Raw genomic sequence first — 288,358 nt, forward strand, 5'->3', positions numbered from 1 at the left:
GCGTGGCATGAGTCTTGGTAGAATATACGACCTGCGCACATTCTCTCTCGGGCTTGACATCTTCACGGATGGGGCTAAGCCACAGACAGTAGAGTCACATCAGAACACAATTCGCTACTCCGTCATAAAGAAGGGTGTGGATATCAGGAACGTTTTCGATGTCAGCCGGTACATTTCTCTCAATGTCAAGGCCGGAATTGTGACCCTGGACGGGATATGGTCATAATTGAGAGAGGACAGATCTCCAGTAAACACATTGGACATTCTGGTTGCAGTACATGTGGAAACAGTATGTATATACAGGCTTACATTGTGTGCTTAAAACCCGTTAGAACTGATCTTAAAACCCAAGCTGGTCGTAAGAGGCGACTAACGGGATCGGGTGGTCAGGCTCGCTGACTTGGTTGATGCATGTCATTGTATCCCAATTGAGTAATTGATGCTCATGATGTCACTGGATTGTCTGGTCCAGACTCGATTATTTACAGACCGCCATCATATAGCTTGAATATTGCTGATTACGGCGTTAAACAACAAACAAACAAACAAACGAAGGAGTGCTTAAATATAAACTGTTGAAAGTCTTCAAATATTTAGAGGACAAAACCAAACACCCACATCTCGAAGTTCCATCATGTTGATAGTGCCTGGTGTATCTTTCAGTCTCGCTCGCATAATTCTTTGTATATCTGTTCATTAAGGAAACATCTGGAAATTATTTAAAATTCCCTCGTTTTTGAACTACCGATCGTAACTTGCCTAACTGGACAAGTGATGTTTCCAGAGATCCGCTTTACAATGTATTCTACTTCATTTCGGCTAATTTAATGTCTATTCAAGTTTTGAAGGACAAGTTAGGATGAAATTCATTTTAGTATCTAATTATACATTTAGAACTAATCCCAAAGGGAATGACTTAAGAATGACTATATGTCATGTGTGTCAACTTGGAGTATAATGTGTTGCTGTTTCAGGTACATTCATTAATACATGGGTTATTCTCTCCAATGTCAGTATCTTGCTGGCCGACTTCGTGGTCCGCGGTTCGACCCCCATCCGCGTCATACTTAAAGACGGTACTTGTTGTTACCATGCCTTGCGCTCGGCATTAATGGTGTAAAACAAGGACTGGTCAACTCGCAGTCTGTATACTGTGTCTGAGTGGGGTATTCATGTTAAAATGCGGCCTGGTATCTCAGTGTGCTGTTTCTATAGGGTTGACATTAGTCCGAATTAGTACAAGCAACCACACACGCACGCACGCACACACGCACGCACGCACGCACGCACGCGCGCGCGTACATGCACGTCGCTATATAAGTGCATTAATCTTGAGCGCCATGTTAAACCCCATTTCACCTTAGCTTATCGATATCTTGCTAAGTGTGTGTCGGTCTTGGTCGGATACTGTGATCTGATACTTAATTAGAGAATGTGTAGTTTGTGATCAGGTATGTCAAATACACCCTGGATTAACAACTGATGTACATATGATTTTAGCATCGCAATGTACAGTTGATGTTTCTGAAACTGATGTCCTGCACAGTTAATATGTATAAGTTCAACAGTTCATTATCAGTAACACACATGGACGTTCAAAGATTCCCTAATCGAGTTTATGGATATCGTGGTAGTAAAGTACGTTACACATGTTTCTTGAATGGGATACACTATACACAGAAGAAAAATGTATGTTTTTCGTGAGCAGGTATATGTAGTAGTATATAGTCTTCCATTAATGTTAGAAAAATCAAAAGTATTTTGATGATGTCGGGATTTTTTTTAAAGTCGTGTTTGCATAAATCGCTTGTCAAATGTTCGCATTAAGTCTGAACCATATTTAGACTAGGACGAGGGGGTGAACATCAAATTATGAGACATAAAACTATAGCAGCAAAGTCGGCCATCTAGTGTTAGCTCAAAGTACACCCTACTCGCTTGGCCTTTTGAGTATTAAACATAGAGGTTATCACGCTTGTGTGTTTGGGGATGGAAAATATCCTGCATTAGGAATAAACATTGTATTTAGCGAGCCTTAGCGAGCTAAATACATGGTGTTTATTCCTAATACAGGATATTTACCATCCCCAAACACACAAGCGTGATAACCTCTTTATCATATTATGTCATTCTTAAAATCTGTTCTTCAAAAGCGCTTTCACTCTCTCACAAACATTACGGAAACATTGCGAGTTTTCCTGGAATGTGCGCATTAATATTTATTACGTCACAGGGTAAGTGATGTGTCAGTCGGACAGTGACAGTAGCCAATATAGTTCCAACTGAAATCTATTTCTTATACAGTGGCGAAGCAACATAAACGCAAAACAACAATTGCTTTTAATTGCTTTTCGCGACAATACATCGGTCTGTCCGCTAGAGTAACTGCCCTTTGTGAAAGGGAAGCTACTCTAACCCTAGTCTATGAGACGTCACGACCACGGTCACACGTTGCTGACAGTCGGCCTGTCCTGTCATAACGATAAGAAGTGTAGTCAGATGTACACACAGCGACAAAACGAAACAAGGAAACAATTCAAACATATTTCGGCCAAATCCAACTATTTTAATTTGTGGAGAAGGTTTCAAGCCGCAGAGGTCTACAAGCATAGATATGGCTACTGATCCCGCTTGGCTAGGCCTCGTGCCCTAGCAAATGTTTCGAAAGTTGTATCTCCAAAGTTGCCAAAACTTATAAAATCCCTTAGCTACGTCACATTGAGACACAGATTTTCAGTATATTAGACTGTTCTTTTGATAATGATAGCAATTATCCCTGTAGTTTATCCAGATTCCCGATGGTTAATTCTGACTCGATCGCCGAAGGACGAGGGCGACGCCATGTTTGTTTATAAACACTGAAAGTAGTCCCTACTTGACCTTTGATATTTGCATCTCTATCCGCATATGACCCCAACGGATATCGTTTTTATCCGTTGGCTTTATCCTGCCGAGAAACCTACCCATTATATGATAAAATACAATATCATGCTTCTGTCACCTTTTCCCCTAGTTAACTACAATCCTGACTGAGAAGGAGACGAGGCCTGGCTGGAATGAAAACCCAATGGGAACCCATTACATTAGCAGTCTGATATATGGAGGAGACATGATGGTCAGGATCAGGATTGTGGGATCTGACTCTCGTCACTTTGAGGAAATCAAAGCAACAGTTGATGCTCGTCTCAGTGAATCCGGAATAGTTGACATGGTCACTAGAAACAATTTTAAAAGACTTGAGGAAGATTTGAAATCTAACTCAAGAATTGAAATAGCATATTATTCAAACGAAATAAATATGAAAAAGCCAACAAACGTAAGCGGCATGCTTGAGGCCTTAGACAACTTCAAGGGTGAAGTGATGACGTTGAATGGCGGAAAAGGTGTACCTGTCATGTGTGAGCTGGTCGCACTTAGTGTCCTAGATCCCCAACTGCCGCAAGTGCTGAAGGACAGGAGCCTGGACGTCCAGCTGTCTCGCCTGGAGGATCAGTATGATGACGTTCTTCAGGCTCGGACGAGACTACAGATACTGGTTGATGGGATAAATTATACTAGTTTGAATAATCAACAAGAACAAAAATTGTCCCAACTCCAAGACCGCATCGATGGTGAAATTACAGTTTTCAATAACGTCATATTAAAATTTGATGTAACAAAAAGCGAAGGTTCATCTCAGACAAAACAGTCCTTTGACATGTATGAGGAAAACAGAAGGCTAGGGAACTTCGTGCAAGAGGTTGTTGCATTAGAGCAACAACTTAGTCTCCAGGTATGTGTCTTTGTTGTGGGTCCATAATTACGTAATATATAATTTGACACATAAATAACCATCCTCTCTTGTCAAGTATCTCTATAGTTTAGATTTTAAGACTTAGTTGAGTTATCAAAATACTTGTTTTACAATTCATTGCAAAAGGGACCGTGAAGATCCGGGGTAGAATAGGTCTTCAGGAATTCATCCTTGTCGTAAAAGGCAACTATGCTTGTCGTAAAAGGCGACTAACGGGATCGGGTGGTCAGGATCGCTGACTTGGTTGATGCATGTCATCGTATCTCCAATGCGCGGATCAGTGCTCATGATGTCAATAACTGAATTGTCTGGTCCAGACTCGATTATTTACAGACCAGCATCATATCGCTGAAATAGTGCTGAGTGTGGCGTTAAACAACAAACCAACCAACCAATCATTGCAAAAGGTGATTGTAAACAGATGCAACAAAACCCTTTACATATTCATCAGAAATTTCTTCTGAAAGCAGAGTCGATTGTACGCGTCCGACTATATCATTAGTGTGTAATTATCAATCACTGAAACATAATGGTTTTGCAACCTCAAAAATGAAAAGGGAGAGGTGTTTCATATTTTATCTCTTCCTTCTTGAAAAATATACACTTACACTTTGTGTGTGAATAGCATGTGACCATCTTTGAAGCAAATGTAATGACAAACATTTATGCCAATTTAGGCAATATTTTGGGCAGATAAACCTTATGAGCCTTTAGTGAGTGAGTGAGTATGGTTTTACGCCGTTTAGTAGTAGTAGTGGTAGTGGTAGTGGTAGTAGTAGTAGTGGTAGTGAGTGAGTTTGCTTATAAGCCACTTTTAGCAATATTCCAGCAAAATCACGGCGGGGGATACCAGAAATGGGCTTCACACATTGTACCCATGTCGGGAATCGAACCCGGGGCTTCGGCGTGACGAGCGAACGATTTAACCACTAGGCTACCCGACCGCCCTTATGAGCCTTTAACTGATGGAATAACGTCACCAGTCTGTCATGTAAAACTAAGCAGGTTCACATCGGTAGACCTTGCTTTGTCCATACTGACATCGGTATTGTTCACGCAACAGTCTACCAATGTATTTTCATGGTGTTTTCATGTGTTGTCTCCTTCAGAATGGAACTAGTACTGCATTTAAGGATCTACCACAAGGAAGCAGATTAGATCTCGTCTTGATCGGGAAGAAAGGACATGGCAAAAGTGCAACTGCGAATTCGATTTTGGGACAAGACTTATTTCTTTCAAAAATGTCATCGAATCTGGTAACAACTAAATGCCAAAAAGAATGTGGAGTAGTTGGGGGGCGAGAGATATGTCTGATCGATACACCTGGCATCATGGCTACCTCCGTCAATGAGGACACACTGGAAGAAACGCTGAGGGAAATTGCATCTGCCATTTCAAAGAGCCCTGATGGAGTAGATGCATTTCTCTTAGTGTTGAGCATACAGGCGCGCATGACACCTGAAGAATATATGACTATACACATGTTGAAGAAGCTGTTTGGTGAACATGTTCTCATGAGTCACACAATAGTTGTGTTCACGCATGGTGACAGTTTTTACAGAAATCACAGGAAGAGCGGTCTGAAGATCGATGATTACATCAATGAACAAAATGGCGGTTTGGTAAAGCTTTTAAGTGAATGTAACAAGAGATATGTTCTTTTTGACAACACGGAATCCGATAAAGGCAAATTACGCAATGAAGTGGCAGAACTTACAGTCATCATCGATCAGCTAAACATAGGTCAGAAGTATACAAATGATCTTTTAGAAACGGCGGCACAAATACGGGAAGAAGAGAAAGCTAAAGACCAAATGAGAATTGAGAAGGACAGAGAAGAAGAAATAGAAAGAATCGTCGCCAACAGGCTAGCACAAAAAGCAAAGGAAGAAGCCTACAGCTGCTTTCCTGGTGATGCTACATTGATGCTTGAAGATGGTCAGACAATAAAAATGAAGAATGTTCGTGTTGGTGATAGGGTCCTGTCCTTAACTGACAATGGGAAAATTTATTATTCTGAGGTGTACTTGATTATCCATTCCGACGAGTATAGAATGAACAACTACATCAACATCTCGACTACAAAGCATCACATACAATCATCACCTGATCACCACGTCTACTTGGTGTCTGATGGAACAAAGCACACAGTGCCTGCAGCTCAGGTTAAGTTAGCAGATCGTGTGCTTATCTACAACCACGAGAAGACACTCTTTGAGGAGGGGGTTGTGACAGGGCTGTCCACGTCAACAGAGATTGGTGTGTTTGCTCCTCTTACCATGTCTGGAACCATAGTCGTCAACGGTGTGTTGGCCTCCTGCTATGTGGACTGTGTCCCTCCCCGCTTGGCTCATCCTCTGCTGTGGCCAGTCAGACAGCTTTACAGTTTGTCTCCTTCAGTGTCAGCCTGGCTCCACACCCCTGGCAAAGACGGCATCCCCATCTGGGTCAACTGGTACATGGACAATGTCATCCCTCAACACAGCAACGAGGAACAAATCAGCACTCTCGAGTTTTAGACTAAAGCAGACACATATATTTGATGAGAATATATATTTTGCTGATTAATCTCAGTTTGACATAACATACAAGTGCCATGAATATTCATTATGTATTTCACTGACCGTACTTAACATTTTAGCATGCAATATGAAGGTACAGCATTTGATTCATCATGAGAGTGACAACAATCTATTCAATCGCATTGATGTGGAAGTCTCCTTGGGGTAGAATATATCTTAAATAGTTCTTGTTCATTTGATTTAAGCTTTACAGCTTCACATTTATGAATCTTGTAAACAAAGTATTCTGATTATTTAAGAATTGAACGTCAGTTTGGATGGGTTCGATTTAAAAGCGCTGGTTAAACTGTGTGAACCTCCGAGCTTATAAATTCATACTTTGTATTTACTGGTCTCGCCGAATAATGTCGTAACAATGTTTGCTTAAACGTCCTCTTGTTTCGCGGAAGAACATTGCAACAATGTTAATTTGTCGGTATTTGTCGGCTCTCGGTCACATACGTTTCTCCACTCATGCTCAGTAACGCAAAAGAAAAATAGTTCACATAATCGAGAAATTTGTCAACATAATTTCATTCTCTGAACAAATTTACAAACAATATTTGGGATAAATCAAATCTTAAAAATAGGTTACAGAAAGGTGAACAAAAATATAAACATGACCTCGATGCACCGAGGCGAGGTCAACCTTCAAGCGCGGATTTATATATGATCTCATATAAGTTTGTAAAGAGGTGCATTTCGAGTCGAACAGGAGCATGAGGATGAAATTTATACTTACTGCTGTTAATTGACGTTTATGGAGCAGTTATGGAAAACGCCCCGACGCGTGAACCCTCTCATGGCACTAGCAAATTGGGAATATCGCCGATTTATGAAAGTGTTCCTTGTGTTCGGATAATTGCAAACCAATTCGGACGATGCGGAATGGACTGGTGGGGGTTGAACCGAGTGCTCTGAAACTTGTGTGTTTTGTGTTAATTTTCAACGTCAGGGTGTGTTATATTTGGAGTTTGGGATTTGTCGCGTGTGTTGTCATACTTTGCTTAGCTGGTGTTTCTTGTCACCTGAGATGGACCTACTGTATGACCTGATGTCAGCTTCATTTCTGTGCCCCTTCTCTCCTCATGTGCCGCTGCTTCTCGTCCTAGAATTCACGGAGCATGGTTTCTCAAAATCGTAGATTATTTGTCCCGATACGATAGTGAATCGGATTTTAGTTTGGGATTGATCAGGAGCAGTCGCGTTTGCTCTGTGTCAGCGGCCACATCTGAGCAGGGTCGACATTGTTTTCATTGTTTTCCTGTCGTTTCCGAAAACAAGGCATCAAAATCAATATCGCTCAATAAATCAATTTCGTTCACCTCGGTAATTTTACAGAATTAATTTTCTTCACTTGCGTTATTAGTATTGAAAGATAGCCATTCCATATCCACATCACCATAAGGACAATCCATTTTGTTTCATGTAGACGACATCAAACACCAGAACCAATTTATAAATCAGATGAAAATTTACAGGACCAGGCAAAAATACTCTATTAATTAAATTGCTGATAAATGCAGGAATTAAAAAGAAAATAGAAAAACGAGTTGATCGTAAACACCGATCGAGAATGCGGTGAAATCCCGGAAAGTAGTTCCGGCAAAAGTTCACACGATCAATTTCACACAAAAAATTGTTCACATCGTGTGAACTTGTTTTGTCCCTTCACAGGTGTGTGAACTCCAAATATCAGATCACGTGACTACCCCTTCAGCCAATCAGCATGAAAGAAACAGTGTAAACTTCAAAGTATGAAATTATATATGTATGTCCTTCTTGTTTAAAGGGAAAGTGCGTTTACATACAGCAGGAATGATACGTCCATAAGACATGTATAAACAGTGGAAAACATTGTCAATTATGACGGACTAAATGTATATCGAACTGTTCACCTATTGGACTGTCCAGGGCTTGTGAAATTAGATGCTGGTGTTCATTGTTCCATTATGCCACTTGATTTAAAAGTGTATCTTTGCAGTGCAGTTTCTGTAAAAAAAATTATTAAAAAACGTGTGTGCCATGAAATATGTTTTTAAGCCTTCACCTATATTACTCCCACTGAGTACGCACGCACGCACACAAACGCACACACAGAGACACACACACGCACACACATAAACGCACACACAGACAAACGCGCACACACACACACATACGAAGAATGTAAAACTGAGGCATCGGTCCCTCAGCATAGTGCCATTCTGACCGGCAAGTTATTTCTACCTGACACACTACAGGTACAATAACGTAATCTGTCATCGTGTGTAAACAATCGACAATACACCAGACAATCCTGTGATATGCACCATGAGCATCGATCTATGCAACTAGGTTACGATGACATGCATGAACCAAACAGCATGACCAGTTCTAACCCGGATCATCACGTGTTGCACATTAGAGGCATGTGATCAAATGTATATTGATAGGCATTGTCTGCTAGTCACTGTATATTACATTTCTCAATTTTACAGCGCTGCGAATTTATACGAGTGAATGAAAACTGACGTAGTACAAATACTACTGTTGTTGTTACTTTTTGTTGAGTTTGCTTTTAAGCCGCTTTTAGCAATATTCCAGCAATATCACGTCGGGAGAGTTTCGCAAGCTGCTATGACTGATCGATCACTAAGTGCATGAAATCAATTTTGAGACAATAGCCACCAGTCTTCTATTTTTAGCGCCACATTATCCTCTATATAATATATATGTGTTGACACAACTTTCGTCAGCGACTGTTGGTTGAGTAAGAGAAGAGCCTTCAGCTACCAACTGCCTCTCCACTTGATTGAAAAGAAACGGTGCTGACGTGGAACATCGGCCGCCATGGTGCATGTACTACGGAATATGTTGTTCCTGTGCATGGTAGGCATCATACATGACTGTGAGTACTCAATATGTAACATGGCTGTTAACGCATACCTCCATGTACTATGGATATGTACTCCAAAGTTAATCAGCCCTTAAGTTATCTAATTATGAAATTACATGGTTTTTTGATAATATAAGTGGTGTCAGACAGGGATGCCCATTGAGTCCCCTGTTGTTTTCTTTATTTTTTTGTTGAGCTAGAACTTATGTTGCTATCTTCAGGACAGAGAGGTATTTTTGTTGGACAGGGCTTTGTTGATATTTTGTTGTTATTATATACAGATGACTTATGTTTATTTGATGACAGCGTTATTGGTCTACAGAGAAAGATTGATATACTTAAAACATTTTGCTTGAAATGGGGATTGCATGTAAACTTGGATAAAACCGAAATTTTAGTTTTCAGGAATGGTGGCAAACTTAGAAATACAGAGAATTGGAAATTGGGAAACATTAATATTAAAGTTTCTACTTATTACAGCTACCTGGGATTAATATTTTCAAACCGTTTGTGTTGGACTACGGGCGTCAATACCCTGGTGAATAAGGCTAATAAAACTCTCTTTGCATTGAAGAAAATAAGAATTCGTTTTAAGAATATACCTATATCAGCCTAAAAAAAATTATATGCTAATAAAGCCCATATTGTTGTACTCGTCAGAAGTGTTGGGCTTTAACAAAATGCCAGCAGTTGAAAATTTCATGTGAAATTTTGTAAGTTTGTTTTGGGTGTTGGAAATCATGTCACAAGTGCAGCAATATTAGGAGATTGTAGTAGATATGGGTTGTATGTTGATTACCATAAAAAGGTGTATTAAATATTGGTTACATTTATTATATTTACCTAATACTAGATACCCAAAGCAATGTTATATACTATCGAAGTCTCTAGGTGATGCTGGTCGCATTAAATGGGTCACATATCTTTAAAAAATGTTATTTGATTATGGATTGGGATTTGTTTGGATTTCGCAAGAAGTTGGTGATTGTAAAATATTTATTGATACCTTTGTTCAAAGACTAAAAGATTGTTATCAACAAGAATGGTATAGTAAAGTTTGTGAATCTCGTAAATTAATATTCTATAAAGAATGTAAGTTACTTTTGAACGTTGAATTCTATTTAACAAATCTATCTAGCCAACGTTATAGACATATTATTTTTCTGTTACGATCTGGTGAGCTACCCATGATGAAAATAATTGGTAGATGCTGTGGTGTGGAATATTCTCAAAGAATTTGTAATTATTGTGACATGCAAGCTGTTGAAGATAAGTTCCATTGCATGTTAGTATGTCCATATTATAAGCATTTAAGAAACAGATATTTCCCAAAATATTATTGTCAAAACCCATGTTTAAGAAAATTGTACTCTCTAGTGTCATGCAATAAGCAATTGATGTTGATTAATTGTGCACAGTTTTTATACAACTCTCTATCTGTTAGACAAAACGCACATCTGTCTCAAAATTGATTTTTGTAATTTATTGTACGTGGGCCAACGGCCTTTCTTCCAAAATAAACTTTGAACTTGAATTTGTGAGTACTCAAATGTTACATGGTTGTTAACACATACCCTGTATCCACATGACTTTTCTTTGACTAACGCTGTACACTGTAACATGCCACCTCGTGGACAAGACTGAGTGAATGTTTGTGGGTGATGAAAGGAAATCAATATACGACGTTAAAAACCTTCAGCCATACAACAAATATAAGTTACTGTGGGACCATATTGAGATTCAAATCGTTACATTGTTCGCTGAAGTCGAAGATATATATCTTAGGGCCACAGAAGGCATAACATGTTCAGTGTTGTGTACAGGCCGGCTTTCAAATGTGTCCTTGGGAAGAAATGAGATTTACCTCCCTTACCTTGACGATGGTTGTAAAGCATGATTAGTATTTAATCATATCTATCAATCCAGCATGAGATGACATGGTGTTTATGGGCATGTGAAATCGGTGGCTGGTTTATACAGCCTAGTTAGTTTCATAACCACCTTTGGATAGTTTACACGAGTGAGTGAGTGAGTTGGGTTTAACTTTTAACAGTATTCCAGTTATATCGCGGCGTGTCAGCTTAATGTGGGAGGAAAGCCCGAAGTGATGCAGGTCTCAGACGTTTACCACTTCGGTGAAACCCACGAGCACGGGTATGGTGCTGACAAACCTAGAAACATAATCGGGGCGAACCGGGATTCGAACCCACAATCATAGGTTTCTGGCGTGCCCAAGGGACGCAAATCTGCACAGCGAATCGCGGCGCCTTAGACGACTGGGCCACCCGTACCTCCTGGATAGTTTACAGTGTGCAGCACTTAAAACATCCCCAAAGTGCCCTCTCACTAGTATACAGTGAATATCCTTCATACAACTCAACACCTTTCGCTGGTTGACAGTGATTATCTCTTATAGAACCCAACATCTTTCTCAGGTATACAGTGAATTTCCCTTATAGAACCCCAAACCTTTCGCTGGTTGACAGGGAATATCCCTTACAGAACCCCACACCTTTCGCTGGTTGACAGTGAATATCCCTTATAGAACCCCACACCTTTCGCTGGTTGACAGTGAATATCCCTTATAGAACCCCACACCTTTCGCTGGTTGACAGGGAATATGCCTTATAGAACCCCACACCTTTCGCTGGTTGACAGGGAATATCCCTTATAGAACCCCATATCTTTCGCTGGTTGACAGTGAATATCCCTTATAGAACCCCATATCTTTCGCTAGTTGACAGTGAATATCTCTTATAGAACCCCAGACCTTTCTCAGGTATACAGTGAATATCCCTTATAAAACCCCACACCTTTCTCGGGTATACTCGTCACGATATGGCTGTAATATTGCCGATGTGACGTTAAATTGTAACTCACTCACTCACTTAGGTAAACAGTGAATATCCCTTATAGAACCCCACACCTTTCGCTGGTTGACAGGGAATATCCCTTATAGAACTGTAACCGTGGTTGTGTTGGCCGATAGTAGAGTAGGCGATCTACTGGCCAAATAATCACAAACAGCTGTAGGGGGTGAGGCTTTATTGTTAGGTACGAATGTACGTACGTACTTAATTCAGCCTGAGGTGAGGTGAGATTGGGTTTAAAGTCGCGTCCAAGATTATTACATTTATATAGCGACGTGCATGCACGTGTATGTATGTGTGTGGCTGCTTGTACTTGTCCGGACTGATGCCGATTTATAGTGCTAGCTCACTGAGATACCATGCCGCAGTTTAACATGAATACCCCACTCAGACACAGTATACTGACTCCGAGCCGACCAGTCCTTGTTTTAGCCCTTTAATGCCGAGCCCCAGACAGGGTAGCAACAAGTACCATCTTTTAACGTCTTTTGGTATGACGCGGTAGGGGATCGAACCCCAGACTTTCCGCTCTCCGGGCTGACGCTCTACCATTAGACCACGTAGGCGATCTAATTCAGCCTGAAACAATGAAAGTACAACATAAGCAAATAAAACATAGAAATAAATATATACAATCCGTTATAGTTACTCTTTAAATTTCTGAAATATAGATATCACTTCCATTAAATGAATAGCAATTACTTTACATTACACAATACATCAGACGTATTCGCACAATACATCAATACACAGATACAAAATATATTAATATGATAATAAAGTGATAACGAACATTACATACCGGATAGGTGAAACCTGAACTGGTAATACCGGAAACAATGATTGCACGGTGAACGTTGCCACTGGGAAATCTGCATAATAAAGAAATATAAATGCAGAATACTATATACAAGTGATATCCTATGGTAAAATAGTGTATAAAAATATATAGTACAACAGCCACTCATATTAGACATACAACGCTCATACACCTGCACTTACCAACATACATCAAGCATACAGGTATACATTTACTTTCCATTACTGTACAGAGGGGTTTATAATACTTAGTTATGGAATGAATGTTTAAGGTATAAAACATAACTAATATTATAACTTATAATATATTCTAATAATGTAAATATCGTAATAAACTAATTAGTTAAAATGGTAACAAGGCCATATAACCTTACTACTAACTAATAAATCTTTACTAAAAGTTATGCACATAAGGACTTGAGCCTGCCACAGAACCCCACACCTTTCTCAGGTTTACATTGAATATCCTTTATAGAACCCCACACCTTTCGCTGGTTGACAGTGAATATCCCTCACATAAACCCCACACGTTTCTCTAGTGTACAGGGAGTATCACTTACAGGGCCCCGTGACTTTGGGCTGTTATTCGGTAAACATCACTTACAGATCCCTATACTCTAATCACATATGTCAGCTAAATAACATCGTCCAGAACAGACATCTGAAAGAGTTTCAAGGATGTTTACTGTTGGTGATCATGTTGCTGTGAAAATATTAGGAGAACATAAGATTCAGAAACATCATTTCAAATCTGGATTTGTGATATCCAAGTGTTATGGTGAGTTCCTGGCAAGTCAAGTCATCAGGCGGTTCATCGAGAGAAACAGTCGTCGTAAGACCTTTCTTGAGAGGATATATCCCTTACGTGTCTCTAGTATAAAGTGAATATCCCTTACAGAACCTCAAACCTTTGTCACTATACAGTGAAGATCTCTCACAGAACCTCAAACTTGTGTCTAATATACAGTGAATATCCCTCACAGAACCCCAAACTTTTGTCTAATATACAGTGAATATCCCTTAAAGAACCCCTAACGTTAACCCCACGCGTTTGTTTACTATGCATTATTTTTTCACAATCCTGAATATGTATTTAGTGTACGTTGATATCTTCTTTATTCGTTGTGAATTAGATAGAGGATGTACAGAAGCAACCTTGATCTATAATAATTCATTTTCCTTAAACACTCCAGCTTCAAGCCTCCACGTACCTTGTCAGCTTGCCATGACTCTTGGCAGGACATTCGACCTTCGCACTATGTCTCCTGGGCTTGACATCTTCACAGACTAAACTCTGAAAAGACAAAGACAATGGAACGACACCAGAACACAATTCGCTACTCTGTCACAAAGACAGGAATATCAGGAATGTTGTTAATGTTAGCAGTGATGTATCTCTAAGGGTGAAAGCTGGACTCATGAAGCTGGAAGGAATAGGGCCATATTTAACCGAAGACCGATCTCAGGAAAACACACTGGAGATTGTGGTTACAGCCCATGTAGAAATGGTAAATATACGGTCAGACATAAAGGATAGAGTAAGAGAGAGAGAGAGAGAGAGAGAGAGAGGAGGGGGGGGGGATGCGAGCGAGAGACAGAGAGATAGAATGCCAAAGAGCATATGTACATATAATTTTCATAATGAATATTGTTAGTTGAAACTTTTAGACTCCGAGATAATAAATATATGAAATTCTGTTGTTGTATTAAGACCTTAATTATCATGTACAATGTAATAAACATAAATATTTGTTTTAATTGTGTGCAACAATTGTAATGACACCGTCGCCAAAGAGCTATTCACGTTAACATGTAAACTTCAGTACACAAAAAAACAGCTTGTCTCCTGCTCACTTATACTTTTATTAATGAGTGAGTGAGTGAGTGAGTTGGGTTTAACGCCGCTTTTAACAGTATTCCAGTTATATCGCGGCGTACTTTTATTAATGATGAATATATCTATAGTTATCCATGTTTCAATATTTTATCCCAATTAGGTAACTGAAACCTTGACTGATGTAGGAACAAGACCCGGTTGGAATAAGAACATTGGTACCCATTATGTACGTAGCATTACATATGGTGGAGATTTGATTTGTAGGATTAGGATTGTTGAGTCTAATTCCCGTCGCTTTGATCAAATCAAGACTAAAGTTGAGGCTCGACTCAATTCATTCGGCCTTGTTGATGCAGCTGCTAGAAAAGGTTTTGAACGACTTGAGAATGATTTGAAAGGTAGTTCAAGAATTGAAATAACTTATTTTGCAAATGCAATCAAAGGGAAATTGCCAACAAATATTAGCGGCATGCTTGAGGCCTTAGACAACTTCAATGGTGAAGTGATGAAGTTGAATGGCGGAAAAGGTGTACCTGTTATGTGTGAGCTGGTCGCACTTAGTGTCCTAGATCCCCAACTGCCGCAAGTGCTGAAGGACAGGAGCCTGGACGTCCAGCTGTCTCGCCTGGAGGATCAGTATGATGACGTCCTTCAGGCTAGGACGAGACTACAGAGACTGGTTGATGGGATAAATTATACTAGTTTGAATAATCAACAAGAACAAAAATTGCTCCAACTACAAGACCGCATCGATGACGTAATTACAGTTTTCAATGACGCCATATCAAAACTTGATGTGACAAACAGTGATGGTATATCTCTGACGAAGACAGCATTCGACATGTATAAGAAGAAAAAGCACACAGTCGTGAACTTCAGGCGAGAGGTTGAAACACTCGAACAACAGTTTCGCCAACATATGGTATGGTGTTTCTGTTACTTTTAAGCGTATTCCCAGTTATGCAGACATTTTTCAGAGCCTAACTTAATTTAAACTGAACATATATATTTATATATACCACGTTATAATGTTTTACAGGCCCTTTCACGTATAATGTCTGTGTTGAAATGTAAAGTACTGGATTTGTCCAGTACTACTATAACCGTTTCCTTCTGTCCTTAATTCAATGGAAATCCAAACTGACAAATATTGCCTTCTTACAACTGGCTGTGAGGGCAGAAAAAATGTAATAATATACATTTATTACCTACGAGGGGAAACATATGAGGGTTCATAAAAATCATTTATTACCCACGTGGTGAAGATACAGGTGGTAAGATACTAAATCCGTACGTCACACGTGTGGCGTACAAGGTTGACCCTGTTTTATTCGTTTTGATTGAATAACCGTGACCTCTGTCACGACGGGACTACTTTTTTCATTCATAAAAAATCGCGAGACGTCATTTATTTTGCAACTACAAGGTAGAACTGAAGCAATCTCATGTGAGCGAAGGATATTAACAAACACTCTATAAAACCAAATAAGATTGTCACGCGTCAAATTCGGTTTGCATCTTATATAAGTTATGCATTTAGCTTCCACAGACATTATATAATCGAGCTATATCCATTTACAATGTACGACTACTGTTCAATAGATCAAGGGTCCCAATAAGCGTGACGCACCCGACTACTTTCGCAACTTCCAGTTTGATTTAACGTAAAAGGATAAGCGTGGTGAAATGAAGTCAGTTTAAACTATCTGGACAGATATCTAGACTTATTTGGGATGATCCGGTTGTGCAATCAGTGTCCTCTTCGAAGCGTATTTTGTGGCACTGTTTCGGGAGTTGTTTGTTCACGACTGCACAACCAGATCACTCAAAGTGAACATTTCCGATACAAATCATTCAAAATCTCGTATGCAGTATGCCTGTTTTCTGATTATGTGGCCCAAAATATCCCAAAGATGAACAATAATATTCCCTAGCTCTAGCGTAAAACGCTGAGTAGATCACGGTTGTCTTTCCTTATTCCGGTGGTGACCTTGCCATTCGTTCGAAGCTGACATGCAAGCAGACTTGAGCGTGTTGATTTTTTACGTCTTCAGTAAAGGGTGGTACAGTAAACATGAATGTCTTTGGCGAACGCTCTGATTTCCCTCTTCCAAAATTGTACGGACATGATATAAATTCAGCTGATAGATCAAGGAAACCGAACCATTGTGAATGCACAGACGGGACCCCGGCAGCGCGAGTGACCGACTGTTGGTCCGATATTCAAAGCGCAGCGCACATGTGACTTTTCAAATTTTCTTATAGGTGCCCTGCATACTAACAACATGGCGCTTGAATTGTCATAAGTTGAAGACATTCTTCCAAAAGGATCTTGAGCTGTTTTGTTTTCAAACACAAATGCAGGCGCATGTTGTTAATGCTTATGCATAGGAATGTCAACAATGCCCATATTTGGGCATATATCAATATTCATGCCCAACCAGATTTTGCAACCGGTTTCAGTTTGGTCTGTCAACGAACAAAAGTTGTTATGTATTTACACTTACATACATATTTTACGTGAACTTTCTACGGTATCTGACCTTGCTTTCGCTCGCTCAGATGTCATTGTAAATTCCACTCGTTTCGTAGAAATGGTATCTAACGAGATAGAGTGTAGTATTCTCTATATGTGCCCTAGGGTCATATCACGTCAAGAGACAACAGTGTATTGTTTCCGTCACCCGGGCGGCATTGTTAATGTGACGTGTTATTGTGACGGGAGGTTGGGATGACGTCACATTAGACACGACGTCATAGATGAGGAATGTTGACGTCAATTGTTGCAAAAAGAATGTCTAAATTCGTCTCTGTATGTAGACATCTTCTTTGGTAATAAATAAAACATTATATTCGTTTTCATGTCATGCGATGTTTACGACATAAACACTGATATAATATCCTCTAAATCATAATGAAAATAACTAGGTGTGGCAATTTTTCTAAAGCCTTGAGTCTTGACAACCCAAATGCAACTTGGAAATGCAACACAAACATTTCAAATTAAGTTCAAATACATCTGTGGTTTGATAGTACATTTACAGATACGTCCTGCTACAGACTTCACCACCTCTATAAATCTGTATTTAGCATCTTTGACAGACGTACAAATGCAAACATGGATAGCCAGTATTTCATATTCTTATTAGCATATTGCTTTTGGGTGGCATTAAGAAGTTGCATATGTTACCAATGACAAAATAGCTTCTTAAGCTTCTTTATTATAAGCATGACGACATTTCCATATATTTTCGCACACCAATATCTGTAAACTAACTTTGTAATATCTACATTGCTACCAACATAAACAAAGGAGTTGATCATCCATAATATCTTGTCATTTGAGCAAATATCCTTTTTCTGCCTTCAGCAAATGAACTTTGTATTTTCAAGTTAGGTCGTTCAGTTGTTGAGGTGCAATAAGTATAAACACAAAATAGATTTGTCGAAGCGAGACAAGACAAATACAAATATAAGACTTTAACAAGATGTCCACTTTTATGTTCATACTGACTTTATTTACAATTTGTGATTTGGATAACACAGTTGGTGGTTTTAAAGTTTCAGACCGGGCATAGCCGTGCGGTTCTAAACGATCTACCTGAAGGGGAAACACTTGATCTTGTCTTGGTGGGAAAAACTGGACATGGCAAAAGTGCCACTGGAAATTCGATTCTTGAAAAAGAATTATTTATCTCAAGAATGTCACCAACCTTGGTAACGCGCACATGCCAGAGGGAGTGTCGAGTAGTAGGAGGGAGGAGGATATGCGTGGTCGACACACCTGGCACCATGGATGAAGAGGAACACGAGGAAACGCTAATGGAAATTACCACAGCCATTGCCAAGAGTCCTGACGGATTCCATGCATTTTTACTCGTGTTTAACATATTTTCACGCATGACACCCGAAGAACGTATGGCAGTAATTATGCTACAAGAGTTATTTGGAAAAGATATTCTTAAGGATTACACAGTAATCGTTCTCACTCATGGAGACAGCTTTCACAGGAATACCAAGAAGACAATTGAGGAGTACATTGAAGCTGAGGGTGGAGAGTTGGCACAATTGATTAGTGAATGTGGCAACAGATACATCCTTTTCAACAACGTGGAAGAGGATAAAGGGAAAATACGTGATGACATAATAGAACTAGTATATATAGTAGACCAGCTACACAAAGGTCAGAAGTATACAAATGATCTTTTTAAAGAAGCCAAAAAGTTATGGGAAAAAGAGAAACAAATCCAACAGAGGAGAAATAAGAATAGGATGGAAGAAGAAATTGAAAGAGAGGTGGCAGAAAGGTTAGCACAAAAGTGAGTGAGTGAGTATGGTTTTACGCCGTTTTTAGCAATATTCCAGCAATATCACGGCGGGGGTCACCAGAAATGGGCTTCACACATTGTACCCATGTCGGGAATCGAACCCGGGTCTTCGGCGTGACGAGCGAACGCTTTAACCACTAGGCTACCCGACCGCCCCTTAGCACAAAAGGCAAAGAAGGAGGGAAGAAGCTGCTTCCCTGGCCATACCACGGTGGTGGGTGAGGTGAGGTGAAATTGGGTTTAACGTCGCGTCCAAGATTATTGCACTTATATAGCGACGTGCATGCACGTGTATGTGTGTGTGTGGCTGCTTGTACTAGTCCGGACTGATGCCGATTTATAGTGCTAGCTCACTGAGATACCATGCCGCAGTTTAACACGAATACCCCACTCAGACACAGTATACTGACTCCGAGCCGACCAGTCCTTGTTTTAGCCCCTTAATGCCGAGCGCCAGACAGGGTAACAACAAGTACAATCTTTTAACGTCTTTTCGTATGACGCGGCCCGGGATCGAACCCTGGACCTTCCGCTCTCCGGGCGGACGCTCTACCACAAGACCACGGAGGCGGTCACCACGGTGGTGCTTGAAGGTGGTCACACAGTTAACATGAAGGATATTCGTGTTGGTGACAGAGTCCTGTCTTTAACTGGTCAGGGGAACATTGATTATTCTGAGGTGTACTTGATTATCCATTCCGACGAATATAGCATGAACAACTACATCAACATCTCGACTACAAAGCATCACATACAATCGTCACCCGATCATCACGTCTACTTGGTGTCTGATGGAACAAAACACACAGTGCCTGCAGCTCAGGTTAAGTTAGCAGATCGTGTGCTTATCTACAACCACGAGAAGACACTCTTTGAGGAGGAGGTTGTGACAGGGCTGTCCACGTCAACAGAGATTGGTGTCTTCGCTCCTCTTACCATGTCTGGAACCATAGTCGTCAACGGTGTGCTGGCCTCCTGCTATGTGGACTGTGTCCCTCCCCGCTTGGCTCATCCTCTGCTGTGGCCAGTCAGACAGCTTTACAGTTTGTCTCCTTCAGTGTCAGCCTGGCTCCACACCCCTGGCAAAGACGGCATCCCCATCTGGGTCAACTGGTACATTGAAAATGTCATTCCTCAACACAGCAACGAGGAACAAATCAGCACTCTCGAGTTTTAGACTAAAGTAGACACATAAATTTGATGACAGTATATATTTTGCTTATTTATATCACTGATCGTACTTAACATAAGCATGCACTATGCAGATACAGCATGTGATTTGGCATCAGCTGAAACTGAGTGAAAACAATCTATTCAATCGCATTGATGTGCACGTCACCTTGAGGTAGGATATATCTCAACAACAAAAATTAAACTTCAAGTACGTAGATAAAGACATCTATTTGATGAGAGTTTATATTTTGCTTATTCGTTTGGTTTAAATTGTTTTTAACGTCGCACTGAGCAAAATTCCAGCTATATGACGGTGGTCTGTAAATTATCGAGTCTGGACCAGACTATCCGGCGATTGACATCATGAGCATCGATCCACAGAATTGGGATCGATGATATGCATCAACCAAGTCTGCGAGACTGGCCACCCGATCCCGTTAGTCGCCTCTTACAACAAGCATAGTCACCTTTTATGGCAAGCCTGGGTTGCTATTCTACTCTGGATCTTCACGGGCCTTTTGCTTATTAATCTCAGTTCGACATAACATACTAGTACTATGAATATTATTTATGTATTTCACTGATTGCACATAGTTACACACAATGCGGGTACCGGATAGAGCATATTTCTTGTTCATTATGACATGTAAAATAGAAGGGCATATCAACAAAACAGCTTCACATTTATAATTCTTGTTAATATAGTATTCTGATTTTATATGTATGTATTTTATGTTTGAATAGAAAGTGTTATAATGCGTAATTTTTCCAGTCTAATAACATGTATAAACATTGGGATACATTGTTGATATGGACGGAAGTGACGTATATCAAACTAATAACCTATATAATTGTCCAGCTTTTGTGAAATTAGATGCTGACGTCCAAAAAAACAACTGATTTCAAAATGTATCTATGCAGTGTAAACACAATTAAACTTTCTATCCAACAATAGTGTGTATGTCATTAAATATGTTTTTAAAGGCGTCCTCTATTTTATTCCCCCTCCGTTCGCACGCACGCACACTCACACATACACGCGAAGAATACAACGAGTATAAACAGACTGGTCCTTCAACATTACACCTGACCTGCCATTTACTTCTACCTGAAACATGTATCTTTACCGTTGCAATAACCGTCCATATATAACGTACTCTGTCGTCACCAGCGCTGCTTTGTCGGTTCCCCTTTTGTACCCGTGTTTTAGTACACACGCAGCACAGCAACTGTTTTGAAATTGAAAGTAGATCCTGCACTTTCCCTTTCTTTCCTGGGGCATTTGTACGAGGGCTAGTCAAAAAGTTCTAAGCCTGACTAACTTTCATCTAAGGGCCAAAACAAAGTAAACAAGTCAACGTAGTACATTGTGTGAGTTGTTCATTGCAAGTGTATTTCGTCTGTGGAGGCCGTTTGTATATTAGTGACAGCCAGTTGAAGGTGATAGGGGTCCAAATGGACACAGAACTGGAAAAGAACGGGTACTGAGCAATCATTAAGTTTTTGACTTCAGAGGAAAGTACTCCCCATGAAATTCACGAACGCATGTCACAAGTGTATGGGGATAAGTGTCCTATTTGACTCACACGTTATGTTTAGGGCTGGGAGAACAAGCCTTGACCCTTGGTCTGGACGTCCCTCAACTTCCATCAGTGAAGAGAGAAGAGATAGAAACACGTATACTGTCAGATAGACGTATTACAGGCCTAAGCCATGGATCCATTGAAGCTTTTATTCATGAACATTTACAGATGTATAAGATATCTGCTCGTTGGGTACAAAAATTTCTAAATTCTGATCTTTGGGGGAAAAGAACTGACATTGCCAGAGAAAATTTAGAGCTAATTGAAGAGGATTTCGGCAAATTCAAAAAGAGATTTGTAACGGGTGATGAAACATGACTCTGCCACTATGATCACGAGTCAAAACGCCAATCCATGGAATGGCATCATTCTACTTCTCCGGCACCAAGGAAATTCAAGTCTTCAAGATCAGTGAAGAAAGTTATGGCCACAGTATTCTGGGAAGCAAAGGGTGTGATCCTTGTTGATAACTAAGAAATTGAAAAGACGATTACCGGTGCCTACTATGCTGATTTGCCTCATTGCCTGAGTGATTCTATCAAACAAAAGCGGCGAGGAACGCTGACTGCTGGAGTTTCATGACAATGCCTCTTCTCACACCTCTCGACTTGCAATGGCTGCAATGCGATAATGTGAGTCGAAGAGCTTCCTCACCCTCCATACTCGTCATCTGTTTCCTAAACTTAAAAGAACACCTTCGTGGAAATGTGGCAGTGTTGTATATATGTATATTTTCTGTATTTTGTATATTTGTATACATTCAATGTTTTGTAATGAAATGGTGTTTTAACCTTTAATTGTGTTGAATTAAATTGAATAAACCTGTATGGCTGCTGTATTCTACAGCTCTGCACAACGACTTGATCTCTGCGTGGAGTTTTTCTTTTCTTTTAACTTTTACTTGTTTTGGGGTAGAGTAGGTAGCTTCGGTCGGTGCTTTGTTTAATACAGCTTTCGCCTGATTGGCCTTGTTTCAAATACTAACACCCAGCAATTGACCAGCACACCAGCCACTACACCTTGACCATGCGGACAACAAATATCTGCTCTGTGTAGTATTTTCAACTGAGACCATCCAAATAGGTTGGTAATGTTTCTATATGTATTGTTGTAATGTACTTGCATCTATTTGTCTAATCAGCTGTAGTGTTACACAGTCTTAATACATATTTAGATAGGTCATTGCTTCCAGTGCAGCTACGAAGTCACGCGGTAAGCAGAAGTACTATGACCCGAAGGCTAGAGCTGCTGCTCTAGCATTAGGCGACCGAATACTTGTCAAGGTAGTGGCTTTTGATGGTAGACACAAGTTGGCCAACAGATGGGAAACCGACGTATACATTGTGCTTGCCCAGCCGATTCCATCCATACCAGTGTATACAGTTGGTAAGGAGTGTGGAGAAGGACAGAAGCGGACATTACACAGGAATTTGTTACTTCCAATTGGATCCATCACACAGACTAAGAACCAAGAGCCACCCATACCTCGGCCAAGGAGAGTACATCCATCAAGTACAGCTCCAACGCCAACACCAAGACTACGACAGAAGACTTTAGCACCGACTGAGACCATCCCAGCCGACGAGGCTGATGCAGACAGACCAGGATCGGATTGTGAATCAGGAAGTGAGGATGATTGTATTGCATATCTCTCCCATGAATCCTCGGAATCTTCAGAGTCAGCTGTTTCTCCAGCTGATAGGCCACCTGGAGCAGCAGCAGTAGAGGGGAATCAAAGTGATGAGATGACTGCAGACACTGAGGGAGATCAGGAGGACACAGGGGAAGCTCAGGAGGAACTACCCTCTGGTGAATCACTCACTCATCCTGAAGATACTAACTCTCATTCTGGTGTAAGGTCATCTACACCACCTGTCCCCCAACCTCGGCGGTCTGATCGACAGCGGACACAACCACAGTGGATGACAAGTGGAGACTATGTTCTGTCAGCCATTGAACAGCCGAACTGGCTAACGAGAGCCATTTATCTCAACACCCTCGTTGATACAGCAAGTTTTTCTGATCAGTCACATCGAGTATCTGATGCAATCCTGGATATTGTGACTGGTAGGATTAAATGATGAGGACATCATTTCGTAGTGGAGGGAAGTGTGTGGAAGTGTTGTATATATGTATATTTTCTGTATTTTATATATTTGTATACATATAATGTTTTGTAATGAAATGGTGTTTTAACCTTTTATTATGTTGAATTAAATTAAATAAACCTGTATGGCTGCTGTATTCTACAGCTCTGAAAAACGACTTGATCTCTGCGTGGAGTTTTATTCTATTTTAACTTCTACTGGTTGTGGGGTAGAGTAGGTAGCTTGGGTCGGTCCTTTGTTTAATACAGCTTTCGCCTGATTGGCCTTGTTTCAAATACTAACACCCAGAATTTAACCAGCACACCAGCCACTACTCCTTGACCATGCGGACAGCAAATATCTGCTCTGTGTAGTATTTTCAACTGAGACCGTCCAAATAGGTTGGTAATGTTTCTATACGCATTGTTATAATGTACTTGCATCTATTTGTCTAATCAGCTGTAGTGTTACAGTCTTAATACATATTTAAATAGGTCATTACATATAGTCATATAATTGCAGCCATGTAAATGTTTTAACTCGGCAAGTACGTTCCAAGAGAAATCTAGCATTGTATATCTTCACCTTTCCTAAATGTTTCATTTGAAAATGAGTGAGCGAGTGGGTATGTATTTATGATGTATGTGTTTGCTTATGACAATGTCATTTATGTATAATGTAAAGCATTCATTGGTATGTTATGTGTAACACATAATTCATGATTTCTAGGGTAACCCGTTTTACCTAAGTAAGTATATTTGTCTTTGTATTTGTATTTAGATGCAGGCATCAGAAGTCCTGTCAGTTGTGTTGGTGAACGCAGTTCCCGACCCAGTTTCACCTACAGTGTATCATTGTACTTTCTTGTGTATTAATGAAATTAATTACTTATATTTATCATATTATTACACATGTATATGAATACAAATGTATACAAAGTTATTGTGAATTATAACACATCCTTCAATGTATTTGTTAAAAGCCAGAGTTCTTTCTATTTCTATGATGTCGTCAGTGTGACGATGTGAATAACTATAATAGAATGTGATGTGCTCTTACATATCTATGTTTGTGTATATTAACCTACATATATATTTACGTGTATATTTATCTTTAAGTTATGTTTCAGGACGTTTGTTCTGGTAATAAATCCTCATGACAAATAACGACCCGTGTTATTCATGAACACCCCCGGTTACAGAAAGCCCTATGACGACAACGATGACCTCACAGCTGCCGTGAATGGGTTTTTCAGGGTGGCTTCAGAAAACTTCTTCCTGACTGGAATTTAAACGCTTCACTATCGTTATGAGAAGAATACTTCAGTGATTGAGATCATGAGCATCGATCCACGCAATTGGGATACGATTACTTGGATCAACCAAGTCAGCGAGCGTGACCACCCAATCCCGTTAGACGACGACAAGAATAGTCACCTTTTAAGGCAAGCATGGGTTGTTGAACATATCTTCTACCCCGTCTCGCAAATATGGCAGAAAATAAAAGTGTGAGGTAGTTACTTCATTAGCTAAAATTAAATGGGCACCCAAAAGAAAATGGAGGGGCCTAGTAAGTTTGAGTTCTACAGCACATATCACTATTGATGTTACACAAGCTATCACGTAATAAGTAGTCTACATAATAGCTGTCTATTGTCCCTAGTGAGTGAGTGAGTTGGGTTTTACGCCGCTTTAACAGTATTCCAGTTATATCACGGCGTGTCAGCTTAATATGGGAGGAAAGTCCGAAGTGATGCAGGTCTCAAACGTGTCTATTGTCCCTAAAATTTGAAATACATACTGTTGATTTCTACTGTTCCCTGCCCAAATTCTACTGTTACACTTCTGCATTTTGTAACCAATAATTGTTCACATAAACTTCAAACATGTGAAACATAAATACCGCCAATGACAGGGTAAGTATGACATTTCTATAAATATTAGCTTCCAAACTAAGGTGGACATCAAACCTACCATTTCAATCAGAGGTAGTTATTGTCATTTGATACCTCTTACTGACCAATCAGAAACAAGTAATTTCCAAATTTAGGGCAGAGTACATCTTTGAGCCAGTCTATTGAGTATTAAACCAACGTGTATACCTTTTTTAAAAACAATTCTGCTTAAGATGTTTCAAGTGACTAATTTGCTACCCCAGGTGTGACACATGTGGCATAAACTCACAACACTGCAGTAGAGGTCATGAATATATGATGCCATATACTTGATCAGCAAATAAATACTTGTAAAGACATACAGGTAATCAAGCTGAAAAGGTTACATTGGGTAGTTAGTGTTGATATGCTTCAGATCATTTCTGGTGTCCCGAGTGATATTGCTGGAATATTGCTAAAAGCATCGTAAAACCAAACTCACTCACTCACTTATATGCTACTGGGTTTTGCAATTTTGTGCTTCTTCTTAATCAGTTTCTTAAGTTGTGTCTGTGTGGTCCATGGTATTGACATGTTTAGACGATGAATTCCAAAAATAGTCCTGATTTTAACCAGGGTTCCTAATTGAGGAAAGGAAGCCTGGCAACCAATTAAGTTCTCAAAGTAAGCTTCTGATAAGAGACCGTTCTTCTGGTGACCTCAAGCTGTGAAGAAATATTCCAGTTGAAATCTGCTGGAAACCAGGAATGGGTCACCACCCATGGGTGAATTCCACCCCCATCATACTGAATTTAATTCCTGTGGGAGCAAGTGACTTTGATTGACCTCCTCTTAACACAGTATTTCAGCTATAATTGGGTGTGTCAGCATGGAAAACCATAAGTGATGCGGGTCTTAGGTGAGGTGAACTGGGGTTTAACGTCGCGTCCAAGATTATTGCACTTACATAGCGACGTGCATGTATGTGTGTGTGGCTGCTTGTACTAGTCCAGACTGATTTATAGTGCTAGCTCACTGAGATACCATGCCGCAGTTCAACATGAATATCCCACTCAGACACAGTCTACGGACTCCGAGCCAACCAGTCCTTGTTTTACCCCCTTAATGCCGAGCGCCAGACAGGGTAACAACAAGTACCATCTTTTAACTTCTTTTGGTATGACACGGGTCTTAGACGTTTACTGCTGAAACCAACAGTGTAAGTATGGTGGTAACAAATTTGAAAATTGGACAAACCTTGCATCCAAATCCATATTAGGTTTCTGATGCACCTGAGGCTAACAGACGCAACTCAGCACAGCCAATTGTAACGCCTAGAAAACTAAGCCATCTGTGTCACCAGTTCGTTCAGGAAGATGATGAATAAGAATTCATCCGCGTAAGGGGGTACAGGTGGCCTAGTCGTCTAAGGCATCGCAATTCGCTGTGCAGAGTTGCATCCCTTGGGCATGCCAGAAACCTATGGTCGTGGGTTCGAATCCCTGTTCTCCCTGATTATGTTTCTAGGTTTGTGAAGACCATACCCGTGCTTGTGGGTTTCACCGAAGTGGTAAACGTCTGAGACCTGCATCACTTCAGGCTTTCCTCCCACATTAAGCTGACACGCTGTGATATGACTGGAATACTGTTAAAAAAGCAGAGATAAAACCCAACTCACACACTTGCTCACTCATCCACGTAAGTTGCAACCATGAGGAATATGGACACTCAAATATTCAAAAGATATATATGTTTTAGCTTGAATTTATTTTCTGTGAGAAGTTTAGGGCATACATGTACCAGTCTGTAGGAAACAGTCCTAATATATGAGACTTTAGTAAGCTGAGATATGCATCGAGAACATCGACGAAGTGAAAGATTGCCATAACTCACTTCACCAAAATAATGTTATTTTTCTAAATCAGATACTTTTGATAGCACACACAAAACAACACATCCAGATGTAGGCTGCATGGACAGAAATGTGAAATATGGAATTTGAAATTACATCTTGAAATGTTATGACAGAGATAGCCTCTGTCCAACCATCAGACAAACTTTCAAAGGGAGATAATAACATCACTTTCATATCACTGATTTTCTAGCCGTGTCACTGTATGACATCAGTTACTCGTGTAACCACGGTAACCAATCACGGAGACGGAGAGAGTCTAACACAGTTCTGCATTATCTGCAGGCAGTAAAGAAATCTGTACAATTAAGCTTCTCAGTCCTTGCTGAACACAGCCGTCAGAAACTGAAACATTCACAATGTAATATACAGGCATGTACATCAGATGACAAAATGGATCAGAAATATTCCACATGAATATCGGCTGATGAGGGGACAGCACAGCTAAGACTTGATTGCTGGGGACGTCTTGGTTCCTTGTCTCCGCTTCACATCCCAGTTGTACACGCGAGCCATATCTTCCACAGTCAAGGACACAACACACACACAAACACTGGGTTGGTTGGTTGGTTGGTTGGTTTGTTCTTAAACGCCTCACTCAGCAATATTCCAGCTATATGACGGCAGTCTGTAACTAATCGAGCCTGGACCAGACAATCCAGTGATTAATGTTATGAGCATCGATCCACAGAATTGGGATACGATGACATGCATCAACCAAGTCAGCAAGCCTAACCACCCGATGCCGTTAGTCGCCTTTTACGATAAGCATAGTCGCCTTTTACGGCAAGCATGGGTTGCTAAAGATCTATTCTACCCCGGATCTTCACTGGTCTACAAACACTGGGACTGAGCCCAGTGTCGTAAACATACCATGACATGAATACGAATATAATGTCCCATTTATTATCTAAGAAGATGAATGGGATGCAACAGCAGTGGAACCACAATTTGTCAAATGAAGTCAACAATCTTCAGCTATGACGTCATTTCTAGTGTGACATCATTCCTACCTCATGTCACGATAAGATTCAAATGACGACAACAGTGCCGTCCGGATGACGGAACCAATACACTGTTGTCTTGTGACGTGATATGACCCTTGGGCATATATGATTTTTTTTAACCCTGATATGTTTGCCCTTGTAGGTAATAAGCCACATATTGTTAAATCTGCTTTTAGCAATACTGTAGCAAGAGTAGTTTACCCGGTAAGGCTGCTTGGAGCAATACTGTAGCAAGAGTAGTTTACCCGGTAAGGCTGCTTGGAGCAATACTGTAGCAAGAGTAGTTTACCCGGTAAGGCTGCTTGGAGCAATACTGTAGCAAGAGTAGTTTACCCGGTAAGGCTGCTTGGAGCCATACTGTAGCAAGAGTAGTTTACCCGGTAAGGCTGCTTGGAGCAATACTGTAACAAGAGTAGTTTACCCGGTAAGGCTGCTTGGAGCAATACTGTAGCAAGTAAGGGCAAGTCTAATGCCGCTCTCAGCAATATTCCAGCTATATGACAGCGGTCTGGAAATAATCAAGTCTGGAACAGACAATCCAGTGATTGACATCATGAGCATCGATCTAAGCAACTGGGATACAATAACATGCATCAATCAACTCAGCAGGTCTGACCACCCGATCCTGTTAGTTGCCTCTTATGACGAGCATGGTTGCTGAAGATCAATTCTAACCCGAATATTCACAGGGAGCAGCTCTTAAAAGCATGGGATACTTGGTACATATTCCGCCCAAATACCCACAACGTTTTAGCTGAAGATCACCAATGTGTTCATTGATTTTTGTTTGGTTTGGTTTGTTGTTTCACGCTGCACTCAGCAATATTCCAGCTATATGACAGCGGTCTGTAAATAATTGAGTCTGGACCAGACAATCCAGTGATTGATATCATGAGCATTGATCAACGCAATTGGGATCGATGACATGCATCAACCAAGTCATCGAGTCTGACCACCCGATCCCGTTAGTCGCCTCTTACGATAAGCATAGTCGCCTTTTACGGCAAGCATGGGTTGCTGAAGACCTATTCTACCCCGGATCTTCACGGGTCGTGTTCATAGAATAAAAACTATTTCTAGGACATGATAGTGTTATTTCAGTACAAGACAACGCTGTGATCTTCTCCAGAGAAAGGATACTGACTTCTAACGTCGTAGTTTGATCTCTTAGAAAACCCAGGTCCTCTTCTACTTGTGACAAAGATTTCTTGGCAGCATTTAAATTCTTCTCTAACAAAGCTTCAGCATCATCAAGGTTATATTCTAACATAACATTTGCCTGAAACAAAAACGTAAAGAAACTCGAACAAGTTAGAAAGAAATAGTAAAAGTAAGGGAGATAACTCTGCCAAACTTTTATGCTTCCTTGCATTAGGCTTCCTGAACCAATTTACCAAACAAATATACAAGACGGCCACCCGAAGGGATTTATCAAATAACACTCAATCAATATTCTAAAAAGCAGCAATTTCATATTTCTTACCTTGGGGGGGCGGGGGGGGGGGGGGCGGGGAATGGAACATGTTTTGTTCCCGGAACTGAGCTCAGCACAGAGAGTATCCAAGTCTATGTTAAGGTATGGGTTTCGGATTGTGTATTGGAGCAGGTGGCAGAGCATGGATATTTGTGACAAAACCTAAGCAGCCACCTGACCCCTCTAAAAGAACCAAACATGGGGTCGGGGTCTAAATGTGGTCTCCAGGGAAGAGTAGGAATTGTTTCATAGGCATAACTTAGAAGATGTTTCTTGTTTAATGCCGCACTCAGCAATATTCCAGCATTATGCGGTGGTCTGTAAATAATTGAGTCTGGACCAGACAATCCAGTGATTGACATCATGAGCATCGATGCACAGAATTGGGATCGATGACATGTATCAACCAAGTCTGCAAGCCTGACCACCCTGATCCCGTCAGTCGCCTCTTACGACAAGCATAGTCGTCTTTTACAGCAAGCATGGGTTGCTGAAGACCACCCCGATCAACCTGGGAAAGGGCTCCCTACATAAACAAGCATACAAACTCCTATTGCCGCTATGACTATAACACGAGACTCGCAGTAAAGCACTGCGCATGTAAAGGGAAGTAACTGCATGCTATATTGGATCGCAGTTTTTTAAAGTATTAGGATTCATCAAAAAAAAAATGAAAAAAAACAACAAAATGTGCGGTAAACTTTATGATGATGCGGGCGGTGCCTGAGAACCAAGACGATTATTTTTTTAGCCTAAAATAAATACTCAAGTTACTCAAGTGTTTTGGAATAATGTGCGTCCCCTGAGGAAGCAACTGTCACCTACAGGGGACATACATTTCATGGTCGTGTCAAATGTTCTGGTCCCTTGGAAGACCTTTCCCTCATCATGCTCATGGAATTATTTGTGAATAGGTTTATTCTGGAAGTATTGTAATTATAGTAGATCACATTTTCAATACCGTGGAATTCTCAGCAAGTAAGGTTTTGTACGTGTTGGAATGACATTGAAGGGCCAAGTCAATGTGTGAAGACGTATTTCAACAAGACAGTCCATTCACCTTGATGCGGAAATGACGAATGTATCCAACATCGGTGAAACCCCCGAGACACAACTCAGCCGAATACTCACCCCCAGCCACAAACACACTTTATCTGTCGGTGGTATTTTCGCTTTGGCGTACACTTGATCTGATAGAAGAAAGCTGGCTTCTAATGCCTTCGGGGATTCCTGGAAGTCAAAGACAAACCTGTAGTGCATTCGGGAGCAGTTATCATGCTTGAGCAGTAGGCTCACCACCACAAACTGAGAAGAAATGGGGGGGTTCTTTTCAAAATGTGCAGAGGAAACAAAGACAAATTACATTTCTTCGGACGAAACAATCAGAGCAAGTGATGCTAGCCCGTAGTGATGGCAGAGGCAACGTTTTCGGAGATTTGTGTCATGAACATGACAAAAGCCGTGCCACCCTGTCACATTGTTACATAATTCGCCATGTCACCATACACAGCACACCAACGCAATGTACTTTGAAAGTTTTCTGCAACTTTCAACATATCCAAATTTGACATTTCCATGGGCCAAAACAGGTCCTTATCCTATCTCATCCTCTCTCTGAACAGATTCGCATACAGGAGGGTGATGTTTCTTGTTTCTTTGTTGTTCAATGACGCACTCAGCAATATTCCAGCTTAATGATGGTGACCTGGAAATAATCCAGTCTGGACAAGACAACCCTGTGATTGACATCATGAGCATCTATCCACGCAGTTGGAATACGATGACATGCATCAACCAAGTCAGCGAGTCTGACCACCTGACCGTTAGTCACCTCTTACGACAAGCATAGTCGCCTTTTACGGCAACAATGGGTTGCTGAAGACCTATTCTACCCCGGATCTTCACGGGTCTAAAGGAAGGTGAGCCTAACACACAAGACAACAAAGTCATCATGCTCAACAACATCTCACCTTCTTTAATTGCAAGTGTTTAACGATGCTAAGAGTTGTTGTTATATCTTCACGGGTCTAAAGGAAGGTGAGCCTAACACACAAGACAACAAAGTCATCATGCTCAACAACATCTCACCTTCTTTAATTGCAAGTGTTTAACGATGCTAAGAGTTGTTGTTATATCTTCACGGGTCTAAAGGAAGGTGAGCCTAACACACAAGACAACAAAGTCATCATGCTCAACAACATCTCACCTTCTTTAATTGCAAGTGTTTAACGATGCTAAGAGTTGTTGTGATATCTGGAATCTGGGACTTTAATCTGAAATGGAAACAAAATCATTAATTAGACTTGAAACATTCCCTGGTATGTCGACTCTCTTCAGATAATTCCTGACTGTTTCATCCATGCATAGCATCATCCAATCCCCACAACATGTACTCCACGTTACTTGTTAGATTTATTAAGAATGACATGACGCTAGCTTCCCCCTCCTACTTCAGAATGTCCTGTGACCAAGGTAACTACTGACACATTCATGATTCAAATCACAATTCCACTCTACAGACTGCAACAGTGTTCTGATATGTACTGTAAAACCAGTCTCCCCCTTCAATCTATTCGGATGTTTTATTTTTGATGATTTTTATGCTGGGAGTGGCCTCTTATTATGATCATCCAACTAAAATAAATTATATTTGCTAATTTCATATCTCATATGTCCCTTTTTAATCTTGAACCATTAAATGTGTACCTTAGGCGAGCATGTCCCAGTGTGTGAGCTAGCATGTCCCAGTGTGTGAGCTAGCATGTCCCAGTGTGTGAGCTTGCATGTCCCAGTGTGTGAGCTTGCATGTCCCAGTGTGTGAGCTAGTATGTCCCAGTGTGTGAGCTAGCATGTCCCAGTGTGTGAGCTAGCATGTCCCAGTGTGTGAGCTAGCATGTCCCAGTGTGTGAGCTAGCATGTCCCAGTGTGTGAGCTTGCATGTCCCAGTAAAGGGGTAGCATGTCCCAGTGTGTGAGCTAGCATGTCCCAGTATGCGAGCTAGAATGTCCCAGTGTGTGAGTTGCATGTCCCAGTGTGCGAGCTAGCATGTCCCAGTGTGTGGGCTAGCATGTCCCAGTGTGTGAGCTTGCATGTCCCAGTGTGTGAGCTTACATGTCCCAGTGTGTGAGCTAGCATGTCACGGTGTGCAAGCTAGCATGTCCCAGTGTGCGAGCTAGCATGTCCCAGTGTGTAAGCTTGCATGTCCCAGTGTGCGAGCTAGCATGTCCCAGTGTGTGAGCTTGCATGTCCCAGTGTGTGGGCTAGCATGTCCCAGTGTGTGAGCTAGCATGTCCCAGTGTGCAAGCTAGCATGTCCCAGTGTGCAAGCTAGCATGCCCCAGTGTGTGAGCTAGCATGTCCCAGTGTGTGGGCTTGCATGTCCCTGTGTGTGAACTTGCATGTCCCGGTGTGTGAGCTTGCATGTCCCAGTGTGTGGGCTTGCATAGTGTGTGAGCTAGCATGTCCCAGTGTGTGAGCTAGCATGTCCCACTGTGTGGGCTAGCATGTCCCAGTGTGTGAGCTAGCATGTCCCAGTGTGTGGGCTAGCATGTCCCAGTGTGTGTTGCATGTACCAGTGTGCGAGCTAGCATGTCCCAGTGAGTGTTGCATGTCCCAGTGTGTGAGCTAGCATGTCCCAGGTTTTATGATTATATCCATACAATCTAGACCATCTATAAGCCATTCCAGAATGTTTGTTTGATCAGTTTTAAAATTTATAATCGAGAATACGTCAAAATATGTTTCGAAGCATAGTCACCAATTTGAAACTAGTGTCGTAAAGCTTGAGAATGCTGCTTCTGATTGGCTAACATTGATTTCTTGTCAGTCATTTCATTGGTCAGTCAAAGTTGGCGAGAGGTCATTCTGACGTGACCCGTAACAGTAGCGGTAGCGAAAACTAAGATATGATTTTAATGAGATTGCACTTGCACAAAATCGTAGAGCTACAATCATTGTATGACTGCATTAAAGTAAGAGAGTATTGCCAAGATTACTTCGTGCGAGTGAACCACAGTTGAACGAAACCTTGCCACCTACCAACCCAGCTTCATAGAACTGGGTCTTATTGCCAGGAAGATACTTTTAATAATGGGCTCACCTAGTTTTCTTTGTGTTGAGGTTATATTCCATGAACTTGTATTTACTGTGCATCTCATCCAGTCGTTTCAGCACCACTTCCGCAGACTCATTGTTGTCGGCTCGCTTCATGTACGCCTCCACATCTTCCTGCAACAAACATAGCCACAGTCAGTGTTTGAAATAATCTTAAAACCAACGATGACAGTCGGACAGGTGGCCCAAAAATGTTGCCTGCCCATCTTAATAGCTACCTGCCCGCATTCAGACATTATAAATATTGAAAAATTGCAAAAACTAAGAGACAAATCTGCTAGACAGTCAGGCAGGTGGAAGAAAATTATATGAAGCCCGACAGAAAAGTTACCAGCCATGGGCAGGCGGTTATTTCGGACACTGGCGACAGTAGAAGCAAGCACAACACTGGTGGCTTCATCCAGCCTGGACCCAAAGTCAAAATAATTCTGGAGTCAAATTCCCAACAAAGATATGTTCCAACATGTTTAAGGTGAATGGGTGGGATGGGTTTAACAACACTTTGAATCGTATTGAATCGTATTTCAGTTATACCATGACGTGTGAGCTTGATGTGGGAGGAAAGATACATTATGCCAAATGTCTTAGAAATGAAACCCAAGAACAGGGGTATGGTGCTGGAACATGCAGAATCATAATCAGGGCAAATCTGGGATTCAAACCCATACCATAGTATTCTGGCACACATAAGGGACACAACTCTGTACAGAGAAGTGTGGTTCATCATCATCAAAATGAATTATATTGCCAGATTATTGGCCACAATAAATGATGTGTTTCATACCATGTGACTTTCTCATATCACTCATAACAATCAGAAAACTTATTTCAAGTATCAAAGGATATTTGTTTTTTAAACTATTTTTTAATTGATTGAAAATTAATTTAAAATAGGGAGATGTACCTCTCAGATTATTGCTTCTATGGTCACTGGGCCATGTAATGCTATGCTCTCAAATAAAAGTGAATAATTAAAATTGTTTTGTTCAGCGATCTTCTTTTACTTCTCGAGTACTATGACTACAAAACGATGGCATTTGCATTGTTTCTGAAAGATAAGTGTGTTACCATACTTGTTTAGGGTATCTAGCCCTGTAAAAGGTTCTAGGAGCTATACTCTATGTTGCCCTTATACGACATAGTCACATTATTTTGTTGCTTTCGGCTTAGTGGCCTGTCATCTCCCGTCTCCATGGTACCTTACTTGAATATGATGATGCAAAACATTTACGTTAAGCTGGCTCAGAAGGGGCAGATTGAATGCAGTATTGGTTATCGTATGTTCAGAGAGGTCGTGATGGTCCGAGTAAATCGATATAAATAAATCAGAAGCGTGAAACGTGAAGACTGACAGCGAACATGCACGCACGTGTTGGATACACACCTACAAATGCACCTGAAAATGTTACAAAATATTTATCTCTACCAACATATGTTATGACATTTATGTCTTGAAATATTGCCGTTTATGTTTGTTGACATTTAAATGAAACTTTACCACAAATTCAGTCTGTGGAATGCCTGATTGAGGTGCCTCTTCGGTTGATGTATCTGTCGCCATGTTTCTTCCTGTGCCGGTGTACTTTCTAATTGTTCCCTGTTGAAAATGATCATTCGTCTGGTCAAGTTATCTCCCTTGCTGTAGACCCACCACTCAGCCAGTGATGGTAAGCTGAAAGTGTTGAAGGATTCAATCAGTACTACTGGATGTGTTCTCAAAATGGTCTATCACTGTTTAGCAAAATTATGTCAGTACTGATCATAGAGTGTTCATTGGTAGGTTATGATTTCCCGTTGTATTCTTCAACAAGAATATGTGAACAACCGTCCTTGCCTGATGTTCAAAGCTAGGTATTAAAGATGTTGTTTAATTCCTCGTGTGAAACAGAGACATGCTCTCTGAGTAGTAAGGTACTCGATACCTAGTGTACTCGTTAATTGTGTGTGTACTCTTTACTATATTGGTATACATAATAAGTCGGAGAGATCAGATAAAGTGTGCTGTGACTCTCTTGGCGTGGCAATTGCCCCGGTCTCTTTAACTGGGGACCCAGTTATAAGCAAGGTGTTGGTCGATTGAATTTCTTACCATGTCATAAACAATTCTACCGTGAATTAGGAAATTACTCCATTCTGATTGGTCAATCAGAGGCTATTAAATCACAATAAACCCCCTCTGATTACAGATGGTTTGACGGCCTCATCACCGCGGAGGCTAATATTCATAGAATAGTATTTTTTTCAGTCATTAACGCTTCGCGTTCGTTTCTAAATTTAATTTAGCGCAGTTAAATCTACAGATAACCTAGCTCTACATTGAAAACATAGTTTGTTTATCTCCTAATTACTCATTACAAAGCCGTTCCAGATAAACAAGAACTGTACTAGCCGAAATAAATTACGGAACATTTGTAAAGGGAAGCTTATCTACAAGGCCACTCTATTATTACTGATATCTGATTTATGCACCTTTTGCTGACCAATTAGATTGGTTAGGTGGAAATAAAAGAAATAATGTTGGTGCACCTCGATAAATTTATTAGATCGTTAGTGGGGAAAGATAATGGTTGTGTGTGTGTGTGTGTGTGTGTGTGTGTGTGTGTGTGTGTGTGTGTGAGAGCTGGAACGGAGCACTTTTTGGTCAAAACAAATCACGCTTGGACACGGTTATTTTAGTAGCTAGTAAAATCGCCGGTATCCCATTTGACAGTCTATATATTTTTAAAAATACGTGTGTTGTATTTAAAATTATCACTGAGATTTTTAGCCCACACCGACCGAGGGTGCACCATCGCCTTCTGGGCGGCGATATTTATTGCCACGTTTTAAAACAAATATAGCTCGTTGATCTTTTACCCCGTGATGTATCCGTCTCTGAAATCATCGCTAAGTTCTGTATTGTTTCAGTTTCTTTGTTTGTCATGTTATTTGATACATACAATCTGTTAGCACTTTCATATATACAAAGAATTCCCTTGCGGGTAATACAGTATTGTCATTGTTATTTACTTCTGTCGGGGGATGTTTGGTATTCCTTATAAGGGATGAAGGGGTATTCGCAGGACGTCGACCCCTCGATTTTTTCCATTCGCAGGACGACGACCGCCGGTACGCCTTTGATGTGTGGTGTTGTTTTAGGAGGGGATTAACTCCTTGGTTAGTGTCAAAAACTGAAATATGTACACTGAATTGGTGAACTCTGATTTTGATAATCTAGTGAGTACCATTTACTCAACAGTTACTATGTTACGTGACTCCACGTCTCTTCTACCAGCTCTACACCCTCCACGACTTCGTCGCCAACAAGATGGTGCCCCTGGTATTACTGTTGCTGCCAGACAAGAAGAAGGAGACCTACGACAGAGCCTTCCGCCTGGTCAAGGATGCTGCTGAGAACCGAGGGTTCCAGCTACTGCCCCAAACAATACAGGAAGGCCGAATGTGTATAATTTGGTGTATATTTTAGTGTAATATGATATATGAAACATTTCCATTTTAGCGCATATACCAAGATTTTTATTTATATTTTTCTATTTTCAGATGGACTTTGAAGCAGCGGCAAAGATAGCAGCCCTCGACGTCTTCCCCAATGCCACTTGGAAAGGCTTTTTTTTCCATTACACCCAGTGTGTAAGGTGAAAGGCTCAACAGGTCGGTCTCCAGTCAACCTAGACTAGTAAATAAGTTATGTTTCTTATGACAATATATATTATTATTACAATCCAATTATGATAATAATATATATCTACAATATTCTTTCTGTAATTACAGGTTGATGATGTATGGCTCCAGACAATTGCTGACATGCCGAACGACGAACGCTGTGTCCAGCTCGGCGACTACGTCACCACAACCTGGAAGGAGCCTTGGAACCATTTCAATAACGACGGCCCTCGCACTAATAACCACCTGGAGGGATGGCATGGACGCTTAAAGAAAGTCATCGACAAAGCCCATCCCAACATCTTTGAGCTGATAAGATTTCTAGGAGCTGAACAGCAGAAGACAGAGTGTAATCTGCTACACTACCAGGCCGGCCAGCGTCTCCCACCAAAAAAGAAGAAGTTCTGTGATATACAACGCAGAATCGATCAACTGAAGACCAGACTGATCCAGAATGAAGTCAGCGTAATTTTCTTTGCTGACTCAGTGTCTCATCTTCTCAAACTGTCTTAATTGCCCATGACTTTTGTGAATCTTATATGTACGTCATCTTGTACATATACATTAAAATTATTTGTAAATAAATCAATATTCCACCCTTATTGACGTTCTTTGGTTCGTTTCAAATCCAGTTCCACTTTTTTACTTGCTCGAGGTGTTACAATAACACTCGATACCCACTGTTTAACTAGATTGGCGGATTAAAATATTCGAAGGACGACGACCTCACTTTTTGCTAGTTTGTACGTTTGTTTTCATACGACACGGGGGGTCTTCGTCCTGCGAATGAACCGCCATGAACCGGCCAGCAACTGTACATACAGTGTGTTTGATTAGTGATTATTTACTACGTTGACAGTCACTCTTTGGTATTGTAGTTTTACCTTATAATTATATTTTCCTAATCCATCCACGACACATGGTTTAAGCAATAGATAAATTAAAAAAAAATTTTTTTTTAGTTTCTGATTGCATTGTTTGGATCCGGTTGATCGAGCTTGTAAACCGGAATAACAAACGTGGCGTAAAATATACGAAAAAGTGAGTTTCGAATGTACGCGACAAAGACCGGACAACAATGATACCATTTTATGAAATGCTTAATGTTGTTGATGCGATATATTCTTTTCAAACAAACGTGAGAGTGTGGCAATTTTGTTTTACGGTGCAGTAGGAAAATTCTATATGATTTTGTGTGAATCAAAATTATTGGCCGCGCGTTTTGTTAATTATTAAGAAAGATTTGAAATTATTAATTAAGAAAGTCGTCTGCCATGTTGGCTCTATCGGGAAAGATATTGGACTGTTTCCTAGATCTGTGGGCGAAATATTTCTTTAATTCATATGTTTAGTGATATTTCTTGTCAATTATCTGGTGCTTCAGAAGCTGAATGCGCACAAAAAAATCAGAAAGAAAGCATCCCTTTCATATACTGCATATAACAAAAACAACCAACTTGATTATGATATAACTATTCTGATATAAATTCATATTATGTGTAAAGTCTGATTGGCATAATGGAAAGTAACTGTTATGAACTTTACACATTTCAAATCACATGTTTTCACAAAAACAACATTATTTAGCTATTCGTTATGTTAATATAACGTTTAACTTCGCTAGATCTCTAATGGCAGAACGTCAGATGAAAATGGCAGGTGGTGCGGACTAAATTTCATGGTCAGAAAATGGCAATGCACCGGTAAAATCGCATATTCTCGCGAGAACATAAAGAAATCATGGCGATGTTAGGAGTGAGTTAACTTACTGATCAATGACATTGTGACTGTGTCGTGACTCTGTTATACCATTGTTTATTCAACTCCTTTAATTAACTTATACTTACCCATCAATACTTTTATTTGGGATCTTATTTTATCGAAATTTGAAGCTGTGTATTTTTTAAACGTGACCATGCCGAATCAGTAAATTTCATGTTTTGACTGATTGTGAAATATAGGATATGAATATATTGTCTTGTTAAAGCTATGACAGCAACCACACGTCATAATAATTAGTGTGAACCGTTTTATTATTTGCATCATAATCCACGATTATAATATTTTGATCAAGTAGACTACTACATGTATGATCAGAACTATGATTGTCTGAAATATGGCTTAGTCATTGATAAATGTGTTTGTTTAGCATCTTCCCTTTAATCATGTATCGATGTCTTTGGATAATAATATGTATAATCACTATGTATTGGAACAAATATTGTCGTCACATAAAAAGACAGCTTTAAATTTGAAATATGAAACTGTTTCGGTGATCACATGAATTTACGCTTCAAGCGTAGTATCATGTTGAATGTGCAAATGTTTTATGGGCAGGTATCATCCCCAGACCCATAATCATCATCTGTTAAATAGATATATTTGTACCTATTCTAACTTGATTACTTACAGACCGCCGTCATATACTGAAATATTGCTGAGTGCAGCTTTAATCAACAAACAAACAAAATCCTACTCTATTTTCGAATCTGTACGTTATAATGACCTGATATCTTGTTGACTATAAGGTGCTTCATAATCCAGTTTTTCATAATCCTTCCCTGAGATTCTAACATGATATTGTTTCATTTCAGCGTAGTTTTTTTCTTGTGTTCTGGTATTATGAATTATGATATGAATTTGTTCCGTTTGCTTTCAGTGGACATGTGCCTGTTGTGTGTATTTTTGTGTGTACAAGGCAGAACTCTTGTAATATTTTCGGTACATTTTAGTCTCAGTATGTGAACAAATAGACATGATAGTAGCTCTTCTTACTGAACTGAAAGGTTAGTGGTTAAAGCTTTTGTCACGTTGAAGGCCTGGGTTTGATTGCCCACATGGGTATAATATGTGAAGCCCGTGCCCACTTCTAGTGTCCCCCAACCGTGATATTGCTGGAATATTGCTAAGAGTAGTGTAAAACTTTACTCAATCACAAAAACTTTTACAAGATTTAGGCTTTTAACTAATGGTCTAAATAGCAGACTGCTGTTGTATACGATGTACATGTGACACATATATATCTGTGTACTTCCTATATGATATAAGCCCCCTGTGAAGATCTCGGTTAGAATTGGTCTTCAGCAACTATGCTTGTCGTAAGTGGTCACTAACAGTAGCATTAGAAATTGGCACTAATCCTATAGTCCTTGCCAAACTGCCCAATAGTTAAAGTAGCATAAGGACTAGTAGAAATTAGCAATTTTAAGGGTTTCGCTATATGTTATTATTATAAGGACTAGTGGACTAAAAATGTTAGTTTCTATTGCTGTAATGGGATTGGGTGGTTGGGCTTGCAGACTTGCTTGATGTCAGATAGAACTTCAGTGATGTCAATCACAAGACTCTCTGGTCCAGACTCGATTATTACAGACCACCGTCTGGAATGTTGCCGAGTTCAGTGTATACAACAAACAAACAAACAAACAAACAAAACTTGATGTTGGTTATCTTTTCACCTCTGCTTGCATGGTAAGTGCATGCTATCTTGGGTACATAATCACTTGCCAGATAAACGTAGGGATTTATCAAGGATTTAGACGACGTGCCATTAGCATGCGAATGGGAGGAAGACACAGTAATTATTACCAAATTGGATGTTGACCTTACTTTTTCTGAAATAAGATTGAGAGTTACTTTGACTCGACGCTAAATGCTATAATATTGAAGCCTTGATCTCATTATTGATCCTGTAAGTTATCAGTGAAATTCCACTGCCTCCGTGGTCCAGTGGTAGAGCGTCCGCCCAGAGAGCGGAAGGTCCGGGGTTCGATCCCCGTCCGCGTCATATCAAAAGACATTAAAAGATGGTACTTGTTGTTACCCTGTCTGGCGCTCGGCATTAAGGGGCTAAAACAAGGACTGGTCGGCTAGAAGTCAGTATACTGTGTCTGAGTGGGGTATTCATGCTAAACTGCGGCATGGTATCTCAGTGACATGGCACTGTAAATCGGCATCAGTCCGGACTAGTACAAGCAGCCACACAAACACACACACATACATGCACGTCGCTATTTAAGTGCAATAATCTTGGATGCGATGTTAGTTTCTACCCCTGGTAACGTTACATTTTGTAATGAAACTTTCACTAGTCTTGACGTGCAGACTAAAGGCTATGTTTGCCCTTTGTGATGAATATGTTCACAACCTGTTCCACAAAGCAGGGGCTGTCGGGTAGCCTAGTGGTTAAAGTGTTCGCTTGTCACGCCTAAGACCCGGGTTCGATTCCCAACATGGGTACAATGTGTGAAGCCTATTTCTGGTGTCCCCGCCATGATATTGCTGGAATATTGCTAAAAGCGGCGTGAAACCATAATCACTCACTCACTCACTCCACAATGCAATCAGAATGCTACGACTGTCGTGTGACTATGTTATTGTTGAGTATGGGAGTTATCATGGTGTGTTACAATTGCTTTGAGTAATGGGACCAGGACTGTAAAGTGTAACAACTGCTGAAAGTGTAACCCTGTGAATCCAGACAGTAGTGGTCATTGAAATTGTACGACTTAACAAATTTCCAGATTGTCATGGGTTCCGACGTAATGTCACTTATGCACGTAACCATTTCCCAGCAGTACCTATCTGGGAGGTGGGTTCCAGATTAGCATGGTTTTGCTGTATACCCCATCTTCAATGACACACAGTATCAGTGCTGGCCGTCTCCATGGTAACTGCGGTCCTACTGATTAAAGGCGCACTAGGCTTCGTCCATTCTCGGTTAACCAGATTTCCTTCCATTGAAGATAAATACGCCAGACCCATTCACCGCCTTGGATTCACTTTGGAAATGACAGCACCACCTGAACTACTCCTATCTCAAACTTAACTCATAATGTTCTTGCTTGTGAGTAATTTGATTGGAGGGCTATTTTATCATCCTCCTATTCGAATCAGGCATGAAACAAAGCTTTGGTGGTGAATGGGTCAAGGGTATTTATCAGGGCAGGGACGATACACCAGCTGTGCGATCCAATATGTATCACGATACCTTGTTCACGATCCGATACGTATCACGATACTTGTATGTGCTCTTATCTGTGGTGTGTAAACCATCTTTTTCATAGGCAGGATGATTAAATACCTGGCACACTGACGATTTACAGTTGGCAGTGTCAAGTATGGTGCAATGGATGAAAATATTTACTTTTTCACTACTAAATTTCACTCCTAATTAGTGTTTTGTGTAACAGCCATTAAAGTAAACATTTAAGGTATGAATCGATATTTTTTACTTAGTGTGTGACTGTGATCAATACTTGTATCGGGAAGTAAAATATTGCAATCCACCGATGCATCGGTGTATCATCCCACCACTGGTATTTATCATGGAGATATGATACACTATAAGTGGCATTATAGAAGCTGTAGCAGCAAAGACGACTGAGTCGACTTAGTGAGTCAAGAATTTGCTTGTCCTGAGTAGAATGTGTGAAGCCCATTTCTGGTGTCCCCACAGTGAGGATGTTTGAGCCTCGCTAAAAGCAGAGTAAAACCCTACTTACTCACTCACTCACTCACTCACTCACTCGTTTCATGCTTTTCATGTTTTGTGTTGGGCCACCAGTGCCGCAGCCATCTAAGATGCTGTAATTCTCAGTGCAGAGCTATGTCCCTCAGGTGTGCCAGAATGATTGCTGTGAAATGCAAAAATTGCCAGGCTGCTATCAGGTCCTACAGACTTTAGAAGATGCAGTCCTGATTAAAGTCTTCAGGCCCTCATTTTTAAACGACTGCAGCTTACAGGACCCATACAATTTTGAAACAAGGGGCCCAACACGAGATCTACCTGCCACGGGCCGATGGGCAGTCGCTTATTTCGAGCACTGAATGATCGTGGGTTGAGTTCAGAGATTCACCCTGCTCATTATTCTCGATTTGTCAACACCTTGCTTAAGGGTTTCAACAAAGTGCTGAACATCAAAGACCGGCGTCACTTTAGGCTTTGTCATCACATCAATCTGACACGTCGTTGGAATACCATTTGAAGCAGCATTAAACCAGCATTAGAAATTGGCACTAGTCCTGTAGTCCTTGCCAAACTGCCCAACAGTTAAGGTATCATAAGGCAGGGTTAGAAACTAACAGTTTTCGTCCACTAGTCCTTATAATGATAACATATAGCAAAACCCTTAAAAAGGCCAAATGTCTACTAGTCCTTCTGATACCTTTACCATTGGGCAGTTTGGCAAGGACTATAGGACTTGTGCCAATTTCTAACGCTGCATAAGGACTTGTAGAAATTTGCCATTTTTAAGGGTTTTGCTATATGTTATCATTATAAGGACTAGTGGACTAAATATGTTAGTTTCTACCCCTGATTAAACTCAACTCACTCTCTTGGTCACTTGTTTTTCTCTCATTCATGTGCTCACACGCTGATGATGTGGACTAAGTGATGTTTTTGTTTCAGCAACAAGGGCAGTGTAAGTTTGAGGACAAATGGCCGAGTATGCGGCCAACCGTCCTCAAGCTGCTTCGGCAGGAGGCAGTTACACGGGACGAGTGGCACGGACTCTTCTGGTAAGTCAGAACACTGTACAGTCCATCATACTTCCTGATTCCCTCCCTACCTGCACAACTGTAGCCTGATCAGTCATGATTGCCCAGTAGAAGGCGATCAATTTCGATAACCTACCACTAGTTCAACAGGAACACTGAACAACTCATCATACTTTCCAATTCCCTACCTGCCTCCACAACTGTAGCCTGATCAGTCATGATTGCCCAGTAGATGGCGATCAATTTCGATAACCTACCACTAGTTCAACAGGAACACTGAACACCCAGTCATGCTTCCTGCTCCCCTACCAGGGCGGTGGGGTAGCCTAGTGGCTGGTCACGCCGAAGACACGGGTTTGATTCCCCACATTGGTACAATGCGTGAAGCCCATTTCTGGTGTCCCCGTCGTGATATTGCTGGAATATTGCTGAAAACGGTGTAAAACCATACTCACTCACTCACTCACTCACTATTTCTCTACATACCTCCATATCTTTAGCCTGATCAATCATGGTTAAACAAAAACCTCTAGTACTGTCCTGAAATAAGAGTCCCTGTCTCCAAGTACAAAGAATGATATTATATTTGGGATGATAATACAATCTGACAGCAGTGGAGAAAGACAAACAACTACCACGTTTTAGAAAAACTTCAGAAGTAATCAAAGTTACACACACTTTAAATTTTATGAAAATACATTTTTTCATAAAATATTTAAATATGCAGACTTCTGTGCTACATCTATAGCAGATCATAGCCATGGCAATGTTTTCCCCAGTTACTAACAGATCGGTTCATTTTCTAGGACACTGGCTGAAAATGGAAAAAAATGTTCAAAAGAATTTTTCCCAATTTGGTGAAGCCATAAAAGAATGTCCTAAAAAAAGCTGATGAAATTATGAAAATGTCCCATTGTCGTTTGTCTCTAGCAAAGTCACTGTATTTGTGAAGGATAATCATGAATGGATCCTTAAGTTTAGTGTCTCAGTCTGAATTTTGGGTTCTAATGATGCTGCTGCTGAAAAATTATGAACAGCCTGAAAGTATTAGCTTACTGTTCAAGGGGGCCGTCGTCTATAAGCACTGGAATTCGCTGTGCAGTGTTGCATCCCTGGGGCATACCAGAAACATTTGGTCATGTATTCTTGTCTAGGTTTGTCCAGTTGTCTAGGTTTGTCCAGTTGTCTAGGTTTGTCTAGGTTTGTCCAGGTTTGTCCAGGTTTGTCAGAATCATTCCTCATTGGTTTCACCGAAGGTATAAATGTCTGGGCTTTCCTCCAAAATTAAGCTGACACACTGTGATATAACTGGAATACTGTTCAGAACTCACTCTTACTATTCAAATGAAACAATTGCGAGTGACTATGCATTTTATTGCACTAAATGCAGTTTCCAAGCACTAAGCCAAGCATAGAGAGGTTTCTATAAAGTAAATAGAAAAACAGAATTAATAATTTGGGATTTTTTACTGACATTTGCTGCAGTCTTGGGCCGAATATCGGCCTCAGTGCGTTTCTACATAAACCCCTGAAACTCTTCTGTTTGTTCAGGGCGGTACATTCTGTGTGTATGTGGGATGAAAAAGACGGACCACCCAAAATCTACCAAGCTCTACAGGATGACATTCTGGATTTCATCAAACAGGCACAGACAGTAAGTACCTCTGACGTATTTAAGAAATATACCTTGAGTCGTTTGTTTCTGCTGTATGGCATACGTACAGCCTCTTTAAGGATGTTAGTAAAAAGTACACACTTTAAAAATATTTACCCGTATTTAAATAATGATGACTCCCTGAACGAATCCATCTGCTGCAATGTCGGACAAGTCCATATTTTGAATCGGTGGGGGTAAATTTGGTCTTTCCCGGATATTCTCACAACTTTCATGCTGATTATTTTCACCTTTTCTCCCAATAGCGATTGTCATATTTATCCCACTTTTGGAAGCGATCGTTTGGCCATTATGTTTATCTACGTTGCCCAGCTACATCTATGGGGTAAAACCCACTAGACCCTCTCAAACATTACGTCATCCAATTTACGATGTCATCACGTTGTGAGCGCATGTTTGAATCTCCAGAAATGACGTCATGATAGAACAGAGTTTTATCGTGAAATATACCACGCTTTGTTCTTCATTGTTCTTTGCAATTTATCGCGTAGCTATCTTATATGAAACAGTCTTTAACATCAGATTGTCCACAGTGTGTGCTGTACGTATGAATGGGTAGCCTAGAGGTTCTCTTACAGTCATGTTTTTGCTTACAGCGTGTGCTACAACACAAGGAAGATTCAGCCTTGTTGCGAGCGTACATAGCGGAGTGGGGCAAGTTCTTCACTCAGTGTAACTACCTGCCTAAGCCATTCAACCAGCTGGAGGCCAACCTACTGGGGAAACTACACAGTAGCATGCCCAAGAAGGCACAGGGAGGAGAGGAGAGTCTCGTTAGGAAGGTAGGTCCTTCTGGGGAACCATCTCGGGGAGGAGAGGAGAGTCTCGTTAGGAAGGTAGGTCCTTCTGGGGAACCATCTCGGGGAGGAGAGGAGAGTCTGGTTAGGAAGGTAGGTCCTTCTGGGGAACCACACAGGGAGGAGAGGAGAGTCTCGTTAGGAAGGTAGGTCCTTCTGGGGAACAGTTAGGAAGGTAGGTCCTTCTGGGGAACCACACAGGGAGGAGAGGAGAGTCTCGTTAGGAAGGTAGGTCCTTCTGGGGAACAGTTAGGAAGGTAGGTCCTTCTGGGGAACCATCTCGGGGAGGAGAGGAGGGTCTGGTTAGGAAGGTAGGTCCTTCTGGGGAACCACACAGGGAGGAGAGGAGAGTCTCGTTAGGAAGGTAGGTCCTTCTAGGGAACCACACAGGGAGGAGAGGAGAGTCTCGTTAGGAAGGTAGGTCCTTCTGGGGAACAGTTAGGAAGGTAGGTCCTTCTGGGGAACCACACAGGGAGGAGAGGAGAGTCTCGTTAGGAAGGTAGGTCCTTCTGGGGAACAGTTAGGAAGGTAGGTCCTTCTGGGGAACCATCTCGGGGAGGAGAGGAGGGTCTGGTTAGGAAGGTAGGTCCTTCTGGGGAACCACACAGGGAGGAGAGGAGAGTCTCTTTAGGAAGGTAGGTCCTTCTGGGGAACAGTTATAAAGGTAGGTCCTTCTGGGGAAACCACACAGGGAGAAGAGGTGAGTCTAGTTAGGAAGGTAGGTCCTTCTGGGAAACCACACAGGGAGGAGAGGAGAGTCTGGTTAGGTAGTCCTTCTGGGGAAAGTATGAAGATTAATGCCCCTCCAAAACACAGTAATGTTTAGCTTAAGTCATACTTGAGAGTCGAAGTTATTCTTCATTCAGTACCTATATTGTTCATTAATGTTCCAGTTGCAGCTGTTAGCGACTCAGATGATGAAGCAGTTATTGTGGTTGTCACTTGATGGCCATGGTCAAGGCAGTACATGGCATAATGCTTGTGTTTCAGCTGATGCTGGACAGCTGGAATCTGAGTATCTTCTCCAACATCAAGCAGCGCCTACAGGACAGCGCCATGAAGCTGGTTCACGCGGAGAGGAACGGAGAGGCGTTTGACTCCCAGCTTGTTATAGGTGTCCGGGAGTCGTATGGTAAGTAGATGGTTTCAAGGACTTGAACTAACAACTTGTACTGTAAATACATGACACTGTTATATGGATAACAACTTCTTTTATCCTTTGTAACATCCTCCAGGGCTGTTGAAACATCATTGCAAAGAATAAAACCTAATCCTAGACGCATAAGGCCCCATGTACCCGTCGTCATCCTGCTGCAACTTATATTGTTATCCATCAAATATTGTAATGTATTCATGTTCTTCCAACTTCGAAATGCCTGTCAAAGACAACTTATGCTTCATGACAGTGAAAAGCATTCAGATGTAAATGATTGTTTGCAGTTAGTGTTTCAAATACAAACATATACCTAATGTCTTCACAAATTAAGTTTACAAGAATTATTTGAACTGTGTTGTTGGATTTCCTGTGGTTGTAGGGACACTAGGCTCTTTGTCATTGAAGGTCATTATATAGTTTGGCTTGTGGGAAACTTAGGCATTGTATCTATGTAATAGGGGTCTTCAGCAACCCATGCTTGCCATAAAAGGCGACTATGCTTGTCGTAAGAGGCGACTCTGCTTGTTGCAAGAGTCGACTAACAGGATCAGGTGGTCAGACTCGCTTGGATCGATTGCATGGATCGATGATCATGATGTCAATGACTGGATTGTCTGCTCCAGACTTGATTATTTACAGACCACCGTCATATAGCTGGAATATTTCTGAGTGTGGCGTTAAACAGACAGACAAAACAAACAAACATGAACGAAATGCTGATCAGATTGCATAAAAGTATCTCAACAAACCTTAATGAACCAGTCTTGAAAGTCAAACACGAATTGGTCAACAGCAACAACTTTTCGTCCGTTCGGGCACAAGAACATGATTTAGCGCAAAAAGGGTGTGATTTAAATATGTGCATCATATGGCGACTCAAGTATCGTAGTGTGTATACATATTGTGACACCTCTAAGATATACTTTACAAAATTACATTTTCAATTTCTCTTTGCATGTGTGGTGTAAATATTGCTTTGATTTTTCTTAAAGTTAACCTAAGCTCCGATGTAGAAGACAAACTAAAGATTTACCGCGAGAACTTCGAGAAGGCGTACCTGGAGGCGACCGAGGCGTTCTACAAGGTGAAGGCCCCTCGGTACCTGGAGGACAATGGAGTTCAGAACTACATGAGGTACGCCGACTCCAAGCTGAAGGAGGAAGAGGCCAGGGCGCGCAGGTACCTCGAGACCGGATACGGATGTAACTCCGTCGCAGCTGTGAGTAGATGCACTTTTTAATTATTTTTTACAGTTTTTGGTTCTAAGTCACACATAAAATACCATAACAATCCTAGCTACAAACAAATTTGTTGTTAAGTCTACCCCTGAAAGACATCCACGGAGTATACAAGAGGGAGGAACCCCCTTCCTATGCCACTGTAAAGAGGTGGGCAGCAGAGTAGCCTGGGTCAACTGAAAAAAACAAACTAGTAGGTCAACTGTCAAAAAATAATCTTTGCATATTGGCAGTTGTCCAGAATTGCATCCCTTGGGTAGCCAGAAACCTGTGATGGTGGGTTCACCCCGATTATGTCTCTAGGTTGTCAGCACCATACCCGTGCTCGTGGGTTTCACCAAAGTTTAAGTGGTAAACGTCAGACCTGCATCACTTCGGGCTTCCCTCCCACATCAAGCTGACACGGCGCGATATACCTGGACTACAATTGTCAACGTTCACTTCATGCTGCTTTCATTCAAACATTTGTGCATGTGTGTCATTTAATTGTTATTAAGGCTCACATTCATGGTGTACTCTGTTCTCTGTTATTGAAGATATTTCTTGTTTCAGTTTGTAATTCCATTTTGGTAGAAAAGAAATTTCATGTCTGATGGTGTTTTTTCATATCAGTATTACTAAGTTTTGGCCATATGTTTGTCACAAAAGTCCATATTCTGTCTGCGAGATCTCCCGTGTTTGCTAAAACACATGACAGGACATTCCTTTCTGTAGCAGACATGGGAAGATGCAAGTCAAATTCCTCTGTAACAAGCTGGAAATCAAGAATGTAGACAGAGATTTTACTATGGTATCCTGAGGAGTCATATAGGAGCCAGCTTGTTCTTTAGGGTGTCCTTTGTCACGTGATCACCAAACATAAAATCCAGTATTGACCACAGGAGATGGAGCTTCAAGTGTATTAGAGTGTTGTGTAGAACTGTATCATTATTATTATGATGAGTGAGTGAGTGAGTGAGTGAGTGAGTTGGGTTTAACGCCGCTTTTAACATTATTCCAGTTATATCACGGCGTGTCAGCTTAATGTGGGAGGAAAGCCCGAAGTGATGCAGGTCTAAGACGTTTACCACTTCGGTGAAACCCACGAGCACGGGTATGGTGCTGACAAACCTAGAAACATAATCGGGGCGAACCGGGATTCGAACCCACAATCATAGGTTTCTGGCGTGCCCAAGGGACACGACTCTGCACAGCGAATCGCAGCGCCTTAGACGACTGGGCCACCCGTGCCCCCTTATTATGATGATAATGATGACTGGGCCACCCGTGCCCCCTTATTATGATGATGATGATGACTGGGCCACCCGTGCCCCCTTATTATGATGATGATGATGACTGGGCCACCCGTGCCCCCTTATTATGATGATGATGATGACTGGGCCACCCGTGCCCCCTTATTATGATGATGATGATGACTGGGCCACCCGTGCCCCCTTATTATGATGATGATGATGATGACTGGGCCACCCGTGCCCCCTTATTATGATGATGATGATGACTGGGCCACCCGTGCCCCCTTATTATGATGATGATGATGACTGGGCCACCCGTGCCCCCCATGATGATGATGATGATGATGATGATGATGATTTCTTCCAGCTGACCGAGTGTTGTGTGCGGGTTTTGGTGACAGACTTCAAGGAGACGATTCTACAGGAGTGTGCACTGATGATCAAGAACAATGAAACAGAGAGTAAGTGTCCAGCTGTGCCACACCATGCTAGTGTTGGAAAGTCATGTCATAGGGTTTGATGTTCATAGAAATATAGACCGCCTCCGTGGTCTTGTGGTAGAGCGTCCGCCCGGTGAGAGGAAGGTCCGGGGTTCGATCCCCGGCCGCGCCATACCAAAAGACAGTAAAGATGGTACTTGTTGTTACCCTGTCTGGCGCTCGGCATTAAGGGGTTAAAACAAGGACTGGTCGGCTCGGAGTCAGTATACTGTGTCAGAGTGGGGTATTCATGTTAAACTGCGGCATGATATCTCATTGAGCTAGCACTATAAATCGGCATCAGTCCGGACTAGTACAAGCAGCCACACAAACACACACACATACATGCACGTCGCTATATAAGTGCAATAATCTTGGACGCGACGTTAAACCCAATTTCACCTCACCTCATAGAAATATATATACACACAAAGCCAATATGTCACATTAAAAGAACAATCTACAAGCCAAGTCTGAAAGAATTAGATCTATATTGTATCAACCATCAGATTCCCTTTACCCAGATTGTTATTAGGGTCAACTGACGACCTGACAATTGTTTAGTACGTCATTGGAGAGGCAACTTGGCAGGAGCATGCTAACCAAGTCAGTTCATCTAATGTTAAAGATACCTGGAGGGCTAGCGTTCTGATCTTTTCCAGGTGTCCTTTTATGATATCCCTGTTCTGGCTGACTGATCATGAAGTTCGTACAGGCCACCAGCCAAGTTTTCCAAATGGTGGCTTGTCAATCAGACAGCTAGATTTTAGGATGTGTATTTTTAAGTGTAAGCTAAGCAAACTAAAGAAACATCTCTGTGAAGTCAGTAGGTGTTCCACAGGCTTCAGAAGAATCCATATCAATTGAACAGGGGACAGTAGTGGAAAGTGATGTGGTGCACGTGCGAATACATGCTCTAGTTGTCATCGACTTGACATGCACTGATATTATACTTTGACAGCTGGAGGTTAGGACAAGTGATAGTGGAGTGTAAGCCTGGATGTTGTGTTTCAGAGTTGCGACTGATGTTCAGTCTCATGGACCGCGTGGCGGACGGGATCACACCCATGCTGCACGACCTGGAGTCCCATATCATCAGTCAGGGACTAGCGGACATGATGGCCTCCGCCGAGACAATCACCTCTGTAAGTCCATCACCTCTCTCTTTGTACTGTTTGAGATTTCTGGATACAACTGGTCCTCAGTAACCAAAACTTGTCATACGAGTCGACTAGATTTGGACTTGGCTGACTCTCTATGTGTATGTTGCAGGGTTTGTTGAGATTGTTCTTCAGCTATACGTGCATGTTGCAGGGTTTGTTGAGATTGTTCTTCAGCTATACGTGTATGTTGCAGGGTTTGCTGAGATTGTTCTTCAGCTATACGTGTATGTTGCAGGGTTTGTTGAGATTGTTCTTCAGCTATACGTGTATGTTGCAGGGTTTGTTGAGATTGTTCTTCATCTGTACGTGTATGTTGCAGGGTTTGTTGAGATTGTTCTTCATCTGTACGTGTATGTTGCAGGGTTTGTTGAGATTGTTCTTTATCTGTACGTGTATGTTGCAGGGTTTGTTGAGATTGTTCTTCATCTGTACGTGTATGTTGCAGGGTTTGTTGAGATTGTTCTTCAGCTATACGTGTATGCTGCAGGGTTTGTTGAGATTGTTCTTTATCTGTACGTGTATGTTGCAGGGTTTGTTGAGATTGTTCTTCATCTGTATGTGCATGTTGCAGGGTTTGTTGAGATTGTTCTTCATCTGTACGTGTATGTTGCAGGGTTTGTTGAGATTGTTCTTTATCTGTACGTGTATGTTGCAGGGTTTGTTGAGATTTTTCTTCAGCTATACGTGTATGTTGCAGGGTTTGCTGAAATTGTTCTTCAGCTATACGTGTATGTTGCAGGGTTTGTTGAGATTGTTCTTCAGCTATACCTGTATGTTGCATGGTTTGTTGAGATTGTTCTTCAGCTATACGTGTATGTTGCAGGGTTTGTTGAGATTGTTCTTCAGCTATACGTGTATGTTGCAGGATTCCGAGAAGTATGTTGAGCAGTTGCTGGACCTGTTCAACAGATTCAGTACCCTGGTACGAGAAGCCTTCAGTGACGACCCACGCTTCCTCACATCCAGAGACAAGGTACACACAGTCAACAACTTGAAAGTCTCTTCTGGGTTTAACCCTTTTCATCCCCCCAGTTTGAAAAACAGGGGGATATAGTGACCACCATGTCCGTCCTGAGCGAATAATTCTTATTAATACTTGTTATATAGATTGGTCTAGTGATGAACTGGTGCTTTTTGATGATTTGGAATTTTTGTTTTATTTTTCCATGATTACAAGTCGGACTTATACTAAAAATGAGGGTAGTGCTTGTGACAGGAGCAGAACTCTAAAACCGTTGAATATTTCCAGATGAAACTTGTTATTCAGATCAGTCTTATGGTGAACTGGTGCCTTTTGATGATTTGGGATTTTTTTTAAAGCAGAACAGCATTATTTTTTTCTACACTGAACTGAAGATATCCATTGGCAAAAAAGTGGGATATAAGTTGCTAAACTCTATGTCTGAATTGCAGCAGGCCGGGGATATGCCATCCCCTAGTTGGGCTAGCAGATGGCCGGCCCCCATTGTCTACTTGTAAGAGTTATAGAGTTACCTTTATGCTGTTTATATCTCATGTTTTTCTTTTTCTTTCTAATATTTGATGTTTTTTCTCTCTTTTCAGGCCTATAAGAGTGTAGTTAATGACACATCAGTATTCAAATTAGAAATTCCATTGAAAAACAAAGGGTAAGTTGATACTGTGTGTTGCATGGTTTGTGTGATAGTCAAAACATTGTGTCGAATTCTCGGTTGTCTCGAACTCAGCTTCACATCCATGCAAATTCCTTCTATATTTATCATTGTTTAAACTCGGAAGTGTCAAAATTCTCAGTTGGCTCGAATTCATTTGGGGGTCTCAAGTATCCAAAATATACATGGTTTCCCCGAAGACTCGGAACAGTTGAAAAGAAACAATGTCCACACACCTACAATTGCCAAACTTTCAACTCACTTACACACAATTGACTAACCTCACTGCGATTGTTGCAATTACATCTAATGTTTTCTAAATAATGGAACAAGATGGAGACATCTAGTTTTGCCTCATTAAGGAGTAAGCTGATTACTGTATATGCATGGGCAGAAACTGACTGAAGTGTTCTTGCATGACTGCCAATATGCAGTTGTACGTAATTGGCTTGTGTTTCTGATAATCTGAGCACAGCATGCCAGTATCCAACTGAGCCTCATCAACAAGCACAACTTACATCAAGGGAGAAAGCCGATTACTGTATACCCATCGGCAGCAAGTTACTGAAGTGTTCTCACGTGACTGCCGCCCTCTTCACTCCCAGCACCCTGTGCAGCAATAGACACATCCACAAGATTTGTAGCGTGCAGAGACAGCGGCAATCCAGCTTCTGGACTTGGTGTTTACAGAAACATTTAAAGTGTAACAAATGTTATGTTTGGGATCACACTTTTATTATGAATTCCATCCGGGATTCAAACCCACACTGCCAGAGTGAGGCACCTAATCACTCGCACTCAAAGTCAGCAATCTAACCCACTCAGCCACTGAGGCTTTCACAAAATGAAAGTCCGACAACTGGTAGTCTAGATCCCGTATTTTGTGTACCCCTATGTCCGATTATCAAATTTAATTTTTGTCAAATTGTTTTTATTAAGTATGCCCTAAAGTATTAAAATCTGCAAAGTTGGTATGTTGAATTTAGTTGACCTTAGCAGAACAAAAACGTAAAATAAGCATTAAATAAGCTACAATATGCATACAAATCAAATCCTAGCGTATCTAATATGCAACAAAAACTATAACTACAGTAGTGAAATAAAACGAATGCGTATATTATGAAAAATGTTAGATACAATGATCGTGTATTAGTTGATCAGTCCCCTCACCAACAGTTACATTTGGAAAAATTTAGTTTGTCCTTCTAGGAGCCTTGTGCAGTATAAGATATTTACGATACAGAAACTCACTCCACTGATAATCTCTGAGTCAGTGACAGCATGTTTTGCGTGGCATGACACCCTGGTTGTGTTGCAGAGTGGGCACCAAGACACAGCCGGAGTCCAAGTGTCCAGAGCTCCTGGCTAACTACTGTGATATGTTGCTGCGGAAAACACCCCTCAGTAAAAAACTAACCTCCGAAGAAGTCGAGAAAAAACTAAAAGATGTTGTAAGTTGACAAGGCTTTTAACTCATGACATTGTAACTAGACTTATTCCTAAGTTGCTTGTAAATTGTGGTATATTGTATTATGGTAATGCCACATACAATAACAAATGTTACTGTAATATGTGACTTGAATGGTGTAAGGTTTTTTTATACGATTTTATACGAATTTTTATAAGATTAGTTTCTCATTCTAGCCGTTTCTTTACAATTTCAAGTACAAAAAAAACCCAAAGAAAACTATTTTGTCACGACTAAATTGAAAGAGTGTTGAATATGCAAAGCTGATGTTTCACTCTCCTGACCTTTCCTCTTTCAGTTATTAGTGTTGAAGTATGTGATGAACAAAGACGTGTTTATGCGATACCACAAAGCTCACCTGACGCGACGTCTCATCCTGGACACGTCGGCGGACAACGAGAAGGAGGAGAACATGGTGGAGTGGCTGAGGGTGAGTTTCCAGGGGCACCATGAGGTCACACAGAACAGGGGCACCATGAGGTCACACAGTACAGGGGCACCATGAGGTCACACAGTACAGGGGCACCATGAGGTCACACAGTACAGGGGCACCATTAGGTCACACAGTACAGGGGCACCATGAGGTCACACAGTACAGGGGCACCATGAGGTCACACAGTACAGGGGCACCATGAGGTCACACAGTACAGGTGCACCATGAGGTCACACGGTGCGGGGGCACCATGAGGTCACACAGTACAGGGGCACCATGAGGTCACACAGTACAGGTGCACCATGAGGTCACACAGTGCAGGGGCACCATGAGGTCACACAGTACAGGGGCACCATGAGGTCACACAGTACAGGTGCACCATGAGGTCACACGGTGCGGGGGCACCATGAGGTCACACAGAACAGGGGCACCATGAGGTCACACAGTACAGGGGCACCATGAGGTCACACAATACAGGGGCACCATGAGGTCACACAGTACAGGGGCACCATGAGGTCACACAGTACAGGGGCACCATGAGGTCACACAGTACAGGGGCACCATGAGGTCACACAGTACAGGGGCACCATGAGGTCACACAGTACAGGGGCACCATGAGATCACACAGTACAGGTGCACCATTAGGTCACACAGAACAGGTGCACCATGAGATCACACAGAACAGGTGCACCATGAGGTCACACAGTACAGGGGCACCATGAGGTCACACAGTGCAGGGCCATCATGAGGTCACACAGTGCAGGGGCACCATGATGTCACACAGTGCAGGGACACCATGAGGTCACACAGTACAGGGGCACCATGAGGTCACACAGTGCAGGGCCATCATGAGGTCACACAGTGCAGGGGCACCGTGAGGTCACACAGTGCAGGGGTATCATGAGGTCACACAGTACAGGGGCACCATGAGGTCACACAGTGCAGGGGCACAATGAGGTCACACAGTACAGGGACACCAATAGGTCACACAGTACAGGGGCACCATGAGGTCACACAGTACAGGGGCACCGTGAGGTCACACAGTACATGGGCACCATGAGGTCACACAGTACAGGGACACCCTTAGGTATCACAGTGTAGGGGCATCATGAGGTCACACAGTACAGGGGCATCATGAGGTCACACAGTACAGGGGGGGCACCGTGAGGTCACACAGTACAGGGGCATCATGAGGTCACACAGTACAGGGGGGGCACCGTGAGGTCACACAGTACAGGGGGGGGCACCGTGAGGTCACACAGTACAGGGGCACCATTAGGTCACACAGTACAGGGGCATCATGAGGTCACACAGAACAGGTGCACCATGAGGTCACACAGAACAGGGGCACCATTAGGTCACACAGTACAGGGGCATCATAAGGTCACACAGTACAGGGGCACCATGAGGTCACACAGAACAGGGGTATCATGAGGTCACACAGTACAGGGGGGGCACCGTGAGGTCACACAGTACAGGTGCACCATTAGGTCACACAGTACAGGGGCATCATGAGGTCACACAGAACAGGTGCACCATGAGGTCACACAGAACAGTGCACCATTAGGTCACACAGTACAGGGGCATCATAAGGTCACACAGTACAGGGACACCATGAGGTCACACAGAACAGGGGTATCATGAAGTCACACAGTACAGGGGCACCATGAGGTCACACAGTACAGGGGCACCATTAGGTCACACAGTACAGGGGCACCATGAGGTCACACAGTACAGGGGCACCGTGAGGTCACACAGAACAGGTGCACCATGAGGTCACACAGAACAGGTGCACCATGAGGTCACACAGAACAGGGGCACCATGAGGTCACACAGTACAGGGGCACCATGAGGTCACATGGTACAGGGGCACCATGAGGTCACACGGTGCGGGGGCACCATGAGGTCACACAGATTAGGTACACCATGAGGTCACACAGTACAGGGGCACCATGAGGTCACACAGGACAGGGGCACCATGAGGTCACATGGTGCGGGGGCACCATGAGGTCACACAGAACAGGGGCACCATGATTGTGGTTTAGGCATTGTCTGGTCATGCAGAACACTAGGGTTTGATTCCTCACGATTCAGAGATAAATATGAACAAAGATTTGCAGATGTTATTGACTTTTTGATTCCCATTTCCAGGGTTGGTGGGGGGGGGGGGGACTGGCAGGCTAATGTCCATGTTAACCCTGAACAAAGTAATTATGTTGATGCATGCTGCATGTTCCACCCACAGGAGGTCGGGATGCCAGCAGACTACGTCAACAAGCTGGCCAGGATGTTCCAGGACATCAAGGTCAGTGAGGACCTCAACAACGAGTTCAAGGACGCCCACCGAAACAACAATGAAGGGTTGGCAGGTGAGCTTTGTTTAGATAACTACATAACATTTGTACACTGGGGGTAAATGGCAGGATTATATCTTGTAAGTGTACAGCCATTACCATGATTACTCAACTGAAGTGAAACTGTAGAGGAAATGACTTGGCCACTTTTAGCTGTCTGGGTTTGGATTTTGTGTTGTTTGTTCTCAGTCTTCCACTCTGAATTCTCTCAATGTCCTCTCTGAGTTCTCTCTGAGCTCTCTCTATGTCCTTTCTAAGCTCTCTGTCCTTTCTTAGCTCTTTGTCCTCTCTGAGCACTGTGAGCTCTCTCAATGTCCTTTCTTATCTCTCTGTCCTCTCTCAATGTCCTTTCTTAGCTCTCTGTCCTCTCTCAATGTCCTTTCTTATTTCTCGTTCCTCTCAGTGCTCTCTCTCTATGTCCTTTCTTAGCTCTCTGTCCTCTCTCAATGTCCTTTCTTATCTCTCTGTCCTCTCTCAATGTCATTTCTTAGCTCTCTGTCCTCTCTCTATGTCATTTCTTAGCTCTCTATCCTCTCTCAATGTCATTTCTTATCTCTCTGTCCTCTCTATATGTCATTTCTTAGCTCTCTGTCCTCTCTCAATGTCCTTTCTTAGCTCTCTGTCCTCTATGTCATTTCTTAGCTCTCTGTCCTCTCTCAATGTCATTTCTTAGCTCTGTCCTCTCTCTATGTCATTTCTTAGCTCTCTGTCCTCTCTCTATATCATTTCTTAGCTCTCTGTCCTCTCTGTATGTCATTTCTTAGCTCTCTGTCCTATTTCTATGTCCTTTCTTAGCTCTCTGTCCTCTCTCAATGTCATTTCTTAGCTCTGTCCTCTCTCAATGTCATTTCTTAGCTCTCTGTCCTCTCTCAATATCATTTCTTTGCTCTCTGTCCTCTCTCTATGTCATTTCTTAGCTCTCTGTCCTATTTCTATGTCCTTTCTTAGCTCTCTGTCCTCTCCAAGTTCTCTCTGTGCATATTCTGCAGCAGAATAGGTCAACAGAAACTGACTGAGAAAACTCACTTTCTTGTCAGTTTGTCAAATTAATCAAAGTTCTTGGTTATTATATTTAACATAAAAGTTAATGCTGAAATTGATGTGGATTTGTTTTAAGACGTGTAGGTTATATTTGATTTGTTTAAGATGTGTAGGTGGTATCAAGAATCAATAAATGGTAATGTTGTTCCTGTTTCAGATGCAATAAACATTAAGATCCTAAATGCGGGGGCGTGGGCGCGGTCCAGTGACAGAGTGGCAGTATCACTTCCCATGGAACTGGAAGACTATATTCCCCAGGTGGAAGAATTCTACAAACAGAAGCACAGTGGTCGCAAACTTCAGTGGCATCATCTGATGTCTAATGGCATTGTAAGTCCCTTGACAGATGGGGATGCAGGTTCAAATATGTCCCCAGGAACTGACACTAGTCAGCATCATCATCACTTTACTCATCATATCAAACACTAGCCCTGTGGGGGTTGAAAGAAGTGACTTACTTGATGAAGGGGCAAGCTTCGACTTTGTTGACTGTATGTCATCATATCAATCACTGGATTATCTGGCCAAAGCTCATGTATTTACAAGCCGCCTTCATAAACCTGGAGTATTGCTGATGGCCGTGCTGCCACTATTATTTTGACAGTCATTACAATATTTTGATCGAAATTCCACCAGTACGAATAAGTGAATCATTTTGCATTTTTTTTCCGAAAAATACCTTCACCAGTAATTAAGGCTAATTGGTAGCCAAGATTAATTACAGAAATACTCACTTATTTAGCATGTGATGGGAAGGTTTTCAGATTATTATGCCACTCAACTTGGGTAATAACATGCAATGAAATAGATGATATGTATATTAACTCAAAAGAAGTTAAAGAACAACTGATGTTTTCATGCGACTATAATTAATCTGTCTTACCATGGTTGTATACTCCCCAGGGAGCTGAGAATGATTATTGAGTGCACACTGATCCATTGACCCTTGTAATAATGTTTAAGCGCTTAGACTGCTTATGAATGGAGCACAGCACCATATAAATGGACTATTATTATTATTATTATTATAGTCATATGAAAAGATCAGGTGTTCTTTATCATATTTTTGAATAGTATGTATATCATCTATTGCATTGCATTGTATTACCCAAATTGAGTGACATAATTATTAACTTCTTTTGAGTAGTATCTTTATCAAACCGTAAAGTCAGTCATGCTTATAAAGATTACAAATGTCGGAAAATCTCTGATATGAGACCCTCAGTTGTCCTTGATATTCCTACTTGCCTGGATGGGGGTTTGGCACTGGTGCATGGTTGGTGCTCACGTTGTTGATCATTGGTTTGTCAAGCAGGATTACTCTACAAATGTCATGTTGCTGAAGACAATTTTAACCATCATTCACTCACAGATTGTGTCTTCATTCTTTCAGATAACATTTTGCAATGATTTAGGAAGGTATGATCTAGAAGTCACAACATTTCAAATGGGAGTTTTGTTTGCCTGGAACCAGCGGCCCAGGGATAAAATATCCTACGAGAGTTTGAAGTTAGCAACAGAACTACCAGATGCAGAACTCAGGAGAACGTTATGGGTGAGAACAGTCTGGCTCTGTACAGAAATCACTTGGTTACTTTTCCAATCTTTGTATCGTGGCAAAGTGATACAGACACAACATGAACGATGGCTTGTTTCTCATCAAAAACCAACCTCTAGAAAATGGTTCAGTTTTTTTCCATGTTAAATTTAATTCCAGATTTTGTTGTTTCCCTCCCGAAATGAACTTTTAGATGAAACCTGTCATGACAAGCGCTGAACCAGTAATGTGACATGCTGATTATATACATGGTGTTTGTGAGAAACTGTGACAGTCGGTGGTGTTGTACCACATCGGCATGAATCGGTGCTCACACTATTGACCACTGGTTTGTTCGGTTCAGATTTGAACTTTTATCAGGATAGTGTGATGTAGTTGTAATACTGATACATGCAACCACTACTAAATACACATTAATGCCAGTACTTCCCTTTCCAAAACTGTTACTCTTCAGTATTAGATACTAGGGCTGCAATGAATACACTATGAGGCGAATACGATTTGTATCATGAATATAGGGTAATGAATACGAATATTTATTCATAAATACAATAACAAGTCAGCAGTTGATGGATTATTTGTTCTATTCAATGAAACAAAAGCAACACAAATTATTTGACATGGTTTGTTAATTATTAACATGTTATACATTTATATACTGCACTTATCCAGGTACTAGTATCTGCTCAAATGCGACAATGGCTAGTGACTAAAATACTGTCAAATTAAACATTATAAGAGTGTTGTCTTTGAAGAAATCTATGCATATAATATGTTCTTATGGATATTTTTAGATACAGAATATGTAAATGAACATGACTGCATATTCATAAATATTTGATTCTATTGGTCACGAATAACAAATACAATTCATGAATGGATACAGTTCGATTCACCGAATATGTGAGTGAATTGTAACAGCCCTATTAGATACACAATTACATTGGTATTGAGCATAGATAGGACATGGCCATTGTTAGTTCTATTTTGATAGATTTAGGAGTCAGCAGGGAAAATGAACTATGAACAAGTTATTTTCAATCAAACAGAAACTGAATATATTATTTTGCACATTTTTTTTTTTATCATAATTGAATGAAGTTCATTTCAAAAACAAGAACACAAGTTGGTAAGGCCTGCTGTTATTTCCATGATGAGGTCAGTGACCTGTGTTTCTGTGCTTCAGTCCCTGGTGGCGTTTCCAAAGATAAAGCGACAGATATTGTTGTGTAGTCCAGACGTGAAGGCTCCCAAGGACGTTGACGACAACACACAGTTCTGGATCAATCAGGAGTTTGCCCTGATGTGAGTCATGTTGTCCCCCTCCTGTTATCCCGTGATTCAGTCTGTCAATTACAATTTTCAGTTTCGTAAAATGCCATACACGTTTCCAGTGACATATGTTACCGTGACAGTATGACTGCCTGTGGGTTTCATATGGTAGCTCAAATGTGAACAGTGTCAAGCAGATGATGTCATATGAAACATGGCGTCGTGTTGTCAGGACAGACAGGCAGAATGACTTGTATCGGGTGTTACAAGATAATGTCAGGCCTGTTGGATAGGTGGATTTTATTAGTGGGCGGGAAGGCTATGTAATAAGAAGCTGTGGTATATATAGCCAGTTACTAGAGTTCAAGAAAAATAGGTCATACTGTTTGGGATTTAGACACAGCTTTGACAATATCTAACCCTTGATTTTTTATTGATTTTGATTCATCTCAGTAAGTGTATACAGTATCAGTGACAGTATGACATTGATATACAATGTAGTTCACATTTCCCAAAATGTTGTACAAAATGTCATTGTATTGCCCTTGAAATTGTTAATTACATGTAAATAAGAATATCTTTGTATGAGAATGAATGATTATTGTTTAATTATTTGTTTTCTGTCTTGTTGATTGGTGTCTGTGTAATCCAAAGTTGTTCAGCATGTATTAGAGGAAATATAGATATGTTACACTAAGTAATATGTTACCACTGTTATACCGAGGCTGTTGTCCCCCACAACTGCTCTTATAGCGAAATCTTCCACAGAGATCTCAATTACCTCATGCAGCATGTGCGTAGCCACCTAGCTGCCATGTGACACCCTTCACTCTTGTCTCTTCGCTTGCCTCAGCAAGACGTACAAAGACTGCTCTGAGCGTTCCTGTTTTCTCCATCCTTTGGTGATATTTATCACTGTTTATTGCTTGCATTTAAACTGTACCTACTGAGGGCGTTGCTTTAACTACGCTCGGAAATATTTTTCCCGCCAAAAGAAAAAAAATGTCCCACCCTTTTCTCTATATACTTACGGGGTGTTACGTTTCCCTGTTATGGTATGTTTTGGGGTTTTAACACCACTTATTTCTCTCACGCTACAATATGTGTTGTTTTATATTCGCCTTATTCGTTTATTTTCTTGTGAAAATGTTTGTTGTGAATATTTGTGGCGCTTGTGTTGTAACCATGTTTTGTTCTTTGTTTATAGCTTAAACAATGTCTGACATGGACACCTGAAAGCTCTGATCATGCCGGCCAACTGGCTCGCTTCGATCGACCTGAAGGATGCTTATCTGCTTGTTCCGATTCACTCGGACCATCACAAGTTTCTCAGGTTTGTCTTTCAAGGCAGGCACTACGATTGGGTTGTACTCCCATTCGGCCTTTTGTCCGCTCCCTGGCTGTTCACCCAGTTAACCACCCCCATAGTGGGGTTCGTCCACAAGAGGGGTATCAGGTACTTCGCGTACCTGGTTGACTCGCTAGTGGCCAATCGAATGACGGACGCCCTGTCGCGCCATCTCGATTTCGCACGTCGGCTCTTGGAGCAATTGGGGTGGATTTAACCCCCTCACAGAACTTGCAGTTCATCGGAGGTTGGTTCAATACGGTGACCGATCGCCTCTTTGTCCCCCCAGACCGGTGGCACAAGATTCAGGCGATGATTGCCAAAGTCTTAGCGGTGCAACAAACTGTTCACTTTTGGGAACAGCTGTTAGGGCTACTTGTGTCAGCCCAGGACAGCCCAACTCCGCCCGCTGCAACGGTTTCTAATCCAGTTGTTAGCACAGGAGAACAGTGCGACCATCGCCATCCCGGATCGGCTCCGACCCCATCTAGAGTGGTGGACGGTCCCTTGCAACGTCTTATCAGGTGTCTCTATGCGGCCCTTCCGCGCCATGTTGAACCTGTATACAGACGCCTCTCTAGTGGGCTGGGGCGCTCGGGGGGGAGCTCGGGGAGGGGAGCTCGGGGCTGTGGTGTGTAGACAAACTAGGTCTTCACATCAATTGCCTCGAGTTCAAGGCAGTGATAAACGCAGTCAATCACTGGAAGCATTGTCTCGTCGACGCCCGGCTCATGCTGGCGACCGACAACTGGACGGTAGTGTCCTATGTGAACAAACTGGGGGGGAACCCACAGTCACTCGCTACTCGATCTCGCGTTCGAGTTTTACACTCTGGCGGACAGTGTCCCGTGCCAGGTACACGCCCGTCACATCCCAGGTGTGAGGAACGTACTGGTCGACGCTCTATCGAGGCCTCGGGATCCAAGCCCCACGGAGTGGATGCTAAACCCAGTAGTGTTTCAGTGGCTGAGCGAACGTTTGGGTCGTCCGATGGTCGACCTGTTCGCAACCAGGTTCAACAATCAATTCCCGTTGTTTGTATCACCAGTCCCGGACCCGAGGGCCATCGATCACGATGCTCTCGCGTTAGACTGGACGGGCATGGACGCTTATGCTTACCCGCCGACGATGTTAATACCACTCATTCTAAGCCGGTTCTGAGGAGTTCGCTGTCGAATGTTACTGATCACGCCCATGTGGCCGAACAGATCGTGGTACCCCCGACTTGCTGGCCCAGGCCATGCAGTCGCCACTTCCACTGCCTGTGAGACCGGATCTGCTGATCCACCCTCACACCCGTCAGCTTTATCCAAACGCAGGGCAGTTCAATCTGCACGCGTGGATGTTGTCACCGAGCGTCTGAGGAGTAAAGGTTTTTCTCGTCGGGCGTCTCGGGCATACGTTAGTATGCATCGTGATTCTACCCAGAAGGTGTATAATGCACGTTGGGCTATTTTCACGGAGTTGTGTTGTAAACATCACATTCATGCGCCAGTTAAGGTTTCTGTGCAGGATATTGCTCGTTTCATGTCTCACTTACGAGAGACCCGGAAACACTCCGGGGGTTCCATTGCCAACTATGTCTCGTCCGTTGCTATGGTACGGGACATTGCTATGGGCACCAGTCTCTCAAAAGTGCCGGTGATTCGGGGTATTATCAAGGGTTTCAAACAGCAAGATCTTAAAAAGGGCCGCCTTCGGGCACCAGCCTGGGATCTCTCCCTAGTGTTGAAATCACTGACGGAAGCTTCGTATGAACCCTTGGGTAGTGCTTCGTTCCGGCATGTGACTTGGAAAACAGCATTTCTCCTCTCCTTTGCCACAGCGGCACGAGTGTTGGACATACACGCACTCGATGTCCCCAAAGTACGATTCGATAGGGGCGACAAAGGAGTGGTCCGCATGGGCCTGCTCATGGGCTTCGTCGCTAAGAATCAGAAATTTGGCCAAACGGAGAGAGAATTCACTGTAAGATCCCTCAAAGAAATCTTACATCCTGCTGATACCGAGGACAGATCGCTGTGTCCGGTTAGGGCCCTTAAGTATTATCTTAAGGCTTCGAATGAACGCAGACAAGGGCGTGACCGTCTGTTCATATCGTCTTACCCTAATCGCACTGATGACATAACTCGTAACTTGATTGCGTTATGGCTTCTTTCTGTCATCAATCTGGCGTACCGGTCTCGGGGGTTACCGGTAGCGGGGTCAAACCTGCACGAGATAAGGGCGCTAGCGGCAACATTTGCCCCACACTCCAATATATCTGTTCACAGAATATTGCGGGATTGTTACTGGCGTTCTGACTCGATTTTTGCCAATCATTAACTCAGACAGGTCTCTGATGAAGACGCGGAGGGTGTGCACCGTCTTGGGCTGCTGATCGCGACACAAGCGGTCATCTAAGGGGTGTGCCCAGTGCAATCCTGAACTCCTCAGGCTTCAGACCTTGCACGGTGGTCAATCTGGGTCTACTCCAACATTCCAACAGCTGTGGGTACGGGAGTTGGGGTCTCACAAGCCAGCGTGCTCATCCACAGGTGAGCGCGGCTTTCTGTGTGTTTCATTATTTGGATTTGACAATTATGTATTTAATTGTCTGTCGTGTATTCCAACCTTGTAATACATGCTTTCCAATATTGAATTTAGGTCACGCGCCTATTATACACGCTTAAGTAGGCTTGTTCTTGGGATATACGGTCCGAATGAAATTAATTTCCCTCTTTCCGACTGTTTAACCTGATCTAAGATTTAGCTCACACGGATACTGTGTTCTCATCCACTGCGGCGATGAAATACCTATCTAGTGGGGCCGTTTGGAGTCACCAATCGTCTGGCAATATCTATTGAGCCTTACGGTATGCGCTTGACAGTGCTTTGGTATCCCTATATGGTAACGCCAAGCTGGGAGCATGCGCATTGAGTGCTTCCGCCTTGTTGTTTACTTCCGCTGGCCGGAAGGAACACGAGCAGTCAGGTTTCAGGTTGTAGGTGCTCCCCACCGCCTACTGTGGTAGTCAGCCTCGATATAACAGTGGTAACATATTACTTAATGTAATTTGTAGAATTTTCCTATTCGGAATATTCTATAAGTAATACGTTACCACTAGGCTGCTGCCCACCCGTCCGTCCCCCGAGCACTTGCTCTCGCAGGAGAGAAGAGTGAAGGGTGTCACATGGCAGCTAGGTGGCTACGCACGTGCTGCATGAGGTAATTGAGATCTCTGTGGAAGATTTTGCTATAAGAGCAGTTGTGGGGGACAACAGCCTCGGTATAACAGTGGTAACATATTACTTATAGAATATTCCTTTCTTTTTGAAAGGGGTTTCTGTAGCCTAAAGGAAACCTCTTTTTAACCAATCAGAATCAAGCATTCATGAATGACATGGTAGAAAGGCTTACAGATGGCTTGGTTTGCAGATGTTACGGATGTTGCTTGGGTGTGCCTGGAAATTATCTCACCATCTTCCCGAGGCAAGGGAGTTAACTGACTTTAAAGTCCAGTTTCCACCCTTGCCGAACTAGGCTAGAATTCCTGGGCTCAGCCATGGCGCCACCAGTGGCTATTACGAATTATGTCCCTTCTAAGCCTCTCCTTTGGACTAATCAGATTCCACCTCGTGTAATCACTTGCATTTGTTTCAAACAAAATGGCGGCGCCCACTCAAGACATTCTGATCCGTAATCAAGATCTGTATTGTGATAAAACGGGTCTTACATAGCGAAGTGCATTAAATCACTTGAGCACCTTGATTAGAAACATGAAAAGACTTGGAAAATATCTGTTGGCAACAAGTTGGCGGTGCACATGCTTTGCAAATCCTGCAATAGACCGAAATCTGCATGACATTTTACAAACCAGATTTCGATTTCGGTGCGCGATTTTGATTGGACTATGCATAGACTCGTTAGACCAGCCAAAATGTAACTCCATAATACCAGCCTAGTTCTGCAAGGGTAGAAACCAGACTTTTATAGACAGTTAGCTCCCTTGCCTCAGGAAGAATATCTCACACAGGTTGTCAGGGCCCATTGGACGATCAATGCTTGATAGGTATAGATGACCAATGCAAGGTTTATAGAGCTGATGTACTATTGATGACACTGGCCCCAGTCTTCTATCATGGAACTGTTCCAGGTGAACAATACCTTTCAAATGGCGTGCTGGTTTTTCTTGGGGAATTAGTCAACAAAGAGCCGGAGTCAAAAGAGACTAATCACAATTTTATTTTCAAGAACAATTAACAATGATCAATTTACAATATCTTAGAAAAATAACTGAGTGTGCCACAGAAAGTCGATACAACACTCTGGGCTGTGGGAGAGAGATCTGCTTGGTTAGAGTGACAAACACCTTCTCTGCTTACTTAATTACTTACTTTGGAGATTTAACCTGCGCTTTCCGACTGATGCATATTTCGCACACGGGCCCGGCCAGGCCATTTAATGTGTTTCCGAAAGGGGCGAAAGTGGTCTGTGCAACCCAAGAGGGCGGTTTTGGGGTTGCTTATATAGAATTTTGGAATTTTGAGATTTGGAATAGATGCCGATGGGATTGGGGAGGAGAACTAAGGGAGCTGGGTATGGTGGATACGCCTAAGAAAACGCCTAAGGCCTTGAAGTTTTCTAGTTTATTTTGTGGGTTTAGTATTGCTTCTAGAGTGAGAGCCTTGTTTAGATTGAGGGTGGTTTGTAATGCGGTTCGATGTGTTAGGTAGTGTGTGCAGTGGATGAGTGCGTGTTCTGGGGTTTCTAGTTGTTTGCAGTGTGGGCAGTTACCTGTAGTGTGTTTTTTAAATTTTTTTAGGTGGTTATTTAGGTTGGTGTGTCCTGTTTGGAGTTTAGTGATTGCTCTGTCGATTTTTCTTGATGGATGGAGAATTTTTGGTTTGGTTAGTGGTTTGCTGAGCACTTTTTTGATGTGGCTATTTGAGTTTAGATATAGGTTATGCCATTTTTTGGTGATTTTTTGCTTGTTTACACTTTTAATTTCTGATTTTGAGATGGGTAAGTTTAAGCTTATTTCTGGGATTTTGAGGGATAGTTTAGCTGCTTTATCAGCGTTTTCATTACTGTATATTCCTACGTGGGGGGGTATCCACAAGAAGGTTATTTGTTTGCCTGCCTTAATTAGGTCGCTGGAGCTTTTAAGTGTTTGATTTATTAATTTAGGTCGGTTTTTGGTATTTTTGTTTTGGAGGGCTTGCACTCCACTTAGGGAGTCGGTAAGTATTAGGATTTTTTGTGGTTTTTGGATTCTTGATTATGGAGGGCTGAGGCCATGCCCATTAGTTCTGCCGTGAATATTGATTGGTTGTTTGGGAGTCGGAAGGATTGTGTGGTTTTAGTTGGTTGTGTGTGGAGGTTGGATCTGAGGATCCGTCCGTGTAAATGTGACACCAATTTGGCCAATTTTCGTGTATGTATGCTAGTGTGGTAGTTTTAGCTATGTTTGGGTCAGTTTGTTTATTTATTTGGCTAGCTAGTGTTGTGTCTATTTTGGGTATTTTAAGTTTAGGGGTGAAGATATTTGATTGTTTGCAGTTTTGTTTAAGATTTTTAATTTGGTGTTCATTTAGGTAGTTTGTTATTCTTTGGGATATTGGGGTAAGTAAGGGGTGTTTTCGAGCTAGAGCTTGGTTTTTGGGGCTGATGTTTTGTTTATTAAGTTTTGGATGAGAGGGTTTGATTGGGACGCGGCCCAGAAATTTAAGCTTAGCTGTTCCCTGCGTAGACTTAGTGGCATTTCTCCTGTTAAGGCCTGAAGTGAGGTGTAGGAGGTGCCATATTGGGTGCGTGTAATTAGTTTGAGAGCCTGATATTGTATTGAGTCAAGTTTTTTAGATAGAGAGTTGTTTAGGGTGTCTCTTCTCTGCCCTAACAAGAGGTTACTGTATGTATTTAACAAAAATTTGAACATCAAAAAGGAATAGGATTGGTTGATACACGATTGGTTGTGCCCTATGCTAATTGGATGGCTAGACGGAGGGGAATACTAAATCTGTTAATCCTGTTGGACTGGCACTAATCTTGTTGACATATTTACTGGATGCTTTGAAAGAGATTATGGTGTCACTATAGATGAGCTTGTGTTGGGGCTAATCCTTAATGCACTGTAGACGAGCTTGTATGGGGGCTAATCCTTAATGCACTATAGACGAGCTTGTATGTGGGCTAATCCTTAATGAGTCTTGATTGAAGCAATTGCTGAATGTTATTCTAATATACCCCGGTAGGTGATGACAGATATACATAAATAAAATAGTTCAAGGTAATCTATAAGACTATGTAGACATATTCTTTGTCTGGGAGATGGGATCATGATACCTCAGGGTAGCATTTATCTAAAAGCTTCAAATCAATTAAACTATGTAGACGTAAACCCTTGTTTTATTGAATAGTATGTCTAGGAGATGCGCTCCCATTACCTTAGGCTAGCATCTGTCTAAAAAGCTATAGACTGAAACTACTGATATTTTATATATATATGCATTTTACCTGATGATAAGTATTACTTGCTAAACTATTATATGAAATGATGTATAAATATTACACCATGGTAACTCATAAAAGCACTTGATGTGGATCTAATTATTATAGGATAACTTAGTATAAATGTTAACCATGATACTTCTGTACCTTCAGCTGTGTATGTAAGTTCTGCATGTGTGTACCTGACTCTTTACACTGAGGTCTCTCTGTAACCCATGATGTACTATTGATGACTCTGGTGCCAGTCTTCTGTACCTTCTGGAGCTTGTTCAGCTGTGTATGTATGTTCTGCATGTGTGTACCTGACTCTTTACGTTGAGGTCTCTCCGTAACCCATGATGTACTATTGATGACTCTGGACCTAGTCTTCTCTACCTTCTGGAGCTTGTTCAGCTGTGTATGTATGTTCTGCATGTGTGTACCTGACTCTTTACACTGAGGTCTCTCTGTAACCCATGATGTACTATTGATAACGCTGGTGCCAGTCTTCTGTACCTTCTGGAGCTTGTTCAGCTGTGTATGTATGTTCTGCATGTGTGTACCTGACTCTTTACGTTGAGGTCTCTCCGTAACCCATGATGTACTATTGATGACTCTGGACCTAGTCTTCTCTACCTTCTGGAGCTTGTTCAGCTGTGTATGTATGTTCTGCATGTGTGTACCTGACTCTTTACACTGAGGTCTCTCTGTAACCCATGATGTACTATTGATAACGCTGGTGCCAGTCTTCTGTACCTTCTGGAGCTTGTTCAGCTGTGTATGTATGTTCTGCATGTGTGTACCTGACTCTTTACGTTGAGGTCTCTCTGTAACCCATGATGTACTATTGATGACTCTGGACCTAGTCTTCTGTACCTTCAGCTGTGTATGTATGTCCTGCATGTGTGTACTGACTCTTTACGTTGAGGTCTCTCCGTAACCCATGATGTACTATTGATGACTCTGGTGCCAGTCTTCTGTACCTTCTGGAGCTTGTTCAGCTGTGTATGTATGTCCTGCATGTGTGTACCTGACTCTTTACACTGAGGTCTCTCTGTAACCCATGATGTACTATTGATAACGCTGGTGCCAGTCTTCTGTACCTTCTGGAGCTTGTTCAGCTGTGTATGTATGTCCTGCATGTGTGTACTGACTCTTTACGTTGAGGTCTCTCTGTAACCCATGATGTACTATTGATGACTCTGGTGCCAGTCTTCTGTACCTTCTGGAGCTTGTTCAGCTGTGTATGTATGTCCTGCATGTGTGTACCTGACTCTTTACGTTGAGGTCTCTCCGTAACCCATGATGTACTATTGATGACGCTGGTGCCAGTCTTCTGTACCTTCTGGAGCTTGTTCAGCTGTGTATGTATGTTCTGCATGTGTGTACTGACTCTTTACGTTGAGGTCTCTCTGTAACCCATGATGTACTATTGATAACGCTGGTGCCAGTCTTCTGTACCTTCTGGAGCTTGTTCAGAGGTGTATGTATGTCCTGCATGTGTGTACTGACTCTTTACACTGAGGTCTCTCTGTAACCCATGATGTACTATTGATGACTCTGGACCTAGTCTTCTCTACCTTCTGGAGCTTGTTCAGCTGTGTATGTATGTCCTGCATGTGTGTACTGACTCTTTACACTGAGGTCTCTCTGTAACCCATGATGTACTATTGATAACGCTGGTGCCAGTCTTCTGTACCTTCTGGAGCTTGTTCAGCTGTGTATGTATGTCCTGCATGTGTGTACCTGACTCTTTACTTTGAGGTCTTTCTGTAACCCATGATGTACTATTGATAACGCTGGTGCCAGTCTTCTGTACCTTCTGGAGCTTGTTCAGCTGTGTATGTATGTCCTGCATGTGTGTACTGACTCTTTACGTTGAGGTCTTTCTGTAACCCATGATGTACTATTGATAACGCTGGTGCCAGTCTTCTGTACCTTCTGGAGCTTGTTCAGCTGTGTATGTAAGTTCTGCATGTGTGTACCTGACTCTTTACTTTGAGGTCTTTCTGTAACCCAACATGAAGGAAAATATGTTATGAATAAAAATGTCCTGTTGCAGCAAAAACGGTAAAGTTCAAAAGCGTGGCAAGATGAACCTGGTTGGCCGTCTGCAGCTATCTACAGAGAAGACGAAGGAGGAGGATAATGAAGGCATAATGCAGCTTAGGATATTACGTGTACAGGTCAGTGTCTGGGATATATATTCTGCTGGACAGTTGTGAATGAAGAATAGCGAAAGTATAAAGCAAAAAATACAGCTGTCTATATTGTGTATGTACTTGATGTTTAATTAGAAATGTAAGAACTATATTTTTTGTTGCTTATGACTAGATAATGATGTGTAATAGAGTGTTTGTTGATAAAGATAATATTTTATGATAATGTTTTATTATGATGTTTTATTATAATGTTTTATTATGATGTTTTATTATAATGTTTTATTATGATGTTTTTTTACATTTGATAACATTTATGTGTGAATTTGAATAGTCTGATAGTCTAGATGATATTTGTAGGTCAATGTTGGTTTATGTTGCTTTGTCGTGGTGAGTTAGCTTGGTGGTTAAAGCTTTGCTTGTCACCCCAAAGACCCGGGTTCGATTCCCCACATGGGTACGATATGTGAAGCCCATTTCTGGTGTCACCAACTGTGATGTTGATGGAATATTGCTTACAGCAGCATAAAACCACACTAGTCATAAGAAGCGACTAACAAGATTGGGTGGTCAGGCTCACTGACTTGGTTGATGCATGTCATCGATCCCAATTGCGTGGATCGATGCTCATGATGCCAATCACTGGATTGTCTGATCCAGACTCAATTATTTACAGACCGCCGTCATATAGCTGGAATATTGCTGAGTGCGGCATTAAACAACAAACAACGACCTACTTGCACATGTATTTGTTTCTATTCCAGGAGGCAATAGTGAAAATAATGAAGATGAGGAAAAGAATTACAAATGCTGCCTTACAGACAGAACTCGTAGAAATCCTGAAAAACATGTTTCTGCCTTCAAAGAAACTGATAAAAGAACAGATCGAGTGGCTCATTGAGCACAAGTACATGCGGCGTGACGAGGAGAACATCAACATGTTCATCTACATGGCGTGAACGCTAGCAACAAGAACATTATGCAATTTTCAGGGATGTGAAAATTTCATACTAGACTGAAGAAGGTTTTCCCGTGTACACTCGGGGGAGTTTTAAATCATTGTCTATTTATTGGTGCAAGCCTGCGTATGAACATGGTTGGATGTTTTCCGTGGTCAGCCAGTGTCCTAGAGCTGGTCACTGCAGTAGGCCTCTTATCAGTCCTAAAGACCCCTAGAGCTGGTCACTCTGTAGGCCTCTTATCAGTCCTAAAGAATCAGGTTTGATAGGCACCCGAGGCCCTCTATATTAACGTTTTGATCACAGATATCTCTGAAAAATTGTTATTCAATTTATTGCAAGTGTTCAAATGACTTTGAATGATGAAATTATTTGTAGAATTATGATTAAATCACGAAACAAATTGATTCTAAAAAAGCATATATATCAGCAAGTTAAGATGAACCTTCTGGTAAATGACTGCGCTGTTATCGATCTGTTATTGCCCCTACAGATCTCAGCTTGGGGCAAGGGCTTGCTCATGTTGAAAAAAACTTAAACTCATATTTAGAAATTCCATTAAATATACAACTCAAAGATTACGACGACACAATTCTTTCATTTTACTCTAGTTAATCTGTCACAGCATTAATCCAACATTTGAGACAATGAACTGGTTAATAGTTATCTGAACAATGGAATGATTTTAACGAATTGTGTTTCACAACTTTTCTGCACGTTTGAAATACGGCAGTTCTAGTGGTCAAGAAAGCATCTGTACCATACCTTATCCTTTGGCTGAAGATTGTCCTAGACGTCTCAGGTAACAGGTGGTCGACAGGCAGGATTTGCCAACAACCAGACACTCAGCTCCAGCAAGACGGGGGGGATCAAGGATACTGGAAGGAAAAGTCAGAAGTCTGCTTAAGAGGGGATTCAGCGACATAAATAGACTGGGCCTGGCTCATTGACTTTGTTAATTGCTAGATAACCTTATTTGTCTATGGTATCAAATTTGGTCGTCCTATAATTCAGTCAGGCAATGTGTAGATATCTGTATACAGGGGAACCCTGTTAATCCGTTCCTTGCAAAATGTAATAGAATGACAATTGTCTGGATTAGGGAATCAACACTGTCGGAGTGTGAGCTCTATTTGCCGCTTAATGAGCTTTGCTGTAAAAGAAGTGCCCTGTTTGGTGGTCCAGATCTGTAATGGCGTACCTGAGGTTTCTTCAGGTCCCAGGACATGAGCGGCCCAGGTGTCCATGGACACAAGATTGCTGTGAGAGTTGTGTTCCATACTCACACCATTCTTTATGTTATAAAAAACTCATTTCAAACCACAATTATCCAGAAAGGGAGGTGTCCAGACTTGTCAGGTTCTTGTCTTACAGAGTCTCAGTGTATCCAGTGAAAGTTTTACAGCGCCACTAGTGTAATCAATATGGCTGCAAGGCACAAGATGGGTAAGATCAACACTGTTGGATCTGGATGGTTGTCAGTTAATATTTCTTGGAATAACATTCTCTATACGCACACATACAGTTCTATTTTTAGTAGAATGCTCTACATTTCCCCCGTGTACCTCGGATGCCGTTTCCAATGAAACCTGTTGTCTTGAAAGTGTTTCCATCAGACACTTCAAGGGCTTTACCATGTGTTTTTCTTGGCAATAGTTTTTGATGTGAGTGTTATGATATTAAGTACATCCTGTTTGCCGTCTGCCCTCGCATCCCTGTACTGCCTGATTCAGAGAGACTGACATTATTCTACCCTGCATGCAGTGCGGCGCATGTGATTGATAACCTTTTTTCAAAGAGGCAGCCATGATTGATAACATTTATTCAAAGAGACACATGATATGATTGATTACCTTTATTCAAAGAGATGGACATGATTGATAACCTAATTTTAAGAGACATGTGATTGATAGCCTTTATTCAAAGAGACACACATGATTGATAACATCAATTCAAAGAGGAACACGACTGATAACCTTTTTAGGAGCGGCACACAGATTTGATAACCTTTATAGAGGCACACATTTATTCAACGAGACTCTCTCCCTTCTGTCCTATATTACACATCATATCTCTGGGGTGGGTAGCCTAGTGGTTAAAGCGTTCACTCGTCACGCCGAAGATCCGGTTTCGATTCCTGACATAGGTACAATGTGTAAAGTCCATTTCTGATGTCCCCTGCCATGATATTGCTGGAATAATATTGCTAAAAGTGGCATAAAACCATACTCACTCACTCTCTATTATATCTCCATTCCATTAGGATACCCTGGACGGATTCCCCACATATTTTTTAGTTTCGGAAGAGACATTCCATTCTCCATCTTTCTTATTACAAATGTAGGACCCAAGTTCTCTCACGCGTCAGCTTGAAATCAACAGCCAATCCAAAGTACTCTTCTAGGTGAGAGTCCGGAACATCTTTACATTAAGAACTCTAGCCTTGTATGAGGTTGTCCTCGAAATATTTACTAGTATTTGAATCAGAAGATGTGCAAATAAACTGTCACCTGGAAAAGATGTTTTGGAGTAATAGGACGAGGAGTAATGTCCTTATGCTGTAAGTTGTTTCAAGTGGTTTTGGAGACGGCGCATGACAAAGTGAGAGGAATACTGGGCATATCGCCACGTGTTTTCATCATGGGAGAACTCTAATTTATCTGGACAGGGTCCGGGGTAGAATTGGTCTTCAGCAACCCATGCTTGCCGTAAAAGGCGACTATGCTTGTCTTTAGGGTGACTAACGGGATCGGATGGTCAGGCTCACCGACTTGGTTGATACATGTCATCGTATCCCAATTGTGTGGATCAGTGCTCATGATGTCAATCTCTGGATTGTCTGGTCCAGACTCGATTACTTACACACTGACGTCATATAGCTGGAATATTGCTGAGTGCAGCGTTAAACACAAACAAACAAATTATCCGGACAGCTAATTTTGATAGTTTCATTGAAAACTGACTCAAGTTAAACTATGGTTGTTAATGGGTCCTGGGTATTTATCATGATAGGTACTGGACAATGGATGATCAAGGGGTGTTATCCATCATTGATGGGGCACGGGCGACCCACTCATGTAAGTGTCATAATTTGATGCGAGGAGTTGCGGCCCTTAGATGTGCCAGAAACCTATGATTGTGATGGGTTCAAATTCTACATTCGCCCTGATTATATTGTCAGATAAGTCAGCACCATACCCATCCTCATGGGTTTCACCAATTTGTAAATGTCAAAGACCTGCTTCTCTTAGAGTTTCCTCCATATCGAGATGCCATACCATACTACGAGTACAGTTCCAAGTGGCATTAAACCAAACTTGCTCACTCATTCTCACTTGTCCACTTTGAGTCATTTGTTCCAACAAGAGTGTTCTCTTATCAACTGTTTCAGCATCTCAGTAAGAACATGTTTAGTCACGTGTCAGGAGCTAGACTTGGGCAGTCACCATGTTGTTATCATATCACATAAATAATGTGTCAAAGAGCTGCAAACAAACAAACAAGTATAATTTTAAACATTGTTTCGGGAGGTTTTCATGCATTCGGAACACACCAAGGAAGAGCAAAAGATATACCTCAGACTTTATATTTTATCTTTTACTTCATATAGGAAACAGAGACTGGTTCCAGTCTAGTCTAATTCAAACACATCAGGGACGTGTGGCTAACTACTAGTCTCATGTTTTATCACATCTTTTTGTCCTAGATATTTTGAGAATGTGAAATAATAGTCTCTGATAGAATACTGATTCTGTATTGACATTCTATCTGCTACGTAGTCCGGTGTGCTTTGCTAGAATCTTCATTCAGTGTTGAGGCAATGAGTTGTAAACATTATCTAGAAAGCAAATGAAAATATGTACCGGTTATGATTTATTTTCAAACAACCTCTTTCACAGATGACAGTTTTAATATAATTGAATCTCAAACCCACCCACACCCCTATAATAAGCGACCAGTCCCTAAGGTATTTCTTCACATCTTCAACGCGTCTAAGGCACTACAATTGACTGTGCAGAGTTGCCTCCCTTAGGCATAAAGATCATAATGGGTTCACGTCTCGGTCTGCCTGGATTTTGTTTCTAGGTTTGTCCTGTGCTCGTGGTCGCCGAAGTGGTAAATGTCTTTGACCGATATCACTTTGGGTGTTCCTCCCACATGACACTGACATACAGTGATATAACTGAAATACTGTTCAGAGAGGCATTACAAACTCCCACTTTTAAGTCTTGTGTCACTAGTACACCCCACATATACACGGTTGCTGTTTTGTAGATAGGGATTTCTAGTCCTCGACCATGTCCTGCTTTGCCAGTCACATCATATAGATTTGAAAAGTTATTTAAATTTCACAAATCGCAGAAATATTTATGTTTAAGTAAATTGATGAAGCTTAGATTGTGGCATTAAGATTTGTTGTTAAAATGGTAAAAAATAGATTTGTTCATAAGAAAAATGTTTAGTTTTCAGTTAGTCTTTTCATGATATAATCAGATGTTATTTGATGTAATATTTTGGTAAAATCATTCATGTTTTTGTATTCTGCCTTTAGTTTTGTGATGATACAGGGTTCACTATAGTCACACTGCACAGATACTCAGGATGAAAGCATTGAGTGTTTGTGTGGACAGCTTGGAGTGGAATGTTTTGTCAGCACCATGCCCATGCTTGTAGGTTCCTGAGACCTGCATCACTTCGGGCTTACCACCCACATTAAGCTGACATGCCGTGACATGACTGGAATACTGCTAGAAGCAGCAGTAAACCCAACTCACTCACTCACCGAAGTGGAATCTGAGGGTAAGGGCACGCGGAAATGAAAATCCACAGTGGTGTTGCCATCAATTACGATGGCTTCAACTTGCAGTAGAGCAAATAAACCCTGCAGTCTCATCTCCAAGTTAATCCAGGGAGGATTCTGGGAGAAATTCCCAAACCTCATTCTGGCCTCCCTTTCGGATGCAGGGCATAACAGGTCCCAAATACACAGCAGTACACGGTGCTAGACACCCATGTAGATTTAAGGGCAGAATAGGTCCCCTGTTCCCTTATCTTGCCTTGCATGTGGATTCAAGGGCAGAATAGGTCCCCTGTTCCCCTATCTTGCCTTGTATGTGGATTCAAGGGCAGAATAGATCCCCTGTTCCCCTATCTTGCCTTGCATGTGGATTCAAGGGCAGAATATGTCCCCGTACACAGTAACCACCATGCTTGACACCCATATGGATTCAAGGACAGAATAGGTCCCCTGTTCCCCTATCTTGCCTTGCATGTGGATTCAAGGACAGAATAGGTCCCCTGTTCCCCTATCTTGCCTTGCATGTGGATTCAAGGGCAGAATAGGTCCCCTGTTCCCCTATCTTGCCTTGTATGTGGATTCAAGGGCAGAATAGATCCCCTGTTCCCCTATCTTGCCTTGCATGTGGATTCAAGGGCAGAATAGATCCCCTGTTCCCCTATCTTGCCTTGCATATGGATTCAAGGGCAGAATAGGTCCCCAGTTCACAGTAACCACCATGCTTGACACCCATGTAGATTCAAGAGCAGAATAGGTCCCCTGTTCCCCTATCTTGGTGGCTACTGTTCCCCTATCTTGCCTTGCATGTGGATTCAAGGGCGGAATAGGTCCCCTGTTCCCCTATCTTGCCTTGCATATGAATTCAAGGGCAGAATAGGTCCCCAGTTCACAGTAACCACCATGCTTGACACCCATGTAGATTCAAGGGCAGAATAGGTCCCCTGTTCCCCTATCTTGGTGGCTACTCTTCCCCTATCTTGCCTTGCATGTGGATTCAAGGGCAGAATAGGTCCCCTGTTCCCCTATCTTGCCTTGCATGTGGATTCAAGGGCAGAATAGGTCCCCTGTTCCCCTATCTTGCCTTGCATGTGGATTCAAGGGCAGAATAGGTCCCCTGTTCCCCTATCTTGCCTTGCATGTGGATTCAAGGGCAGAATAGGTCCCCTGTTCCCTATCTTGCCTTGCATGTGGATTCAAGGGCAGAATAGGTCCCCTGTTCCCCTATCTTGCCTTGCATATGGATTCAAGGGCGGAATAGATCCCCTGTTCCCTAATCTTGCCTTGCATATGGATTCAAGGACAGAATAGGTCCCCTGTTCCCTAATCTTGCCTTGCATATGGATTCAAGGGCGGAATAGATCCCCCTGTTCCCCTATCTTGCCTTGCATATGGATTCAAGGGCGGAATAGATCCCCTGTTCCCTAATCTTGCCTTGCATGTGGATTCAAGGGCGGAATAGATCCCCTGTTCCCTAATCTTGCCTTGCATATGGATTCAAGGACAGAATAGGTCCCCTGTTCCCTAATCTTGCCTTGCATATGGATTCAAGGACAGAATAGATCCCCTGTTCCCTAATCTTGCCTTGCATATGGATTCAAGGACAGAATAGGTCCCCTGTTCCCTAATCTTGCCTTGCATATGGATTCAAGGGCGGAATAGATCCCCCTGTTCCCTAATCTTGCCTTGCATATGGATTCAAGGACAGAATAGGTCCCCTGTTCCCTAATCTTGCCTTGCATATGGATTCAAGGACAGAATAGGTCCCCTGTTCCCTAATCTTGCCTTGCATGTGGATTCAAGGGCGGAATAGGTCCCCAGTACACAGTAACCAACATGATTGACAACCATGTGGATTCAAGGGCAGAATAGGCCCCAGTCAGTGAACCATGCTTATCCTACAAGCTGAGGATTGGGTCATTACTAGGGTCATGTGTAACCCTGCTGACAGATGTCCCGTTATCTCGGCTGTGTGGAGTATTTGCTTTCAGAAGGATTTCCATCTCCATTCACTCACTCACTCACTCACTCACTGGTTTATTGACTGATTGCAACCTGTACCACAATAATTAAATTCTGACCCCTGCTGTTACCATAAAATGTCATTTCCAATGTTTGTTTGCATCCATGAGCGTCTTTGAATTGCATTGAATTGAGTTGTTGATGTTTAAAAGGGATGATAATCCAAAGCGTTGATGCAGTCAGTAAAAACAGTGAATGGGAATAACACCTTTAAATGCAATATTCCTTGATCAAGGATGGAATTATCGAAAAATATTTTGATTGTAATCATGTTTCTTAACTTTAATAAGTCAGTTGTGAGCTCAGTGGCTACGTTAATACCAGGATGGCCACATTCCACAGTGGAGGGGAGTCAGTTTGTCTGTTATGCCAGACCCACCAGTCCCATCTGAAATAGGAAGTTGCGTATGCTTGTCCTAAGAGGTGACTAAAAGGATTGTGGTCAGGTATGGAGGCTTTGTTGAGTATGTCATCAGGGTCATCAACAACCTGGGATGCTGCGGATTTGAATGACGTCTTCGTCTGGTCAAGTCTTGATTATTCCGATTCCACCATATTGCTGCGAGTACTGAATACAAGTATTCCTATACTTAGCGGATCACATTGGCCAAACAGGCTTACCGTATTGATGTATCTAGCTTCTTGCTCCTGTGAGCAATAAGTTTGTTTTCATGAAGCCAACAAGCCAACCCAATGGTTAGAATTTACAATGCAGACTTGCATCTGTTGCAGTGTGCCATGAACCGTCACAAACCAGCGATTAGAGGCGATGAATTCACAATGCAGCCTTGCATCTCTTGCAGTGTGCCATGAACCGTCACAAACCAGGAACTAGAGGCGGTGAATTTACAATGCAGACTTGCATCTCTTACAGTGTGCCATGAACCGTCACAAACCAGGAACTAGAGGCGGTGAATTCACAATGGAGACGTGCATCTCTTGCAGTGTGCCATGAACCGTCACAAACCAGGAACTAAAGGAGGTGAATTCACAATGCAGACTTGCATCTGTTGCAGTGTGCCATGAACCATCACAAACCAGCAGTTTGAGGCGATGAATTCACAATGCAGACTTGCATCTCTTACAGTGTGCCATGAACCGTCACAAACCAGGAACTAGAGGCGGTGAATTCACAATGGAGATGTGCATCTCTTGCAGTGTGCCATGAACCGTCACAAACCAGCAGTTTGAGGCGATGAATTCACAATGCAGACTTGCATCTCTTACAGTGTGCCATGAACCGTCACAAACCAGGAACTAGAGGCGGTGAATTCACAATGCAGACTTGCATCTCTTACAGTGTGCCATGAACCGTCACAAACCAGGAACTAGAGGCACTGAATTCACAATGCAGACTTGCATCTCTTACAGTGTGCCATGAACCGTCACAAACCAGGAACTAGAGGCGGTGAATTCACAATGGAGAAGTGCATCTCTTGCAGTGTGCCATGAACCGTCAGAAACCAGCAGTTTGAGGCACTGAATTCACAATGCAGACTTGCATCTGTTGCAGTGTGCCATGAACCGTCACAAACCAGCAGTTTGAGGCGATGAATTCACAATGCAGACTTGCATCTCTTGCAGTGTGCCATGAACCATCACAAACCAGGAACTAGAGGCGGTGAATTCACAATGCAGACTTGCATCTCTTACAGTGTGCCATGAACCGTCACAAACCAGGAATAGAGGCACTGAATTCACAATGCAGACTTGCATCTGTTGCAGTGTGCCATGAACCGTCACAAACCAGCAGTTTGAGGCGATGAATTCACAATGCAGACTTGCATCTCTTACAGTGTGCCATGAACCGTCACAAACCAGGAACTAGAGGCGGTGAATTCACAATGGAGAAGTGCATCTCTTGCAGTGTGCCATGAACCGTCAGAAACCAGCAGTTTGAGGCACTGAATTCACAATGCAGACTTGCATCTGTTGCAGTGTGCCATGAACCGTCACAAACCAGCAGTTTGAGGCGATGAATTCACAATGCAGACTTGCATCTCTTGCAGTGTGCCATGAACCATCACAAACCAGGAACTAGAGGCGGTGAATTCACAATGCAGACTTGCATCTCTTACAGTGTGCCATGAACCGTCACAAACCAGGAATAGAGGCACTGAATTCACAATGCAGACTTGCATCTGTTGCAGTGTGCCATGAACCGTCACAAACCAGCAGTTTGAGGCGATGAATTCACAATGCAGACTTGCATCTCTTACAGTGTGCCATGAACCGTCACAAACCAGGAACTAGAGGCGGTGAATTCACAATGCAGACTTGCATCTCTTACAGTGTGCCATGAACCGTCACAAACCAGGAACTAGAGGCACTGAATTCACAATGCAGACTTGCATCTCTTACAGTGTGCCATGAACCGTCACAAACCAGGAACTAGAGGCGGTGAATTCACAATGGAGAAGTGCATCTCTTGCAGTGTGCCATGAACCGTCAGAAACCAGCAGTTTGAGGCACTGAATTCACAATGCCGACTTGCATCTGTTGCAGTGTGCCATGAACCGTCACAAACCAGCAGTTTGAGGCGATGAATTCACAATGCAGACTTGCATCTCTTGCAGTGTGCCATGAACCATCACAAACCAGGAACTAGAGGCGGTGAATTCACAATGCAGACTTGCATCTCTTACAGTGTGCCATGAACCGTCACAAACCAGGAATAGAGGCACTGAATTCACAATGCAGACTTGCATCTGTTGCAGTGTGCCATGAACCGTCACAAACCAGCAGTTTGAGGCGATGAATTCACAATGCAGACTTGCATCTCTTACAGTGTGCCATGAACCGTCACAAACCAGGAACTAGAGGCGGTGAATTCACAATGGAGAAGTGCATCTCTTGCAGTGTGCCATGAACCGTCAGAAACCAGCAGTTTGAGGCACTGAATTCACAATGCAGACTTGCATCTGTTGCAGTGTGCCATGAACCGTCACAAACCAGCAGTTTGAGGCGATGAATTCACAATGCAGACTTGCATCTCTTGCAGTGTGCCATGAACCATCACAAACCAGGAACTAGAGGCGGTGAATTCACAATGCAGACTTGCATCTCTTACAGTGTGCCATGAACCGTCACAAACCAGGAATAGAGGCACTGAATTCACAATGCAGACTTGCATCTGTTGCAGTGTGCCATGAACCGTCACAAACCAGCAGTTTGAGGCGATGAATTCACAATGCAGACTTGCATCTCTTACAGTGTGCCATGAACTGTTCGCTGGAGACCAAGGTTGACCCAGTCATGACTGTAGGTCTACCAGCTGTCATTGCAAGTGTATCACAGAAGTAGAGTGGATACATCGGGGTGCTCAGCTATAGTGTCTGGTTTCGCTGACCTAGATTTGATAACTAACGGTACCTTTGTACAGCTGAAATACCGGTACTGCTTCAGTGTTAGTCACTAGTCTATATCCTTAACCACTATCCAAGGCCTAGTGAGATTTCTGTATGGCATGTACACTTACTTATTAAAACCTCAAATCTTTTACAAAATCCTTCAGGCTGGAACTGTTGTAATATTTGACAGTCAATAACTTCTACTGAGCAAAATGTTATGTGTTATTTCATGAACACAAGTAAGGGACATTGATCTTGAATACATTCAAATGTTTGTGAACCACAATTTCATTGATTCCTAGTATTCAGGTGATAAGCAAAGTCCCGAAAACACACACTCATCAACATTGTAAAGACAAAGTGTTATAGGTTAGTTTCCGTAGCACTCTTTCTGGACGCAAACAGCTGAGGCGTCACTATGGTATGCAATGACATCACTATGGTATGCTATGACATCATGACCTACGCCATATGCTTCCCTAGCAATTGAATCAGCCACAAAGCACATCCATGTGAGTAGAAAGCTGTGAAAATCCAACCTTTCTCCTAAATAGTAATCAAATGCAGTATTTACTATAGTCATGAGCAATTCTAAATGCCATGTGTTTTTTTCAAATTTGGGACATGACTTATCACGAAACGTATTCAAACAGTGAAAACTCTGTTAATAATTTGAAGCCCAGAAATCTGTTTTGAATCGGACAGATTGTGGCATACTCCAGTCATCCTACAATTGCAGGTGATCAAGTGCATGTGTGTAGTTCAGGCGCCCTGTCATTGTACATTATACAGGTACAGCATCGTAGGCTGCTTCGAGAAGTTTTAATTCCTTAATCCTTGTGAAGTCACTTGGGATCCTAAATTACGTTGTGTTATCAACTGGCGATATCAGTGTGAAATTGGGATGCCGATTTGATGTGAATCTATGAGAAATATTTCTATTTTTCCTATCTATTTATTACTATGTGTAATATGTTATTGCTAGGAATAACTGACGTTTCCCGTGAGAATGAACCTCCAAGAATATGTTGTTGTGTAATAACTGTGTGAATTGTGGGGGCTAACCCACGTTATGTACATATGCTTTTTTTAAAAGCAGAAAAAAATAAAAAGTGTATAATATGTCATTGACCTTGCTGTTCTTGATTCATACAAGATGAGTGAGAAAATCGTTCTTGGGGATTTCCAGCAGTCTGCCGTATCAAAGCTAGACAAGAGTGAGTGAGTGAGTTTAACGCTGCTTTTAGCAGTATTCCAGTTGTATCACAGCATGTCAGCTTAATGTGGGAGGAAAGCCCGAAGTGATACAAGTCTCAGACGTTTACCACTTTGGAGAAACCCACAAGCACGGGTATGGTGCTGACAAACCTAGAAACATAATTGGGGCGAACCCACAATCATAGTTTTCTGGTGTGCCTGAGGGACGCAACTCTGCACAGTGAATCACAGCACCTTAGACGACTGAACTGCCTGTGCCCCCAACTAGACAGGATAGTTTAAAAATAATCAAATAAAGCCTTATCACCAAAGAACTTTTCCACCCTTGCCGAACTAGGCTGGAATTCCGGAGTAACAGTTTGGCTTGACTAACAAGTCCATGCATAGTCCAATCAAAATTGCATAACAAACTAGACATCCGGTTTGTAAACATGGATTTCCTTGCACAAATTTCTGTTGACTGCAGGATTTGCAAAGCATGTTTACTGTGTATTTGACAATATTTTCCAAGTCTTTCGTGTTTTTAATCAAGGTGCTCAAATGATTTGATGCACTTCGTGAGGTGAGACCCGTTTTATTACAACATAGATCTTTATTTTGGATCAGATCGTGGTGACTGGGTAACGCAAGTTATATGAGAGGTGTGATCTGATTGGTTAATAGAAGGGACATAACTCATAAATCCCACTGGTAGTGCCACCATCAAACCTGGAAATTCCAGCCTAGTTTGGCAAGGGTGGAAACTGGACTTTAGTAGTCCCTTGCCTGGGGAAGATGTTGAAGTACTGCCAACACAGCTGGGACTAAGTCTTTTCCCAAAGTTTTGTTTGTCAATTAATGCTGCACTCAGCAATATTCCAGCAGTCTGTAAATACTCAGGTCTGGACCGGACAATCCAGTGATTGACATGAGCTTCGTTCTATGCAATTGGGATACGATGACATGCATCAACCAAGTCAGCTAGCCTGACTGCTCGATTCTGTAAGTCGCCTCTTCAGACAAGCATTGACTTCATCCAAGTACAAGTACTACTAACACAACTGAGATTAAGTCCCACCAAAGTACTTCTCATACACAGCTGAGGGTAAGACTTCCAGTCAGGTACGACTTGCACAGATTTAAGATTATACATAGTATACAACTACATATTGGAGTTATTCTGTTTTATTACATAAAATTGATGATGATTTTACATGATATTTAATGAAAATGGGTAAAAATGGTAAGACACATATAATGTGTACCAAATCCATCTATCAAAGACATTTGACGACACACTCATCCACTTCTGATCGTTGTCCTGAGGAAACAAAATCCACTGAATAGAATGTTTGTGAAGTGATACAGCTTAGATCAGAGATGAGTCTGTCATCATCATGTCCCCTTCTTCAGCAAATGTTGCTGTTCCTGCTGCAACCAGCAACACAGAGTTCACATGATCACTCTGTCATGATAAGTTCATCCAAAGCCCAATCTTCGTAGCTTCCATCTGGTAAATATCGGCGGATGATAAAGGGGATTTTTCTGGCCCTGAAATACCAAAAAGTGATTTAGTGAGTGAATGTTGTTTACTGCTGCTGGAAATATGCAGGTTTGGGCCATGCATACCATTTGTTTGTTGTTTAATGGCACGCACAGCAATATTCCAGCTATATGGCAGCAGTCTGTAAATAATCAAGTTAGGATCAGACAATCCAGTGATTGACATACTGAGCATCGATCCATGCAATTGGGATACGATGAAATACATCAACCAAGTCAGCAAGCCTGACCACCCAATCCTGTATGTTGCCTCTGATGACAAGCATGGGTTGCCGAAGACAAAGTCTAACCCGGACCTTGGTTGATGATAATACAATCAGTCTGGTCACACATATGTGAGCTCTTACAACAGTCTTACAACCCACAAGGGAAAAATAGCTAAAATAAACCTTGTCTTCTTCTATGACAAAACATGTGTATCACCAACTTTTCATTTTGACTAATAGTCATGCCTTGAGGATATAAGCTTGCCTTGTCATGGATAGAATGACTTTAAACATCCCAAAAACATAAACAGAGCAAGATGAATAGTCAAATTCAACCAGAAAGTGCTCATCACAACCTCTTGATTTATTGTTTGACCCTACTCATTAGCTTGGTGAGGTGAGGTGAAATGGGGTTTAATGTCACGCCCAAGATTATTGCACTTATGTAGCAATGTACATGCACGTGTATCTGTGTGTATGTGTGTGGCTGCTTGTACCAGTCCGGACTGATGCTGATTTGTAGAGTTAGCTCACTGAGATACCGTGCCACAGTTTAACATGAATACCCCACTCAGACACAGTATACTGATTCTGAGCCTGCAAGTCCTTGTTTTAGCCCCTTAATGCCAAGCAGCAGGCAGGGTAAGAACAAGTACCATCTTTTAACGTCTTTTGGATTGACTTGGCCGGGGATCAAGCCCTGGACCTTCAGCTCTCTGGGCGGACCCTTTAACACCAGACCACGGAGGTGGTCCAGTAGCTTGGCATCATGTGGACTCTTTTTGGTGCCTTAAGTGAGTGAGTTCAGCTTTATGCCACTTTGAACAGTACTTCAGTAATACAACAGCACGTCAGGTGAAGGAAAACCCTAAGACACACACATCATAACATTTTAACTGCATGCAAGGGTATGGCACCAACAATCCAAGGACCATTAATGATTAAATCAGGATAAATCCAAAAATAGCTTATCCTGGCAACTAAAAGGGAAGCAACCATGTACAGCAAATAGAGGCATCATAAACAACTGTGCGCCTTTTACACCATCTATACTGCAAGTCTCTAGGACACCGCCTGGTGAAGCAACTCACTTGAGTTCCTTCATGGCGATCATAAGAGGATCGGTCTCTCCTTCCAGTTCCACCATCACAGGGGCACACATGCTGAAACACAATCAGACAATGAGTGAGTATAGTTTTATGCTGCATTTAGCAATATTCCAGCAATATCATGGTGGGGGACACAAGAAATGGGCATTACACGTTGTACCCATGTGGTGAATCGAATCCTGGTCTTCAGCGTGATGAGCGAACACATTTAACCACTAGGCCACCCCTCCACCCCCAGACAATGACATCAGGGACACATGTGTTGAAACACAAATAGACAAGTACATCATGCTGTCACACAGTAAATTACATCAGGTGCTCATGCTGAAACACAAATAGACAAGTACATCATGCTGTCACACAGTAAATTACATCAGGCGCTCATGCTGAAACACAAATAGACAAGTGCATCATGTTGTCACACAGTAAATTACATCAGGCGCTCATGCTGAAACACAAATAGACAAGTACATCATGCTGTCACACAGTAAATTACATCAGGTGCTCATGCTGAAACACAAATAGACAAGTACATCATGCTGTCACACAGTAAATTACATCAGGTGCTCATGCTGAAACACAAATAGACAAGTGCATCATGTTGTCACACAGTAAATTACATCAGGCGCTCATGCTGAAACACAAATAGACAAGTACATCATGCTGTCACACAGTAAATTACATCAGGCGCTCATGCTGAAACACAAATAGACAAGTACATCATGCTGTCACACAGTAAATTACATCAGGTGCTCATGCTGAAACACAAATAGACAAGTACATCATGCTGTCACACAGTAAATTACATCAGGCGCTCATGCTGAAACACAAATAGACAAGTACATCATGCTGTCACACAGTAAATTACATCAGGCGCTCATGCTGAAACACAAATAGACAAGTACATCATGCTGTCACACAGTAAATTACATCAGGCGCTCATGCTGAAACACAAATAGACAAGTACATCATGCTGTCACAGTAAATTACATCAGGCGCTCATGCTGAAACACAAATAGACAAGTACATCATGCTGTCACACAGTAAATTACATCAGGCGCTCATGCTGAAACACAAATAGACAAGTACATCATGCTGTCACAGAAAATTACATCAGGCGCTCATGCTAAAACACAAATAGACAAGTACATCATGCTGTCACACAGAAAATTACATCAGGCGCTCATGCTGAAACACAAATAGACAAGTACATCATGCTGTCACACAGTAAATTACATCAGGCGCTCATGCTAAAACACAAATAGACAAGTACATCATGCTGTCACACAGTAAATTACATCAGGCGCTCATGCTGAAACACAAATAGACAAGTACATCATGCTGTCACAGAAAATTACATCAGGCGCTCATGCTAAAACACAAATAGACAAGTACATCATGCTGTCACACAGAAAATTACATCAGGCGCTCATGCTGAAACACAAATAGACAAGTACATCATGTTGTCACACAGTAAATTACATCAGGCGCTCATGCTGAAATCAAAGATTACTACACCAGGGACACACATGGTGAAACGTCCTACAATTATATCAGAGGCACACATGGTGAAACGTCCTACAATTATATCGGAGGCACACATGGTGAAACGTCCAACAATTATATTGGAGACACACATGGTGAAACGTCCAACAATTATATTGGAGGCACACATGGTGAAACGTCCTACAATCATATCCTTAAGTTCCGAGACATACCCACCCCCTTCCCCCCAAAAAAATTAATTCTGAAAATGTTGTATTTAATGAAATACCCCTAACAGCATATTAAACATAGGATTGCATTGGTGCATTACTAAATCAGGCAAGTTGATTCTGTCGGATAGAAAACTTGCAGGACCATAACACAAACCCCCCCCCCCCCCCCCCCCCCCCCTCCCTCCTGCTGAAACAGGAATTAAGATTTGTATCCAACATCGAACACTTTATGTCATCTCAAAGTGGGTAAGAGACATGTAGTAGGTGATTGTTGCTGAGCTAACACACCATTAAACATCACTGGGGTTTGTTTATTCAAAGTAACATTTAGTGGATCCTGTCATAGCTAGGGATGCTACTCAGTACAGTGAATTGCAGTGCCCTTCAACTAATGCCTAAGGGATATATAAATCATGCAGCGGCCAAAAATGTCCGAATCCTGTGTTGGGATTTGAACCATGGATCTTCTGATACGGGGTCAGAAGCCATTTTCACATGACCAACGAGATCCACATCCTGCTACACAATGATGCATGTTGAAACACAGGGACACCCATGCGGAATCTGCATCCTAGGTGTACTATTTGTGTTAAGGTGTAGAATGTAGGCTTTATGAGACCGCGGCTATGAACGAGTCACAAAAGTCATCGACTGCACCCAGAAACACTGGACAGCATCATAAAGGATGCAACAGTGCAAGAGTTACCCATGGTACCGATGCTGTACAACGGCATTGTTGATGACCTAAATTCAGGCCTGAGGTTCTTCCATCACATTTGACTGCAAAACACTGACCTTGGTTAGTTAGTCAACTGAAAATCCCATGCTTATTCTAAACTTACGCTATTTGTAAAGCTCTTGTTCCAAGAATCCTTGCCCTCTCGTATTTTGTCAAATATCGTGATGTGATTCTCTTCATTGGTTCAACCTGACGAGGGGTGTCACTTGGCAAGACTTCTATCTGCTCTTGACCAACCTGAAAACAACAGTACAACCTGTACCAGACTTCAAAATGTTCAGTAGTAACAGTACCCACTGGAATCAGGCTTCACGACCCGTGAAGATTCCGGGATAGAATAGGTCTTCAGCAACCCATGCTTGTCGTAAAAGGTAGCAGAAATACCATATTTACACAAGTGTACAATAATTACCTCGGCATTCTCAGGTTCATCCAGGACCTCATCATCGTCCAGGTCATCAGGACCTTCATCAAAGCTGCAATCACACATAAAGTTAGCTATTACATAAACATAGACAAAATCAAGACATTAAACATACGTGAAAAAGTTCCAGTTAAATAATTTCTCAACAACATTCCATGTGGAAAGTGTGACTGTCACCATGTTGGGGCGCTGGATGTGTATTACTGTGGACAGATATTACGAAATTATGCAAAGGCACCTAAAGGGAGGTAACTATGAACTAACCATACCAACCATGGTCTTTTAGAGAAACAAATTACTTTACAATCGCGGGAACATTTCGAAGGTTATATTTGCCAAACTAAACAGACTATTGTAATTGATATTTGAAATCACTTGATATTCCACTCGTAAACATGGTAAACAAATAATATTGTCACCATAACTGGGCTGGTCATACATGTATACATCTACATTTGTATTAAATTATGCTGGAATAACCCCCCAAGGAAGAGCTAAGTACTTGGCTTATAATTAATTTGAAGTTCAACACTTCAAGCACCTGTTAGCAATGTCAGGACTAGCCAAGTTTCCATTACAGTTTACATCATTCATCATATGAACTGAAATACCAGTGGCTTACTAGACAATGGCCGACCAGGTCAAACGGGCCCCCGGTGTGTTACCGTGATGAGTGTCACTCCGGACAGATCAGGAGGTATCACATGTATGTCTTGTGATACATATCCTTGGTAGAAATAATCGCAGTTTACTAGTACACCGCTAATACTGCTCACCATCAATTAGAAACTATTTAGTTATGGGTTTTCGGATGCTGGATGATAAAAATATGGCTGTGATCCAACAATAATGGTCATGAGAGTGTGTCCAAAATTCAGAATAACCCGAAAATAGAATCTGGGAGTAGCGCACTTTACCGGGCGCGCTGTTTCAGATCCAATTAGCGCTATGGGGGCTCAAACGCACTTCGCCGGCTCATCGTCTTGGCTAATTCATGAGTTAATTAGCCAACGCTCTACCACTGGACCACGAGCGCTATCACATGTAATCAGTGCTTGTTTAACGGGTCATTAGCACCCCACTAACACACATGCTTAAATATGTAAACAATGAATTGCGCATTCCTGTGACGTCACTGTCCGTTCTCCCATTCATCTTTTCTTGAAACCACACCCGCCATTGTTTATGTCAACCTGACCGACAAATCGGATCAACTGGATTAACGCTTGAAAAGGTAAGAATTTATAGCTAACCCTTGCCCTAAGGACTGAAAAGGGTGTTGGATCATAAAGACATGTAAGTTTCCCTAAGACTGAAAAGGAGTGTTTGATCCTGAAGCGAGAGTCACTTGACAGTGAGGCACGGCAACAATATAGCGAGACTGCGGTCACACTATAGCGCGGTAATTGAGCGGATGGTAGAGCTCAGGCTGTGCCTGGTAAACTGCGTTGTGGCCTAGAGTCTGACAGTAGTCCAAATGAGGTACATATGCCGATCTGTTTAACCAGAACTTATTTTTTGACCATGTTGATGCTTCGTCTGCGAAATGCATCTTACACAGGATGTGAAATACATAACCCTTCTATCACAGAGGACTATCGATAAACGTGGAAATGTTATGAACCCGAGATTGATTCAGTATTACTGTCACTATCAGCTGGTCATAAGCATGATACGCTTTCATTCCTTCTAAACACGTGTTTCGATTCATAAACTATCATTGATACGCAATAACACAATTCTTGCTTGTTTGGTTTGGAAGGACATACCGGTATTTCTAGAATAATGACTAATACAAAACGACCCCCTTACATAAAATACAATCTTAGGTGTACCAAAACTTGGTTAGTCGTAACCAACACGAGATAACATAGCAAAATACAACAATATTTTCTTACTCTTCGCCATCGAAATCCCCATCGTCGGCCATGTTGACAGCAAGTGCCCTCTATCGGCGTTGTGACAGGTTATCTACCCTTGTTTTACCCCCGCCTGGCCGTCTTTTGGCGTCACCGTTCATGCCGTTCGTGATTGGAGAACAATTATTTATCGCGTTGACAAGAACATGGTAGGAGAAAAATCTGATTCTTGAAATGTTAGAACCATTCATTGTCACCACAGCATGTAATGTAAACGGGAAGGATTTAGTCAACTCGTTCACAACCTCTTTATTTTTTCATTTTTTTCATTTTTATTTTTTTTTTTTTGGGGGGGGACATAATTTTACACTGAATTTGATAAGAAATTAATTTCTTTGCTTGAGTTTCCAGAAATATACATTGAGTGAGTATTGGAGTAGAAGATCTGATGTTACTGAGATTGTTGATCATAGCTGCGTAAGGGCCAACCGATCTTTGTAGTGGTCGGGTCAGCCAAAAGTTTCGAGTGGATCAGACTGCGTACAATCAATGTGTACAGGCAACGTGTTTGCCTCTTCGTCGTGTTTCACCTTCGGAAAATATCAGCCTCTGACTTCCACACAAAACATTCCGACTGACTCGCAGCACTCGCTAACATAAACATTCACGTGTATTTCCGAAGACGACCCAATAGCACTAATCTTGAACGCGCTAAACCCAATTTCACCTTACCTTATTCAGCACACGTGGGGATTCCGGGTAAGAATATGGGTCCCCAGCAACGTGTGTTTGTAAGAGGCGACGGAATGGATCGGGTGGTCAGGCGTGATGTGGAGGATTGCATCCAAATTGCGTGGATCGATGCTCATGATGTAAGTCACTGGATTATCTGGTCCAGACTCGATTATTTAGACCGCTGTCATGTAACTGGAATAAGTCTGTAGGAAGTCGTGCATTTCTGAAACAAACCGAATAGCGTTCCTGTCCATGTCCGTTTCAGTTACTACTTGATAAATCGATGTTTGTGTGTGTGTGTGTGTGTGTGTGTGTGTGTAGCGCGTTCTTGCACGCGCGCAAATACACCAACAGTCTGTGTCTTTTGGTCCCATGACGAAACAGTAAGCGCCCTTCCACTTGAAAGATGAAATTAAGTGAGTGTTATAAGTGGCAAGTCTAGACATCGAATAACAGAATATACTTCGTCATGTGGCAGTATAGAAAAAAATGTTGTAAAGTTATTGTGAATGCGTTATTGTCACACTGGATTGTCTAGTCCATCAACTGATTAGCTTGTCAAGACGAGATTGTTTACAGTCCGTATGTCCGGAGGACTGCAGTGCGGCATCAGGCAACTAACATTTACTACATTTATGCAAATTGTGAGTGACTGGTGCTTCTGGAGGTGAGGTGAAATGGGGTTTAACGTCGCGTCCAAGATTATTGCACTTATAGAGCGACGTGCGGGCACACGTGTGTGTGTGTGGCTGCTTGTAGTAGTCCGGACTGATGCCGATTTATGGTGCTAGCACACTGAGATACCATGCCGCAGTTACCATGAGATACCACACTGAGATACCATGCTCAGACACAGTATACTGACTCCGAGCCGACCACTCCTTGTTTTAGCCCCTTAATGCTGAGTGCCAGGGTAACAACAAGTACCATCTTTTAACGTCTTTTGAGATGACGCGGCTGGGGATCGAACCCCGGACCTTCCGCTCTACCACTAGACCACGGAGGCGGTCTTGATGCTTCTGGAAGGGCAGGATATGCGTACCCTTTTCGCGAACACCTGGATGGTGTCATCAGTGATTTTTAAGGACCCATTCATATAATTTTCACCGCTATTTCTCCTTTGACGCCCATTGAATCTGAGTCTGCAGATAATTACGACTGATTATATTCTCTGGCGTTGATGTAAAATTGTGAAGTAATTGTCGATGGCAGCAAATGATTGAAGTACCAGTAAAATATCCAGTGCTGGAAGCGACTGCCAGTGTTTGGATACATGGCCCTTGAACATGGCAGGCTAGGTCGTACATGTTCCGGGATGGTTGTTTCGACAGAGACGACCGTATCTATATAAGAGCAACAAAAGGCCTTTATCACCCAAAACTGGCTCCCACATGAGATATCGCTTGGATTAGATCAAGCGAGATCTACACTGTAGATATCGCTGCAATGAAATTACATCACAATGCTTTACAGACCATTGTGACGTCACTGGTTACCATGACGTCACAATCAAATGACATCACTAATGGCTCTGCTACTGAAGCTGTTAGCTGTACTTTTTACACTGAAGACACTGCTAATTACTGTCTACAAATTGAAAAAGGTGGAAGAATGATGTTGAATGATAAATAAAATCTCACCCTCGTGTCTTTTGATATCAAATATATCAACACTCGTTGATATATTTGATATCAAAAGACACTCGGGTGAGGTTCTCTATTTATCGACCTGACTTCCGTCTTATCTACATGGATTCCGGCTAGAAAAGAATGCCGTAACAGGCGACTATGCTTGTCGGCGACTAACGGGTGGTCAGGCCTGTCAATTGCGTGGATCGATGCTCATGATGTCAATCACTGGATTGCCTGGTTCAGACACGATTATTTACAGACCTTCGTCGTATAGCTGAATTATTGCTGAGTGTGGCGTTAAAAACGAACAAAATCTGATCTACTTGCCAAGTGCGGATTGGATATCTATTTGAAAACGCCGAATTCCTGCCAGCTTCCAAGAATATTCTGGAATCAAGAGAACGGAGAGGGACCTGTTTCAAGACATTCAACAGGGAGATTATTCAGAGAGAGTGATTGAGTTTGGTTTTACGCCGCTTTTAGCAATATTCAAGCAATCAGGGCGATGGGGGGGGGGGGGGGGGGGGGCACCAGAAATGGGCTTCACACATTGTACCCATGTCGGGAATCGAACCGGTCCTCGGCGTGACCAGCGAACGCTTTAACCAGTAGGCTGCCCGACCGCCCCGAGATTCTGAAAAGTCGTGAGTGGGGTTTAAAAAATGGCCACAAATACATAGTCATGGAGATTATACCATCGGGGCTTCTTAATACATGCGGTCCAATACCATGGACCAAGGGTTTAAATGTGTTTATGGGAGGTGTAGTTAGCGCTGAAGATCTGTGTATATACAATTTATTTGGTCTGATCTGAGTTATGAACGGTTATACTATGTATATAATACAGCTAATGTGCCACAATACTTGAGTTTGTCTTTCTTATTTTATGGGTGGCCGTTATGACTTTTTTAGTTGTTTGTTTTGACATTTTTCTGTGACTGTTTTGTGTTTACCTTTTGAGGGCGTTCTGACAAGGGGCTGTTTTGACCAGCTCCCCGTTAGTGCACTTATCTGAATATTCTGGGACCCGTTGCTTGTTTGACCCAGTGTGTTTTGTTTACTGTAAACCTAAAACTGTGTATAAATATGATTTATTGATTATACATTGATCTTGTGTGGTCATTTACTGATTTCACTATGTAGTTCTCTAGAACTGATTTCTGGGTTAATCTTTGCGTTGGAAATCACCTCGTAACAACATACAAAGCCCCACAAAACGTCCTTCGTGGTGTGGCTATCTGAAGTCGATGCACAAGGATAGGAGTTACGATAGTACGACGTAGCGCCGAGGTTCTGTGGGCCCTGGTTATATAGATATATAACACGTAATGGTTTTGATTTCGGCAAATCCATCCTGGTTGAATGTTTGTAACTCCAACAAGAAGGAAATGACATATCTACACTATAAAGTTATCTCCAACAGTTTTCGAGTTCTGCTTCGGAAATGATACCCACCGTTTCTATTCAGTTCTGCATCTTCCCAAGGCAAGTGAGTTAACTGTGGTAACTGGAGTTTTAAAGTCAGTTAACTCTCTTGCCTCGGGAAGATGTCAGTTCTGAGACTAAAGCCAACTTTGTTTGGGCGGGGATAAAATCAATATGGAGAACAAACTGCCGTTTTCTTGGTGGTCAGTATCTCCAAAAATCTGTCTGCACTCATGTTATTGGTAAACACTGGAGCTCTGATGGCCACTAGATGTGTACAATCCTGGGCATATTCACTTACTGACTATGTTGATTCACAACACTCGACTCAGTAAGTTCAAGATCAAGTTTAAAAAATTAATTTTACATTCTTTGAGATTAAGAACTGGTAAGGGCTGTTTCAATGCACATCCGGTCGAAGTCATTATCAGGACGTTTTGTCTTAATTTTCAAGTACACCAAGTATATGATGTGTGATGACTCAGAACCTGAATGATACAAGCACAAATACTGTAAATATAATGCCTGCGAGCCAGCAGGGCTAGTGGCTTACATTTCACTATCCCTTCAAACTCGTCAAACTATGGGAAAGCAAGTTTCCTGACTTTGCAGCATTTGGGCAAAAAAGGCTTACAAAAGAACAGAATTCGAATCAATTTTTATAATTTATTTATAAATACTGTCAATCAACAGCCTTTGTTTCTGTATCTCACACCCTGCACTGTTAGGGAATACACAAATGATTCTGTACACAAAGTCATTGTCCACAAACTACGAAGTGTTTTTCATGCAGCACTGTGAGAGTATGCCTCTACCTTCACCCTAAAATACACATCTCTTCACATAGAAAATTAGTTATTATGACTTACAATGAACTTACTGTGAACCACTGTACACCTCTGTACAGTATTTTAATATATATGTATCTATACAATATCATTAATCTGCATACATTAACAACAGCAGGGCTCGGGATGCGATTCACCTGGGCAAGGTAGAAAGTTCATTAACTGCATATCCTAGGTCTGAATGTATCGCCATGGAGACAGCTTCAGTCTTCATCATAAAATAGATATATGGCTTGTGAGTCAAAACGAAAATGTAAAGCAACTATGTTTTGGCACATATCAATGTACGTTATAGGCCTAATACATTTCCATAAACACAGATATGTCTCCAATCAAATCAATTATACATTTGTACATCTGGAATATTTACATCTAAAAATCACATCTAAAAGGTTTAAGTTTCCCACTGGATGGAAACAAGCTTCTAAAAATACTATGAAAGAATGTTGATCTGTGGATGGGGGAGCACTGGGCTTTAGTAAGGAAGGGGACTTGGTGGACAAAGATGTAAAATGAACCATAAATTTTCAACTTTGCATCTATTGATCAACACAAATAAAATTGCATGTTACGCTTCACTTCCAGTAAAGCTTCACTTCCAGTAAAGCTATAAAATTAGATTTTTATTTAATCAACTTGCATATTTAATCTGAAATGCTGAAGTTTGTATTGTAGCATTACAGGAAGGTTTGGTCCCTATTTCAAAGTCAAAACTAAAATTCGCTCACCACAAAATTATTATCATGTTGGACTAACACTTTGGCCTAATTTTATACTACTTAACTATGGTACTCTATGAACAACACTTCAAAAGAATATACTCTTGACTGAAGACCCACATTCTTGTAATTTGATTAGAAACTCGATAAGTAAAACATACAATAGAAACTCATGAAACTACTTGTAACCTTACACAAAAATCCCTCAATGATCATACAGCAGCTCATAAATGCACATCACACTTGGAATAGCAGCTCAGGGAAACAGAAGCATCTAAGGACAAACCTACACACACTGGATCAGGTAACCGATTAATGTTGTATCCAAAATCAGACATGTTATTAGGACAGATCAGTTTCAGAATTGACAATATTTCATTTTTAGATATTCTTTGAGGTCAACAAAACTAGTGTGTGTATGGACTCTGCACAAATACATACAGGAGTGATGGAGACGTCATGAATGACAAAACAACAAACACTGAACAACAGCAGACAAAACAACACGTCAATAAGGAGGGACAGGCCCCCATAATCTACAGCAGGTACTGGATCCAATGTGGCTATTTTGACAGACAGATTTAATAGGGAGAAGATCTAGGCAATCAGGTTCATCACTTAATACAGAATTAAAAAAAAATGACTAGTCCATCATGGATTGATACTGAAGTCAAGATTTTTTCTGCCTTAATGCAGGTGTCGATGAGCAGATCTACTTCATCCAGCACACTTCAATTTCAAATCTTGTTATCGCCCATGGAGTGTGATCCTTAAAGGCAAATTAAGCCACATAAATTAGCTACTTCTGACAAATGGTATGCTTCCATTGCAAATTGGAATCATAATGAAACACAAATACTTCACAGGATCTTAAAGTGTGGCAGTATCTGTGATATATTCTTTCCATTCATATTTTGAATTTCCCAAATGACAACACCCAAAACAGATCAGAACGTGATTTCTCTACATATCCCCCCTGTAAATTGTCACATCAAGATCATAGCCAAGTAAACTTAGCAGGCAGTTTGATTTGTATCAAGTTATGATATAACAACATCCACAATGACATTCACAAGTTAACTGAACAAACTAAAAACTGTATGTTATCGTTTAATGCATACAAGTTACTGATTCTGTGAAGTCCTTATCAGCACATGTTACCGAGGAATGAGTTAGGTTAGTAAACGGCCTGAGACAGCCATGAGGATGCAATTACCGGTATAAACATGTGAACTTACAAAGATTTCACCGGAGATCAAACTTCAATGATGCTTCTTATCGGAACAATTTGAGCATTGTATTCAAAGTCACAAAAATGTCTGATGCTGTTAATACATTAAATTGCTTCTACCTGTGAAATGATTTAATGAGTATTTCTGTATCGGTTGTTTTACAAGATATCTGCGTTTTGAACACTGAGAAACATTCATAGATTTAGTGATGATATTTAAGGTACATTCCACTTCCAGTAATCTACAGAATAATCTAGACCTACTTCAGGAAACATGTTTATTGGGGATATAGAATAATGCCAGGAACAAAGTAGGCCACTAGCCCATGACTAGTTAAAAAGAAAGGATCCAAAGACTACTTATCTCTATCCTATCAATGCATAAAAATGCTCATCAAATGAATTGTGAAATGGTAAAGACAATTTTGTCTGTCCTAGATTTGTTCACTGGCTACGTGCCGGAACACATTGAATGATGACCATAAGTCACCCATTCAGCACATCTTTAGGCTAAGTACAACCATAGTACATACAGTACAACTCTGACTATGAGTAACTATTACTATGCCACAGCTACAAGCCTGGATTAGGACCTCAATAACGCCTAGAATATTCAACCACTGTAATCCACTTGCTGTTTACGCCATGAACGGAACAAAAGAAAGACCTTCCCTTCTTGACATGTATTTATGGAAAGTAATTTGCTTTCTTCTTCATAAACCCTATGTATTACATTTAACAGTTGCCCGTGAAACTGTTCCAGAGTGAAGTGTTCAATAAGATGTTTCTAGATGGTGTCGAAATCGTTCCTACTTGGCAGTGCAATCAGAAAACATAAGAGATATGTTCTTGTCAGCATTCTTGAGTGATTGACAGCATAGTTAAGACAACTGCACAGTGAATTCTGTGAGGTAGTAATCTATATGGGATGTATGACTTGATCCCTACTAGCACAACATCAATGGCAAGCTGCACCTGAAAAGGTTCACAAAAGCAAGAAAAGAATCAGTTCAAGTACAGTTATTGCCATGTTCCTTGAAGGCTAAATGGAAATTACAAAAACATCAGCAAAGATTCATTTTCACATTTTAATATTAGCCATTTCTATTTTTGATATTATTTCCAAACAATATTAAACATTATCCCATACCATGTGCATGATGCTCTTCTACAGTGTGTTAGGACAACAATGTTTCAACGTGAGCTCGGGGTGGTCATTATACATTACATTCTCTTCAAAACACATCAAGATGAATTAATTACATCGTTGTGAACCTTTTACGCTCACGTTACACTTCCTCCTTTTCACATACAATAGTGTAGTAAGAACAAATAGCCAATTGGTAGGTCATTGGAAAGCAAAGTGATACACATGTAGTGATTAAACTGCAATGCTTACAGTAATGGATGACAATGCTGTTAGAAAGCACCTTGGGGTATTTCGGTTGCTAGTTGTGGTTCCAGATGGCACTTCTACAGAAAAGCCTTCAAAGAGTGCATCAAGTCTGCAAGACGGTGATGCGCACATATAACCAAGATCCGATTTCAAAGAGCAATCACAGCTAATGTCTCAAGTCACTCTTAAGTCTAGCTGAGACAGCTTCATGAAACAGGCTTTTAGCATGAACAGAATTCAACTGAAAGTTTTATCACAATACATACGTAAAACTGGCAAGGATTCTTGTGTAGGAGCTACAGTAAAGAAAGAATGGAAAGACAGACATCTCCATGTAAACAATTCCCATCAATTACGGTAGCTACACACAGTCTCACCATTCAGGATTGACTATTACATGCCTTATAAGGGCAAGATTTCTTGCTTGTACAAAATGCACTGATTTGTATATAACAGTATGTACAAGTATCACAAAACAATTACCTAGTTAGTGTTCCACTGGAAACTTGCAAATTTGTTAGGATATTGTAAGTAATGTATTTTACATAAACTCTCCTTCTAAAACTTAGTAATATTTACAACATTATACAGATCAGCACTTGCATGATAAATGATTATCTAGGAGCAGAGTGAGGGCAGTGGTATAAAATACTTCAAAATCAAATTATCTAAGAAGATTCAAAGGCACAGAAACATTTTTCGAAGTATGTGCCAAGGTCTGTGGACATGAATATTCAGAACAAAACTTACAGCAATATTCCAGATTCATAAATAGGAAAAAATTAACAGGAGTAATCCATATATCTAAGATCCATAAGTAGTTTTATGAAAAAAAGGAGAAGGAAAAACAGGTCTAGTCACGATAACAGGTCATGGCAATAATTTCAAAATTTGCCACTTGATCATTTGTTATAATTTGGTAAATGCTGTTCAACAAATACATTAGTTCCAGTTTTCACAGACAATGATTGGAATTACAAATGTTACTTACAGGAAAACTTGAGGGAAAATAAATGAGATTATGATGGACTGGTTACATTTCCAACATTGCAAATACAAACTTATTACATATACATCATTTGGTATCTTGTGAACATGTGCCTTATATACTGTTTAAACACAATAAATAAATTAGGAACATAAGTTTCTTAAAATATTGCTAGTTTGTGTGCAAAGGGAAGACTGTCTACCAAGTGAAAATTAAAACATGTGCCGGAGAATACAAAATGGAAATACGAGATCATGATTTAAGCATAACAAATATTTCTTCATCAAGAAAGAAATTTCACACCTTTATGAAAATTACCATCTTGAGCTGACTGACAATTACTGAGCATTATTGAATACAACACAAAAGTACAGACCATGAATGTCTCCATAATGTACATATTATTTATTTTCATTTACAGTGAAAAAATAATAGAGTTGTCTCCCCTAACACAGGCATGTGACTTGAGTCTTGGTGTTGACAAAAATCACGAAAATAAAATGTCTATCTGATACAATGTAAAATATAATCACAATTCAACTGCCCCTCACAAAACAATTACGTTAGAGATTGAGTGCCGTTTCTAAAATTCTAAAGGCATTATGGCAATTATGATTCATGAAGTGAATTAAATAGAATATTAAAATATACATGTCCTTATAAACGATGGATTACCCTTTGCTACCACTATCGATTAATGCATCTTCGGAGCACATAAATTCACTGTCAACAGAACATATGGCAATAAATAGGTGACACACATAACAAATTTGACCTTTCCATGTGTGTAAGTTTGTTTGTCAAGAAGCATACAAATACACAATATGGCTGTGGAAATCAGAATCACAAAACCTTCGTAAAGATAAACGTTCTGATATGATTTGACAAAAGGTTCCGTACAGATAACAAATATCAGCTACATTTTGATTTAATTGAAACCGTAGTAGATCCCCACCTAAAGTTAGGGAAATCAAGTATGCATACCATTTCTAAATACATGGGAAAAGAATCCGAAACCACTTGCATAAGCAGTAGAATGTGTTGTTCCATACACTGAAGTTGTACAGACTGGGGAACCAATTACAAAAAGCCAATCATTCAATCAAGATGATTTGCAAGAATTAATATCATTGATATGCATATTGGGAGTGCTCTAAATGTGCATAAATTGGCAGAACATAGGGAATATAATTTTACCAGTGACAAGCATTTTTGTAAAAAATCCATTCAGAACATTTTGTTTATAACGGTGCTGACTTAGTGTGGTAGGTAAACACCACTAGGTCTGCCAGTGCTGAGTGCATCAACCAAGGTTGGTATAGAAGGGTAACTCTTGGACTGTGATGTTGCTGTGGTCGTCGCCCCTGCCGATGCTGAGTTCCTGCATCTGCAGCAGGGAGGTCTGTTTATCATATCTAAAAAGCACCATGACAGCGTCGTGGCAGTCCTCCCTCCATCCACTCATTCTTGTTACACATTCATTCACTCTCTCACTCACATACATTGTGGCAGATGCTAGTCTTGGATGTCAACTGAAGACCAACAAATATCTGCATCTCTCGCTAGCACAACTAAAACATCACAGGAATCGAAAGTGCTGTATGCCCATCTGTAATCATACCGACGACGCCAACAAAGTTTTATCTGGAGGTTAAAATCAGAGTCCTTTGAGCTGGCCATTTGTCAATGAGGGGTCTACAAGAGTCGTCGCATGGTCATTTGGGTGGGAATCGGGACACACACTGGCTTGCCATTATGGACAAGATTAAAACTGTTAAAAGCCTGGCTGCTATCACAGGCATCCCTGTTTTTGATAAGGCATTATATACAGAAGCAGCTGCCTCATAGCATGTGTTCGTTTCCTTATTTATCTAACTTGGGCCACAGACTCAAACTGGGCCGTTGGGTACACTGGAAGATGAATCGGGCACACCTTTGTTATAGTTCTCTAGGGCTTCTTTGGCCATTGCTCTGCAAAAAAAGAGAACAGATGTTATTTAAGGCTCACTCTGATCATGTCATATTATCAGGGCTACACACATCAAAACAATTCACTTTAGTTTAGTCACAATTATTATGCTAGTTTCAATGCCGTACAAAAAAATTCATTGACCATGTCAACAACTGATAAAAATGCCCCTGAAAACTATCAATTTTCACTTATCATGCTATGTTAATTAGAATATGACCTGTTAAACATATCTGCAACCACTCCCTGAAATAGAATTGTACTATGGGCCTGTGGCCTTTCAATGTGGAATAAAACTTATCCTTGTCCTTAAATATTCAAGTCATATGAAAGTTGTCTTGTAAATAAGAATTTGGATCAGACAATCCAGTGATTGATATTTTGAGCAATGTCCCACACCGTTGGTGTACGATGACAAATGTTATAACCAAATCTCTTGCGATCATAATTCTATATTTTGTTTCCTTCATTCTTTCTGATCTTTTTCCTTTTTGATCTTTTACACAATTCAGATGACTAAAACAGATGAAATGTTAATGATTACGCTTGTACTAAGCTTGGTACTATAGTCACTAAGGTAACCTCCCATTTGTTAGACAGCAAGTTGTTAGCTCAAAACATCATTTCCAGATGGATGGATGGATGCACAGCCAAGTTGCCACCTGTCATCTTAGATAGGTAATGGAACAACCCAGGTAGGGAATAACATAACACCATATTAGGCTGTATCTTATTTAGTGTGTCAGATTTCTTAACTTCAATAATCATACCTTGCCTCTTCAACTTTTGTGTCTACATTATCTGTGCTTGGCTCTTGTGTGGGCCCGTTACCCTGCACCTCGTCTGTGGCTGGGGGTTGTGTGGCACTAGGGGGAGATGGGGAGGATGGAGTGGGGGACTTGATCAAACCAGATGTTGCCAAGAAGCTGCAAGTAAACAATTTCAAGAAGGTTAAATGTTGCACAGAACTTCTACTTCAAAACATCTTACAACAAAGCCACCCCGTGGATGTTGGGTTGGTACGTAAGCTGAATATACACATAAACACAGTTTAACATGTACTAGGGAGTCACATGACATTCTATAACAAATCGGTACTGTCTGTGTAATTCAGAGAACAACATATTTCTCTCTTCTTACTGTTCAAGACTCAGGACCAATGATTCTAATAATGGATCTATCAACACATGCAAAAATGTACAAATACTAATCATGCCTTCAAACTCAATCACAGACCATGAACAATATTGACAAATTCAAGAACAAATAAAACATCTTGACACCAAGGTTTTATACTACAAACAGGGATGCACGCTTTAAAAGAAATGCAAAAAAAAGGAAATACCATTAATAATATATCTTTGACAAAAGAATTGTTGGTAAACTAGATAAATATATTCAATCAAAACTTAATCTGGACAAGACAAGACAAAGTGTCAGGTCACCTGTTTTTGTTGTTGCACACTTAGGTGTAATGAACTTACTGCCCATCCCTCAAAGGCAAAACACTTACTGTCATACAAAAGTAGGTAAATACTGTTTTCAGCCAGAGTCAGCAACACTGAAGCTACGTCATGGCAGCAAGCAAACAGCCAGTGTGGACCAGACAAACCAGTGACTGATAGCATGAGCAACAGGCCACATTGTCAGGGTACCAAAACACGCAAACACTTAAGTCACACGTTGTAACTACACTTAGAGTGTGTGAGTTGGATTTAACACCGCTTTTAACAGTATTCCAGTTATATTGCGGCATGTCAGCTTAATGTGGGAGGAAAGCCCAAAGTGATGCAGGTCTCAGACGTTTCCACTTCAGGAAACCCACGAGCAAGGGTATGGTGCTGACAAACATAGAAACATAATCAGGGCAAACTGGGATTCGAACCCACAATCATAAGTTTCTAGTGTTCCCAAGGGACACAACTCTGACGTGGGAATCACAGCGCGTTAGACGATTGTGCCACCCGTGCCCCTAACTACACCTAGAGAGCTAATATGGGGTACTTGAGTCACAGTCTCAATTGGTTTGTAAAACAGTCAGTCATGATTCCTAAAGATTCATAATAGCAATAGGACTGAGGACTGGTTACAAAGTCCAACCAGGTTCAAACACTTAGCACTGCCACTAACAGGGATGCAACTTAATCCAAAACATCTACTTACACTAATAGTGATAACATATATAGACACACCCTGAACAACCAGAAATTATACTAGCCCTCAGATACGTTTAACATTTGACAAAAGGACTCAGGTGCATCCCTGCACTTAATACTTCTTGGGACACAACAATCAGAAAATATACTGCTTCCAAGTCATGCCACACAAGTGCAGATATCTCATTATATTCATATAAAATGCACAGTAAGCTCTGACATCTAGCTCAAAACCACCACAGATGCACAGCTCACTTTCAACTAGTTTCTACATTGCTCATTCTTCAACTAAACACTGTACAACAGACCATGCAAAAACACATACATTGATTTACTTTCATGTCACTAAAACAAAGAACATGCTTCAGAAGTTTTTGCATTAGTTTTCAATATTCCTTATTATCCACATGAATACATCAACATTATTGAAACAACCATAGTATTCCACCATGTTATGCTATGACTAGGACAGATTTCACTCCACTTGATTTCAGACATTTCCATATTGGAAAATGCAAAAATGGGCACTCTCCAGATGAGACACAGGGTTGTGTATCAAAACAAAGCCATGATTACAATATCATTATGCCAATTCACACAACTACACACTGATCCACTGCCAAATGTATAGCTGTAAGCTGCAATTTTATAACTTATGTTGATGACAAGTTTGCCATTGGATTCTTAACTAACTTCTCAAGTACCATAACAATATTCATAGGCTTGGCTCAATCTCTACAGTACTACAACAGTTGGAAGATCCATGCCCGACTTGCCAGACCTGTTTGTAAATGATGTTTCACATTTCAGTTGTCCAAGACAAAAAATCTCAACAAGCTACAACGAAATATTGCTTCTCAATGCTGTCCAGTTTTATCCCAGACTTTTATAAATTGTCTATTCATGTATAGTACATATGTTCCTTATGACTGATTTCCAAGGTGTGCACAGCAACTGGCACATCCATTCTTGGGCATTAACATTTGTAGTATGTCATACTTGATTATCCAGAGCGTTTGAAAAATCTCCATTCTTAAGATAAATACCAGTATGCTCAAATGACAATACTAAAAATATCCCTCTAATGAAATGTTACGTTCTTTCAGGATTGAAATATGAGGTAATGATATCACTATTCAACTTGTTGCATACCTTCTCAACTCCATCTGGCAACATACTGCTCCGAAGGATTTTGTTTGTCATAATACTCGTACAAACAACTGTTTCAAACTCAAGTTCTTTTATTACCATCTTCAGGGTTCATTTACTCTACCAAGGTGCTGACTTGAACGTAGATCGAAGCCAAATTCTCTCTTAGAAAAGTTATTTTGGTAGGTTGTTGAGAAGCTGATGAGCCAGAGAATCTTTTGTTTTAGTTAAGAAAGGTTGGTTGGTTGGTTTGTTGTTAAACGCCGCACTCAGCAATGTTCCAGCTATATGATGGCGGTCTGTAAATAATCAAGTCTGGACCAGACAATACAGTGATTGATATCATTAGCTTCGATCCACGCAATTGGGATCAATGACATGCATCAACCAAGTCAGCGAACCTGACCAACCGATCCCGTTTACGACAAGCATAGTCACCTTTTACGGCAAGCACAGTCACCTTTTACGGCAAGCACAGTCACTTTTTACGGCAAGCACAGTCACCTATTACGGCAAACACAGTCATCTTTTACGACAAGCATGGGTTGCTGAAGACCTTTTCTAACCCTGATCTTCACAGGTCACGTAAGAAATGAAGAGATGGTGAGAAAGTGACATCCCAAACAAACTATGGTGGTAAGTAGATCCAGGATTTGCCCTGATAAAATGGAGATAGAATACACTAGTAAATCAAGTATGTCATGCTTATCCTTGACAAGTAACCTTAAACTCTGGACAAAAACAATAGTTACCAGACTTCCAGGTCAAAGTGAATTTTTACCTCTGAGCCTGATTATCACACTTATGACAAAACAAAACAAAACAAATAAATCAGTCGTTTTCCCTGCCTGACCCTGACAATGAAACATGTACCATATTTGCCATTATAAGCAAGGTCTATTATTAACATTATACATTTTCAGAGACAGAACAGTTGTTCAAACGTTGATGAACCTAAAACATTTTCGATAAATTACAAGGCAACCATAAATGTTTGGTCAAAGCTTGATGACAAATATTATACGTAGCCACTAGTACTCCAAACAGTGCACTGCATTGATACCTCGTAAACATTTAATTTAGAATATCACTGTCACAATTAATAAAATGACAAATAAATATAAAGAAATAAAAACGTAATAATTTCTCGCCCAACCAATCCTTTCATGATTTAATCTTGCCCTGCTCACAGACTAAAGTCTGCTGCAAATGTCACCAAATATTCCAGCACAGGTATTAGAATTGTCCCCAAGCCATGTTATGGTGATATTACTAATAGTATGGTTTTATTGGTGACTTGTATGAGCATGGCTACTTATTCAACAGTTTTGGAGTTCTGCTCCAGAAACCAAGCCCTATCCTCATTTTCAGTAAAGTTCAACTTGTTGTCATGGCAAACAAAAAAGAAGAAAAAAAGAAGAGAAATCCCGAATCATCAAAAGGCACCAGTTCCCAACTAGACTGATCTGTATAGCAAGTTTCTTAGTTCTACCCTGGTAACACAAAACAACTTGTTTTCATCATGAAAAATCATCAAAACAAAACGAAAGAAAAAGAAACAAATCATCCCAAATCAACAAAAGGCACCTGTTCACCACTAGACTAATCTGCATAGGAAGTTTTATCTGGAAATATTCAACGGTTTTGGAGTCTGCTCAAGAAATAAGCACTACCCTCATTTTCAGTTAAAGTATAACTTCCCGCCATGGGAAAAAATAAAAATAATAAGAGAAATCCTAAATCATCAAAAGGTTCAAGTTACCCACTAGTCTGATTTATATAGAATGTTTTAACAAGAAATAGTTAACAGTTTAGGAGTTCTGCTCTGGAAACGGAAAACAGGCGACATGGTGATTGCCATATCCCCCAATTATTCAAGCCAGGGGATGACAAAGAGGAAGAGGCCTTATGTTTAGTTTTACAGTATTGGCTTGAACACAATCTAAACATAACATGTTAAAATACCTGTGATTACCGGAAGATTTTGAACAAAATAATCATCCTTCTTCAGCCTCCCTCCCAAATATGCCTTCCAAGGGTACTTGTGTGGTATATTATAAAAATCTATCCATTTCTATTCTTTTAAACTGAGGATCTAATAACATTCATATTTTGACCACCGACCTCAAAGACTTTCCGAGAAAAATCTAAAACGACCAAACACATTTTTGAAGACAGAACTGACTAAAATCTGATCTGTCTTTCACAGGGAACACTTAACTTGTCAGGGATCAAGTATTGTACGCACAAGTTAATAAAGTTAGTATTATCTTTCTGTACCCTGTGAAATGATAACATATCAGTATTAGTCACAAAAGAACCATGAATGATGAAACATACAACCATGAATGACACGAAGCGCCGTCATAAAGGCATGACAGCACTCGGTTGAACACGTGAAGCTTAATGATGTGCTCGTCAGAAAACAGGTCTATGGATTATCCGAGCTGGCATCGAGTCAATCGATTATTGTCTGTGAAACTAAGCATAATAGTCAAAGTCCAATCAGCGTTAGAAATTGGCACTAGTCCTATAGTCCTTCCAAACTGCCCAATAGTTAAAGTATCATAAGGACTAGTAGAAATTTGCCATTTTTATGGGTTTTGCTCTATGTTATCACAAAGAATAGTGGACTAAAACTGTTAGTTTCTAACACTGTCAATGTTCAAAACTAAGGATGTCCTTTAAGTTTGCTGTAATTGAAATTTCAAAATTCTTTACATTAAACATTAGGGTTATGACGAACCTTTTACCTTCATTCTACCTTCAAACTCAATATATTCTTTCATCATGTTCAGTTAAACACAAATATCATAGAAAAAACACAAATATCAGAGAAGAAACACAAATATCATAGAAATTCCAAAAATATTTCTCAAAGTGTCAGACCTGAGTGAATTTCATAAACGGATCTAAATATGAGGTAAATAAATAATGAAACTACTCTTCTTTCAGTCACAGCCGGCAATGTTTACAGAAAGATAGATCCAGTGACCTTGACCTACATCTAATGAGCAACCACAAAGCTATGACTCTAGTTAGGCAATGACCTCAAAACTGAAGGATGACTTTTGGACACCTAATAGCAACCAGCTCTGTAATCACATTCAACATGTTCACTGTAGAGCAACTCACATCACACCCTTGATGATCCAGTATATATCTCCAATCTATCATGATAAATACACTGGACAATGCCAATAACACAACCTTAGAGACAGTGGATCATTGTCCAGGGTATTTACACTGTCAAATGGAAATATAATACCATGGAAAATCTAGGATGCTCACATCCAAGATGATACCAACACCGTAACAACATATGAAAGCCTGGCACTAAATAGTTCAAGAAAGGTATTAGAAATGTGCAGTTCATGCTAAATGTCCTCTTGTTAAGTTGGTCAATGTCTTCAGCGCTTCATGAGCAGCCACAGTATGCAAAGTGCAAAATTAGATGCTTGGTATAAGATTACCACACTGTAGGTACACTAAATAAGAGAAGCACTGGTGAATGAGCAGTGTCACCGACGACGACCATGAGAGCTGGACTCACTTATAGTTTGCATTCAGGTTGTCTTCTTCTTCAGATATTTCATTTTTTCTCCTTGACAGGCAGGTAGAAAAAGAAACGGTCCTTTCATATTGTGAAAAGTACAGGAATTGGTGGTGCAGAGGAAACTCCAAATGGATATTTTTTTTGCACTTGCAGATAAACATGATACAGGCGACGTAATGGCCTCAGAGATATCTCAGCATTACAAGAGTAATTCCAATTGTTCAACAAGGACTTATGATAGTCGAAGCATGATTTCCTTTCTTTTTTTAAACCTAGGTCCATTTGCACAGATTACTATATCACATATAAGTTCAAACTGCAAACTAGGACGTTCCCACAACTTTGTGCAAATAGACCTAAAGGTTTTGCATGAGAATTGTTATTTCGAAGAATCAGCTGGAATACACTGAAATAACATTTTTGTTTTCCTCCAGTTACAGCTTAAAAATTGTTTTAGGAACTATCACCTTTTACCATCAAAAGGATATGAAAGCATTCAAAGAATTCAACATAATTAATCTGATCATATTCTATTATCAAAATAACAATCTCTGCAAATGACAATACAGAATGAAACAACGAAAACCGAAGAACTTGAATAAATCTTAATTTGATGCTACAACATTTTCAATGTGAACTAGATGATGTATGAAACTAATGATTCCTGTTATTTCACCACAATGTAAAATCATCTTCTTGTGTTACGTATGACAATGACATCATCTAAACATCAGCATGAGCATACAGAACACATACTAATACAGTAGTGTACAGACAGTCACAATAATTACCTATCATCTTGTTTGCTCTTGTCCAGACTTGATTCTTCAGATATCAACTTATTGGGTGTGGGTTTGGAAGTTTCTTCAGGCCGAACAATTTCTTCAATATTATTTTCACGTGGGGGACTGCAAGAAACAAACAAAATTTAGCTTGCGGTATTAAAGAAGAAAAAGCATCAAAGGAAAAAAGAGGTCACTTCATTGTGATTGAGGGATAAAGTCTTCTGCTACTTTTCACAATATTCCAGCAATGACAGGGGCGGAGTGGGCAAACGGTCAAAAGCGCCATGCTAGCAAGCGCCAGTGACCGGGTTGTTATTCAGCCTTGGGACAACAATGTTTACAGGTCTATACAGTGTTGTCACTACCCCTAGTGTACAGTACATTCACCCTGTGCACTCAAAAGAACCCACTTATCCGATTGTAGATGACCAGATGGTGAACACATGAATACGTACATACACCCGAAACATATGTGGTGTCACCCTGGGTAAGTGACTTAGTTCAAATGTGCCTCTGTTCACCCAGCAGGGAATGAGTACCCGACATGTGAGGTGGATGTAAAAACCTAGTGCCTCTGGACAGATTGGGTTGTATACTCCCTAGGGAGTTGAGAATGATAAATGGAATGCAAACGGATCCACTGGTCGGGGAACAAATAAAACCACATTTGAGCAGATACTAGTACCTGGATATATGCGGTATAAATGTGTAGATTAATTTGATTAAAAAATGTCTGAGAAGGACACTAAGAATGGGCTTGTATTGCTGCTTAATGCTGTACTCAGCAACTCAATCAATTGGGATCAGACAATGTAATGATTGATATTTTGCACAACAATCCCAACAGTGGGGTACGATGACATGCAAACAAACAAATAACCAAGCTACTTGATCCATTAAGCTCCCTCTTATGACCTTATGTTGCTGGGGACAGATCCCTACGAGGAAAACTCATATTATTGGCAAAAAATATTCAGCATGACAAATGAATTCAGTAACCACTTGCTACCTAACCAGTCCCACAACTTTACTGAAGTGGGACGATGCTCCACTGTTGCCACATCCACTCTGGACATCATGATTAGTGCATGGTGTAAATAAATCAGCCATTTGCTTAGAGTCATGAAGGGTGACAAGCAGAAGCAAGACAAAGAAAAGGAATCGGTCAACTTGTGCTGTGAGACTTTCACGTACCTTGTTGAAGGCGGAGGGGGCGGATTGTCCTGAGAGATATCGGATGATTGTGGTGATCGAGAAGTAGCAATAGGAGATGAAGATTTGGTATCTGTTTTCTCCTCCTCATTCTCCACATCCTCAAGGTCAAGGTCAGTGTGTGGCGATTTCAGGGCAGATTCAAGATCGCTTCCCCCTTGAGGCACCACTAGATAGTTAAAGGATATATCTTAAGATAAAAGGAATTCTCCAAGTGCATGGTCTCAATAGTCAAAAACCTTAAAGTCTCAGTATTAGAGAGCTTTAAACTACCTTAGAAGACACTATGCTTCACAAATCTAATGAGAAAGGCTTTTGCAGTTATGTCAGTTATATCATAATGTGTCCGCCTAATGTGGGAGGAAAGCCCAAAGTGATGCAGGTCTTAGACATTTACCACTTCGCTGAAACCCACGAGCACAGGTATGGTGCTAACCAACCTAGGAACATAATCGGTGCCAAGTTTTGTTTTTACGAGTTAGTATGATGTTTTGAACGTATATATGCATTGTTATCTATATATTGAGCATTGCCACTTCTGCTGTTACTGTACAAGGCAAAGTCATAGCTTGGATTAGCAGTCTTTAGTTTTCAATGGTAAGATTGGACAAGCAGCCTTTGCCAGTGTAACTTGGCCGCACTGACATGCGATGTATGACTATCGTCTGTACTTGATATGTTTATTGTGCGGGGTCAGACATTTCCAAGTCATGTCATTTGCGTAGTCATTTCAAGGGTTGTAGTGGGGGTGCTGACCTATATCCGGTGTTGGCCAATACCAGCTTATATACCATATTTCCATAGAAAATTTACATTTGACCATAAGAAACAAAAATCAATACATTTTTCACTGTACTTAATTTGAAATTTGATCACTAACCATAAGCACTACCTCTTGTGTTTTCTGATGTATCCATGGCAACTGGAGAAGAACTTCTTGGATTTACAGGTCTGAAATCAAGCAACATTTTAAATAATAAAGGTCCAAATTATAAGGTATTGAAAACATACTCCCCATGAAATAGGATCCTCACTAAGTCCCACCTTTCACAAGGTCAACTATCATACTAGTAGAATTACACAGATCAGAAAGCCAGTGAGAAAATGTTGTTTAACCCCACAAAACACTATTCCTGATATATCAAAGTGGCTCAACCAACAGAACTTTGTGACGCCTGTTCGAGATATAATAATGGTGTTCAATTTGCATATCAAACTAATATAAATGGTGTCCATACTCTTTGTATTGACGTGGCACACTGGAAAAGTCTGCCCAATTGTCTCCATTGGCTTCTGCTGGTTTGGCTGGCTGTGCCCATCTGTCCTGACTCCAGGAAGCACCTGTCTCCATAGCATCACCAGACTCCATCGGCACATCATCAAAGTTAGCCCAGCCAGCTGCACACAAAGAGACAAGCAGTGGTGGTTAAGTTCAAATATTACGAACATAATGAACAGCAACAGTTTCCAGCTCCTCTACCTTCAAATCTTATAACAGCTTATATACCAACGTGAGTGAGTAAGTGAGTTGGGATAAATGCCACTTTGAACAGTATTCCAGTTATATCACAGCTGGTCGTCTTAATATGGGAGAAAAGCCCAAATTGATGCAGGTCTCAGATGTTTACCACCTTGTTGAAACCCACGAGGGCGGGTATGATATACGAGACATAATAGGGATGATTTGAACCAAAGATCATCATGATCATAGGTTTCTTATGTGCCCAAGGGACCCAACTCTGCAGAGCTAACTGCGGCATCTGAGACGACAGGTACACCCGTGTCCCCTATTTATCAAAGTGAGCATTGATTAAATGATTATTTCGATGAAGCATTTTTGCAACCCAATGAACAGTGTTTACTGTCATTTCTATAAAACCATCACCTTTGATCTACAAATCAACAAAACTAAACATTTAATGGTTATTGCTTGCAAATAAAATGTTTATCTTCATTCGATATTCCTTTAGAAACACCATACAAACTTGGAGAGTTTTAATTAATCAGCAAGTAAATGTGACAGGAAACCTTTGTCAATAAGGATTAGAATATTACAATATATTTTTGGAATTAGTGAGTGAGTTTGGTTTTACGCCGCTTTTAGCAATATTCCAGCAATATCACGGCGGGGTACACCAGAAATGGGCTTCACACATTGTACCCATGTTGGGAATCGAACCCAGGTCTTCGGCGTGACGAGCGAACGCTTTCACCACTAGGCTACCCGACCCCCCCTTGGAATTTGTGAGCGTGTGCACACTGTTTGACACCGCAGTCAGCAATATTCCAGCTAATCAGCAGTTAACCTTGCCTGGGCCAGGTAAACCATTGGTGGACAGTATGATCACCATCCCATGAAGTCAAGGTATGATGACACAATCAGTTAATGACCACCAACATGTACGGATAATAAATTAGCCCTAGAATAGTCACCCTTTAATTTATGATCACATATATTAACATAAAATTACCATCAACATCCATTTTCTCTGCTTGTTGGCACTGAGTGATCCTCTGTGGTGAGTTTATCTCTTCCTCGCTGTCTGTGCTATCCTCCTCGGAACTATCATGGCGGGCTGTTTCCCCTGACAACCTACTGAAATGCATACAGAAGTTGAGCATATCCTTCAGTGAGTGACAGTGGCTACTGCATACCACCGTCAGCAATATATCTGACCTTGCGCGCTTACTGTATATATTCTCTCACAATCAAGATACTGAGAAACACATGCGATGAAGATGTGCAGGGACGCATTTGTGAAAAGTGGGCACCAACCATACAAGGGACAACCCAACATGTTGTACAGGCAGCAAATACACAGCTGTGTCCATGTGCATGATACGCCGACATGTGACAGCACAACCATCACCTCTGCAACCGTTTGGACCATGACACTTATTCATATTCATACATCACTTACAAACCAAGAAATGGTGAACTGATGTAGCATATTAATAATATAATGGAGATAAAATACACTGGATAGTTGGGGATGATCAACCCCCAAACATGGCAACTTTCTGGTACAAGGAAGAACTCTGACCTTGATCTGTTTTGCTGAGCAGTCTTATCGAAAGAAATAGGTTTCTCTTCCCAGATGTCCTCCTCACTGTCGTCATCAAACTGCTGGATCTTCTCCTGGGCAGCCTGCTCAAACATGGTGGAACTCGGATGCTGCAACAGGTTAAGTCAGGTGATTACTGCTCAGCCATGAGTAGTGTGATGGAACAGACAGAAGAGGCATTGACTATATCCCACCCCCCAACACACACTCACACACACACTAACATACACACTACTGCAAATGATGCCAAGAGCTAGTAGACTAAAATGCTTTTTGTACAGACTACATAGGAAGTCTCTTTGTAACCATGTCTACGATGCATGCATAATGGTATCATTCAAGGGAAACTTTTAATATCAACAGTGCAATTTGTTCCCATCCTCTTTCAAAAATTAATTTATTCAGATGTCTACATAGTGTTGCACTAGTACCATAGTTACTAATAAGGGTTAATTCTTAACACTGCAGTTCTCACAAAGGAATTAGTTTCCAGGTGATTTATACATTCTCTAGAGACAAAAATGTCAATCATACCGTTTCTTCATTTGCCCGAATATTGAAATCTATACTCGATATTCTCTCGTTGAACGGTGAACTGAAACGCATAAAAGGAAATGTGTTATTTATCCTGAAATGTCTTCACACAAGCAACCTTTTCTCTATCCCCATACAGATCGATTGTGATGAATGAATACAAAAAAACAGAAAATGATAATGAATAAGGGCAACATTTAATCCAAAAATGACTGATTGTAACGTTTGCCTTCAATATCGTTTTCTGAATTTAGATTGAAAACGATTTTCCAGGGGACAGACCTTCACACTTATTTCTGAAAAGATTTTGGACATCAAAAAATAGCTTACAGCATATAAGGAAGAGAATACAACACAAATGCAATCTTGAAGGAAAATACCCCAAATCTCCTTAAAACTAAGTGGTACTCCACAAACGAGGGAAGTAAATTATGAGCAGACGGATGAAATTAGACTAAAAAAGGGCTAACTCTTGCATCTGCTAATAAACTGTTGATTTCTTTATAGAGTTCATGACATCTCATAAAAAAAATAAAAAAATAAAAAAATGCTTGTATAGCGCTTCACTCAATACACATGTATGCTCAAAGCACAACAAAGGGGTAAGTCATTTGAAATTAGTCAATCGAAAAGATAGGTCTTAGCTGTCATTTGACCTGTACAAGGGAAGGCGAGGACATAGTTCCAATGCTGTATGTGACCAAATGACTGACATCCAAATGTGTTCAATTTGGAACTTAAGAACTTCAAGCTTGTACTGAGAACTTGACCTAAGAGATCTTGCTGGGCAGAACTCTCATTATCTTTTCTAATTATCATCATTTGAAGAGAGACATCTCAACAATCAGATCACAATCAGTGTACTCAGATGATAACCAACTTTCTTAAAGAACCAAGTTATTGATCGAAATCTGACCAAAACACCAGCAAACCCATTTCCACAAGAAGCTCACTGATTCCCAAATATCAACATCCTAAAAAGAACCTTGCCCAAACCCAATGCCTTAAGGACTAATGCACAAGAACATGTAAGTTATGAACGACGACACAAGCTTACCTAGTGCGCCATCAATCAAGGCATGCACACTAGAAATGGATGTCTACTTACTCAATCTTTTCCTCCTGTTCTATCAATTCCTCTTCATTAAAGCCAAACTGGTCTATGAAGTTGCTTGTCATCTGTTGCAGCTGGTAATCAGAGAAGGCCTGATGAATAAACCAGGCAGTGAAGGTGTCAACAGCAAATAAAGACCGACCATCTGGTGGCAGCCTCTGCACTACAACACTGCAGCAGCCAACTAAAGCAACTCCACTACACACACAAAGCACATTTACAAACACCAACAACAAAATCAAATTACTATTCAGGCATGAGAACAGAAATCAGAGTTTGGGAGTAAAACAATAATACTAAGAATACAAATAAAAATCAACAAGAAGACAGTCATAAATGTCCCTTGCAATGGTAAATATTTGTCGTAAAAACAACTAGTGTTATATATATATACATCTATATGATTTGTTCAAACTATGAAAAGATGCCAGTTCACCACTAAATCTATCTATGTTCCAGTTTAGTGAAGAAATATTGTATGGTTTTCAAGATCTGCTCCAGAAACAACATCTTGCACAGACGGACTGACAAGTGTCCATTTTTATATGCCCCGCAAAATGTGCTGCGTTGGATAAAAATCAGCAGATTTCCCATGCACAATTTTACCAAGGGAGATTCAGGGCCCTGTTCTCCTATCATGCCACTATGAAAATCAATGTTAACGTACAGGAGTTACAATCCCCTTAGCGCTATGATTGATTTATGGAATACAGCCATGGATTTCATAAATAGGGATTATTATCCCCATTGTTTTAATTTAACTATGGTTAAGGGTTGGGTTCACCTAATGTTTTTTACAAAAGAGTTTTTGAGCCAATGACCCCTTTCCCTGGACAATGACAGTGGCCGAAGGCTTACTTCGCCTGTCCACATAGTCTCCTGGGAATAGTAAAATGATTCATAGAAACGCATCTAACTTCTTTCAAGGTGTCAAAATTTGATAATGTGTTATACACTCGAGTATAAATATATACTATTTCACCATAGTTTTGTCTGTATCGATGTCACATATACATGACCAGGATTTGACCTCTATTTGAACAGTGATTCCCATGCATTGCAACAGCCAACGTGATTATTTTCCTTTGAAAAGTAAATCCAATGCAGTGCCCCACAATTGCTGACACAGCTCACTCCATCCCCCCTCTCCACATTTTCCCTCCATCTTATCATCAGAGTAACACACATGCATTAGATATTCAGAGCCATGCAATTCAATGCATGCATTTTTTATTTCATCAGAGATAAGCCAATAGTGCATAAGTTTCCTCTTCAATCAATTCCCAACTAGTCTTGCAGAAACAACACATTGCCATTTCAGGAGTTCCATGTGAAGTTTCAACAGAACACACTACTATGTTGCTATGATATTGCTTACTGTAAACAGTTAATAGAAATATACATTTATTAAACATGCAGTTGAAACAAGGACACTTTAAATAAACAAATGGTCTGTTTAATCTCTACAATAGCTACAGGCAAAAGCTGGTGCAACAGCAAACTAAACAAATTAGCTTGTTGGGGAAAAAAAAGAAGACATTTATCTACGAACTGAAAATCCTCTACAAAAATTGAAACAAAAATTGACACCATTTACCGGTTTTAACAAGTTAAACTACTTGGCATTTCATGAAAAGAAAATTTAATAAACAGAAAATCTGAATATGATGGAAACTTGATATGTATTTATTGTTAACAATCATAAAAAATTCAATAATGTGCAATTTAGCTTTCAAAATGCAGATTGATCGCAAAATATTTAATTTAACAAAAATAACATAACACTGATTCAGTTGTTGAGTATTACTCTTAGCAATACAGTAAGAAGTTAAGTCTAAACTTTACCTGTTGCATGGCAGTGTCCTGAGGGAAAGGAATGTCTTTGAAATCACCATCGTCTTCTTCACTGCTGGAAGCTAATGGGTGACCTCGTATCTGGAAATACAAATTGTATTTGAAAACTTGCATCTCCCAACCTTGAGCATCAGTCTAAGACGCGCGCGCGCGCGCACGCACGCACGCACGCATGCACGCACGCACGCACGCACATTAGAAGTTGTAGCAGGATCACTCGGGGTACATGGGGTTTTGTGAGTCCAGCGACAGGTTTTATATCGCTCGCCTCCGGGTCGTGGTATAAGACCTACTGAGGAACGCAAAAAAAAACCCATGTACCCTGAGTGATCCTGCTACAACAAATTTATCTTACCGACATGTTTTAATATGACATTGTAAAATAATTAAAATAAATTCCAAATCGATAGAAAACAGCTGCTTGATTGAGCTGAGGTTAGATTGCGCTATGTGACATCCATTGACTCGGAAAAAGCGTGGGTCTTTTTGCTTTGAAGTAGGGCATAAAGGATTTATTCTGTCTCTCAGAAATGCATGTGCAGCCTGTAGTGCTTGTGACAGGGTATAAAAGATTTACTCCCCCCGCTGAGAAATTTATTACCTTTCAAGGCAGATTACACAGTATTTGATCAAGATCAATTGGACAAATGCTGATACCCTTGTTTTGTTTAATGCGAGTCAGCAATATTTAAGCAGTATCAAGGCTTGATGTATCACGTGATTTGATGTATTTCAAGATGTAAGACCCGTTTTATCACAATAGAGATCTTGATTGTCGAGCAGATCGTCCTGACTTGGCGCCGCCATTTTGTTTGAAGCAAATACAAGTGATATGAGAGGTCGAATCTGATTGGTCCATAGGAGAGGCTTACAGGGGATATAATTGGTAATAGCCACTGGTGGCGCTACCATCAAGCCCAGGAATTCCAGGCTAGTTCGGCAAGGGTGGAAACTGGACTTTTAAATTCAGTTAACTCTCTTGCCTCGGGAAGATGCTGGTTCTTGGCATTTCACATTAGTTTGAATTCTTAGATAAATCCCTGGATACCCTACAAGATTATACCATCATAAAGAACATAATTTTTACCAATTCTACTGTGTTCTTCTTATTTATTTCTGCTAATGTCCCCGACACAAATCTTTCCCACCTTTGTCGACAATCTTCTGGTGTTTCTGAAAAGATCATCAAATACATAGTCAGAATTATAACAGTCCATTTGATGGCTAATTAAGATTTGACATTGTGACTGCCTAATCAGACTATATCTTTATATATGTAAGTGATAAGGTTTAATGTTGCTTTTAGCAATATTCCTGCAGTATCATGACAGGGGGCAAGTGGGCTTCACACATTGTACCTAAGTGGGGAATCAAACCCTATCTCCAGCTTCAACCACTAGGCTACCAAACGGCCCCCATTGTGTAATCATGATAATATGAGTAATAAAACATAATATTCAACATGCTCGACAAACAACATGTTTTAATCTGGCAGGCTGTAAATGATCAAGTCTGGACCAGACACTCCATTCATTGATATTATCAACAATAATCCATGCTGTCAGGGTGCACTGACACACCATCGACAAAGTCACTGAATCTGACCACCTGAGCCATTTAGTAACCTACTACAACCAGCACATATTGCTTGGGGCCATTTCTAACCCACAATAACCCACATTTGTGAGACATTACTTACTGTAAATGTATAAATGGAATGTACCAATCAGCTAGGGTCCTTAAGGTGAAAAGTTGAATAACACAAAGATATTTAAGAAGACAAGGAAAAAGTCAAAATACAACTCACCATTAAAACAATCTTTGACAAATTCTGCATTTTCTCCCTTTTCTAAACTTGATACTAGTGTGTTAGCCATTTTTGTTAAATGTCCCATAAAACCTCGCCTTCTACCGCCTTCTCGGGCTCTGCAAATATGAAATATACCATGTTTATGGATGTTCATCAAATCCTACTCAACTCAAAAACTATCATGCCAGAGCACTTACACATCACATTTCATAAATTTCACATATACAAAGAAGTAAATTCTTAATCATGATAACAAGACCATGATAAAAAAAAAGTTTCAAAACATCTTGCAGGTCACTCAAAGTCAACACATTCTTAGAAGATTAGACGATTGTTTACCAAGTTGTATTTTATTATTATTGTCAGATAAAAACTTTGGTATCATGACTACTTCCATGAATGTCAGGGTTGTCTGAATTGAACAGAAACGTTATCTACCCTTGCCTAAACTATCTCACCATGGTGGCTGAGTGAGGAACGAAAAAGAAAAAATGAAACAAGAAAAGAAACAAGAGGACTAAGTCCCCGCAATAGTAAATAGTTGTTGTTAATGTCAACTAGTTATATATATATATATTGTTGCCATGGGAACTCATATCAATTTTCAAAAAATCTGAAACTATCAAAAGGCACCACGTCACCACTAGACCTGTCTATGTGTCAAGTAAGGTGAAGAAATATTATAACCTTTTCAAGATCTGCCCCAGAAACAAGCACTACCCCCATTTCCAGCCTAAGTTAAAGTTTTAGCAAACAGAAACTGTCGAAAATCCTAAACTATCAAAAGGCACCAGTTCACACCTTGACTTACCTATGCGCCTTGTTTGGTGAAGAAAACTTCTACGTTTTTCAAGATCTGCTCCAAAAACGACATCTTACATGGACAGACTGATGGTGTCTATTTTAATACCCCTCGCAAAACATGTCAGGATATTTATAAAATTTGCTTCGTTTGAGAATCATTTTTTCAACGGCTTCTTTACCCAGCTGATCATAGTTTTGGTCTACCTCTTCCTGACCCCTCAATGGTTTCTTATACTCACTGTTGTTGCTCATTTTCTTCCCACTCATCAAGTAATCTCTGAATTATTTTACAATCTGAAAATAGCTGTAAAAACAAAGACATTCAATTAACTCAATTGTAAAAGGTTATACCTTTACATTTGACATTTCAATTACAAATATACATTCGCAAAACATTAACACAATATCAATGCTGATATAATAACAAAAAGAATGAAAATAACAGTAATGCTAAATATCTATGGGCTTTTTTGTATAATATTTTGGGATGGCTAAAAAAATCGATAATTAGAATTATCGTTCATGGGAAGAAATATTAACGGTTATCGATATGAAATTGTCATCAACAATAACTTACATAAACTATTGTGATTATATAAAGACAAGATTTATCCAAACAGACTTGTTAGTGTCAATCATGCCAATTGTCAAAGACAGAAAGGAACAGGTTTTGTCAAATCCCTACATGGTAAATATCTGACAAATAAGACTGAACATATTTCACTCACTTGAACTAAGAGAGGATTTTCTTTCTTGTTTTCCACTTCTACAGGAACGTTATTGAGTATTGTGTTAATACACTGCTCCACTTGCGTGTGTAAGAAATTGTTCCACACATACTTAAAATAGAGATCCTGCAAATATAAAACATTTAGTGCTGTCAACCTACAGATGAAAGACAAGTAACATAGAAAATAGTCTGATGCTAAAGGATCCCTAGGTAGAATAGTCTCAAACTTTCAGCAAGTTATTCTTATGTTATCAATGTTATTGGTCCAGTTTTACCTAGGCATATGCCTTACTGGGGTTTGGTAGCCTGAGACAGGTAAATTTATCTTGAAATATATCTCCTTAATAAGTCCAATTCTCAAGTAACATTCTCTCCAAAAACATTTGTTGAAACAAATTAGTATTTCTTATGAAAACATTATAAGTTCATCTTCAGGAAAAAAACCTTTATTGAAAAGTAATATCCTCAAGGATTTGCAAGAGAGCTGTCAATTATACGAGCAAAAAACTTACATAGCCTTGAAAATGTTTAAAAATAAGCTTACATTGCAAGTATGCAATAGTTTGTAAAGATCATGTATTGTATCCCAACCGTACCATGCTCATAAATAGTTTGTCCTGTCACAACTAATCGTTCTTACCAGTAGAATTCTCGTGGTCCCGAGATTGGCTAGTTCTACATTGACAGAGTGTGTGTTTGTGGATACAAGAGCTGTGACCAGTTTGGCTATCTGGAGACGTGTGTTGCCGAGTGGGGGTTCAAGTGTCCCACACGTTGTTGGCATTGCACAGAAACGTTGCTGCAAGGAAATTATAGTTCGTTGAATTAAACATGCTTTGCACAGTATTTTAGTTATAGCATAGGGTGTCAGCTTGATGTTGGAGGAAAGTCAGAAGTGATGTAGGTCTGACATGTTTATCACTTCAGTGAAATCCTCAAGTACAGGTATGGACTTGACAAACTAAAAACATAACCAGTGCAAATCTTGGATCAAAACCATGATAATTGGTTTCTGCAGGCCAAAGGAACACAACTCTCGACAACAAATTGCAGGGAGTTTTACAGCTAAGCCACTTGTGTCCCTTAAGGTAAATATTTGACACATGTTAGGCTCAATGCTTACTGGCCACAATAAACCTATGCAATACTTTAGCAGGCCTTCCAATTAGGAATATACTGAAGGCTTGCATTGTTTTGAATTCGTTAATATTGAATGGTAGGAAAACCCAAATCTCAATATACGTTACCTTTGGAGGCTCTAGCAAGAGTTGGTGAAAGTCTTTTAACCTTGGACTTATTGCTGCTAGCACACTGTTGACTCCCTGAGTGAGACGTTCGGTGTCAAAAGCGGCCATGTGTTCAGCTGCTCCCTCGGTCCTACCAGTCACATTAAGAAACATTTTACTCATCAGACTATAATTTTATAATGTGAGGTTTACACAATATACTGGGCGAGAGGTCAGTCACATGACAGCGAAACTGGAGTTTGTACGTGTATGAACGACACATTTCGATGTTCATACATTTTTCACGAGGCTGTATTCTTGAAATGATGGACTACTTCCACATTACGCATTACAGCTGGTTGTTGTATGGCCATCAGTGTAAACATGACTTCACACACACTAAATAAAATCTTTATAGATCTCCATCCTTTGAGGTTAAAATAGTGACTTAGAAATAATAAGAATTGACTTTCACTTTGTGTGAGATCATTGGAGTATGAACCTTCATAGAGTGAGGGCCAAATATTGCATGAATGTCATAACAATCTCCGACATTCATACAGTTTGGCCCTCATTCTATGAAGGTTCATACTCCAATGAACTCACACAAAGTGAAAGCCAATTCTTAAACAAGAGTTTGCCACTAACGTGGCTATATCCCTGTTGCAGAATTTATGACATAATTAAATCAAACCAAACCCTAACCCTTTTTAACCGAGGTGGAATTTGTCATGGAAATTGTAAAAAAAAGAGAGAAGAGTTTGGAACCTAAGTCCATCTTAAAAATAAAAAATAAAAATTATGCTCCGGACACGAACCCTACCCTCACAGAACCTAAGTCCATCTTGTTGCCATGGAAACGTAAAAAATAAAAATTTCTAAAATTTCTTAATAGCAAACTGCACCAGTTCAGCATGTACCTGACAAACCTGCAAAGTTTCATGAAAACATATTGAACGGTTTATGAGTTATGCTCCGGAAATGAACCCTACCCTCACAGAATTTAAGTACATCTTGTTGCCATGGAAACGTAAAAAATAAAAATTTCTAAAATTTCTAAATAGCAAAAGGCACCAGTTCAGCATGTACCTGACAAACCTGCAAAGTTTCACGTAAAAATACTGAAAGGTTTATGAGTTATGCTCCGGAAACAAAATGTGATGGACGGACAGACCGTTTCTATATCCCCCTCCAACTTTGTTGGGCGGGGGATAATAATCAATCAACTGAGACATAATATACATACAGTGCAACACCCTTCTGAAACCTGGATTTCTCTATAAGAACGTACACAGACATGCACGCACTCATATTACACTGACCCATGAATCAAATTGTGTTGCCTTTTACAACAAGCAATAGGCTGCTGGGGTCCTGTCCTAACCACGACATCTACCATGGGGGCATGAACATCCTGTACAGACAAGTGTCTTAGTGAGCATGGCCACAGTCAGCAGTATTTCAGCTGTGTCATTGTGACCTATGAATAAAGTCTGGACAAGGCAAACCAGTTGTCGACTGCATCAGCAACAACCCAAGCCTTCACGTTAGGATGACACAGAGGCATCCACTCCAGGTTATCCTGATTTTAGTTTTACAAGCATGGGTACTTGGGATCTATTCTGCCACTGAATACCCAGAAGGGACAAATTTTTTCATTCTCCTATCCCCAGTATCTCAAAGAATACCCCCCACATCATAATAAACAAGAAAGAAGTGAGCAAAACTCACATACTCTCCTTATTCCCCTGGTCAACAACAAATAGTAAATAGTTTGTTAATTAATGAAATATACCTGTTGCTTTAAGTCAGAGGAACTGCCCTTTCCTTTGTAACCCCATGAGCTATACAAAAACCAGTCATCAAAATTCGTAAACGGGGGTATAACAAGACTTTGGACATTGTCATGACATATACTTGATACAATGACAAACACTGTTTTCACTTACCCTTGCTTCCGAACCTCCAGAAGCGTGTGTATGACAAATAACCCATTCACCAACACAGACTCATTCTTTTCAGTGTCTAGAAGATTCTTTAACAACTGCGCCACAGTTTCCTCACTGTAATGAAACACACAGACACATTAATCCTAAACATTAACAATCAACTTACAGTATATTCAGTGGAAAGTGAAACTGAAAGACCTGGAAATATTCCTGAGTATGACACAGATTAATCATTATTCATAACCAGATACTGAGGGAGTGAGCGAATGTTGTTTGCAGTCAGTATTCCCGTCAAATCTCAGCAGACTGCATATAATCAAGTCTGGGCCAGATAAACCAGTGGTGAATGTTGTTTTATGGCATTCCAGCTAAATCACCATAACAGTCTGGATCAGACAAACCAGTGACTAAAAGCATGTGCAATAATCCACGCTGTTCTGACAAGCACCAGCAACCTATTCTGCACCAGCATTTATAAATCTGAAATAAACCTCAACTTACTTAATGTCATCTCTCTGTATTTCTCAACAAATCTTTTTTTCAGAAATGAGTAGAAAGAAATCAAACTTACAGCTCCATTGTAACCAACAAGGGATCTGGATCAGAGGAGTCCTGTAGTTGAATAATTTGTTCTCTTCCAAGACGTACAATATCACAGAGTGACTGGGCTGCATTGCAGTGAATCTGCAGAATGGAGATCAGATAGAGCTTTGTCACTCCTTGACAAAATAATAATTTCAGATACTACTTCTTCCAATCATTGCATGAAAATTCTTATGATATTATTGGGTATTTTTTAACTGAATCACCTAGCTGACAGCTTATTGTACGAGACAAATACAGAGTGATCTGAATCTCTGCATATAAAACAATGTCTAGCAGTAGAAGAAATACAATTGAAATGGTAAATCATCATGTCTAGTGATATTTTTTCGGAATGTTATGTCGTTGTGTTGAAATCAAATATAATTGTGATATGTTGGTCAACATAAACTACTGCGCATGGATGGCCCCCTACTGTATTTTTTATGCACTATTTTATAAAACTATGCATGAATTTTGCATGACACTTAACTTTCCCAATCACTGTGGATGGCAAAAAAATGCATGAGAATCTGGAGTTAAAGGTAACAGAATATTATCCAAAAACTTCAAAAATATATGACTGGATTGATTATCTGCAACAACAAAACAGGTTATTGCTAATTTCTTTTCACACTCTAAAATCTTTTGACATAATTCAGAAATATTATGTTGTCATTAGAAATAAATTCTGGAATTTACTTGGGCAGAATCTTGGAAAAAGGATGAGAAAGTGTAAGAGAAATAAAACGACACACATTATGATCTATTAAACATAATCAAAATCAGTACTGATAACAATCATCAATGTACTCACATCTTCATCTGTTGATGGGACTATGCTAGCTACAAGCCGCTCGACCACATGTTGGTCATTCAACCACTGAAAATAAAATCTAATGAAAATTGGGCAAACAAGGAAACAGTTTACAAGACACTTGTACTACTATTGGTAGAATTACTTGACCTTACATCAAATGAATATTCATTTGCATGAATTAAGGAAATATAAAAAGAATGCTAAAAAAGGTAACACTTGTGTAACAAAGCACCACTTAATCAAAACTCTAGTACACACTGCTGGATATATATAATGCTAAAATACTACATACCATCTGTTGTTTGAGGCACTGACCTCAGAACAATGGTCTGACTACCATATATTAGCGGGTATTGGCCGACACCGGATGTCAGCAGATAACCCAAGCACAACCCTTAAAATCACAAACTAAATGCAGGGTTAGAAACTAACAGTTTTTGTCCACTAGTCCTTATAATGATAACATACAGCAAAACCCCTAAAATGGGCCAATTTCTACTAGTCCTTAGGATACCTTTACTATTGGGCAGTTTGGTAAGGACTACAGGACTAGTGCCAATTTCTAACACTGTAAATGACATGCCTTGCAGAAAGGATGACTCCAAAAATAGACAGGGTACAGCCAATATTCATTCATTGTACAGTATTGTTCCTAGCCTCCATCAACCAAGGGTCCTCAGGGCCCCTTGGTGTCAATTAAGGTGCCTTGGTGTTAATTAAAGGGGCCTTTTAAAATTTTGGACGGCCTCATTCCTAATAAAGCAAAATTGATGATGATTTTTAAATGCTATGTACTGTCCTTTAATTTGATGGTCTTAATTCAATAAAATATGGTATAAACTGCAATAAACCTTTTAATTCAAATGAAATGTTGTAAAGTTTATTTAATTAAATTGTATGCAGTTTCAAATAACGAATTACACTATGCAACTTGAGCAACGCACACTATCATGAATGATTTATGGATCTGTGATTCAATTTCACCCTTTCTGTAAATGTTTAAACATCTTAACTTTGTAACAGTCATAATAAAGTTCATGCCATCATTCTTTTGTTTTTTACCCTATGACGACACAAAAAATGTTTCCATGCACATTTGTCGATTCTTCAGTTTAGCAGACACCATGCTTTTCACTGCTGGCTATGACAGTATCTATTTAAAAACAATAAATCTGATTGGTCGGAAAATAATATTCAGTGCCGTCCTACTGTCGTTAATGGTAAAAAATATCACTATAGTAATCACAAACATGGCGGACACATTTGGTTAAAAAAACCATGCTGACTGCAATGTTTACTTATAATACATGACCTTCAGATTAAAATTACATTGAAGTAAGTGAAGGTGAAAAGCTTTGTGCGCCCAGCCTGACTCATATTTTAATTGCGTCATGGACAGAAATGTTGCGGGAATGCATTCAAACTCTCTGACTTATCCCAATGTATGAACGGATATGCATTCAAACTCTCTGACTTATCCCAATGTATGGGAGGATATGCATTCAAACTCTCTGACTTATCCCAATGTATGCTAAAACTCTAAGTTCAAGATTAAAGGGTCTAAATGATGTGAAACGCTTCTGCGTTTATTCGTGCTAGAGAATTCCCAGGGGTTCCCCCAGTAATGTGGAAGTAATCTGTCAGTGTTTCTGTCATTTCAAGAACACTGTCTCGTGAAAAACATATGAACGTCAAATTAAGTCGTTCATACATTTACGTCAATTCCGGTCAGGTGACCGACCTCTCATCCAATGGAAAATCCCTATATCGCTTAAACTTCGAATTAAAAAATTATTCCAAGTTACACTGGCAAAACATGCTTGTTTAATCTTATCATTAAGACAATTAAATATCATACTAACTGACCTGTCTCATTTGGATATGCCTTATTTTTCATTTCCGGCAATTGATTTCACGAAAATGAGAGGTTATATGACAAGCAGGAGAAAAATGTTTGCTAGAAAAGCAGACCGACAAAATAAATATTGCCAACGATTAACTTTCTATCCTTATCAAATGTAACTGTTCAAGATGGTTGATAGCTTTGTAAACAGGATTTAGAATCAAATTTCTTTCAAACATGAACTTCCATCTCATAATGTTGAATACATAATCAATTCTCCCCAACAAATCATGGCTAAGCAATGTCATCAATCATGTTTACATTTTGTTACTTTCTCAAAGTCCATAGGTATATTTATCACAAACCATATTGAAAGTATGTACAGTACTATGAGTTTTAAGGTTTGTAATGACATTTCTTTAATTTATGCACTGTGAGAATAATCAGTGGCAGATTTCTATTGGTACTTGCTGTAGACTGTAAAGTATATTGGCCGATCTTCATTTTATGCCATGGATCTTGATCTCAAACACTTGGCCTATACCCGGTAATATACAGTACCCACTTTTTTTAAAGAGAAATATTGTGCCTGCATAGGGTTACTAGGAGATGAATAATAAATAAATATAAGCCTTAGTAACAGTATAGTAAGATGGTTCACCTTAAGCCGATTGCATTCCAATATTCTGGACATACATTACCACCACATCCAGCACATGATACGTACATCTATCACAGCTCTGCGCACGTCTGGCAGCTCTATACAAGTGATCAATCGCAGTAGTAAATCCATTATTGCTGAGGTGCCGATGTGATCTAACAAACTGCCCACAAAGTCTTTCTTACTCTTCAGGTATTCAAATATCTGTCAACAACAAACATTTACAGGTAATCAGTAACAAGAAAACAAGGAAGTCTTTATATCCTAAACCATTATGAAAAGACAGTTAAAGACTTCAAGCTATAGCAGGTAGAGTTTAATGAAGTTTACAGATTGAGGAAAGTGATAAATGAATTGTGACTCATGAATAAAATGAACTGATTCTTGATGATAAACAGGGATGAATGAAGAGAAACAAAGCAAGGTAGGATAAGGGTTTTTCCAATCCTTGGTTCAAGGAGATGGAGATAAAAGCAGACATGGCAAGAAATTCAATTGGGTCACTGTCTTGCCCATATTGAGATTTTCTTTGGAAGTTAGAAAAATCTGCCTTTTCATAAATTTCAGCTTGACTTATATCATGTATAAATTTGACCTTGTCAAAATCGAAAGCTTTCAATGTAAGAAACCAAAAGGCTTGTTAATGCCATACCCAATTTATCCTACCTTGTGCTTTTGGAACTAATGAAACTAATGGAAAATGAGAAGACTCAAAGAAAGAGAACCAGAAACAGAACGTGAAACGTAGGACAAACAGATGACATGCAGAAAGGAATCCTCCCCCAAAACGATGCCACATTGCTCTCCAATGATTCTCACCATTTCACTTTTCCGTGTAATTAATAAACCCATCACTTTACTGAAAAAGCTAGCGAGCAATGGGTTTAGCGGTTTCTCCCCCTCAAGAAAACCATAAAGTTTATCTATGAGTGCTTCATCCCCGGCCAACTTGTCATTAATTTGGGTAACATCGGATGTCAGCACCTCGCAGGCTGTGTTCGGGTATCTGAAACACAATGTGTCGGGCCTATTAAGGCCATCGTTTATAATACCTGTTTCTATATATACAAACATAATAACATTACTTAACTCAATTTTTCTTATATATTCATGTATTCTCTTCTTGTTTTTTTAACATCTGGCACTATTTCTCGTCACTTTACAAAAATCTTCCAAGGAGTTATACAAGTTGTTTATGATCGATTAACAAAATGTGGAAATTGGGGTATCAAATGCAGTATGGCTGAGGGAAAACATAACTGTTGGTAAACATAAGCTCAAAACAGAGTGAGCAAAAGACAATTGTCAGGGCACATCAAGGTTTCGGACATGGAACATAGAACCAATCGAATTAATTCTGGTGAATAAATGTTAACTGAATTCTAAAAAGTTGAGGTGTGGTGAATAGGGGTTTAACGTCGCATCCAAGATTATTGCACTTACATAGCGACGTGCATGTATGTGTGTGTTTGTGTGGCTGCTTGTACTAGTCCGGACTGATGCCGATTTATAGTGCTAGCTCACCGAGATACCATGCCGCAGTTTAACATGAATATCCCACTCAGACACAGTATACTGACTCCGAGCCGACCAGTCCTTGTTTTAGCCCCTTCATGCCGAGCGCCAGACAGGGTAACAACAAGTACCATCTTTTAACATCTTTTGGTATAATGTGGCGGCAGTCGAATTCTAAAAAGCCTTAAGCGTAACTGGTATTTATCATATTAAACACCATCAATGCTTTTATGACTTGTCAGTTTTATTGGGTAGATTGGCAACATGTATCACAACAATCTGTAAGTATTCACTGAAACTAAGGCCGAAGAAGTCAATGGCTACTTACTTGAATCTCATTTTCTCGTCCACATCGTCAGGGGGATCTTTTGTGATGAGCTGCACCATCTCCTCCATGTTCTCGGGCTGGATGATGCTAGAAACAGACAACACAGGTGACGAGTCTGTGGCCTCCTACATGGGCGTTCCAAGTTAATAGGTAGTATTAGGTACCAAGGAATCTTTGCTGGCAGCAAGAAGTGACTATGCTTGTTTGTTTCGTTGTTGTTTAATGCCGAACTCAGCAATATTCCCTGCTATATGATGGTGGTTTGTAAATAATAGAGTTTTGACCAGACAGTCCAGTTTTTGACATCATAAGCATCGATCCACGCAATTGGAATACGATGACATCCATCAACAAAGTCAGTGAGTCTGACCACCTGATCCAGTAAGTCGCCTCTTGCGACAAGCATAGTCGCCTTTTGCGGCAAGTATGGGTTGCTGAAGACCTATTCTACCCCAGGTCTTCACAGGTTAGGTGACTTTATGAATAGGATGAGAGGAGGTTTTGGAAAGAACATTTTCTGGTCTTAAGCTCATTGAGCATTATTCCAGTCTATCTCACAGCTGGAATGTAAACATGGGTCCTTGGATGATAAGCCAATGCCTTACCCTCCCATCTATTATTCCACCCCGTCCATAGTATACAACTTTAGCTACTGCTCCAAATGCAAGCCTAATAAACTTACTTTCAGTGAAGTCCACCTCATAAGACCACAATAAATTAATTACTCAATTATCATCCCCACCTAAAATTCATTTGCCACTTCTGTCAACCTAAATTAACATCTAACATTAACATTTACAAATAAAGAAATACAACTTGTTCTGAATGCAATTCCCAGTGTCAAACTGATATGGTATCAATGCTTCCTTTGGTTTGTGTTAAATGTTGTTGAGTTAACATACAACAGTTTCTGTTTGTGTCTGTATGTGTGGCTGTCAAAAGATATTAACAACAGTCTGTCCATTAAAATGTCTGGTTGTTATCAGTTCTGCTTTCGACCCGTGAAGATCCGGGGTAGGATAGGTCTTCAGCAAACCATGCTTGCTGTAAAAGCATGTTTGTCGTAAGAGGCAACTAACAGAATCGGGTGGTCAGTCAATTGAGTGGATCGATGCTCATGATCTCAATCACTGGATTGTCTGGTCCAGATTTGATCATTTACACAGACCGCCGTCATATAGCTGGAATATTGCTGAGTGTGGTGTTAAACAATAAACAAACAAACAGTTCTGCTTTCTGAAGTAAATTTTGTAAACAGCTACCACATATGTAGCATTATTGATATAGGTAAATATCCACCCATAAAACTAGTGTGTTTTCCGGAGTATGGTCGCTGTTGCTCAGATGAAATTGGTGAATAGTGAACATGGTGACTTTAAGTAGTTCTGTTTCACTATTTAGAGGGTGAAATTCGTCCTTGGAAATAAAACACACATCTCCTCTTTCCTTTTCAACAAGAGTCATCAGAAGAGGACCAAAAAAACGGCTCCCATAAATTGAAAGAACAAATCATCTGACTGTTACCTTAAGTCCAACTTGATGAAAGAATTAATTTCTATCTTATCTGTCAGCCTGTATACAAGAGTAGTTATTGAGCTGTCAAAACAATACCATGGAACTGGGATTGAGAACTTTGTATTTCTATGTCAGGTACACACCAATATGCACATTCAAACTTGTTGCCATGGAAATGGCAACAAAAAATTTGATAAGTAACTAAATATCAAAAGGCACCAGTTGACAACCTGATTTTTGAGTGTGCACAGTTTCAGGAAAGAGTACCTATTACTTTTAGAGACATCTGGTCTGGTCTGTTTGTTGTTGAACAGTGCAAGCAGCAATATTCCAGCTATATGATGGCGGAGAGATATGCTCCCGACAGACACACCAATATGAACAGAGTGGAAACAGAAATAAAATCCATTCTAAAAATCCTAAATAGCAAAAGGCATCAGTTGACATCAGCCTTTATGGGTGAAGTTTCATGAAAGAGTAGCTAGTTTTAGACACATGGTCCGGACAAACACACCACTATGAACAGTCAAACTTGTTGCCATGGAAACGCAAAAAATATAATTTAAAAACACCATTAAGTAGCAAAAGTCACCATTTGACAACCTGGTGTGTGCAAAGTTTCTTGAAAAAATACCTACCCCCGGTATGAGTTTTAGAGATATAGTCTGGACACACAGAGAGAGAACAAAAGAAAAACAAAAAGAAGCTATTAATTCATTTACTGTGGTCCAATATAGTTCATAAGTGCAAAGAGTATTACCACCATAAAAAATGGATGTTATCCTTTCATAGAAATGAACAGCTGAAGTGATTGCATTGTAGACTTGGCCAACTTACAATTCGATGAGCTTTCTGTTCTGAGCTTTGCATTCTTGTAGGATATCATCTTCATCCATAAGCTCTCGCAATGTAACATCCTGAAAACAGATACAGATACAGAAGTGAGTGAGTGAGTATGGTTTATGCTGCTTTTAGCAATGTTCCAGCAATATCATGACGGGGGACACAGAAATGGGCTTCACACATTGTACCCATGTCGGGAATCGAACCTGGGTCTTCGGCGTGACGAGCAAACGCTTTAACCACTAGGCTACCCAACCTCCCATACAGAGATAGAAACTAACAGTTTTAGACCACTACTCCTTATAATGATGACATATAGCAAAACTCTTAATAATGGCAAATTTCTACTGGTCCCTATGATACCTTAAATATTGGGCAGTTTGGCAAGGAATACAGGACTTGTGCCAATTTCTAATGCTGACTGATATCATTTATCATGTCAACAAATCACCTTCCATACTTAATGTTAAGAGAAACAAATATGCCCTGACATTTAGAGCTACACATCAACACGAACCGTCACCATGCTTGTAATTGTATACAGTGATGCTTCAAACAAGAGTCATCAGATCAGGGCAATTCGGAAATAGAGTATGTCTACATGTACTTATAACCCACTTTTGGTCCATTGCCATTGGTTACTTTCAGTTCAGTGAAGAAAGTTCAGTATATTTCAAAATCCGAAATCATCAGAAGTCACCAGTTCACCACTAGACTGATCTGTATTAGCAAGTTTCATATCGAGAAATACTTAACATTTTTTGAATACGGGCACTACCTTTATTTTCAGTAAAGTCCAACTTGTCCATGAAAACATAAAAATAATTTTTCAAAAAATCCCAAATCATCCAAAGTCACCAGTTCACCACTAGACTGATCTGCATAGCAAGTTTTATCCAGAAATATACAACAGTTTTAGAGTTCTGCTCGGAAAACGAGCACTATCCCCTTTATTCAGCATACATCCAACTTGTCGTCATGAAAACATTTTAAAAAAAACACACAACCAAAACATCAAAGGTACCAGTTCACTGCTAGACGGATCTGTATAGCAAGTCTCAAGAAATATTCAACAGCTTTGAAGTTTTGCCCCGAAAATGGAAAACGGACCAAACGCTGATCACTATATCCTCCTGTTTTTAAAATAAGGGTGGATAAGAAAATAACAAATTCAACTCTTAATTGAACCGATTATTTGTTGCTTATGTCTGCACTCAGCAATATGAGCCAGTCACTGCTGATGACGAAGCTTCACTTTGATTTCCCAGTCACAGAAGAGCAGTTAACTTAAAGTCACATACCTCCTTGTCAAGCAGCGAGTCAATGTGAGAGGAAGTCAATATATTGAACTTCCAGAACATGGTTGATCTGAAAAAGAAAATGCACATTGAAAAAATCATTCAACCCCAAAGCACAAAGAGTGAAACAAAAAGTTCAAAGTAAAAAAAGATATTTACACTGAAAACTCTTCCTCTGGAAAGTGCCACGGGATATTCCTAAACATGTGTAGCTGTTTGGAATGAAGGAGTGCCAACTAAGAGAATAATATTGATTCATCAATAACACCATAAATGTCATTTCACCAAGGCTTGATAATGCAGTAGTAATTGTTTGTCTCCTTCTCTTCACTGAGATTGGTAATACCCTTTTCCATTTCTAAAAACGCAAAAATATTTCTGGATCGTACTGTGTTTAAGTGATCACATCTTCATAAAACAATTCCACGAGTTTGTCATGTTTAATTCTGATTTCATATAATAAACATTGTCACAGGTATTGTTTCAAAAGTAATTTCATTTCTAAGTGTCTCCTTCAGGCACCTTGAGCCTACATTGCGATTTTAATCATCCCATCAGACTAAAATACAACAAACCTCGAACCTTCAGCAGTAAACAATGAATTCTTTCAATATGTGTCCAACCCCCTCCTGTATTTCCAAATACATCTATTTAACAATGAGACACTTAAAACAATGAACGTTTATTTCTGTTATCAATCAGCTGAAAATATATGTATCTAAAATTATCCAATCTGCAACATTAGCCATTCGTCAAAGGATGTGTGCCAGCATTAGCTGTATTCAGCAATTCAATGGCAGCCCAAAAAATAGTAACAGTAAAATCTACTGACCAATGGAAATAACAGAGTTAGGGCATCACATACTTTTAAAAAAAAATGCATGAAGTGAATTATGGCTTATCAATGTTGTATTTTCCGAAGAAAAAAAAGCCAATTATTAAAATGACAACAAAACAGTACTGATAGCAAAACTGAACTTAATGTTTCCTGGTTTCCTGAACACCTTTTTGTGAAATAAGTCATGAGGAAATGTTTCATCCTTCATATTTTCACATAAAAATCTACTAATGTTATTTAAACTAGTCTGAACTGAGCAGTGAACTGGCCAGTTTAGATTTGTGGTGTTTATAATGAACCTGCTGGCTACAAACAAATGCTGCCAATAACAAAACAAGCTGTGCATCAGGGTAACTGCTTGACCTGTGCTATGGGTTGTGATTTTAAGTTCTGGAATATTTTTCAGTGAAACATATACTAGGAAATATTTACTGAATATGTATGAGAGTCTCACATGAATTTATTGGGGTAGTAAAAAGATGTATGTTAATGTTGATTTATAGATTTATATATCCGAACTGTATATAAGCAGTACACCAGTATATTGCAAAATGTCTGTTGGCAATACACATATCGCAAAACAACCCTTTTGTATCAATATTTTCCAACATAGTCACAGAAGAATTAATAAATAAACATATAATATAATATATATTAGGGCTGCAATGAATACACTATGAGGCGAATTTGAATCGTATCACGAATATAGGGTAACAAATATGAATATTAATTTTTGAAATATTTGGATCAACTGTGTTCCTTTCAAAACAGCACACACTTCGTTCTGTATACACTAACATTCAATGTTGATGATGTAATAGGTAGTCTCATTTATCCTTACTGTCAAAACCCATCTCAGATTATGATGTCTGGATTTTTGAGTGAAGCAGTACTATTTGAACAGTACAAATATATAACATTTGGACCCCCAAACATATTGCAATATGTATCGCAATACAGCTCTCTGTATCTGTATTGCAATACAATGCAATAAAATTTTATGTGCCAACCCTACTAAACTGACATTTGAATATCTTTGTGGAGTATAGATTTGCTTCAAAAAGTGCTTAATCAACCCCTTTACCACCAGTGACCTTGACATGAATGGTTTGGGGAATGACTAGGTCAGTGTCAGAAATTAAAGATGTGGTCATTGATGTTTTCTGCTATAGTATTTGAATCAAGAAACCCCTAATACTTTCTTAAAAGGGATATCACAAGGACGCTTTGACTTTTTTATTATCAATTTAGTACAAGACAAGTATGAGAGATTATCTGAACCTAATCTATCTGCCCTGAATTCTGAGTGCTGACTAAGATATTTAGATATGTCCATATATGTTTTTTAACAGCAGCAGAGTATTGAATATGGTGTTGATAAAAGAAATCTAAATAAATATGGTTAAGCTAATCATATACAGCTAGGAACCTGCCAAAAGAATATGGACCTAATGCAGAAAAATACGACATTTGCAAGAACATAACATTGCTGTACATGGCTTTTGTGGTTATCAAAAGTTCATGCAGTAAAACCTCTGAACACCACAATATAGCAAGAGTCATCATGGTCACTGAATGTGGTGTCCATGGTTTAACACTAAATCAAACAAAATGTACAAAGAAAGGTTTAATCGCGTAATTAGATTAAATATTTAACTGGTGCAAAATAAAAGACAAATCGGATTTTGCACCAAAGACCATGTGTTCCATTTATTTTTCTGAAAGATCAGGCAATGCACATATTTAAATAAATTAAATAATTATTTAATGGATCACGAAATATCCCGAAACATTATCATGTTTATCAACATGGTTAATCGGGGTCATCCAGAATGAACCTTCACAGGTGATGTAATATACTTTTGATGGTCAGGAAAACTGTCAATCATTATGCAAGAAGGAAGTAGCACTTTATAGGACAAGAAACCCCGCTGTAACCTTCAAATAAAAGCTTAAGACGTTCAGTGTTACAAGGGCATAACCTAATGTCACTCGACAGGGATGCAAAATAATTTCAGGTGCGGAATAACCGAGGAGGCGTTTCTGACAGACGACCCTCGACAATGTTTTGATCGGTGCATCATTGGTAAAATAGATCTCAAGCTCCAATCGCGCTACACACATGCACGACATAAATGACAAACTCACTCTTAGAGATGTCCGCAGTCTAAGGTTTTATGTAAGTTGTAGTTAGTTGAATTAGTTAGCAGCAATGATCCTATCTGTTCATGATTGCGTCGATGCAGGAAGGGTCAACAATCCAACGTCAAAAAGGGCACCATCGCAATGAAGGCGCGTGATGGAAGACGAGCTACATTCAGTAGTAGTTACATTGATATATTTCTGATCATATGATCAAATGTCACAACGCCAATTTATCAATTTACGGTGTAAATTGAAAAAGTTCTGCCTTTAGGCGGGAAATACCAGACACTTCCAATATGGCGTCCACTGAAAACGAAATTCACGCACAGCCCATAATTTTACGTTATCTCGCGAGATTTTACAGCAAGGTGCCCTTTACGTGACAACTGATTAAAAATGTGCATTACGTTTCGACAAAGCTACCACAATGTACGGTTTCGAGTCGGGGAGATGAAAATATGATTGTCAAAGATATTGACAAATACAGTTCTGACGCAGATACACTTTTCATCTTTGTCCTACATAGAATAAATTGGAGTCACATGAGGAAAATGGTACATGTTCCAGTTTAGCCATGCGACATTGAGCACCTCGCATAAGCTACTGACTGCCATGATTATTTGAGATGTGTTGTTGTGCAAATTAACTCGTGCTCTTTCGCTGCGCAAGCCAAAATATAAAGATTTTTCCTTTTTGTACAGAGATAATCCTGGACGGTGGGAATCACAAAGAAACCTACATCAAGTTCAGGGAGAGGGTCGTCGAAACGACCGACAGTCACAGCCCAGTTCTACATGTGTGATTTTCAATGGAGAATTCAATATATTTGGTTGGTTGGTTGGTTGGTTGTTTAACGCCGCACTCAGCAATATTCCAGCTATATGACGGCGGTCTGTAAATAATCGAGTCTGGACCAGAGAATCCAGTGATTAATATCACGAGCATCGATCCACGCAATTGGGATCGATGACATGCATCATCCAAGTCAGCGAGCCTGACCACCCGATCCCGTTAGTCGCCTTTTACGACAAGCATAGTTACCTTTTACGGCAAGCATAGGTTGCTGAAGACCTATTCTACCCCGGAATCTTCACGGGTCAGAATACATTTGGCATCCCACTAATTCAAGCGACAGGGGATGTTGGATGTCAGTGGGTTAAAAGAACTTATTTTTAATCTAACTCTATCTATTACTTCAACTGAGGTACCATGCTTCGTAGTCTTGTGGCATGTGTGAGCATGTTTTTACGCCGCTTTTAGAAATGATCCAGTACTTGTCATGCCTTCACACACAATCAAACCCGGGCTTTCGGCGTGACGAAATGGTGGCCATTTTCAGTATAGTGAGTGAGTGGGTTGGGTTTTACGCCGCTTTTAACAGTAATCCAGTTATATCACGGCGTGTCAGCTTAAAGTGGGAGGAGAGCCCGAAGTGATGCAGGTCTCAGACGTTTACCACTTCGGTGAAACCCACGAGCACGGGTATGGTGCTGACAAACATAGAAACATAATCGGGGCGAACCGGTATTCGAAACCACAATCATAGGTTTCTGGCTTGCCCAAGGGACGCACCTCTGCACAGCGAATCGCGGCGCCTTAGACGGCTGGGCCACCCGTGCCCCCATTTTCAGAATAGGTTTAGATTTAGATCTATAGGTGGTACCTCGAGCGAAGCAGACATATTTTGACTGTATGAGGGTAGATATCTAGATGTTGATATATGATACAAGCTTAGTTGTTAAAGTAAATTAACAGATCTGGCAAACCACGAGCAACGAATAGGGTACGAAGACACGATCAGCACCACCATCCGACTTCAGTTTTTGAGAGCTCTCATACAAATTTATTTGTTGCTTGACACCGCAGGTCACCTATGTGGCGGCGGTCTATAAATAATCCAATCCGGCATAGATCTACCAATGTGGGATACGATCACATGCGAAGTCAGCGAAAGTGACCAACCGATCCCGTTTGTCGCCTCTTACGACAGGGCCACTGATCTAAAGCAATTCCCCGGGAGTGGTTGTTGCCTTTGTTATTGTTTTTTCCCGTGAGTACCCGGATGATATAGCAGAAACCTAGACTAGTTCGCGACCTGTGCTGCGCAATTCGTAAGCGCATTTGTCACTTTTATTGATAGTATATGGGCGTATGGTCACATCTATCAACAAAATGAAATACAGTTTTGGAAATAATAAGGAAATGTAGGTATCTTTGTGGGTAGCATCGGTAATGGTGACGAACTTTTGATAGGTCACTTGCTTGGTAATTGTGCGATTTTCGTTTAGGCTATTTTGACTTGCAACACAAAATAAATATTTCTCCTGAGCATTGCTTATTTTATCGTGTTTATATTTTTTACAGTAAAAATGTGCAACAATTTCACTTAGGAAATTTATTAAAAGACTGAATATTCAGTTATTTTATAAATTGACTGGAAAATATGTCCATCTGTATTATTATGATAACGAATTCCAAACATTTTTATGTTTAACATCATCAACAAGAGACTGAAAGTGTTACGATGAAAAGTACATTTCTATATTGTTTGGCTTCTAATCATACATAATAATTTATTGTGATGTTTATAGGCCCTTTTGATCGTCTTAATCAGTTTTAGTCAATCTGTTAAAGAAATGGACAAATTCTTCAGTCAAAATGACTGAAATATTTACACATTTTACAAATTGCCTGAGAGAATCATATTTTACAAATTGACTGTAATATATACACGCTTACAAAGGAAAAGACTTGTGAAAACAACGTCTATCGCGCATTGAAGAATTTCCCAACCAAGACGTAGAGGAACAGGAATGAATCTGTCCAATGCTACAGCAAATGAAGGAAAACAAAATGAAATATCATAATTAGAACCTACCACATTTATGTGTATAATTTTAGGCAGCTTCCTTGTTCGAGGAATGTATCCGTGAATATCCACACAAAGGAACAATATTCAACACGTCTGCAGCTGTACAAGAAACTTATTCGATGTCACGTGTCTCTGTAACAATCGAATATTAAAAAAAATATATATTGTTTCGGGATATTATAACCCGTGTTCGTGGGTCCTACTATTGAATGTCTGAGGACGTCCGGGGGCGTCCGGAAACGTCCGGGAGGTTTCATCAGACGTCCTGGAGTTTAAAAAGTGCAGTCAATAAAACATGTCTTTCTCGGTTTGGTAAGATCGTGAGAATATCAACTGGCGTACGTGTTTGCCACGTGCAGCGGCCAGAAACTTCCGGTTACTGGTACTTCCATTTTCTGGCCGCTGCACGTGGCAAACACGTACGCCAGTTGTTATTCTCACGATCTTACCAAACTGAGAAAGACATGTTTTATTGACTGCACTGTATTTTTAAACTCCCGGGCGTCTGATGAAACCTCCCGGACGTTTCCGGACGTCTGATGAAACCTCCCGGACGCTCCCACCAGATGCTCCCCGACGTTGCCCGGACGCTATAGTACCCGACGTTTTACACTCAGTGAACCATTCTGGGGCCACGCATGAACTTTTGAAAACGTCTGTGTTTCAGTATTAGTTATGGAATAGTATACAGAATATGACACTATAAAAGAACATTATTTTTGTTCCATAAGCAAATTTACATTGTATCCTTCAAAGCCTACGTTACGAATACCTCGTCAGTTCGAATAAAATAAAATCGTATTTGCTTCGCAGATTCACCATTTAAAAAGAATAGGGGTGTATGTAATTTTTTCCCAGCTATATGTTATTTTGTATAATTAATACAAGAACACAATTATATAGAATACACTTTATTATTTAGTATCATTCGCCCGGACGTTTCCGGACGCCCCCGGGCGTTATTTAGTAGGACGTTGTGCGTTTCCCAACTGATCACTTACATTGTTTCAGGTGTTTCACGTAGATGTCATATCTCAAAGGTCGGCTGAGAAAGCCCACGTGACAACTATTTTCAAAAAACGTCCACGGTTCCTTAAAAAAGCCATTGAGTTAGATAACAATGAGCAATCAATCAATATATTATCGGTTAACCCTTTGAATAAAGTATGTTGTTTTTACAGAAGAAGAAGAAGAAGAAGAAGAACCTAGACATGTAAACACTCACACATATCCACTGTGAAAGATAATAGTGATTAATCAATCAATGTATTTTCTGTTAATCCTTTGATGACTAGGAACGAGCCGTTGATTTACAAAAAAAAGTTAATCAACTGATCATTCATCTCTTGCTGGGCTGCCACGTGCATATTACATAACACACATCTCACCTCACTTGATTTAGATCAAATGAATACCCCAGACACAATAAATGCCAAATGTGAACCTCTGTCAGGTATTCTGAGCGGTGCTACCACTAATTATACCTGTAATAAATTCATTAACTGAGCATCAAGCGAATGATGACAATTACACACAAGTGTAGGGTTATACGAGAAAACGTGGATGACAACAAGGGAGTAGTAATGGTATTATCGACGCAATCCGAGATCCTAAAATGCTTTTACTGCATGGATACTCTTTTATTATTAAACTATAACAATCATATAACTATTTCCAAATGACGACATCGATGAGCTTCTTTTTGTCTGTTTGTTTAGGCTGAAGAAATTAATTAACATGCGCCCTTTGTCGAAATCTTTATAGATCAGGGTTAACAATCAGTGTTCAAAAATGAGTAAAACAATTATTGCCTCCAAGTTTTTCCAGCTGTCCTTGCAGCCGGTAGCCCAGTCTCTTGTCACGCTCAATTGCGTTGCGTATCATCCGGGTACTCACGAGGAAAAAACAATGACAAAGGCAACCACCAGTCCCGGGGAATTGCTTTAGATCTGTGCCCCTTTAACCGGATCTTCTCTGATGATCGGCCCTTCCACTGCAGATACTAGTTAGTGTTCTCCGGTCCCGCGTGGATCAGACATATCTATATATAGTTTGTCTTCCCCGATGATCGGTCTAGCCACAAATGAGGGTTAGTCTTCCCTGATGGTCGGCCTAGCCACAGATAAGGGTTTGTCTTCCCTGATGGTCGGCCAGGCCACAGATGAGGGTTTGTCTTCCCTGATGGTCGGCCAGGCCACAGATGGGGGTTAGTCTTCCCCGATGGTCGGCCTGGCCACAGATGAGGGTTTGTCTTCCCTGATGGTCGGCCAGGCCACAGATGGGGGTTAGTCTTCCCCGATGGTCGGCCTGGCCACAGATGAGGGTTTGTCTTCCCTGATGGTCGGCCTAGCCACAGATGAGGGTTAGTCTTCCCTGATGGTCGGCCAGGCCACAGATGAGGGTTAGTCTTCCCTGATGGTCGGCCTAGCCACAGATGAGGGTTAGTCTTCCCTGATGGTCGGCCAGGCCACAGATGAGGGTTTGTCTTCCCTGATGGTCGGCCTCGCCACAGATGAGGGTTAGTCTTCCCTGATGGTCGGCCAGGCCACAGATGAATGAGGGTTTGTCTTCCCAGATGGTCGGCCTAGCCACAGATGAAGGTTAGTCCTCCCTGATGGTCGGCCTAGCCACAGATGAGGGTTAGTCTTCCCTGATGATCGGCCTAGCCACAGATGAGGGTTTGTCTTCCCTGATGGTCGGCCAGGCCACAGATGAGGGTTTGTCTTCCCTAATGGTCGGCCAGGCCACTGATGAGGGTTAGTCTTCCCTGATGGTCGGCCAGGCCACAGATGAGAGTTAGTCTTCCCTGATGGTCGGCCAGGCCACAGATGAGGGTTTGTCTTCCCTGATGGTCGGCCAGGCCAAAGATGAGGGTTTGTCTTCCCTGATGATCGGCCAGGCCACAGATGAGAGTTAGTCTTCCCTGATGGTCGGCCTGGCCACAGATGAGGGTTTGTCTTCCCTGATGGTCGGCCTAGCCACAGATGAGGGTTAGTCTTCCCTGATGGTCGGCCAGGCCACAGATGAGAGTTAGTCCTCCCTGATGGTCGGCCTAGCCACATATGAGGGTTTGTCTTCCCTGATGGTCGGCCAGGCCACAGATGAGGGTTTGTCTTCCCTGATGATCGGCCAGGCCACAGATGAGAGTTAGTCTTCCCTGATGGTCGGCCTGGCCACAGATGAGGGTTAGTCTTCCCTGATGGTCGGCCTAGCCACATATGAGGGTTTGTCTTCCCTGATGGTCGGCCAGGCCACAGATGAGGGTTAGTCTTCCCTGATGGTCGGCCAGGCCACAGATGAGAGTTTGTCTTCCCCGATGATCGGCCTAGCCACAGATGAGGGTTTGTCTTCCCTGATGGTCGGCCAGGCCACAGATGAGGGTTTGTCTTCCCTGATGATCGGCCTAGCCACAGATGAGGGTTAGTCTTCCCTGATGATCGGCCTAGCCACAGATGAGGGTTTGTCTTCCCTGATGGTCGGCCTAGCCACAGATGAGGGTTTGTCTTCCCTGATGGTCGGCCAGGCCACAGATGAGGGTTTGTCTTCCCTGATGGTCGGCCAGGCCACAGATGAGGGTTTGTCTTCCCTGATGGTCGGCCAGATCATACTCAGGTATATGGGCTTTCCTAACCAGTGGCTTTCAAAATTGGGAACCCAGTTAATATTATGACACGTGAACATTTAATACCGTGAAGACCAGTGAAGATCCGGGGTAGAATAGGTCTCCAGCAGTCCATGCTTGCTGTGAAAGGCGAATATGCTTGTCTAAGAGACGACTAACGGGATCGGGTGGTCAGGCTCGCTGACTTGGTTGATGCATGTCATCGATCCTAGTTGTGTGGATCGATGCTCATGATATCAATCACTGGATTTTGTGGTCCAGACTCGATTATTTACAGACCGCCGTCATATAGCTGGAATATTGCTGAGTGCGGCGTTAAACAAACAAACAACACGTTAATAGCAAATCTTCAGTGACGCCATCGACTTGAAGGGGAAACCTACACTCATAAAAATGTACTGGATCATGAAATATAAATGTTAAGACCAAGTGTTGACGACAAACATCCAACGCAAGAACGCACGTTCATTCCTGATTTTGATACTTTCAAGGAAGGTCGATTGATCTCTGTGGACCATTATTTCTTATTGATTCTACTTACCATACAGTTGTGATTGACTTACTTGCTTTCATTCATTGTTTGTGTATGTATGAAGCTTCTACGGGCTATTGGCATGCTGACAACTGGCAGAGGTGAGGTGATATAGGGTTTGACATCGCGTCCAAGATTATCACACTTGTATAGTGACGTGCATGTACGCGTGTGTGGCTGTTTGTACAAGCCCACTGAGATACCAAGCCGCAGTTTAACATGAATACCACACTGAGACACAGTATACTGACTACGCCGACCAGTACTTGTTTTAGCCCCATAATATCGAGCGCAAGACTAGGTAACAACAGGTGCCATCTTTTAACGTCTTTTGGTATGACGCGGCCGGGGATGGAACCCCGGACCTTCCGCTCTCCGGGCGGACGCTCAACCATTAAACCATAGAGGCGGTCGGCAACTGGCAGAAGGCAGTGGCCAATACGTTCAGTGTTCCACCGTTTGTGACTATAGAACAGGTACCAACAAACCAATGTTGACGGTCGACTCCGTTCAGAGCGTCCCAGGTCAACGACAAGAGTACAGAAACGACTGATCCGAAACCAGGCTCTACGAAATCGAGCTCAAACGGCGAATCAACTTGCTGCGAACTTTCATCAGGGTACTGAAGTACGGGTCAGAAGACTAGAAATCGTGTACATGCAGGGTATCCCCATGCTCGGCGTCCCTTACAAATCGCCATATTGCCAACAGACGTCAGTGGTGTAAACGACGTCGAAACTGGGGTAATCGACGCTGGCCACATGTCATGTTTTCATACGAGTCCCGTTTTATTTTGCACTTCCTTGAAAGGCAGGGTCGTGTCTGGCGCCGTCAGATGAAAGTCAAGCCAATGTTAACCTAAGACCTCACGCCAGATTTGGCGGTGGATGGGTTATGGTGTAGGGTGGCATCACTATGACTGACCTAACCCCACTCCATATTGGGCAAGGAAGAGTCACTGGACTGTACTGTCGGGATAACACACTGACACCCTTTGTTGTGTGGTTTGCAACGCGCGGGGGGTCGACGTTGTGTCATTCAGGAGGAGACCCGTAAAGATCCGGGTTAGAATTGGTCTTCAGCAACCCATGCTTGTCGTAAGAGGCGACCAACGGGATCGGGTGGTCAGGCTCGCTGACTTGGTTGATGCATGTCATCGTATCCCAAATGGGTAGATTGATGAGGCGTTCAACAACAAACAAACAAACAAACAAACAAACAAATTTGCAGGACGACAACACACCGTTGGCGAATCGTCAGCGTTCACCTCCTGCAGCACAACATCCATAGAATGCCATGGCCAGCAAAGAGACCAGACATGTTTCGCCTTTGAACACATCTGGGACATGATAGTTGGTTGGTTGGTTTGTTGTTTAACGCCGCACTCAGCCATATTCCAGCTATATGACGGCGGTCTGTAAATAATCGAGTCTGGACCACACAATCCAGTGATTAATATCACGAGCATCAATCCACGCAACTGGGAATGATGACGTGCATCCCGTTACTCGCCTCTTAGACAAGCATAGCCCCCTTTTACGGCAAGCATGGGTTGCTGAAGACCTTTTCTACCCCGGAATATTCATGGGTCGGGACATGATAGGGAGACGTGTTCGTCAACGTCATGGGCCGCTGACCACGTTGGCCTAGCTTGGCCAGGCGCTGTATGGAAGAAGAGTGGGACAGACACCCTCAAAGCGCCTTAGGGGGGACTCATGCAACATGCCTCGCCGAGTGGATGAATGTTTGATAAATCGGGGCGGTATTACGCACTACTGATCAAAAACCGTCAACTTTTAAATTCCCCATCCTACCTCTATATCGTCCCTCAAGATCGTTGGCGGTTATAACATCTGCTGTCATACTTCACTTCCGGTTGTAATGTGTTACCAAGTTGTTCGACCCGTGAAGATCCGGGGTAGAATAGGTCTTCAGCAACCGATGCTTGCCATAAAAGGCGACAATGCTTGTCGTAAGAGGCAATTAACGGGATCGGTTGGTCAGGCTCGCTGAATTGGTTGATGCATGTCATCGTATTCCAATTGCGCGGATCGATGCTCATGATATTAATCACTGGATTGTCTGGTCCAGACTCGATCATTTACAGACCGCTGTCATATAGCTGGAATACTGGAGAGTGCGGCGTTAAACAACAAACAAAAATCCAACTTGTTCATTATTATCACACAACTATTAGTAGAAACTAATATCTTTTACAATTTTGGAAAGTTTTATCCGAGTATTGATAGTGTAAACATATTCATTAAACGGACTTTGCCAGAGGCATAATTATGTGAATGATGACTCGGAAATCGTGTGAACTGAGTTTAAAACTGCTCTTAGATACAGCCTTATTACGAGGGACACCAGACCCTGGACATTGTAACATTTTGGTGGATCGAACCTGGGTGCTCGGCGTTAGGAGCCATCGCGTTAACCACTTGTCTAGCCAGCCGCCCCAGATATCATTTGGAAGGTTGTAAAATGTGTAAATAGGAATAGGAATAAGGTTTCGTTCTTTTAGCCATTCCACGTTCTGGTGATGAAGTACTTAATGCGCCATGTCAAAAGGCTGATTTACGAGGGTTTAGGTTTCGGTTGCGTCTGTACTGGTCCTGTGCACAGCGAACACATCAGGGAAACCGAGAAATCGAGTCTGGACCAGATAACTCAGTGATTGACATCATGCACATCGATCCACGCAATTGGGATACGATGACATCCATCAACCACTTTAGGACCCGTGAAGATTCCGGGTTAGAATTGATCTTCAGCAACCCATGCTTTTGACGGGTGGCCAGGCTCGCTGAAGTGGTTGTTTGTTTGTTTGTTTGTTTGTTTGTTTGTTGTTTAACGCCGCACTCAGCAATATTCCAGCTGTATGACGGTGGTCTGTAAATAATCGAGTCTGGGTCAGACAATCCAGTGATTGACATCATGAGCATCGATCCACGCAATTGGGATCGATGACATGCATCAACCAAGTCATTGAGCCTGACCACTCGATCCTGTTAGTCGCCTTTTACGACAATGTCATAATGTGTCATGTCTTTAACTGTCATAATATACAATGTCTTTAACTGTAATAATGAACAATGTCTTTAACTGTAATAATGAACAATGTCTTTAACTGTCATAACCTATAATGTGTCGAATTGTTTCTGTGTCGGGTCCCAAGTGGATGTTTATGCATGTGCAATACATTTCTGTGTGACGGACCCCAACGCAACTAGTATCCATTCTTTATGTAAACAGTACTAAACACACACCTGTATACCAGTCATGTTGCAGTCTCTGGAAAATCATGGAGAGATTGTGCAACTTGTGGACATGCGTTCACTTGAGTGTAACCACGACACACCAGCCGTCCTTGCATGAGCGTCACAGGCCAGACAACAATGGCTTCAGGGTCGTGACCTCAATGTAAGGCAGCACTGTTGTTTTGCTTTTCATTTTGTTCTTGAGGGATAAGTACAACAGGCCATTCCACACTGGTATAACTTATTATCTCTCTTTCGCGTAATGAATCTGTAAGTGGACCGCGAGGTAGTGAACTATTATTGCATATGCTTTTATTGGCATAGTCATCGATTTGCAGGGTTCGACAAATACGTCGGCCAACTAGACAAATGATAGTGAAACTTGATCTGGGCCAGTAATTTTATATTTATACTGGACCAGCTGGCTATTGAAATAATATGGTGTACCAATTGCTTTCGAGACCGTGGAATATATTTTTTTTATGAACAAAACATAATCTAGAAATGCATACAAAAGCAAGTCTAGCCAGCTCAAGCTAGCTCTATTCCACATCAGCATAGGGATTTTTTATTTTTTTTAGAGTCAAGAAGGATATTGTGTAATATAAGATTTCAGAGACTAAATGTTAGTCTAGGGGGACTAGTCTTCTTGCAGGTTACGGAAAGGGGCGAGTTGTGACGAATGAGGAAAGTGAGAGACTAGTTGTTGCATTCGTCACTACTCGACCCTTTCCGCTGGGGATAAGTTGGGGACAAGTGATTCTTGTACAAATTTTGAATAATCAAGAATTGTCTTGACCTTGGAATTGTTTTTTTTTTTATGTCGTTTGATACACAGAACAGTGATATCTAACGATTCGCCAATTTACGAATTATTCCTCTCGTTTTGCATTATATAATTAATGGGTGCATTCATTTTTCAATATTGTGATCACAGGATATTAAACTGTTTACTTGATTTCTCCAGGAATTGTAAAAAGTTAAAAAATAAAACCCATGCCATGTACCCCGTTGGTTCAACCGTATATGATTATCCTGATAATTGTATACCAATAGAGCTTTCTTCGCATCTTTTATTGTGTAATTCTGAGACGAGATGAAGAGAAATAATAACATAATAATGAACAAATATATGTCCAATATTGAATATAATTTTGGTTGTTTTGAAATATACTTTTGGGTATTTCATTACGTAAATTGATGCCAAACACGTGCGTGTCTTGTCCAATTAAGATACACGATAAACTATCTAATTGTTTATATATTCAATACATTATTTACTAGGTGAAAGCAGAAATGTTATGTTTTGTCGAAAAAGCATCCAATTTAGTTTTACACATCAGAATGTCCCATTCCATAAACGAAAATTAGGGGAGATATGTATTAATCAAAATACCTGTGGCGTCTTTCTCCGACATTATCAAAGACATAAAACCAGCCGTGACGTCAAATAGAATGGTGTTATTTTCTTGGTATTTCATTACATTTGATGATAAGGCTAGTGCTCCATTAATAATAGTGCAACATTAGTCAAATTACACTTACACATTCAGGAGAATGTTGGAATCTTAGGACAAAGTTATAGGTTAGATAGGGCCATCCATTTCTCATTTACCTCTCTATTACCTATGACGTACGATTTCATCATTTCTTATGGGGTTTTTTTTATAACTAAACGTATACAGTTTCAATATCGATATTTTTCTTGGAACGGTTTGGTTCCTCGAGAAAAAACCACCACGAAACTATATTAGTGCTAAGCATAGCGGAGTTATGCCCCCTTTTCTTTGTACGTGTGTAACCTCTCTGTCGCCTTTTGACGTCATAGAGAAAAATCAGTTTTCGTCATTTACGGTATGCTATTTTTGGCATGTAACTCCATTTGATATATAGTTATGTCGTTCAGATATTAAGCAGTATTTTGTTCGCTCAGTTTCCGTAAAACGTCTAAATAAAAAATATCGTCGCACAGTACTTTTCAGACATCTAGAAAATGTGCGTCAGAGAAAAAACTCGGCATCCACAGGGTTATGGAAGACATCGGGCTTCTGAAAATGATAATGCTTTAAAAAATAGCGTTACCCTTATTTCAATATGACGTCAACTAACAACGGGCGTGATAATGGCCCGTCGTCAAACAATATGAGGGCATTATCAAGTTACATTGGCCCGCTGATTTCTCATAACATGCGGGCGGTTTAATGATAATTCTATCTATTTTAGCTATAACTATAGCTATAACTTCACCTCCGGGGACCCGTGAAGATCGGGGTAGAATAGGTCTTCAGCAACCCATGCTTGCCGTAACAGGCGACTCGCTATGCCGCATAATGCGTGTCGTAAGAGGCGACTAACGGGATCGGTTGGTCAGGCTCGCTGAATTGGTTGATGCATGTCATCGTATTCCAATTGCGCGGATCGAGGCTCATGATATTAATCACTGGATTGTCTGGTCCAGACTCGATTATTTACAGACCGCCGTCATATAGCTGGAATATTGCTGAGTGCGGCGTAAAACAACAAACCAACCAACTTATGTAAACCATGTTCAAACAAACAGGAGATTATCAAAGGTTCGTTCATGATCATTCCAAAACGGTCCCAATAACCGTAGAATCGTTTAGAATGTTTTGGAAAATACGCAAACACGAACGCCCAAGTGAACTTTCAGCCATATTGGATAGTGTTTACAAAATCACGAATCATGTATACCGGTTATTAGACGCCTGTAACATCACGTACATTTCAACCTCAGCTGCGATACATATATCCTCCTATTCCTCATACATTTCAGAATCAAATGTCAAATGGTCTTAGTCATCAATACAAAGTGTCTCGATGAAATCAAGCAAAATACATTAGGTGTGAAAACGAACGCTGTGCTCGAAAAACTGCAATTGTTCGAAATGTAAACAAAGCAAAATTCAGATTTTACAGTGTAGCGTTTTCTCCCATTTTGAACTATTCGTCTATTCGTTGAATACATTGGCTCAACAATTCCAGAATATTCATGGGAAGAGAATCGCAGGAAAAATTAAAAATAGATACATTGCAATGATATGATATTTTCAACAGAAGTTGTCAAAGTTTCCGTCCTGTGTGACGCCATGACTGACGCAAAATCAACGGTATTTATCGGAATTTCTGACTATTTCCGTTGGTTTCAATCAAAACTATAACAACATATAACAGTACATAGATTGTCAGAATGTTTCTGAATACTTACATGTCACATTTATGTATATACGATCCCAGAATCAACGAGAGTCCCTTCGTAAAGTCCCGCGTACTGTTGACAGTAAACACGCCATTTCGTAAAAGTCGGTCACCGGTAGTGATGTCATACGTCAACATTGTTGTACATGTTTTGTAATTTCTTTGAGGTGAAGGTCCTTGAATGAAAGCACACACGATCATTGTAACATAGTGTTTACAGTTTCAATTATGATGTAGATTTTGCGTATCTTTTATATATACTTTTCACACAATTACTTTCACTTTTGATATTTGTTTAATATAATATCATACGTAGATATAGGCCACAACATGTATGAACCTTTGATAAACCCTTGTTTGAACATTGTTTACATATGTATTTGATAAGATTATAGTGTCGTATACGATATTTCTTTAATTTGGACAAGTGTTACAAGATAAAATGCAAATGTAACTGCAACATGTACGTATTTCTGGGGAGCGTAATAGTCAATATTATAAGACTAGTTCATATAAATAGTGTCCATGAACAGCCGTTTCATTTTATTTTATACCTAAAACTGAATAGATCTATATTACTATAACAAAATGGATACTATTTTTCGTTAAAATATATGCACACATTTCTAGAAGAATTGTCTCGGTCTTGGATTTGTTTATTTTTTTATGTCGTTTGAGACACAGAACAGTGATATCTAACGGTTCTCTAATTTTAACGATTATTTATTACTTGCCCGTGAAGAGATCACCCGTTTAATAAACATACAGCTGTGTTACACATTGTGTAATACCAAAAGGCGTGCTTATGCACTCTCGGAACACGTTTTACGAACAAATATTGAAAGCTCTCGACATCCCTTGGCTTATTCAACAACATTGCGGGTGGAGATGATAGATCACTGAGAGGAGCTTATGCACACGCAATGACCCCAGCAACCTTGTTGCTAGGCTGACGTCACATGGCATTGTTTCGCCGATGGATCTTGCAACAAAATTCCACAAATTACGTCATCGGGTAGAGTGACGTGATTGTAAACTTTGAGGTGCAAGGCCCCGTTCCACAAGGCGATCGTATTGTAGCGCAACGACAGTCGTTCTAAGTTAAAGTATGTGAGTTGCGATAACCTTAGCGCTACGATAGTTTTGTGGAACGGACGCCTGAATTCTGAAGATAGACTATTGTATGGTATTAAGTTCATACGTTTCAACTTTTGACGTGTTTGTTGAACTCAATTGGATTATGCCGTGGGTCGTGTGGGGTGTCATAATTCTAAAAAACGTTATAAATGGCAAGTAATAAAAAAAACACTAAACTCGCTTCCGTGTAAAACAAATTTTATGAAACTCGTGAATAGTTGTGGTATTTGACTCGCTTTCGCTCGTCAGATACCACAACTATTCACTCGTTTCATAAAATTGGTATTACACGGGATCTCGTTTAGTATTCTATATATAATCAATTGGTTCATCGTTGTTTATGCATTGTGACCACAGGATATTAAACTGTTTACTTTATTTCTCCAAGAATTGTAAAAAGTATAAAAATATAACCGTGTCATGTACTGAGTGTACTGAAATGTTTGGGCGTTTTGTAAGTATTCTATGTGAAGATTTCAGTTATTTTACACTCTGGCTGTAATATATATAGGGTAATTTTATATAGAAATCTAGAAGTAACGTGTACATGCGTAAATACTACAACGACTGGAAGTGTCTAGCGTCATCAGCATACAGTGCTGTCAAGCAAAATTCTAAGAAAAAAACAGAATTGTCTAGAAGACATAATTAATGCACTTTCACAATATCTATTTACAGAAACATAATCTATATAGGAAACAACGCAAATCTAGTCTTTTAAAGGCATTTTGAAGTGATACACATCATAAGGAAGAGAATTTATGGAAGTGAACTTTTTCATAATTCACATGAAGGAGTAAGTAAGTATATACTCCGAAACGTTGTGTTCCTCATAAAAAAGAAGTTGACATCCATAAATTCTAATCTTGATTTTTAACAAAGAACCGTCGTACGTATTTCCTGCATTATGCGTCGCGCGTGGTCGGGAAATAGTCACAGTGAAGGCTTCATTAAGCCTAGAGTTCGTGACCAACTGCATAACAGGTTCTGCGGGGGCGTTATTTTGATGTTTATATTTTCTGACAAGTAGAAGGTGGACGAGGGATTGGTGCAAGCGGTTTGATGCTCGGAATACAAACAACGTTAACGCGCTGGAGAATGACGTCAGTTACCGTATTTCCTCTAATCGGGGTTAGAATAGGTTCGCAGCAGCCTATGGCGACCAACTGGAGCGATTGGCTTGATGGAAAGTGTGACATATCATAGCATCATAGTATATCCCGTCACGCATGTACACACATGTTAAATAAGAAAAAATAGATATGTTTTAATGCTTATATTAAAAAAGATTATGAAGGACTTACTTCCTCTGTTTCAAAATAACACAACAGGTTTGGGCGTTGCAGTATACATATCGCATGATGATAAAATAAAACAAACGTTTTGAATATCACAGATTATTAAAAATAATGTTTGCCATGTCAAATTTTCAAATCAGCTCTTCGCGTTCACCGCTGTAGATAGGACAATATAGCAAGACATGAATTTCGTCCTCAACAGTTTCGGTGGGACGCGTGTCAATCGTCTGCGGCATATAAATTTTAAATTACATAACGATCTGATGTTATTGCCGCCATGACGTGAACTACCATTAGGTGGTGCAATAACCTGGTTCCACTCGTTTATACATCAAAAAGTGAACATTTAACCTCTGACCTAATTAAAAAAGTATTATAACTCGCAAATCCCTTTGCCAAAAAAGATGTGCCCCCCGCTTGTCATTTGTCAAGTGATTTTTTTTCTTTTGTGATTATTTTTTTCATATGAACACCTGTGAAGAATTCAAATGAAAATACATCCCTGTCCTCCATGCTTGTCGTGAGAACTGACTTGAAATGGGAACGAGGGTAATCTTTCATGCGCATGGTTTTCGGACAGGGCGTGCATGCCTGATGTAAATGACCGCACTTTTAACATTAAAAACGAAATAAGCGTGCTACTTCAATGGACCCAGGTAAAAAGTATTTCATTCAGGTGTTTAAATGAAAATCCTGTATTTGTCTCGTTGAAATATTTTTTTTAAAATTTTATAATATTTTTTATTAATATCCCAAATGTTTCAAAAATATAAGTTACACCATGCAGTTTCAGTATGTTGGGTATCACGAGACAAATAAGGATCTGATTGATTGGTATAGGTTCTGCGGTTATCTGTTGGTTATCTCCCTTCCTCCGTGAACTGTTCGCTGGTGACTCGTTTCGAGCTGGTTTTTGCCATGAGTTGACATTAGGCACTCGTCAACTTGATGTTATCACATGGACATCACGCAGATACTACCACGGGACAAGAAAAAGACACGTATATGAACGGGTAGCTACTTTCAATAACGGCAGCGGTAAAATATACACGTATTGATCTACTAAATATAATATAACTCTCAACCCATGTAATGTCTGTCATCCTCAACCTTACTTAACAAGTTGGAACATAGTTCAACGTGTTAATGTTGAATGGGTGGAGGAGGGGTTGTGTGGGAGTGGTTGAGAGAAAAGGTGTGTGTGTGGGTTTGGGGGGTAGGGGTGTGTGTGTGTGTGTGACTGGAATATGAACACATTATTATTTAAAAATACTGTTTGTCGTTTAGTTTGTAAGAACCGTGTGTGTATGGTTAGAATTAAGTCAACGTTTCTCTTTCCTTATTTGGAAAAACCCAAAATATTCGTTTGTATGCAAATGTTCACGGGTTCGAAATCGGCATGTGTTGTGTTTATTTTCAAGGGAAACAACTCTTTCTGCTCTAAAGAAGCATTCGCTCTAATGTCACTTGATTATGCCTTTTCTTTGATTTAAATAAAATAATAAAACAAATCATGTGTAGTGTATATATGCAGAAAATGAATTATTAACTTACGAAAGAAATTCAGATTATCTTATTCGATAACATTGTTAACGACAGCTCATAAACATCGAGTAAGCAAGCAACAGTTTCAATTGCCCACACAAATACGTCTATCTGAAAGTATATTGCTTACAAATATATGGTAAATTAGTTGATTTTCAATATACGTTAAACTATATCACTGTCGCAATTCAAAGCAGATTTTGTAATAATCAGATATATTCTGACGAGTAATTTAGGCGATACTTACCTGAACTATTTTCATCCAGTGGTGCATTTATGTTTCTAAAATTACATTGGAGTTGGATTTTAAGCTACAATACCTAAAACTATCAGTATAAAGAAGTATATATTTGCGTCAAAGTGGATCGAACATGGATATTAAAGTAGTGTATTCTCTAAATGTGCGCAAGCCGAAACTGATAAAACGATACGAGTTGTTTCCCTTTACATGACATGTAGCCACGCCTCCCTAAATTTATTGTCAAAATGAGCAATTTACACGATAATTAGATGTTGGTTGCCCATGAACAGCTTTGATGTACATGTAAATATATTTTATAAATGTGTATTGGAAGTTGTCATCTTTGTAATTTAATCAGATATATCGTAATCGCTGTCGGTGTGTCTATTTCGTAGGAGGATTTCGGCCATTTACTGATTGTTCGGCTGCTCATATCAGTTGTAAGGAAAAGTGAACATGACCATATAAGGCGCAGAGCCTATCAACACGCGGCGAAAGAGGTCACGTTTATATCAAAAACGGCATATTTATATTGTCTAACAACGTTTGGAATAACATTCATTTGGTAAGAAAAGTGTGTGGTAGAAGTCTGATCAAGTGACATCGTGTATTTTCATATTTTTCATGTCTGTCAGGGTGTGAGTGTGGGAAGTCGTAATTTGCATTACAAAAGCCCCGCACATGCGCATTCATTGAACAGCTGAGAAGCGAGGGTCGTGGCAACTTGAAATAAGACAGAGAAAAAATCTGTGATCCCAGTTCAGTCGTCAAATCGGTAAGTGACAACATTCATTCGGGATATATTTGTCAGTTTACAACATATTTTCATTTATTGAAACGATCTGTATCTTTGGTAGGTGAAGTTACAGCAAATTTTTGAACTGCGTATGTTGACCTTGTTTGATCGTTAGCTCACTTCAAAAAGTTTTTCCCGTTACTGAAAGTGGGTGTGGAACGCGAAAATAATGGATGATATTAGAATTTATGATTGAAAATAGTGTGAAAAAGAACTTTCAAACAAGTGTCAATGAAAATGGGTGACTGTCATAACTTTTGAACGTGGGTGAGAAGCCTCGTGGCACAAGCATGTACACGATTTGAGCTGCGCGTCACAAAGACGGTCCTTTGTTCGTCTTTTCGGCGGTAAAATGTACCCTTTCATCAACATGACATCACCCTCATGAGAGTCAGAGTGAAAGAACAATCATTTATTCTATCAGTAACATATTTTGTTGATATATTTTGTGGTCCAGATTGTAGGATGTCGGCTTCTAAACAACCGAGACCTTTCTCGGCGGATGCATTTGCTGTGACCCAGTGACGGCTGCATAAATCATGAAAATGAGATGGTGTATAAATTTAGCCGGAATCTCCTAAGCTAGGTCAGTTTAAGTTCATCCTTACCAGCGCAGCAGTTGGGTTTTGCGTAACTCTTCAGTTTGGATGTAGTTAGTCTGTGTTATTGACAAATGTCAATTTGAAATAGACAAATTACTGACCATCGAATTATCATACATTGTTACGGTAAGTGTGTTAGAACGGGTGTTGTTTGTCGAGCACACTTTGGGCTCATGATTTTATCGCGAGCGTACCAGGTGAACTTACTTAGGGCGTTGAACTCGAAGTCTCAGATACTAATTGTACTAAGAGATGACTTGTCAGTGACGATACTGTCAATATCTGCACATGGACAGACGAAATGTGTTATGTGAAGTAGAATGCCTGGGAATGTGAATTTCATTATGATAGTGCTGCTCGACGCGTGAGCCGGTGGTGTGAGTAACCCAAATCTGTGGGCGTTTGATTCATTTTGTGAATCATAATGAACTACAAGTGTCATTTCACCACTTCGTTGTAGTATCTTAGTTGGATGAGGCTGTGTCTAAGGCTGTGCATTGTAAATTTCAGGTGTGGAAATTACCATAGGCAAGCATCATGTTTAGTTTCCACAAGCCAAAAATCTACCGCAGCATCAATGGATGTTGCATTTGTAGAGCAAAATCATCTAGCTCCCGATTCACTGACAGTAACAAGTATGAAGCAGAGTTTGAGAAATGCTTCCGAATTCGTGAAGAGAGAAGTGGCGAAATCTGCAATGCTTGTGTATTGTTAGTGAAAAGATGGAAAAAGTTACCTGAGGGCACCAATCGTCATTGGAATCACGTAAGTTTATTCACATTTGACAAATATTTATTTCCACCTCAGACGTGCCACTATGACAATATGTTGATACAATGATATTGATATCAGTAGATCTACATGTATATTATTCACAATAATATTGATATTTCATCTGTTGTGGTCAGTACCATGAAGGACATTTGACCTTTCAGTGGACGCTATTCATGCATTGTTTTAAAATGTTACACTTGTAAGAATGTTTATGAAAAATCACATACCATAACAAGTACCATTGCACTTGCTATTCAGCAGTAGTGTAAACAAAGCAGGGTATTTGACATGTTTAGATTTCAAATTGGTTGGTTGTTTTACCAAGGTAAGTAAATCAGGTCAGTAATTAGTTGTCACTTGTCTATGTTTTGACAACTAACAAGCTTACGTAACAGTAATGGTTGACTTAATGCTGTGTGACCCCTTGGCAATCCTACTGAGGGATAAAATGAGTCATTGTTTGTCATGGGTAGATTCACCCAGATGACACTACCTTTGTTGATGTGGAACAAAGCCAGTTCGGTTGTCAAGTTCATCAAATTTATAGTTACATTTGCTGCTGTATTAATTTATGACATAACTGCATTTATATTTCGCGAGTCATAGTTGTCAGGTTGTTGAACTATACTTCCCTCATTAGGCCATTAGACTTATGTTCTAGTGTCGTATTTCATGTAATGGTATCGTAAATGATTTCTTGTTTACCTGAGTTATGACAATAGAATTGTCTAAGATCTGGGATTTATTGCTTTCTCCGTTTCCAAGGGTCATGACATTATCATTGTTTGCTGTTTGTAGCCAGGGAATTTTGCGATTGGTTTGGCCTCCTCAAACATTTCTTAAACTTTTTCTTCCTTTTTTTTTAGTTTTTGGCCGAAATGTAAATCTTATTTTTCCCCCATCTGCTAAGGAATGTCAATGATTGAAGGCAAAATACTTTTACTGAAGTTAAATACATTGCTTCAAACAATAATTCAGAAGCAGGTTTCATTAAAGTTAAAATAATTTCTATGTATTTACTGTAAATTCATTAATGTCATGTCTTATTTTGCCAGCAGTGGTTGTTGTGGAGTCCTGACTGTTTTTTCATTTCATCTCTTTGGCAATACATGACATATTTCCCTTTTTGGTGCCACTTTACTTGCTGGTCTATCAGCTAAAATTTATGAAATTCCTGCTAAAAATAGAACGGTAAACCGTTGCATCAAATCATGTGCATGTTTCATCACCAATCTGTTGTGAAGAAAATGTCATTATTTTCATAGCCTTCCTAGCAACAATTCCGTTGCATATTCTGAATTTGCAAGAACTAAATTTGAAAATTCAAATATCAACACAGTTGCAGAAATTGTAACAACGTTCGTTATATCTCATGGAATTTCACATCTTTCTACTTGATGCTGTGAGGTGACACTTTGACCTGGTGTCAGAGGCAAGTCAGGCGAAGTATCAAGAGATAATGCTTCAAGTAGCTAATGCAGTAAATACTACGAACTATGTAACCTACATACTTCTAAGCCATGTTGGTTGGTGGAGTGTAGGCTAGAGTCGGTCATGTGGAAACCACTACTGAACCTTCCACTGTGACCTGGGATGGGCCGGGGAAAGGGTCTGTTGGCTGTGGCTTATCATTAGGAAAACAGCATCTATAGAAATGTATGTTATGATGCACTCGGCAAGTATTTTGACATGTACTTATGTGACACCCACGTGTTATAACATGACTGGAATTTTTTGTTCGGAATTTTGCGGTCAACAAGTAAACATCTGAGAGGCGTATTTTTCTAAACATGTGCATCGAATGTGATAAACAAAAGATTATTGTTACAGAACTAATCACTAATCACAATCCTGTCAAATGAGACCTGATATATATATGTATATATATGTCATTAAAGTGTCATTTGATGTAATTAAGGGTCATTATCCCATAATTAATGGTAGCAGTCTTATTCAGTTTGTTTCATTCCCTGAATGGTATTTTGAAATGTTGGAACAGATTATGTTTGATAAGCTAAGATGTCTGCCAGCATAACAGCCACAGTGTATCAGATATGACAAATGTTGATGCACACCACGCATGAATCCATGTTATATGTTTAGCTAGCCTGGGGCTATTACATTAGATGTACATGTAGATACGCAGTATACCACGTGTAGCTTAGTGGAATTCCAACCCGGCACACTCCTCAATGTCTACACAGCCTTCACAGGAGGTGTAACCCAACACCACCCTCATCAGTAGATAGCCCTCTCTCACATGGCAGAAATGCCATACATATACATGCATATAGCAACTGCTCCTGCTCCATAAAACGTCAGGTTTTGTGACGGCCAGCTCAACATTTATTGCACTTTTATACAAACAATCAACAATTTTGGAGCGAGACTTTGAGTCACTGTGAATTGGTTACTCCCACCAACACTAAATCATTTTTGACACCCAATTTATAAGTTATAAATGTGATGCTTTGTTGAAGGAACTGTTTTTGTGTTAAGTGTTTTCAAGGATCATGAGGGTTAAGTTATAATTTTGTGTTCTTTGTTTCTCAAGTTTATGTATATCTTAATGAGATGGTAAACATGTTTTGAAGCTGAGGGCGTCAATTTCGACACCCTAGAGTATGCAGCTTGTATAACGGAAGTAACTGTGAGACGTAGTCAAAGGGTTTTCATTGGTTGTGTAGGAGTGATACTCGGTAAACAGCACTTGTCATTCAATGTAGGTCACAACAGCTGGACGTTATGACAGTCAAATTTGATATTACGAACAACTGAATACGTCATTGTCAGCGAAGTAGCAACATGGTATTGCCAATAACAATAACATTCAGCGAAAAACCTCTTCTTGGAAAATTCCACGGCTTGGTAATCATTCAATATTTGTATATGTATTACAATTGTATTGATAAGATTGAAGCTTTATAATGTTTATTTTAAGATAGGACTTTACCTGACAGGAAAATATTTTCAGTAGTTTGTATGAGTGAAAATAATTGCCTCTATGGCTTCACTGGCCGAGTGAGTTGTTCAAATATTAATTATTTCTTGGTCAGGTTTGTGTACAAGAATTTACAGAAAGACAATGTGGAAATTCTTTGAATGGATTATGACTGCATCGGTCATTGACACTGCTACTGCAATGGTATTTTAAACCGATAATGGCTTCTTAATTATTGATCATCAGGTCAGAGACTGCTCTTTTTGCCAGTTTGTTCACACAGAAGCCATCTGTTAGGATTTTTGTTGTCTCGACAAGGATTGTTCACATTAGTCACTATCTTTCAGCTGAGATTGATAACTTGATACAAAATAGGTTTTATCAAGTTTATACTGATAAAAACATTGATCTCTTGTGCATGATTAATAAATGTACCAGTATGTGATTTAGAGCCCCTAGAATGAAATAAGAGTGAGTTGAGATTGATTTCTTTATTGAAAATTGTACCAATATTTTCATGTCAATGGTTGTGATTCTTTGAATAATTACTGAAGATTGTATGAGATAGGAAGAGCTGGTTTGTTGCTTGTAAGAAACAAATAAGGAAAACTGATTAAGATTTATCGATGTTTAAATATAACGTAACAAGACATCCCTATCTACACTGATCATAGCTGATGGTGCCAACTGGCTCTCCAGCAACTTCTAAACTGGATTGAAAGTTATTTCAAGCGAACATATCCTTGACTGAAAAAAGACACTTCTGCCTTCCTACCAACCCTCATTTTCTGTGCCATGAATACGGAACCACAACATTTAGTTTTTCTGGGCTTAAAGATTGCATGGCACTAACTGTCACTTAGGATTTAATTTAGGCAACAACCTGCTTTTCAACATGCACACTAGCGATACGGCGAAGTCTGTTTGAAAATGGCGGTGTATGGAGCCGTTTGCTTTTCCAGCCCTAGTCATACTGTGGGTATTTATCGAGCAAATGAGAAAGGCACTCGGTGAATGCAGAGGTCATGCCCTCTGTGAATGAAAAAGAAAAGCTTGATTATTGTGGAATATGTCAGTACTTGATTTGGTGTTCATGTCATTGGCTGGGCTTGGTGACAGATGAACATTATCTATGCATAATTTTGACAGATATGAATGTCTTTTTACTAATGATCGTCATTGATTGGTGGAATCTGTATTTGACCTGTCAGTTGACATTGTGTGTCTACCATGTTGATTACATCCATACGTAACATGCTGGTGGGCTGTCAGCCTGTCTGAAATCTCGGGGTGTTGACACTGAAATTGATGACTTGGAGTCAAGACCACTTGTCAAATACTTGTAGCTAGGTAATTGGGATTTACAACTCGCCATTCAGTCTGTGTACATTTCATTTTCATATAAATATTGGTTTTATCTTTCGACAATTAAGTAAGTGTTAATGATCAAGCTTGTTAGAGTTAATGTCATCAAAGCAAAGAAGTGTTTTTTAGCAATTCCCTTTGAAGATGTTCCTGAAGACTGTGTAGGTACTTTTGTCATGTATATTATCTGTTTTGAACAGTGTCTCTAAAAGTTTTTGGATCTTGTCAGTGTTAGAAATTGGCACTAGTTCTATAGTCCTTGCCAAACTGCTCAGTAGTTAAGGTATCCTAAGACGAGTAGAAATTTGTCCTTTTTAAGGGTTTTGCCATGTGTTATCATTATGAGGACTAGTGGGCTAAAACTGTTAGTGGGTGGAAAACATTGAAATTTGGTGGAAATCTGTATTTCAATGATTCCTCCAGATATGGAACCCATGATCATCATCTAATTTTCTAATGACACTTCCTTGTAACGTAGGCATGAACGAAGGATAAACTCTCCTAGACCTGTCGGCCATTCCAGTGTTATCGCTTCGAGACATTCAGGCAGCCTAACCTAATCTGTCTCTGGTCAGTTGATGTTTCAATCAGTCAAAATCTCAGTGGGCATCTGCATAACCAATTGGCTCCAACCACCAGGAGATAGGGAAGCACAATTGCAGCTTTCAGACCAAATCACTGTATCGCATGTGCAAGTTTCGAGTATCGCCTTGTATCATAACACTGTCAGGCAGGTTTGATGGATGATACCCAACTGCCATTCTGGACTGTCCACTTTATTGTGGCCAAAGTCTATGGGTGGATGTCTAATTTTACTTTATAATGAACAATAGCCGCTAATCAGGGGTTTGACCATATCCTGCTTTGCACTGGGATGTGCCAATCAGTCGCATGGCCTCGAAACACCATAGATGGGGTCACTGTTAGTGAAGATGGCCCCAGAAGGTCAGAGGTCATGTCTGCCTTGAAAGGTTAGAGCAGTGTATTATGGAATGTGAGAAGTCTGTAGCTGGGATAATGGGAAGGGGGACCTGGGGTGGTGGAAAGAGGGGGAGTTAGACAGATGATGCTGAGGATGATTACAGAGGGGCAGGATGGGGCTAAGATTAGTTTGGCTTTAGAATCTTCTGAGACCGGGCAGCAGGAAATAGAGATTGGTCTTTTGCTGCCTGCAATTACAGATAGTCCCAGTTTTAGTCTGCGGTGCAGTGTGATTAAATTCCCAGAGCAGAGATAGCAAGTCAGGAGCAAATAAAAAGAGTTACTAGTTGAGCTTGCCAAAAAATGTCATGAAAATTAGGCAGTGTTGATCAGTGATTTTGTTTTTTACGATGATTATATCATCATTGCTATGAAATCCGATGACTTTCTGACTTATCAGAGGGATTCGTGACTAATGGCCACTATTTGTGTGCAGGCAGACTGATTGAATTGGTAAAAGTGTCTTTTTCTGTGCAGTCAGCAATTTTGCCGTTAGTTTGTGTGCTTGAGAGAACATTTATTTCTGAATTCCAGAAGTAAATGGGATCTGTCTGGGTGAAAATGAAACGGTAACATGTAAGTTGGAGTGCTCTAGAATTATGTTTCACTGTTATACCATCACAAAGTAGAAATGGAAAATGGATTTGTTTTAGCATGAAAGTCATCCTTTGCAAGTAATGGAATGAAATAGGTCTGTTATGATAACTAAAACAATATAGATAGAAGAACATCATCATATCTTCAGGTAAAAGTGCCATGTAATTTGATAACCTGGTAGGCTCATGCTTGTATTGGCATGAATTCTTGAAGGTAGCAAGCATGGTCACACAAGTGATGTGGACACTCCTAATGGCTATTTGTACAGCTTGTCTGAAGGAATACTTGTAATGGTGGCTGTGATAGTTTCCAGATGGGCAGCCACTGACCCACAATGGTCAGTCCTAGCTAAGTAGTAGATGGGTCGTTACGCCAGAACCTTTGTACATGCTTATGGTAATGTAGCTGCAGTTATGGTTGATAACACTAATGGATTTATGCCATTCAATAATGGAAACTATCATGTGGGAATGTGTCTAGTAATGATCAGGGCAGTTAGTACAGAGGTTCATTTGTCACAAATTGTTAGTGACCAATGGCCAACTGAAACTCATATGCAGGCTTGCGAGTGGAACTTAACACTAGACCATTTCTGTGTTACTAATTAGGAAGGAATTCCTACAACCAACCTGATGCCAGAATTGAAGTTCGGTCTCCAGCAACCCATACTTGCCGGAAAAAGGCGACTTTGCTTGTCGTAAGAGGCTCCAGCGGTCAGGTTCGCTGACTTGGTTGATGCGTGTCATCATATCCCAATTGCTTGGATCGATGCTCATGATGTTGATTACTGGATTACCTGGTCCAGACTCGATTATTTACCGACCGCCGTCATATAGCTGGAATATTGCTGAGCATGGCGTTAAATAACAAACAAAATTCAGTATGTATTTTCTTATTTTAAAGCTATTCCATTTAGTCGAAGTTCAATCCCTGTGCTCTCATTCAATGCCTGGTAATGTTCAAATTAATTAATTTCACAGCTTGATGTGGGAAATAGCCAGTGATGGATGAGATTGTTATATTGTTGGTTGGTGTTTGGCTTGGGGGTAGTTACATATTCAAGATGGCTGCTGACTGTCATCTATCTTGATGACCATCTGTGACCCCCCCCCACCGCCCCACCACCTACACCACCTCTGATCCTTATCAACCATACAGGCGTGCTAATACCAGCAGCCAGCATGGTCTGCATGGCACAACTTCCCAAATAATTCAGCTGTCCACATCTTTGAAATGAAGACATGACACTGTCACTATGAACGAACACACTAAATATGTATCCAGAGGAAAGTTGATGATTAAACATGATCCATGTTGAAATGTCAAGGTAGTTTACTATACCAGGAAGATAGCGGTATGGTATCACTTGTGACCTGAGTGCATGTATATCAGTGTAGCTGAATTTCTTTAAATAAATTTCTTGCACCTATTGGTATTGGTTCAATCTCTAAAAAATGTTGCTTGGTTTGTTGTTTAATGCCGCACTCAGCAATATTCCAGCTATATGACAGCAGTCTGTAAATAATCGAGTCTGGACCAGACAATCCAGTGATTGATATCATGAGCATAGATCCACGCAATTGGGATTGATGACATGCATCAACCAAGTCAACGAGCCTGACCACCCGATCTCGTTAGTCGCCTCTTACGACAAGCATAGTCGCCTTTTTAGGCAAGCATGGGTTGCTGAAGACCTATTCTACCCCGGATCTTCATGGGTCTCATGTATGCTATGAGTCAGTTTCCAAAAATTAAGTCAAGGGGTCCTGTAAGTTTCTACATTCAAATGCCATAGGAGCAAACACAAGGACCCCCTTGATTTCTAAAACTGTTTTTTATAGATTTAATAGTATATTACTGGTTCTGGATGAGCACGTTAACGATTTAAGTTGAGCTAGTCCACTGCTCAATTCAGACAAGGAGAAAACAAGTTGTCCTTCAATTTGACACCAAATATCAGGACAGTGGCCTGTCTAACCCTGGATGGCAGTGGTGGGAATGTTTCATCAACATTAGCGAAACTTTATTATAAAAGAGGGTTTTGTTTAGTTAAATAAATTTACTAATTTGTCTGTAATCTTAATAACCATCTTTATCATGTCACTAAGGATGTCTTTAAGGAGAGCCCAAACAAGCCTAAAACTTGAGACAGTTACATACTTGGTGTGATAACACCTATATCTCATGTCCACATCCATACAAGGAAGTGACCTGTAATTGGAGTAAATTGGCATCAAATTTGGCAGCTGGTGATACATGGGGGAGGATGTCTGATTATGCCTCATAAAACTGACATATGCAGCAAGCGATTATGGCCAGGCCAGGCCTCAATTCTCTCCCTGTCCCCTTAACATAATAAAGGTTTAGGGAGAGCCAGTGGCCACATGGCTGGCAGATGGCAGGGTCAGGGTTTAGCTTTAGGGATCTACATTGCATAATAAACCAACCCCCCTTTACCACTCCCACCCTTGAAGTAATGTGGCATCCCTTGACTAATTAGCAGTGCTTGGCTGATTGCTTTAGGCTTCAGTGTCTTTAGTTCACGTTTCAGTAACTGAATAGGTCTTCATTAGTATTGTGATGTAACACAACACGAGTCATTGTGTCTTAATTGTCTATTGTTCCCACTGGTGTTTTGTTGTTGTGTTAATCTTTGTACTTTGCATCTGCATGTGTACCCATCTGGTACAGGCTGGTACAGAAATCTCATGATACTGGCTTGTCAGTCAGCATTTATTGTAGACATGACTTTGCCTATTGCAGCACCACTTGGGTACAGCTTTGTGTCATATTTACAGGAGATGAAACCTATACAAACTTGTACAGAAATTGCTTATGACAGACTGATATTGGTATGTGGAAATTGCAATTTTCAAAAATTCTGAACAAGCTCTTAAAAGGAAGTGTAGTCATATTTAAAAATAAGGTTGATGGTCATGGGTCGTACTATTGCAACAATAATAATAACAAAATATTAAAGAGGTCCTTGGATTAAAATACTACACCACAAACCTGGAAGAAAATACTGTCTTCAGTTTGAAGACTGAATGCCGATTGTAAATTTAAGTGTTGGGGAACAAAGAGATAGCTATCAGTCTGAATCCTATTCATCTAAATTCATTCATCGTGGTAGCATTTGCCAACAGTTGCATATTGCATGCATATGCACTACAGCGAGGGACTGTGACCGGCGCATCACTGCACGCCTGTCCACTCTGTAGTGCATAAGTACTACTGCCTCTAGTACTGTCTGCCTGTTGAGTTTATTGAGTACCAAGTCGATCGATGTGTTTATTCAGTGCCTCACTGACTGGTAGATTGCCGTCAATGGATCTGGCATCGATTTATTCAAAATATTATGTGGGATGCTGATAGGGCAGTGAGTCTCATGCACTTAACATTCATGGTGGCTGAACAGGACTAAGACTGGTTGGTGAAGGCGGTTGCTTTTGTGCACTGCCTGTGTTTTGCAGCATTGTCGATAATTTTCAATTAAGAAGATTCCCTGCAAGTCTTGAGTGATCCCAGTTTTCCCCATAGCTTTACGGTTTTCAAACCCTGTTGTATTGATCTGAAAGCAGCATAATGATATTGTCACGATTCATATTCATGCATGCTTCAGGTAGAGCAAACCACACATCTTACCATTCTCATTTCATGTATGGCTTCTGGCCAGTGAATTGAAGAAGTAACTGAAGAACAAAAGGCCATTTTACCTGCTCTGTTAGTCTGTCATACAGACCCTGAAACAAAAACAAATATATCCAATACAGCCCATGCAAGTCTATAATGTTTGGCAAGTCTAGATTACTGCAGTACCTGAAAATGAGGAAAGTCTCTGTGCTCCTTTTTATTATATTTTATAACTATAATTTAACAACTGTTTTTTTCTGTTAAATATGTTCATTTCAGAGACTAGATGTTAGTCTCATTCTCTGTTAAAGCAATCTCGACTTGATCTGTTAGCTGACACTTTCCAAACCATTAATTGCTGAAATTTGCCTTTTTATGAGAAATGTCTCAATAGTCCTACTCAAGCAAGGTTGATGGTTTTGTAAGGCTCTGCACATGCATGCATTTTGATGCACAAGAAGTGAAAATCCATATTTCCATGTGACAAACAGCAAAACATTAATAATGGCATTGAGAGCAATGACCCACATGAAACAGATGTCTATGACACTTTGTAATAGAGAACCTTCTGGCTGTTGTCTTCCAGTATGAGCACGAGACCCTCACAGTGAATTCTTTATTCTCTAATGGGTATAAAAATCAATGTAAGGAGGAGGCTTCCTGCTTGGATGTGTGTCACTGTGCTATGGGCTTAGCTTCAAGAAAACCCTGCTATCGAGCCAAGATGCATGTAGCCATCGTAATTTGACGTTGCATTGCCAATTTGTGGATGTTTTCGAGGCAATATTATTATTAGAATACTACAAGCTGCTTTTGTCTCGTCTACAGTTATTACACCTAAGGCAATTTCAGGCCATGTTCTTGCCAGGACAAGGAAATTGTGTAGCTATGGATATATGGTTGTGCATTTTCTTCATTAAAATTGTAAGAAAACTGTGATATTAAATGACATTCAGTGTCATTTTAGGACCTGTAGTATCAACGAGTGTATTGATGTCAACTTCAGTGTTTCGGTATAGAAGCTCGTACATTTATCAAACAAAAACTGAAACATTGCATAAGGGGACAATGAAGTTGAAATCCGTAAGTCAACTTGGTCTCCATTAAATGATCTTCAACTTGATGAGGGTGACATTTATATGCACATTTCATTTCCTACCATGATAACAATTTGATTTGGTTTCTAAAGTAAAATTTTTAATACTGGTTTACATATAGTGATTGTGATTTAGGGGGTAGGCTTTTGGATGGGAAACACCCTGAAGTTAGCACTGGCAAAAATGGAACCTCCCCAACCCTCCCCTCCTTTTTTAAAAAAAATATTTTTTTGAAAATCCTGGATCCACAGTTGAGTTGTTTTAAAAACAAATCCTGATGGCCTTGAAACCAAGCCACTGGGTGATCAACATGGAGGAAATTGAATTCATCAATATTCTAGAATTATGTCTGAATAGTCTGCCTAGGTTTGAAAGAGTTGAAAATCAATACTTCTAGCCTGGTATCTGGACCAGGAATACAGGCCTACTCAACCCTCCATGTGGCTGAAATTTCCCCTTTTGTTTAGTCTGGCCACTGGTCAGTGGGTATTGAAAACACTGACCAAGAAAAAGCTGTGTTAATCAAACAAGGCTGACCATGTGTCCAATTGAGGGGGAAACATGACCTAAATAGGGTCAAAAAGCAAGGGCCAGGAAACTTCAAGATGGCTGCTAGCTAAGGTTGATGAAGAAGCGAGCATGTGAACTCCTGACCTTCCTCAGTTGTCTTGACTGGCCTTGATTGGCAGGCAAGCCTGTCACCTGAAGGAATCCTCAAATGGCTTTTCAACCTGCAAAATTGAATAATCCTCTTTCTTTGGTTTCTTGCCTTGGTTAAATCCATCTGGTTTGAAAATTGAGTTAAGTTGAGTATTAGCTGGGATGAAACATAAACATAGGTAATTAAGATGTTTAACAGAATTTAACTTAAATGAACTTTCCCAAAAAAATTTATTGTGTAAATTTGTAAACGAACACTTGATCATTCTTTGCTATCAATGATATTCTTTCTTTTGGATTGGCTTTACAGAAATATTTTTAGCTTAGCAACTTCCCTTAATGCTATGCTTATGTCTTTTATACACATTATGAGAACACCCCAATGGTACATGAAAGGTACAAAAAGATACAAGCTTTATTGTGCCAAAGTTAGATGTAGAAACAGTGACAACAGTCTATCAACTATATTACAGATACATGATAAGTCAGGATTACAACACTAAATACCAATACAAAATATTATGTTATGACCTGGGATAATCTATAATAAATATTTCAGATTGCATGTCTACTTCATTCAACGATTGGAAAAAAATAGTAATTTGGCATGATCTACAACATAATCAGGCTAATGAATACAAATGAGGGTGAGATGGAGGTTCCCTGGAGAACAAAAGGAAAGATTTCTTTCTCTTTCATTTCCTGTGTTGTCCCCTTGTTTGACCAACTGATAGATGACCCCTTCCCCTCCCTCTCCCCCTCTGTCCTGAGCAACTGACCGACCTTTCCTAGGTGTCAGCCAGTGGTCACTCTCCCAAGTGAACCCACGCTACTAGTTCTAGTTCGCCAGTGACCAGTGCTGGTGTACGTGAAACAACACAGGTTCACCCTAGGCCTGCCATTTTGCTGGGTTGATGGTGTGTGAACAGATTGACCATTTGTCATTAGACATGATATGGGGTGGCCATCATATTCAATATTAATATCAGTATTATTGACAAGTATTTCAAGCTTAATTTGCACCTGCATGAGATTATTAAAATCTCTAGCAAGGACATCCCTCATCTTGGCCAAGCCAGCAGGGTGGGAGCACTATTGTCAATATTTCATACGATGTTTTTCTGAATTATGTGTGGCACAGTTGGAGGATGTTCATGATAGTCCCTGACATGCAAAGTCAGCTAGACCAGTAGAGATATCGTATAAGAACATCCTCCCTGTGAAGTCTGAAATTGATGCAGTCCTAGGAAGTGTTAGAAATTTATGATGGAGGTTAAGAATCCTTGTCAGTGATAGAAAGTATGTGGTCTCTTCAGGGTTACCCCAAACTCACTCGCTCACTCCTGTATTGGGTTGTACAGAGTTAGGCCACATTTCACATGGCCATGTAGTCATCATTTTATAATTCAGATATTCTAAAAGCATATTCAAAGTACCCAGTTCTATTAATCACCCCAAGGGATCCCAGTGCAGAATATCACAAAATGGCTGCTCAATTCAAATAAGAGAAATCGCTTCAACTCAGACTGGCTGTTCGTGTGTCATCATCGTACCCTGATGTGCCACTGAGGTGCATTTACTCGAAGATAAATCCATGGTTGTTTGTAATGCTATCCTTATAATTGGCAAGTTTAGATATATGCGAACAGTCGAATGATGCCAGTCTTTTATGGGGACAAGTTGTTCTTATATAATCTAGAAATAAGTATTTAACTAATAATCATGGCCTTAGATACTTGTTCATGTCCAGGTGAGAGACCACTGTGACACAGCTGTAGTATTGCAGACAGACTTGCACAAGTCTCTAAGGCAATAAATATTAGTTTAAATCATAATTTCAAGATTATGTAAATAATATGAACAAGTTGTTCCTATAAGAAACTGGAGTCCTTACTGTTGACCTATGTACACCTGCCTATTAGGAGGATAGAATTACTACACTTCCATGGACGTATCTTTCAGTACTGCTTCAGTTGGAGCAAGGCTATGTTGCAGACTACCATCAGAATTAAACTCATTCATGGTCCCAAACCAGGTGTATCTGTAGACACAGAATATATACATTTTGTATGCATGTACACGTGAGAGTTTATCACGGCAGACAAGCAGTATTCCAGCTGCATCACATCAGCATGTTATTAGGTCTGGGTCAGGCACACCTGGTGCCGGACAGCATAAGCCCTGATCCAGGTTCAATTACCCATACCTTATCCAACGTATTAACCTCCAAGCTCCAAAAGGCACCCCCTGACCAACTGCAAGGCATAGATACAAGATCTTATTGCACAAATGTTTCATGTAGTGACATAGACAATATTCTATAAACTATTTGAACAGATACATAATTTGTCAGGATAACAATACAATGTTTTATGTTATGACCTAGGATTATCAATAAGTATTTAAGATTTATATGAGGTTGTGTACATGAAAGCAGATTATTTTTATGTTACCTGGTTCATTAGTTTAAAAAAGTAGACTAAATATTTCTCTGTGGCGTTTTGTTAAATAATCATTTATCAAAGTAATTTAGATTTAAACAAGTGCCTTACATCTGAATATTTATTACAAATCAGTAAGTAATCTTTTATAAGCGACCCCGACTAAGACCGAAAATTTACATGACAGTCAATATTTTCTTGTTTGTTTAACCAATTGTTTTCACAACAAATAACAGTGTTGAAGGGTTTTATCACCCCAATGAAACTATTATCCAAAAGGTTTTAGTTTTCATCAAAGTTTATACTGGGTTTGTTCCCTACTCCTCGATCTTGGGCAATGATTTAACCCAATGTGTATGGTTCTAATAAATGCCCCCTATTGTTAACTTTCAAGGTGTGTGAGGTGCTAAATACGGTGAATACGGTATGTAAAAACTCTTTTCCGTGTGTTTCCAGGCTTGATATTGCTTTAAGGAGGACAAAAGGCCAAATAGTTTCACCTACTCTGTTAAACTTGTATTATTGTATTTGGCGTAATAAGCACCTATGGCGATATTTGCTAATATATTGGCTAGTGAACAATCCTAGTTAGCACCCCTTCCGATTGATCAATGTACACTTATCTATTCGTTTGTATAATACAAACTTGTGTGTTATATGAATTATGCACCCTGAATTATGGGCAATTCAATTCTGGAAAATATATCTGTCATTTATAATATACACAGACTTTTCTTTTGTATCATTTCAGGCTGTCAGCATAAACCACGAAATTTACAATCTTTCTACTTTGTTTTTTCTCCCACCAAAATTATATTCTAATAACAGCACCGTAATTGTAATTTTGAAAGCGCCCTGGGCGCTTACTACGTCAAATACGGTATCAGCAATCATCACATCACACAATGATAGAATAGAAAGGTGAATGATGATGGATGTCAGAATCGCAGCTTTATGCTTCCTGTTATGAAGACTGGGACACCTCTGCTTTGTCCTATCCGCAGGTGAACTAGGTCTGACAAAGGTGGTAAAGATGCCCGGAATGACAAACGTAAAATATGCTAACATGACAACAAGGTGTTACTGTGGCCATTGAAAGCTGGGGGGCAAAGTTTGTGGGGCAGACAATCTACCAAAGTCTCATCACTGATATCCAACAGGTTCTGGTTATGGGGGCATTCCCTTCCTGTCTCGTTTGTTTTGAAAATAAATAGCACCAGTCACATTTATCAACTGATGGAAAGAATTTTCCACTTTTGTCATTTCATTACCAGTTCAATTTAGGTAGGAATTTTCTGGATGTCCACACAACACAGCATGCCGTGCCCCCCCCCCCCCCCCCCCCCCCCCCCCCCCGGCCGAAGCTACATGCTTGGCAGGTAATTGGCAAAGATGACTAATTGGCTATGAATTGAATGTGGCATGTTGACAGGAAAGTAGCATCCCTTGATAGGATGGTCAGTTGCCACACACAGCCGTTCAGCTCAATAATATTGACATCTGCTGTTTGAGACTACATTGTGATTGAACTCAGCAGCACCCAAGATAACCTTTCTGTAATGTTCATACCCAATGAAAAACAATGTGAAGGAATTTAAAACATGTTTCGTAAACAGATTGTTGTCAATGGTATTTCAAGTTTTCTGTTCTACTCTAGTTGAAAACTGAATTCCTTCAGTTAAGACATTTCTCTAAAGATGTTGACAAGCGGTAAAAATAGTATCAAGTTCAGTCCAGTTCAGCTGCATCTTCTGGAACTGGGAAACTCATCACAGTTGTACATTCCTTTGAATACAGTAACAAATATTTCTTGCATACTGAAAAAACTCCTCTGACCTGGTAAGATCTATTTTGGGTAAAGAATCCTCATTATGAGTGGAGCATGTCTACTCCAACTTTTCCTTCTGCCAGGTGTCGCTTAGCAGATGGCGTACATGACTATCACCACCTATTTCGACTTACTCTTCAGCTAATCTATTTCTGTAGCAACATCGCCATCAGGGCCAACGACCTGCAGCATAGGCAGTTGCCTTATGTCCGTTCGGCCCAGTCCACCAGACTAACACCTCTGCTCTGAGGTGTTTGATTCAGGCTAATATATGCATGGTGGAATTCGGTCAAAAGATGCAGGTTGCTTGCTTTGTTGGATTGACCTGATGGATGCTGTATTGGCAGGAAGCAATTCGGTCAAATTATGACTAGTGGCAGGGCTTAAGGATAGCCATGTTAAATGATCCGATGGGGGACTGCTGTACAAACAAACCGATGGTGAATTCCCTGACTGGTTTGGGGCACTGGGTCTTTTATGGTTGTTGTTGAAGCATCTGCTGTTGATGTTTCTTTGATCTGGCCAATATGGATTGTCGTTTAAATCAGATATAAAGAGGTTTGAATACAACATTAACATTTGTGCTGGTTTAAATAGATCACATCTCAAGCCTGTTACAACTTAAATGTAGGTGTTTCAAAATGTATATATCCCATTCGTCTGCTTTGTCAGCATAATACACAGATTTGAATATGTTCGGGTTGATAGTGGAACAAACGAATTGCGACTGTCAACACCTTCAAGATCATTTTACTTCTTGCCAGGTTTCACATTGTTCACTTAGAGATGGTAGAATGGTTAGGCTGTCTAAAGCTGAAAAAACAATGGAAAAAGTTTCCAAAAATCAATGTTTTCTTGTATCCCTCTCAAGCAGTGGAGTTTTTGCTGCGGCAATATTTACATGCAGTGATGCAAGTGTTTAATTCAATGTCAGTCGGTGGACTAGGTTAAACCAAGTGTTTCTGTACAGTAAGAAACAGAATATCAGCCGGCCAATACTTGACACTACAGATTTCATGCTTGTTCAAAGCCAGCCCTCGAGTCTGCCAAGCCACCATTCTGAATATGCGAGGCCCCAAATTAGGTTGCGTCTGCCGACAGTGGGAGAAGAGAGCCATCAGATCAGAGGGTGAATGCCCTCCAATGCTGCATTATAATTTCCTATGCAGCTCAACTCGTCTGCCTCGCACAGAGGGCTGTCAGCGGATTAGGGGCCATGTCTGCAAACATCGATGCATGCTCCAACCATACTAATGCATTTTGTGAAGAAATTTGCTGTTATGCTGAAACGATCTCGGTGTAGCTGCATAGGTATCTGTGAGCTAGTGTTACCGCCAGTTTTAGTGTCCGACAGTCTATTAATAGCCCAGCCACTACTGTGGTCAAACTATTCTGAGGCAGGACAGATCAATACTAGCTGGTAATTGATTCTGTGGAAGCATGCAGACTGAAAACTGTAATTTTGTCAGATGTAACTTGCGCTGTGATAAAAAGCACATTGCTGTCTAATTTTCTTGTACAAGGAAGAGCATAATTCATCAATAGATCATCCAAGCCTATCATTACCTGTCAATTTCAAAGGAATATATATTTAGTAATTATTAGTTTTGCATTTCATGTGTGGTGAGATGGTTTCTTTGTCAGGCATTAGAGTATCTACAAACAGGCAGAAAATGAGATATTTTCTGGCTAAATTTTTAAGGCCACATTGGGCTGTTCAAGGATGCCATGTGACTGATTGTCAAGGCATTCCGGATTGAAATTGCCAGGCTCAAAATTACAATGTGGAATAAATTATCATTAGCATAATGTATGAAGTTGAGAGGTGAGGTGTAACATTAATAGCAGGATTCATAGGAGTGAATAACTGGGAGCCGACTCTCGGGAGAGCGTGACCTTCACCTCTTCAATACACATGCAAAATATTCAGCCGTTTGTGTCTGAGCAAAGGAGAGGAGTTGGTTGGGATGCTGACTGCAAACAGGGCACCTGTTTTGACAGTGGGTAAATGTCTGCGCAGATGCAGCAGCAAGCCGTCAGTTGCAGCACCACGTGTTGCAGCAGCACCACCAGCGGCAGCCACCTCGCATGCACGCTCAGCCTTACATGTGCACTGCACTTGCTCATGTTACTGTTTCTTCAACTGCTGCATTCTTTATAAACATTGACTCACAGGGAGCTGGTTAAAACGTAACTTGAGTGGCTGCCGCTTGACATGAACAATGAGTTTTGTAAGCGTGATAAATCTGCAAATCTTTGACTGTACATAGTGGCAGTGGGCCAGACACAGTGGGTCAGTGTGTTAGTATGTCGGTCTTACCGGCCTGCCCCACGGCTGGCCAGCAGGCATGTAACGGTACTGTAATATAGGATCGCTTGCATTGCATGGGGGTGAATCTGTTTCCTGTCAGGCCCCTCCCCACAACTGTTTACCCCCTGCCCACAGTAACACCGGAGACACCTGGCCACCTTTGTTGCTCTTCAAACCACTGATAGAGGTCAATCATGGCAGGTCAAGGGGTCCTTGTAGTCGTCCCTCTTTCAAAGTATTCTATGATTCAAACATGCTTACGTCAGATTCATGATTCCAGGGTTTTATTGGATTCTCCTTTATTCATTTCTTTGCTATTTCGTCTTTTCCGTTTCGTCTGCCTTTACCTTGTCCCAATTGTGTCTGGCACTGTTTTAGTGTTCCTTTCTTCTCGACCCCTAGTAGGCATAGACAGGGCCACTAGTAGTTACAGTCTAGACAGGTTTGTTGTTCAATCCCCAAAACTAGTTTTTACATACCTACTTGTTTGAAATGAGCTTTGGACTTGCTAGATATGAACAGTACCACGTGGTATCTGCTTCATGGGTGTAGTTTCAGGTTGGTGCCAGGGTACAATATGTGAAGCCCATTCATGAGGTTGAATATGTGATATGGCTTGATTATTACTTATGCCACACTCACTCATTCACTCACTCATTCACTCACTCACTCACTCATTCACTCACTCACTCACTCACTCACTCACTCACTCAACATTGTTGGTGTCCACTCCTCCCCCCTGCCCCTCCATCCCTTACAACTTCCTCCACCCCTTCCTCCATCAAAACAGAGCCGTGCGCGCACTACAAACTCTTTGTTCAACATATGTGTATATCCATGCCAGTCATCACAGGTCTAATTAGAAAACTACTCCTGGCACAATGTCAGATTGTGGAGTTTCCATTCAGTGATTTTTCTGGATCGTTTTTAACGGGACCCAAGTTATCCAAGACAAACCCCATCACAGAAGAGGTAGTGTTTACAACCTTCACTCATTCACAACTTGCGTTGGACCCAGTCCAGTGGTAGCGTCACAATTGCCAACAAACTGTTTGTGTCTTGTCTAGAAACGGAACTTTTTCCCTTGTTTCCTGCCAACTATGTGATTGATACTGATGTTGTAATAAAAGTAATATATGTTTTCAGGAAATTGTTATGTAGTACAAATTCTATGAATGATAACTGAATCTTTGCAAGAGTGATGTGGTTACATTTTTTTGTGAGTGAGAAATATGTATAACATGACACCTAGGCAGTTCTCACATCCTCCAAGACGTACACACACATGATGCGGGTTAGTGCACACAGAACATTTGTCTGCAGTGAAAGTAAACAAGTTCGCTTGACAAACTTGCATGTACCTTTGAGGTTACCTAGCAATATTTGTTGTGTGTTTACAGGTAGTGGATGCTCGAGCAGGTCCTGGCACTAAGTCAGCCCTCAAGATCAAGAATAAGAGTCCACTCAAGTTCAAGAAACACAAGAAGATCAAGAAAAACAAAGAGAAAAGAAAAACTTACAGCATTCCTAGTCCCAGCCAACTCTCAGATGAATTCTCAGGTGAAGATTTGGGTTAAGGAAGTCTGGCCCCTATTTGATCTGGATTATTTAAGGGTGGTTGGGTAGCCTAGTGGGTGAAGATGTGTGCTTGTAATGTACAACCACAATTGTTCAAATCTTTGTTTCCCTGTGTCATGAACACTCGCTCACTGATCTATATTAAATATATTTTGTATTTTGTTAATAAAATTAGGTTGGGTTTCATGGAAAAGGAAAGATATGATTAAAATCTCTTCTTATGCATCACATGGATTTTTTCTCCGAAACGTTTTTTTCTAGTAATAACAAGTGAGTGCAGCGTTTTATGAGGGAATGTGGTCCTGTCGATTGGGCCAAACTGATGGTGTCACATGATACGTCTGGGTGATAATTCCATCACAGCATGTGCTAAAGTAATTTTCCATTAGCGTAACCCCCAACCAGAAGACATAGATGGTCATGAAAGTTCAAACAAGCAGAGAGCCATCCTCCCCTTGGGAATGTGTTAAGAAAGCCTCATGTTTCAAGGAGCTGGTGTTCTCAGATTATTCCCACAGCCCCACACACACCTTCCACAAAATAACACTTCTCTGTGTAACCTACTGTTGAATATAAGGCTTATGTTGGAATTTACACCAGAGACCCTGGGACCCCTTGAAATGCAATAAGACAGTGACGATGGTGTGTAAGGGTTTGTCATCTCCCTGCAGGCCTGTGCTTGTTCAAAGTTAGTGGATTTTTATTGCCGTTGAGTACATTCAGTGAATGTTTACTTGTATAAAGACCAAGCACTGCTACTTAAATGCATGCTTTTTGTTTCTCTGTGCTAAGCTAAAGATAAATGTATTCATTTTATCATCTCTATATAAAATCTGAAATTATGTTGATTTTTTTACATAACGGTTATCACAAGTTGTTTATCAGCTGACAGTTTTCTATGGGTTGCTAGGCAACAAGGGAAGTTAAAAGCCAAACAGATGTCGGGACAGTTTGCAATATTAATATTAAAATGCTATCGCATACATATTACCACACATGCAGATAAGACAGAACACCCACTCCCTGATACAGCCTGAGGCATCATGACATTGCAAGCAACATGTGCATGAACATGTTAGGAGGGGGAACCAACCCATCAATGCAGCATGGAGCAGCAGGTTATAACATGCCTCGTCATCCACTCCCACCATATCATAACAATAACCCAGTAACCTCACGCAGCTATCAACAGGGTTGTGGATGAAGCCTCTCTGGGCTAAATATGCAGGACGGGGGTCGGTAGAGCTGCTTGCTGCACTAGCTCCATAGAAACCAGACCACACCCTTTCTGCATATTTCAGTGGTGACTGGGACTCGGTGGGGGCAGAGTGCTACCCACGGTTACTGTTCTCTGTGCTGAATGAGGGTGGTTGAGGGACAGCTGTTGGGAAATCGGAAACTCATCTGCCGTTGTCTGTTCGTTAGTGTTACCGCTGATGATCGTAAAAATGTTGGTTTGAACACAGCTATGCTTCAGGGAATAGCAGCATTCATGCTTAATTTTGACATTGAGACTTTTTTTTAACCTGTTGTCTGTCATAATCCCTCTATATCCTCAACGTAAGATGTCCATGAAAATAAATAAAGGAAATATAGTTACAGTCAAACGCCTAATGTGATTGATTTCTGTAAGTGGGAAGGTCGATGTAATGGAGCCATTCACTACCGTACACCCATGATTCTCATTAATCCGGACATTTCACTGTGAACAGTCTGGAATAATAGGGTTTCATTGTGCATGTATTACAAAGCCCATTGTTGTCACATGTTTGAAAACACAGAAGGCAGTTTTAAACTGAAATATTGAGGCTTTCTCCAGCTGGTTGACGCCAACTAGGCAGTTTCAGTTTTGAATTCTGGCTGAGTTTACTAAAAATGAACATGGGTCAGGTCAATTTGTGAGTGATAATAGAAACAACATGTGTAGGCTCCAGTGGAATGTGTGCCCAGATAAGTGGCGAAGTGTATGAGGCTGTGTGGATTATAGTCTATACCTGCTCTCTTGATTTTGGGAGAGTGTTTGTCCTGCTATTCAGAGGTCCTGTGGATACTCATGAATGTAGATGAACAAGAGTTTTATACCCTTCCACTGGCCCAGATCTGACTAGATTTATCACATAGGTGTCTCGGGATAGATCTATTATTTACTTTCTGCTTGTATTATTTGTGGCCAGATGTGTTATTTGTGTCAAGTGTGACTAAAATAGCTCAAGAAATCTGATTCTTGATTGTAAGAAGGTTTACGTTCAGTGACAATGCAAAGTGAAATACCCAGGTCCTAATCCTTAGGTCCTAATCCTTAGAGTCTGGGGCATTAATCCTTATTGTCCGTACGACCTTTCTACACTTCCTGTAATGATTACTAAACGAAATACGTATTATAAAACAAAGTCATCAGGAATTCTCATGAAATTATAATGAACATATACTAATTATTTATGTAACAAAAGACGATATAGAACAGCTTGTACAATTGTAGGTTCAGTTCATGCTCTTTGTGAAAAAACATTTCAATCAAATGTCAGGAAATTATGAACTTTGTTTTGACCACTTTTTCTTTGTGTCAGCAGGTGATGAGACATTGAGTCAAAACGTCTCATTTCCTCGAAAGCGTTCCCTGAGTCTCAGTGACGAGTCCGACAATGAGGATTCAAGGGATAGCAGCAGCTCCAAACACAGGAAGAGATCTCCCAGTCTTGCTCGTCCTCGAGTCAGCTCCTTCCTAGATCTCAGTTACTGGAAAAAGTGAGAAGGCGGCCATTTAGAATGGTTTATTTTTTATCCTTGTACCCCTTGTACCCCTTGTACCCCTTGTACCTCATAAAATTTGTTGTTCAATGAGTTGATATTTGTTTGAATAAATGGACAGTAGTACGTAACTAAATTCCTTTTGAGTTTCAGTTATGGATTAAACTTTTGAATTTCTAAATTATATTTTGTCACATAACATTAATGGAGTGATGAGGGGTAGTTAAGTGGTTGAAGTATTAGCTCATTACCTTTGTGTAATTCCCAGCATAGATAGCTACAATATGTGAGGCCCTTGCTTGGCGTTCCCAGCATAGATAGCCACAATATGTAACACCTTTGCTTGGCGTTTACAGCATAGATAGATACAATATGTTTCAAACTGTTTCAATACTTAGAATGTCTGTTTTGTTTAGGTTGTATATGACATTTTTTTGTGTTGTAGAACTCAAGTGTGTTGTGGAATCATCTTCAAGGGATTAAATGGAGAAGTTTTACTGGACCCCAAATTGTTGAGGCCCTGTTTCTCCTGTCGAGGAAACAAAGTGACCACGAAGACAGAAATACATCGCAGCCAATCAGTTGAGACTGAGAGCAACGCAAGTAGCCAGAGCTACGGCGACAATGACTTCCTGGATGCTCGTGTGACAGCAGACCAAGACTGTTCTGCATCCTCCATGACACCCAACTTCTCTCTAGAGAGACTCACTTGTGCTGCTTCGAAACTGGAGGCTGGCTTTACACACAGAGCATTGGCAATGGAATGTTGAAGCCAACAGTGATCTGATTCAACGTGAGGAAAACATCTCAGGAAATCCTTCCACTTCTGCACAAAGAATCTGCCATTTGCCATTTTCTTTTGTAAAAAAAAACAAAAAAAAATCAAACCATTGTCTGCTTACAGTGTGAGAGTCTTGGATAGTACGCGTGTGCAAGTTTCTGAATGGATTATGATGACTTGTGTTTGCTCAACTGCCTTGTTGCAACGTAGAACTAAACAGTACCTCTGTAGGTTTGCCACGAGAAGTTTCAGTTGGAAGAATAAGGGTTGTGAACTGTTACTCTCCTCTGTCAGTTAGCCAGTGAAGCTGATGACCCTAGTGGATACGTACAAAGTTCACAGCTGCGGAAATATTCCTACTGGCGCTGAGGGGGATGATGCCTAATGGTCTATTCCATCCTCGTGTACCGTACACCGAAAACTTGGTGGATCCAAAGCCTGCCTTCCCCAAACTTGCTGCCATTGAAGGGTTGTGTACATTGTTCCATTCATCAACGATCCACTCTTGTCAACTACCAACCCTATATCAAACTTTGCAATTTTGTAACAGTCTTCATTTACAGTTCACAACCAGCCAGTAGTGGCATTATAATTATTATTTTGTCGGAGCCTTTTCCGTGCAACGACTCATGGATCAAAACTGGATGTTGACTCTGTGTATTCGCTGCTGATGCTAGCTATTCAGTTGACGAAACAGTTTGGTGCTTTCAACATATATTCCTGTGCATCAGTGTGGCACTTTCTTTTGTCCCCTCTGACTGGGGTGCTGATGATGTACAGCCCAAAGCCCTTTTTTTTTAATTTTTTTTTTTACAATATTCATTTACATGATCTCGACCCCAAGGGTATGAGATTACTGCTCACAAGGCGTTCTCGGTCAAACCAAATATAAGAAGCAGTTGTCCAAATATCATCGAAATATTTATAACGAACCATCATTTCATCTTAGCTAGGGCAGTGTTAACGATGAGGCCAGTTTAATTTATTCCGGAACTGTATTCCCTGACATTGTCATAATATTGCAAAGACTACATATCAGCTTCATCTGAGTGCATTCTTCGTCAACAACGTGCTGTTGAAGCAATGGTGGTGTACAAACTTCCAAGGAAGGATTTCCCTTCACTCCCAACAAACTCTCTATCTTGAAGGACCAATATTCACCACGACATAACTTAAAGCTATCTCCATCATAAGCACAAGCAAGATTTAAATGCCCTATTCCTAATTGTAAAATAGTATACATATTGTTATGTTACAAATGTGTGTTCTGAGTTTGTTATAGTTTCATTTGGTGGTTCGGTGACAGTGTGGACCATCAGGATTTCTTAGGCCTAAAAAGAAAACTGTTGAAATGGTTTTCAGGAAAATGAAATGTTTCTTCAGGAAAGTGCAAATTAAACCAGCATGTTATGTGACATTTCATCTGAAAATGCATGTAAAATTACCTCTAAATGTTTTAGTTAATTGCCCTTTATTTGAAAATATAAATAATATCTTTATGATTGACCCTAAAATTAGGTCAATCTGGTGATTGGAACTATTTGTTATTCTTTACATCTTTCCGAAAGAAGTACTAATTATCTGAAGAGCATTCAATTTCTTTCTTCAGCACACTACCACACACGAGTAGTCTGTCTATTGTTTACATGTTTGTATGTATATAGTTATTTGGTTCTCTGCCAACCCAAGGAAGATCCCATTCTTAGATTTATCAACAATATTTGCTTTAATCGCTGTATTACTGAAAATATTTTGATGCAGCACAAAACATTTGATCTTAAATAAATGTTATATTATCATAATGATTTTCATTATTTGTGACAACAGTTATCATGACAACAGAAGTATTTTAACACATTTTAATAAATTGTCAATGTTCTAGAGGATTATTGTCTGTGCATTATTAGGATGGGATTTTTCTTGATGCTGTTTTGACAGAGGAGGTCATCTATTACGTTTGTCTATTTCAGTTGATCAAGAGTCAAGGTTTGTTTATATGACATTCAGCCTTAACAAACAACCTTTATTTAAAATTTCTAAATTATCCATCACGAATATGTTGATTCTCTTTGTTGATATGTCTTTTTTTTAAAAAGAAAATGCATCAATCTGTCTTCTTCCGAGAGGATTGTTTGAAATTGGACTAAATTGTACAAAGTTTAGCTTTTTCTCCAGGGCTGTCTGTCCTATGTGGTTGGTTTCCTCTGTATGTCTGTATGATTCACTTGACTTCCTGGAAAGTTATTTCCCTGCACAATGAGTAGTTTTCCCATAGATATCGAAATGGGTCTGTATGTCTTGAGAGTAGAAACATGTACATCTCGGTGATTAGGTTGTCAAACTTCGACTTATATTTTACACATACCCTGTGAAAATCATTGAGTGGTTCACTTGCCAAATTGTATTAATTGAGCTTCTATTATTTGTATTTTATGGAAAAGTTCCCCTGTACCTTAAGTGCTTAGCTTTCATACAATGATACTCATCAAATATCTAGTTATACATATTTCGTAGACATTTAGAAATTGGCGTATGGTGCATACATATGATCTAACTTCTTACGTCTAGAAACAGACTGTAAATATACCTCCCAAGTTAATACTTTGAATCAAAGAAGACACAATCACTTTGAAATGCTTGTTCATAAAAGTGCTTTGTCCAAATAAGTTTTTGTAAAAATTGACGCTCTGACACAGACACTGAGATGACTTCCTTGTTCATTGTGAACACACTTTCAACTTCAGAGGAAGAATTTCATGCTTTTGATTCAAAATATGTGTTAGAGTAAGTTTCAATGCAGTATGCTCTTCCCGGGCTGATTACTCCAAGGTAATCTCACATACATAGCGGCTGAACCTTTTCGTATACTGACAACATATATCAATATTGGAATCTCTCATCAGTCCGTGACTGTTAGAAGGGTAGTCCAAGGCCTGCGTATTTATGGGTCTGTGTTGTAAGGCTTCAGGTGTGAAAACTACTCAGTGCGACAGGTAATCCAAGGTGTAGTCTGAAATGTGCCCTCTTCCAGAATGAACAGAATTATGATATTGTTGACTTAATATGCCTTGAAATTAACTTTCAAGTAAATCCACCGTTATTCAAGACGAGGACAAATCGCTTTTGAGTCCATTGACCACTTTAATCATGTATCGTCAAGTTCTGGAAACACAGGCATGGACAGTTATTGTATTATATTTTTATGAGATTATTTTACAGGTTATCGTTACAAATGTTAAAAGAAAACGAGTGTCTAAACTTTGATAGTTTCCAAACTTTAAGTCTTGAATCACCCCCATTTTCAGTTTGGACATCACTATACTTGTTTGGAAAGTGTTGAAAATTCTCCAATATTTGCCCAAACCTTAATGCAGTAAGAGATTTGTCACATCAAGTAACTGATTGTTTCCAGGTTTGTTGATATGGGTTTAATTAATTTATTAGTTGTGCATGTGTCTTTCAAGTAGTTGCTTTATTTCGACGGGCACAGAGAATTGTAGATTTATTTAATGAGTACTGTGCCCACGAAATCAAAACACTAATCTTGAATATACCAGGTATTTAACTTATTTCATGCGTCAGTGGATTCATATTTGGTTTGTCCCTTGGGCAAAGAGACTAATATATACTATTGAATTTTGTGCCCATTAATTGTATATAGATCTGTGTAAAATTGCCCCGGATTCCTAACTTATTAAGGTGCGATGCCACCATGTTGGGTGCGATGACATGTCGTGTGTTATGTGCATGCTTGATTGTATATAGATATCTAGGTAGTCTGTTGTTGCACTTACAAGGCATCATCTAGTCATAAATATGATGCGCAATCATAAGTTGATCAATATTTGTCGTACTTAGATAGAATGAACAGTTCTTGGAGGTTTCATTCAGTTGGAACACTGGTTCAAATGTTTCGCTCAGGGTTATATTAAATAGTTATGAAACAAAGAGTTGATATATTGACTGGCTTGTTTTAACAGTCGTTGCATGGGAATGACTGACTTTGAAAATCTTTAAAATTGTATATAGCAACTTACGGAAGCATGCTACATGAAATGTCAGTCAACAAGAGCAAATTATGAATGCTACGTCTGTTAAAAGAAGCCTGTAAAAAGTCTCTAATTACTGTTGAATGCTCTTAGATGCTCTCTTGCGGTAGAGCCTGACATGCCTGTTTTAAAACTTCATTCAATGTTTGGCCATCCCAACACTACAGTATTTACATGTGGAAACAAGTTGGGAACAAGATCCCAAATTGTTATTGTTTTTAATGAAATTTTAAAATATGCATGTTTGAACACAAGATGACTTCTTATGGTAGATATCTTCTTGCTGTGCATGGCTGAAGAGGTGAATACACTGTGTACAAGTTCCTATATGGGTAGAGGAATTTATCATACCATTAAGAAATCTTGTTACTTTTTCTGTCAGAATCATTGTTAAGATAAAGCTCTGTTCTTGCAGAATATACAAAGGTCTTCTTTTTCAACTCACTTGATACCTAGCATATGTCCATTAATATGAAAAATTCCCCGTCACTGAGAAGTCGTTGACAGGTGGTCACTTCATTTCTTACGACTGTTTCTTATGCAGGATCAACTCTGTTAAAAAATGAGACTTCGCTACCAGAAAATTGTATATCTTTATGATCTGTTGTCGTGTTTATCAAATGAAATGAATTCATGGTGATTTCTATGTGTCCGTGTGCATCATTCCCTTCAGCTTAAACTCTCACATGATCATTGCATAAGTCTGTTACTGGCCGTTTCTCTGGATATCAATGATTCCCTAATGACCACAGTATCACTGATCAAATCATTGTCTGAAGACAACTTTCAAATGCATATCACTCATAAGGTTACAGCGCATAGCAAGAGTGTTTGTCACAAAACTTGTTATCATAACAAGAAATTCTCATGAACCTGAGCTGCCAAATCTGTTTGAAAAGTGTCTGCTCTATGAGTCATGTATTTTGGTTGATATTCATACACTGTTAATTGATTCCAAATGAACCACAATTGACCTTTGTTTAAATTCCTATGATTTTGATAAGGGCATTCCCAGATTGACATTAGAAATATGAATGTACTTTTCGAGTTTGTATTGTTTATTTTTAACAAATCATCAGAACGAGGTGTATGCTAAGGGCATATATCACCATATCTTCATTTAACATAGACTGTGCAATGCCTCAATTCATGAAAAAAAAAACCTTGCCAGTTATGTTTTTTTTCATTATTTATTTGCTCCACATAAGGCATTTCATTGTCACGGAGAAATGTCTGAATTATTTTTTGTATTGAAAATATTGAGAGAAAAAAATATAAAAAAATACTCCAGAATTGTCATGTTTGACACATTGTCAGAAGATGTCATAAATTTTAAAGTATTCCTACATCACCATGGTATTTATTGACATTATTTATTTATTTAACTTAATGCTGTTGTTGTCATGACTGGACCCAGTTTACCTCACTAGCGATCTGTTAGATCTCTTGACGTGGTCCCTATACTCTGTACACATGGCAGCCAGCTTCCGCAGCAATACACCAGTACATGGGCACTCATTCTTTGGATGTCATCAGACATGTAGAAACCTATACAGTGCATGATGTTCTTGTGTGATGACACCCTAGATTTGAGGAAAGTGATGACGCCCAAGTTTGTGTCCGAATGATGTCACTGTTTGATGAGCTAGGAAGCTAATGAGGACATCAGCCGACAATAAGATGTGATTAGTTTCAAAGTTTCGTCACCAGATGATAGACTTTACTCCATGTTTGCTACAGTGTCATATATATATATATATAGCTGTAAACGCGTAAATTCCTTGCTCCCTCTGAGTGAAGTCGGACCAACATCAAGCTGTATCCATGACAACACAAACAAAAATAGGAATTCAATGAGGAGTGTCATTATTTTCACTGCCGCCCTTGAATTAGTGCTACTCCTGAGCTACAAGTTATGACAGGGATAGACAAGGCCACTAGTCTGTTAGTCCAAGACTAGTGAAAATCCAGGGAGACGTTGTTTCTACCAAAACTAAGCTATTTTACACAAACCACTAGTCTGAAGTGACCTGCGGACTAGTTCGACTTGACCAACCGGGAGTACTGGCATATTGTTGTAGGGTCATGGCTGGCCTGTGTCGTGAACCACTTCCGGAGATCTGAACGTTTTAGTGATGCAGTCCTAAAACATGTGTTATTAGTCGTGTGTTGATGCATCCTCCCGTAGTCTCCATGTTCTGTGTTGCAGGCCTATCCAAATGATATTTTCCCATGTTGCAAATGTTTATTTCCATTATAAACAAGGAGTGAAATATGTTCTGTTGCATGTTATTATGTTCTATTGTACAAAGTGTAATGGAGAAAATATTTGCCACATGTGTGATGTTTTAGTCGAGAACCAAGGGACATTTGTCAGTGTGGAAAGTGATCCAGTTTCCCTCGGTTCTGTTGGAATACATGAATGAATGTTCTGTTGTAAGTGTGATGGTCAGAACAAACGGTTATTTTAGCACCGTTGGGTCCTGTTCCACAAAGCCATCTTAATGCGAAGACCTACTCTATAGAGCTGAGACTATCGTAACTCTGTGACTTAGTCGTGGAGCTGATACTATCGCAACTATATGACTGAGTCGCAGTGCTAAGATTACTTTGTGGAACAAGGCCTTGTGTGCCACATTTTGTGCCTGTTTGTCAGTAATTTAACTGAATGTTAATGAATGCTAATCAATTGATTTCTAAATGCTAATCAAATAGGTAGTCCCGCCAAGAAGTTCAAAAGGTCAACAAACATGACAATAGCTCAAAAACTGTATACTTGACATGGCACTGTAAAGGAAAATTGTTAATAGTTTGTCCCTTTTTGTAATGTATCATTCAATAAGCAGCAGATACTGGCCCGATTTGTTTTGTCTTTGAGTTACTTGTTCTGAAATTAATTGAGTAGTCTTCAAAATGAGCCCTGGAAGTAAAGTTATTGTGTTGCGTGGTTCGTGTCCCTGTTTGTCCCATACAGATGAGGTCTGTCAAGACGTACCACTAGCTCCAGTCACTATCCATTACTGAACTTGGTTGTCAATGAAATGCAATAATATCTATGCACCAAGCAAGATTTTTATACTCAAAATATAGCTGTGCTTATTTTTGCAACCAATTGCATATCAGACCAACTTTATTTATTGTCTTTCTATATCTGTCACATCCATCAGCCATGAAATGGAGACAATCATGACATTGTTCCATCAGTCATCCATGAGCAAGCGGACAATTTCATTGGTGGAAATTTGAAATATACAAATTCATTAGTGAACATGTTTGTGTGTGTGTGACTGTGATCCTCGAGGCATTAGCTAACTTACGATTTCTAGTATTCATCATGTGTCAGCTGTGGCTGGAGCTAGTGAATGAAACTGTCAAGTCGATGTCCTCATTCCCACTGCATCTCCCTGATGATCGGTTAGGGCAGTCCAAATCTTCAATACTCCCGATCAGAATCGATAAATCTAATTCTGCTGAATTTTTATCTATTTTCGGGTGCTAAAAATGATCAAGTTACCTTAGTGTCAAAATTGTCCTAAACGTTTCATTGGTATGTGCGAGTGAACAATTCGACTGTTTTACACCAGATCGGCTTCCATGTGAATTCTGCAATTTGTGCCTACAATAGATCTCTTTAAGATATTTCGCTTCCAAGTCATTGTCATGTTAATCTGTCTTGCCTTGACCAGGTTATTCAATTGTCTTAGATATTCTCTTTTGTAATTTAATTTCTTTCCCACCCAAAAAGGGTTATCTCCCCTAAGATCATGCTGCCACCTGGTGGTGGCCTCGTGACCTATGGGGAGACTACTATCTGTCCCACCATGGTCTAGGCTGGTCAATGTTTGTTCCACCTGTCATTATAGCATCAATAGAACATTCCTTAGAGGAACAATACATTATTGTATTCATTTGTTCATAAGAAGTTCATTTGTTCATTTATTCATAATTCATTTTTCGCCATTGTTTTCTACTCCTTGGTCATTCAGGGTTTTGTATCAATAAACGTTTGCAAAACTATTTCAATCTTTGTGTTCTCTTCAATGAAGCAGACAACTGGAGGTCATTGAAGTTGCATGTCGAGGTGTCACTACCCCAGAAACACTCATGACACAGATATGTTTCCAGCCATGATTATCTTTTAAAGTGTAAGAATCCATGGGGTTTCTGGATTAGAATAGACTCCCAGCAACTTGTACTTGTTGACAGACTGGATGGTCTGGCTTGTGACTTGATTGTAGACCTCCAGCATCTTGTACTTGTTGACAGACTGGATGGTCTGGCTTGTGACGTGATTGTAGACATCAAGCAACTTGTACTTGTAAATAGACTGGATGGTCTGGCTTGTGACGTGATTGTAGACCTCCAGCAACTTGAACTTGTTGACAGACTGGATGGTCTGGCTTGTGACTTGATTGTAGACCTCCAGCAACTTGTACTTGTTGACAGACTGGATGGTCTGGCTTGTGACGTGATTGTAGACCTCCAGCAACTTGTACTTGTTGACAGACTGGATGGTCTGGCTTGTGACGTGATTGTAGACCTCAAGCAACTTGTACTTGTAAATAGACTGGATGGTCTGGCTTGTGACGTGATTGTAGACCTCCAGCAACTTGAACTTGTTGACAGACTGGATGGTCTGGCTTGTGACGTGATTGTAGACCTCCAGCAACTTGTACTTGTTGACAGACTGGATGGTCTGGCTTGTGACGTGATTGTAGACCTCAAGCAACTTGTACTTGTAGATAGACTGGATGGCCTGTCTTGTGACGTGATTGTAGACCTCCAGCAACTTGTACTTGTTGATAGACTGGATGATCTGGCTTGTGACGTGATTGTAGACCCCAAACAACTTGTACTTGTAGACAGACTAGATGGTCTGGCTCGTGAATTGATTGTTTTCATTGTCATTGTACTGGTTTGTCAGGTCCACACTTTTCTATAGCTGGAACATTGCTTAGTAGGGAGTTAAACAACAAACACACATGAAGAAGGGTTATGTCACGGACGGACAACTGATGGTCTATGACTAGTCATTAAGGAGCTGTTGTCTCCTGTGGCCTGAAGGGCAGGACAAATGTCCATACCAGTACTCTGTGGCCAGTAGACATTGTAGAGGGCTGATGTCTGTGTGGCCTGAAGGGCAGGACAAATGTCCATACCAGTACTCTGTGGCCAGTAGATATTGTAGAGGCTGCTGTCTGTGTGGTATGAAGGGCAGGACAAATGTCCACACCAGTACTCTGTGGCCAGTAGACATTGTAGAGGGCTGCTGTCTGTGTAGCCTGAAGGGCAGGACAAATGTCTATACCAGTACTCTGTGGCCAGTAGACATTGTAGAGGGCTGCTGTCTGTGTGGCCTGAAGGGCAGGACAAATGTCTATACCAGTACTCTGTGGCCAGTAGACATTGTAGAGGGCTGCTGTCTGTGTGGTCTGAAGGGCAGGACAAATGTCTATACCAGTACTCTGTGGCCAGTACACAGTGTAGAGGGCTGCTGTCTGTGTGGCCTGAAGGGCAGGACAAATGTCTATACCAGTACTCTGTGGCCAGTAGACATTGTAGAGGGCTGATGTCTGTGTGGCCTGAAGGGCAGGACAAATGTCCATACCAGTACTCTGTGGCCAGTAGATATTGTAGAGGGCTGCTGTCTGTGTGGCCTGAAGGGCAGGACAAATGTCTATACCAGTACTCTGTGGCCAGTAGACATTGTAGAGGGCTGATGTCTGTGTGGCCTGAAGGGCAGGACAAATGTCTATACCAGTACTCTGTGGCCAGTACACAGTGTAGAGGGCTGCTGTCTGTGTGGCCTGAAGGGCAGGACAAATGTCTATACCAGTACTCTGTGGCCAGTAGACATTGTAGAGGGCTGCTGTCTGTGTGGCCTGAAGGGCAGGACCAATGTCCATACCAGTACTCTGTGGCCAGTAGATATTGTAGAGGGCTGCTGTCTGTGTGGCATGAAGGGCAGGACAAATGTCCACACCAGTACTATGTGGCCAGTAGACATTGTAGAGGGCTGCTGTCTGTGTGGTATGAAGGGCAGGACAAATGTCCACACCAGTACTCTGTGGCCAGTAGACATTGTAGAGGGCTGCTGTCTGTGTGGCCTGAAGGGCAGGACAAATGTCCATACCAGTACTCTGTGGCCAGTAGACATTGTAGAGGGCTGCTGTCTGTGTGGCCTGAAGGGCAGGACAAATGTCCATACCAGTACTCTGTGGCCAGTAGATATTGTAGAGGGCTGCTGTCTGTGTGGCCTGAAGGGCAGGACAAATGTCCACACCAGTACTCTGTGGCCAGTAGACATTGTAGAGGGCTGCTGTCTGTGTGGTATGAAGGGCAGGACAAATGTCTATACCAGTACTCTGTGGCCAGTAGACATTGTAGAGGGCTGCTGTCTGTGTAGCCTGAAGGGCAGGACAAATGTCCATACCAGTACTCTGTGGCCAGTAGACATTGTAGAGGGCTGCTGTCTGTGTGGCCTGAAGGGCAGGACAAATGTCCATACCAGTACTCTGTGGCCAGTAGACATTGTAGAGGGTCTGTCTGTGTGGCATGAAGGGCAGGACAAATGTCTATACCAGTACTCTGTGGCCAGTAGACATTGTAGAGGGCTGCTGTCTGTGTAGCCTGAAGGGCAGGACAAATGTCTATACCAGTACTCTGTGGCCAGTAGACATTGTAGAGGGCTGCTGTCGGTGTAGCCTGAAGGGCAGGACAAATGTCCATACCAGTACTCTGTGGCCCGTAGACCAAGACCAGTAGTCCAATATGAACAATAAATTGTGTCTTCCTCACTCTTCCCACCAGTTTGTTTGTTTGTTTGTTTGTTGTTTAACGTGGCACTCAGCAATATTCCAGCCATGTGACGGCCGTCTGTAAATAATCGAGTCTGGACCAGATGTGATTAACATCATGAGCATCGATCCACGCAATTGGAATACGATGACATACATCAACCAAGTCATCGAGTCTGACCACCCGACCCCGTTAGTCGCCCCTTACAACAAGCATAGTCGCCAAGCATGGGTTCCCACCAGTATTTCTCCATAATACCAATAACCCAAATGCGTGTCCCGCAGAGAGTGTTGACTATATTAGTAAATACATACCATGTGGTTGAAACAATATCAGTTCATAGTCATGTCCATAGTCTACTGACCAGTAGAATGCGCCAGGCAAGGTTTATATACAAGAAATTGAATACAATAATTCACACTTCAAGAGATGTGACTTAGGTGTCCCATATGCTGTTACTTCATGGTGATGACCGCTACAAGTTGGGGTCTTCCTTTGCGGTGCAAAAATCTGGTCTATTTCCACTGTCTGGACATACGGCAGCAGTGCAAGTTGGGTTTATATACGGTCTAAAGGTGGATGGGAGACTATTGAGATTGTCAGGATACAGGGTAGCCTTGCTCCAAGACTGTACTGATAGATAGGTGATGTACTGATAGAATGGTCCATGAATGTGTAGTAATTCTATCCTCATAACAGACAAGTCAAGATATGTGGACATCACGCCAGTCTCTTACAGGGATGACTTGTTCTTATTATTTACATAATTTAGAAATTATGATTTAATCTGATAATTATTGCCTTAAAGACTTGTACAAGTCTAGATAAAGGACAGCAGCGCAAGTTGAGATCTTCACACATACGGCCTATCAGCGGGTGTGAGGTCAGACTATTGAGAATGACTGGACAAAGGGCAGCCCTGCAAGTTGGGGTCTTCATATATGCAGCCTATTAGCGGGTGTGAGGTCAGACCAGTGAGACTGTCTGGACAAAGGGCAGCCCTGCAAGTTGGGGTCTTCATATATGCAGCCTATTAGCGGGTGTGAGGCTAGACCATTGAGACTGACTGGACAAAGGGCAGCCCTGCAAGTTTGAGTCTACATATACGACCTGTTAGCGGGTGTGAGGCTAGACCAGTGAGACTGTCTGGACAAAGGGCAGCAGTACATGTTGCAGAAACATGAGACCTGCCTAAGCTGTGGAACAATTGTGTCCAGAACGACCAGCTTCAAGGAGATATAATTATATACACAGTAACCGCATGTTTTGACTGTGCCCATCAGACCATGTGTGTATTGTATATCTAATTCCAACACTGATTCTTCAAGCTTGTAGTTTGCTACAACATAAAGTTCGAACCGGCTTGAAAATTCCGTAAATTCAAATCTGCCTTGAAAGGTTGCTTAATCACTTCCGTGTTTATCTTATTTATAAACAACACTGAGAGAGGGAGGAATATAATGATCCTTCGATTCTCTACAGGATAGGATGTGCTGAGTTTCACCACGGTGATCAAGATCTGTGGAACTTGGGGCTTTTCTCCCACATTTAAGCTGATGGTGTAATTTATTGTTTTTTTTGTTTGTTGATTAACGCTGCACTCGGAAATATTCCAGTTAATGACGGCGGTCTGTAAACAATCGAGTCTGGACCAGACAATTCAGTGATTTACACCATGAACATCGATCCACGCAATTGGAATCGATGACATGCATCAACCAAGTCAGCCGATCCCCTTAGTCGCCTCTTACGACAAGCATGGTCGTCTATTACGGCAAGCATGGCCGAAGATATATTCTACCCTCACGAGTCGTGTAATTTATTTCAAAGCTAGCTCATTCAGGTTTTTACATAGTGTGGTTCGAACCAAGATTCGCCCAATAATGATGCTCAATTCTATCCTGCTTAAGTACCTACCTTGCAATGTTTAACTCACTTTGAGCTTTTTCTCCAGTATTTTGGCTGTCACCAAGTGAAATATCAGCCCAACCTATTCATACCACATACAGTAACTACCAAACAGTCAGGGCAGTCACCCACACAGTTTGGGTTGCTTTTTCCCAGTGCAAGGAGTGAGTCTTGCTTGTTGTTTAACACCTATCTCAGCAACAGTGCAGTTATATGACGGCGGTCTATTAATAATCGAGTCCGGACCTGACAATTCAGTGATTGATATGAGCATCGATCTACGCAATTGGGATACGATGACATACATCAACCAAGTCAGCGAGCCTTCCAACCATGCTGAAGACCGATTCTAACCCGGATCTTCACGGATCTCCTCTAGAAGTCAGCGAGTCGTTAGTCGGGATCCTGTTACGACAAGCATGGGTCGTTGAAGATCAATTGTAACCCGGATCTTCACGGGGAGCGTGGCACGAGTACCAGTGTGTGGTCTCTCGGAGAGGAGAATCTCCAGGCAGGTTGTTCAAACTGGTGTTCATATTGCAAGGAAAATCACATCAGGAAGAAGTAGAGCATTAATTGGTACACAAGAGATCCATATGGAATATCGGCATGACTAACTTCCGGGTCCCGACCCCCCTTTTGCACCTGACACCTTGTGTCCTATTTGACGAGTATAGCTGCATAATGGCTGATGCGGGATTCAGCAATAATAACCCAGTCACTCGTCTCATCTCATGTTCTTTTGGGGGGCACGGACGGCCCAGTCGTCTAAGGCGCGGCGATTCGCTGTGCAGAGATGCGTCCCTTGGGCACGCCAGAAACCTATGATTGTGGGTTCGAATTCCGGTTCGCCCCGTTTATGTTTCTAGGTTTGTCAGCACCATACCCGTGCTCGTAGGTTTCACCGAAGTGGTAAACGTCTGAGACCTGCATCACTTCGGGCTTTCCTCCCACATTAAGCTGACACGTCGTGATATAACTGGAATACTGTTAAAAGCGGCGTAAAACCCAACTCACTCACTCACTCTTTCTCCTCCATATCTCCAAGTGGCTGTAGTCTGTGACTCATGTTGTCCACAAGGCAATGTGCAGTACTTAACACTAACAGGTACCCCGGGGTCACAATGTATCACATTGGAGGGCCATCTGTCTCTGGGGAGAGACTTCATGTCCAGATGATTTACACCCTAACACTTGTCAGCGGAAAACAAGGTCCGCTTTGTATCGGGAAATAATGTTGTTTGTTGACACATGGTGGTGGAGCAATCGAGATGGACCATGGCCTCATCCGGGGATTACACCACGTGCACAAGCACGAGCACAAAGGAAGCAACACATTTCCTGAACGCTGCTTTCACATAGCAGATCTTGTCTTCCAGTTTCGTGTCTAGCCTACAGTTGCCAAACTACGGGAGACACTTATTTGTGAGCATATTTAATAGACTGGCATCGACTAACTCTTTGCTTTGAGATATGTGTAACCCTCGAACCTTAAACCAAGAGATTGAGTGAGTCTGGTTTTACGCCTCTTTTAGTTGTATTCCAGAAATGCCAGGTAGGGTACACCAGAAATGGGTTTTATACATTTTACCATATGGGGAATCGAACCCTGAACGTTGGCGTGACGTGCGAACACTTTCCAACTAGGCTACCTCCCAAGCCCAAAGAAAAATCAAGAAAGAATCAAAAAGGATAATAAATTGATAACTTCATACCGTTCAACAATGAATATTCCATTGATGGATGGTTTCCATGCAAAATGATTTCCTGGTATTTTTGTCAAATGGAAGTCGAGTGTAGGGACGGGCCCAGGATTTTGAAACAGTGTGTGGAGGGGGGGGGGGGGGGGGGGGAGTTGGAGTTGTTACAATACGTCACTGGTTCACTGGGTGTCGTGCCTCGACAAAACCAAAGATTGTTCAACAATATTTGTTAGTTTGTTTGTTTCTTGTTTAACGCCGCACTCTGCAATATTCCACCTATATGACGGCGGTCTGTAAGTAATCGTGTCTGGACCACACAATCCAGTAACTGACAGCATCGATCCACGCAATTGGGATACGACGACATGCATCAACCAAGTCAGCGAGCCTGACCACCCGAACCCGTTAGTCGCCTCTTACGACAAGCACAGTCACATTTTACGAAAAGCATGGGTTGTTGAAGATCTATTCTACCCCTGATCTTCAAGGCTTGCTCAACAATGAGATTATATGACTAAATATAAGGTTTTTATCTCAGTATTGCCATCTGGTATATTCATGTAGTAATTAAATGTTTGTATTTTCTTTTCAACAATGCTTACAGCACATCCTTAGGATTCCTGACATTTACGCCTGATTAATGGGAAACGCCGAAATGCTGGATATTGTGACCACAACCATTTGTTGCTGTTACCCTTTTGTCAGTGATGAGGTATCAATTAACAAATTTGACAGTTGCAAACAGACCGACACGTATTACTAAATAAAGTATCTGTTATTAAAGGAGAAGACAGGTGTCCAGCTTCAACTTCCAATTATTCAACTGGCTCCTGGTGTTTGCTACGCCTTGTGCGCTGTTGCGTGAATTTAGGTGAATGGCGACTGGTTTATCAAAAGGCGGTATCAGTCGCCACCAGCATGTCCTGCAGGTCCTCATTCCTCAAAGCGATCTTAGGCCCGCGACTATCATATAATTTAACATGGACTTACCATCTTCTTCTTGGCGCTAAGATATAAGGTTTTTATCTCAGTATTGCCATCTGGTATGGTTGCTTGTTGGTTTGAAATCCAGAATTCTATAAACTTTTATTGTTAGTTTGAGAACCAGATTTCTCTGGCATCGATATAAAATACTTATTTACATCTTTAACACCTTCGGTTTTTGCGTGACAAGATACAGTTTGTGGATTACTAACTTTAGCACGCACATGTAGATTCATGGGATTCCGCATGCTAATTTAGTCATGGGGAAACTGTGGCAGGTATTGGTTGTCGAGATCGATACTAGCCCTCATTACAACTGCACATACCCAATCAGGGCCAGATCCTTTGTCCACCACGCCCCGAAACTGTATATCAATCATTACACCCTTGCAGTCCAACTTCCTGGTTCTAACTGAAAAAACCCCAACGTATTTAATCACGACACAACACTCTCGACATCTGACTAAAGAGTCTTGAAACTGTTACATTCACGACGGGACTATGGATCATATATAAATGTCATCTATTCGTTTTTATGTCTGTCGTGATGTGTCTTGGTACATCACGTGGGCGGCAGGCAGATGTGGATTTGATAAAATTACAATTTATTACTCTGTCTGAATCGGGTTGTTTTGTAACATGTGGAAAGCAATTACTCCTTTTAAACCGATGAACAAGCGTGATGGATATTTCCCACGCTTATAATTCCGGACGTTCTATTTCGAGATAAGTATAATCAAGATGGAGGGCTGATTTAAAACCAGAGCTTTACCGTATCAAGTCTTGCACGAAAATCTGACCGGTCCATTTCAGAGTTGGTAAGGATTGGATGTTGATTTGGGGTTTGTTTGTTTGTTTGTTTGTTTAACGCCGCACTCCGGCTATATGACGGCGGTCTGTAAATAATTGAGTCTCGATCAGACAATCCAGTGATTGACATCAAGAGCTGTGTTTGTTGGTTTGTTGTTTAACGCCGCACTCAGCAATATTCCACCTATATGACGGCGGTCTGTAAATAATCGAGTGTGGACCAGACAATCCAGTGATTTACATCATGAGCGTCGATTCTCGCATTTGGGATACGATGACATGCATCAACCAAGTCAGCGAGAATGAACACCCGGCCCCATTAGTCGCCTCTTACGACAAGCATCTATAGTCGGATCTTCACGGGTCGACATCATGAGCATCGATCTGCCTCTTACAAGCATGTGTTGCTGAAGACCAACTCTATCCCTGCTGTTCACGGGGGTTGTAGTGAGTGATGAAATGTTGTTTGAAGCCACAAAAGTCAATGTTATAGCTTGATCATGGCTGTTGGTGGATTATGGAGACTGAGTCAGGAAATCCAGTGGTTGATAGCATGAGCAATGAGACTCATCGTCCGGTAACGGTAACGTCCAAATATATAATTGCAACCACATGATCCTCATGAGTTGGCTCTTTAAGACAAATGAATGAATGAATGAGTGAGTGAGTATGGCTTAACGCCGATTTTAGCAATATTCCAGCAACATCACGGCGGGGGACACAAGAAATGGGTTCCCCCCTTTGTACAAATGTTGGGAATCCAACCAGGGTATTGGGCGTGACGAGCGATCGCGTTTACCAATAGGCTACCCCACTGCATTGGGTACTTGAATCATATTGCGTCCAGGGCGTTATTCAGATATAACTTGGAAATATGTTTGTAACTTTATAAGCCACACGATTGCACCTTATGTCACCGTCAGGCGCCCTCGGAGTGTCAGGGCGTGACGATGATCAAACTATTTCTACTTGTTTCTGTAAACTTTTACATTCATTATTTTTTCATACGTTAAATTCCCATCATCGAAAGAAGCAGACCCTCCCTCGGACAAGTGGTAGAGCGTCCGCGTAGAGCAAGAGGTCCGGGGTTCGATCCCCGGCCGCGTCATACCTAAAGACGTGAAAAGATTGTACATGTTATTTCCATGCCTGGCGCTCGGCATGAAGGGGCGAAAACAAGGACTTGTCGGCTCGGAGTCAGTATACTGCGTGTGGGGTATTCATGTTAAACTGCGGCATGGTGTCTCAGTGAGCCAGCACTATAAAATCGGCATTAGTCCAGACTAGTACAAGCAGCCACACACACACAGACAGACACAGACACAGACACAGAAACACACACAGACACAGACACAGACACAGACACGCACGCACACGCACACGCACACGCACACGCACATGCATATGCACGTCGCTATACAAGTGCAATAATCTTGGAAATGTCACCTTCCTGAAAGAAGCAACATTCAAAAGCCACTGTTAAATGTTCTCACGGTGTTTGTCAAGTCACTGGGCCGTTGAGAACTGAACATGCCCAAATGTCTTAACACGTGAGTCAAACGTTTGTGACCCCATTTTGGCAGTGCACGTGCACTGAGAACCACGACTACCAAACCGTAACGCTGCATTCGTTTCAAGTCGCACGGTACAGTCACGTGCGCTGGTAATCAATTTTATTTTATCATCCCTCGAGTCATAGAGGCCAACTTGATTAACCCCGTTTAATGTCTTTGTCTACAGTGTGAAAAAAAACGTTGACCATAAGAGTGTTTGGTGGCGGGGAGTAACTGAGAGTAGCCGAGAGAAGCCGAGAGTAGCCGAGTTCAACCGTGACGACGAATTCGAAAAGACCGATTGCCTGGGGGCTTCCGTGAAACAAAGATGGCATTTGTTTCGTTCGATCACTACATTTCAGGATTCACAGATTCCTTCCTCACCCCTGAACAGCCCATGATGATGATGATGAAAATAATAATAATAATAATAATAATAATAATAATAATAATGATGATGATGATGATGATGATGATGATGATGATGATATGAAAGTTATCGTCGACTTGTTAAACAGCATATTAATCAGTGATACATTTTTTATGCAAAAAGCAGATCAAAGATCAATGAACGTCTTTTTCGTTCATTTTATACGTGCGTGCATGCGTGCACGACGACGTAGTTTGTAAAATCCAACGTCGGACAAAATGGTTGACGTCGTACGTAAATCACTTGGGGGTGTCGTTATGTGTCACCTGACACCAGATCAGGACGGAAGGCATACGATATCAAGGAGACAGGAAGCGGAAATATGAAGCCAGTATGTGTTTTATACGCACCCAGCTCATCATCGACACCCATGGGCATATGTTCCAGGTAACAGGATCCGTGGAACTCATCGATCTGGCCGTTGAGGATCACACAGCCATTCGCAGACCACTTACCATCGTCCCATCGACAAGCGCCGGATCGCACAATCTTTCCTGTACTGATGGACACAAATACAGTTGGCAGTTGTTTTTACTCGGCATTCAATATGTACACGATAAGACACGACAGTGACATATCAGGAGTATTAGGTTGATTTTTGTGAAAGCATCTTATTATATAAACTAAACATGGGAATAAACTTGCTTTTTGCTATATCAACATGTGTTCCTTTACTACTTTCCGTCAGTATATGTGCCTCTGATTTATTTATTCCGTTTATTTATCCTTAAACTCTAATATCACACACACACACACACACACACACACACACACACACACACACACACACACTACAAAGACTACATTGTAATGTGTACTAAAATACTTCCTAGACTTTACGGCTCCGTCTTCTTGGAACAATAGTCCGGAATAGCAAGGTTCAATTGTATGTACGTTCTGTGACACTATATCCATCCCACGTGTGTCAGGTTGCATTTACATGCCACGCCATCCATTGTCCCGCCCACGATCTATACACAACTTTCGTTGGTTTTAAGAGATGAGCAAATATTAATATTGGAGAAAAAAACAACAAAGCCAGTCTGAGGCATTTTCTATTTATTCGATAGACTGATATCATTTTGTAGAAGGTAGAAGTGTCATCCCAATCAATATTAACAGTTAAACAGACCGAATTAGTCATCATCTAATCAGGTCAATTGCTGTAATATATTAGGCAGGAAAAGTAGGTCACAGTCGTGAATGTAGGCCACAGAGCTGTCGGGCTTCTCTGGGGAGACAATCCCATTAACACAGTTCTTGATCGTAGTATTATCTGGCGTTTGTTTAAATACGGCCAGCTACTGGACAACCGAGATTGTGAGGCGAGTGGATGTATTCAACCTGCGTTCTACAAACATGGCTGACCTCTAATGGAAATTAGGTCAAGATAGCATGGCGCTCGCCATTCTGAAGGGACGCGGCATGAACATGTTCGAGATCGATAGAGAACACTAGAGTTCCGTCTGCCCACGTTGTGAACTTCATTTGGCACCTCGACGCTGCATGCCTCTCAGACAAATGTAAATTTAAGCCTCCGCAAACCAAACTCAAGTTCGAAGATTTTCGACAAAAACCTCGCTTCACTCTTGGCAATTAGGCGACCATCAGATCAGTTAAATAGTATTAAACCGATATTACATCATACCTATCAGCACGGCTATGAAGCGACTGTGGTTAATGTATAATGTTGCGTAAGGCGTCAATTGCATATTATTAAAGGTTAAACGTTGATTTCGTAATTATTATTTCTGGTGAAATGCAATAAGGGCGCAGTAAACGGAAGACTATATATATTATTTATATTAATATTGTAATACTGAAGGGTGTGTTATTAGACCTGGATGGTGTGTGTCGTAGTACTCTGGAACCCATGGGTTTGCAAGGCACGTATCCACGGTTGACCTAGTTACCAGCACGCGACCGCTATCAGCCGGACTCCATCCCAAAGTACACGTGTACCTCCTTAGTCTGGAATCCAGTTCATGATCTACATACACGTTGTATACTCTGGATACGACTCAGAGGGGCGGGGCGGGGGAGACGGGAGGGGACGTGATTAGGACGTACAACATGACGGCCTGTAGGGCGTGGGGGTGGTGGGTGACAGACGAGGGTTATAGACGGCCGGCGGGTAGGAGGAGGAGGGGGTGCGGCAGAAAGAGGATGGGAGGAAGGGGGGGGGGGGGGGGGGGAACTGAAAGTTGTAAAAGGACGGACTGAGGGTAGGGTTGAGTTAGGAGGGAGTGAAAAAGGACACGGATAAGTGTCATGGCGAGGAGTGGGAAGACACGGTAGTTTATAAGGAGGGAGGAGGGTAAAGGCGTGGGAGAGGTCTGACACAGAATAAGGCGGGGGTGGGGGAGTGCATAAACAGAAAAAAACCACGAAGGGGAGGGGGCAGCTAGAGGGTAAGGTCGGAGGAGAGGTGTAGGGTAGATGGTGAATATTGACAGAGCGGAGGGTCGAGGGACAAGGGGGGGATTTAATCAATGTTTTTCATCAATGTCGAACATCAACTCATATAAAACGTATTTCTTACGCATTTCGGGTTTGTAATGTACGATCTCTCTTTATAACATATCACATTTACATTTTCCCCAGGCGGGGGGGCAGGAATCCTGCTCCACGGCAACAGGCATGACCTACCGTCTGACCCGCTCTGAAACTCGGATAGGAAGATCGCACTGACGTCATGTCTACCCTGACGTCACCAGATAGTCAAATTAATGCTCGTCGCGTTGTGCCTGCCACGCGACATCAACAGCTTTCCTGTCTCCCTTTGAAGGAATTTTGCAATAACACTTTAGGATGTTAGGGGAAGAAAACGACTTCATCACATTTTTAATTCTTTCTTTTAAGCCTCAAGATGCCGCTTCTCTGTGAATGATCATTCCCTAGACTTTGGTAACAGAAAGGCTGGATCGTCTATCTTCAAAAACGCCATCGTGTCGAGCTTAAATCGACGCAGAAAAATCAATAACCGTGTCTCCCCGATATATTTGGCTTGAAGTCGGAGCCACTTGTTTAGGCAAGGTCGGCTGCATAAGGCGATTTTCGGAGTGACGCAATGCGGCGTCTTTACGCAAGCAAGGGCATCCGCAAAAGACTAGTTCACTTCGTCAAAACAATCACTCTGACATAAAGGGCAGGCATTGTCCCATTCGGGGCGGGGCGACTATTGGTGTTGGAAATACACGCGGGTTCGTAGGGTTCCCAAACATTGACGGAAGACGGTGTTTAAGTTGAGGATATTTCACAGTTGTCGGGGTTGTGAGCGCCACTGTGGACGTATGGTTGCCCATCAACAGAAACGCTCCATTGTTTGTTTGAACATCGAGCTAAAGATGTGGAGACTTACGCCCCACTCCCACATCCCATTGTTATGTAAGCCAAGGCGGGATTCACTTACATGAACACCAGTCTTGTCTGGGAGTTATTTATTGTTTGCGTATTGATCTAAGATCAAGTATATTGCTAATTACGGAGGAATATATATTCAAAGAGGAGCAATGTCATCTCTGGTAATTATAGACGTAAGGTGATTGGGAAAGCAGTCACGCCTATATGAAAGAGGCCTAGGACTGCGGTATTAATAGTGCACGCCTTGCAGTTTGCCTCCGTGCAAGTGACCTGAGCATGTTTGTTGCATAGGAGGGTGAACTTGCCGAGGGGCGTGTACATATTGTGGGTGAGTCTGTGAGTGAACGTTCCCCACACAAAGTTCCAGCAATCCTCACGGCGACCTGGAAATGTGACACGCAATCAGCTCCGTACGGATATTAGTATTAGTCTAGCAGTTGTCTGGAGTCTGCCTCCGTATGCGGACGTATATCACTGTGAATATACACTAAGGCATATGCAGGAACGCTTGGACTGATTGTGAAACCTAGATTGTGACTTCGAATCACAGTTCGCCCCGAATAAATTTCTAAGTTTGCTCGTGCTCGTGAGTTTCACCAAAGTGGTAAAAGTCTGAAACCTGCATCACGTCGGGCTTTCCTCAAGTTGAGTTGACATGAGTTGACAACACATTGTTTGTTTGTTGTTTAACGCCGCACTCAGCTATATTCCAGCTATATGACGGCAGTCTGAGAATAATGAAATCTGGACCATACAGTCCAGTGATTAACCTCATGAGCATCGATCCACGCATTTGGGATACGATGACATGCATCAACCAAGTCAGTGAGCCTGACCACCCGTTCCCGTTAGTCCCCTCTTACGGCAAGCATAGTCGCCTTTTACGCCAAGCATGGGTTGCTGAAGACCTATTCTACCCCGATATCCTTGGACTGAAGAAAAGGTATATCGAGTGAGTGAGTGAACACCATTAACACCAACAACATGACATCACCACGGACACCATAATGACATCAACACCAACACCATAATGACATTAACACCAACACCATAATGACATTAACATGGACACCATAACGACATCAACACGGACTCCATAATGACAACAACACGGACACCATAATGACATCAACACGGACACCATAATGACATCAACACCAACACCATAATGACATCAACACGGACACCATAATGACATCAACACGGACACCATAATGACATCAACACGGACACCATAATGACATAAACACCAACACCATAATGACATCAACACCGACACCATAATGACATTAACACCAACACCATAATGACAACAACACGGACACCATAATGACAACAACACGGACACCATAATGACAACAACACGGACACCATAATGGCATCAACACGGACACCATAATGACATTAACACGGACACCATAATGACATCAACACGGACACCATAATGACATCAACACGGACACTATAATGACATCAACACGGACACCATAATGACATTAACATCAACACCATAATGACATCAACACCAACAACATAATGACATCAACACGGACACCATAATGACATCAACACGGACACCATAATGACAACAACATGGACACTATAATGACATTAACACCAACAACATGACATCAACACGGACACCATAATGACATCAACACAGACACCATAATGACATTAACACGGACACCATAATGACATCAACACGGACACCATAATGACATCAACACGGACACTATAATGACATCAACACGGACACCATAATGACATTAACATCAACACCATAATGACATCAACACCAACAACATAATGACATCAACACCAACAACATAATGAAATCAACACCAATAACATAATGACATCAACACCAACAACATAATGACATCAACACCAACATGACACTAACATCAATAAATAAAACAAACATCAATTGTTATATAAATATAAACATTACCATTTGAATTAAAAAAACATGAACCACAACAACATTATCACCATGAGTATCAACACAAATAAAAACAAACCATCACCATCGACACGTACTACCCCCAGAAAATCAATATTCCTCCCCGCCTCACAAAGAGGAAGAACACAACGGCGTGAAACCATTATTTAAGAAATACCTTTGTCCATGCTTCGACCTTGACCTTGCGTAACATATTCAACACTTTCACATATCGCCATATGATGTCAAATGGCGCGTGGAAGCCGCGAATGCAAAACCTACCAGCAGTGGTATAATGTGGTATTCTTAATATTCATATTCATTTGAATACATCTCTTGTACAGCTGGCCTCTCTTGATATTCAAATATCTTCATCATTTAAAATTTGAAACGAATTTATATTTATCGATCTGACATTAAACTAAGTGCACTTATACCAGCCTGCCTAGAATAGACTAAGAAACTTGTAGACGCGCTTCGCAAACATGTAAACATATTTTCGACAAACCACAATATGGGTAATCATCGAATTCAAAGGCGTCATTGAAGGTATCGATTTCAGATTTCTTTCTCACTTGCTGATTTTTTTATAAAATGCAGTTACAACCACTTCACATTAGGCGATATACATCTCCTGTCGTATAATTAATTCATACATTTTTGACACATCCTGTGTGAAGCATCTTTGTCGCAGAGATCCGCATGGTTGACCCAGGAAGCAAATAAAGAAGTCGGACAATGAGGGACTTTCATCTTTTGTTAGTTTCAAGCTTTTTCCGTTTATTAATACATTATCCCGATTGAATGTTAGACAATTGGTATTATTATTACGATGTGAGGTAGTTGGAGGCGTGACGCCATGGCAGGAATAATGGCGGAATGATCATGCAAATATTCTGACAGCTGGCAGCCGCTCGACCATCATATTATGATAGAACCCCGGGACAGGAAATATACTGTACATGGGCCTGTTCAGTTCGGATTTTAAAGCAATCAATATTTATGTGTGGAAATGATCAATTACATTGCGCAGAGCCAAAACATCAGCGGAAGACTGATGACGTCGGTTTTGGCCTTGAGCGACATTTTTGCAGACTGTACATCTGTTTGGGTTGGGTTTTCATTCTCTATTGGTGACACTTCTGATGAAGTATGTACAGAATAGGACCCCAGTGTCGCTTGACCAGTTGTGGATATGGGTGTAGTTGATCACCATGTCATCTAACAGGACTAACCTGACCCACTGACCTTCAGTCACGTGACAGTAAATTCTCGGCCCAGAACCATCCTCAATATGCCTCATATCACAATAAAGTGCTTGAGATTCCGTGGCATTTGATTGGTTAACCAAGCATTTTTTGCGATTATGTTTCCATCACAAAAACTATTAAACGGATGACAGTCTCCTGATTAGCTGACAATAGAATGGGTGGATTTTTGTGTGCGATTATTTCCTTTTGAAACTGATTTATTCAAATACACAACTGTAATGTTTGGAAGTAGTACGTAGCTCCGCGTGTTACACCTGCTCTGCCCCTAGTACATGGAACTTTATATTTCTAGCATTTTGCCCTGCACTCTGACAGTTAATTACCATAATCTATTTATAACGTTCAACTCTCGCATGATCGAGAAAACGTCACGCATCCCCGACCAGCCTTGTATAGTATATCACTATTGTCTACAGTTTTTTTCGTTAATGATTCCATAAACAATCAGTGAAGTTATTATTTTTAACGTATTTATTTTTAAGAAATGACTTCAATACGTTTTTTGCGTTTATGGAGTTATGGCCGTAAAAAACGATATAAACTTTGCCTAAATCCTCTTTGCGCATCCATTCCTTTTCATGTTTATCCCTCCATAAACGCAAAACATGTTTTAGTCAATTCTAAAGTATTATGACACATATGTGTAAAACAGTTTGGAAAAATATAAAACAAACATACAATGGTCCTATTTCTGTAAATGTAAACAGAATGTTATCATATAATCATTTCGTTCAAGGATACCACGATATCTCGTAATTGTTATAATCAAAATTTGATGATATTAATGATGTCATTAAAAACACCAGTGTAGTGTTTTCCCAACTACGCCTGAAACGACCAGTGGCGTTAACGAGCACGTTCGTCAATAACAGGTCTAACACATTACAAGATGGTGGCCGTTTGCATATCAAATATAGCACTGCTTATACGAACATTGAACAGAGTGAAATATGATTTCATCGAATTCTTCGCCATCAGACCTCAGATCCTCTCACCATTAGCTTCAGTGGCTGCTGCGAATTGGGCAACGAACCCATACAACGGGACGAGCAGTCAAATCTCTAGGCCATCACCAAGCGGCTGTAGTCGTTATTTGGGGATTCTAACTTCCCAAAATCGATACACGCAACAAAACAAATCCATCTGACTGGGGATTATTTGCACGTGCCGATCTGTTGCTTCAGTATTACAAAGAAAAACTAATAATCTATTTCCCGCAATTTAAGTCAACGCCTTGGACCAGTTTTTTCAAAATCAATTCAGGTTTTACCAATGCAGCAAGTGTCGAGAAGCGAATCAATTTCCGACAGGAAAACATCGCAGCAATGCACGTGATTGCTTAGTGTGTAATCTCGCGGCAAATGCACGTGCTGCACGCTTCCCTCGGGACTGTTGTCGAGGTTAGGTAGCCATGGCAATACCGTCAGTCCGTCTATTGCGGAATTCACAGAAGTAGCATGCAAAGAAAACAATGTGGTTTGTTTTAAAAGTTGGATGGATGAAACTTTAAGTGCCTTGGCAACAGGCGGGTATTTCGTTCAGACGTTTTATACTTCTTACTCCTTTGATCTCAATCTTTTTCATTTTTTTTTGTCATTGCGATCTTTAAAATGAATTGTGAACGCCGAATCCTCCATCGCTCTATCCTTTGCGCGTAATATCTTTTTAAGAGGTTGTCGATGGGAGACGGGATAGTTTTATGCGAAGCAGGCGGAGAAGGGCCATTTCAATGGCGATGAGAAATTAAGACTCTTTTTAGTTTTCTGGGCAAATTATATGAAACAGATTGTCCAGCCATGATAACAAGACACTTATCCATGCTAAGCCATCGTTGTGTATTAAAAACATACCTTACGACTTCGCTGACATGGTATGTCTTGTTTTAAAATTGTTTTCAATTTACATTTTTTGTCTTGGAGAAGCTATGAATAGTTGTTGTAACCGCTAATTTCTCAACGCCAAGGTTGTCAAAAAATGGGTTATTCGAAACTGACACTGAAAGTGGATCAAAGTTAATATAAACGATTAATGTTCAATTTGAAACTTTTTATGCGAGTTGAACTACACAGAAGATAACCTTCTGTCCCATATCCTCGTTGGCATCACTCTCGCACGAAGAGTTAACGCGTGAAAACGCGAGATTCTATGATATCAAACAGAGTGTATGATGTTCATTAGTTCCGAATTCCTTTGATGTTGGCCGCCATTACTGTATTAAACCTCCCGCCAGTGAACCATGACATGGCGTTCGGTTTTGCAAAAACTCAACTATCCCTCAAATGGCAGCGTTCTTAATTCGTTTAAACATTATATGTTCATGCCAGACATTTTCCCTTCTGCACGTTTCTCTTGGTCTTCGCAGCCATCTTAATATTTCTTCAACATAGTGGTGATTGCAACGTTGATGGCGCACTCAGAATGACAAAGGTGCATTTTGAAAATCTAGAACAATCTAACACTTTTATTTCAGCAAATGATTTCAGAAATGTCGATCTAAAAAACTAATGAAACTTCTTTTTAAGACACAATTTTTGCTGTGCAAAGCAGCAATCTGGTTATTTACAAAGGAATATTCGACCCGTGAAGATCCGGGGTAGGATAGGTCTTCAGCAACCCATGCTTGCCGTAAAAAGCGACCATGCATGTCGTAAGAGGCGACTAAAGGGATCGGGTGGTCAGGCTCGGTGACTTGGTTGATGCATGTCATCGTATCCCAAATGCGTGTGGATCGAAGCTCATGGTGCCAATCACTGGATTGTGTGGTCCAGACTCGATTATTTCCTGACCGCCGTCATATAGCTGGAATACTGCTGAGTGCGGCGTGAAGCAACAAACAAACAAACAATATGTTGTCAACTCATGTCAACTCAACCTGTCTCTTGGTCAAAGTGAGTAAGTGAGTTAGTTGGGTTAAACGCCACTGGGAACGGTGTTTCCGTTATATCACGGAGTAGGGGGGAAAGCCCGTCGTGATGCAGGTCTCAGACGTTTACAACCTAGGTTCTGACAAACCTAGAAACATGTTCGAACTTATAATCATAGGTTTCTGGCGTGCCCAAGGGACGCAACACTGTACAGCGATTCGCTCGTGGTCAAATGAAGCTGTTGTTTTCTAGAACTATCAGTCAAGTGAATGACACAGGTATCGCCACGCCGACGTTCCAGTTATTCCAGCATCTGTCATTAAACCAGCACCAGGCGGATTAGTGGTTGATGGCATGAGCAACCACGACAGCATCGGTGCGACTTGACACACAACCAACCAGGCAACATTAACAAATATTAATTCCGTGGGCCCCGTTCCACAAAGTGATCTTAGCGCTACGTTGATCGTAACTCCCATTCTTTAACACTGACTAAGATCGCTTTGTGGAATATGGGGCCCAGGAATATTATTTAAAATTTTATATCTACAAAATAGAAAAATAAAATCCAAAATGGAGCCCATTCTAATTTCAGAAGCTGAGGCAATCTAGACTTGCCAAATTATTCTAGACTTGAGTTGGACTCCTTTTGTAATGTATTCTCTAGGGTCTGCAAGACAGGCAAAGAGAAACATAATTATCCCCCGAACCTAAGATTGCTCTTACGACAAACATTAGCTGCCGTGGACCCAACTTTCCCGACAACCCCATGAGGTCCGGTCCATCCGCCACGGACCCGTTCACAAAGCCTCCTTAGCGTTAAAACAGTCATAAAGGTACATTATACATAGCGCTAGGAACGCTTGTGTATCGTGACTCGTTTACTAAGCGATCGTCATGATCTTAGCGCCAAGAAGAAGATGGTAAGTCCATGTTAAATTATACGATAGTCGCGGGCCTAAGATCGCTTTGAGGAATGAGGACCTGCAGGACATGCTGGTGGCGACTGATACCGCCTTTTGATAAACCAGTCGCCATTCACCTAAATTCACGCAACAGCGCACAAGGCGTAGCAAACACCAGGAGCCAGTTGAATAATTGGAAGTTGAAGCTGGACACCTGTCTTCTCCTTTAATAACAGATACTACTTTATTTAGTAATACGTGTCGGTCTGTTTGCAACTGTCAAATTTGTTAATTGATACCTCATCACTGACAAAAGGGTACCAGCAACAAATGGTTGTGGTCACAATATCCAGCATTTCGAAGTATTTACTGTCCTCGGTCCACTTGTTTCCAGCGACGGTTGAACCTGCCCGATGTTTTATGCGCCACCTTTCACTGAAAGTTTCCCATTAATCAGGCATAAATGTCAGGAATCCTAAGTATATGTGCTGTAAGCATTGTTGAAAAGAAAATACAAACATTTAATTACTACATTAATATGTCATATTTATTACTATTTTTATTTATAATAATATTTATTGATTAAATAAGCCCATTTCAGGTTACCCCGCGGATATGACTGGAACAAAGCGTATAACGCGGCGTAAAACTCACCTCACTCGCACACGATTGTAACATGGTTGTAACATGGTTGGTTTGGTTGCAACATGGTTGTAACATGATTGTAACATGGTTGTAACACGATTGTAACATGATTGTAACATGGTTGTAACATGGTTGTGACATGGTTGTAACATGATTGTAACATGGTTGTTACATGGTTGTAACATGATTGTAACACGGTTGTAACATGGTTGTTACATGTTGTAACATGATTGTAACATGGTTGTAACATGGTTGTGACATGGTTGTAACATGGTTGTAACATGATTGTACCATGGTTGTAACATGGTTGTGACATGGTTGTAATATATCTGTAGTATGGTTGCAACACGGTTGTAACGTTGTTGTTACATGGTTGTAACATGGTTGTAGTTTGGTTGTAGCACGGTTGTGACATGGTTGTAACATGGTTGTGACATGGTTGTAACATGATTGTAACATGGTTGTTACATGGTTGTAACATGATTGTAACACGGTTGTAACATGGTTGTAACATGTTGTAACATGATTGTAACATGGTTGTAACATGATTGTACCATGGTTGTAACATGGTTGTGACATGGTTGTAATATATCTGTAGTATGGTTGCAACACGGTTGTAGTGAGTGAGTGAGTTTGGTTTTACGCCGCTTTTAGCAATATTCCAGCAATATCACGGCGGGGGACACCAGAAATGGGCTTCACACATTGTACCCATGTCGGGAATCGAACCCGGGTCTTCAGCGTGACGAGCGAACGCTTTAACCACTAGGCTACCCGACCGCCCCGCAACACGGTTGTAACGTGGTTGTAACGTTGTTGTTACATGGTTGTAACATGGTTGTAGTTTGGTTGTAGCACGGTTGTGACATGGTTGTAGCATGTTTGTAGTATGGTTGAAATACGGTTGTAACCTGGTTGTAACGTTGTTGTTACATGGTTGTAACATGGTTGTAGTTTGGTTGTAGCACGGTTGTGACATGGTTGTAGCATGTTTGTAGTATGGTTGAAACACGGTTGTAACATGGTTGTAACGTGGTTGTAGTTTGGTTGTAGCACGGTTGTGACATGGTTGTAGCATATTTGTAGTATGGTTGAAATACGGTTGTAACCTGGTTGTAACGTGGTTGTGACATGGTTGTAGTATGGTTGTAACATGGTTGTAGTATGGTTGGTTTGATTGTAACATGGTTGTAACGTGGTTGGTTTGGTTGTTTGTTTGTTTGTTGTTTTACGCCGCAGCAATATGCCAGCTATATGACGGTGGTCTTTTAAATTAATCGAGTCTGGACCAGACAATCCAGTGATTGACATCATGAGCATCGATCCACGCAATTGAGATCGATGACATGTATCAACCAAGTTAGTGAGTCTGACCAACCGATCCCATTGGTCGCCTTTTACTACAAGCATAGTCGCCTCTTACGGCAAGCATGGGCTGCTGAAGACCTATTCTACCCCGGATTTTCACGGGTCTGGTTTGGATGTAACATGGTTGTAACATGATTGTACCATGGTTGTAACGTGGTTGTGACATAGTTTTAACATGGTTGTGACTTGGTTGTAACATGTTTGTAGTATGGTTGCAACACGGTTGTAAGATGGTTGCAACGTGGTTGGTTTGGTTGTAACACGGTTGTAACATGGTTGTGACATGGTTGTAACGTGGTTGGTCTGGTTGTAACATGATTGTAACATGGTTTTAACGTGGTTGTGACTTGATTGTAACATGGTTGTAGCATGGTTGTGACATGGTTGTAACACGGTTGTGACATGGTTGTAACACGGTTGTGACATGGTTGTAACACGGTTGTGACATGGTTGTAGCATGGTTGTTACATGGTTGTAACACGGTTGTAACATGGTTGTACATGGTTGTGACATGGTTGTAGTATGGTTGTTACATGGTTGTAACACGGTTGTAACATGGTTGTCACATGGTTGTAATATGGTTGTAGCATGGTTGTAACACGGTTGTAACATGGTTGTGACATGGTTGTAACATGTTTGTGACATGGTTGTAACATGGTTGTGACATGGTTGTCACATGGTTGTAGCATGGTTGTAGCATGGTTGTAACATGGTTGTAACATGGTTGTGACATGGTTGTAACATTGTTGTGACACGGTTGTAACATGGTTGTAGCATGGTTGTGACATGGTTGTAACATGGTTGGTTTGGTTGTAACATGGTTGAGACATTGTTGTAACATGGTTGTGACATGGTTGTAACATGGTTGTAGCATGGTTGTAACGTGGTTGGTTTGGTTTTAAAACAAGAAACAAGGCAACATCCGGTCCTCACCAACTCTGAAATGGACAGGTCAGATTTTCGTGCAAGACTTGATACTGTCAAATTCTAGGGTTAAATCAGGCCTCCATCTTGATTATACTTATCTCGAAATAGAACGTCTGGAATTATAAGCGTGAGAAATATCCATCACGCTTGTTCATCGGTTTAAAAGGAGTAATTGCTTTCCACATGTTACAAAACAACCCGATTCAGACAGAGTAATAAATTGTAATTTTGTCAAATTCACATCTGCCTGCCGCCCACGTGATGTTCCAAGACACATCACGACAGACATAAAAACAAATAGATGACATTTATATATGATCCATAGTCCCGTCGTGAATGTAACAGTTTCAAGACTCTTTAGTCAGATGTCGAGAGTGTTGTGTCGTGATTAAAAACGTTGTTTTTTTCAGTTAGAACCAGGAAGTTGGACTGCAAGGGTGTAATGATTGATATACAGTTTCGGGGCATGGTGGACAAAGGATCTGGCCCTGATTGGGCATGTGCAGTTGTAATGAAGGCTAGTATCGATCTCGACAACCAATACCTGCCTCAGTTTCCCCATGACTAAATTAGCATGCGGAATCCCATGAATCTACATGTGCGTGCTATAGTTAGTAATCCACAAACTGTATCTTGTCACGCAAAAACCGAAGGTGTTAAAGATGTAAATAAGTATTTTGTATCGATGCCAGAGAAGTCTGGATTTCAAACTAACAAGCTTCAATGCCGTAGTTGTCAACCACTGGATTGCCTGGTCAAGACTCAATTGTTTACCAGCCGCCGTCATATAGCTGTAATATTGCGAAGTGAGGCGTTAAACAACAAACAAACACACCAGGAGACAGCGAAGTTGGACTTCGCATATTGTACAACTATGAGGATTTAAATGAGTGAGTTGGGTTTAACGCCGCTTTAACAATATTCCAGTTATATCACGGCGTGTCAGCTTGATGTGGGAGGAAAGCCCGAAGTGATGCAGGTCCTACTACTACGGTGAAACCCACGAGCACGGATACGGTGCTGACGAACCTAGAAACATAATCGGGGCGAAACGGGATTCGAACCAAGAATCATAAGTTTCTGGCGTGCCCAAGAGACGCAACTCTACACAGCGAATCGCGGCGCTTTAGACAACTGGGCCACCCGTGCCCCCTGAGAATATATATATATATATATATAGAGAGAGAGATAGATAGGTAGGTAGATAGATAGATAGATAGATAGATAGATAGATAGATAGATAGATAGATAGATAGATAGATAGATATACCCCGAATGATAAATCTATATTCATATCATAGGTTACTTGTTGTAAACGCAATTGAATACTTTTTTTCAACCATTATTCTCACATATTCCTTTTCTGAAATCAAATTATCCACACCTACTCGAAATGTCTTGTATTGCAACATCGAACAAATTCAACCAGACACATTTCCCCTTAAAATCAATATCCTCAAAACACAACCGAAGGCCTAATGTGAAAATAACCTTGCGTTGCAAGGACTAACCGTTAATTACGACATGCGTGTTTTCGGCAGTCCGTTACGGCAGCCTGGCGATTGGTATCCGGTTAAGGACTATGTTGTACTTGATTCATTTAGGCGTAGGAGAGCATTAACACATCGTCCTATTCATCACTCAAAATAATGATGCTGGACACAAATTAGTCTAGGTGAAGTTATTGTCATTCTGCACGCCCTCTAAAAATACTGTAACCAGTTTGATCCTAGTGCAACTGACGACATACATCAAGAGGATCGTCATTGGCGGATCCAGAGGTGTGAGAGGGCGAGGTGGAGGGAGGGGGGTAGGGTGGGGTGGATGGGGTGTGGGTTGGTGGTGTTTAGGGTGGGAACTGTTACCCCCATGTAACATAATATCTGATAGATTTTAGACCCCTCCCTATCAACAATGTCGGATCCTCCCTTCATGGTGAGCGAGTTTTTCATGTTTAATGCCACATTGAGCAATATTCCAGTTATATCGCGGCGGAGGAAGACGTCGCTCGTGACAGGTTCCTGACGTTTACCATCTTGGTGAAACCAACGAGTACATGTATACTTCTGGCAGCCCAAGTATCACCTGGACGAATCTGAGAATGGAACCAGAGATGGGAGATTCTGGCCCTCCTTGGGGAAGCAACTCTTAACAGTCAAATGTCGCGTAGCAAATTATATATACACAACGTCATTATCGAGGGGTCATGCAGATAACAAGAAATAAAATAATTAAGTTTTTTTGCATTTTCAACTTCCAAGAGAGCAGCCCAGTGGCATCTGGAATGAACCATTTTATACCCATGACTGTTACCTGGCATGTATTGCACGTGTATGGGCTTAAGCTTGGTTGCGTTCTGGCGTGTATTTTGGTAGCTTTTTCTATCACCTTCAATCTTGCACGTTTCATTGTTTTTAAGTCAATGTGACATAGGTATAAATATGTTCTTCAAATGTTAACCACATTACCAACATTACCAAAATACTATGTTGACGCCTGCGGGCATATGTTCATGTTTCATACCCTACATGCCTAGGTGACCCTTCAATAAAGACGCTGGATATATACATCAGTTACATGTACTTAAATTGTCAGACAGAAAGTCGCAGAAATAAGCCAGTAAAACAAACACCCCAGTTTACCAAATAAACATGTCCGAGTGGGTTTCTACACGGATGGGGAATCGAGATGAATGTGAATTTATTTCATACTTAATTTAAGGACACAAATATCTTAATTAAACCATATCTGAAAGTAACCATCATTAGAACACCGCAAACAGTTACAAGGCTAAGACTCAGTGTTCACGACCTACAAATTGAGAGAGAAAGATACTTTAACACTGCAACAGAAGAAAGATTATGTACCTTCTGATGAAATAGAAGATGAGGAACACCCACCTTTGCTATGCACCCACTATCGCTAAAAAATACTATTAAATCCACCAGAGCCGTTTAAAAAAATATCTCCAATTTCATTCACAATTCGTTCAGGCAAAGAAAATCTGCATCTCCTCTCTAGCAATATGTTCATAGCAATATTTGTATTCTGTTGTGTATGTCAATGTTTTAATTAGTCATGTTCATGTTTTCTACCCTGCCCCCTGTGTGTGTTTATGTAAATAAATATTCTTCTTCTTTTCCTTCATATCCTCCATTTTGATCGATGTATTTTAACACTAAACATGCGTATGAAGTGAACACTATCGGTTTTCTTGAGCACGGTCTTGGAAGTACTTCTCCTCAGAGACATATAAATACTGTTCACTGTATCCTATTTCCCAGCATCTCATCCGATATCTACTTCAATACCACTGACGTCCAGAGTAACTCTAATTACGCCACGCCAGTTGTTTGTGTCGTCTGCCCATTGCAGCAGACGATATGACAAACACCTTGCCCGAAGGTCACAGCGGAGTTGTAAACATGTGAATTCACCAATAGACATCAATGTATTAGTCCGCTCCCTTAATGTGACCTATTTACTGTTATCCATCTTCTCCACACCTTGTTTGCCGGATACGAGCGGAAGATGACCTTTGACCTTTAAGAGTTGACCTAATTATGAGGAACAACCGTCGGTCAATCCATCAGAAATGGACACGCAGAATATAAATTTATTGGCATCGATTAATCGACGTCTGCACAGGTACTAAAAGAACTGATGTTGTAATTCATGGGATTTCAGGAGTCCAACGCGGCAGCCACGCGAGAAGTACAGGTCTCAGATTTAAAGGAGCACTCTCTATTTCCAAACATCTTAATTGTGGTAAAACTTTTTGTTTTGGGAATGTTATTAAATAAAAGTGTTTGTTAAAAAAGAAGCGTTTGTGTCCAAAAATGTCGAAATGTGTTTTGACTATTTCCAGATTTGCTATTTTGTAAAAATGTTTAGTTTTTAAGTTGTATTTGCAATAGCCATGTAGCAAGATGTTTTGTTTCCACGCTTAACATGGTCATTTTGTTCAACGAATGTCACGTGACAACGTGTTTTATTTCAAAAGTTATCACGTTGCAAGTTCTGGTAAAAACGATTTCATTGGTTCGGGGGCCTGAAATTGTGTTTGAAGACAGCATCTGCAAAACCAGGTATTTGTTTAATTAAAACTAAGAGCCTAGATATATGTTTACAACAATGCATTTTCACATTACCAATTTCTTTGTTTTTCAACTGTCAGAAGCACAATTATCTTCTTCAAGAATTTGAAACTGATACAGTCCCTGATCCGTGTAGACTTTGAGAAGCATATCTCGGTCCATTCACAAAGTTAGGCTAGGCCCATTCACGGTGTCGTCTGCTTCCCTGCCGCGGGGTAGAGTGGATTGACCGGACTGACTACACCTGGTGAATTGTTAATCTTCGTCGTGAGACCCAACAGGGGCTGTTGTATGGCGGGTGTGTAGTAGAGATACCTTCTTTCCGAATGGATTGTTCACTCAACAACCAGTCAACCATGACTTGAATTCACTCTCTAAACGAAATCGGGTCTGACAAAAAGAAGAAGCTTATTGGGACATAGTCTGTCTCTAGAGTATAAACTAAAAAAGAGTCTAGAATTCCCCAGCTCTAATTTCAGCACTGTTCAGTGCTCCAATGGGATTTTATTTTGTAGATGTATCATTTTTGATACTTTATTTCTGGGACTAATATATCTCGTAATGATCAGACATATAAATATCCATCAACGAAATGAATACCCCCGTACAAGTTTATTTGCCCTATATCCGAAAATCTAAGAGACAAGTACTTACCGCAGTGGTCTCTATCTCATTTTAATGCTAAAAGATTGTCTTCATTACTGTCTTGCAAGGATCTTATAACACAACATCATCTGGCTTTGTACATACATAATGCTTTTTTGTTACGAAGTGAATTGTTACCTTGACTTTGTATTTTATAAAATATGTTATGTAACTCCGTTGTATATGGGCCTGTGGCCTTTCATACAATAAAGAATTGAATTGAATTGGAGTTAACCCCCAATATCACACACTTTGGACCTACATGTTTACGACACTGAAATCACCTTTCCAATCGCACCCCCGACCCAACTGCAAGAGTCATTGCCCTCCCTCAATAACCTTTATCCATCAATGTCAACGAAAGTCGCCTGCAGCAAGAGTCACTACCAGTTGGATCACGTTATGGACTATCGTTGTTCTTCAATCAGAAGTCTCTGGACACCGATGTGTCATGGGTAATACGAATACGCAGTATCATTTGTTAGACGATATGCTCCGTTTCCCACGACTGGACACGAGTCACGTGATCTTGCGCAGAAAGTGACGTGCGCGCAGACAGTGAACTAGTTTAAAGAACCGCGGCGTTGAGTGATAGACGTTTAAGCAACTGTGAATGAACTTGTCTCAAGTCTCGGTGTAGTGCATTACGTGAACTCGAGGGTATCTAAGTACTCTTAACTTGACGGCATGTGCAAAGATGAGCTTTTACACGTGTCAGTTGTAGGAGTAGAGTTACTGGTAGTATTGGTAGCAGAAGAAGAAGCAAATGTTGTAGCAGTAGTAGTAGTAGCAGCAGCAGCACCAGCAGTAGTAGTAGTAGTAGGTAGATCCATGCGTGTCATGTTTCCAATTATTGTTTAGTTGAAGCAATTAAATTTTATTAATTGCGGTTGTATAAATAGTATTATTAGAGTGAGTGAGTTAGTGCTGGTTTAAAGCTGCTTTTAATAGCCTTTCTGTCTTGTCACAGCGTGTCAGCTGAAAAATCCTCAATGTGACGCAGGCCTTAGACGTTTATCGCTTTGTTGAAATCCACGAGCACGGATATGGTGTTGACAAACCCAGAAATATAATCGGGGGATCAGGGATTCGAACCTTTGATTATTTCCGGCCAATCCAAGTAACGCAGGTCTACACAGCGACATCCGACGCCTTAGGCCACACCTCTTATACATGCCTTACGAGTCCGTCGACTTAAAGTTTTGTTAAAATGGAAAATATATATTTTAGAATTTTGCTCTTATTTTATCCCGCCGAGAAGCTGGTAGCATATTGCACCCAAAAATATGTTTTAAACAAGTACCCACTGAGATGGACATATATTAAACATGGGAATCAACATAAAGTTTGTTGTTTTTCCTGAAATTGATAGGATGCACAGACGCACAACAGTTCACGGCCTGATCCATTTGCATTGCTTGAAGCAACATATGTATTGCAGTCTCTCCTCCCACATTAAACCATGTTAATACCAGTCGACCTGAAGTGGAGCAGAAAACTGAGAAATTTAATTGCTTTAAAAAAAAAAAAAATTCCCACCTACCGACAGGTATTTTCCTGTTAAAAATCTACAAAGAAAGTTAAAGAAAGTGTTGCCTTAGACAAGTAGGCCACCCGTGACTCCTAGTAGCAGAAATAGAACTGTGATCAACCAGCAGCGATATCTGTGTATTGGAAATTCTGAAACAGAATTAGCTGAACTGAGTCGGGTTTAACTTTGTAAAGTAAGTGAATATTGTTTTGCGCCGTTGTAAGCAACATTCCAGCAACGTGACAGTGGGGGACACCAGAAATGGGCCTCACACATGTTACCCATGTGTGGAGTTGAACCCGTGTCTTCGGTGTGACGAGCGAACGCTTTAACCACAAGGCCATCATACCTCCCCTTTAACCGTGTACAATGTTTCAGTAATAGTACGATGCGGAGGCTAGAGTGACATTACTTTACAGAAGTGCACTCACATGAAAGTGCACTCCCGTGGTCATACAGTGAAGGGCTCTTCACTTCCGGTTACCCCGGAAATGACGAATGCGCAGTAGCTGTGTTCGGGGCAACGGGGAAATGCTCCAGAACTTGAAGCATCTTTTGAATAAATGTTTTACATAATGGAATCATAAATCTTCAGAATAGCATGTTCCTCTTTCATTTAGTTTGTTTGTTGTTTAACGCTGCACTCAGCAATATTCAGCTATGACAGCGGTCTGTAAATAATCGTGTCTGGACCAGACAATCCATTGATTGTAATCTTGAGCATAGTTCCCTTTTTACTGCAAGCATTGGTTGCTGAAGACATATGTTAATCTTCGCAGATCTTTCGTGTTTCAGATTAAACATAATCTGATTAATGTATATTGAAAATAATATAAGCAAAGATGCCGAAGCCACGCATATAAAGCATGTTCGCGTGTCCTATAGACGGTACCCAGTCATCTTGAGACTTCAGAGTAGACCAATATCAAACCCACTTAAATATCATCAGATTGTATCTTTGATTTAACCACCACACATACATAAGGTGCGCTGATCTGTTGATTTCCTCGCTATTGGCATCCCAGTTCATTATACACTGCCGCCAAGGAGATTGTAGAACTAATGACTTCTCCGTCGATACACCAAAGAGAATGCCACGTGACTGGTCGTTAAACCAGAATGTCGCTATATGTTTGTTGTTATGATTCTTCCACGTGGCCAATGGCCGGACATAGGTCAGCAGATACTAATTATTTCGTGAGATCTCGTCTCTAAATGGACCCTCTGAGATGTTTCCACAAGATTAGGCAGCCATAAGGTCAAGGCCATGGATGGCTGTACACGATTGCCGCCCAAAAGCATGTTCAGCCTGCCATTAGCATAGCGGTTCATGGCTGTTCAAACTGTCGCAGCAGATGTGACGGTGCTGTTTCTTTACTGTTTTTTGATGAGTGAAAATACTATTTATGTTTATATTCAATAAATGATAAATAAAATATATTTCAGCATTATTGCAATTATGTATTGAAGTTGCATTTAATTTCATCATCATCTTTATAATCTTTTCTCCTCCTCCTCCTCCTCCTCCTCATCATCATCATCATCACCATCATTGTCGTCGTCGCCATAATCATCACCATCACCATCATCATCATTATCATCATCATCTTTTCTTTTTTTGGTTTCAAATGACGTTAACACGTTCTATTTCATCAAATGAATCCAGAATTATGAAAAATTACATTTATCAGTTGTCATCTGACATATGGTCCTCGTGGTATATGCATTATATCACTTACACAGGTAGACATTTCTTCACATTGACCTGTGCCATATGCTACCGAGTTGGTGTGTATTATACATATTATTTACAAGTGCGTCAGATTGCCAGGGAAAACCACATTAACACCAGGTATACCATTACATAGCGGGGGAGACTCACAAAGAACAGTACTATATTTTCAAACAATTCAATATCCATATGACCGAATGTCCACAAAATATTCCCCTAACCACTTCTTCCTCCTGTTACGGTTCGATTGGCGTACAGATGTCTGGCGTCCCCCTTTAGCTCCAATCTAACCTCACCTCAGCTGGCCCCTCCTGACGACCTTTGTAGTCATCGTTATTGTACGCTTCATTACGCGTGACCTTCAACTTAGTTTATGTGGTCAGTGACCGATCATGTGACTGGTCATGTGCCTTAATGGATTTTACACACGCACGGACTGCTCCTGCTCGCCATTGCAGGATGTGAACTGTTTTTTATTATTTATGTTTTTAAATATATTTTCGGCTAATAGTTTATAAGTACGGGAGAGAATCAGTCCTGCAAACATATCCGTGTTCAATGTTCAATATTTACAACATAAGTCAGAAGCAGACTTAAGTCTCTCCAGAACGCATGTGCTACATAGATTAGGCATCAGTTGGATATTTATACATTGATGAGGGAGGGCAAAGGTTCATGGCTTCCACAAGAAAGAATACCTCAACACTCCTTCAATCGTGGCTTGTTCATTAGGTGTAAACTATACCTCATTTAGGGTTATTGCAAAAGGAATGAATACCTGATAACATATTTATCATATAAAATATTGATTTGACAATGAAATCAAGAAACCAACAAAGAAATATTTGGATCCATATATTCAAAAGTCCACTGACATTGCTATGACGAGACAGGTAAAAATGAAATGAATCAACGTTTCATAAAATACAAGATACACGATTTATTGCACGAACGGTCAATGTAGAAACAGTGACACTATTCTAAAAAATATAACAACAGATACAAGATAAGTCAGGATAACAATACAAAGTGCTACTACAAAGTATTATGTTATTTTATGACCTAGGATTATCTATAGTAAATAATTTATTTACTTCAGATTTATTTGAAGTTGTATACCCGACAGCCGATTATTTCTGTTGAAAAAAAATTAGACTTAATATTTCTGTATAAAAAAATAACTATTTTTTTCGAAAAGAGAATTAAACAGGGGGTGCCTTACATCTCAATATTTAATACACGACATCAGATAGTGTTCCTCATCTTCAAGGACTTAGCAATCATCACAGAAACGTTCTTCAAAAGGTATAAAGCGACATTAAGCTGATATTTCTGAACAACTTCACCGCCCGTAAAGGTTCAATGCGTTTACATGCATCAATAGCCTTGCTCCAAGGCTGTACTGAAAGATAAGACCATGGATGTGCAGTAATTTTATCCTTCTAATAGGCAAGTCTAGATATGCGGACCGTCTAAGGACTCCAGTCTCTTATAGGGACAACTAGTTCTTATTATTTACATAATCTAGAAATTATTATTTAAACTAACAATTATTGCCTTAGAGACTTGTGCAAGTCCACTATGAACTATACCAAACAGCACGTTGTCGTTTCATTGGTAATTAAAGCCACGCTGATATGTGATAGCTTGTGCGGTATCCTGCTGATGTCAAGTCATGTGACATGGGTTCTTTAAGAGCATCATGCTGTGGTGAATATCGCAATGACGGAAGACGAACTTCATAGGCCAGGAAAGACTATCGTTGATTGGCTTTGTCCAGCATGTCCATGCCGTGTCCAGTGTCAGGATTACATTGCGATACCAATACCCTTTGATCCGTCAGGAAATATAACCATGATAACTTGTGATGGCTATGTTATAACATGCCATAGCTAAATGGTACTATGTTACTGTATATATAAATATATAAGTTTAAAAGACAATTGATGCCAAAGTACTTACAAATGCACGTTTTGACGCGGTCCAATTTGACCCACGGGATATGCATAATTTAATGGGAGGAAAACTAGAATTGGTTCATAACAACGCAAATAACAAATCAGGGTTACAAAAGACCCATTTTAGAGCTTTTCAGGAAGCGTGTTTCTAATATTTGAACGTGAGTAAGTCTTTGACCCAAACTGATGTAAATTAGTTACAAATACAAACTACCATAGGGTAAGGGTCATCTTGGGTCACAGACATGCTCATGTTCGAACGTTAGGAAACACACTTCCTGGTAAGCTCTAAATGAGTGAGTGAGTGAGTGAGTTGGGTTAAACCCCGCTTTTAACAGTATTCCAGTTATATCACGGCGTGTCAGCTTAATGTGGGAGGAAAGCCGGAAGTGATGCAGATCTCAGACGTTTACCACTTCGGTGAAACCCACGAGCACGGGTATGGTGCTGACAAACCTAGAAACATAATCGGGGCGAATCGGGATTCGAACCCACAATCATAGGTTTCTGGCGTGCCCAAGGGACGCAACTCTGCAAAGCGAATCGCGGCGCCTTAGACGACTGGGCCACCCGTGCCCCCTCTTTGAGCAAGAACACATCTACATTTAATAACTATTCAGACAGAATATTACTGGTAGGTAATATTTCTAACAAGCTCTCGTCTTTGACAATTCCTCTTCAACTAGAATATCAAGTGCTAGACACTCTGGACTGTCTGTCGACCTTTTCTATTGCCTGTAAATTATTTCCGTTTTAGCAAAGCTCAGCTAAATCGTCGGAAGAATCAATAGCAGGGTTACGACGACATGTTGCCAATTAAGCCACTGTACAACCATCCAAAACACATAGAGACAGATCAACCACGCATCAGCTTGACATTAGCAACCGGGGTAAATGTGACCTATAATCATTCCTGTACTTTTCCATAGTTTGTATATATCAGTTTTACGGATGAGCAACTGCAAGCGGTCAATTGAACTAATGTTTGTATTATATAAAACCACATACATGCGTAAATTTACGAAAATACACTGACTTTGAAATAATATTTTGAATTAATTACGCTGTCCATGTGTCTTCTCGATATATAAACGCCACGTGTGAACGTGTCAATGTGTCTTGGCACGTGGGTGCTAACACAGCAAGATTTCGAGAATTTCATGCCTCACGGAAAATGACGACGTTTTCTGAATGGTAGCCAAGGCTTGAATGCATATTAATGCTCAATGGAAACGTGATCGATATTTACAACATCTCTCAACGAGGTTTAAATGTTTCGGCGTTGATGAATGCAGATGACCACGTGTTATATAAACGAAAGTGGCGCTCTTGGTCTGTCGGTGTCGTAGTAATATGTAGTGGGCGTCGGTTTCAACTCTCACAGTTCATTTGTTCAGCTGGTGTGGGTGAACTTTTGACTTTTCCAAATAGATTTGTAGGCAATAACCTGCAACAGATTGTCTGTACCTGCACAATAGAAGCACACGCCAAGCGATGCCCACTTGAACACTCGAGTTGTTGCAATCCAATATGGCGTCAGTGTCGGAGTATCACAATTTGTTTGTTTGTTGTTTAACGCCGCACTCAGCAATATTCCAGCTATATGACAGCGGTCTTTAAATAATCCAGTGATTGACATCATGAGCATCGATCCACGCAATTGGGATACGATGACATGGATCAACCACGTCAGCGAGCCTGACCACCCGATCCCGTTAGTCGCCTCTTACGACAAGCATTGTCGCCATTCACGGCAAGCATGGGTTGCCGAAGACCTATTCTACCCCGGAACTTCACGGGTCGTATCCCAATTCAAGTACCCGAATGTGTGTAATGTATTACAAAATATCGCCAACGCCCATGACCAATTATGTGATCTGTTACACATTTAGGTTCATTATATCCTTAAACACCCAGACCGCCTCGTGGTGTAGCTGATAGGTCTTCCCGGAAAGCGGAAGGTCCGTGGTTCAATCCCCTGACCGCGTAATGCCAAAAAAACGTTAAAATATGGTACTTGTTGTTGCCCTGCCTGGCGCTAGGCATAAGAGGATGGATAACACAAGGACTGGTCGGCTCGGAGTCTGTATACTGTGTCTGAGTGGTAAATAAACAGCGGCTTGATATCTCAGTGGGCTGACACTATAAAACCGGCATCTGTATCGCAACGACACACTCACGTACGTCGCTCAACACACCTCACCCCACGTCTGAATTTAAGGCCCCAGGTGGATCCATTGACGACCTGTAGTCATGGAAACATGTGATACTTCCCATGAGATTCCAGCGGTGTGTGGTCGTGGGTTCGAATTCCGGTTCGCCCTAACCGTGCTCGTGGGTAAACGTGCAAGACCTGCATAATTCATCTGTTTCCTCCACATGACACGCCGTGATATATCCGCAACGCTGTCCATAGCGTCATTAAACCAAACTCATTCTTAGCTGTGGAGTCCATAAAAGACAAATTGGATGGATCAACTTCGTCACCTGCAAACATTCGTGTCATCGTAACCCCACAGGTCACCATGACCCAGGTGGCGTGTGAAGGTTTCAATAACGTACAGAACACGAAACAGCTGATTCACTGACGACGGTGGCATCAAACGACAACCACTCATTCAAGTCTGAGGCAGATGATCAAGATTTCGACAATATCTAAATAGTTGTATTTTAATTTCTGTGTTGGTATGGCCACAAGTGAAGATAGGATATATTGTTGAGTACATGTATTACTGTATTTCTTTCATCCTTTGTTGGATAACGTCGCTGTCAGTAATATTTCAGCGATATCACCGCGGGCTCTCCATAAACGAGTCTGGACCAGACAATACTGTGATTTTTTTATCAGCAGCTTCCCACGCTGTAATGTTACGATGACACGCAACCAAGACACCAATCTTGTCCCCCGATCCATCTCGTCGCCTCTTTCCTATGGTTACTTGGGAATCAATTCTCACTTCCTACAATTTTCACGGGAGTTTCAAAGTAGGGAAAGCGGGACAATGTCAGGTGATAGCACAATTTCAGGTGATAGCACAGTGCATAGTGCGTTTGGTAAGACCACTGCCGTCCCCGGTCATATGCCGCCTAAAACCCGACACACTCCATACACAGTTACAGACAGACGGGAGATTTGGAGCAAACCTCTAATCACTCACTCACTCACACGGGGGGGAGGACGTGGTGGTTTGTAGAGGTCCGTTGTCTACACACGCGCGCACATACACACACACGCGCGCACACACACACACACACACGCAGAGATCAGTTATTTCTTAAATGGCCTCCGACGTACAAGCGCACATCAAGAGAAGCACATTTCCTATGGAACTTCCGAGACAGCTTACCCTTACATCTGAAGATGACAACAGTCAAGATGGCTTCCTGTACGGAGGGCGGTGTAAGGAGCTGTACGGAAAGCGTTGTAATGAGTAAAGCCGATTGATGAAATTTCAGCGGTATCAGTTGGTGATGTTGCTGTAAATCAACAGTTTCGGGGCGTGGTCACTTAGGGTCTGGTGAATGTCCGCTCCAAATCAGATAAACATTGATCATGTCATTGAAAGGTTTACTTCGATCTTGAAATACGTTTAGAAGATCTTTATGGCTGCAGCGTCCAACCTGTTTCAATTACGCTGTAGAGGAGATCAAACCAATGCTGTAAGATTACAAGATATGAGTTTTTTTCATTATTCCTTGGAGTTGATACATTGAAAACATTGTAGGAAAGTTGATCTTCATCATGTGTCTTTAGAAGAAAACAACAACTTTATAACGTACCACTGAGAAAGCCATGGCCTACGGCAGAATCTGTCTGTTTCTTTGTTGTTTAGCGCCACACCCAGCAATATTACAGCTATATGACGGCGGTCTATAAATAATCGAGTCTGGACCAGACAATCCGGTGATTGCCAATATGAGCATCGATCTATGCAACTGGGATACGATGACATGCATCAACCAAGTCAGCGAGCCTGACCACCCGATCCCGTTAGTCGCCCCTTACTGCAAGCATTGGTTGCTGAAGACCTATTCTAACCCCGAGACACAATCTCTGACCTTTAACATCGGGATATACATGAATGATACACCAACCATAGCTGTCGGGGTGTGATGAGACACTCAGTCAGACAGTTGGCTACGTGAGTAAGTGAGTATTGTTTTACGACGCTTAGAGCAATATTCCAGCAACATCCACGGCGGGGGACAAGAAATGAGTTTCTCACATATGGGGAATAGAACCCAATCGCTTTGAACTTTTGAACTACCTACTGACCCAGGTCATAGGAATGAGTACTGTTGAACGCCGCTTTGAACAGTATCCCAGTCATATCACGGTGTCAGAATGTTTGTGGAAAGCCCAAAGTGATGCAAGTCTTAGACGTTTACCACGAGCACGGGCTTGGTGATGACAAACCAAGAAACAAAATCGGGGCGAACCGTGAATCGAACCCACAACCACACACACCAGTAATATGAGGATTGCGTGGGCACATGTATGGCCCAACAAACTCATATGGCGATATTTAATACACGTAGTATAAATGTGTGACCATTTCTGCTCCCATTTTGAAAATGAAAACACACAATTACCCGTATTTAAAACAGTCCAACCTAAACTGACATTGGTGCTTGTGATAGCCACTCATCAACCAGACACACAACTGACAGGACCTGCAAACCACCGCCTAGACAGAAACAGCCCCTCCCCGATGTCAAGGGAGCAATAAGCTTCATCCCCAGCAATATATAACACACCACAAAGCATCTTTAAGGCGCGACGATATCACGACCGTAGGAATGTTGTGTACAGATAGTAGATATTTCCTCTACAGGCGGACGGGGGGCCGGACACAGCGTTCTCTCCCTGGGGATACACTCTGATCACGTCGACAATCTCCGGGTATAAAACCCAGGCATAAAGCGCCAGCCCCGTCACCTGTCGCGGGAGCTTGGCCACACCTGTCGAGAAACACAGGTGATCACTTTGATCTTAGCGCCCAGGTGGGAAAAGCTGATTCCGACTCACATCACCGTCTTCGGGCGAGTTTAAAAGTACAGCGATACTGTGAGATCGGTGGTTCTGATAATGAAACCGTCACAACGGAAACTAGCTAAAAAACGGGGTGTTTCACTGTACCACGAAAATAGGTAACAGGTGCTCTGCTCGTCCCCCTTATCGGCATTCCCGAGGAATAGATCCTCTACATCGCCTATAGGTTCACAATAGGCGACGATTGCAGCCTTACCGACTCGGGCCGCAGTACCTCGTGGTGATGTAACCCGGCGAAACTATCTAGGTCACTATGTAGGCGGTCAGACGTCGACGGTACTGCGGGCGACCTACTTGTTCTGCTGGCTTCGGTCATGCGCGGTCCGGTACGGCAGACGAGCAGCCCAGTGACGTAGAAGGCTGTGAGACTGTGTAGCTCCGCCCTCTGACGTTAGCCTAAGCGGGCTGGGAAGAGCTACGCAAACATTCCATTCATAGACGTAAGCAATTGTCGACTACCTACATACGTATGGGATTGTTGGTAACGCGGTGTGAAGTTATTGACAAGCGTTCATGTATAGCTGGGTAGATATTTGTAGGTTGTCGAGACAATTCAGAGATCCCCGATTTCTCCCATGTCAGTCAATGATCGGATTATTTTCATACAGCGACAGTATCTTGAGTATACCTTAGAGTTTGGCTAGGTGGGTTTGCGTAACTACCACCCCACGTGGGTGTCGTGGAGTGGGGGTGGGTCAGCGGATAGACACGTGATGAGCGGGGTGTGTGGTGCCTTGTAAGTCAAGGTCCCTGTGACTTATGCGCGACATCCAGGCGACACATTCCAGAAATACCGAGATATGCCAACACATTCTTAAAATATCTATACCTGACGCCCTTGGTTCTTGTCACTTTTATAATAGATTCATACCGTGGAGATTGTCAATCAAAACTGGCTCCCAGGAGATATTACTCGATTACAGTTTTTGCAGAACACCTGTTTTTTAAACCACATGTCCCTCTCTGTAACACACATGGCTATGACTCAGTCCCGTCCATGATATTGACTGATTGTGCCTGTCACTGTTGAGTGGAAAAATTCTTTGTGATAATTTTAACCTCAAACCAAACATACCGAAACGATTAATCAGCTGGTTTCTATGTCAACGATCAAAGCGACAAACTGTCGAGCTTATGTATGTCTATTAAAGCTGAATGAGTCGATTTCAACTTCTTACTTATAAATTATGAACTGAACGCCCTCCTCTGGGCGAAGGGGGGGGGGGGGGGGGGGGGGGGGGGTATTTGGTGATCGGGTGGTCGACATCACCTGGTGAGTGAATCTGGATTCACGCCGTTGTTCTTCGTGTCTTCGTGTGAACTCCATTACAAGATGTAAATGGCGCGGAATTTTGGGTTAAATGTTATAAAGCGTAAATATCGCGGAATTTAGTTCTGATGTTATAAAGTGTAAATATCGCGGAATTTAGGTCTGATGTTATAAAGTGTAAATATCGCGGAATTTAGGTCTGATGTTATAAAGTGTAAATATCGCGGAATTTAGGTCTGATGTTATAAAGTGTAAATATCGCGAGGTGTTGGTCAAATTTTATAAAGCGTAACTATCGCGATGTGTGGGTCAAATGTTATAAAGTGTAAATGTCGCGGGATGTGGGTCATATGTTACAGCAATATTCCAGCTATATCACGACGTCATGCTGACAATCGAGTCTGGACCAGAGAAACCATATGTGGTTGACAGCAAGAGCAACGGTACACGCCGTCCACAGTTTAATCAAAACATATCCTATCTCAGCCACCCCCCCCCCCCCTTCCCCCATGAAAACGAACTGTCCGTCCCTTGAATTTGAATTTTGTTTGTGTATACTAGTATAGAATAAAGTTCAGAGGAACCAAAACGAGCCACTCCAATAAAGCTATGACAGACTGATATATACATGCATTGATATAACATAGTAGACCTTATGTACAGGCGATAAAAATAAAATGAATATCAATACAGAAAATAGAAACGTTGAATTGCTGACGTGTATATAAAATAGGTTTGATGCTATTGCCATGCCACATATATTATTTAAGTGTGAGTGAGTGAGTTGGGTTGAACGCCGCTTTTAACAGTATTCCAGTTATATCACGGCGTGTCAGCTTAATGTGGGAGGGAAGCCCGAAGTGATGCAGGTCTTAGACGTTTACCACTTCGGTGAAACCCATGAGCACGGGTATGGTGCTGACAAACCTAGAAACATAATCGGGTCGAGCAGAGATTGGAACCCACAATCATAGGTTTCTGGCGTGCCTAAGGGACGCAACTCTGCACAGAGAATTACGGCGACTTAGACAATTGGGCCATCCGTGCTCCCTATATTAACAAGTGAAGGGTTAGATAAAATGCAACCAGCTTTGGCTGCATCATCTGCCATGTTAATATGGGGCCATTCGTGATTGCATTTACTTAGTAAAAACCGCCGTACACCAGACTCTATTGTTTACAGACCGCCGTCATACAGCTGGAATATAGCTGAGTGCGGCGTTAAACAACAAACCAACCAACCAACCGTCGTACATCAACACAAAATGAACTTACAATACAGCATGTTGTTTTTCCTCCACACAGTCAGCACAGTTAAAACACATTCTTTCATAAACAGGGAGGTTTAGATATAATATGCTTTTTGCCATCCTATGAATCAAACCATCAAACCAAGACGCTTGGGAAATTGAAATATATTTTTCAGTAATCTTGCCTTTTAAAATAAACGGTTATGCTTTCCATTTCTCCAAATCTGTATATAGTTGAGACAACATACGTCACGAGGTTAAGATGATACTTGATCCGAATACAACCGTTGACAGCGTCTGTCTGTAAGTACGCAAAAAATAGACGGGTTCCGGGGACGTTGCCTGACGTTGACGGCGCTGTGCGTTGTTATGATTCACGGACGGCGTTAATCGTGAAAAAATCAATGCGTTTGACAGGTCGTTACGTCGAATAAATACCAGATGTCGGCGGCCATGCATTGAAATCAGTTTTTATCAGTCTGCCAAGGACACATGCTGTATACGGGCATTTGTCTGATAGGCTGGTGATGTTCCGGCGACACATTTACAATTTTTAAAAGTTGCACTTCCCATATGGATCGATTGTTCAACGTTTCTCCGCTCCCCAAGGCCACGTTGTTTACGATGTGAGTTAAAATCCTTCCGAGGGGCGGATCTGGGCGTGTGTGCATCTGGTTGTATTGCCATGCGCGACAGATGCATTTAATATTTGTATATTTTTAGTGCACGACATTAGTTTTTGTTTTTGTTTGTGTGTTGTTTAACGCCGCACTCAGCAATATTCCAGCATTATGACGGCTGTCTGTAAATATTTAAGTATGGACCAGACAGTCAAGTGATTGATATCATGAGCATCGATCTCCGCAATTGGGGTATGATAAATGCATCAACCAAGTCAGCGAGCCTTACCACCGGATCCTATTAATCGCCTCTTATGACAGTAGTTTACCTATAATGCGTTCGCTACATTTTCTGTTTGTTTGTGTGTTGTTTAACGCCGCACTCGACAATATTCCAGCTATATGACTGCGGTCTGTAAATAATCCAGTCTGGTCCAGACAATACAGTGATTGACACCACGAGCATCGACCCACGCAATTGGAATACGACGACATGCACCAACCAAGTCAGCGAGCCTGACCACCCGATCCCGTTTGTGCCTTTTACGGCAAACATGGGTTGCTGAAGACCAGAGACCATATACCGATATATGGTCTCTGTGAAGACTTCTTCTATTCCGGGGGGCACGGGTGGCCCAGTCGTCTAAGGCGCCGCGATTCGCTGTGCAGAGTTGCGTCCCTTGGGCACGCCAGAAACCTATGATTGTGGGTTCGAATCCCGGTTCGCCCCGATTATGTTTCTAGGTTTGTCAGCACCATACCCGTGCTCGTGGGTTTCACCGAAGTGGTAAACGTCTGAGATCTGCATCACTTCGGGCTTTCCTCCCACATTAAGCTGACACGCCGTGATATAACTGGAATACTGTTAAAAGCGGCGTTAAACCCAACTCACTCACTCACTCACTCTTCTACTCCGGATCCTCACGGGTCGCGTACACTACAAGACATCGGAGGGTTCCGGGTGAGCATTGGTCACCAGCAACCTATGCTTGTCATAAGTTACAATTAAATGGATCGGGTGGTCAGACTCGGTGATTTGTTTCATTGCGGGTCATCGTTCCCCAACCACTACAGGCCACCGTTTAGTAGTTGGAATTTTGCAACAACAAAAGCTACACGAATTTCAGTTGTATTTCGACAACAGCATGTGATAAAATGGAGGAAGCGTTGAACTTAATATAGTTCATTTATTTGGTAATAGTTTGCTATAAATGTTGTTGTTAACCTTCTAGCGCCTAACAGGCAGCTTGGGTTGTATACTCCCCAGGGAGAAGAGAATGATTCTTGAGTGCACACTGATCCAATGACCGGGGAACAATAGCGCTTTGAACATGCCCCTGTGTGGTGTGGAAATATGCGAAATATTATATTATATCATTCTTACTGAATGAAACTGACACATCTAGTTTCGTTTCATTCCCCCTTCCTGTGCTAGATTATAGACAACATGGCGTCATTTCTCCTTGAACAACAAAAATAAAAATGTCTCAAATTTGAAGCAGATCCCTTGGCCAGCGTGTTCTGCACGCAACAGATTGTCATGACCTTCACCTTCACAGTTACGTGCAGCTGACAGTAAATTATTGCAATATACAACGTGCTCATTTCGCCTGCTACCAAAACAATATCATGCAACACAGGTGACACGTGATGGGCTGTCATGGCTGTCACAACACGCACGAGCGTCACGTGTTTATATTCCCGCACGAGCTGTGGCAAAAACAATACTAGATCCAGATCTCTTGTGTACATTTCAGCATACATATGCTGAACTGTGTTGTAATTTTAGCGGGTGGTTTGATTACATAATTGACCACAGTAATCTCCAAATTATGGTTGATAAAAAGCGATGTTTATATTTGTTTTGGGTGAGCGCCTGATATAAATGTCTCATTATGGCCTACTACTTCCATAATGTGAGTTTATGTAAATAATTGTTGTCAGTAATAGTGAAATATTGGACTTTAAATGAATTTATCTATAAATTAAAACTCTAAACTGTGAGACATCTATAGATTTAGACTATCAAATTGTTATTCATACTAATATATTTGCAATAAATAGCATCTGCTTGTCATAAATTCCGTCACGATGAACGACATCACACCACATAAATATCATTTATTGCCAGTTACTATCAGAATAAATAAGAGCTTGAAACAGAACACGTGGATGATGTCATTGAGTAAATGATTTTCAAAATCATGCATTTATCGTTGATTGACAGCTGTCAATCAATCATCAGTTTGTACGTCACGTTGACGTCAGCTGTCACTACGTTGTCACATTGACATAGTGATCATTGTCTGTAAATAAACATCTGGTACACCACAGCCCTAGATGAAAACCCATGTCACAATATGTGATACTAAATGCATATAGACAATTTATGGATGACAACTTATTTATTTTAACCGTTAAGGCGGCGCTTCGGTGTAGATCCCATACAAGCAAGGCATAAATTGTCTATACATTGCCATCCGTCAACTTCTGAGAAATGCTTATCATACAATTTATATGCACGTTATGAATTCGATAATTATCTCTCTCTCTCTCTCTCTCTCTCTCTCTCTCTCTCTCTGAATAGCCCATATTTGGGATATAAGACACATATTGTCAGCGCGAGCACGTTATATCGGGGATGACAATGTACGAGATGAATGTACATGTTTAATTTTAACGTTCATTCGTTTTCATATTTCTGTTAATAATTCTGTAAACTTTAAAGGCTGTTTTATTTTCAACACAAGGCATTTAAATAATAATAACCCTTGCTATCCCTAATGAGTATTTTCGTTTTAATTTAAATACTAACTTTGTAAAACTATAGTTCTCCAAATAATTGATTTAATTCAGCTCCGAATACTTGAATACAAAATCAGCCATTCATAAGGACCCTTGGTTAACCGGCCCTGGTGGCTTTGTGCTGGTATCGAGTACCTCCCATGAATATTTAGGACTTATTGCAATTCCAAACGCATTACATAGAATTAGTAGGGATAATTAGTGGTAATTATCGCCACAGGCAGGTCAGTGCACGTGGCTTTGGCGATTTCCTTTGTCCAAGCCGACGTGATTCATCGCTGGTCAACTTGTTAGATACAAAATGTACATTGCACTATTTAGTAACCGACTCGTGTTTATTTCACCGTAGTCCGGAACCATGACTGTGGAATATATGTATTTTATGAAACCAAAACCAATCTAGATTCTACAAAAGCAAGTCATTATATGTATGTATGTATGTATGTATGGATGGATGGATGGATGTTTTTTTAGAGAGAAATGTATTGTAAATGATTTCTTAGACTATATGTTGGTGTGTTTTTGGGGGTAAATACCGTGTCACCAGTGGTATAAATGTCTTATACCTGCAACTCTTCTGACTCTCCTCCCACATCAAGCTGACACACCGTGATCAAACTGAAATACTGTTCACAGCGGTATGAAACATAATTCACTCAGTGTCTTCCAGGTTAGATGACAAATTTTGCAGATGACAATTCATTCAAAAACGTTCAAAAATGTGATTTTAATCTACCTAAGGCCATGTCCTCTTTTCTGACGAAGATTGTTTTTTACCAATTAGCTTTGCACATGTAAGCTTTTGATGTGTTAAAGTTCTAAAAACATTCTTATATGAAGAATCTTGCGATACCTTTTTGTCACGGACATTATGTCTATAATAATTTATTAAATAAACAAAAGACCTTTTTCATCGAGGACGTATCATAATAAACAGGAATGTAGGACTCTGTATTTATACTTCACTAAAGACACTGGTTCTAATAGATTCCTCTGATAACTGAAATACCGTTCAAAGCGGTGTTAACACCCAACTCATACACTCACATTCTTTGGAACTTAAAAGTGTAAAATTTAAAAATCGGATAAAATCTACACTTCCCTGGAGGCTTCGTGAACGTCACGAACATGCACGGCGTCAGAGCAACGTCTAACACCAACATGTGTACCGTTATTTCAGTAGACCTGTGAAGATTCGGGGTAGAATGCTTGTCGTAAAAGGCGAATATGTTTGTCGTAAGAGGTGACTAACGGGATCGGGTGGTCAGAATCGCTGACCTGGTTAATGCATGTCATCCATCCCAATTGCGTGGACCGATGCACAGCATGTCTATCGGCTATGTGACGTCGGTCTGTAAATACTCGACTCTGGACCAGACAAGTCAGTGATAGACATCCCGCGCATCGATCCAAGCCATTAGGATCGATGACATGCATCAACCAAGACTGCGAGCCTGACCACCCGATCCCGTTAGTCGCCTCTAACGACAAGCATAGTCGCCTTTCACAGCAAGCATTGGTTGCTGAAGGCATGTGACTGAGTGTATGGTATTTTTCGCCACAGTCAGCAATATTCCAATCTTATCTCGACGACCTATAAACACCGAGACTGCCGAGTCACATTTCCTGACCACCAGATCCCCATTTAAGTCGATTCTGTCAGATGCACAGGGACCCTTCTCTAACTCGACATCACGAGGACGTCTATTAGACCTGATTAATTACACTACCAGCTCGCATAACCGCAATGTCATATACATTGTATATATGTGATATTATTCTTCATAATAAAATATCAATATTACTTAATATAATATCAATATTACTTAATATAATATCAATATTACTTAATATAATATCAATATTACTTAATATAATAAATAATGTTGATAATGTTATATGTATGACCTTTCCAGTGCGAACTTGAGTTCCGTAGTCTTATATATAATTATTAACATGGTTATAATAAAGTTTGAGATGAAGAAATTCAGAGACATATAGTGGCCCAGAATAGTCTGTCTTACAGACCCTGATACAAATATATATCAAATACAGCCCATGTAAGTCTATAATGTTTGGCAAGTCTAGATCACTGCAGTATCTGAAAATGAAGAGAGTCACTGGGCTCCTTTTTATTATATTTTTATTAATATAACTGAACAACTGTTTTTTTGCGTACGATATGTTCATTTCAGAGACTAGATTTTAGTCTATGGCCCAGAAATGAGAAGGGCAATGACATTTGAAGCTCACTGAAGTGTCGTTCAGTCAGAGACCGTCATTAATGTTGCGTTGCGCGTTCGTCCAACTGTCGGCTGGGGATCCCATCATGAATTACTGTTTAACGATACACTTACGTCAAGTGGAGACACGTGCATGTGGGTATGATATGGATTAACACGTGCATGTGGATATGATATGGATTAACACGTGCATGTGGGTATGATATGGATTAACACGTGCATGTGGGTATGATATGGATTAACACGTGCATGTGGATATGATATGGGTTTAGGCGTGCATGTGGGTATGATATGGATTAACACGTGCATGTGGGTATGATATGGATTAACACGTGCATGTGGGTATGATATGGATTAACACGTGCATGTGGGTATGATATGGATAAACACGTACATGTGGGTATGATATGGGTAAACAAAACACGTGCATGTAGCTATATGTATGATATGAGTAAACACGTAAATGACGAGTGCCGACAGTACCACGAAAGAAGACAGTATCACAAAGAGTCAGCAGTTCTCACGAGTGTATCCAGTCCAACACACAATCGTCTGTGTTATGAAACAACATAGAGACACATCTGTATGCATGTGCAAAGCACCCGATCTGGGGTAGAATAGTTCTTCAGCAACCCATGCCTGCCGTAAGAGGCGACTAACGGGATCGGGTTGATGCATGTCATCGTATCCCAATTGTGTGGATCGATGCTCATGATGTCATTCGATGGACTGTCTGGTCCAGACGCGAGTCATATAGCTGGAATATTGCTGAGTGCGACATTAAACAACAACAAACAAAAAAACATGTCCAAAGGCTCGAAATATTTCCATTGCGGTGACCGCCTCCGTGGTCTAGTGGTAGAGCGTCCGCCCGGAGAGCGGAAGGTCCGGGGTTCGATCCCCGGCCGCGTCATACCAAAAGACGTTAAAATATGGTACTTCTTGTTACCCTGTCTGGCGCTCGGCATTGAGGGTCTAAAACAAGGACTGGTCGGCTCGGGGTCAGTATCCTGTGTCTGAGTGGGGTATTCATGTTAAAGTGTGGCATGGTATCTCAGTGGGCTAGCACTATAAATCGGCATCAGTACACACATGCACGTGCAGGCACGTAGCTATATAAGTGCAATAATCTTGGACGCGACTTTAAACCCCATTTCACTTCCCCTCAATCCCGGTCATAGTCGTACATAGTACAAGTTGACTCGCATATAGTTTGCCAGTATGTCTTGCCTAACATAGTGAAGTCGAATCAATACGAGTTATCCTCTTCGATAAATCTTGCAGAGGGCTCAGTGCGGGACGTTGTAACCACACAACCCCGTATATTCTCTCTCTAGGAACCATACAGTGCATGTCAAACACGATGTCAGGTTATCGTGGAACTGTTGCTTCAAATTTCTCAATACTAAAAGAATATTCTTCTTTCGACTTTCCAACCCACAGCTCCCCGCTGCTGAGAAGGTAGTCTTCTGGTCAAAGCGTTCGCTCGTCACGCCGAATCTCTGGGTTCGATTGCCACTGGGTACAGCATGTGAAGACAGTTCTTGGTGTCACCCCTATGATGCAGTTGGAATAATGAAAAACAAAACCAGACTCTGTCACTGACAGTTTGGCTTGATCGTATTATTCAAATGTTCTCAAACGTATAAGTGTCGAGTGACATGGGTCAAACAGTAACAAAGAGTGAATGCTGTTTTAAGTCAAACATATTCCAGCTATAACTGAATACTTGAACAAAAAACATGCGACAGAAATAATTCATGTATGGAATGGTTTCGTCATATACATGTATTTATCCAAAACGAAACCGCCGGTTGGTACGTACACTGTTATGAAGCGAATCTTGGATTCGAACCCATGATTTGTTTGTTGTTTAACGCCGCACTCAGCATTATTCCAGATATATGACGGCGGTCTGTAAAATAATCGAGTCTGGACCAGACAATCCAGTGATTAATATCATGAGCATCGATCCACGCAATTGGGATCGATGACATGCATCAACCAAGTCAGCCAGCCTGACCGCCCGATCCCGTTAGTCGCCATTTACAAGCAGAGTCACCCTTTATGGCAAGCATGGGTTGGACCAGACAATCCAGTGATTGATATCATGAGCATCGACTCGAACACGCGATCAAAGGATTCTGAACGCAACTACGTACAGATCATTGCGGCGCCACTGCCCAGATCCCATGTGTATGTCCACACGCTTTGACCTACTCGTGCATTATAAGTGCGCAGATATTAAAACTGGTTTTATCTCCTTCAGCACATTGCACTCATCATAATATGTTCGTTTGTTTGTTTGTTTGTTTGTTTGTTTGTTGTTTAATGCCGCACTCAGCAATATTCCAGCTATATGACGGCGGTCTGTAAATAATCGAGTCTGGTCCACACAATCCAGTAATTGACATCATGAGCATCGATCAAGACGTCGATAAAGACGTCAAAAGATGGTACTTGTTGTTACCCTGCCTGGCGTTCGCATTAACGGGTTAAAACAAGGACCGGTAGGCTCGGAGTCGGTATACTATGTCTGAGTGGGGTATTCGTGTTTAACTGCGGCATGGTATCTTATATCAATGGGAGGGGCGGTCGGGTAGCCTAGTGGTTAAAGCGTTCGCTCGTCACGCCGAAGACCCGGGTTCGATTCCCGACATGGGTACAATGTGTGAAGCCCATCTCTGGTGTCCCCCGCTATGATATTTCTGGAATATTGCTAAAAGCGGCGCAAAACAATACTCACTCACTACATCAGTGGGCTCAATAATAAAAAAAGTTTTGGTCCGGACTACTACAAGCAGCAACCACACACACCCGTGCATGCATGCCACTATATGAGAGTAACTATATATTGAACCCACCTTAAACCCCATTTCGCGGTTGGGTAGCCTAGTGGTTAAAGCCTACGCTCGTCACGCCGAAGACCCGGGTTCGATTCCCGACATGGGTACAATGTGTGAAGCCCAATTCTGGTGTCCCCCGCCGTGATATTGCTTGAATATTGCTAAAAGTAGCGTAAAACCATACACACTCACTCACTCACTAAACCCCATTTCACCTCACCCACCTCGTTATATATAAACACGCAGAAGTCCGTAATATGCCTCCATTACTATATCACCGTGTTGACGACTTGAGAACACGCTGCGCAATTGTCGGTGTCAGTCTTAATTTACGAGAACAAATCTGTGCCTTTCTCGACAAAACCCACTTCCTTAATGTGCTACTGTATATATTGATCTGATCTACTCGGCGACACAGAAAAGAGAAAACATTCCGGCACAACCTCAATGGATCCTAAAACAGGTCGACTTGACCTATTTATTTATCGCCGAAGAGACAAATGGGTATTGGGAATTATTGATAGCCTAGATTCGGACATTTGATTGTGAATCAAGTGACCCTTTTACACTGACCAGCCAGAAGAAATCGTGCTTGTAGTTGACCCAGTTACCGTCCCGCGGGATAGCGATGCATAGTGCCTGAGCATTGACCTACATACCCGATAGCAGTTGACTTAGTTCTGAAAGGTCGCCGACATTCTGTCAATCTATTGCACACAAAACAATTACTGTCCATTATAGAAGAAATGTGTCACTTGATTATAAGCAGACTACATAACACTGGGCAACTAATTAGGTAAAAGAAGAATGCATTGTCCATTCTGTGGTTGAATATTGGATAGGACTGTGATTGGGTTAAGAATATCAGTTACATTACCTGCCATATGATACAATTTGCTTCATAATCGTCTCACGTTGTCTTATGAAAGGACAAGTGTGTATATTGGATTATATTATCTATTGCGATTGCGTAGGCTAGTGGGTAAAGCGTACGGTCGTCACGCCTAAAGTCTGGGTTCAATTCCCACGGTTCGGTGTGTAGAAGCCTTTCCTGATGCCCCCTTACCCCTGCATACTCACTCTTAATATATATCTGCCTATCTAAATCAAATCAACAATCATAATTGATAACGACAACATCGACCCATCGAAGATCCGGGGTAGAAAAGGTCTTCAGCAACCCATGCTTGTCGAAAAAGGCAACTAACGGGATCGGGTGGTCGCTGACTTGGTTAATGCATGTCATCCATCCTAATTGCGTGGATCGATGATCATGATGTCAATCACTGCATTGTCTGGTCCAGACTCGATTATTTACAGACTGCTGTCATATAGCTGTAACATTGCTGAGTGCGGCGTTAAACAACAAACAAACAAACAAACAAACAAAACGACAACATCTTTAATATATGATATAAATTTCAGTGTATAATGATAGGCCCTGACATAGTCTGTTGTAATGCTAACATTCCCGAGTTGCATCTGTTAGCCATGGCTGGATCCGCTTGTCGCGGGTTTGAATCCAAGATTCGCCTTGCACATGATCCTTGGCCTGTCTGCACCGTTCCCTTGTTGGTGGGTGTCATCCAAACGGGAAACGAAAAACAACACTCACTCACTCACTCACTAAGGTGAACCGATGGTTATTTCAACTGTTTTAATAGGCGTGTCAGTACGTTAACAATAGTGTAGACAGCGAGTCTCACGATATGGGTGGCGTACTACAAGGGAGTGCACTTTAACCCTTCTTGTTTCAGTACGTACGGTGATCTCGCTCCCCCGCCCAGCACTAACCACGCACTGTATCAATTATCATTATTATAAATATTAAAACAACTTTCACTCCTGCCTTTGTGCACCGTTATGAATAGCAATAAGCGAAATCGCGTTCAGCCTGATAAACTGATCACTTGAATAAGATTGTGAAAAATCTGTTTTCTTCGTTCTTGGATGACGCACGGAGCACCTACTGCCTCCCACAATTAGCCAGTCGATATCTGAGGACATAACCTACCCGTGATGCATCAGTGCACTCAGACAAAGATTAGGTTGGGATGTAATGAATGTGTACTCCGTGAACGAGCATTCTCCCCGAATCTCGCTCCGTCGCTGATTACGGCCCATTCTCCAACTCCAGCAGGACAGACACGGGCACACTGGTTTTGGGGACGAGTCTTTGTAAGGCCACGGAGGTGACGTGCGCACTGTGCCAGGTGGTTACGGCTCCGACAGACTGGGTGCTGGTCTATATGGGGTTAGATGATGTAGCTCATTATGAAAACGGTTATGCATGTAAGCCTCCTAGATGGCTCTTTTTAGATAATCTTGATCAACCACCTTCATAACGTAACCCCGACTGACCTCCCACGTGTTATTGGTAACCATGACTAGCCGCACTCACGTGTTATCGTAACCATTGCTAGCCGCATTCACGTGTTATCGTAACTATTGCTAGCCGCACTCACTCGTTGTTGGCAACTATGACTAGCCGCATACAAATGTTATTTGTAACCATGACTAGCCGCACTCACATGTTATTTGAAACCATGACTAGCCGCACTCACATGTTATTTGTAGCCATGACTAGCCGCACTCACATGTTATTTGTAACCATGACTAGCCGCACTCAGATGTTATTTGTAACCATGACTAGCCGCACTCACATGTTATTTGTAACCATGACTAGCCGCACTCACATGTTATTTGTAACCATGACTAGCCGCACTCACGTGTTATTTGTAACCATGACTAGCCGCACTCACGTGTTATTTGTAACCATGACTAGCCGCACTCACGTGTTATTTGTAACCATGACTAGCCGCACTCACGTGTTATTTGTAACCATGACTAGCCGCACTCACATGTTATTTGTAACCATGACTAGCCGCACTCACGTGTTATTGGTACCGATGGTCAATCTTCATCCTTCAGAACGATTTTCTAAGCGTCTTGACACGTGAAGCAAGACGAGTTCTATGGATGAACAACTTCTTTATTACAATTAGTGCGACGTTTCGGTGTAGATCCTAACACCTTTATCAAGCACTTGCTACACCAATCTACACCGAAACGTCGCACTAATTGTAATAAAGAAGTTGTTCATCCATAGAACTCGTCTTATTTCATCACACCAACTTCTAAATGCCACTGAAAGAAGTCTTGACACGTGTTCACTGTGATTCCAGAGGCTGTCGTGACCGTTGTTTGACACGTGAACAAGCCTGACCATCCTGTCAATAATAAATTAGCCACAACTGTTCTCACGCGATGACCATAGAGAATTATTCTCCCAAATCGTTAGGCAAATAGGACTAACTCTCATTGGATGACCAAACCTGACCACCATTACAAACTCACAACACGTGGATGTTCTCGATTGCCATGGCACATTGGCCGTTACAGAATGCTTCAAAATATAAACCGTAGACTAAGTAACTTTCGAACAAAGGTATTCGCAATATTTACTCAAAAAAGTTTCCGTTTGGATTTGTTTTATAAATATTAACGAATCTCTAAATCGATGAGAGCCGTCTTCAGATTCCACCAAAACAGATGGTCCTAGGCGAAGTCGCATCATCCTTCCCAATACAGCCATCAGCAGCCGACAGCGCCATGATCATTGAATGCCAAGATGGCGTGTCGGTGCACGTGGTTGCACAGTGCAGCACAGCTAGTGCAGCCGGGAGTATGACGCAATGCACTTTTCCTGTAATCGTTGAACCTCGTCTGCACCGCAGAGTGGAATGTACCACCGCACCAGATCCACATGGCTGAGTCCCATTGTAAGCTGTGTTCAAGCTTTGGCGGTGAAGCAACGTCCATATGCAAACGCTTTCACCGTTTATTTCTTTATAATTTAATTACAAAACTTTTAAACCGTAATCAGAGGTGTTCATGCATTAATTTTTAACATCAAATCTATAATTCCAATCGGATGAAATGATTATTAGATGAAATATCACCAATGCAGTCACGAGATGAAAACGCACTGTTTCACCGCAGAGAAATAATCCCTGATCGGAATCTGTACTGAATGGACGTCATGGTTGTCATTTAAAAACAACCCATTATAGCTAATTCATGGCGAGCAGATCAGTGGTGGTGGATACTATTGAGCATTATGTTGGTTAACGGTTTTACACAAGATCCAATGTGGCATCTCACTGGCACGAGGGATGAGTGAGTGAAAGTTGTTTTATGCCGCGGTCAACACGTTTCGAGTTATATCAGGGCGAACTGTAAATATTTGCGCAGTCAGCAATATTCCAGTCACATAGCCACGGCTTGTAACATACCTTGTGCCAGGGTACGATGACACACGTTCAGTCAACATGTTTCAATGGCGGTCGGGTGGGGTGGGAGTGGGGTGGGAGTGGGGTGGGGTCTATTTCTATTTTGTGAACGAGGAGGGGACAGGCGTCAACAGACGTATTTCATATGTCATTGTTGGTGTAAATGAGATGAATGTACTTTCCAATCGAAGACTCCGAGGATGGGAGACCCGTGAAGATCCGGGATAGAATAGGTCTTCAGCAACCCACGCTTGCCGTAAAAGGCGACTATGCTTGTCGTAAGAGGCGACTAACGGGATCGGGTGGTCAGGCTCGCTGACTTGGTTGATGTATGTCATCGATCCCAATGGTCCAGACTCTATAATGTTTAGACCGCCGTCATACAGCTGGAATATTGCTGAGTGCAGCGTTAAACAACAAATAACCTAACCTAACCGAGGATGGGTGATATATGACCTATCAATAACACATGCATCGGGCGCCCAACATTCCCAGCACATCAGGGGGTTGTTTCATTGGCAGGAGGAAATCGGGCCCGGCCACAGAGTCCACCCACCTCAAGCTAATGATGGTTGCACCGATAAACTCAAATTAATTTTGATAATCGGTAAGAACGCACAACCGTGACGAAACAGAATCTGCAACAAGATTGTCCCTGACATCAACTTGAATACAGATTGCAGCCAACTACTTCAGAACGCACTTCACAAAAGTACACAAGAATCAATTGTCCTGGCGTTCGTGCACGGTTTGCACTTCGCCGACACAGCTAAAATCAGTCATTCTGAACGGTTCAGAGCACTAACTGAACCGCAGTGCAAGTAGAACACAACCTTGACTTACCCCAGTGATCAGATGCTGGCAGCTACTCCACTAGAGTATTTAAGTAACGGATTTCCAAATGTTGTTATAGAAATGCATATATTTGTGTCTTTTGTACAAGTCTGTAAAGATGGGCTGTATTACTCCGCCTACTGCGGTAGTCGGTGGTCCGTGGTAAAGGACGCATTGCGGTGAACGGGTACGACCGGGTCGTCTCCGACGATGCGCTCCGTTGGTGCGGTTTTAAGTACAGGCCAATATAACATTAACGACTTTAAACGGTCATTGTCTAATTTTTTTTAACCTTTGGCTATCATAACAATATCGTTTTGTGTGTCAAGACGTATTTCCCACACGGCCGTTTTCTGAAAAGACAAAGAATATTATGAGTAGGAATTATATTTAATTAAAGCATCGAAAATAACAAAACATGGTTTGAATGAATTTATACTCAAAGCAATAATACCAAATATGTTCTTATCTATAATATAATGCTTGTTTAGAATCACAAAATTCAAAACCTTTCATTTAAAGTGTATTAGTGTTGGGGGATATGGATATAAAGTTTACTAGTCTTTGTATATTTAAATGTTTGTTTGTTTGTTTGTTTGTTGTTTAACGCTGCACTCAGCAATGTTCCAGCTATATGACGGCGGCCCGTAAATAATCGAGTCTGGACCAGACAATACAGTGATTGACATCATGAGCATCGATCCACGCAATTGGGATTGATGACATGCATCAACCAAGTCAGCGAGCCTGACCACCCGATCCCGGTTTGTCGCCTTTTACGACAAGCATAGTCGCCTCTTACGGCAAGCATGGGTTGCTGAAGACCTATTCTCCCCCGGATTTTCACGGGTCAGATTTAAATGTAATAGTGTTGGTAGATATATAGTGTACTAGTGTTTGTGTAAAGTAAATATAATCAAAACATATGATAGGGAGAAATCTCATTCCTCATTAGAGCTGCACTGTAGTTTGAAAAGAACTCGAAGAGTGACCTTTGATCCCAATGTGCATTTCGGGGAATACACTGATTTATGTTTTTATGTTTATTACACAAACAGGTTTGCAGCCTTGTTGTCCATATCATCGTGATCCAGTTGTCCATAAATCCCTCACAAAGTATATTCCTGAGTATTCTTGTCAGGCGTCCTGAAATACATTGAGGATGTGGTTAGCAGATTACCTTTCGAAAAGGGTATTTTAAACAAAAGAGAGTTTTTATCCGAGATTTTAGTCTTTAACATCTCAGCGTACAGAATAACTGTATCCAGTACTCAAACATATTGACATAAATCGATACATTCTAATACTGATAATTTCATATTCATTTTCCTGGGTTTTTTTCACTTTTATTCCAATTAAGGACATAAAGATAAGCCTTCTTAGATTAGAAATATTCCTGTTTCAATAGACATAGCGAATACAAAATTGATTTTGTTTAGAAAGGATTGAAACTGCAAGTTATGTATGAGTGATTTCTTTGATATAAATACGACTTGGTGACATTTGACATCCAACATAGCAGGGAAGATCCCCACAACACGTTGGCAGTGGTGTCAGGTGCTGGCCTGGCCGACTGGTGAAGGTATACACCGTGAGACACCTGCTGCACGTGAGCAGATGTCACGGTGTGACACGTCGGCACATGGTCACCAACATGGACTCTGGGTTTTGAGGTTAATGGTCCCAGATGATGACCTACTCTCAATAAACGAATTGTTTGGCCACATCATTTGTTTGCAAAACATTGCAATGCAATTTCATTTTATGACATCGAGGAGATATCACTTGATTTCCAAGAGATATCTCCCGTGGAAGCCGTTCTGGGTGATAAACCCGCGTCTTTACAGGACACGTCGACGGTAATGTGTCACAACTGTAGGTCAGGTGGTGGTCACCCATCCATGACCTAGTTACATTTATCGACAATCATAACCACCCAATACACATGGATACTGTTTATGGTAGGCACAAGTGCTGGGTTCGAATAACAGAGATTCAGGGAAATTTGAATACGTATGTGTTCTGTCACCCCTTACCTGTGAAAAAGGAGTCGCGAATATCCGGGTTAGTATAGATCTTCAGCAACCAATACTTGCCGTAAAAGGCGACTAACCGGATCGGGTGGTCAGGCTCGCTGACTTGGGTGATGCATGTAATCGTATCCCAATTGTGTGGATCGATGCTCAAAATGTCAATCACAGGATTGTCTGGTCCAGACTCGATTATTTACAGACCGTCGTCATATAGCTGGAATATTGCTGAGTCCGGCGTTAAACAACAAACAAACACAACCTATGAAAAGGCCATGGGTCGGGGTCCACCTGCATAAAGAGGTATTAGCAGGTCCGTATGAAAGAACAGGAATAACACAAGTCTTAGCGAATAACAATATATCTGGGATACGGTTTAAGGAACGAAAAGTCAGGCTCGTGGACATGGCTGTATGTGTTTTTTCATGGGTTAATTACCCCAACTCTTGGAATCTGAGTGAGAGGTTTTCACTTTGCTGTGAACAATATTCCAGTTATATCACGGCGCGTCATCTTCGTATGGGAGGAAAACCCGAAGTGTTGCGGTCGAAGACTTCCCCGACAGAAACCCACGAGCAAGGGCATGGTGCTGACAAACCAAGAAAATTAATCAGGACGTGTCTGGGGTTTCGAACCCGCGATCAAAGCGTTCCTGGAAATCTGAAGCATTCTTGTTAATCACTAAATATAACTGAACACGTATGCTTATACCGCAAAGAATAATGAATTTTTATATTTAGTACTAGTTCTAGTCTGTCATACAGACACTGATACAAATATATCCAATACAGCCAATGCAAGTCTATAATGTTTGGCAAGTCTAGATTACTGCAGTATCTGAAAATGAAGAGCGTCTCTGGGCTCCCTTTTATTATATAAAGACAACTTAACAACTGTTTTTGTTCTGTAAGATATGTTTATTTCAGAGACTAGATGTTAGTCTTCACTGGTACCTTCCCCTGCATAACCGCAAATACGTCTGATGAAAATCGAACTTCTCAGACAACCGTTTTCATCGAATAAATAAAATTAAAAAAAAAAGATTCCCAGGGACATTGACCTAACGCACGAAGTACGATCTGATGCTGGTGTTGAAGTAGGAAGTTGTTTGAGATTAAACCACAGGTATTTAGGTTAGTGGGTGCAGGCCAGTCGTATACTTAAGATGTAAGGAGCCGGATAAATACTTTTTCTACTAATCTTCTTGACTAATTCCCTTGACGGACACAACAACATGTTGTCGGAACAAACTAATTAACACCTGTTAGATTAAGAAATTGTAATCAACGCAGATAGAAAGTAGAGTAAAAACCAAAGTGTTATGTATAGAAAATAATTCACGTACCGTTTATCTTGCGTTATGTGACGAAATAATAGATCTCACAATGTGTATGTCTCTGTAGGATATATTTTGATAACTATTTTGCTTAGTTATTTTGACTTTCTATCACGCCCAGTGGAACCTGTTTCGGCAGATATTATAATCGTGACTGATTATTCACTGGGGTCGAAATGTTTGAATTTACAGAATTTATGTACGTAATGAAACCGGCAATACATTTTCTTTGAATATTATATACATTTGGATTACGTGTTGGGAATGTGAAGACCAACCACGATATAGGAAAATGATTAAAATTATTAAGTTGTGATATTCCTGTAAGTGTTTTATGCCAAAGAACGAGTAAAATGGTGTTTCCATACGTGAAATACTGCAAATATGAATAATAGTGTGTTAAATTTCAGTTTTCTTTTAAATGTTAGTTATTTTATACAAATTACTTGAACTTATTTTTTTTATACTTACATAATTATACTACCCAAATAGGCAATATATTTTAATGTACTGGTATTTCCACTTTTGATAATTAATGCTCGCAATCTAAATGACCAATTGTATTATGTTATGGGTAACGTCATCATGTTTAAACATATTTAAAATGCATTCACTTCTAGTTTTCAATAACAAAATTGCGTTCAAATGGTATTTTAAACCACAAAGAAATGATTAAATCAGTAGATTTAGCTATTAATATCACAGTTTACACGATACTTGTAAAAGCCCCCGAACATACAAAATTAAAAAATCAACACAATGTAATATTGATGATTAAATTTACATATTCTTGTGTCGTTCCACTTTTATATCAACCAGCGAAAATCTTAATGGTCAATTTAACTTTTTCATAATGTATTTCATCGTCTAGTCTAGTCGGAGTCGGAATATATTTAACATTATTCTGGGCCTGTATTAGTAGGCAGGAGTATGATTTTTCACGGGTAACATTTGTCAGCGAAGTAATGTTTTTTTCCAAATAAATCTAAATATTTGCAAAGGAAGTGCACAAGTTATGACGAAACCTTGAGAAGTTTCCCTCTTTACTTTTCACACATTTTCAACACATCTAAATACACATCTACACTATATGAAACAGTTTGTTTGTCACTTGAAAAATTTAAAACAAACATTTAAATTGAACAAATCCCTTTATAAAACTCTACCTGCAACCTTAAATAAACAGTTTATCTACCATCACAGTTCTCAAGATGAGTCCCATGTTGGAACGCAAAATACCCACCATAAACATTACTGGTCATCCTTTCTGCTCAGTGCATGCAACTTTTGCACGCAATATATTGGTATCCACTGGAACGTGCACGAGCAGCACCAAGTGCGTGTATCGGTGTGCGCGCGCTGTCACTGAATGCAGGGGCACTGACAAGCATGCAGATCGTGCGCTAACGTACCGATTAGGATATATACATCACACGTGATCAGCTGTGGCATGTAATTGATTAATTAGATGCGGAGGAAGGAGAGTGACACTTACTGATAATATATTTCAAAGCTTAATCTACGTATCTGTAGTGATGGTCAGATAATACGTCGAAATGAGCGTACATGTCAAATTCTCACATTTATAAATCTTTTTAAAAGGCTATAACGAGGCGACACTGTAATAAAAAGCCTCGTTAATATTCCTTCGTTCATAGTTACCTGCTATATATTATCAAAATACAAATATTAAATGTGAAAATGTGATAAAGTTGTTCATTTTCGTGTAATACTGAATTTAAAGACATGACATCAATGTATACTCATTAAGCGTTATAACGAGGTGTTTAACTGAAATGCTGCACCGAACGGCCACGGTGATGAGATGTTTGCGTACCGAAGCACGACAGTGTGAGTTGGTCGTGTGGCAAGTCGGGTCACCGCGGTGCATTGTGGGTTGACGACAACAGTCGATACCAGTGCCAAGCAACCTTGTTACCTTACGGGGAGGGAAGCAATCGACAAGGAAATGCAAATTGTGGAAGACACAGGTAGTAAAAGCACTTGTCATCTGTCAACATCAGACGCACCGAGTGAACTGCCCTAATTAACCGAGTATTTCCATAGTGTATAAGCCTGTTTGTATACCTTACATCATCAATGAAATCACCTGTGCATTTATTCGTGGCATTTTACTGACATTTATCTCTGGTTTATTTAGAGTTCGATTGAAAAACATATTATATTGATTCTGTAAATGACATTCATGTGACATCTATACCAGGTGCAGGATTGACGAACACTAGATTCACAATCGACATTTTTATTCACGCGAATCGATGTGCTTAACAACGAAATACTCAACGATATTGATGTTAATGGTGTTTTTACTTTTTCATATACGAATAGCATGTTCATTATACTATCGGTATCAATACTTTTATTTCTCATAAATTGCTTGGAAATAGATCACAAAATTCGCTTCAAATATGACATTGGCATATATCAACAATATTATAATGTACATTTTTGCCATTTGCTACAGGACGAATAGGTCATATATTTTGAGTCAGATGTGCCATATTTGTCCTAAACAAATTAGTCATTTTGATAAAACTGAGTCAGCCATACTTTTACCAATAGATCTTCAATTTCCAATACTTGATTCAAATGTTCGTCCTGAACTCTTAACAGCTATTCCTGGACTCGCATATCGGAAGTACAAGTCATGGGAGGTGCGTGTGTGTTGCCCTACCTTTTTATATGAAGATCGATTGGTTAATTCTACTCCCAGGTAATCGGGATTTTGTAGCAATTTACGCGAGATGCTTTGTTTAAGAAATTGCTGCCTAGATTGTTCTGTAATGTTTAAGATTTTCTTAAGAAGAAGGACATCACAGGAAAATGCTGAATTGCTTCGTGGTTGTTAGGTGCTTCAAAATTTAAAGGGCCTTTCGTTATCATCCGATTAAATCTTAATTAGATTCTTATCAGCAGAGAATGCCAGGCACCCGGATCAGGTGAGATGATCAATGGCGCCTATCCCTCTTTTGGTTATTTCGTTCGCTGAGGACATTCGATTCCAGCGTAATATTTAATTATTTAGCCAGTAAAGTAAAAAACCTTTTAACTAATTTAAAAGCATTTCTTATTTATTTGGTAACCTTTCATTTACATAAATACGTCTCTGGGGCGATTATTTTAAAATAAATGAATACGTATTGCATAGATTGTTGTCGAATTGCGAAACTAAGTGTAAATGTTAACTGTATTGTGTTTCCATGTTGGCTGATTGTGTGTCAGCGTAACCCGATGGCGAGGACAGGTGCTCATGCTATCAGTCACTGGTTTGCTTGACCCAGACTTGATTATTTACAAGCCGGTGTGACGTAGCTGGAATAGTGATATTTGCGACGTAAACCAACATTACCACACACTCGTGACTTAATTTCCCCGATTCAAATCAATTTTAAAACGTCTAAATACACACATTCGTTGCATGCAATAATAATGACATTGGTGGCAATATCTTGAGAAATAAGGCCCTGTTATATTTCTGCAGCAACACCTTTTCGTGTTCTCCAAAGAAAATATATGCACACACTATTGATTTGAAACGCCTAAATGTTGATATAAGATCATATTTTTTTGTTATACATACCGAAATCACCATGTTATAATTGATCATAATATTATGTTTTCTGGTGAGGCGTTAAAATAAGCCTGCGGCTTGTTTGCCAATCCAGTTTCAAATTTATTTTGGGAATAAGTATGTTTAAAACACTCTATTGAAAACAAAATGGTTTGATGAAAGTGAACACGGATTACCACTGACTGCAGGTGACTTCGACGCAAAACGATTTTTTTTAATGAAATCTAATTTAAAAAATACTCTAGAACAGTAGGTCGCGGTACCTAGCCTTAACATGTCAGAGGTGTGCTGTACAATTTATCTCATCGCCCAGCACCAAAAGTCGATTATCCAGCGTATAATATCTTCATTCCATTGTTGTTAATATCATAAAGATTCGAAACACTGGGTTATGGAGACGGCAGGATCGTAGGAACTCCAGCTTTGTGTGAAAGTGGTACAATATTACTCACATCATATCGAGAGGGGCAATCATATCGTCTTTACAGTATCATTAGGATAAGCCACAAGGGGTTAAGATATAGACGAGGGGGTTGAACTACATTGTAACGTGAGACAATTTAAATACCACGTCCATGGAGACCACAGTGTAAGCACCTCGATGAATGGACGCAGTAAAACAAGCCTGTCGTAATAAGTCACCGAGGCGATCCATCAAGGGATTAAAGTATAGAAATCGGCTTTAAAACTCCATAAATACAATTAAAGGACATATTCTTTAGCACAAGCAGTTCTTGTGAAAGCGATTTATTTTAAAAAAATGTCTTTACTTCGAAGAAACCCATCAATCTATACAAAATTACGAAGACCCATGGGAAGAATGGAACACCGGCCATCTGGACTTCATATTGTCCTGGGAACTTTCTCCCCGGGGTTTAAATTATATAGTTCATAATGACATTGAAGACTGAAACAGTATGTAAATTGCCAAAGTGTTGATCTGGAAATACATCACGGAGTTGGAAAAATTGCCACCGACACACCCAAAAGACATGTGGTCAATTTGTGCCCACTGTGGCGACCACCTGGCGAGAGTTTTGGTCACCCATGATCACACATTTATTTCGTCCATGAAATATGTATTCGCTATGAAATTCTTTGCTTAAATCAAACTTTAAAAAAACGTCTTTGTTAATGCTGATTTCATACCCAATATCGCTTTTGTAATCATCTTGTGTGTTAAGAAAACTGGATGTTTTAAACAATAGAAATATTCTACTCATGGGCCAGTAAGGCGACGCATTCAGTCTACAGCACCAAACACACACATAATATCTAGGTCTGCCTAGGTCCTTATTCTTCCGTGGTCGTCGCAATGGTGTTTGGGTAATGGTCAAGGTCTTGGACTTGGCTGATTGTATTCCTTCGGAGCCCGATGACTGGGTTCGTTGCTCATAGTTTCAACCACTTGGGCCCACTTGCACAAAGCGATCTTAGCTCTACGATTATTGTAAACCTATATTAAAGTATGGGAGTTACTTAGATCATCTTAGCCCTTAGATCGCTTTGTGCAAGTGGGCACTGGACCAGACTGGATTAGACCGCCTCCGTGGTCTAGAGGTAGAGCGTCCGCCCGGGGTTCGATCCCCGCCGTGATGCCAAAAGACGTTAAAAGATGGTACTTGTTGTTACCCTGTCTGGCGCTCGGCATTAAGGGGCTAAAACAAGGACTGGTCGGCTCGGAGTCGGTATACTGTGTCTGAGTGGGGTATTCATGTTAAACTGAGGCATGGTATCTCAGTGGGCTAGCACTAAAAAATCAGCTTTAGTCTGGAATAACAATAGCAGCCACACGCACACACACACACACACGCACACGTGCATGCACGTCGCTATATAAGTGCAATAATCTTGTACGCGACGTGAAACACCATTTCACCTCACCAGACTCGATTATTCACAGTCCGCCCTGATATAACTGGTATATTCACCCACCCATGAGAAGTACATGTGAAGGAAACGGCAATGTTACTGACAGGAGATTCCTCAAATAAAATAAAATTAAACATTTCCCCCAGGAAACTCATATTTAGTGTGTCCCCATACAGATATGTTTTTCAGTTTTCACTGTATCTTATTATACAAAAAAAGGATTCATTAACCCTTCCCTCGCCCTATAGCCAATTAACCCTTCCCTCGCTCTATAGCCCATTAAAAAGATTTGAATGCCGATTTTTGTTATATATGTCTTAAAGGGGAACTCCACTGTCCTTCGCCCATATCCAGTCAAGGTCGTGTCGTTGTGAGCCGTGCCTGTGAGACGTGTCTGTGTAATTGAGGTTATCGTTACAGTTCCATTGCTATACAACATGTAACATGTTGCTGGCGGCGCAACGGCGGGATTTGAATGTCTTTGGGTATTTGTCACTTAAAGGGGAGACCATAAGAGATACACCACCTTTAATGGTTCAGGACAATTTGTCAAAAATCGAAGCAAATTCACTGAGTTTACTAAGAATACAATATTTGAAATACTTGACTTCCTCACTGTGTGAAATGTAGGGGTAAGATATTTTAGAGGTAGGTATCCCCATGTGCCCCAATTGTGTTACCCTCCCTACTGACGTTTCGTTATGCATAATGACTCGGAATTTCTGCTCAAATTGCAAAAAAAACCAAAAACATGGGAATATGGCCAAGAAGTCTTTGTTAAGCTTCAATTATATCGATGATATATCGTCAAATAATGGTCAAATAGTCAATGCCCTTTCACTGATTTGCCGACCTAGCCTAGAACCAGTAAAGACCAGTCTAACAGACGCATCTGTTTAGATCAAAGTGAAAATATAGTATCAACAAATGTTTGATAGCATTTCTTAGAAGTTGGCGGTTGTCAAAGTAGACACAATTTATGGATAACTTCGTTATTTTACTGTAATGGCGACATTTCGGTATAGGTCCTTATACTTTTGTCAAGCCAGACTGAATAATGAACATGGGACGGAATATATATGGTAGGTGTTAACAGTAACAATAGTTGCATACATGAGAGATATTAACATGAGTAGCTTAAGTAATGACAACAGGAGGACAAAACTGTAACAGCATGATGGACAGAAAACACATGATGAGGAAGCCAACAGGAGTTAGAATACATAGGTGGGATGATTATTGCTAAATGAGTTGGGATAAAACAGCCTTGATCTCTGTTGATTGATCGCTTGTGGCGGCAAATGCGGACTGCTTCTGTTAGTTTCTTTTAGTGAAATCATGGAGGTTGTTGGAGAGGATTTGGTCGTTGTCCCAATTGATGTGATTAGGACAGTTGCTGATATGGTCCGAGATGGCTGATTTACTGTCTGTTTTGATGGTTGAGGTTTTGTGCTCTTTGATTCTGGTGTTGAAGGGGCGGGATGTTTCACCTACGTAAGATTGTCCACAGTTACAGTCAATTTTATGAACTACACTTAGGTTATTGGAGTTGTGTTTCTGCCGTAGGCTTTTAGAAGTGTGTTGATGGAGGTGGATCTGGTGAAGTAGGCGTCAATATTGCTGTTTGAGGACAAGATTGTATGACAGGAGGGATGACTTCCAACTTTCTAATAGCCCACTTTCACTTTTTGTCGAGCTGTTCAGCTCATGTGTCTGATGTCATTCACTGCATGCTGCATGTCGCTGTAACAGTTATTGTTGTCTCTCATTACACAGAGACCACGTCTTCCACACATTCCACGTGTTACAATGTCTAGACTAAGACAGGAAATGGATCCCCAATTGGAGTAGTCTCCCTATACGTTACGCTTTGTTTGTACTCTGACAAGTCGATACTCACGCCAAGGCTTATATAGATGACTTTTCAGATGCAATAGTGTTGACATAGCCGGTCTCTGTTATCAGTTGATTTCAACCGATTTTAACGCTCCACTTGCTTTTTATCCTGATTTGAGGGAGATTGGACTATGGTGGACCAGGCACATATACGATGTATTACCACGCATCCGTGAAGATTCCGGGATAGAGTAGGTCTTCAGCAACCCATGCTTGCCATAAAGGGTGACTCTGCTTGTAAATGGCGACTAACGGGATCGGGCGGTCAGGCTGGCTGACTTGGTTGATGCATGTCATCGATCCCAATTGCGTGGATCGATGCTCATGATATTAATCACTGGATTGTCTGGTCCAGACTCGATTATTTACAGACCGCCGTCATATAGATCGAATATTGCTGAGTGCAGCGTTAAACAACAAACCAACCAACAACCACGCACCGTTAAGTCCTTTGGGCCACACAGACAGATGGACAAATGGATTGTATATTAACGTCTCACATATTTAAGTGTGGTATAAAATAAAACATTAATATTTTAATACGTTCTTTTAATAAATGTACAGAATATAATAAGACTATAAAATAAACCGAAGTGTAAAAGAAACAATATTTTCTGTTGATTTATCATACGTTTTATTTTCATTTTAAAATGTCATAAGTTAGCGATATTATATACACACAATAGGCTGTACTGTAAACATAAATTAGTTCCATATTAGAGACCCAGCGTGTATTGGAGACCCGGCCTGTATTAGCGACCCAGTGTATATTAGAGACCCGGCCTGTATTAGAGACCCAGCGTGAATTAGAGACCCGGCCTGCATTAGAGACCCAGTGTATATTAGAGGCGCGGCCTGTATTAGGGAGACCCAGCGTGTATTAGAGACCCATCGTGTATTAGAGACACGGCCTGTATGAGAGACCCAGTGTATATTAGAGACCCGGCCTGTATTAGAGACCCAGCGTGAATTAGAGACCCGGCCTGTATTAGAGACCAAGCGTGTATTAGAGACCCGGCCTGTATTAGAGACCCAGCGTGTATTAGCGACCCGGCCTGTATTAGAGACCCAGTGTATATTAGAGGCTCGGCCTGTATTAGGGAGACCCAGCGTGTATTAGAAACCAAGCGTGTATTAGAGACCCGGCCTGTATGAGAGACCCGGCCTATATTAGAGACCCGGTCTGTATTAGAGACAAAGTGTGTATTAGAGACCCGGCCTGTATTGGAGACCCGGCCCTTATAAGAGACCCAGCGTGTATTGGAAACCCGGCCTGTATTAGAGACAAAGTGTGTATTAGAGACCCGGCCTGTATTAGAGAACCGGCCTGTATTAGAGACCCGGCCTGTATGAGAGACCCGGCCTGTTTTAGCGACCAGATCCACGTTGAGGAACTGCACATATCACTCCGGGGATTACATCTACGACTAGACTGTAACAAATACACGACGCTGACCAAGAGTGGTGTTGTCACCGACAGTTATTTAAACAAGAAATCAATCTAACTACCATCGAGAAGACGTGGTCGTCAAGAAACCAGATGAGACGCTAGCCCAGGCTGGATATATCTATCTGCATTAAAGCCAGTTTCCGTGCTCCTCTGTGTATTCCAGGAAGTGAAGTGAACTCTAAGAATCCCCGCGTAGGGAACAGCAAGCCCTCAGCTTAGTGTCGTAACTTCAATGAAAATCGATTCGAACTTTCGGATTCAAACGCCCACAGTTAGAATTAGATTGTGTTTTAGATTGATTACTCTGATACTAGGGACAGTTTTACATTTCCAAATTTTATTTCAGTGATATAATTGTCGTAATATGATTCATAATGCCTCATGTTTTTCCTTTCACTGAAAATAATGAGAAATATATTCATGGAATATTGTTAATATGGGTTTATTATATGAAACAAGAATATTTCAAAGAAAGCCATGCATACAGCTCGACTGAAGTCAAGGACAGATGTATCAATGACAAGACAAGGCTACCACACTGACAATCATAACCAACAGCTTGTTCACCGATGTACTGTCAAATACGACCTTAGGAGAAAAAAAACCCTTTCCATCGAAAAATATAATCTTGACAAACAGCTTTGTTATTGCGTCAGTGACATACTTTGACATGAGTCATTTAACAGAAAAACTGAGAGAACTGTTATTTCTTTCAATTATTCAGAGGTAATGCGCATGTTCGTTGTGTGTGACGTGACTATGAAATGTCAAATTGGTTGATAAACAAAGTGACGCAAATATAACACGCGTTTATTACAAAAAATATATAATACTTCCGGGTTGTGGAATTTTTAGGCCAAGGCCCTTTATTTCATTTTCTGTGAGATTTAAGTCAGAAGAAAGCTATATCAAGGCGCCAATGTGAGGGATTTTCCTTTATGTTCCCTGCAATAAACATGGGTGTGCTCATCTTAGGTATTCAATGTGATGTTGACTTAATTAGAATTAATATCTTTTGTCAATGTAACGTTATTTCATACTAGGTCTTCTATTCTGTTTCTATTGAAAGTCAGATGACCACTGACCCCCGTTCTGACCTTTACGGATCGCTTGGCTTGACCAGGCACCTGGCCCTGGTTTAATTGGCCGAGGTATTCCCATTACACGCCTGAAACTGGCAAGCTTTCCCTTGTCGACGGAGCGTGAATGACAAGCGTCGGTTACAAATAAAATGACATTTGAAGGACGGTGTTAGTTTCCGATTGATATGACTCAGTACTCTATGCTCATACTTACCCAACACCTGCTACTCAACCAACACATTCTCAGGGGGACCGAAAAATAGAATATTCATGAACCCTAAACAGGATTCTAAGTGAATGGACGGGCACTTTCATGGCCAGGGATCAACTGGACATGGCTGGTTATCCAAGCTCTTGTATTAACGTTACTTTTGTAATTGGCGTCACAGGACAAAAAGTAAATTCGTGATCTCGCGTGGCATTGCCAATGGTTACGGAAGGGGCGTGAGTTGAATCTTAAAGGATGGTGCAAGAGGTTAACCAGAAACAGATTCCGCTAGGGATGAAAAAAGACCGCCTCCGTGGTCTAGTGTATCTGCCCGGAGAACGGATGGTAGGTCCGAGGTTCGATCCCGGACCGCGTCATATCAAAAGACGTTAAAAGATGGTACTTGTTGTTACCCTGTCTAAAAATGGGACTAAAACAAGGACTGGTCGGCTCGGGGTCCGTTTACTGTGCCTGAGTGGGGTATTCATGTTAAACTGCGACATGGTATCTCAGTGTGCTAGCACTATGAATCGGCATCAGTCCGGACTAGTACAAGCAGCCACACACACACGTGGGCATGCACGTCGCTAGATAAGCGCAATAATCCTTGACGCGACGTTAAACTCCATTTCCCCTCACCTCAAACATTAGGGGTCAAAGACAAAATAGCAGAGAAATTTATATGAATGTATCCACTGAAATTCAGTGACACCAGGTGTCAAGGTTACACTTGTCCTGCCCGAGTGTATCACCCGCCTCTCACACAGTTTGAACAAACCAGACAATCAAGTGATTGACCAGGAAGTCATATGTATCCAAGTTGTCCGTTTTACGTTTGCATCGTTTCAACTCCTCTCTTACAGAGATGAAAGGGTTGAGGGTAACGCTGGTTGAAACTAGAACTTCCTCATTCACCCGACCCCATGTACCAGGACATTACAATATCGTGAAAACCTGCTCCTCTTGATGTTAATTTGAAATATGCCTGGTAACCAGACATTTTTTCTTTTTCTTTTCAGTTCAAACTAATTCGAACTCGATAGCAGCCACAGTTAAGAAAACATTACATATTTGCAGACTTTCATATAAGACATAATATTAATTTTTTTATTTTTTACCTGACAAAACAAACATTACTATTCGTCCTGAACAAAATCATTCGTTTTGAAGTACCAGAACAATGATGCAGAACGTATTTTTGTTAAATGTTCATGACTAAGATAAGACGCTTTTTAGGAACTTTTCTTGTTTTTTAAAGGTTTCTTTTCAAATTGGTTCAAATGTTCTGTTAATATTTGAAACTCCAGTCTTCGCCGTGTGATAACACGTGTACATTTCGTGGGTATAGTGAACATAAATCATATGATGCAAATAGGACACGCGGTCTGTCACGTGACCTGGATGACTTCTCACGAAACTGGGTGCCAGTCTGTTCTTTGGCAAGGTCACAACTGTCAAGTCGCGCTGTCAGGTATATTTAGAAATAGGAGTGCTAGCTTTTTAACGTTTCCTGCTGAAGATGATGTTTAAATACATAGTTTTTTTATTCCCATTTCCGTAGTATATTCATTCCATATTGTTAATTTAATATCTCACGTGTTTTTGATGTTTCCCACGAGTATTAATTTGAATGTCTCTCGACATGTGATTTAAGTGTATATTACGTCATATATTATTTATCTAATGCCTTTATATTTGTTTAAGTGTATATTAACTTATATATTATGTATTTAATATCCTTTCATTTGTAAAATCAATTTTGTCATATTCATATTACATAGTTAGTCACAAAAATGATGTCCGATGCAATTCCCTATTTTGACTTGTACCCGTGTTTTTTAGGTGAATAATTGACTTGCCCTTGAATGTGTTTGTGACGGGGCAGGATACGCTCACCTGTTCGTCAACACCTGGTATCATCACTATTTGATAGAGATTCATAAACAAAAACTCATGATATAGTCGGAATTGTACAATCCGCACTGCTTTATGCAGAGATTTCTATTGGATATGGAAAGGGTTTTGTCACAGTGACTTTATTTAAACACAACTGTCAAAATTTTCATTTAGTTCGTTTATAAAACGGCAACAGATAGGAAAGTGATGTTATGTTTGGATACTTAAAAAACGCTTTCTGAACAAGGGAAATATAACTCTGGCTATTTTAAGACAATAACGATGAAAATTCGTATGGACCAAACGTAAAGTATGAAATTCCAATTGATCAGTTTTGGATGTCGAATGTAATGTGAAACATGACTCATTCATAGTTTGTGTATGAAATTTTACGAGATGTATTTCCAGACACTGAATATTACATTCAGCTCAGTGAAGTTTCATATATAGCATGTCATCACATTTCAACAATCGTAGCATTTTCTCATTTTCTCGAAGATGCAAAAAATAAAGATCACCTATCCTTTTATTGCAACCAATTGACAATAAAGAGGAAATTACAGTAACTCTCCTGAATATGATTAATATGCTTAGAACAATATAACAAAACATAAAAATAATATTTAAAAAATAATAAAACAGTGACATCATGATAAAACAAGACTCTACTACAGCCACTGCGACCCGTTAAGATCCGGGGTAGAATAGGTCTTCAGCAACCAATACTTGTCGTAAGAGGCGACTATAACGAGATCCGGTGGTCAGGCTCGCTGACTTGTTTGATGCATACCGTATCCCAATTGCGTGGATCGATGCTCATGATATCAATCACTGGCTTGTCCGGTCCAGACTTAATTATTTACAGACCGACGTCATATAGCTGGAACATTGTTGAATGTGGCGTTAAACAACAAACAAAGAAACAGGGCCGTGGGGTATCTACGTTATGGGCACATATACCAACGGAAGAAAGTAACCGAGCTTCATATACAATCCAATAGAAATACATTTATTCTGAAATACATATCTCAATACACATTCATTAAGACTAAGATTTTATAGGTTTTATCAATGAATTTGTTATGATAAAACATTGATCAGACGTATGTCCAAATATCATATGGTTATTTTCGATAACATAACATTAACACCACTAAATATGAATGAATCACAGTTGCTTTCTACCGTTAGTATACCTGCTCATATAGCATTAGGATATTAACACTGTAAAACGATATGTACACCGAGGATATTGATCTCTCTAGAAACGAGAGAAACAGAGAGACAGGGGGGAGAAAGAAAGGAGGAAGACGAGAGAAAGATGAGAGGGAAAATGGTATGATGGGGATGGAGAGAAAGACTAACATCCACATCTATTGTTACGTCTCACTGTGAAAGGCAATGTTAGCCACCAACGCGACTTTATATCTACGTTAACGGTCGTAACTGATTCAAGATATCAAGTTTTTTTCTCGATGACGATAATTAAAGTTGTATCACGATGTGTCAGCTTAATGTGGGAGGAAAGCCCGAAGCGATGCAAGTCTCAGACGTTGAAACCCACGAGCACGGTATGATGCTGAGAAACCTAGAAACATAATCGGGGCGAACCGGGATTCGAACCCACAATCACAGGTGCCTTGCGTGCCCAAGGGACGCAACTCTGCACAGCTAATTGCAGCGCCTTGGAAGACTGGACCACCCATGCCCCCTACCTTCATGTGAATAAACACTTTGTATTAAATTGTAATATTCACCGAGACATGTCAACACCTCGAAAGTTTGTTTGGGGCGATTAAAATTGGCATGCTTCTCTACTGATGTTAAAATTAGGCAGAGCAATTCTTTTTCACAAACAAACTTCACTAACGTCCTCATTAAAGCCAATTCGTTTCATTTATTGATTCAGTCAATAAAATCATTCCGATATCTTTCGATTGTTGATATAAATACTTTGGAATCAATAATGCAACTTTGATGATGCTGTAGTAGCTCTGTTTGATGCTGTACATGCAGTAAATAGAAAAGGTACACAATGGCAGCGATGTCAAGCTATAAAACACCTGTTTAGCTTTCATAGCACGTATTTGTTTTGGGTTTGAAAAAAATACTTGTGGGCATGTGCCATGGGGATGAGTAATCGTTGGAGAGATGAAACCAAACTTTTAAAGTCAAATGTATCCTTATCTCACATGTGTATATAGATATGCGTACATACGAAATACATAAATAATTATGAAAATATTTTTTAAAACATTTCTAACTGTAAATTATTACACTAAACATGTGTATGGAATTCGGCAACAATCATAACAGGGAGCCACGCCCTGTTCTAGTCTGGTTTACCTGCCCTAGAGCGCTTGCGCTCCTCGCCTGCAGCCGCTGGGATGCGAAAGGCAGGATACCAATTAGCTCTATCCGACCTATTTCACTATACAGCATGTCGCTTCGGTGAAACGTTGACCCATTTCCGTGTAGCGAGTTCTGTCTGTCGAGAGGGAAGGAGACAGGCCTACAGCATATCGCTATGCGGAAACGTTGACCCAGTTTCCGTATAGTTGAGATATGAGCACTTTTGGACAGTGTGATTAATTGACGTGTCAGGCGACAGGAGTAAACACCACGAGGGAGGTAACTCTCATAAAGAAGTATGGTTCATGGTTAAAAATAAGCAAACGCACTCACATTTCAATTTTAACAATATCTGCATGTCTCCATGTCCAGATAGATCTACTAGATAAAATAATATTGTAGCTATCACTTTGAAAAGATTAATTATGAACAAATATTAATAACTTTACCACTGTAGATATATCAATGTCAAGAGTATGATATATGCCACTGTGATTGTGTCAACATAATACCCCATGTTCCTTGAAAACAATAACAGATGTTTCAGGAAGCCATTGTTGTGAAAACATATTACAAGTTTTGTTTTCATAATACATGTATGTTTATTTTCTACTTCAATATTACATAAATATTTAAAGTGAAATGTGCCGTATTCTCCTTCCTGATTGTGAAGGTGCCAAATGCAGATTACAATTATTTTCACCTTCTGGGTTACACGTGTCTACTTAATGACAGTGTAGGTATGCTACAAAATACATTTTGCGCCGTGTTGATCCTCGGAATCCAAATTATCTTGTAGATGAGGGCGGTGGGGTAGCCTAGTGGTTAAAGCGTTGGCTCGTCACGCCGAAGACCCGGGTTCGATTCCCCACTTGGGTACAATGTGTGAAGCCCATTTCTGGTGTCCCCCGCCGTGATATTGCGCCGTAAAAAAACATACTCACTCACTATCTTGCAGTTGTGTGTTAAGGCAAACTCGGCTGTTGTGTTTCGCCTTCTCCTGGCAGCCATTTCGTATTCTATCCAATGTTATATTTCAGGTACTGCCCATCGTTATCCTTGATTAACACTGGTTAACTTAAGTTGAATCTAGTCACCCTGGTAGCCAGAAATAGGGTAACCTTGGTTTGACTCATGTGTTTTGGCAACATTGTTGCGACAATCGGTTGCCCAAGGCATCACTCCCGTCTTTCCGTAGCCCATAAGAGTATCTTCGACTAGCGCCGGATTGACACGATCAGGCTGTCAACCAACAACAGCAAGCAACGTCAGCAGGAACCAACAACGACAAGCCTACACACGAAGCCAGTTTGTTGCACCTTTTTGTTGTTTGTTGTTTAACGCCGCACTCAGCATTATTCCAGCTATATGACGGCGGTCTGTAAATAATCGTGTCTAAAACCAGACAATCCAGTGATTGACATCATGAGCATCGATCCACGCAATTGGGATACGATGACATGCATAAACCAAGTCAGTCAGTCAACAAGCATAGTCGCCTTTTACGGCAAGCATGGGTTGCTGAAGATCTATTCTAACCCGGATCTTCACGGGTCACATGGTTGCACCTGATTAATCCAGGATGTTTTTTTTTCAAGACAACCACAACAAGATAATATGTCTGACGTATCAGTTTAGGGGCAGGGTTGTTGGGTATGTTTGTTTGAGAAACAAAATTTGTTTTCGGCGGCTGCTACAAGAAATATATTTTTTTTCTCTGAAAGGGGGAGCCCAACAATTTTAGTTTTTAAAACGCATTTATGTTCGACCTCCAACAACTTGTGAAGACCATTCCCGGAGAACCTGTCATGATTTGATTCACTCGATACTGTGGGTGACGGTAGCCGTCCCTCGCAACGACAAGACCCAGGTTTGTTTCCCACAAGCATACACTATGTGAAACTTATTCTTGATTGAGGGCGGTGGGGTAGCCTAGTGGTTACAGCGTTCGCTTGTCACGTCGAAAGCCCGGGTTCGATTTTCGGGCACAATGTGTGAAGCCCATTTCTGATGTCCCCGCCGTGATATTGCTGGAATATTGCTAAAAGCGGCCTAAAACCATACTCTATCAATAGTCTTGTTATTGTGTTTATCAAAAAGTAGAAAATGTCATAATTATTATTTTTCAGTTTAAATATTATTTGGCTACAGAAGTCCTTTGGCCTTTAATGTTTTGTTCAAATTCGTATTTGTACCAGCGGAATGCAGTTGCGGTTTGTGTTTATATCATTTGACCTACATGTGCTATGCTTGTCACGTGTCTGGGATGCTACCGTGTTGACATCAACATGACACACGACCACCATCAACAGGTGCACACACTCCACGGCCTATTTTTCTACGTATACAAGTCATGTGGCGTGATTAATGGTTTCGGGCAAAAAAAACTATTAACATCAAGTGACGGTCATTTCAGGGTCAAATACACAGATTAGTACAGCGACATCTCGTTAAACCGGACATCCAGATCCACAAATGTCGGGAATAAGGAAGATCCAGGGTAGAATAGGTCTTCAGCAACCCATATTTGCCGTAAAATGCGACCGTACTGGTCGTAAGAGGCGGGATCGGGTGGTCAGGCTCGCTGACTTGGTTGATGCATGTCATCGTATTCCAATTGCGTGGATCGATGCTCATGATGTCAATCACTGGATTGTCTGGTCCAGACATGATTATTTACAGACCGCAGTCATGTAGCTGGACTATTGCTGAGTGCGGCATTAAACAACAAACAAATTAACAATGAAATAATGAAAACTTATATAAAGCGAAACCTTGTTAATCCTTGCGGTAGAATCCCGGATAAACGAAACATAGTTACGGATAATGTCACGCTGTATACAGAAAGCATTCCCAGCATTCATCGTCCGGGACGTGGCGTTTTCAGATTCATGGTGTCCAGACTAATGGCTTTTCTCTGAACTCTTTCAGGAATTCCTTTCGGAAAGAGGGTTCAACGGGGTGCGGGGTGTGTGAAGTGGTGTAATCCACGAGTACGGTATGGTTCTGATAGACCACTGACATTATTGGGACGAATTTGGGATTCGAAACCACGATTAACGGATGCCCATTGGCTAAGGGACGCAACTCTTCAAACGAATAGCAGTTCCTCCCATCCATATTTTTTCCGCATACATACAAACACTATGGGCAATGGGGTAACCACGTGTTAAAAGCGTTTACTCCACTCTGAAAGGGTTACGCCAAAGGGCCGGTTCATCGCCTACATGGGTACAGATGTGTGAAGCCCATGTCTGGTGTCCCTCGCCGTGATATAGCCGGAGTATTGCTAAAAGCGGCGCAAAACCCTCCTCACCCATGATGACACACACATCACTGAAACCAAGATTAAAACGTTCCTCAGTAAACTGATCATCGACGTTAACGTTTTAAAGTAAATGAAACGTAAATAAGGAAGGCATGACAGTTCTCTTCCAGTGATATGGGTTTCTAAAATAAAACGGCGACTAGAACTGGGATTAAATGTACACAATGGATGCCTTGTTCTAATGCTGTACCAAAAGACAAAATCCAAGATGGCCGCCAAAATGGTTAAAATATCTTATGCTGTCAATTCATATTCAATATATCTTAATTTTCAATTTTAGTAATTTAAGCAAAATTAATTGCACACAATGTTGTACATAATTCAAATCTAATATGCAGCGCCCATTGGTGGCGAAGAAAATCCAAGATGGCCGCCCAAAATGACTTAATCTTCAAAAGATGTCACGTGTTTGTCCACAATTTCAGTATCATTTGTTAATTGCAATCATTTCTATCAAATCTGACTTCAAAACAATTCCAAGTAATGATTTACTGAATGTATAAGCTTTTTGGTACTAAAATTCATTCATTTGAAGCTAGATCTGTATTCCATAAGGCAGATGGGTGTATAGTAATTCTATCCGCCTAATAGGCAAGTCTAGGTATGTGGACAGTAAGGCTGACAGTCGGTTTGTCTGCTCCGGGTTCAATATCTTAAAGACAGCCGTCAAATAACGGTAAAAATGCAACCACAACGGTACACCAATTCCCTCAGTTCATCACAAACTCAGAAATAAGCAGTGACACCTAATATAACTTACTCCATTCGCAATTACCGAACAGTTCTAAAACCATTCTTAAAGAGGCAAGGAGTCCTACCTTAAAAGTAGGTTAGAGTGAGCTCATTTCCCAACATAGCAACTCCCTTTAAAAATGTAAATTCTTGTAAGGTCAAAGGTATGTCTGTGCAAACTTGACCTCTCATAACTGGGCCAAACTGACCACCGTCACGAATCGCCTCTAAATACCGTCAGACAGTTCGTAAATGGCACGGGGTGACATTACCGTCCACGTGTCAACACTTGAGGTAAATACATAATATATTTTTGACTCCCCCTTTAACGGTTCGGCTGCCTGTCGGCCAGAAATGTGCCATGGCGGTGTTTACATGCGGAATGGCACGATAGTTATTGCTGTGAGCGGGGGTCGTGTTTACCATCAGTGCAAAGACACCTCTGTTCACGTCATGTCACCAGGGGCCGTCTCAAAATGACGCTCAAGGACGTGGAAAGTTTTAGGATTTAGATACGTCTCTACTTTGATTCAGAGGGTGGTAACGCTGCGCGGTCGAATTGATATTACTTTGTTTTTATTGTCGAAGCTCCAGTTGATAAATTCGCAATCATCTTTGTCTTCGGCATCGACGTCATTGCTCTCTCCAGCATCATCAGCATTCTAGCAGGAACATTATCTCTTCCATCAACCATCGTCGTCGTCAGCACCATCGTCAACCTCATCACCATCGTCGACGTTGTCAACCTTTTCAAACCTGATCAATATTGTCGCCATCCTCCTCGTCAGCTTCACCACTAAAATAATTAACATGCCACCATAGGGGACAAATCAGCAGCAATATTTTAGAATACTTTAATTGTTTTAAGAAATGGCATTGGAATGGCTGATTTGGATCCAAAATGTTATACATCAGTGCTGCTTGGTATTGGATAAATGATATGTTTGAGGAAATCACGACATGGCAACTGTACATAATACTTTACAACCAGACACAATATCAGTGCAATCAAACAGTCGTTTAGTTGGAGACACCTGCCATCTTTTCCACCTTCATTACGAGATTATAACTTTATAACTTTGTAACTTTATAACTTTATAACTGCTCATTTCGGTGAAACCAATGAATAGATGTTATTTAATATCCATATGTATCATCTTCACGATCGTCAGGAGGCGGTGGGATAGCTCAGTGGATAAAGCGTTCGCTCGTCACGCCAAAGGCCTGGGTTCGATTCCCCTCATTGGTAGCATGTGGGAAGCCTATTTCTGGCATCCCTCGTCGTGATAATGCTGGAATATTGCTAAAAGCGGCGTAAAACCATACTCACACATGATCTTCGCGCCACCATCAGCAGTCGAGAGGCGGCGCCATAATGACCATCCGTGTTCGATCCCCCTTGAGGGAGACCGCCTCCGGGGTCTAGAAGTCTAGCAGTAGAGCAATCCCCGGCCGCGTCATACCAAAAGCATTAAAAGATGGTACTTGTTGTTACCCTGTCTTGCGCTCGGCATAAAGGGGCTAAAACAAGGACTGGTCGGCACGGAGTCAGTCTACTGTGTCAGAGTGGGGTATTCATGTTAAACTGCGGCATGGTATCTCAGTGGGCTAGCACTATAAAATCGGCATCAGTCCAGTCTAGTACAAGCAGCCACACACACACACACACACATACGTGTATGCACGTCGCTATATAAGTGCATTAATCTTGGACGCGACGTCCAACTCAATTTCACCTCACCTCATCGAAATTCGCCATGCCGTGATAACACTGAAAGATTGTTCGAATAAACATAACGTTTATTATCACAATGCCCTGTATTATTATTAATAATAAAAATAACAACAACAATCACAATAACAGCTGATACCGACAAGAATAGACATTATAAATATAAAAGCTGCGAAAACACTTTCCATTTTCATAAGAAATATCGACACGATATATCACGAGCATGTGTTAATGAATAACTATTAATAATATGACCATACCAGGTGTTCGCGAAAAGGTGAGAAGTCATATTTCTAGGTTATTTTAAAACAAAAATAACTTTTGAGTTGTGGGAGAATTGTCATTGGCCACTCCAATAGAGAAAACCCCGTTCTATCAACACGTAGACATAAAATTCCAATATCTGCGATCTAACACAGTGAATATTTTACTCTGTTTACAAAAGTTTGAATTCCATGTTGATATTTAGATAAAAAACACTGCAACATCTACGTCACAAAACTACGATACAGAACAGTGTCCCTCGCAGTCGACTCAGTGAATTCATCGCAAACACACACAAAGTGATGACGTCATCAAAAGTGTAGGAACCACTCCCTGGCCGGCGAAATCACGCACCTGTGCAGGCCCGTCTGACAAACAAAGACAACAAAATTTTACGATTCTTTAAAAAGTCTACCATTGTCTTTATGACTGTATCTTCCGTTACAGTGAGGTATAAATGTTACAATGCATTTTTTAAGAACTTAGGCTCTTGACACAAGCCGTCGATATGATGTGCATCCTAAAACTTTCATTTGGAGTCATAACGCTAAATGGTCTTTGTTTTCATCGGGGTGCAGCTTGTTGAACGAATATCTAAAGACCAATACAGTAAACTACGGTTATAACGAACTCAAAGGGACAACTAATTGGAGTTCGTTATAACCGTAGTTCGTTATAAGCATATATACAGCATACCAACAGCAAATAGTCGGGACAAAAAAGTAAGGTCGTTACATCCGTCAGTTCGTTATAAACGTAGTTTACTGTAGATATATGTATATATATTTAAATAAGACGCACCAACTATGTAAGATACATAAAAACTAATTCAATTTAAATCTGTCCATTTCACTAAAGGACGAGGTAGATGAATGGCCCATTTTGGTCCTCAGGAAATTGAAAATAGTAAAATAAGGAAAAGATTATAACTTTGTAATGACATGTGACATGTTTATATGATTGACAGCTAGCCCTTGTCTCTACCATTTGCAAGCTACTGCCGTAGAATGGGATCAATCAGAAAAAAGCGTTTTAGAACTTAATGAGAATATACATGAATTCTGTGACCCAAGACGAGATGTCCACTATACGTTTGTCTTCACTTATGAAAATCTGCTTTGTTCGAAGTTGCTCAAGTTCAAATAGTAGAAATAAACAACCATCTTGAAATTTCCAACAATCATCCGTTTTCCATATTTTTGCCTTTTCCTTACAGTTGTTATCAGTCCAAAGCATGCCTGCTTGAAAACAACATATACATCTCCTTCATGAACGCACCAGATAACTGTCAAATCTCTTTGTTCGTGAACACACCAGATAACTCCAAACCGGTTTGTAAACGTTTTCCTGATTAGTAGACCAAATTCAGCCTTTATCTTACCACGTGGGGCCGTCGGGGAGCCTAGTGGTTAAGGCGTTCGCTCGTCACGCTGAAGACACGGGTTCGATTCCCGACATGGGTACAATGTGTGAAGCCAAATTCTGGGGTCCCCCGCCGTAAAATTGCGGGAATATTGCTAAAAGCGGCAGAAAACCACATTCACTCACTCACTCTTACCACGTGGTATTATCATTGAAACTCAACAACAGTAAAACAAACTTTAAAGTATCAACGATAATGGGAAAGCATGAAAAAGAGGCTAATTTACCTTTCCTTAGATTAGTGAAATGTCAATTTGTAAACACGAAATTAGGTTACTGTTTGATATAATGCTTAAAGAGGTGCCAAGGTCATGTTTCGTTTTAATTTATTTTCGGCTGACAAATCCCGTTTACCCATGACAATACGGTCCTCATGAACGCTCGCCCTAAAACGCTATGAACTGCGTTGTATGTGAACGTTACATATTATAACCCTGATACAGACTTAAGCACAGCGTCAACCTGCCGAAAAGCCGCTTCCTATTACTGGCTCACCAGTAACACGGTATTGTGGGAATTCGGAACGTGATTCGGTGGTTGTTGTTTTTTTCTGACATGTTTGCATTTTCCTTATAAAAAAAGCTAAATGCGAGAACAACAAGCCAGTTTGTTTGATGTCTGCCGCCAGACTTAAGTTGAAGTCTAACCGTCAGTGTCAACAACGTCTCTGCTACACCAACACTGAAGTATCGACGTGAGATGGTGCACGATCAAGTATTATAACGCATAAAACATATATTTCTTCTTTTGTTTAAAACGCGAGGTTCTGCACGAATACGTTTTCAAGGTCCATAACTTTGGACCTTTAGAAAAATGGCTGTTTGTTGTTAGTGCTCTGGAAGATTATGTTTTAAATTTAGTCCAAACCGCAAGGGTTTAAAAATAACTGTTAGCAGACATTTTGCTTGATATCTATGTTTGTTTGTTTGTTGTTTAATGCCGCACTCAGCGATATTCCAGCTATATGACGGCGGTCTGTAAACAATCAAGTCTGGACAGACAACCCAGTGAGTGATATCATGAGCATCGATCGAAGCAAATGGGATTCGATGACATGCATCAACCAAGTCTGACCATCCGAATCTGTTAGTCGCCTCTTACGACTGTTTTATGATTGTACTTTGTATGTCATCCTAAAGGGAGGGGGGGGGGGGGGGGGTGCGTCGTATGGTGGTCTTTACAAGAACAAGCAAAAGGACAATAACCAAATTGTCGCCTTCTTACATTCAGTTATGAATATTTATTTAGTTATTAACGTGAAATTGAAAATCTTCTGTGTTAGTTTTCTCTTGTGAATAACAACAGGATATATATTTACATCACAACCACGTAGAACTGACTTGGTTGAGGCATGTCGCATCCAAATAACGTAAATTGACGCTCAGGGTGTCAGTCACTGTATTGTCTGGTCCAAACTCGATTATTTACAGACCGCCGTCAAAAATACAGTGAGTTTGCGTGATTCCATAAATTTGATAACTATTTATGTTGTCAAACGCGTAATTATCAATTATTTCAGAAATGATTTCATTATTGTTTAAACAGTCACCCAGCGAGCATAGTTTTGTTTGGCATTATTGAAAAGAAATATCATCAAAATATTTGTATTGGAGGATTCGTTTAGCACAAATGTTGAATAAGTACTCAGCACTGGATAAACCTGAAAAGGCAAAATGAAGGCCATTATGTAAGTCGTGTATTTCATTGAACAATACGAATGTTCATCGGGTCACTGAGTGCACCATCTGAATATCATCGTGGTCAGACTAATGTCGTTCACAATAATAATCTCAATAAAAAGCGACAGTTTTATATCAGCTGATCAGATACAAAAGATATCGACGATTTAATACAATGCAACATGGAATATTAATATTGCACCAATTAATTATAGTTAACACGATTAAAATGACACACCTAATGTGTTAATAATCCATCCACGGAATATCAACGTGACAATGTTGCTCTTCTATTCCATTGTGAGGAGCTCGCTCACCTGAGCAGGTGGTTGAAATCCGGGTAGACGGTCGACTTCAAAGGATGTCGAACTGTAAACTACATGGCACGTGCTGGAGATCGCATTATAACACCTGTCAATCTTTGTCTATATCGCCGTGTTAATGACCCACTGCAGGCAAGGCATTCGCACGAGATAAGCGGCGATCGAGCAAAGAGATGGAGTTTTTGTGTTTTTTCCAACTCTTTTTGTTGTTGTAAATGCAGCAGTTGCTGTTGGTTTGAAAGTCTAGACAAGAGGCTGGCCTCGGGTTTTTTATTCAGTTTTTATTCAGATGGCCACTCCCCCATAAAGAGCCCCTTTGTGGACCGCAGTGGGCTTAGAGACTGGCCATTACTTATAGGGAGGGGCCGGTGAGATTAAGAGGGGTCATGAAAAAGTGACACAGCGAAATATTGGTTCGCGAAAATGTATCAAAATAGTGAATGTGACACGTGAGTTAGACGTGTAAGTCACAAATGTAAAATTACAGAACCAGCTAATCGCAGCCAATAAGCAATTAGACAAGTATATAGTCCCGTCGTAAGACCGTTAACAATGTGTTTGTGTGTGCGCGTACACACGCGCGTGCCTGCGTTTGCGTGTGTGCCGCGTTCAGTGAAACCCAGGATCATAGACATGTCTCTGCCAAACCAAGGATACTAATCACGGCGAATTATAGGATCCTGGCACACACAAGGGACGCAACTCTGCACAACGGGTTGTAAGACCTATGTACCACATCATCTGCACATGTATGTCATATATGAAACCTAGCAATGATTGTCAGAAAAAACTACAACAAATTCCTAACCTTATAATACCAGCTCTAGTAAAGTTAAGTCGGCGTAAGATCGGGAACGCCAAAACCAATTGCACCTCGAAGATGCGCACGCACTGACAAACACACACGCAGTTTTGCGTTGATAGAAACACCCTGCTTTCATCGACGTCTGCCCTTCCAATGCATGTCAGGCACCGTCTTCGTGCCGTGTGCAAAATGAGATCTCCTATGACATTAGTTGGACATAAAGATAATATCAACGACGATAGATTCCGCCGTATCCGAATGTCAGTCTGCATCAAACGTGGTAATGGTCTTCGTCCTCAGTTAAATGCGACCAACACATGTCTGTTGCCACAGTGGGTCTACCACAATTACGTTGGCAAAACGGAAAATGTAAAACATTCGAGTATGTGCGTTCTATTCAAAAGCCCTGCCGACCCATGTGAACCTGGGTTGACCAAGCCATAACGCAACTTCACCTAGGCTGACCAGTGTTAGAACGTGTTAAACTGATTTACGTCATACGTCGGTTGACCAAAGTTGCCCTGTTACCTACTGAAGCCCTGGAGTGCGGTCCTCCGGTTGGCAGTCTCCGAGGGACGTCATCGGCATAGGACATTAGTTTCATTTTTTGATTCAGTCAGGAACAAAAAACATTTTAATAATATGATTAAGTAGATATTGATAGCCTATAGATATTCTGATATGCGTCAGTGAATTTTAAGTTCGATTGTTGATATAAATACTTTTAAATCCGTTTTGCAACTTTGATGATGACTTTGTACCTACACGTTGATTTCATCTTTTTTGTCGTTTCACAAATACATTAAATAGAAAAGGTACAATGACATCTTTGTTAAGGAAAAAACTTGTTAACGTACAGGTGTGTCAAACGTTGCAAAATTATGGGTGTGTTATGTTTCGGGAACTGCTCTAAGTTATCCTTGGTTAACACTGGTTAACATAGGTTGAATCAAGTCAACCCTGGTTGTCAGGCATGCTCGAATTTGAAAAAATTGAAGGCATTTTGTGATGTTTTACAATTAGAGGCGATGACACGTGAAGCTCGAAGTCATCTACGTCATGACTGACACGCGTGCAGCACGTGCTCCGACGGGCGACCGGTGAAGGCAGATGCACGGGTACATCGTGCGGCACGTGCGCAAAAGGACAGCCAGGCCATGAGTGTTGTATTTGAAGTGTGTCGAAGTTGTGGGGTTATGATATGATCTGTACGATCGCTGTATGAAGGGATGCAGGATTTGGGTTATTCTGTATAGGACAAAACACGACTTGGAGTTTGTAGCGAACTTGGAATCAATAACGTTTTTTGTTTATTGTTTAACGCCACACTCAACAATCTTCCAGCTATATGACTGCGGTCTGTAGATAATCGAGTCTGGACCAGACAATCCAGTGATTGACATCACGAACATCGATCAACGCAATTGGGATACGATGACATGCATCAACCAAGTCAACGAGCCTGACCATCCGATCCGGTTAGTCGCCTCTTACGACAATCATAGTCGCCTTTTACAGCAAGCATGGGTTGGATCGGGGACTATTTAAAAAAGGTTAATTCAAGTATGACAGGTTATTTTGTTGAGTGCATGGTTTTTAAAACCATCACAGGTCACAGGGAAGAAACGTGTGATTATATAATGTTTGTAGAAACACACACACACACACACACACACACACACACACACACACACACACACACACACGTAAAATACCCAACAACGTCAAATTGAATAAAGAAAAAATAGAAAGAAAGAAAGAATAATCGTTATACCAAATATAGAAACTCCGGTAAAAATTATGACGTCACAGGGGGGTGACTATTGTGAAAAAACAATTTAATTGCATTACCTCTAGCTCCGTTGTAATGACATCTGGTGCAATGTTCAACAGTCATGGTAACCTATCACTTACTTGACAATGTGTATATGAAGTTTTTAAAGTTTTTAAAGAATGGTTTTGTTAACCCCGAGAATCTCTTCATTTTCAGAAACTAAAGAAATCTAGACTTGCCAGAGCATCACAGCCTTTTTTGGTTGGTTTCTGACCTAAAAAAATGTTTGTTCCCGAGTCTGTAAGAGAGGCTCCCTCTACGGGAATTGAGGGCAGGATGTTTGCGACTCTTTCACGATAAAATACATTAATTTTCATTTTGATGAACTTTGACTAACAGTGTTGAGATGTATTTGAATCCCACGGATGACACTTTGTTTAACCTGCATGGTCAGGATCAATGATAGTCCTAGTGTGGAACTCGGCTGTTTTTCCATCAATGCGTGCGTGCGCGAGTTCATATGTGCGTGTGCTATGTGTGTCGACATATTTGGTCGCCAACATCCCTTGATCGTGTTGAGTGTCTTAGTTGTGCCAGAAAATTTTCATCGGGTGTTCGAATCCCAGCTCGCCCTTATCATATTTCCGACAGCCTCCGTGGTAGAGGGACCGCCCGGAGAGCGGAAGGTCCGGGGTTCGATTCCCGGCCGAATCATACTAAAAGAGGTTAAAAGATGGTACTTGTTGTTACCCTGCCTGGCGCTCGGCATTAAGGAGCTCAAACAAAAACTGGTCGGCGCGGAGTCAGTATACTGTGTCTGAGTGGGGTATACATGTTAAAGTGCGGCATTGTATCTCAGTGGGCTAGCACTGTAAAATCGGTATTAGTCAGGACTAGTAAAAGCAGCACACGCGAGCATGCACGTCACTATTTAAGTGCAATAAACTTGGACGCGACCTTAAATCCCATTTCAACTCACCACCTTATTGTATTTCCAGGTTCGAGATCATTATTCCCGTGATCGTTGGTTTCAACAAAGTGGTAAACGTCTGAGACCTGCTTCACTTCGGGCTTTCCTCCCACATTAGGGGTACGGGTGGCCCAGTCGTCTAAGGCGCCGCGATTCGCTGTGCAGAGTTGCGTCCCTTGGGTACGCCAGAAACCTATGATTGTGGGATTCGAATCCAGGTTCGCCCCGATTATGTTTCTAGGTTTGTCAGCACCATACCCGTGCTCGTGGGTTTTACCGAAGTGGTAAACGTCTGAGACCTGCATCACTTCGGGCTTTCCTCCCACATTAAGCTGACACGCCGCGATATAACTGGAATACTGTTAAAAGCGGCGTTAAACCCAACTCACTCACTCACTCCTACCACATTAAGCTGACACGCCGTGATATAACTGGAATACTGTTAAAAGTGGCGTTAAACTCAACTCACTCACTTACATCGAATAGATACAGACGTCATTGTGTCAAAACCCGCCACCCGCGTCTAATCACCGTCTTTATTACACCTCCAACCAGCTTCACATACAGCCACTCGGGTTATTCAATGGTTGGAAAGAATTCTTTATCCCTGGCAACATCAATGGCAGTAACACGCGAACGTTTTTTTTTCCTTTTTACAGGGCATTTATGTCTGGGAGCACGCGACACCCTGTTAGAATGACTGGGGCTTGTCCCTATCACAGACGCCTTCAACTGTGATAAGCTTCACAGGTACTTTGTCTGTGATAAAACTTGTCTGGTATTTCTCTAGCCTTGCTCCAAGGCTGTACTGGAAGATAACTCCATGGGTGTATAGTAATTCTATCCTTACAACAGGCAAGTCTAGATAAGCGGACAGTAATTCTAAGACTTCGGTCTTTTATAGAGATAACTTGTTATTACTTATATAATCTAAAATTATGATTTGTTTGCTAATAATTATTGCCTAAGAGATTTATGCAAGGGTAGTATTTATCAACAGCAAGCGAATAGTAAAGGTTCGATACACTGAGTTAACCAATGTCTAAACAATCGCGTAATAAGCAAAAGGAATTGTTACCAGCTTGTGCCCTTTCTGTCTGACTGTCTGTATGTTCGTCTGACAACCACTCTGTCTAATTCAGCCTGCAGGTGCACCTCTTCCTGTGTGTCAGCATGCAGCATGTCATTTGTCCTTCCGGTCTATCTAAGTCGGACTCCCCGTGCCCATCTATTTGTCAACATGTGCCTCGCTACCTGTCTGTCGATCTATGTCTATATCAGCAGGTGGGTGTATGGTCACCAAGGCCGTTGCTAGGGTATATAAATGTGAAAGCATAGAATTACACTACCATTTAGTCTATGAAATCTTATATTACACAATACCCTTCTCGACTCTAAAATTAAACAAATAATTTTCTCGATGCTGATTTCAGCTAGAGCTGGCTAGACTTGCTTTTGTATACATATCTAGATTGGGTTTTTTTTTCATAAAAACGTCATGGTGCGTGACTAGCATACATGTTCCTGTACATGTTTTCTTAAACACTTTTAACGCTTATCAAACACAGGCCAAATAATCAGGCTCGTATAATACATCTAAAACAGATATATCCCAGCCGTATTCTGGACGCAACACATTGATGTGTAGAACAGTTTGATCATTTTGACCAAACCCAGATATCCTCCAAAACAAATGCAACGCTCAGACACCGAAGCAACTCATCCACAATACCCCATATGGTAGACGGAAGACTAACACTCAGTCAATGAAAACATATCTTTAATTTTTTTTTCTTCGAACGAACCTTTCCTCTTCTGCTGTGGAATCAAGCAAACTAGACTTGGTTAGTTTGATCTAGACTTGCCTAGGCTTCTAGTAAAAAAGAATACCTAAAAAATATAAATTCCACAGTCATGGCGCAGGACGAGGTGGACGGATCAGCCTGTAAATTAACCATAGATCTTGTGACAATAACGACTACAAGAACACTCAAGTATTTTTTATAAATTTATGTATTTTTTATATAGTAACGATTTCAAAGTGTAGGCACTGGCATTTTGTGCTACGTTGTAACTGCGTCTCCGTGTCTATAAATCTGTCAGTCTGTCCGAAGTATATACCCGTGATTAGTTGATCGCTGCGTATGACCAACAAGTAGGTATATATGCGTCACTATCACAAATTCAGTTTTGTTTGTTTGTTGTTTAACGCCGCACTCAGCAATATTCCAGCTATATGACGGCTATCTGTAAATAATCGAGTCTGGACCAGACAATCCAGTGATTGACATCATGAGTATCGATCCACGCAATTGGGATCGATGACATGCATCAAGCCTGACCACCCGATCCCATTAGTCGCCTTTTTACGACAAGCATAGTCGCCTTTTACCCCGGATTTTCACGGGTCCACAAATTCAGTCCATACATAAGAACAACAGAAGTGCTAGTATTGATTACACGCGGTCACACACTGACAAGTTCACGTGACATATATCTGGCCAAGATGACATAGGTACATGTTGAGCGCAATCTTCGAAGGGTTGATAATACAGAGAGGGGCTGTCTAACACGTGTTAGTGATATAGGTAATTAATTTCACCTCAGTTCCCCGTCACCACATGTGGAGGTACATGCTTTCCCCTAAACCTTCCTCTACACAGCGAAACCTCGATAGACCGGACCCCTCAACTGTAAATACTAAATAACTCTTTAAAAGTGACTCGTTTATTCAGAAATAGTACCGTCCTGATAAACAGGGTTTTACTGCGTATTTGTCACCCTAACCTGATCACGCTGAGAGTGCGACACCACCCATACCTCGTTTGACAACCGCGTTATGCAAAAATCACGTGACCTCAATTACATGAAATTGTTAACCACAAATAGCCACAAATGTCTAATTTGACAAACGCCGCTGGCTAGCTGACCCCATGCCACCCTCGTTACGTCAGGGAGTGGAGACAAAGACGGGTCGGGGAGCGGGTTTCAGGTACTTTCCGTTCCTTTGTTTCGTACACCTTGTCCAGATGAGCATGATCGAGTAGTATAGACTATTATTCCAATAAATCCGATCAAACCACCTAAAGTTGTGTCATTCGAATTCCGAGGAAAAGCCGAATGGCGAGTGACGGAAAGGACCGACTGGTGACGAACTGTGTTATCGGGAGAGTACACAAGAACGCGGAAGTACGCGTGATAATGGAATGGACTCTGAATATAGAGCTGAAACATGCACTGATATCTAATCGGGATCACACGTAAACACCCATTTCACTTGACTAAGGTGAGAGTGAACTCTAAGCTCTATACATGTATACAAAAATAGAACGTAAGCAGTATTAACAGAAACTCCTCTGACATGAAATGAACATGACAAAGAGGCACGTGTTTTCGTTCGTTGAGAGGTGAAAAAAATTGGCTTTTGAAGTATGTGATGAAAATATGTGAATTGTGTTTCTTTTATAATCGATTTCAAATTATATTCGAGTGTTTACTCGTCGCCCTGAAGACTCGAGCCCGCCATGTTTTTTTTCCTGGCTCTCTCACATGAAATACCCGTTATCCTTTGAAGAATGAGAGCACGAACTAGTTGAATAAACGTTTTATTTGCATATTTAACACTGGAGCCAAAGTTTAAAAGATTGAAATAAAACCACATGATCCAAATTCAGTGATGATGTTCATCTCAAGCAACATGGATATTTCTTAAAAAGCGCACTTTGTAATCGGGTCAGTTCTGTTACTCATATTCCTTATGACGGGAGTGGCTAATTTTCACTTTATAAGTTTCAGCAAATATGCAACAATCTTCGTTAATTAATCATCACGATATTTCGTGATTCTATTTCAAGTGACGAGGACGATAGTACAAGCATACACAGACATGCAGTGTCATACAGACACACAGACACAGATATACAGTGTCATACAGACACACACAGACATACATGTCATACAGACACAGGCATACATACATGCAATACAGACACAGGCACAGGCATACAGTGTCATACATACACAGACAGACAAACAGAAATACACACGTCGCTATGTAAGTGCGTGAGTGAGTGTTTGGTTGTTGTTTACGCTGCACTCAGCACTATTCAAGCTATATGACGGCGATCTGTAAATAATCGAGTCTAAACCAGACAATCAAGTGATTGACATCATGAGCATCGATCTACGCAATTGGGATACGGTGACATGCATCAACCAAGTCAGCGAGCCTGACCACCCGATCCCGTTAGTCGCCTCTTACGACAAGCATAGTCGCCTTTAACGGCAAGCATGGGTTGCTGAAGACCTATTCTAACCCGGGTCTTCACGGGTCGTGAGTGAGTGAGTGAGAGAGTGATGTGGGTTTAACGCCGCTTTGAACAGTATCCCAGTTCTATCACAACGTGTCAGCGTAATGAGGAAGGAAAGCCCAGACGTTTACCACTTCGGTGGAACCCACGAGCACAGGTATGGTACTGGCAAACATACCAACATAATCGGGGCGAACCGGGATTCGAACCCACAATCATAGATTTCTGGCGCGCCCAAGGGACGCAACTCTATATAAGTGCAATGATCTTGAACCCCATTTCACCTCACCTGATTGACGTTGGTGCTGGTCGAACTGTCTGACATGATGGTTATCATTATAATCACCACATAGGACAACACATCCGGGCACTTCAACACGGTGTTGAACAAGACCCGGATGTGTCTGAACAACCGGGGATCACCACGAGAGAAGTTCCTGAAGTACGGGAAAGACTTCCTCGATAGTCTTATTGAAATATTCTCGTGGACCCGGGTTAGACCCCCGGCACTTGCTTGTGGACGGGACTCAGTGGTCTTGTAGTAGAGCGTCCCCCCGGAGAGCGGAAGGTCCGGGGTTCGATCCCCGGCCGCGTCTTACCAAAAGACGTTAAAATATGGCACTTGTTGTTACCCTGTCTGGCGCTCGGCACTAATGGGCTAAAACAAGGACTGGTCGGCTCGGAGTCAGTATGGTGTGTCTGAGTGGGGTATTCATGTTAAACTGCGGCATGGTATCTATCTGGGCTAGCACTATAAAATCGGCATCAGTCCGGACTAGTACAAGCAGCCACACCCACACACGTGCATGCACATCGCTATATAAGTGCAATAATCGCGATTCGACGTTAAACCCCATTTCACCTCACCCCACCTCTTGCTTCTGAATACATTTGATCAGGCTCGTTGACTTGGCTGATTGCATGTCATCGTACCCTGACGATGGACGCTGCTTGTTTCTCACATCGCTGGCTCTCCTGGTCTAGAATTGATCATATACAGGCCATCGTCTTTCAGCTGGGATATTGCCGACTGCGGCGTAAAACGACACAACATCCCAACTATACCCTTTCACACTGAAAGGTGAGAACGCTTCTCTCACTGTACTTCCTCATTGATTAATCAGAAGGTTTTTTTAACAAAAACCTCTTTTCACTCTCATGATCAAAGCCGATTACATGAAGCCCTCGGCTGGTTCCGTTATCGACACAATACCTAGGGCAGCGCCGGTGTTGTACTGTTGCGTGATTTCTCTGTCAGTCCACCACCCGATCCCGGGGCGTGAAGTAGCACGTGTGAAAATATAACTTAATGTGTATATGCTTGACGAAAAACAGGTGTTAACACAGGTGCAAATATATTCCTTCAAACATATTTTTTTAATTCATGAATAAATCAATAGGATTAAAAATGATCCAAGAGCACTTGATCCTTTCCGTTCAAAAGTACAGTTTGATCACTAGATCATTTCACGGAATCAACAGTATTATTTACAACAAACATAATTGAAGACTAATATAACGCAAGAGTAAGTCGAGAGATTCTTCCAGGCACAGCTTTAAAATATAATTCATTGACACGTCGTCTGAGTTGGGGTCGCCATATAGAATAACATTACTGTCAGAATTTATGCAAACGTTGCAAAAACTCCTGTACATGTAGTGAGTGAGTGAGTATGGTTTTACGCCGATTTTAGTAATATTCCAGCAATATCACGGCGGGGGACACCAGAAATGGGCTTCACACATTGTACCCATGTCGGGAATCGAACCTGGGTCTTCGGCGTGACGAGCGAACGCTTTAACCACTAGGCTACCCGACCGCCCCTTATGTACATGGAGCTCTGATCTACGAGACCTGGTGTAATTATGACATAGATATTGAATGAGATAAAATTAAACGTCGCATCGGCATTATATCAGACATGTAGCGACGACCTATATTTTGAATATGACCTCTAGAAACACTTCGACTGGTACGTATATCATTCCTACATTTGCCGCCAAGTGGTCTGATATTCACGTGGCACGAGGATGAAGTGAGTGAGTATGGTTTTACGCCGCTTTTAGCACTATTCCAGCAATATTACTCAGGGGGACACCAGAAATGTATACAGTGTACCTATTCCTGGAATCGAACCCGGGCCTTCGTTGTGACGAGCGAACGCTTTACCCACAAGGCTACCTCGCCGCCCTCAATGGGGCTGTCATTAGAGGTCGTAAAAGGCGATTATGCTTGTTGTAAGAGGCGACTAACGGGATCGGGAGGTCAGGCTCGCTGACTTGGTTCCCCATGTCATTGATCCAAATTGCGTGGATCGATGTTCATGATGTCAATCACTTGATTGTCTGGTCCAGATACGATTATTTACAGGCTGAGTGCGACGTTAAACAACATTAGAGGTCATTCTATTGCATTCGTTCTCCCAGAAGATTTGCGTTTCTTGGTTGTGCCAGGATCCGCTAGCTGATAGTTCGAATCTGAGATTATTACTGATTATGATCCCTGGTTTGTCAGCACCATGCACGTGCTCTTGGGTATGCATCAAACTGACAAGCAGCTGCGTTCTGCGTCGCCCCCACATTAAACTGAGAGGCCATGGTCAGACGTTCAACACACTAGAACACGGAGGCGGTGTGTGTATTTATTGGCCGTGAATTTGGCTAATCCGTAAGCACAATCACGGATATTTTAACATCCCAGCACATTATTTAAGCTGCCGCCCGGCGATTTCACATAATAGACAGTGCGACTCACAAGCAGGATAACGTTTTTTTTAAATCATACAGAAAGAAAACGATAACGGAACAAGTTCGCGCCTGAATAATCGCTGTGTACTGGTTTCCGAGACTCGTTTTTAAATGTCCCGTGTGTTCGGATTGTAAGGGCCAAGTACAAGGAAGGGAACACTTTGAAAGACGAACCGCGGCTGGTGTTGATGTGTAACGAGGACACTTGCCGTTGACCCGGAATCAAGCCCTGCTATGAGGACAACCATTGACTTGTTCCTGGTTTAAACGTCCGGGAATGTCTCTTTGTTTCTGCTGATTTCTGACCGTTTGTCTGTGTTCGGTATTATGTGTTATTTCAATGTTCATATTTAAGTTTGTCTTGACAGTTTCCTCCCCCCTTGTTACCATGTGCCACCTATACCTACAGCACCCACACAACTTACTCACCTCCATGAAACCCCTCCCCCAACACTTTGTTCACACACACCCCCCTCCCTCAACCGATGACATCCACCCCATACCCTCCCCTCCCTGACCCCGTGTCACCCACCCCACCTTACCATGTGACACCCTCACCCCACAACACCACCCACTCCCCTCCCTGACTCCGTGTCACCCACCCCACAACACCACCCACTCTCCTCCCTGACGCTTTGTCACCCACCCTACAAACACCGCCCACTCCCCTCCCTGACCCCGTGTCACCCACCCCACCTTACCCCGTGTCACCCACCCCACCAACACCGCCCACTCCCCTCCCTGACTCCGTGTCACCCACCCAAAAACACCGCCCACTCCCCTCCCTGACTCCGTGTCACCCACCCCACCTTACCCCGTGTCACCCACCCCACCAACACCGCCCACTCCCCTCACCGACTCCATGTCACCCACCCACCAACACCGCCCACTCCCCTCTCTGACGCCGTGTCACCCACCCCACCAACTCCCCTCCCTGACGCCGTGTCACCCACCCCACCTTACCCCGTGTCTACCACCCCACCAACACCGCCCACTCCCCTCCCTGACGCCGTGTCACCCACCCCACAACACCGCCCACTCCCCTCCCTGACTCCGTGTCACCCACCCCACCTTACCCCGTGTCACCCACCCCACCAACACCGCCCACTCCCCTCTCTGACGCCGTGTCACCCACCCCACCAACACCCCTCCCTGACGCCGTGTCACCCACCCCACCAACACCGCCCACTCCTCTCCCTGACGCCGTGTCACCCACCCCACCTTACCCCGTGTCACCCACCCCACCAACACCACCCACTCCCCTCCCTGACTCCGTGTCACCCACCCCACAACACCGCCCACTCCCCTCCCTGACGCCGTGTCACCCACCCCACCTTACCCCGTGTCACCCACCCCACCAACACCACCCACTCCCCTCCCTGACGCCGTGTCACCCACCCCACAACACCGCCCACTCCCCTCCCTGACTCCGTGTCACCCACCCCACCTTACCCCGTGTCACCCACCCCACCAACACCGCCCACTCCCCTCCCTGACTCCGTGTCACCCACCCCACCAACACCGCCCACTCCCCTCCCTGACTCCGTGTCACCCACCCCACCAACACCGCCCACTCCCCTCCCTGACTCCGTGTCACCCACCCCACCTTACCCCGTGTCACCCACCCCACCAACACCGCCCACTCCCCTCCCTGACGCCGTGTCACCCACCCCACCTTACCCCGTGTCACCCACCCCACCAACACCGCCAACTCCCCTCCCTGACTCCGTGTCACCCACCCCACCAACACCGCCCACTCCCCTCCCTGACTCCGTGTCACCCACCCCACCTTACCCCGTGTCACCCACCCCACCAACACCGCCCACTCCCCTCCCTGACTCCGTGTCACCCACCCCACCTTACCCCGTGTCACCCACCCCACCAACACCGCCCACTCCCCTCCCTGACTCCGTGTCACCCACCCACCAACAACGCCCACTCCCCTCCCTGACTCCGTGTCACCCACCCCACCAACACCGCCCACTTCCCTCCCTGACTCCGTGACCCCCACCCCACCAACACCGCCCACTCCCCTCCCTGACTCCGTGTCACCCACCCCACCAACACCGCCCACTCCCCTCCCTGACTCCGTGACACCCACCCACCAACACCGCCCACTCCCCTCCCTGACTCCGTGACCCCCACCCCACCAACACCGCCCACTCCCCTCCCTGACTCCGTGTCACCCACCCCACCTTACCCCGTGTCACCCACCCCACCAACACCGCCCACTCCCCTCCCTGACTCCGTGTCACCCACCCACCAACAACGCCCACTCCCCTCCCTGACTCCGTGTCACCCACCCCACCAACACCGCCCACTCCCCTCCCTGACTCCGTGTCACCCACCCCACCAACACCGCCCACTCCCCTCCCTGACTCCGTGACCCCCACCCCACCAACACCGCCCACTTCCCTCCCTGACTCCGTGTCACCCACCCCACAACACCGCCCACTCCCCTCCCTGACTCCGTGACACACCGTTTCTGTGTTACAGGTTTGCAAAGATTTGTCTGACACCTGCCTCAGGCTACATACATGTGTATTAAGGGTTCATCAACAACAACATACATGCCACTCAATCTATCTACCAGACACAGTGAACCCGGCCAGGAAGTGCGGAACTGCCACAGCCGAATGATAGACACTCGGAAATACCTCGGACGTTTCCGTCACAACCAAAAGAGGCTGGAACACTTTCCCACGGTGAGATTCAGCCATCCGAGAAGGACCAAGCAATAACTTCAACCCGTGGCCTTTGTTACTTAACTTTTGACCTTTGTATACCCGGTGAAAGCTATGACTGGTCATAACACAAAGCCTGTGTGCAGGGACAGTCACCCCAACGGACTGGTCCACAGGTAACGACAGCTACAGTGAACGTTTATTGCTCAGGAGATATTTGAGGGCGGAAAGAACAATTATTTAAAAATATGTAACCCAAATATATCAAATATTGTATCACAAGAGCTACACAGAGTGGCTTCCTTTTGTGCTGGGCTCGACAGCACGCCATGAAAACATACATTTGGATTTATCCGAAAAAGGAAATCATATACTGTAGATATGGCCCGACTTTCATAGGAATGAAAGACGACAATCTGCTTTAAAGACTATTCTCCAAGATTTCACTTGGTAGGGAAACATTTACCGGGCCGCACTAAAGTCGTCAACATAAATACTACCTTGTATGACATATTTTTCAGAAATATTGAGGGTATTTTGAGGAAACATCCACACCAGGAGATGATAGTACACACAGATCAGAGCTGTAGCTTGTTAAGTAGAGTATTCCAGTTGCCTACCACGGTGTTACGGTCTGGAAGTTGTGTTTTGGTCAGGATGACAGCACGTAATATCGATATATTTGACAACTGATGATCTAACGTGTTTGATTCTCATTAGTGTGGTAAAGATCTATATTGTGAATAGATTTATGCTTATTTTTTAAACCCATGAAACCGACATTGTTGAAGGTCTACCTAGTTATCATAGTGAGTGAGTGAGTCAGTTGTGTTTAACGCCGTTTGAACAGTATTCCAGTTATATCACGGCGTGTCAGTTTAATGTGGGAGGAAAGCCGGAAGTGATGCAGGTCTTAGACATTTACCACTTTGGTGAAACCCACGAGCACGGGTATGGTGCTGTCGAACCTTGACTAAGTTATTTAACACGGAGAGTGTGCTAACAGAGTTGGCTTGTCACACCGTAGGATCGGGTTCGATTCCCGAAATGGATACACTGTATGAAGCCCATTTCTGATCTTCCCCGCCGTGATATTGCTGCAATATTGCTAAAAGCAGCCTAAAACCATACTCCCAATCACAATGACGTCTAACGACTAGGGGGACGGTCGGGTAGCCTAGTGGTCAAAGCGTTCGCTCGTCACGCCGAAGACCCGGGTTCGATTCCCGACATGGGTACAATGTGTGAAGCCCATTTCTGGTGTTCCCCGCCGTGATGTTGCTGGAATATTGCTAAAAGCGGCGTAAAACCATACTCACTCACTCACTCACTCACTCTAACGACTAGGTTCAGTTTTGCTTGGACTACAAATACTCCGTGTATCTTAAAGTCGTCTGTGTCAAATATTCCTTTCACCTTACAACCTGTGAAGATCCGGGGTAGAATTGGTCTTCAGCAACCCATGCTTGCCGTAAAAGGCGACTATGCTTGTCGTAAGAGGCGACGAACGGGATCGGGTGGTCAGGCTCGCTGACTTGGTTGATGCATGTCATCGGTCCCAATTGCGTGGATCGATGCTCATGATGTCAATCACTGGATTGTCTGGTGCAGACTTTCGACCTATCCGAACAACGGGGTCAAATAACAAAGGTATCTCGCAGCTTCATGAGGAAAGGTCATCTTTATGTAATGCTATGTGATTATGTTTATGTTAAATTATTATTACAATAAAACCTCATTAACCCAGACAGGTTTCCATTCCATCTGAAGATTAAGATATTGTAAGCAAGTCGAATATATAATTATGTGTTTGATTTCTAACAAATTCGATAACTAGAAATAATATGACAGGGTCGCTTAATTATTTCCACGTCAGTTTAATTGATAGAAAACCAACTGCGTTTCCTTAATCCGGTCGGTGTGATATTCATGTCTGGATAAACACGAACAAACATAATTTGTTAGAGCTACGACTGTTTGTAATGTGGGGATTCCAGATTACTGAGGTGCCACTGAGTTCGTTTACACTTTTTAATTATTTCCCTACAAACGTATATGTTAATTATTCTCATGACACTGGCGCATTACTGAACGTGTTTGCCATGACATGGCGCCAACACAAACAGGTGTCCGTATTTTCATCTTCAGATATCCCGTTTTTCAGCGTTTCTCAAACATGACATGTCTCCAACACTAACGATATGGCTTACGTAAGGAGGCAGTTTTCCCAGAAGCCCTCCAACAAACATTTTGCCGCAGTGTCAGTCTTCGTAAAGCCAGGTTAGGTCTGTACAGTTCACGCGATGTCACATGCCAAGAAACGAGATTACAGGTCAGGATGTTCTAACTCCTATGCATTGACGGTATCAGCGACATTCAGGGTTGGGGCTGGGTATTTTCCTCACCAGCCCTAAACATGTTTCACAACTTATAATTTAAACGGTGAATACAACATACCACTATGTTTCGGTCAAAGGGAGATAAGTATTAAAAAGGGGGTTTCCGCGTTAGAATCTATTTCATATTTTTAATGTCACGTGACCGACGATGACGTCACCTGTTCCTCGAAATCCACAAAGCCGAGGCTTTGAAATGAGCCCAAATTTTTGACCTGGTGACCTAGATATTGAAAGCCAGACAAACAGCGAAAGGGCGGCCTGTACAACCGACTCGCTAAAACACCTTACCGAGAATACTCATCGACCATCTCCCAAGCTAAATACATTGGAAATACATCAACAACGTATTAGAGTCTCCTGGGACAAACAGAAAAGTTTTTTTTAGAAAATATAACATATTGCCATTAAATATTTACCTCAGCCAGGCCGCCGTTTCAGAGAAATGCTCCGCGAAGAGCACAGAAGAAATTAGACACCAGGCTGTGACAGTCATATGGTAATATTTTCCTTCTCGATGTTAATCCAAATCGAACCAATTATATTTTTGTGTTTTTAAAGCCTTCTGATGGTTCTCAATGTCCATATACGGTAGAACCTTGAGTTGGGATGTTATTGTTAGGTACGTCTGTTATAACAAATAGATTGACACTGGATTTTGATAGGTCTGTTATAACAAACAGATTGACACTGGTACGCATGGTGAAACAACTATATGGATTTTGATAGGCTTTTATAACAAACAGATTGACACTTGTACGCATGGTGAAACAACTATATGGATTTTGATAGGTCTGTTATAACAAACAGATTGACACTTGTACGCATGGTGAAACAACTATATGGATTTGGATAGGCTTTTATAACAAACAGATTGACACTTGTACGCATGGTGAAACAACTATATGGATTTTGATAGGTCTGTTATAACAAACAGATTGACACTTGTACGCATGGTGAAACAACTATATGGATTTTGACAGAGACAATGTGGATTTTGATAGGTCTGTTATAACAAACAGATTGACACTGGTACGCATGGTGAAACAACTCTATGGATTTTGATAGGTCTGTTGTAACACACAGATTGACAGCGGTACGCATTCAACATGTTATAACAGACTTATGAAAATCATATGGTCTCTGCCAAAATCCATATAGTTGTTTCAACACGTCTACCAGTGTCCATCTGTGTGTTGTAACACACTTATCAAAATCATATAGTTGTTTCACCATGCGTACCAGTGTCAATCTGTTTGACATATGGATTTTGATAGGTCTGTTATAACAAACAGATTGACACTATATGGATTTTGACAGAGACCATGTGGATTTTGATAAGTCTGGTGAGGTGAGGTGAAATGGGGTTTAACGTCGCGTCCAAGATTATTGCACTTATATAGCGATGTGCATGTACGTACGTGTGTGAGTGTGTGTGTGGGGGGGTGTGGAGGTGGGCGGGGGGGGGGGGGGGGGGGGGGGGGGGGTGGGTGTGTGCTAGCGTGACTCCGAGCCGACCAGTCCCTTGTTTTAGCCCCTTAATACCGAGCGCCAGACAGGGTAACAACAAGTACCATCTTCTTACGTCTTTTGGTATGACGCGGCCGGGGATCGAACCCCGGACCTTCCGCTCTCTGGGCGGACGCTCTACCACTAGACCACGGAGGCGGTCGGATTTTGATAAGCCTGTTATAACAAATAGATTGACACTGGTACGCATGGGGAAACAACCATATGATTTTGAAAAGTGTGTTATAAACACACAGGTTGACACCGGAAACGAATGTTGATTTTAACCAGATGGACTTTGACAGAGACCATATGATTTTGATAGGTCTGTTATAACAAATATATTGACACTGGTACGCATGGTTTGTAACAACCAGATGGACTTTGGTAAGCCTTTGAAACAACCAGATGGACTTTGGTGAGGCCTGTTCTGAGAATCATATGGACTTTGTTTAAGCCTATGTTTGTAACACCCATATTGACAAGGGAAGGATTGAAAGAGAATTTTGTGAATGCAAATGCGGCAGTTGGGACCAAAAACCACGTGAACCGTCCTGAAACTCTGAATACATCACTTAGGACTATGGAATAAGCTCGATATAAACACCTTCCGGGGACAGACAGATTTCAGATTTACAGCGCTAAACTGTAATTTATGTAGATATCGATATAACGCAATCCACAGTTAACGACAGGTACATGTTTGACTCAACTTACACGGGGTAAAGATGGTATCTTGTAATCGTGAACCAAACAGAAAATAAGCTCTATATATAGTGTGTCTCGCTCTCAACTTACTGCGTCTTTGTTTTCAAAGGGACTGGCGAAGCATGTTAATACCTGTGCAATGTTCACCTGCCCGCGTGGTGTTTATCTACAGGTGTAACGCTCGCAACATGGGTGTGAACGTGCAGGCTTGAAGTCGGCAGGGTGCACGGAATGTTAATTGCCTGTCAAGGGGACCAGGAGGTGACGGTCCGCCTGACGTTCACAACGCCGGCATGGACACGTGGGTAGTCGCTAGGGAGGTGCCATGTGATTGTCCATGCTGGGTTGTTCATGGTGTTAGACATCTATTTAAACCAGCCAACACTTTACGTTAAATACTGAATTTCAGCGAGTAGGTAAAAACTCGGATACAACTCGGATCTGGATTTTGACACCAGTCAAGTTATGCTGCACAGCCTCAGTAGCCAGCTACTGCTGCTACCGTTACTATTGTTCCTGCAACTGCTGCTGCTTCTTCTACTACTA

General features: G+C 41.1%; 7 protein-coding genes and 2 pseudogenes across 14 annotated transcripts; 5 read left to right on the top strand and 4 right to left on the bottom strand.

Moving 5' to 3' along the window:
- The window catches only part of LOC139474102 (uncharacterized), a 9,806-nt pseudogene extending 3,382 nt beyond the window's left edge, over positions 1–6,424 (top strand).
- Positions 6,425–14,286: 7,862 nt separating this feature from the next.
- Positions 14,287–20,263, top strand: LOC139474218 (uncharacterized). Its single transcript, XM_071257124.1, has 4 exons — positions 14,287–14,429; positions 14,919–15,680; positions 18,320–19,065; positions 19,723–20,263. Exons 1-4 carry the CDS (start codon positions 14,340–14,342, stop codon positions 20,261–20,263), a joined length of 2,139 nt encoding a protein of 712 aa, XP_071113225.1. The 5' UTR covers positions 14,287–14,339.
- A 7,291-nt stretch (positions 20,264–27,554) lies between these two features.
- LOC139474137 (prefoldin subunit 3-like) lies at positions 27,555–35,885 on the bottom strand. The gene is made up of 6 exons (XM_071257018.1): positions 35,806–35,885; positions 34,294–34,421; positions 32,402–32,468; positions 31,327–31,425; positions 29,862–30,000; positions 27,555–28,232 (listed from the first exon to the last, which is right to left on the bottom strand). Exons 1-6 carry the CDS (start codon positions 35,866–35,868, stop codon positions 28,159–28,161), a joined length of 570 nt encoding a protein of 189 aa, XP_071113119.1. The 5' UTR covers positions 35,869–35,885; the 3' UTR covers positions 27,555–28,158.
- Positions 35,886–36,167: 282 nt separating this feature from the next.
- On the top strand, positions 36,168–38,550 carry LOC139474220 (uncharacterized; annotated as a pseudogene).
- A 1,151-nt stretch (positions 38,551–39,701) lies between these two features.
- LOC139473902 (cullin-5-like) lies at positions 39,702–78,828 on the top strand. The gene is made up of 18 exons (XM_071256700.1): positions 39,702–39,725; positions 44,383–44,492; positions 46,023–46,125; positions 46,743–46,928; positions 47,934–48,075; positions 49,092–49,318; positions 50,937–51,030; positions 52,063–52,193; positions 53,077–53,184; positions 53,775–53,839; positions 55,161–55,293; positions 55,609–55,740; positions 57,989–58,112; positions 59,296–59,468; positions 60,532–60,693; positions 61,883–62,001; positions 71,848–71,971; positions 72,709–78,828. Exons 1-18 carry the CDS (start codon positions 39,711–39,713, stop codon positions 72,901–72,903), a joined length of 2,343 nt encoding a protein of 780 aa, XP_071112801.1. The 5' UTR covers positions 39,702–39,710; the 3' UTR covers positions 72,904–78,828.
- A 6,608-nt stretch (positions 78,829–85,436) lies between these two features.
- Positions 85,437–91,972, bottom strand: LOC139474118 (DNA-directed RNA polymerases I, II, and III subunit RPABC2-like). The gene is made up of 5 exons (XM_071256991.1): positions 91,925–91,972; positions 90,015–90,078; positions 89,706–89,839; positions 87,128–87,199; positions 85,437–85,818 (listed from the first exon to the last, which is right to left on the bottom strand). Exons 1-5 carry the CDS (start codon positions 91,954–91,956, stop codon positions 85,728–85,730), a joined length of 393 nt encoding a protein of 130 aa, XP_071113092.1. The 5' UTR covers positions 91,957–91,972; the 3' UTR covers positions 85,437–85,727.
- A 4,390-nt stretch (positions 91,973–96,362) lies between these two features.
- On the bottom strand, positions 96,363–137,477 carry LOC139474724 (serine/threonine-protein phosphatase 6 regulatory subunit 3-like). 7 transcript variants are annotated; one of them, XM_071257836.1, is made up of 27 exons: positions 137,163–137,477; positions 134,180–134,246; positions 132,873–132,952; positions 130,521–130,607; positions 129,497–129,683; positions 128,744–128,881; positions 126,171–126,236; positions 125,343–125,455; positions 124,772–124,885; positions 122,844–122,973; positions 122,237–122,395; positions 121,595–121,720; positions 121,106–121,170; positions 120,060–120,178; positions 119,340–119,425; positions 118,244–118,333; positions 116,393–116,490; positions 115,285–115,345; positions 114,730–114,860; positions 114,157–114,278; positions 112,924–113,083; positions 112,566–112,636; positions 111,668–111,854; positions 110,480–110,596; positions 109,686–109,736; positions 103,598–103,753; positions 96,363–102,829 (listed from the first exon to the last, which is right to left on the bottom strand). In XM_071257836.1, the coding sequence occupies exons 2-27, from the start codon at positions 134,237–134,239 to the stop codon at positions 102,748–102,750; spliced, it is 2,856 nt and encodes a 951-aa protein (XP_071113937.1). In that variant the 5' UTR covers positions 134,240–134,246; positions 137,163–137,477; the 3' UTR covers positions 96,363–102,747. The 7 variants fall into 7 exon arrangements, with proteins under 7 accessions (XP_071113937.1, XP_071113934.1, XP_071113933.1 ...); XM_071257833.1 differs by having other exon boundaries at positions 114,157–114,281; XM_071257832.1 differs by having other exon boundaries at positions 114,157–114,281; positions 116,393–116,472; positions 129,497–129,704.
- A 5,073-nt stretch (positions 137,478–142,550) lies between these two features.
- Positions 142,551–148,863, bottom strand: LOC139474221 (basic salivary proline-rich protein 3-like). The gene is made up of 2 exons (XM_071257126.1): positions 148,842–148,863; positions 142,551–143,617 (listed from the first exon to the last, which is right to left on the bottom strand). Exons 1-2 carry the CDS (start codon positions 148,861–148,863, stop codon positions 142,551–142,553), a joined length of 1,089 nt encoding a protein of 362 aa, XP_071113227.1.
- A 6,507-nt stretch (positions 148,864–155,370) lies between these two features.
- Positions 155,371–181,079, top strand: LOC139476053 (SIN3-HDAC complex-associated factor-like). Of its 2 annotated transcripts, none has more exons than XM_071259290.1 (5): positions 155,371–155,657; positions 156,791–157,045; positions 176,309–176,468; positions 179,057–179,231; positions 179,680–181,079. In XM_071259290.1, exons 2-5 carry the CDS (start codon positions 156,818–156,820, stop codon positions 180,002–180,004), a joined length of 888 nt encoding a protein of 295 aa, XP_071115391.1. In that variant the 5' UTR covers positions 155,371–155,657; positions 156,791–156,817; the 3' UTR covers positions 180,005–181,079. The 2 variants fall into 2 exon arrangements, with proteins under 2 accessions (XP_071115391.1, XP_071115390.1); XM_071259289.1 differs by lacking the exon at positions 155,371–155,657 and adding an exon at positions 156,251–156,406.
- The last annotated feature ends 107,279 nt before the right edge of the window (positions 181,080–288,358 follow it).

This window comes from Haliotis cracherodii, unplaced genomic scaffold, assembly GCF_022045235.1.
Source record: "Haliotis cracherodii isolate W230 unplaced genomic scaffold, xgHalCrac1.p SCAF_3, whole genome shotgun sequence".
Lineage (NCBI taxonomy): Eukaryota > Metazoa > Mollusca > Gastropoda > Lepetellida > Haliotidae > Haliotis > Haliotis cracherodii.

What these genes read in the sequence shown, in the direction of transcription:
- LOC139473902 (XM_071256700.1), top strand. An exon ending in GAGTGGCACGGACTCTTCTG is followed by an intron (nt 44,493 to 46,022) that starts GTAAGTCAGAAC and finishes CTGTTTGTTCAG; the next exon opens with GGCGGTACATTCTGTGTGTA. An exon ending in AATCAGGAGTTTGCCCTGAT is followed by an intron (nt 62,002 to 71,847) that starts GTGAGTCATGTT and finishes GTCCTGTTGCAG; the next exon opens with CAAAAACGGTAAAGTTCAAA.
- LOC139474724 (XM_071257829.1), bottom strand. Translation starts at nt 134,239, where the DNA reads ATGTTCTGGAAGTTCAATATATTGACTTCCTCTCACATTGACTCGCTG. An exon ending in TTACACGGAAAAGTGAAATG is followed by an intron (nt 128,882 to 129,496) that starts GTGAGAATCATT and finishes TGTTGTTGACAG; the next exon opens with ATATTTGAATACCTGAAGAG. An exon ending in GAACAGGAGGAAAAGATTGA is followed by an intron (nt 115,346 to 116,392) that starts GTAAGTAGACAT and finishes TATGCGTTTCAG; the next exon opens with TTCACCGTTCAACGAGAGAA.
- LOC139474218 (XM_071257124.1), top strand. Translation starts at nt 14,340, where the DNA reads ATGAAGCTGGAAGGAATAGGGCCATATTTAACCGAAGACCGATCTCAG. An exon ending in TTACAGCCCATGTAGAAATG is followed by an intron (nt 14,430 to 14,918) that starts GTAAATATACGG and finishes TATCCCAATTAG; the next exon opens with GTAACTGAAACCTTGACTGA. An exon ending in GAAAGAGAGGTGGCAGAAAG is followed by an intron (nt 19,066 to 19,722) that starts GTTAGCACAAAA and finishes TGTTGGTGACAG; the next exon opens with AGTCCTGTCTTTAACTGGTC.
- LOC139474221 (XM_071257126.1), bottom strand. Translation starts at nt 148,863, where the DNA reads ATGTCGGAGAAAGACGCCACAG. An exon ending in GTCGGAGAAAGACGCCACAG is followed by an intron (nt 143,618 to 148,841) that starts GTATTTTGATTA and finishes GCCGACCATCAG; the next exon opens with GGAAGACAAACCCTCATCTG.
- LOC139476053 (XM_071259290.1), top strand. Translation starts at nt 156,818, where the DNA reads ATGTTTAGTTTCCACAAGCCAAAAATCTACCGCAGCATCAATGGATGT. An exon ending in CCAATCGTCATTGGAATCAC is followed by an intron (nt 157,046 to 176,308) that starts GTAAGTTTATTC and finishes GTGTGTTTACAG; the next exon opens with GTAGTGGATGCTCGAGCAGG. An exon ending in ACTCTCAGATGAATTCTCAG is followed by an intron (nt 176,469 to 179,056) that starts GTGAAGATTTGG and finishes TTGTGTCAGCAG; the next exon opens with GTGATGAGACATTGAGTCAA.
- LOC139474118 (XM_071256991.1), bottom strand. Translation starts at nt 91,956, where the DNA reads ATGGCCGACGATGGGGATTTCGATGGCGAAGA. An exon ending in GGGGATTTCGATGGCGAAGA is followed by an intron (nt 90,079 to 91,924) that starts GTAAGAAAATAT and finishes GTGTGATTGCAG; the next exon opens with CTTTGATGAAGGTCCTGATG. An exon ending in ACAAGAGCTTTACAAATAGC is followed by an intron (nt 87,200 to 89,705) that starts GTAAGTTTAGAA and finishes ATTGTGTTTCAG; the next exon opens with CATGTGTGCCCCTGTGATGG.
- LOC139474137 (XM_071257018.1), bottom strand. Translation starts at nt 35,868, where the DNA reads ATGGCGACAGATACATCAACCGAAGAGGCACCTCAATCAGGCATTCCA. An exon ending in TTCCACAGACTGAATTTGTG is followed by an intron (nt 34,422 to 35,805) that starts GTAAAGTTTCAT and finishes TGTTTGTTGCAG; the next exon opens with GAAGATGTGGAGGCGTACAT. An exon ending in AAGTGTGTTTGTGGCTGGGG is followed by an intron (nt 30,001 to 31,326) that starts GTGAGTATTCGG and finishes TTTTTGTTTCAG; the next exon opens with GCAAATGTTATGTTAGAATA.